Below are 288,358 nucleotides of genomic sequence, written 5' to 3'. Positions count from 1 at the left end.
TAAATAAAGACAATATATATAATATAGAATACATAAATTACAGAATATGGCACATATGTAATATATAAAATGCAAAATATATAAATTACAGAATATAGTACATACACTATATATATAATGTAGAATATATAAATTACAGAATATAGTGGCTAAACAATATGTAGAATGTAGAATAAATAAATTACAGAATATAGTGCATAAACAATATATAGAATGTAGGGTATATAAATTACAGAATATAGTACATACACTATATATAGAATGTAAAATGCTGTACATACACAATATGTACATAATAATAATAATAATATACAAGTATATTTATCGGATAATATGCGAAAAAATTTCGGAAAGATGATTTTTAAATGTCCCATTCTTCTACAACTAAAATTGACGCACTTGTGGAACTTTTGTTTTCATTATTTGAAATAAATCAAGATTGAATTAAAAAAAATAATTCGCCGATTTATTAGTTGTTCGTTCTCAAAATACCCAATGAAATGATTTTAAAAAAGCAATATTCTTAGTTTCATAATTTGATCAGTTCCTGTCGGAGAAGAGTGGATTTTTTTTTTTTTTTTGTTTTAAATGTTTGTGTACAACGGATACTTTACTAAATATAAAATATAGAACTAGATTTTTATAAAAAGTAAGACTTCGTAAGATACATTTATCTTCAAAAAGATAATCTTTTACATCATTTAGATCGTTTTATGAGTTGAAAATTATGGTATTGAAGTCATTTACTGAGAAGCGATTAAAGTTGGTATTCTGTATAAAACAAAATTTTTTAGTTAATCTGCATTAATATTATTAACTATAATTTATCATTCATTTTTAGACTGCAGATGAAGTCTTTTTTTATGGAGTGAATTCCAAATCCGAGTACCTCATTACTCGAATTGCAAGAGGAACTAACCATGAAGCACAAGCATGGGTTTACTTAAAGTTGAGCAATGGAAAAATCTATCAGCTTCAAGAGACATCCGGCTTCGAGCAATCAAGCAGTGATAAAAGGACATTCTCTTGTGGAGGATTGCAAATTCATTACTTATGTCCGATGAGAAGATGGAGGATATTTTTCAATGGCCTACTCAAGTAAATTTATGGTCATCTACACAGAAATCTAGAATCTACAAGCGAAGCTAGAATAAAAGCAATATAAATTGGTTTTATTCTAGCCTTGTTCATAATGTACCCTTTTTAAACCATGCTTTACATCTGTAAATCTTAGAGAAAGACTTTTTCCAATATAATTTTTTCTGAAAATCTGTGGTTAAAATTTATTGGAAAAACTATAATATATTCCTTTTGTATTAACTTTGTTATAAATTTTCAATTATTAAATGATTAATCTTAAGGTCATTTGTCTCGCTTGAACATTGAGAATGAATACAAATACCTTGTACTTAAAGTTGTTTAGAATGTGCAAGTTCTAACAAATTATATGGCAGACTACAGGTTATATGGGAAGCTACAGGCTAGCTTTGTAGATATGTAGATATTTCATGAAGTTTCTATTGTTGTCATATTTTTCTCATTTAAATTTCAAAATAAACAAATTGAAACCGCGCGGGAAAAAAAACTGAGTTTAGTGTCAATCAGCAACCTCCTTAAAATAGTTTAAAGTAATATTTTTATTCTAAATTATTCAATATGGCTTTTGGGTAAATATATTCTTTATATTCATGGTCAGACTTCGGCAATATCTACTATTTCAACTTCATTAATTTCTTGGTAATGATATAAATGTGGTTAGAAGACCAAACTTATCAATTGTATCTGAAAGATATCCCTGAAAGTTTTTTAACCCTAGAAAAACTTTACAATACTAAGTTTTATATAAAGAATGAATCATCGATCTAATTTCTGATCGAAAATTAAGTCTAATTTATCTTAATTTTCTTTCACAGTGAAACCAGCGAAGATGGAGAATCATTAGAGAGAAAAGTACATGTGAAATTTGCTTTATTGTAAGTAATAAAATTTCAAATATAATATTATTTACACTTATTTTTAAATAGAAATTTAATTGCTAAAAAGTGGACTAAATTTTTCAACATTCTGATTTTATACTACTATTCTTAATAATAAATACCGATATAGATAAAGCTGAATTAAATTTTAAGAACTAGGAACAGAGTAAGACCATGTATTGATGCCAGACATGCAGAAGCAATTCTTTGAAAATCTAGATAGTTTTTAAAAATAGATAAGATGGTTATAAATTCGAAACAGGACAAAATGTTGAAAATACAATAATTTTTTAAGGTTTATGATAAGAATATTGTCTGTATATTAGCGATCCCAAACAGGCTGGATAGGATAGAAATCTATGGAATTTGAAAACCTGTAAATTATTTGAAATCTACGAATGCCTACAAATTCATATTTTTGATAAAATAAAATTTGATTATTGTTGCCACAAAAATTCAGTTTTGTGTAGAATTTTCCTGTAACAATCTTCCTTTCTGAAAAATTTTTATTTAAAGAAATTTTCTTCTCGATTTTGAGAGACATTTACCTATTATGTGCTCTCCATTTTAAGAAAAAGAATTTCTGCAAGACGAAGCATCTTTTAACATTTCACAACTTCACATTGTCGATATTTCCACAAAAACAACTATGTAGATTTTTTCTTCTTGTGACAATCCCGCCACCACTGTACGAAGCAGTATCGACAGGATGTGTTAAGACTGAGTGTTCTCTTTATCATGATCCTTCCACAACACCAGCCAATTCACTAAACTGTCAACTATCGTAAAAAAAAAAAAAAATGAAAAATATGGCAAATTCTGACAAAGATATAAGCTGCTTAATTTTATCCACGATGAGGAAGACATCGTGATTGTTCAATATCTTTAAAGAGTATGGTACTGTTCGTTTTACTATTCTGAAACGATCACTTTTCGACGATTCTATCTTAATAAGGAGAGAGATACGGAGGGATGAGCGCATTTCCAGGATTCTTCGTCCTTCTTTGACCTTGATTTTCTCCCTATTAGACATTTTTTTGTTAAATTTTTTTTCACGTGTATGTGACTAGCGTGTCGTTTCTGACGGTATTATTTTAATTCAGTCCGCGAGTAATCCGATTTTTTTTTATTGTTAAATGTAAACATCTCTTACTTTTATTTTTCATTTCTCATCCCTATTTTGACTAATTCAACCCATCCTAATGCATGCGTAAGAGTGCGGAAGGTTTTAGAATCCGTTGTTAAACAATACTTTGTTAAGTGTTACGAAATCCAATGAAAATAATCCAAAGAATATGAAGAGAGATTAGAGTTTCAAAGAAACATTGCAGATCATGCAATTAAATTTTTAGAAAAGTTGAAACTTTTTTTGAAAATTGTGCTCTTAATGCATATAATTTGTGCAAAGCAGGATAGTAAATACGTAAGATATGTGTTAAAGTCATTAAAATGAATAGATAAGTTCCAGTATTTGCTTTTATTTCATAAATTAATTCTGAAATTTATATTTAACAAGCATTCCTTAAAACGAAGTTTTTAAAAATGGAATGTTTTCATTAAATACAAATTTGTATTTAATGGACATTTTTATTGAATTCGAACTTGGCTGCATCGATTAAATGATTCGATCGATTAAATACGAACTTGACACGATGAAATCGTGTTCTCCATTTCAGATGGCGTGCATCCACAGATCCTTTCGACTTTAGAACTCATGTAAGTAGTAAAGCCCTGACAACCAGCTTAGCTAAAGCTAAATGGGATCAGTACTCTCCACCTATAGAAAGGTATGAAAAAATTTTAATTTTCTTTAAATTTTAAATTTTTAAAAACTTTAAAAACTAATTCCTTAATCACATTTACTTTATTAGATGCTGTAAATTTCAGTCAGGGTAACATATTTTTGGTACAGATTTTCAAGTGCATATTAGATGGACAATTATTTCAAAACTCACTGACTCTGAATCATGCAGTTAGTCTTATTCAAAATGTGAAAATCGAAGTATAATTCTCTTACGTTTATTAGCAAACAAAAAAAAATCACTTAAATAATTTCACAAAAATATATTTAGAATAGTTCTTATTGGTTTTACAAATTTTTCAGCTTTTCAATCACCCACTGACTTGAATTGATCGATTATCCCACAAATAAGAGATACCCTTGATTTTTCTTCTGGGTTCCGTCTCTTATTGGTATATCTCGCTGTAAACTGCCTGACAATTAATCAAAATTTACCAATAAAATTTTTAAACTCTTCCATTTTCCTTTGTCAGTTGTTTTCAAATGTGTGTTAAAAAGAATCACACAAAATGACAAAATCTATTAGATCTTAAAAGATAAAAATGCACATTATTTAGTTAAACATTTAATTGATTATGGTCCAGTTTGCCTGACAGAATGTCCAACATTATCAACTCACATTTGTTGTTGGTGAAGATATATAGTAATATCAATTACGATGTTAGTTCTCGTATTCTAACAGAACAACAACATTTGAATTATCAATGTATTCGTTGCTTCTCTTCCTCGTAAATCAATTTAAAGAACTTCCTTCATAATTTCCCACATTTTTTTTCATTATTTTTTTCTTCAAGATGTTATTATTCGATCCGAATTTCTAAATTACTTTTAAAGTCATATTTTTCTTATAGCTAATGTATTTTTTTCATGACAAACTACACAAAATGGCAAAACATGATTTACGACAGAATCAATTAATGTAATTAATTTTAATGTTGCGCTGATCAACGTTCTAAATTTATTAAATATTTATTCGTTTTATGTTACTTTTGCTGCTTCGTTGCTTTAGGTTAAAATCATTTCTTCGTTAAGTTTATTTAATTTAATTATTTAGTTGATGATCGTTTGTTAATTATATCCTTGAAACATTATTGTTTCTTTTAAATATGAAACTTGCATGTCGTTCGATTTAGCATAATTTATGAAAATATCAAGTAGTGATTAGTGATTAGTTTTATTCATTTGTTTTACTACTAGGTTATTCAATGCTCTAAATATGTACACCCAGTGTGGGATCATCATGGGAACTGTCAATATAGATGGAAGTGATGAGGATCTAGATTTATATTTATTTGGAGAAAAACTAAGAATGTTGGGTAAGATTAAATGTCCGTTTCTGTAAAAATATTTTTGTTTCTTTAATAATCAAAACATATAAATTTCTAAGTACACCTTAAACAGTTATAAAGAATTTGCATCTACTCCAGAGGTCTAAAGAATGACATAGAAATAGATACTTCACTAAATGTATTAAGAAATAAAAATTTACGGTCATATATTTTCCAAAATGTACAAAATTTAAAAACAGATTCATATTTCAAAACTTTTTCTGCATTGAAACAAATCGAAATCTTATTTCAAAATAATGCCCTAGTCTTTTATACTGTAAAATATTAATGTGTAATCTGAGTAATTTTTTTAAATATAAGGGATTTTTTTTTTCATTTTTTTTTAAATATCATGCAATGATAATTCACCATGAAGGAATTTTTAATGTTTTTTTAAAAATTAGCCCCCCCCCAATTTCTATCTTTATTCAAAAGGATGCGTGTTTGTATTTTATATATTATCCTTCATTCAATAATAAAATACAGTATAAGATGATTTTATAAGTTCGCTTTTACTCTTAAAACAGGCACCATGCATAGTAAATTGATAATAAATTTCTAAAAATAGCGCTACACTTTAAGAAGTTATATATCGCTTGGTTTAATTAAAGAAATAAATAGTGTATTAAGCACTCATTACCTATTTTTAATTTTTATAAAGATGTAATAATTCAAATGTCATTATTCAAGATCTTTATATTAATTGCTGTCCATTTTTTGAATTTAAATTTTAATTTCTGAATTGAGCAGGTGTTTTGCTTTCCCATATTTCTCAGGGTCTAACTTTTGTAACTTTAACGGTCCAATATGAAGTTATATTATTATGTAAAAATCCCGCAGCTAAATAAATACTTGCTCTGCTAGATTTCCAAAAAATTCTCTTTTGAGGATATATAAGCTCAGAAAGAATTTTCACCGTTTCTTTTCTGTCTTTTTCTTCATTAAAAGTAAATCTTTTGCTTTGTAATAAGAAAGAAGAATGATGTAGAAAATATAGCAGCGAATGATTTAATACACTCCTTTTCTACTTAGTTACCGAAACTACTTTACTCATACATTATCTTGATATATATTTAGAAAATGGAAATTTCGAGAGACAGAAAACGTTTAACCATAATCAGAAAACTTATATCCAAATTCGTATTTGAATTCCTTTTAAAAATTAATTATTTGATAAAAATTAAAATGAAAGTAAAATTGATTTTAATTTGGGATTTTATTTCATTTTAGTAATTTTAATAATTATTATTCAGTATCATTTTATAACCTTAAAAAGGAATTTAATATATATAGGCAAAGAGTGAGTTCTTAGAGCTAGAAAATAAAATGATTTGCTACAATCTTTTAATTTAGTTTGAGATTATTTCTAAATTTCTGTCGCAAATATTCGTTAAAAATAAGGCATTTTTTATTACGTTTCTATGTATGAATTTAATTTAAAATTCTTATTTTAATAAGTTCGTTATTTTTACTTTCCAAAAGTGAAGTGTGTTGAGGAAGATTTCTAAATCCAGCAAAATGATTTTTGATATATATATATATATATATATATATTGCTAGCATTGTGACATCTGTTTTCATTTATCAGCCAAAATATAAATTTTTTCTTTTCATCTGAATTCCAAACTATATATTAAGAAAATTAAATTTTCAAAATTTGGTTGTGTAGTTGTTTGGAGTGTAGTTTTGCACAGGATGTACTTAGACACTCTCTATTTAATATGGATCACTCTGCGTAAGCTTCTCTTACCTCCGAATTTAACCTCAAAATACTTTTATTTAATGAAAATTTCTAGCTGAATAGAGGACATTTCAAGAATTGTATTTTTAGTATAATTGACCGTATCTGTACAATTTTCTTTCCATTATTTGCTCAAATACACAAAGAATGAATGTACTTCAAATAGCATGTTTCAACTATATTTAGCGATTTCTATAATGATCAGAAATAAGCATATTTATATAACTAAAATTTCGTTGAATTATACTTTACAGGTGATATTCCATCACTAAAAGGAACAGAATCCTTTCACGTCCTAGGGCATGTTCCTAAAGTAAGAATAAATTGTCCGTTTATTGTGTTTTATTTTATTTAAAATTTCCTTCGTGATATTTTTAATAAAAAAATTTAATAAGCATCATGAAAATATGAGTGAATGTCTCATATTTTCTTGATATTTATTCATATTTTTGCACAACGTTTTCTTTCTTTCTTTCAGAATGGGCGTTTTGTGCATATTATGGAAGTGTCCATTGCCAATGTGGCAGAAAAGTAAGAAAATACTATTAAGTATTTTATGAATCAGTGTATACCCATATATATCACTATATGTAATCAATTTTTCATCATGGTCATCTTTCTTTGATAACTTTATACGGAATTCCATGTGAAGAAGACTTTTGCCATAAACAACTATTTATACTTAGCTGTTGTTCTAGTAAAAAAAAAAAAAAAAAAAAATTAAATTTTCATTGATACGAAGATATGCTTTAGTCTGGTTTTTACACTTCATTTATTTATTTAATTATACTTCTTGGAATTTTCTATTAATTACTTTTTACTTATGCTATGTTAACTGAACGTTTTAGGGATAATAAAAGTTTTGGACATCGATTGTATTATATTAGTTAAAAAAAATCGTGTGTTTTATCTGCCCAAATAGGTTGACTCAACAAAAGTTTAGTGATTTTTTTCTTTTAAAAATGGAACGCAAATTATTTTAACTAAATATAATTTGGCAGTAACAATATTTTGTGTAAGTAAGTGAAGCTAGTAAGTTAAATAAATAAATAAATAACACAATATAAAAAGATATCAATGAAAAAAAAGAAAAGCAAGTATCTCGTCCATACAAACGGACTGTTGCTTTTTTTCAACAAGATTCTTTGCTGGCTCGGCAATTTACTCTAGCCGTTCTCAGCCATTTAGAAATGAAAGAAAAAGTAGAAAGAAAGAATATGTGACGCTAAAACTGAGTAAAACTTCTTATTTTTCTTTCGATGCTTTTGCATCGAAAGAAGAAAAGGAAGAAAGATATTATTCTTTCATCTCTAGTGATAAAATAAGTAATCCAGTAGTTTACTTTTTAAATATCCCGATTAAAAGTGTCTTTTTGTATTCGTTAGTGCTGAAATAAGTAATCCAATATTTTATTTTTAAATATACCATGATTGTAAAGGTATTTTTCTATTCGTTAGTTCATTTTATTTTCTTCGCACTGTTACAGACTTCTCATTTATCATTATAGTTTATTTTTTGGATTCGCCACTTCGCTGACAGGTGGAATACGACCTATTCAAGCCAAAGATTTCTCTTTGGAATCATTAGTCAATGAAGAGAGAGCAAAGAAGGATATTGAAGCTAAATTCCGCACCAAAAGTAATTTCCGTGTTTCCTTTTCTACGTAACTTTGATATTTGTTATTTAAATCATAGAATTTATTCCTGAAATTCATCAAAAGAGTCAGTTTACAATTCTTATAATGGAAATTAATTAATCTGTCTTCATTTGCTATTAATAAATTTGTCATTTTGAATTTGATTTCAAATATCTTTTATAAATGTATATACAATGTTAATTTTTGAAACTTTAATATACCCTAGACTTATTCAATGTTTGTCTTATATATAGTATCTATTTGACTTGTATATAGCATATTGTCTATATATATTTCACTTATATATAGCATGGAAATAACATTTTCTTAGCATTTCGGACGTTACATTGATTTTAATAACCACACGCCCTTGAATCAATACAAATGAATATGTGTTATTTCTGAATATCAAAAAAACTTCTTATTACAAAAAAAATATTTCCAAAACAATAATTATTCCTTTCATTCAAAGTTAATGAGCAACTTTTTTACCTGGTGTAACATAGAAATAAATTAACATTAACACATGAAGTTTGAATATTCAAACCAAACACGGATTGTCTCTCATCCATTTTATAAATTATATGCTGATTTAAGCAAGTAGGGTTTTTTTCTCTTTTTTTTATTTAGGTTTCAGTAAATGCGTTGTTCGAATAACTTGAGTTGACTGCCTGCAACACATGTTCAACAAGTTGAAAACAAAAGTGGTATTTAAAACTTATAAACAATTGATAAGAGTTTAAATATTTCGAAAAGGTTATCGTTAAATGTCTTCTCTGATATTGAAATGATTGTTGTTGTTGTTGTTATTTTTGTTAGATAAAAGAATTTATAGGAAATTGAATATTTTTTTTTTCAAAAATTGGCAATGATATCTCTGTTTACTTTTCTTCATAAAAGTACTCTTTGTTAAATTGTGCTTCGCATTTTAGAAGTTTTGTCTGAAAATAATAACAAAATATCTGTTTAATACTGTAAATTTCTCTCATGCAGTAAGATCAGAAAGCAAATTCTTGAGATAAGTTATTTGTATCATTTTCCGAAACAATTATAATTGGTGATTTTTTGAAAAAAATAGACTTGCCTAAATTTGGCTGATGTGTTAGTTTTTATTAGTTCATAGACTTAGGCAACAATACCAGACTGTAGATTTTACATCAAAGTATTTCATCAAACCATTGTCCGGAAATGTATCTGGACCCTATATCAATTATGAGTAAAAAAGGCATCGATTATTTATTAAATTAAATTCTCTTTTTTGCGGTAATAAGAAAGATGGCCTCAATATTTTCTGTGAGTAGAAAGTTTTCTGTGAATAACTTCGTTGCAGTCGCAGATGTTTTATATGCTGCTCAAGTCTGATTGAAGTGAATACATTAATATGTCGAATACGAAGAACATAAATATAAGACGTCATAAGACGCTTATAGAGTCAAATTGATCAAATCCACTTATTACTTTGTAACCTATCACTCTATTCAAATTCCTTTTCTTACTCTATCTATGACACTACTGCACCGGCTCAAACCGCCATGCAAATTCTATACTGGCTGGCAGGTTTCTGTTTCAAATGAAGGTTGTGGAATATAAAATGAATTGTCATCAAGGGATTTCACTTTGCACCCTGCATCCCTCGTTTGAAGTAAGAACTGACCCATTAATATAGAATATGAATTGCCGGTTCGGCTTGATTAATAGTGAAAGGGTTATGGAAAAGCGTCAGTATATTTTCTTTTTTCATGACTTTTATTTTGAAGAATCATAATCGATGAATGGAATAAATAGTAATCCATTATCCATTGCTTTTCATTGTATTATAATCAAAATTTTTATTTCAGACAAATTATTCCAATTAAAAGGGAAAGTCTCAGGAAGGCGAAATAATATCCTGATTAATGAAAGTTGGAATGAGCGTTTAACAGTTGACTGTCTTGATTTTGAATTGAATATATTACATGCAATCGATATGGTGAAACCGAAAGGAGAAGAATCTAATTTATTAGCAGGAGGTGAGACAGGAAAAGGATTTCTTTTGAACGGGTAAGTATTCAAGGCTGCTGAATTGAAAGAAAGTACTGTAATTGAAAATAATAATTAATATAAATTTTTAAATTAATGTAATGAATTAAATTTAAATAAAATTTAATGTATATAAAGAAATTAAATTAATTAAAGTAATTAAATTTAAAATAATTAAATTAATTAAATTCAAATTAACTAATTTTAAATTAAAATAAAAAATAAATTAAAATTAAAAATTTAATTTAGTTGTATTTTTTTATTATTTAAGTTTTTGAAAGAGTTAATATGAAATGATATCGGCCTTTATATGCTTTTCATATACTTTCATTTTCTTGTGCTTTAGTATATAACATATATTAAATTAAAAAAAATTATAAATTGTTGCAAATAGATTTTAATTTTTAATTATTTTAACCAAGAATTTCCCCGCCCCTTTTTTTCGTGTTAATTTTCAAATCATATACATAATATTTAATAACACAAAATGAATGAAAAAGACTCTCAATATCTAATCGAACTATACGGCTTAAAAATATAATTTATTCATATAATTTATTATTAATTCATTATTATTTTCTCCGTGATAGGATTTTAAAAAAAAGAAACAAATGAAAACAGACTATTTTTATATTAATAGCTCTGTATAAATATTTAACTAACATACACCATTAACATATTAGTTAAATTTAATACATGTTTCAAATGTGAAACTAAATTGACAAGTTATTGAAAGAAGGTCCCTGATTATGTGCATTGTCCAGGGCTGCAAAATTTCTAAATATGCCAGTGATTATGTAAAATGTAGCAAGATTTTTTATGTAATTGGAAGAATGATTATTAATTCAATTTACTGATTTTTTAATGCATTTGTAGATATATCTAGGAGATATCTGAACTGAAATAAAATTTTTGGGCAATCATATTTTTAACTATAAATTTTTATACTTTATAAATTTATCTATCTCCATCAATATCTAGTTCATCTGACCCACAACAAAAGAACTATTAAATAATTCACGAACCGGTTTTAAAAGAATTTCTTCTGAAAGGATAATCATTCTGTGCGTAATGCCAATTTGAAAATATATCATTTAAAATATTAAGTAAGAATTTTGATTTTTTCCTGACGAATTTTTTCTTGTATCTTGTATCTATACAGAAATATATAGAAATTATTTTTTCGTTGTTTATATAGTTGTATTTTTTGCATTTAGGAAAATAACAAATTCTTCGCGAAAGACGATTTCCCAGAAAATTTCTAGTAACTCTGAATCAGGTAAGTAATAAATTGCATGTAATACGTCGCTCACTCAATGTAAATCAAAATTAAGCTTCTGGGCGATATTGAAATAATATCTGTCTCTGTGGTCTGGTAACTGTCTTAGCCATTACCCAAGGACATGCAATAACAATAAGAATGAAAGCATGCCTAAGACCTGTAACACTTAGGCAAAATTTTATTTGATGCATTATTTTATTGGAGACTGTCTTTCCTAATTATGATATTTCAGCGACATCAATTAGCTCGGTGGATGAAGCTTTATAATATCAACTTAAAAAGAACAAAAGCGATAAATTTCTATAAAAATTATATGTTTAAAGTAATGGGTAACTAAGGAAAATACTGATATTCCGTATGCTAAGATAAAAATTGATGAGATTCTAATTTAAAGGCAATCATATTGAATTCCTCATTAGTGATTTTTAAAATGGTACCTGTTAAAAAACCTTTGATAGAGGATAATCAAAACGGAAAACAATTTAACAATTTTACTCTTTTTATATTGCATGTTCATGGTTTAAAAATTAAGCGGTACAGTAGAACAAATTTCCTGCTAAGAAATTGTAATTTATAAGCAATTGCAGCGTTGTTAGAGTAATAATAGGCAGTTGTGGTTAGTGCAGTTAAACATATATATATATATATATATATATATATATATATATATATATATATATATATATATATATCCCGAATGACAAGCTGACGATGTTCTCGCTCGTTATACGCGCTTTGCGATTTTCTTATGTTTTATTTCTTTCTCCCTCTTTTTTTTTTAACGACCAAAGTCGTCATTTATTATTTATTTTATCACTTCGCTTTTATCTCGTGCGACTCGCTCTCTGAAACACCGGTGACGAAACGAAATCTTGTCATTCGGGATATATATATATATATATATATATATATATATATATATATATATATATATATATATATATATATATATATATATATATATATATATATATATATATATATATATATATATATATATTTGTGTGTGTGTGTATCAGCTATGACATGAAATATATATTGACCTGATGATGTAGAAATTCGGAATAATATTTGTGAACAACTTCATTGATTTTAAAATTTTATAGCAAGCCGTGAAAAGAAAGAAAAAAATTTATAGAGCAATTGACAAAAGAACTACTATATAGATTCTCAAAATTTTCATTTCATTTCATGCAAATACTTAAAAATTATTTGGGAAGAGCTTCATTTTTAATGAAATTTGTCCTTTCACAAGATATTTCTGACCTAAACCAGCTCCAACTGCAGTTTGTTACAATGAGAGGTTGCTCTAGACTAGTTTAAATTGGTCTCACCACGTGGTTATCATGCGCAGAATATTTTCTCATTAGTTGTGTTCTAGCTGAGTTTGGAACTAGTGCAAATAGCCTGGTTCACATGTTTATGAAAAGAAATGGATACAACTGCTATGAAAGGGCACTGCCTAGAGTTGATACCAAAGTCAGCCTACTTATGTGAGAGATATTCCTACCTCAATTGTAGTTGAAAACTCTTTTCAAGGTTTTTAATGAGCAATATATGTTTGCGGCGCTTTCTTCAAAACCGAAGAGTTTATGTAGAGAGAAACGTGAAACGACACTTCTAACAGGCAAATTTACATTACAATATATTAAAATTCATTTTAGCAAGATAAGTGCAGATCTTCAAAGAGAATTATTGGTTATAGGTGTGAGTGTTTGTTCATTGACAATAGGACGAACTCTTGTTGAAATAGATGGAAGGATAATAATGTTAATCTCAAGATTCGAATGAAAAAGAAATGTTTTATTGGGATAAGAAATATGATATCTAAACTGCATAAAACTAAAATAAGGTTGTATTAAGGTTGTTATAAGGATGCATTCTTTTCTGTGCACAAGTGTTTGAATCGACATTTGTCTTACAAAGCGCTGTAGAACCTTCAAGGAACAAATTTTAAATAAACATTCTCAAATTCAGAGGCTTTGGGATTACATTACATCTAGAATATCGGACATTTTAGTACCAGTTAAAAGAATGATGGACTCCAAAAAATATATTTCACTAATTCAAAAGGCAAAATTGTATGTTTTATGCATATGTTCATTGGCAGTGTTTCTGCATTTCAACAAGATCTTACTTTATGCTATAATTCCAGCTGGTTAAAAATTTCATGAAAATAAATTAATAGTTTTGCATTGGTCTGATGCTTCTCGAAGTGTAAATTGTGTTGACAATTTGTGAAGTATTGTGAAGAGACGTATGAGTAAGACGGATGGTTCAACAAAGAAAAAAAATTGATAGTGCACTAAAAGTTGCTTGACGATAAAGATGGAATATTCATGGAATATCAGGGCTCTAGACCTGCGACCTCCTCCTGCTTTGAATATATACATTCTTCTAAAGGAAATTACAGAAATGATTTATAAATAATGCACTACAATTTTTTTTTCGTGATAACAACGACGAAAATTTATATTTTAAATTAGTGAAATGGACGCAAAACGGGTGCAAGATATCCTTAAAATAGAGGATGACATATTTTCATCTAAATTGTTATGCCATGCATGTAAGTAAACTTAAACTAATTAAACTATATTTGTGAGAATTTTTGTGTTTCTTAACTATTAATTTGTACAGTACTACAAGGGAATCTCCAAATCTTAAAGAAATATGTGATAAAATCTGAGAGAACTATGATCAAAAATTGAGCCGAATCATTTTCCTGTTATTATCTGAACATATTAAAGTATTCTAATATTTTTATCTCCTCAAAATATTATCATAAATTAATGTTACAGCTGTTTTTGAAATAGATTTTTATACATCCTTACCTGCTGCATTGTCTCAATATATAATTGAAATTAATAATATTAAAATTTTTAGCTATCCCTCGGGAACTTTTGTTTCTATAAAATTTTTCAGCTTGGACCTCATTTTCATTCTTTAGTCTCTTCGTTTATTTAAAAAAAAATAACTCGCCGTTAAAACTTATATTTTCTTGGCTTTTTAAGCTACTACTCCATTGGTTGTACATTTCTCAGAGAAGATTTGTCAAAACTCAGATGTAACAGGTGGAAAAGGATCATCCTTAGGAAAACTTACAGAACTTAGTAAAGAACTCCAAAGTGTAAGTTCAAAACGAATTTCTTTAAATTAATGTGGAATATTTTAATTCTTTAGAAATTATTACATCGCATATTTTATTTTATTGAAGTTTGTGGTTCCAAATGGAATTGTCGTCACTACAAGAGCTTACGAATTGTTCAACACTGATGATATTTTGAAAGAAATTAAGAAATTGGAAAGCGTTCTTTAGTAAGTTCATATTTGATTAATTATATGTTTTCAATAGTAAGTTCAAGTGTAATTAAATATGCAGCTAAATTATGAAATCTAAATTCTTATATAGTAACCAGGTTTTGTTAATCATATTTAGTAAAATAACTTTGGCACTATTCTATTTGAATCAAAAATATTTCAATTGCCTTCAAACAATACTGACCACGTTATGAAGTTTTCAATTTGTTTATTTTAATCCATTCAATGGCGCTCGAAAAAAGCAAATATAATCGATTGATGCAAGTTCCTCCAGGTCCGTCATTGTTCTTTAACCTTCTAAAATTAAGATTTGCAAAATTTGGTCAACGAATCGGAAAGTTCAGCACAAAAAAGGTGGGTTTTTTTTCTTTTAAAACATTAGTGTGTCTAGAATAAATTTCTAAATTTTACTGATAGAACTGGGAATTATAAAAGGATTTGTACTTTATAATTTTGTTAGGAGTAAAACGAGTGATAAAAATAATGCAAAACAAAAAATTTCGTTATTTATTTAATTTTTCTAACAGGATATATATACCTTATCTAATGGTTTAAAAATTAGTTGATGAAATAGACTTAGAGAGGACACTTTATAGTAGAAGTACATTTCAGAAATGTCATTCTAAGTAAGTAAATTAAATAATGTCCTAATAAATTTTAAAAACAAAAGAAAATATAATTTTTTATAAGTTACTAATAAATTTCAAAGAATAGCACAACATTTAAATAATTTTTGTAAGTGATAATTTAAATGTATGATTACTGTATGGGAAATAAAGGTAGCCTTTTTGAGAAGTGAATTTAAAACTTTATTAACATTTAATAAGAAAATAGTAAAGTTTTAAATAAACTTCTAAGTAATAGAAAACTTTAAAATATTTTTCTAATATGAGATACATTTTTTTTGCTTTTTTTCTCAATGTAAACATAATTTCTCATTAAAACATTTGTTTACCGTTTAATTAATTATCAAGAAAACATTCCTTGAGCCTCATAATAAATGTAAACTAAATTTGAAGAAAATCTTTTTAATAGTTTTGATTTTTATTGGGTATTCTGTAATGTGTAGGTGCTAATGATTTTTACATTATGATTAATGATTAATGAACAAAATATATTTAATTCACATTTTTTTTTTCATTTCTAGCCAAGATAAATTGGATGAAACGAAAGCAGCATGTCAGAGGTAAGTATAAATTTTTGAAACTGAATTAAATTTCTTTTCACCTGCGTTCCAAAATATTTTGTATTATTTGAGTCAATAAATGCAATACTGAAAAAATTAAAATTTTTAAATTCTTATCCCAATCTTTAAGTCAAATGAGACATATTTCATTAAAAAATACTTTTGTAACACTGATATTTCTAGAAACAAATTCTAATCTTCATCGGCTAATACTAATCAAGCAAAGAAGTTTTGAATTTTTCTATTAGAAACAATTTTAAACCTCTTTAAAAGTTGTTTCGAAAAAGATATTCAGTCACTCAGTATTTATTTGGAAATCAACTGTTTGAACTTGGACTAAAGAAATGAAATAAATATTTCATAGATGTGGATTTTCTTAAAAAATATTAGTATCACAAGAATATTTTATTAAATATGATTGATAATTCAGAGAAGAGCTTAAAAACTACTCTTTCATAATTCTTAATTGGCTGTCTTTAATAGATATAATCATTTAAAACCTTATTTTTTGTTTGAAATTAGAGCCTAACTCTGATGGCTTGGAAATTAGATATTGGGGCATTATTGGAGGGGCATCAGATGTGATTATATAAGAAAGATTAAGAATTTTTAAGGAATAAAGAAACAAAGAAAATAATGTTTGACCAAAACAATTTTTTACAGGTGAAAAATTTCCTATCATTGAATTTACTGGTATTTTCTAAGATATTATTTAAAAACCGTTGGCTTCTTCTGTGTATATATGTTCAAAGATGCGTATATTATTTTATAGATTAATGGACGAAGTTATAAAATCTTCGATACCTGATCCAATTCTCCAAGCTGTAGTTACAAATCTTCAGAATGCATTTCCGGATAGAAAACATGATCACAAATTTGCTGTTCGTTCATCAGCCACTGGTATGTCATAAATAATATGTGTAAATATATTAAATAAAAGAGTGTTGAAGTCTAAGCAATAAAAGGTAATATTCAAAATGTCAATTTATTGTTTCAAGAAAATGCATAAAAATATTGGAAAACATTAAAACATTTTGGAACAACAAAATACTTTCCCTGATATTATTGTAGATATTAAGGTTCATTCATTCATTAAAATGATGGCTTACCTTTGATATTTACTCTGTATTTTTACTTTTAGTTATGAATTGAAAAAAATGGGTGTAATTAATTAAATCTTATAGCTCAGTAAATACTGGAAGGCAAGAAATGCTGATTCAACGAAATTACTGTGAGCGTTCGAGACTTCTGAATATCTCTGAAATATTTCTTACCATTTTTTCTTAAGATGATGAATTGAATGACGGTGGCACATGCTTTTTTGTTAGAGTCATTCGCTTTCATGAGCTTAGAGGACAGAAAGGTTTCCTGGGAACTTTCAAAGGATGTCCGAGCATGCATTATCTTAATAGCCATCATTTAAATGGGGTCCTCTTTTGTAAACTAACTCCTTAAAAACATGGTCTGTCCAGCATCCTTTGAGGCCATAGGAATATTTTTTTATTCTTTGAAAGAGAAACTCGGTCTTTCTAGTATTCTGAGGTACATGAATTCGAATGAACTTAAAAATCAGAAGGTTAAAATGCTATCAGACCCTTCATTCCTTAAATACCTTTCCAATGTTACTTTATATTCATACACGAATTACTTTTATATTCATATATCATAAACTAACATTATTTCCAAATACGTCACAAGTCTTCAACTCTTAATTAAGATATTTTACTTAATAATATATATCTATATATTATAATCTACATATTTTGTTTTATTCGAAAATGTTTCTTTTAGCTTATTTCAGACTATTTAGAGCTACAGAACATTTGAAAATAATTACATTAAATCAAATTTCATGTTTCATAATTAAACCTAAAATTTTTATTATGTGCAATTTTTCTATGTGGATATTTTTAGACTATTCCATCTCCTTAAAAAGAGGGCAATATTTTTTCAAGTACCGACGGTTCATAAAAAAGCAAAATGAATTTATTATCAAATGTTATGTATAAATGTAGCTACATTTCAAAAATTCAGACATTTTTCAGATCGATAGACCATATTTCAGATCCCTTATTCGAAAATGTTGCCGCTAATGATTCCAGATGGGCTTAGTGATCCTTCGAATCTCTTCATTTGTCTGGAAGTTCTCTGAATTTTCTTTTAGGAAAGAATTGGAAATAACATATGTAGACATTCTTAATCCAGACACACAGTTTTGGAATGTTGGACAGTCAGCTCGTTGAGAAGGATTACAACCTTTTTTATGCATTATGGTGAATTGATAAACCCGCTAAACAAGATCGTCTGTTGAGATAATCTTCAGTTTTTGTATCCTTTAGCGATAACAGAGTTTAGAGTCAAGTTGTTTTTTTCTTATGATAAATCGGATATTGAAAAAAAGATATTCTTTGTACTCTCTACATAAGATAAAAGACTGTGCTGAATATCAGTCATAAAACTGCATTTATATTGCTTTTAAATAATATGCAAATTAGACATATATATATTTCAGATTTTCAATATATGCAAATAAACGTCATTTGTGTTACAGCACCATCTATTGGTGAATTTTTGTACTAATTTTTTTAAATTAATAAATGTAAAGCACATCATGTGAATAATCTGAAGTTCAAATTTTATCTTATTTGGACCAATAGAACGCATTTTAGATCCCTCTGAATTAGGTAACTTATTTCTTGCTTACCCTGCATATTTATTAATCATGCAGATATTAATTATATAAATATAAAAATTTTGAATTACTTAAATACCTTCACTTTATTATTGAATTTCTAAGCTTCTACAGCTCAAAAATTATGTTTTCATGACATCTATATTGCTTAGATTAATTAGTTTACTGGTAATGCACAATATGATTTGGTGTAAGGAGATATCATAAAAGTTATTTATGAGAGAATATATAATCAAAATAATATCGATTCTCACATAACTTTTAAACATTGGGATTTTTTTTAGGAGAAGATACAGAACAGATGTCCGCAGCAGGACAAATGGAAACTTTCCTTGGAGTAGCTGGCATTAGTGAGGTAACCAATATTCTTATGCTTTGTAGGAGTAAGATGTCAGAAAATTTTGATTATTAATATAATAGTTGCCACCTGATTCATCTATGACTCACGATTATTTGCTAATTAGATAACCAACCCCTTCTACATTATAGTAGAGAAATAATTAAAAAGAGGCAATATAGTAAAATAAATAATTTAATTCATAGACTAGAATCAGGATATTAGATGTGTTAATAAATAAAAAATGTTCTTAATTGTTGTTTTTATTTCGGTTACAGATAATGGCTGCTATTAAAAAGTGTTGGGCGTCTCAATTCAGTTTCATTGCTGTTCAATACAAAAGGTAAAATTTGTTCCATTATTTGAAATATTTTTCTTGACAAAATTGCTTTTTAATCGTAAATCATGCATTTTTGTTATTATTGTTCTAATTCGCTATCTTTTTCTGTATATTTTAATTGCTATGCTTGCACAATTTCTTAAGACGCTTCTTGCAGTTTTCACAAGAATAACATTTTGTCGAGGATATACCTCAACTAAATACCTTTTGCAATACGGTATAATCTAATTGACTGATTCGCTAGGAAAATCAAAATGAACTCTGTCGTAAATGTGTGATAACCATCGTTATTATTATATTCAAGGCTTAGCTCATGTGCCATTATTTTATACAGGAGTACATTGAAAGGGATAGTAATTTGCCCCATACCATAACTGTACAAAACCAGGGAAGTGAGAAGCAATCACCATACCGGAAGCATCTTGTCCCCATATCTCAGATGCCTCTCGTTGGGATTTCTCATATAGGTATATGAGAGAATCATGCACCCACTCTTCACATATTAGTACATTATAATAGGACACCTTTCATACCTTATATAATAAAGAATTTTTTCCCCAGTTAAATAAATTCAAAAAAAATTGAGCACGGCACCTGAACTACTTTATTAAATATGTTCTCAGAGTAAATCTTGATTATTCTCACAAATCACAATTCTATAAAAAGTACAATATTGTAAAACTGAATTGCAAACAGTAATTTTGAGTATTTTAACCCGGAATAAATAAAATTTAATTAAAGGAACATAAATATAAATAAGAGAATGAAAAATAAATAATTAAGAAATATAAATTATTATATACATATAATAAAAGCATTTTATTATTTATATTTTTATTATATTTATTTACAAGCAGAGGTAGAATTGGAATGTGAATAATTCGAGCCCACACCATTGTTGCACTCACTAGAGAAACTAGAATCAATCACTTATTTGGTGGCCTCTTTTCCGTTAGATTTATCATATAAATATAAAAGCTAGTGAAAAATTTGATTTGGTGTAAACTGCTCTTCATTACTAAGATGTTAAAACTCATATTGATTTTGCAAATTTTTTTTATATTTTTTCTTCAAATAGATTCATAGTTTTTTAAAAATAACAAATTATGATAAATAAATCTAAAAAGAAGTATATAAATCAATTTTAATACACTTTTTATGTTTCAAAAATATTTCTGTTTTTCAATTGAAGTGTTTTTGCCTTTTGTAACAATCCATATTTTTCTGTGTTTTGATCATTTCTACTTTTTTATAAGTTGTCAAAATATCTGCTTTTTCACTAGAATTTTCTAACTTTAAAATACTTTTTAAGATTAACATTGAAAATATTGAAAATTTTCATTAAAAATTTTCAATTTCACAGGCAGAATGGTCAGGTGATAAACAGTCCAATGGCTGTTGTTGTTCAAGAAATGATTCCTTGTGACATAGCAGGAGTTCTTTTTACTTGCGATCCTCTAACAGGAAATCCAACAAGCATGAGCGTTACTGCCAATTATGGATTAGGTGAGGTACGATACAATTTTACAAATTCATCAATTTTTTTCAATAAAATTTATCTTAATTTATATGGCATGTGTTCTTAATCATAATGCATATATTTTCAGTCTGTAGTGTCTGGATCAGAAGAACCAGATACAATTGAGATTGAAAGGCTTGATGAAAATAACTTGACAATTAAGAACAAAATCATTGGATCGAAGAGCCGTAGAATAGTTTTGAAAGGTAATTTGGCAATGTAGCATATATTTTTTTATATAAATCTATCAAAATATTAAAATTGGAACAAAGCGCTTTTATCATGAAGAAATGGAAAATTCATTAGCATAAAATTTAAAAGTAATATATTGATCATATTGTGTTTTAATTTTATTCTGAAATTGATAGTTCATTGAAATTAAATATTCATTAAAGGATTAGTAAGGTATATCTTTGTCAAAACTGGAAAAGGGCTTAAAGCATCTTTTGTTTGGAAATGTCACATGTAGAATAATTTATAAGAAAAGATATATATATTAAACTAGCCGCCTTTGGCGACCAGCTGGTTCGCCAATCTTAATGTCAGTTTAAATTTTAATAATTAAATATTTTACGCAATTCCTACTTTAATAGATTCTTCATCAAAATATTTTAAAACTTCAAATTTTGATAGTCATATAATTCACTCATAATATTATAAAAGCCTTCAGTCATAACGTAATATGTATCTCTCTCATTTTCTGTTACCTCCCGTAGAATTTATGCTTTAAAATAAAGTGGAAAGAATTAATATAATAATATTTTTTACTGAAACAAAGAATTTTTTTTAATAATATGATTACTGATAACAGAGTCACTGAGAGTTTAAACTTTATGGGAACTAAAGAATATCTTTCTTAATTTATGTAATATCTCAAGAATTTCTCAACAAAATTTTCTCAGATTCATCATGAACAGATAGATTAATTAACAATGTTTAATTTTAAATGCATCAAACACTAAGAAAATAAACAGAATCTTTTAAAATAATTGGTCGAAAACAGGTTTAAAAAAACTACTTAAAAAACGATGTACTTAAAACTATAAGCATATACAAAAAATATACAACCAACATAAATACAATTTAATTACAAAAGCATGCACCTAACCTAAAAATAATTTAAATCAAGAATCATCCGTTGATAATATTTTCAACAATCAGAACATAATGCGCATGCGTGAATTTTCAACGCCAGTTACGGTAACGCAAATGCCTGAATTTTTGGGGTAACGCTATGCAGATTAGACATTTTTAATTTCCTTTATTCTGTGTTATTTTAATTCAAAAGTACTTCAGAATAAATCTGAAAGATGGATTAATTAACAATGTTTAATTTTAAATGCATAAAACATTAAAAAAATAAAAGAATCGTTTGAAATAATAGGCCGAAAAATGTTAAGCCTAGCCTCATTACTGTTGGGAAAAGAAAACTGAAGCCTTACTCATTTGGCGGTGAGGAAAAATGGAAGATTTCTTTAGGTGGGAAAGTTAGTTTTTAATTAATAATTAAAATTCTAATTAAAAATTCAAAAAAATGGAAAAATTCCCGAACTCTAAGGTATACATGTACCAAATTTGGTAGCTGTAGGTCAAATGACCTGGCCTGTAGAGCGCCAACACACACACACACACACATTGAGCTTTATTTTTAAGTATATTAGATGTAAGCTATCCTATCTTTTAAGTTAGATCAAACTGCACACGGTATGCAAATTTGATTAAAATCGGTTAAGTAGTTTAGGAGTCCATCGCGGACAAACAACGTGACACGTAATTTATATATATTAAGATTAATTACTTTCCACAGAAGATAATATTAGAAAAATTATTAATAAATATGTCATAGAAAAATATTCTATGCATGATTTTTCTTATATCATATACATATAAATTGATTTTTGTCAAAATGCCAATTATAAGCCAGGGAAAGCTTGAAGCCTTTTTCAGACCACAGTGGCCTCCACTTTGCCTATTCACTTCTGAGTTGGATAGTTCCAATCTTTAAATACGAATCCATAGAAGACTTATTTTTTAGTATTAAAAAGTTACCATCAAGATCATGCCAAGAATATTTACATATTATTCATTCAACAGCTCCATTGTGCTATTGTAAATTTATATTCCATTAAATCTTTGTTCTATACTTTACCATTTGTTTCACTCAGTCAATGAGGAAACTCTCCCTGTGGCAGCCGTCTTTTTCTTTCGCTTCTCTTAATACTTTTGTAACAATACTTGTTTCTGTATGCTTAACGTGCTTGTAAAATTTATCTAAACACTTTTGAAACAGCCTGTATGCAAAAGCAGATTTCAGAAGTCCTGTATAACAATAAAGTGTAAAGTTACATTATAGTAATAAAAATATCTTTGTAAAATTAATCATTACTATATTAAAAGTAGTTTGATTCTGATGGGCCACAGGAAGCGGTATATTACACATATAAAATTCTAAAACTGTCATAGCTATTAATTTTTTTGACTAAGTTTTCAAAAGTAATATTCTTGAACAATAAAAACAAGTGTGCCTTACGCGGTCAAATAGATTGAAATAGTTTGTAGACCATGTGATACATATGTGATTATGTGATTTAAAACACGAAAGTGTCTATTGTTCATTCGCCGTTTCTCTTTTTTAAAAATATTGCAAAGAGCAAAGAAATATTTAAAACAATCTTTCTAGAAATTATTGAATGGAATACTATCCGATGAAGATGATAAATTTCAATATACGAGCCTGAATTTAGAGATTTGCCGTAAGATAGATGAGCCGTAAGCCATTAATCAAAAAATGTATCGTACGAATATAACCATACAAATTATTTTGTTCGGTATACAATGCTATATAAGGCCGGAATACTTCAAAATGCTCAACAACAGAATTACGATATAAGATGGTATTTTGAATAACGTCATTTTAACGATGAGGAGATTTTGTGCTAATAGATGGTATTATTCATTAATTTGGCCAGTAAGAACCGACTATGAGCTACGGCTAAAAAAATTCAACTGATTTCACGTGAAGCAAATTTAACTCGTACGACTCGATCGGATATGTTGCTTATAAGGTGCACTAGATTTACATGGCGATTAACCTGCTAAATTAGTCTATATTCAAAATGTATTTTCTAAAAGCAATTTAGAAAGATTTATGTATTTGGATTTGTTTGCAGATGATGGTGGTACTAAGGTTGAAGATGTTGCGGAAAATGAAAAGCAATCCTGTTGTTTATCAGATAATAATGCTCTACGGCTAGGACGTATAGCAATAAAAGTAAGTCAAAATATAATAGAGAATTCCATTTTTTTTATTGAAGTCCATATTTTTCTATATAAATGACATTTTCTTTCTTTTATTACTAATATTTATACATTTTTTTAAAAATTTTAGATAGAAAAAAGTTATAGATCATACAGAGATATAGAGTGGGGATTCTGGAACAACAATATATATATATTCCAAGTAAGTATATGAATTTCCTAAGGAAATGTTATTTTTTGCATGATTTGTTTAAATTATAGCAAACCATTCATATAAGTATAAAATGTATATTGTTCAGCCTATCGCAAAAAAGCAAAAAAAATTTGAGAGTTTCTTTGTGCCAGAGGTCTTCTAAATATACCTTTCAGAATTCCTCCTTTTTACAATAAGAGAAGGAAGGCATTGTTGCCTTGGAAGAGATTTAAAATACATGTTTTTCTAACTTCGGTAGGATTTAAGATTGTATGCTTCAAATCTTATTAAAATCAGCCATTTAAGAGAGACAGTTTATTTAGTAATTTATTATATTTCATTAATAATATATTTTCACACATATACAATTCATAATATATTTTCATAATAATGTTCTTTCACACTCTTGACAGTTTTATAAGGTAATGCAACCTCATGCTGTAACTTGAAGCTGCGTACATTAAAATAAAAAAAAACAATTTAAAGAAAAGAAGAAAATATTTATTTAGCAACTGTATCAGTATCTAAGTAGAATAGTAATTATTATTATTACAAACAGTTTTCATATTTTTGTCAATATTGGTAACATTTTTCTTTCCTTGATAAAATAATTTTAGAATATATTTTTAGAAATCTCCATATATTACAAATTGGAGCAGCCGATGTATCTTAAAACCAAAATCCTCTATCCAAATTCGCTATCCTCTCGAAGACTCGATACTTGACTACGACTCCAACTGCGCTTCTAATCACAAATCATTGCAGCTTGAGACTATCGTCCTTTCCCGGGAGGCGGGCCTAGAACCTTCTGGGCCAATCAAGTGTATCTCAGTTCCTATTTAATGGATCGTTAAAATTCTCGAATTTCCAGCATTATCCATATTTTGCCACCGAAGTCGCCAAATGGTTCCCAGGTTTATCGCCAAGTTCTGGGGTTACTGATTTGCTACCCGAACAGCATTCAATGCAGATGATTGTAAATGAATCTTTCCAGTGATAGAACTAACTGTGCTGGGAAGCAAAATTACTTGATTGTAACAATATAAAAGCAAATTATTGTTGATGAAATATTTTCTTGTCGGATGGTTTTTGATTAAAAAAAACTAGCAATAGTGATTGTGATAACTAAGCTTATTTATCTTGTTATTTAATAGCTAACAAAAACTATTACACTTATTTTCTCATACACTAAAAACTTTAGAATCACTGCCTCAACGCAGAATTGATAATCTAGATTTAATAGTGTGGATTCTCATATCTGAATTTTCCATTTCCATTTTCAAATAATTAAACATTTCTAAATAAGAAGATGTCTATTCTTACACTTTTAATTTGAATAATGTAGAAACATGTTTAGTAGCATATACAACAGCAAATGACTTAAGGTTATAATTTTAATGATATTTGCCAAAGTGGAGGCAAAACTTACGAAACAACTTTTAGAACAATCAAATATAGTAAATAAAAGTCTAATAAAATTCTATTCTAAATTTAAGTTATGATTAAGTCTTCAAACAAAAAAAAGGCTAAATTTAATAAATTTATAAAAATTGCTAATACTTTAAACTCTAGGGTAAATAAAAAGAGCATTATTAAATTGTATCATTTAGATAGAGCTAACTGTTAAAAATACCTTTTTTTTTCTTTTTTTTTCAGTCTCGGCCTGTTACAAGTGGTTTTGGAGAAACAGATTTTGAAATAGACCATGAATTCGATGCTGCTATGCGATGTGAGAATGATTATTTTACGATGAGTAACGTTGGGTAAATATTTCATTCAATAAAAAACATACTCTTTTTTTTTAATTCTAAGAAAACGAAACATTTCTCATTTACAATTGTCAATGTAATTATTTTGCCAATTTATTTTATTTTAAATATCTGTTCAGTTATTTTATATATTTCTTCTACTTACATTTTTTTTATTGTACTTAGAGAAGTGATGCCGGGTTCTACATCTCCGCTAGGTTTAGATGTGATTATGAAATTTTTCAAAATAGTTTTTCAGGTAAATGACTTTATTTTTCTTTTTAAAACGTCTGTTGGTTTTCTAAACAAATCCTCGATCAGTTAATTAAACTGACTTTAAGATCAGTGATCTTTCGAATAAAAAAGAATAATTTTTAAAGTTTTACAGATTAATTTATGAGGCTGCTCATTCAAAATTAGGCAAATGTATATAAAATTCAATTTCTTAATTTTTTTAATAACTCACGTCTCTTATTTATTTTTTTAACTTTTCATTATTTAAATAAGTGAAAAAAATTATCAATTTATGTTATATTTAATCAAGTTAGAGCATTTTGGCCCGGCTAGCCTGGTTGGTAGAGCGTCGGATTCGCGTCACTTAGATTGCGAGTTCGAACTCCGCCGGCCGAAGATTCCCCGCGTGCTTGGTGGCTGACGCGTGTTAAATCTGTCGTGGTCACAAAGTCCTCCATGTCGAGAGTAATACCACTGGGGGTACTGGATCAGGGATGGTCGATCTCTGATTTAGGTTTAAATTGCGATCTGTGGATGAGTGAATGAAGTCTGCCCCGTAAAAAGGGTTGTGCCAAGTGTGTAGCTAAGTCGTTCTCTTGGCCCTAGATGGCGCTACTATAGAAACAAAAGGTGCTTCCCCTCAGGCTTAAATCGGCTGTCTTCGAACAGCGGGCTTGTCCATAGCAAGTGCCATAAGAAACAACAACAACAAAGCATTTTTAAAATCATTTTGAAAATTCTACGAATTTGCGTTTGACAGAAGACATGTTTTTCTGAACATCAATAACCTCATAAAGTTGTAGGATTTTTCTTATTAAACACATGAAAACAGAATTGCTGAAATTATAGAAAGCATTTGTCTCAAGCATGATACGCCTCGAAGTCAATTTTATTTCTGTTGGTTATCAATTTTATTTTCTGTAAAACGATTGATAGATTTTGAGATTTATGAAATCGTCCTAGGAGTCAAGTGAATGCTAAGCCAATAACTCTTGTATAAATCACGTTTCAGAGTAGACGCTTTACTTCATGGCACAGAGGAGAACATCCCAGATATTATCCAAGAGGAATAGTATCAATGTACCGTCATGTTATGTTCTTTTGTCTTGATGTAAGTTGGTTTCCTCTATCATTTTTAAAAGAATTATTGCATTATTCTAAAAACACTAACATAACTTATTCTTTTTGCAATTTGTATAAAATTAATTGTGATATTTTTTAAATTTTTAACATGGTTATTTCATTTTGATACAAAAAAAAATATGTTTATCTTTAAACATCATACGATGATTCGATAAAACGTATTTCTTGGAAAAAGACAAAACAAAGATTTCATATTTTGTGGGATACTTTTTACAGTTTTTTTTTCTGGTATGCCTGTTTTGAATTGCATTATTTAAAATTTCATATTCTATGAATTTTTAATATGTCAAGTTGTTTAAAAGAAATGAAAGCAGTGAATGCAATTGCAAAGTATAATGAAAGCACTGATAAATTACTGAAAATATAAAGAAAGTTCTGATATAAAAATAATCTTAAAGACTACTTCTCATGTTAACAAATTTTACGTGCCATCAAAGATGATATGTTATAAATAAAATAACATATTTTCATGCTTCCAATTCATGTAAAAGAGTCATAGTGAGCTTACATTTACATTTCTATCGACTATATTAAGAACTAACACACTTAAAATACTATCATCCATATTTTACATTTAAGGGATGAGGAACCTTTAGGTTAAAATGCAAACGTGCCTGCGCATCAAAATCTTTCTCCTTAATTCTATAGCACATATAACTTATACAGGAATTCCAAGAAAATATATACTCACTTTCAGGTAAACTTCTAGGAAACTCGGAACTACTCTTCCACAAAGAGTTGCGCTAAATATTGCTGTGAATTTGTGTTGTTTTTTTCAGTATCAGTATTATTGTTGAGATTACTGATAATATTAAAGGATGTTGAATAAATGCTAGATTAATGATCTATGATCTTGAAAACAAACTTCAAAAATCATGTGGAGATTCGGTATCAAATTGGATGGCTTTATTGACAAAAATAAAGATTCTGGGAAATACAAGAATCAAGGCTATACTCCAATCGGAGCCGTGGTCCGAGGATCCTTCTCTAAAAATCCTTATCTTATTGGGATATTATAAAAATCGAATAGCTCATACGAGCAATCAAATTTCTCTTTTGTAGAAAATCGCAAGGAAGCTTTTCAGTTGCTTGATGGTTGCTTTCCTGTAATAAATAGCCAATGCATTAGCAATGCCCAAAGGGAAAGGATTCTTGGTGCAAATACCAACGTGCACTTTCAGAAGGCAAAAAAAATAAAGACTCAAGTATAGGACTCCCAAAAAATATTATGAATATTATTAAGTCTACTTATATTAAATTATATGACCAAAATCTTCTGAAAAAATGCCTTCATAGGAAAACACAAAATGTTAATGAAAGTTTGAACAATCTATTATGGGCAATTATTCCCAAAAATAAGTTTGCTGAGTTGAAAACTTTTCGTTTAGGGACTAATATAGTGGTACTGTTATCAATGATGGTTTTTCTGGCATAATAGAAATTTTTAATAAATTGGGTATTATTCCAGATCATTACATGCTACAAAATGCAGTAGCTTCAAAAACAAGCGAATTGTTCTACAAAGAGACAGTCTTTGCCTACTAAAGAATTGTCCAGAAAAATAAAGCGAGCTATTAGAAAGATAAAAATTAATAAAGCAGAGAATAAAGAAGGCATTTTCTACAAAAGTGTTGAATTTTAAATGATTAAAATGAAATATTATTTTAAATGTATACTAATAAAATCTTTAAATTCATTTTTTAATGTGCTTTTTTGTCAAAATTTTATTACGCAAAACATAATTTCACAAAACCTTACGGATATATTTTCTTCGAATTTTGTATATATATTATTATAAGTATCATGAAGGCAATGAACTAAAGACTTTAGTCTAATGTTAATAGTTTTATGATTTTTAGCAGATTATTGCCAGTAATACCTATGAATTTTTACAATATTTTTTAGCATAAAAATGCTGGAAGATCCATAACTTTTTCTCATTTCGTATATATTTTCTTAGCTTTTAGTTCATTGCCTTTATAAGTGCAATAGGCATGTTGTGTAGAAAAATAATTTAAATTGGAGAATTTGAATTTAATGTAGAGTGTTTTGCGTTTTATCTAATTTCATCAAATTTTATCTAAAATACTTCATTTTAATTACATTATTTTAAATTTTTTCTTATTAATGTTATTTATTGTTTTGAATCACAATCATCAAGAAAATCTACAAAAATTGATAATCAAAGGATTTTTTAAAAAATGTGTCTCCGTACCCAGGTAAATACCTTAATGATATTTGATTAGCAATTAGTTGTCTGGTAGTGTGTCATTACTTTTTTACGAGTGATTTTTCTTCTGTACACTTTGATTTTGCAGAAGATTATTCTTTATGTAATCTGACTTTTTTTATCAGTTTTTTTTTGTATCAACTACCGCATAATTTTCCTAACAATATTAAAAACATAAGGACACCTTAAGACTCTTTAAATAGACATTGGGCCATAAAACCAAACAAAATCTTTAAATAGTTATTTATTCTTAGTATTTTTGTGAATCTGATTATTTGATGTATCTAATTTGTTTTTTGAAAATTCAGCAATTGCATATTTTGACAAACATCTTGTTTTTCAGCTCTTTCAGCACGTCAATGAAAACCTGGAACGAGCAAAAGCCAGTGGTGTAGGAATGTTTGGAAGAGTATTAGACGATGAAGAACTTTTTGATATGGCGAAGGAAAGGCATGGTGATGAAATAATGAAATTTTTCTCCAGAAAGATGTATGTGAGACTAATTTATGAGGTAAATATTCACTATATCTAATTAACAATAGTTAAATTTTGTTATTTTAACTAAACTCATTAGAATATTTTCTTTACAGATGGTTTATGGTGGCAAATCAAGACTAGACAAAGCTATTAATCATTATGGAAAGTATTCTGTGCCATCCATTAAATACAAAAATTCTCAAGAATTATTCAACCATCTGCTGTCCTGCTGTTCTGATTTAACTCCGGTTTGTAAAAAAACCCGATTAATAAACTTTAATTGAATTCCCAGAAAATTAATAATAGATGCATCTCTAATCTCTTTTGTTAAATATTTTAAGGCAATGAGATCTCACATGGTGTGCTCCCAATCATCTTCCTTTTTGAATATGTTCATTTTCATGACTCTAAAGAATGCAATTGGAGGTAAGTAAAGATTAAGTAGTAATTATCATTTAAAATATATGCTCATGCGTCTTAATGCGCATATTGAAATACCAAACTCAAAAATCAAACTTATCTTGTTGAAGGCTTACACAAGATTTTGAAAGCGTTTCTCGTATATTGGTGATTGTTAAGCATGTATGGAAGATTTATAAAAATATAATTTATCTCCTTTGCTGAATATTTTTTTTAATTTCTCAAACCTTTCCCAATTTTTATATCTAAGAAGCAAAGCAGATGATTGTTGACTGTCAGCTTTGTATTAGCATGCAATGAATATTCATCTTAAGAAACATTTATTTCTTTATTTTTATTTAATTCCGAATTTTTATAGATTTGTAATCCAAAGGAAATCAAATTATTATTGTTCAATTTTTATTGTTAAATATTTTTTGGTTTGCACGACATTATATATAAATTTGAATCTGAAAAAAGTATGGCATAAGCTGGAGTTAAACATAATTTATTTACTAACAACTGTTTAGTAACTTCTGTTTCTAAATTTTTGACCATAAATAAATTATGATCCCCTTGTTCCCTTATTAATTTTGTTTAATCAAAAGATTCTTATCAGTAAATGAAATATAATTTAAGAGTCTAGGTACTGAAACAGATGTTATCATGTTCATCAGATAATATCTAATAAATATCTTGCTGATTAAACTGGATGTCAATATAGCAAACAAGGAACAAATAGCGAAGAACTCAGTTTAATACAATGTTTATTAATCTACTTTTTTATTTCAAAAAGGAACTAGGGTATTAGTTTAGATAAGCAATTTCGAAATTTCATCATATGCAAATTCATTATCCGTTTTGAATTTATTGAACATTATCCTTGAAATAATTTTTATATACATAACTGAATCGTATCTGAATTTTTGTTATTTTTGTCAAATTACCTCTTCATTTTTTAATAAATTTAGGTACTTAAAGGCATGACATATAGATTCATATTAAGAGAAAATAACAGAATTTTTCAATTTCAATATTTTTTTTCTTGAAATTTTGTCATTCTTTCTTGTGTTTTCGTTATTTTTATTCCTACTTAATTTCAATTTCATCAAGGGATCTGGCTCCATACATTGAAAATTGCTGGTTTTAAGGAAATATATTCATAAAATTTCTAAGTTATCAACGCATAACTTCTTAATAAAATATAAGTTTCTGTAATTGTCGGTTCACAATTATTTTCACCTACATATACAAATCAAAACAAAATGAGTAAGAAGAATAAAGTTAACAATATTTACAACTTTTTTGGCAACTACTCTATTTTAATAATAGTAATTCACAAATGTCTATGAATTTTGATAAATTACAACTAATCACATTAAAAGAAAGAAGTATTACATTAAATAACGCTTGCACAAAATATATCAGTTGGCTATGCTTACAAAGTATTGAAATAAACTGGCGAAATCAGTTCAGATGTTGTGGTCCGGACTATACCGAAATATTAGTCTTTCGAAAATGGAGAGGAGGGAGCAGGGATCATAATATTTCATATAAAATAAAAATTGGAAAAAACGATAAATGCTTAAGTCATGGGGCAGTAAAGTTTACCCCCTTAAAGAATGTATAGTGAAGTTCTGTTTTTAAGATTTCTCTCAAAAATTGAAAATACTGAAAGCGGGTAACCATTCACAGTAAACATATATGAAAGTTTCATATGAAATAACTTTGAAAATATTGAAATTAGGTACTGGATCTAATATTTATTTTTCGTAGAAGTACATGAGAACAGTTTTAATGTTAATGTTCATTCTTTTTTAATTTCAAATTTATTTTATTTTCAAATAGAAATCAACGCCGATGTTTACAGTGATTTTTCGCAACTGCTGACTACATCTAGTGAAGTTGAGAGTGCAGATGTTCCTGCTGCAATGGAGGTAATTGCTAATTGCGATATCACTTAACCATTGATTCCAGACATTTATTATGTCGAACTTCAAACTTGAAAACAGTTTTATTGTCACTATTCTCGTAATATTTAATGCTAGATTTTAAACATTTTTTTTAAATATTATCATTCTTCCAAAGATTTTTAGTAGACACTTTTGATGATATCTACCTACTACATTGGATCTTATAACTCAACTTTCGACAACTCTATGCATATCTTCTCCGACCATGGAAACTCAAATAATACACATATAATCATTCTAACAAAAAAACCCACCCCTAATTCAAAAGTTATATTTAAACATTCACGCACACACATAAACACACATGTATATATATAATGCCGTATGGATTGCCATGTATGCCAAAATCAAAACTATGTAGAACATACCAAATATATCAGTGACAGTTCCATTATGGCTGTCTCAAAGCACGATACACATGAAGCCACGTTCATCTGCATAAGCTTATCTACTGGTTGAAATTATTTCTTTTTGGACTTATATTTTTATGAGAATACATTAACATATTTGTGCAATGAATGAATTTTATGGTCTTAAATTTTCAGATAAAGAAGCATGTTAAAATCAGGCCCTGATATTTGTTTTCAAATAACTGTTTCATTAAAAATACCGTGATTAATCTAATTTATTTTAAACTTTCATATGTGCATTATATTTAAATTATGGAGCCTAAAATGTAAATAAAGCTAATAAATTCATCTTTTCATGATAAAAGAATCTTACTATTTATTCATTTTTAGTTTGAACCTGAAATGATAAACTTTTCTTTTTCAGAAATTAGCGTACTTCATTTTCAAAGAAAAGAAACCCGAAGAATTTAAAAGCATGAAAACAGAGGTAAGTGAAAGAGTAAAAGAACAAAAATTATCAGAAAAGAGACTGAATATACATAGAGATAATTATACTGATGCTTTTGATTTTTTATGAATATACAGAGCGACGATTATACTGATACTTTTGATTTTTATGAATATACAGAGCGTCGATTATACTGATACTTTTGGTTTTTTTATGAATATATATAGCGGCAATTATACTGATACTTTTGTTTTTATGAATATACAGAGAGGCAATTATGCTGATACTTTTGGGTTTTTTTATGAATATACAGAGAGACAATTATACTGATACTTTTGGTTTTTATGATTATACAGTGCGGTAATTATATTGATACTTTTGGTTTTTTATGAATATACAGGAAGCTTTACGATGGTTAGAGACTACGCAAACAACTGCAGGAGAAAAGTATCGAGATTTTCTAGAGAAACACGGGCATCGCTGCTTGAGAGAAGTATGAATCATATGACTTTTTCGTTACCGATAATTACTCATTTTTCTCTTTTTTTTAATCATTTTTAGATGAATAATTAAATAATCTAAGCAAAAATTTTCTTTGATAGTTCGATGTTTTTTCACTAACCTGGAAGCAAGATCCACAGACTCTTGTAAAACTACTGCAAGTAAGTGGTTATATGCTCTGTTATATCAAATGTCATGTAATCGAACTTCTACACTTCTGGTTTAAAAACTGATGGAACGATGATGCACAGTTAAATTTGAGAGTTGAAAAAGGCGTAAAAGAATAAGATTGTTGCAAATTTACTTTTTTAAAACATATAAATATACATTTAAATTGCAGATTTGCTTAAAATAAATTTAAAAAATGGTTAAAATAATATAAAATAGTTTACCAAAAAACTTAAAATAATTTTTTATTTATTTTTATACGAATTCATTTTTAATGTCTATTTGAATATAATCTTTTATCGATTCGAATATAAAATCAGAGATAATCATTCTTGGGAAATAAACCATTCTTCTGAAACATTAAGAATAAATATTGGCTCTTGTTGGATAAAATTCTGAATTCTTGGCTTTATAAATGCTATTTCAATTAAGTGTCTTTAGAGTTATCGTCATTTTTGGATTCGTTCTGGTCTAAGCACTTTTTCCATTATGTTTCAATTGGTGAGATTATAACCGCCACCAACTTAAGTTTTGTGTCTTCATCTAAAAACTAACAGAATTCTATATTGTATTTTATATAGCATAAAAGACTAAATTATTTTCTAATTTCTTATGTATTTTCTGCTGTTGTTTACTATCCAGCATAGTTTTTAAAATGATGTTTTAATGAAATTTCTTTCACCAAGCCACTATTATCAAAACAGTTTTTTTGTAGCAGAGGGTAATATATCTTATATATGTGTAATTGATGATTAATTAATATCTCTATTGAATAGTCATTTTCAAGTACTTTAGAGTTTTTTTCGCTATGAATTCTCAAATATTTAATTAATTTTTGTGCATGAATTTCAGTTTGATGATTAATTAACATTTCTATTGAATAGTCATTTTCAAGTATTTTTGAATTTTTTTCGGTATGAACTCTCAAATTTTTAATTATTCCTTGTACATGAGTTTCAGTTTCGCTGTCCATTAAATCTGAAGAAAACCAGATTAATTTTAATCTTTTTTCATTCAACTGAACGGTAATAGGGGGGATAATGTCCATAACTTATTTGAAATGTAATCGTTTAACTGAAAATAAAAATTGAATTAACTAATTTAATTCATTTGTTACAGCTAGAGATTTACAAAACTGTATGGGGATAAAAACGATTAATGATTTGAATGTCAATAATTTATATTGTTTACTTCTGGAATAAATTTTTCAAATCATTAAAATCACTGACGAAATGTTGAAATAAATTAAACTCTAGAAAAAATATTCCAATTACTCATGCGGAGCGTAGCAGCTTTTGGAGAGCACATTCATTTTTATTTCTAAATGCTGAAAAAATATTTCAGAATACAATATTTTTAAAGCAGTTTGGATTATGTTCATTAAAATCAGTGACCAAATGTTGAAATAAATTAAACTTTAGAAGAAATATTCCAATTACTCATGCGGAGCGTAGCAGTTTTTGGAAAGCGCATTCATTTTTACTTCTAAATGCTGCAAAAATATTTCAGTATACAATATTTTTAAAGCAGTTTGGATTATTTTTTCTTCAATAATTCTTCTTTTCGTAGAATCTAGTTGGGAGTGTTACTAAAGAAAAATCTGAGAAAAAACAAGAAGACTTCGGGAAATTAATTTCCAAATTGAAAGCTCCGATGACTCGCAGTACCAAGTAAGGAAAATCTTCCATATAAATGTCTTGAGATTTAATTACAGCGATTGTCTCTAATGACTTCCAAATTATTTTCAGGTTACTGCTGAGAATTTTACTCCCATTGAGTAGAAAAGCTGTGCAGCATAGAGAATGCTCAAAGGTATTTAAACAGATATATACATATTTAGCAACTTACGTATTCACTACTTAGTAATTTTACACATCATAATATTTGCGTTTAGGACATTCCTCCTCTATTATGGGTTTTCATTCTCCATTTTGGATTTTTCTTCCGTAATTTGATATGTTTTAATTTGGAATCACTTCACAATCTAATTTCAGAATATTATCATCTAATTTCAGAATATTAGGACATCAAAATGAAGAACAACATTTTTTTTTGAAATTTTCTATTAAAACCATCCTGATTTTATGAATAAATATGAAATTGCTATAAAGAGTTTTCTTTAAAAACTTTGACAAATGTTAATTTTCTACGAGAAACTTTAAATATTTCACTCATATAAAACGTTTCTGATATATGTCTTGTTAACATATTTATAGCTAATGTTATAAATACCATAAAGTGTATGATCAGTGTACATACAGGGATCTCAAAAAAGTGGTACAAGTATTTATTTCTTTAGCAATTACACTTAGACTTATGTGTTGCTTTGTGACTTATTATCCCAAGATTTAAAAAAATACTATCGGCTAACAGAATAGCGAAAATTCTTTTATGTGTATAATCAAAAATAATCAAATTTATTAGTTTAAATGTAAAATAAAACTATCACTCATTTTTCAAAACATTAGATTTAGTTCGACAGCAATTCCTTTGCTGAAACATAAATTATTCGAACGTGTAAATAATTAACAATGATAATTGTTCGTTCAATTAAAAACTTTTTGGAAATTATATATATAAATAATTTAAAAGAATTTTACAGCAATTACAGAGTTCGCGATAATAATTTATGGGTTTCTTAATGGTTTGGTGGAAATCAAATTGATAATGTCATATCCTTGCAGAATTTCTTTCAAGAATGATATTATAAAATCTGAAAGAAAAGATTTACGTGCTGATGGAATGATTTAGTTTCATTGTTTTAAGATAATTTAAATTATCAATTATGAAGTTACTTTTATTTAATTTCAAATCTTTGTTAGTTTCTGTATGATCAGTTTGAAATTCGCTTTTAAGTTTTGTAATTGAATTGCAGGGATCTTTCGATTAAAATGGCAAAAATAAACAAATATATTTTTCTAGTATATTCAGGTTTAGGAACCTAATATACTGGATCATTTTTTTAAAGTTATGTTCATTTCTAAATTGCAGTACATGCTTAGATATTCTCCATGTAAAATGAAATTCCTTAGCTTTTTATTAAACTAGCACAGTACTATTAAGTCAAATGCTGATAAGGGAATAGTACAAAAAGATATACTTTTCAAATTCTTAAATATTAAAAAGCGAATGTACATTTCTGGAAGATACAAGATTAATAAGTTAAATTATGATACACGTAATTAATACTTATAAGTTAAATAAAGATACATATAATTAATGCTAATAAGTCAAATTATGATGCACATAATTAATACAATCAAATCAAATAATTAATACCATCAAACAAATACTATTAATACCAATAAGTCAACTTACAAATGTTATTAAGAAGTTAAATTATGATAAGGGAATATTACAAAACGGTATACTTTGCAAATTCTTAAATACTGAAAAGCTAATGTATTTAATGCCCTTCTCTGGAAGAATTTTCAGCCTAGCTTTTAATTAATAACAGATAATCATAGATAATTGGCAGGTTTACTGAAACAAATTCTTTTTTGATATTGAATAAAGAATGTAAAAACAAAGCAATTATTTTCTAAGTTGTAGACAATTATACACAACTAAAATCTCTCATTTACGTTTCTAATTCTATAAAAAAATATAGCGAAAATTTCATTTTAGGAGAAAATTGTGATATTTTAAAGGGATTCCTTTGTGAAATGTGATTCCTTTCCTAAAATTATTTAGGGAAGGAATGTGCATTAAAATCCCAAAATCTTCACTTCTTTCTTCCCGTAATTCCCTTCTTCGATAAATTTAGAAGAAGGAAAGGACATTTTCCTTCTTCTAATATTATGTTATTAGAATCAATGACTTTAAATGCAATGCATCTTTATTTGACAGTCTCTTCTTATACGAAGTGTTAATGAGTGGCGGAAAGGATATAGAAAACTCGCCAAATTGATGGTTCAGGAAGGACGAATTCCAGATGAAGATATCCTCTTTTTTATGTCCTTAGAGGAAATAAAAGAGTTACTTGAGACGAGATCACCAAGAATCATTTCAAAGTAATTCTAATATGCCTATAATATAATGAATTAATACAGACTGTTTTTAATTTTAATTGCAACAAGAAGTTTTATAGATAAAGTAACTGTTGCAGATTAAAATATATTTTAAAGATAAATTATTTTGAGTTATGAATTTTTACTTGATTGTTAATTGATTTGGATGAAATTACTCTTTGGGAAATTTACAAATGGAAGACTTTTAAACTCTTCAGCTGAAAAGATTTCACAGATTTTAAATATTTGAAACAAAGGCGGCTTCAATGAAGTTATATCTTGCATTTGAAAATAAAAGTATTTTGAAACGTCTGAAGCTAAAATACAATTCAGAAAGCCACACAACCAATGTGTCTCAAAATTTCATAAAGACTGGATTACAGATTGAGAATAATATCTTGATATTTATAATTTAAAAAACTTCTATATTTTAAATCTAAACAAAATTTTCATTTTCACATTCAAGAAACAGAATTTCTTGAAACATGAAAAACAGAAAAATTATATTCATTTATTAAAATGCGTTAAAAAGTTCAATTATAAAAATTTTTTAATGATTTCTTTATCAATTTTATTTTCTTAATTTTTTATTCATATAATTTCAGAGATGGGTCCATGATTTTTTTTCAGTTTGTATTAAAGGGAAGATTTTAAATACTTTTGGTTTAGAAAATAGAAATATAGAAATATAAATAAAATATCATTTTTTCAATAAGTTAATTTTTTACCGAAAATTTGTGAAAACCTTTAGATGGATGTATAGTAATTTAAATACTAGTTTTAAACTATTTTTCTAATGTACTGCTTATTAATAATTTGAATTTACATGTTGATTATTCTTCCGCTAGGGCTAATCATCGGCGAAGACGTCAACCAGTTATTGATAGATATATTTTTCCAGAAATTATTAAAGGTTTCCCAAAACCAGTAAGTTTTGTATATTTTGTATAAATACAATAAATTTTTACGCTGAGAAAAAATGAAACAGCTTTGCTTATGTTAAGTGTTTATGAAGACTACATATCTGTATGTTAAAGACTTTACGCATTGTTTTTGAAATAAGCATTTGCATGTAATTTTTAAAAAATTGCATTGATAAATATTACATATACCAGTCAAAACTTGAATAGAGATTCTGTAAATGAATGTTGGATGTTAAATGTAAATGTGCTCACAAAAATGTAATATTTTATCTGCAAAAAAAAATTGCTTAGATATATTTCTGTCAATTTATTTTCAGTTAATACTTACCGAATTAATTATTCCTAAAATTAGATAGAAATATTATTTTTATTAAACTATATTACAATATTAAATATTAATATCATGTTATGTTGGTATTAATAATAACATAAATTATAATAATATGTTACTATTAATAATATGTTTAAGCAGAATTGTTCTGTAGTGTTTATATTCACAATATTCTCGCACATATTGATTTTTACTTATGGCCTTTATTACTTTACAGATTAATGCAGAAAATAAAATTGCCGTGAATAACGACGAAAATTTCTCTATGAAAGGTAAATAAAATTTAATATAAAATTCACGAAGTCTATTAATATTCAAATTTAAATAAAAATGCACGCTTAGTTGTGATATTGATGATATAATCAATGCATTTAATAAGATTTAATATGTAAATATTCATATTTATTAAAGAAATTTATTTAATGCTTTTATGAATTTTATGCTAGCTAGTATCAGGTACTAGTATCATTGTATGGTATAATTTTTATCTTAAAAAAATGCAATATTTCATTAAACGAATTTTTTAGTTTTTGAAATACAGGATGAAATCCCAATAATTGTTTCTATTGATTTTAATTTTTACTCTAATAACAGTTTTCATTTTAAAAAATTTATATTCTATTTACGGTAATTTTACTTGATACAGTCTAAGAGTACTAAATGTATAAGAGATGTTTTATCGAAATATATAAATTGGAAGGGGGGGGGGTTGCATATTACTATTGATGAATGGACTATTCAGAGTGTGTTAACACAACTTTTAGAAGAAAAGTTCATTTATATGTTAGATTTCATTTATTATTTTACTTTTATTTTATTTATTAAAATTTCTTACAATATAATCGCTAGTAACAATCAAAAGCTTTTACCTTGCTTTTAAAATCCAATAAGCTTTTTTTTCTCTAATCTAATTATATGAATATTTGAAGAAAAACATATTTTATCTAACGTTTTGTCTTTGAATAAGGCATTCCTTTATAATAAAAAGATTTATTAATATTAGAATTTTATCATAGAATATCGGATTTCTATGTAAATGAATTTATAGTTGACTGAATATTTTTACTTATAAATTTCTCTATCTTAGGATTGCCTGTTAGTCGAGGTGTGGCTACTGGTGTAGTTCGTGTGGCTCTTGATTTAGAAGAAGCTTCTCTTTTACAGGTATGATTAGAATTGATTAAAAATGTTGATTTCACCTCATTGGAGATGAATTTAAATATAACAGAGATCTGATGTCACTGCCTCGATGTCTTTGGAGGTGAATTTAGATATAACAGAGATCTGATGCCACAGTCTCGATTTCGTTGGAGGTGAATTTAGATATAACAGAGATCTGATGCCACAGTCTCGATTTCGTTGGAGGTGAATTTAGATATAACAGAGATCTAATGCCACAGTCTCGATTTCGTTGGAGGTGAATTTAGATATAACAGAGATCTGATGCCACAGTCTCGATTTCTTTGGAGGTGAATTTAGATATAACAGAGATCTAATGTCACAATCTCGATTTGGTTGACGGTGAATTTAAGTATAACAGAGGTCTAATACCACAGCTTCTATTCCATGATCGAATACTGAAGGATTTAAGGCTATCTGGAACTGAAGATTGATTGACTTTATTTACCCCAGATAAACCTTTCACCGCGTATCAGACATTTCTATGTTTCTGTTTAGGAATTTGGTAATCCAATACCCTTTCGATTGTTGCCGATTTCATCTATTTGTGGTACAAAATTAGAATAGATTCTGGTTATAAAATAGTGCGCTCTAATCGATAGTAGTTTTAACAAACAAAAATTACCCTATAAACAATCGATATTGTCTTTTAATGTCTTTTTAATGTTGTTCGATATTTTAAATGCTTATAATATCATGAAAGTATCGTAATCGCATTATTAGGCATTAAGTTCCATTAGGATACGAAACAAATAATATACTCAATAAAATTTTCAGTATTATTGCCATCTTTTTAAACATTACTTGACTAACAGGTTGTTATGTTGATGTTTATTTGACTGTTGTACGTAAAAGTCAGGCAGAAGTGTGACGCTCTGGAAAGCGTTTGTTGAAGAATACTAAGAACTGATTAGATTACTGTGATTATAAATGGCGTTACTAAACTTTTGTTAATTTCTTGCTTATCTTAGTGTTTTAATCAATTAATTTAAAAGCATTTTTATGACGGCAATTAAACGAAGAAAGAATGCTATTTTATCAGACGATCTTGAAGAACGAATTCATGAAGAGAGATCATTGATATTAAAATAATTCCTAATTATGGACTAAATACTTTTGTAGAAGTATTGAAATATATTAAATTGTAAGATACAAATAGGGACATGTGATTTTTATCGTGTAGATGATTCCGCAAAAAAAGCATAGATTTCATGGTAATAACTTGCAAAGGCAAACATAATTCTAGACATATCTATAAATAGTACTAATATCGTATCTTTCACCTTCATACAAACCTTTAATTTAACATATTACAAACTAATTGGCAAAGACAATGAATAAAACAACTCTGAAGAATAAGAACTAAGTACATCAAATACAGATAAAAATTTTATATTAGCATATTATATATTGATTAATAATTTTAATTTCTTTACAGCCAGGTGAAATACTTGTAACTTACAGCACAGATATAGGGTGGTCACCCTATTTCCCTATCTTAGGAGGTGTTGTCACAGAACTTGGTGGTCTTATATCGCATGGTATGAATTCGAGTTTACCTTATTTTAATTTCGAAATTCAGTGATGCAGCTGGGATGGATTTTTAACAAATATTTAAAGAAAAAGACATTTGTATTAAGAATATGACAACTGAAGAAATGTTTACCATATCTTTACATTATAAATTCTAATTAAGTTTAAAATTAAATTAAATCTTTACTTTCAAGGGTTTTTTATTGGTATTGAATAATACGTTTGATATTGATTTTCATAGGTGAAAAATTGATTTAAATATGAGGAAATAGTTGAATCGAATATTAAATGAAATCAACTCAGACACTGGAAACAATTTCTATTATTTCATAAAAGATTTTTTTCGAAATCGTTTGGGTGAAATTTATAAAGCTAATAGAATCTCTATTCTAATATAAAACAGAGTTAAAGCTAGGAAAGAATTGCAATGATTTTCTTAAGTTCAGAAAAACCTTTCAAATTACATTTAAATATGCCAATGAATTTATTATATATATTTATTGAATCAAAATTATCCTAAGCTCAACTGTTCGTATTAAATATTTTCCTGTTAAAATTTTAGGAAAACTAAAAATTGATATTTTTGTATAACATGCATTGAAGTTTTTTAAAAACTAAATTAAATTTATTTTAAAGTGTTGGCGTTTGTTACACTTTTTAATAAAAAAGAAAGCTACTCATTGTATTTAAATTAGATTATTATTCTAAAATTTCCACAGATTTATAATTGGACTTATTTATTGATATAATTCAAATGATGTGCAAAATATTACCAAATCTTAGAAAAAGCTTTTTGCATTTGACACCTGCTATGTATATATAAGCAATTCTATTACAATATGTAACCTCTCTGTGGTAAATGTTAAAGGACTTCACAGGGGGAAGGGGGGTGCATCTTATGCAAGATTGACATTACAATATCGAACTTGACCCTTAACAGAAGTAAATTATTGTTGGGTGCCCATAGTTTGGAATATTCAAATTTTAAGAGGAGCAAGAGTATTGTATCAACAGCTGTGAAAATATAAAAAAAGATAAGAGGACGTTTCCTGAATATAAATTGCGGATAAAAGCTAAATATAATTTGTAAGAAAGCACAACTGTTCTAACACATAGCAACTGAGACTTACAAGTGATTAGTTTGCCATATAACATAAAGAAATGAAAATGCATCTCAAAACACCATTTCACTAAAATAGTCGAACTCGAATTTGTTGGCAATTTTATCAGAGTTTCAGTTAGAATTTGGTTATAGTTTATCGTAATGCTCTGAGAGAATTGCTTCTCGTTAATCATAAAACGAAAAAGTAGCTGTCTGTTGGCATGGGAAGTAATAACTCCACACACTTTGAGCCCTTTCGTTATTTTGTAAGGTAATAAAGCCTCTGATTTTTGAAGGAATTTGTAGGGCTACGCCAAACTGTTGCAAAAGCTGTATCCCATGATGAGTTAATATTTTTTTTTCAATACGGCAACATTTCTATCTAAACTATGAGTGGATTTCAATCATGGTTATAGATCATGATGCATGATTGGGATTTCAAACCCTTCCCCTTCAAAGCCATGGCTTGAAAATCATTGAAAATATTCCACAAACAGTCCAAACATTATGCTCGAATTTCGTCCCAATTTAACTGATTCGATAGCTACATTATACCTTAGGTATCAATTTCTGCTCTGCCACATGATCATAAACTTAAGATCATATACCTTAATAAGTTATGCATAATCTCTATGCACCCAGTGAGGTAACATTCAAACAAAAATTATCTATTCCACCTATTAATGAATATTTTAATAATTCGCTGGTACTGAATAACTTTTACACTTTGAATTATTAGATTAATTTGCAAACAAATAAAAATTACTTTAAAAAAAAGCAATACGTGTGAGATTTGAAAGCGAACGTGTAATGATATTTTTTTTATCTTGATATTTTATTATCTTGAAATTTTGAAACAAAAAGATATCAATTTTTAAACTACTATAGGTTAGGTTTACGACCTCAGTTAATAGGGGTTTTTTTGTACTTTTTTTCATCATCTGTGCGCTATGATTGATTATACGTCATAATAGAAGAATCTTGAGGTTCTGTTTGTACTTATTTTCAACAACACTGAATTTTTACAAAAATTTAAGTATTAACTCAAATCGGATAGCTACCATTATTACGTATGTAAAGCATCACACTCATTTAGTATTAATTGCAACCGATCGTGCAAATCAAACAAAGCAAGCCAAGGTATAGTATTGTCTTCCGAAAAAATTCACAGCTTCCAAATAGAAAAGAAGGAAAAGTTGAATCATTTTTTCTATCAGATGCCAAAATTGATTGATTTCTTTTAGAATATGAAAAAAGAAATTTATGTATCTTAAAGAAAACAATATTTATTGGTCCTTTTGTGATTCATACAATTTCTACCTATTATTTCTCTTCAGGAGCTGTGGTAAGCCGAGAATATGGTCTTCCATGCATAGCAGGAATGCATGGGGCGACACAACAGTTCAAAACAGGTATTATATGAACTCTTAAATTTTTTATATAGACAGAAAATTTTCACATAAAATTTATTTGTAATTCAATTAAAGAAATACATTACTCAATTTCTTACTATAAGAATCTTTGCATAAGCCTTTTTCTTGAAATAAAATTAATCCGAAATTCCGTGCCTAAAATTCTAATCACAAATGGAGGGAAACTAATAAATAGTTGACCATTGATAGTCAAAGTTCAACCTTGTGTAGAATCTGAGAAAATTATTTTTTGTTTGTTTGTTTGTTTAAAATGCTAAGGTCTCAGGGATGCTCTGATAAGTATGAATAATAGGTACAAAGAACAGTACGCAATCTAAACTTCTTAATTTTTTTGTAATCTATTTATTCATTCGAGTAATAGGTACAGGGAAGTATGAGTAATAAGTACAGGGAACCGTACGCAATCTAAACATAATTTTTTCACAGTCCATTTATTCATTCAAGTAAGATAATATATAAACTTTATACATTATTAAGAGCAGTTTTCGGACTAAAATTAACTATTTGCTTCACGTTTGACTTCTTGTAAAATCAAAGTACTCCATTATTTAATTCTTGTTTCAATAAATAAACCTGTTTATCATGTTCACAAATTGATTATGTTTATTTACAGGTGACTATGTTCTATTGGATGGAACAAAAGGAATTTTACAGCGGTTGCCTAACCCAGAAGACTCGTGAAAATTCATTCATTTACTTCATATTTTTGTGTCTGACAATCATGAACTTATATGCTAGGAAATGGATTTTTTCATTACATTATATTTTCTTTCAATATAAACTCTTAATTGCATTGTGTGATACCTTGCCCATACTTTTAACATAATTCAGGTTCTTTCTTGCCATATCTTCAATGAATGTATAATTGTTATATAAATTTTTATATTATATTTTTGAAATAAAAAAGTACGTTTTAGCTTTGAGAACTTATCATTTTATTTAATTGTTAAGAGATTTGTCATTTTCTTAAACTATATATTACTAAGTTCATAAGTAAGTTCCAGAATTATCTTATTAAAGAACAATGATTTTAGATAGAATCTGTATCAATACTCTTGAAACGCAATGTCAAAATAATTTTTAAAAATTTGCTCCTTCATTTTCACGAAGTAGGAGCACTTATTTGAGAATCTAATAATTGAAGTTGGAATCAGCGAAAGAATACATCCACAACTATTATTTATAGCAGCGAAATCTCCTCTGAATTTTTACATTCTTCCCAAATCATAATATACAAGCTGCTATCACCGAATTATAAGAAAACAATCTTTATTTACAAAGAAAATGTATGAAAGGAAATGTTTCAAAATAATTCAATTAAAATATTAATTGTGTACAGAAATAACATTTCGAATGTACATTTGAACTTGTAACTGAGTTTGAATTAATTTCCATTTAGTTCCGAATAAAGTCAAAAATTCCTGGCTTGGGATGCCTTCGCTGCAATGATGAAAAGCGTACAAAAAGATGCTTGCAGACTTTCACCAAAAGAGGAGAAAAGACAATCTGTTCAATTAGTATTTATTTCAAATAACTACCATTATTTACATTTTCGTCAACCTTTATACAAAGATGTGAATGCTGGTTACAAACTTCTTTTACCGGTGTCCTGGCATAGGGGTAGCGCGTCTACCCCGTAGTCTGGGCTTCATAGGTTCGAGTCCCGGTTCGGGAGTGGTTGTTCTTCATTTGTTCTATCTGTGAGATGTGTGAATGCGCCCCCTGTAATAAGGGGTTGTGCAAGCGAATGTGATGCGTGAGTAGCTAAAATGTACGATTGGCCCTAGTTGGAGCTACTGAAACAAGAGACGCTCCATTGGCTTAAAATTACTGACGTTATCTCTCAGCTTGACCAGGGCAAGTGCCATTATAAACAACAACAAACTTCTGCTTGTTGCATCTTCCAATTACTTTGACATTTCACTTATTAGGAAATTAAGAGTCGTTGAACCGAAGAAAATTCGAAATTCTTCTCAAAACTTACAGAATGAAAATATGAATTTCTATAATCACGGGAAACACATGCATGTATTATATGTATTTAGATCGGATGGAGAAAGTTATAACCATTCGGCCAAAAGATAATTCTTCCTTTACTCAATGGGAAAGGATTCAATTTATTTATATTTCAATGTTACAGAAACCTTAAAGCGTAACAGTATTTGTCTATCCATACAATCACTGGAGGTCAATCTGAATAAAAATGTAGGATTAACTCTTAAAATTGCTTGTATCATACAACTTTAATCTCAATTTAATTGCGAAAACAAAATAAAACGAACCGCGCTTATTTCCGAATTCAAATCAGTCGAGTTATTACTACATTGGTGTGTAAAATTTAAGCAACAATGTAAACTTTAAGCAGACAGACATGAAATTGCAGAAAAGGGGTATTGAGATCAGTACAAAGAACATTCAGTAGAAAGGTGATGTGTATGCAAATGACAAGAACAAAACATTATAGGCGACATGAGTATACGCAAAACGCGTACAGTCGGCGCGCGCAACTCAAGATTATAAAAAAAACGAAGAACGTAGGAGCAATTAAAGAAATTTACTGCAAGTACAAGTGAGTTCTTTCGTAAAATATGGCTAGAAGAAATCATCTGGACGACTTCACACGTGGAAGAATGATCGGAAAGCTGGAGGAGGGGCGCAGTTTGAGCAGTGCAGCTGAAGAGTTCGGAATCAACAAAAGTATCGTTTTGCGAGCTTGGAAAGCCTTCCAAACCATTGGTACAGATGTTAGAAAGGTTGGTGGTGACCACTCTAGAAAAACTGCAGTGGATGATCGATATACCGTCCTGCAGGCGAAAATCAACTGTGTACAGCAACATGGCGACAAGTGTCGCGGTTTACTGTGGCCAGACGCCTTCACAAAGGAGCCTATTTGCTGTCCGTCCTGAATGCTGCATCCCTTTGAAAGTTGGCCATAAGTATCACCGTTTAAAGTGGTGTAAGGAACACAAAAACTGGACATCTCATCAATGGAATCGTGTCCTTTTTACAGATGAGAGTCGTTTCAGTGCCACGAGTGATTCTCAACGCCAATTGAATTAGAGAGAGGTCGGGACGCGGCTTCATCCCAGAAACATCCCGGAAAGAGACTACTATGGTGGTCTTGGAGTTGCAATCGGGAATTCATTATGCTGAACGGGCAGACTGAGCTCACCGTTTTTGCCAGAGGTTCTGTAACCGTAGATCGTTATTATAAAGAGGTGATCCTTTCCTCGTGTGCGTCTGTTCCATGGTGCTATTGGACTAGATTTCGTTTTTATGGATGACAATGCATGACAGCTGATGTTCAGCAGCTACTGGAAACATTCTTGCATTCTCTCCTGATTTATATCCCATAGAACATGTGTGGGATGCTTTGGGGAGACATCCTCGATTACATCCTCCAGGGAACACCCAACAACTGAAACAGATGCTGATTGAAGAATGGGCATTCTTACCCCAAGAACTGTTGGATAATCTGGTGCTCAGTATGGACAGACGGAACGAAGCAACCATTGCAGTAAGGGGAGGGCATATCCCATACTAGGGAACATCTGCTTGTGGTTCTTTCCCTTGGAAAAACAATCATGGGTAGTGATATTATGAATTCAATAAAGCCTTTTTTTTTATTTGATTCCATATAATATGCATCGTATTAATTTTTGCGCAACTATGCTTTCGTCATCGTACATATACAAAATGCTGTCTCTCAGATAATTTCTCATGGAGTTATGACAAAAAAAGCACCTGTTGGTTTAAGTTTTGCACACCAGTGTACATATAAAAGCGAGATTACTTATATTGCTTTGATTCTCCATGCTATTATAATTGTTTCAATGCAATTTAGATAGCTACATTTAAAGATTTAATCCACATGTGTAATAATATTTTCAGATTCGAAGTTCGCTATATTGAAATAAATTTTTTCCTTTTTTTCCTAAACTTTAAGATATTATTTTATTTCTTTCAGGATTTTTACCAAAAATTTGTATTTAAAATTATGTCAGCCTTATCTTTGTATCTCATAAAGCTATTTTACATTTAATTTGGAATGTTATTATCCTGTCGACAGTAGAAAGAAGGAAAAAAAAGTGAATGCATCTATCGCCCATTATTTTAAAGTTGATATATTTAAAAGATTACAGCTATACAAAATTGAATACATGATGCTTATGTGTATTTATGATCATGATGACTTAAAACTACATTTTACCATATCTATGTAATATTACATCACAATAGAGATTAATCCTATAGTATTCAAGTTGGGGAATGTAGCGACAATCCTTCATTTCTATATAAGTGTATGTAGAGAGATTTCAATTGAATAGATATGAGGAATGCTATTTGAAATATAAATATCAATTGAAGAGAAATAATTTAAGTCAATAATTGATAACTTCAATTTTCAAACGAAAAGAAAAAACATGGTTCGTATTAACATATACAGATGGGTAAAAAATTCTGAGAAAAATTTCATGGATGGGTCAAATTTTTTCATTGCACAGAACTAGTTTCACATCCTAATTAACACAAAATTCCCTACAACATTTTAATGATATCTACACGATGTTGGCCAACATTCAGAATGTCGGACAACATCGTAAAGATATCGTACAACATATTGCTCTAATAGAGATAGTAATATGTGATTGTAAGAGTTGCATGTGACCATTACAGGTGTCATTATGGGAATGAAAGAGCAGGCCAAAAGAGAGTTTGTGCTGTTTTTTTTATCCTACTTTCTATAAAATATAAATATAATTCTTCGTAGAGCAATAGTGCACAAATAGCAATTGTCAGAAACTAGAAAGATATGTACTGCACAACGTGCTAAAACAACATGAAAATTTATTTGTGCTAGTAGAAAGTATCTTCAAAGATTAATTATTTGGCTCATGATTATTATTATTACAACTCCATGGAGAACTATTGAACATTCCTGGAGGATATTATCCTTGATTTAAGTACTGGAAAGCATTCACTGTAATATGGCATTCTAATTTCCTTTCCTAGTCATCATTATTTGGTAACAGTAGTCCGTTCCTCTAACGGTCTCCGGTTGCTTTTCTGTGCATAATTCTATGTGAAACAGACTCGTCTTTATTTGTGTATCTATTCTCAAAATTTGTCTAAATAATTTTGATTTAGCCTCTATGTCACTAAAAGTAGGAAAAATACAGATTGATAATACCAGTAAGATATAAAGTCATTTTTTATTTCAGAGCAAATGCAGAAGAGAATCGAATAATAATTATACATTTAATAATGATATGTCAAAAGCGCTACCTGAATTGTTAATAAACGTGATTAGATTATCACATGAAAGTTTCTTTTCGAAAATAATGATGGCGTTATTAGCTGCCACATAAATTATTTATTGTGCAAAGAAAAATATGAAGATAAATTAACGATGAATTTTCATGAATCTGCCGACTTAGGTAGCCTTTGTAAAATTCCTTTGTTTCCATCCAATACTACATAATCACCTAGAAAGAAACAATTTTAATAAAGAAAAGCAAGAATAACAGAGTTAATTAAGTACACGATATTTCACAAAATTTTACTGTTTCTAATTAGTAAACACAAAAAATACTATAAAAAATGAATTTAAGAAATATATTTGCATTTTAAAATATGTTAATTCTTGCAAATAAAATTATATGCTTGAAAAGAGACTTCTAACCAAGGTATTGTAAAATATATTTTCTTTGTGATCATTTCAAATAAAAGAAATTATAAATATCGATAAAAATAATTTAATTTCAGGCATTTTTAAAAAATGCAAATGAGATTTTGTTGAAAATAATAATATTTAGTAGTTATTATAATAAATATATTGAATTAAAATATTAATTTTAATAAGTTTTTCTATCACGGATATTTTTCAAAGTATTAGTTCCTTTTAGGTTCCGTATTGTCATCAGAAACATTTATCTACTAACTTTAGAATGACATTAAAAATTTTGATTAAATTGAATAAATTATAATAAGGATCAATTTATAGCAATGAATGGAATTTAATTAGTGGTAATTCAATAATTAATGATAGTATTTATTATACTTAAGATTTTTTAAGCATTTTCTCCAATGGAAAAAAATATTTTAAAAAAATTAAACATATTCATACATACATTTTTTTATTATATTTTAATTTTTTAAACGTTATCTCTAATTAAAAATGAATATTTAAAATACATTAAATAATAAATAAAATTCTTTTTCTTAGAAATTGAGATTTCTTTTAATGAAATTTGTTCTTAGATAAACTAAAAAATGGTCAAAATTTGGTGTAGTAAATTCTATCTTCTCCTTGTTTCTCTAATCATTGTATTCTAAATGAAAAGTCTAAAAAGTGAAATACATAATTTTCATAATAAATTAATTTCTATTCATGCTCGTACTCGATATCTAAGTCAATCAATAATTTAAATAATCAATAATTTAAAAAATTAAAAGAAAATATTTGCCAATTTCATATATATACAAAATGAGAAGAACTATTTCGTGCTGTGGACTCTAAATCTTCAATCACCTAACAAAGGAGCAAAATATTGAAACTCTTAAGTACAGAAAAGTTTATTATACTTTCATTTAATTTAGGAAGATTATAGTTGAAGAATAAAGCTGACTTCAGTTATGAAAGAGATTTGTTATGATTTTTTTTAATGTGAGTGAATTTCAAGTTTGTATGGATATTCTACTTAATTATAAATAAATATTATTTAAAAATTTTCTTATTTCAAATTAATTCAAACTTGTAAATACCTGTTTTAAACAATTGCGTTGCTCCGTGTAACCCTGCAATGCATGGAAGACCATATTCACGACTTACCACTGCACCTAAAATATATAAGAAAAACAGAAATGTAGAACCTACTATCGCTATAATGTTAAAATGTTGTATATTAAAAACTACATACGACAAAAGATGAAACAATTGATGTAACAGCTGAAACTCACTAACGACATATGTTCGTTCGTGTCAATTCTCAACTATAAAATAATTATTTATATAATTATTTTAATTTAAGAACAGATGTACCTAACTTTGTTTGCTTTCCTAGAATAAATAAATTGCTTTGAAAAATTTGACATAAGACAATTCGATGTAATAGTGATAATGGCTTTCTTTAATTCCTCATGTTTCTTTTTTTTGTTAAATTTAGAAGTATTCATTGTATACTTTGACATCAAGGAAATAATTAGCACTTCTTGGTTGTCATTTTTTTTATAAATTTTAAGTTATTATTTTAAATTATTTTTTATTGTCATTATGAAATGATTTTGAAGCATGGCTGGCCTACAAGAAAAAAGCGAAACCATTAGGTGAATTTAATATTTCTAAAATGATAAACTCTTGAAACCTTTGATACATCATTATATCAATCATAAAACATAGGATACAGACATTTTTAGAAACTCAAAGAATCACAAAGGTGACTGGTAATCATAAAAAACAGCATATGAGATATTATGAAATTAACATTGTTTTGAATTGAATGCCATCACACTGTTCGAGATACTAGCACCAACGGCCTTTTATTACAAACGACTTTTAAAACAAAAAAGTTCTTCTTGTTTTAATTTTCAATGAATACATTTTCTCCTTTTTTTGTAAAGGCAGTACCTTCTAAATGAAAACAATTGTTTATATGTGAATGCTCATTAGTTCTCTAATTATTCATTTTTAAAAACAATCGATGAATCCAAACAAATCATCAAATTAATAGAATCAAAGAAAACAATATTTTTAATTGAAATCAATTCCCATCATAATTTTTCCAACTAATATGCAATCTTCAAAATAAAGCTTGCTGTAAAACTTTCATGTTGGTTGCATTTTGTTGTTGCCAGTTTCAGATTTCAACATTTAACCTTCCTTAAGGAGTTTAAATGTCTAAATCTGCAACTTACCTTCCCTTAAGCCTTCCACTTTTGTTAAACTGGACATTATATTTTCATATTTCACTAGGTTTTAAGTTTAATTATTAATAAAATGGGCATTATATTTTCACATTTCAATACACTTTAAACTTAATTATTAATAAACTGGACATTATATTTTCACATTTCAATGCACTTTAAATTTAATTATTAATTTTAAGATGTTTCTTATTTTAGTAAATTTATGATTATATATTTATTTATTGGTTATGAATAAACAGTAGCAGATCTACATTTTGCACAAAATTATGTAAGAGATGCTCGGTGTTTCTTAATAATAAGTAATTATAAGTTACAGTATAAATACTATAATAACTCGGTTAATGTAATGAAAAAGGTACAGTTCTAATCAATGATACTTAACAAATGTTACTATCATTTTAATATATTATATTTTATAAGATTTTTATTTTTACAAATTTATTTGAGAAACAGTTTGGCTCTTAGCATCATTTAATTGACATGCCTGCAATCGAAGTTGCCAAGTCGATATTCACCAATGATATACACTATTTCACCGGAATATGGCAGTAAATTGCTTAAATAACTTATCCAATTGTACACAGATAGAGTAGATGGATATAATGTGTGATTCAACATACCATGCGATATAAGACCTCCGAGTTCAGTGACAACGCCCCCTAAGAAAGGGAAATAGGGCGACCACCCTATGTCAGTGCTGTAAGTCAAAAGTATTTCCCCTGGCTGAAAAAAAAATATTTTTCAATGAAATTATTTATATCATAGGAACACTAAGAGTGGAAGAAACGTATAACAAAAACTTAAATTTGAATAAAATAATCATTTATGTAAAGTTTTTTTTAAAAAGGATATTAACATTTAAATCAAAGTAAAATATTAAGAGAGAAAACACATACGTTTAAAATTATTTGGATGTAAACTAATTAATTAAAACGGTATGAGAGAAAAAATGTTATAATATGCTACAATATTTTTAAATATGAAATTGATAAAACAGTGCTAAAGTTTGTCTAATTCTTTATGAATAATTTATTCATCGTAAAAATATATTCATGGTATTTGAGTCAATTCGAAGGGCCAATACACCGATTGGAATATTTGCAAAAATATTGGTGAAAAACCAAGGCTGCAATAATAATAGAAATTAGTGAGAAGGTCAATGATTAAAGCGGATGAGCCGACTGGCTGGCATAATAAAGATTGAAACATATTCTAATTGATAAAAATGAAGTCAGACGAAAAATATTTCTTAGTAACGGCTAGAACAGAATGTGCTATCCAAAGATCGAGATTGCATGTTGCACATACAATTTTTTAAATGGTGAACTAGCGAAAAAAAATGTCTTATTGAAACTATTATTAAAATTGGGTTTAAGGGCCTTTTTAATTATAAAATATAATTATAAAAAATATATAATTAAAAAATTCGTTTTTTATTTAAATTATGATTAAAAATTAGTAACAAACCACATCTTTAACTTCCAATAAGCTCAAATTAAAGACACACATTTTGTATTCATTTTTAAATATACCTTTAAAAGTGATGCTTCTTCTAAATCCAGAGCTACCCGAACTACACCAGTGGTTATTCCTTGACTAACAGGTATGCCTATGAAAAGATAAATATTTTAATTGACCTATTTAAACAAAAGTCATTTTTTTAATTTCGCTGATTGTTTGTAATTATAGATATAATTTCAATATTAAATCATTCATTATCAAACATTGTGTTAAAAGAATAATGTGCAGAAATGCTCAAGGTTTAAACTGCATATTAGATCATTATATGACTGAAATAATGTTAAAGCTCATTCTTACAAATATAAAGTTGTTATAGGGTAATAATGTATTGAAAACGGACCAATTAATGAATTTCTTTGGGAACCAAACCTACAGATGGAGCAATATAATTTTAAACCATAGATAGTTTGAACAGAATGTTAACACTGGATGCAATAAATTAAATCTTTAAAGAATATCGCCCTTCAAATAGCATCTTCGGCCAATTAAATATAATCGATGTTTTGAAAACTACCACAAGGGAATGTCCTCAATTTTAAGGTAAATACGGTCCTACAAAAAGACAATTGTACCCTAAAAAATTATAATATGAAAGCGCATTCTAATATGAAAGTCAGGAGTTAGACAATGCATGTTTATCCAGATCATAATAATTCCCTAGATACCTACTAACCATTGCAGTTTGGTCATTGATTTTCGAGGTACCTATCTTAAAGAGGACGTGGAATTCGGCACCGTTATTTCAAATGGCAAGAAAGAAGACGTGCGCTTTTTCAAGCAAGAAGGCTATCTGGAAATATGTATAACTGTAAGAGGGATCGATATATATGTCTGTAAGGTGGATAATACATAATCCCCATAAGAGACACTTTATCTGCCATGAAGCTATTGACTTTATTGTCAGAAGATATGTACTATTGTAAAAGGATAATTCTTATGAAATATATGCCTGTAAGAGGAATCATGCATACTCCACATAAGAGATACTTTAACGGTCATGACAATGTTGACTCTGCTTACTCAAGAAAATCAGTACATATATTTACTGTTCAATTGTATAGTTTTATTTATATTCTATAAATTAATATCCATTCAGAATATCCCAATTCCTTTAAAAATTAGGAATAGTTATTAATTTATATAACTAATTAGGAATTCATTAGATATTTTTAAAATTTAATAAAACGTAAAACCTCTTTTAATTTTGTTTGCAACTTTACAATATAAAATTAGTCTACCTTTCATAGAGAAATTATCATCAGTATTCACTTCAATTTTCTTCTCCGCATTGATCTGTTGAAGAATAGAGGATATATGTGTATAAAATTACTTTATTTTCAAAAAAAAAAGGAAAAATAATAGCAACTTAGAATAATAATTTGGATTCGATTTTACATGAAATAAAAGTATCAACAGGATCAATCAAACCAATTTTTTCTAACAGTAGTATTTTTTAATGAAGAAATGCTGTAATTATAAGTATTTTTTAAATTTTTTATAAGATTAACATTAAAATAATTATGCGAACATTTTTTCTGGCTTTTTAAATGTTTTAAAAATAAAATTTCTACATTCGTTTAATGAAAATGTAGTGAAGTAAAGATATTTTATTCTTAAAATGTAGGAACTTTTATATACATCTCTAAGATTTAGATACAAAATTTACTATACGTCTAGAGCATATCAAAAGAATATAAAACTTACCGGTACCGGAAAACCTTTATTTATTTCTGGAAAAATATACTTATCAATAATTGGTTGCCGTCTTCGCCTATGGATAGCCCTAAATATAGATTATAAAATTAATGTGTAAATTTAGATTAAATGATTGCACAAGAATTTGGCAAAAAATAGCACAATTAAAAGAAGAAAAAAATCTTTATAGTCATCTGAAAAGAGATATTAAGTGTAAATAGCAACAAAAAAATAATAGTGATTTCATATCTCAGTAAAACTTTTAATATGATATTAAGTGCATATCAAAATCAAAAATAAAGCAAGACAAGTTTTTATTAGTCGCAATATCTATCAGATATGCTGTACGATATTATATAAAATTTTCCAGCTATAACTCGCTAAATATAGCAGTCCACAAAATTCCATTTGCAACACAACAAAGCAAAAACTGAATATTCAAGTGTCCAACTGGTTCGCCTGGAATATTAGCTGTGCTTGGTTTCCTTTAAATTTTTTACATGTAGTTTTTAATTCATAGTTCCTCCAGTAAAGTATTCATTGTTTTTAATTTCAGATATAAATTTAAATAGAACTATTTTAGTAGCTTTACACCTAAGCTGCTCTATGTCAGCATTAGACTTCTTAATGTTGTCTCCATACATCAAAGTTGCATGTTCCAAACTCTATACAAAATTATTTTTTAAAAAAATGCCAAAATTACAAAATAAATGTGAAACAGTGAAATTAGTATCACTAAATTTTTTAATGGTGCAAAATATATTTTTTGGTTACTACATTTTCGAAATTTAGGACGGGAAAATTGTAAGATTTCACTTCATTTTCTCTTTCTTTTATACGATGTACACTAAAAAAAGGGATAGTAATCTCCAAAAAATTCTACTTCGTTATTTTGACGACTCGACCCCTTTTCAGACGTCTTTGTGTTCGAAAAAAATAATTTTTGAATTACGCTTGTTCGCATATATGTCTGTGAAATCCAGAAATCAAAAGTGCATTGAATTATATGGAATTTGATATATACTTTTACACCAAGTTTAATTTTATCAAATTGCAATTGATTTGTTTTGTAAAGGCCAAAACTTATACACACTCATCCTTCTTTAATATTAGTAGAGCTATAAGATGACTGCTATTTGGCGAAAATGTTTATGTTGGCGAACATTCTGTGAGCATGGCGATGAGATATAATCTTAATTTTAAATATAACCGAAGATTGCTATTATGGAAGGATTAAAAATGAAAGGAATCTAAATAAATACGCTCTTTTGAAAAATTAAATGAAAAATTTCAATTGATTTATTTTATTGTTAATGTAGATCCAGATTTCATTCATCTTTTCCGATCCTCAAAGATCATTAATATTTATATATATATGCAACTATATACCAATTTTTAACCCTTACATGTAGTGAATCTGACTTTCTCATCGAGTTATTGAATTTTTAATTTTGAAGCTGCAATTAAATTAAGGTTTTAAGTGATTTAATGTTTAGAAATAACTTAACTCATCATCTTAAATGCTCTTATATTATTTTAGGAGTCAAAGTAATAATAACTTACCGAAATAGGATGTGTCATCTTATTAGAAAATTAAGTAAATTCGCATGTCAGGAGGTTAAGTGAAATCTAAACGGTTTTTCTACTCAAATGTTGCTTCTAAAATTCTCAAGTTTCGGTTGTTTTAAATCTCAAAATCTAAAATTTCATTTAACAATCGTCTTAATTTACTTGCTGAGACGAATTAATTTACTTACTACTTTTATCCAACTTTTTTTTTCTTTCTTTTTTTTTTTTTTTTTTTACTTTTCTTAAAAGTGGAACCTGCAATATTTTAAGATTTGAAGTTCAAAGTTAGGTTACACGATGCAACGAAAGTTCAAAACAATGTGTAAACCTCTGAATTTTGAGGTACTAAATTTATCAAATTGTAACTTTTTGATAATAGATGTTAATTTGAAAAGGGTATTTCAAAACAATTGTAGAAGCTAAATTAAAAATTAATCAATGCTTTAATGATTCTTTTTCTCAATAAATTGAAATGAATATATGAAAGCATTTTAACCCAATATATTACAAGGTATTTTATCATTGTGATTAAATTCAAACCAATTTTAATATTTCAATAAATCTGTCTCTTACATGCTTTACAGTGTTAAAATTGCGATAAACATTATCTTTTGTAGCAAAAAAGGAAAAGAAATAAAGAAATGCTTTCCTGAGAATCAGACTTTTTACTTTTGTCTTTATTGATATGATAATATTTATGAATTTGCATTCTTTTTGTCCATTACATGACGTAAAATTTGTAAACGGACGGATTGATATGAATCCAAAGACTGCCACAATCGAATCGGATTAAAACAAGGATATAATCTAAAAAAACTACCCTTCTTTGATGTTTTACACTGGGATACTCGTATATTTTTATGGCCCTCACAATAAATCGTAAAAAAAAAAAATTGGTGTCTTACGTATAATGGAACTTGGCATAATTTGAAAATTGCCAAATAAACCCGCGAATCCAATCACGTTCGGAAAATCTTGGCATCTTATGTCTAATTGAGTTCGGCGATCTTGTCATGATTTGGAAACCGCCAAGCTAACCAGGCATAATCTAAAATCTGCCAAGTAAACCTGAGAGCCGTCAAAATAAACTCGTCTCACAAAAAGTTCGAATCTTTTATTATACACTTTCTTTTATCATCTGTGCACTCTGAAGATTCGAAAAACTTAAAAGTGAGTATTATCAAAGTAAAGTTCAGAAAACTTATTTTCCTTGGCAAAAATTTTTTAAATGGCTGTTTGCTAGAATAAGACATTTTTCCTGATCACGGTGAGCACATATATAATTTTGTGTTTAAATGTATTAACATTAATGTGATTTCAGTGTAAAATTTTTAATTAAAATTACTTCGAAATGATTTTCGGTGATCTCGTCTCTAGTAACTCCTTTATTTCTTCCAAATTCATGAAAAAGAGCAGGTCTTCATCGGGAATGCGACCTTCCTGAACCATCAGCTTGGCGAGTCGTCTGTATCCTTTTCGCCACTCGTTCAAGACTCGCATAATGATGGACTGTTAAATATAATTTCATCATTTTGGTAAGAATCTGTTGTAGTATAACAGTAAATATTTTAAATATTCGTGTTTTATAATCAAAGACAATGGAAAAATGAAATATTTCGAAATTCCCTGGATTTTTCGCCAATACAGCCCTAATTCCAAAGTGTGAGAAAGCAGTATGAAAACAGTATAGAATCATAAGCGGAAAACATTTGCACCTCAGGAATAAAAAAAAAGGAAACTGTGCAGTCTGAATAATAATTTCATTTGAATTTGAATTTAAATAGAATTTCTTTATATATTATAATTGATTATAATATATTAAGTAATTTTCATCTTTTTATTTTAATTAAATAATTTTCACCTTTTTATTACTTGAATATAGCCAGAAGAATTTTTTTCAAAGAAAATTCAAACCCAAGACTTTCATTTATCTATTATGTTCATGGGCATAAATGGAAGTCGTGAAATTGGAATGTGATCTGATTTTAGGGCTGCCACAATAATTTTTAAATATAGGAAAGGAAACTTATCGTCTTATAAATTCTTAAGAAAAGGAAAATACCAGCTTACTTCCTTTATAGATAATAATTTCTTTATAGATAAGTATTTTTTTTAAATTTAAGTATAATAAGTATTTTTTAATCTAAATGATAATATTATGGAAAAAAAGCAAGTTTCTTCTATGTAATAAGCATGTGTCATACTTTACACTATATTAATAATCTTAAATATTAAATAAATCATCGTAATAAGCATGCGTCATACTTTATATTAATAAGCTTAAATATTAAATAAATCATCGTAATAAGCATGCGTCATACTTTATATTAATAAGCTTACATATTAAATAAATCATCGTAATAAGCATGCGTCATACTTTATATTAATAAGCTTAAATATTAAATAAATCATCGTCAGATTGTTTTATTTATTTATTCATTATTTCTCCATCAACATGAAAAAATAAATAAATAAAGATACAGTTCAGCTTCTTCTGAATTTGTGAATTTACTAATTTTTTTTCACTTAGAAATTTCACATCAGTTAAATTTTCGGAGAAAAAAAATATGTCAGTTACCTTTATACCCAGAAATTGTTATAAATAAGAAATTGATTCACTGTTAATTGTCAAACAAATGAGCGCAATGTTTTTAGCGGTATAAAGCTAATTTATACAAACAGAAATAAACAAAAAATACTAAAGTCATTTGCCTAAACCAGAAAAATCTTCCATAGTGAAAGAAATATTTACTTCAATATGGGTATTGTTTAGTATGTAAGATTAAATTTTAAAATTCTGTTAAAAATAGATATTTATTTAAATACCTTCGACCATTCTCTATTTTTCACAGCTTTTCGGCATAGGGGAAGAAACATTCTTAAAGCGAATCTGAAAATAATGCAGAAACTATTAGTAAACATCGCTATAGTATTTTTTTAAAAATTTAATAGTCCTAATTTTTTTCCCATACTTGCTGCTGGAAGTCATTGGACTTTTCAATCCTGAAATCAATTTTTCAAAGTCTTCTTCTTTTTTCTCAACTTTATCTTCTGTAATGTTTCCAACTAAATTCTGTGAAAAAAAGATTTTAAATCATTATTATCATTCTTTTCACATGAAAAAGAATTTATTTCTATTATTTCTGATCCATTTACCATATTTCCGATAATTTTAAACAACGTCGGCTGTATTGATGGCATCTATATAAACACTTTTTGACAGCAACTATGTAACACTTTTTCTAAAATAAATATTCCATAAAGCACATTTACGCCTTTGCAGCAATCATGAAAATCTTACGGCCAAAGTATTTTTAAAAATTAAAAAGTAAATGCCCTTCTTTTTTGGTTTCAAATGAATATCTAAAACTCCGGCTTTGTTAATTTTTCTATATTCTCAAATAATCTAAAACTTGACGAATATTGGGGTTTAAAGAAAGTATTTATTACCAAAAATAACTGTGTGTAATGAAAAATCAAAATAAACTAATACTCACCTGTAATAACTTCACAAGGGATTGCGGATCCGTTTTCCAAGTTAAGGAATGGATATCCATCTATAAAAAAATATCATATTATTGTCATTCATTTAGAGTCATAACAAATCAGTTTCAGCTAAATAATGATTTCAGAAAAAGACAATTGCCTTAACCCTTTAAAGGGCCATTTTTTTCTAGTCATATTATGTTAAAATATTTTTAGGCTTAAAATTAAAATAAGAAAAAGGATTCATTTAGCTTGTTAGATAATTTTAATTTGATTAATTAATTAATTTGGTTAATTAATAATTAAGTAACAAATCAAGACACACCATTTTGTCTGAGATAAAGAACTGTAGCATCTAAGTTTCTGACTTACAAAAAAAATGTGTCAGAACTTATGCCAACCTACATAATTTCATACAAAGATTGATAAATTTGGTGGGAAGCACACTTCCCTCGGCCTTAGAAAGGGTTAATGAGGAAAAAAAGTCAATCTTTAACTTAACTAAGAAATTCGGGATTCACATTCTTTCGTTATGAAATACATTGAAAGAATCGTTATGAAATACATATGAAAAAAATGTAAATACATATCCGCGAATAAAGATTGTAAAAGTAAAATAAAAACAAACTTCTCTTTAAAACAGTTGATATTCTTCTAAGAAGAGCAAAAGTAACCAGAATACAAATTTTTTATTAACTTTATGATCTTGATTTGACGAAAGTATATTGATTGAATTTGCATCATTTCAGCTTTTGCATTAAAAGAACTTTTTAATAGAGAACAGAGAAATGAAATTTCGGAGATAAATAAACACAAAATTCAGAAAAGGCAATATATTCTTCTTATTATAAGCGTTAAATATCAATCTGGATATCGTCACGAATTTGTAATATTGCTTTCCTGGGCAGTTCATTTCCTGAAAAATTGAGAGTTTTCAAGATAACTCTTGAAGTTTGCTGAGTGAAAGCTGACTCAATGACACCCGGCTTTGGGGTCCTTTTGACGACACGACGGTGAATTAGACGGTTTTAGCGACAAAAATGAATTGCACAGAAATTGTTTGAAAATCTTGGCAATAGCTCCATTAAGGTTCGAGTTCCAATGCTTCTTCTAGAATATTCGATGCCCTGTCATAGAAACTATAAAAATATAGCATTCAAAAATGAGTTATCGTTAATAATCAGTTGAATTTAGCGTAAGCGAGTAATTGAATGGATGAATTCTCTCTAAGTGCGTTGTGATATAACAGATATTCAATGGCGATTTTTTTGCTTGGGGAAGCGATGATACCTTGTATTCATATTTTCATACAGAATAAAATTTCTTTATTTGTTACTGAGTCTGTTGAACTTTTCATCACACAATCAATAAATGGATTTGCTATTTTTTCTAACAGTATTAAAATATCTTGTAGGTAGAAACTCAAAGGACATGAAAAGATCAAGTAACTTTAATTATAAAGCGCAACCAATAATCCTTGCTAATAATTTGATGTCAAAAGGTGACCAAAACAATAATTGTAATAAAGTGCCAAATGCAATGTTTATATTGAATTCATATCTCACACCCCCAACTTAATTAACTCTCCCGAAAAAGTCTGCATAATCATGTACTCCTAAAATAGCTGCCGGAAATCTGGCGACGAGTTAATATTTGAATTGAGTCTCATAAGAGGGATCATTTAGATGTCTAAACAAAACAAAGAAAAGAATTGAAGACTTGACAGCTTAGAGATCATAGATCTAAATTAACCCTTTCTAGGGCCGTGGGAAGTATGCTTCCCACCAAATTTTATATGAAATTATGTAGGTTGGCATAAGTTCTGACAAATTTTTTTAGTAAGTCAGAAACTTAGATGCTTCAGTTCTTTATCTCAGACAAAATGATGTGCCTTGATTTGGTACTTAATTATTAATTAACCAAATGAATTAATTAATCAAATTAAATTTATTTAATAAGCTAAATAAATCCCTTTTCTAATTTCAAGCCTAAAAATATTTTAACATAATATGACTAGAAAAAAATTGCCCTTTAAAGGGTTAATGTAGATTGTGATCCAATTCGTTGACATAGAGAATTCACATCTCGAAAATGCTCAATTTCTAAAAACTTATTGCACTTTAACTTCATGAAATCATACACGTATTTCCGAAAACTATTTGGCTTCCTACATTTCAGGAAGCCATATAACTAGACCTGAAAACTATCTGATTTCCCTTAACCTGTAGTTATGCATGCTGCCAAATTTGCATTAAAATTTACCCCAAAATGTGAGACACAAAAGATATTTTTCTCATCTTCATAATGATTGGATAATGCGCTATTAGAAAAATATTCACGTATGATAGTTCTTCTGAATTAAATAAATTTGCTTTTCTGTAATAAATATTTTCGTCTAAATTTGTGATTAGTCACTCTAAATTCAAAAACAAAGTTATCTCTACAAATTTTGTATATGGAAATTCTGTGTATGTATAGATGAATGCAAAAGAAATGTTTTGCTAATTTCTTTTACACTACAGACGTAAAAACATATTTTTAATAACTTTTTACCTTCCCTCTCCACAGAAAAACTAAAGTGTTTTCATATAATTTTCCACTTTATTTAAAGAAACTTTGAAATGGAAATATATTTTGGCGCAATATTTGGGGTATATAAAGTCCTGCTCCATTTTTAGAACACAATGTAGCCTGCGGTTTAGTCCATTTGAGGGTAAATATAGAGTTTCTAGACAGTTATAATTAAGCACATAGTTTCAATTGGAAAAATGCTTAAAAAATTCCCTAATAACAAGTGTTGATATATAATATCTCCAAGACATTTTGTATACCATATAAATATTGTTCTGTAATTTATCATTAACTAAAATATACTTTGAAGAATTATATTTTATGTTGTTTGCATCAGTAAATGTACTAATGCAAACATTTTGAATTCCATATTTTTAAACAATCCACTGACCCTATAAGTAATAATTATTAAAATATTCTTGACACATCAAAAATCCAAATAAAATTCTGTACTTTTACGACCGAAACTAGTTGAGGTACCGAGTATTTAATAATATAATTGTTTTAGACTATTTAGCAAGCACCATTCATTAATTTGCGGAATTTCACCCGTTGGGTATTGAAATAGCATAGAATCGCTCAAAACAGTGATATTCAAAGCTTCATAACTCAGTTAATTTTAATTTAAGAAAGCCAGAATCGTTTGTTGTTGTTGTTTAGAGTATTGGTATGCAACGAATATTCTACTAAATGTGATAAATAGATTATCTATAAAAGTTTGAATTTGAAATGTTTCCATTGGCCATATATTATCTTAAACAAACATGTTATTGAGACTCAATTAGGGTGACGAATGAATAGTTGTTTGACATCGTCAAAACCTTAAAGTACTTTTAAGTCGTTTCTTTTCTTAAAGTCTTTAAAGTCGTTTAAAGTACTTTTTAAAAACTGCTAGTACATAATTATCTCTAACAATCCATAAATCAACTATAGAGCTTCAATTCGGGGGATATTCAATATTTATTTTTTTACTTTCCCTATTTAAATATCAATAATTAATACTATAACAATTTTTTTTTTTTTTTTTTTTTTGTAACACACTCTGTATTTAGTCCATTTAGACTGCATTGGATTTGGATTTTTCTGGTTCAATAGCTATTGTTTGACTGTTCTGCTTCAAAAAAGATTTCATTTCAATTTAAAACAGTCAAGAAAGGTAAAGCAAAGGGGTACTTTAACCCTTAAAAGGCCATTTTTTTCTAGTCATAATATAGTAAAATATTTTTAGGAATGAGACTGGCTTAAGGAAAGTGATTCATTTAACTTATCAGAAAAATTTAATTTGATTAATTAATTTATTGTGTTAATTAATAATTAAGTAACAAATCAAGACACACCATTTTGTGTGAGACAAGGAACTGTAGCATCTAAGTTTCTGTCTTATTGAAAAATTTGTCAGAACTTAAGCCAATCTACATAATTTCACCCAAAGATAGATGAATTTGGTGGAAAGCATACTTCCCATGGCCACAAAGGGTTAAAATGCAATCAAGATTTAAATCAGTGGATAAAACTTTATGGATTTTAAAAATGCAAAGGAAGAACATGTGCCATACGAAGGAAGGAAAATAATGGAATGATACAGTCTTTTGAAAAGGTGCAAACCCTGGCCATTAGTATTTAGGAATTCTGACAATGTATGTCTGACAGATATTTGACAATCACATTGCAAACTCCATGGTGATTGTTCCCCTAAAAGCAAGATCTATTTAAATGGTTGTCATATAAAACCACTAAACTGAAAGTATTGTTTGCTGTTAGCAGCTCTTGGGTTATTTTGTAAAACATATGTATTTTTCTAACAAGGACAAAGCTCAAAAGGTAAAAAATAATTAGTTCCTTTCATCAACATAAATTATTAAAATCATACTTCTCTGAAACATCGATGGCCGTGCTTTATCAAAAAATCCCGATACCTCTCACCCGCAGTTGTTGATGATGTCTCTAACCATCGCAGGGCTTCCTGGAAATTCATAAAAATGTAGAAAGTCAGTATGACTGTTGTTTAATGATGCACCAAATATCTCCATTATTAAAAATGTTTTAAACACTTGCCTCCGTCTTCATACTTTTGAAGTCTTCTGGGGATTTTTCTTTTAAAATGAAGTACGCTAGTCGCTATCAAAGTAAATTGTATTATAGAAAACTCAAATAAATAATGACTAAAAATTCAGATTTATTATTTATTTTAAAAAGTAAATTAACTTATTTTCTCTTTTAATAATTTTCTTTGTGAATAGAAAATCAACATATTTGTTAGCTTTCATCCGTAAACTAAAACATGCATTTTATTAATTAGCATTAAAAAATCTGATATGATAAATTCTATAACTAACTGGATGAAAAATTATTTGATTAGATTAGTATAAGTATATTTGAAACAATACCATAGAAACAATGTCAGAAAATCAAAGTGGATTTTATTTTAATATAAAGAGATTTATTTTGTTTCTGTTTATTCCTGTAGAAAGTTTGAAGGCAGAGTAAATATATACTGAACAAAATAGTTTTACTTAAAAAAAGGTTTTTAAATTGTTTAGCCAGAAACAGGACGAAAGTTGTTGAAAGATTTTATAAATGTGGAGCAAAAATAATTTCATCTTTTTTTTTTAATTGAAGTCTATTTCAAGAATAATATGAGATTAAGGTTAATTAATAAGGAACCTTTACCTATGAAATATAGTCAATTATTAAATATCTGTTGATTTTCTGCATTATTTAATATTAAGGAAAATATCTGAAATCCAAAAAGACCAAAGAAATACAAAATACACTTTCTGCTTTTGCTTTCATATATTTGCCTTCATTGAACAAACATCAACACGTGAAAATTTTAACGTTACCTTCTTTAGTTGATATATGTGTTGATCTATAAAATTGTCCTGTGAATCGGGATTATAAAATTATTTAACAAGGATTTTCAACTTTGGAAATGTTGATGTATGTGTAATGATATTTTAAAATCTAATTAAAATCTTAAATAATTTCCCAATTTTTATCCTAATTTATCCCAATTTTTATCCTAATTTATCCCAATTTTTATCTTAATATTAACTTTGTTCAAAAAAAGTTTTCTTATTTCCTGATCCAATTCCCGCCTTTTTTTTTAATTATTTTTAACATGCGTTCTAGAAAACTGACGACTTCAGATTTTCTCACGCTCCTAGTAAGGGAGTAAAAGTCCTTAATGCTTACATCTTTAAAAAAAATACCTAAGATTCCTTTCCTACGTAACAAATTGTCCTGATTACCTCCATTGCAGCAGGGACATCTGCACTCTCCACTCCACTGGATGTGGTCACTAGTTGAGAAAAATCACTGTAAACGTCGGTATTGATTTCTGTTTCGAAATGAAAAATTGAAATTAAAAAAAATAGATATAGGTCATTTGTTAAAAATATAAAATAAAAAAAAATGATTAGAAAATCATCTGACGGAAAGATGATTTCCTTTTATAACTGATATTTGTATTACCCAGACTAAATATTTTAAACTCATATCAAAAGATTAAAATTTTTAATTCTTGATTTAGAGATTATAATGAAATTATTTCGCATACTTGTGCGAAATATTAGTTTTATTTGAAAATATTTTCAAAATTCAATTTTTAAAATCTTTCATTTATTTTGTTGGGATGCATTTCTTCACCCCTCATTTTTTCACCAACACCTCTTCTTCACATTCTCATATTATTTACTACACCAATAATCTTATTAAACTGCTTGAACCATTTGCTTATGAGCTATACTTTCGGCTCAATAGAAACTTTTATTTTAAAATTGGTTTTCATTTCGTGTAATTTTGGTTAAATATTTTTCCATAAAAATATAATTTATCATAATCGAATTCAATTTTTACATTTTTTTCACGAAATGCTGTTATTGTAAATGCCGCTATCGAAAGATTCTTAAAGTTATTACAAAACTCATAACTTTTCAATTTGATTTCATTGCTGTCATATTTAAAGAAACTATTGAATCATTTTATCTCCTCTTTTCATATTTCTTTAATTTTTTCCTAATTAAGATTAACAAAATTATTTTAAGATCTAAAATAATTTTACTTCCTTGTGGATTTAATAATAAACTCTCTGGCAGATTTTAAAATGTTCAACACAAACTTTTTTTATCCATGATCAAAAATATATTCTTCCAGTGTCTTTCTGATCTCGCCTATAAACTCATATTTTTCAGCCTGAAAAATTTGGAGAATGTTGAATAAATGCAAATCAGATTGGATAATAGTATCTAATAAACATGAGAGCACAGCTTCGTTTCGTAGTCAAACCTTTAGTATGTGATCCTCAGTGAATGAATCTTTATGTTATCATGGTGAGAGAACGCTTCTATTCGTGAGTCACTTATGGTCGCTATTCTTCTATTACTAACTGAAACTGCTCGCATCGTTAGCAATAAAATTCTTTTATCGCTCAATTTAAAAGTTAACTAAATCTTCCAAATTCCATCAAAAGATAACATTGCCACACGTGCATGAATATATTTTCCCTGGTGTGTCGCTGACCTTCTGTTTCCATTCCTAAGTTTTTGACACCTTTATTATTGTAAAGAAGTTGAAGCCATTGTTAGTCACCAACCATGGCTTAGGTGCGAAAAAGGCTCATACCTAAGATCTCTCTGCAAAGAAAAACTTGCATTCACGCTTTGCACCTGATCAGACCCTAAAATTCTATGAGGAATTGTTAATACAATTTGTTGACTTTCTCGCTGCTACACATATGTGGACAAAGTTAACTTTATTGTTTAATATTTGTGAAAATAAAATTTTGGAATTGATTTTTTTTTCACTAATTTCCTGACATCTAGAGTTCTGGTAATTTGTACAGATCAATGTTTTCGAACAATATTTTAATGTTTTCATAATCTTCTCTTAATCCCTTAAATTTAACTATATTTTGAATCTATATAATCTGTACTGCATAATAATGAATATAAGAAAAGATATTCATACATAAGTTTCAGCATTTTAACACCCTAATAAAAACAAATTTTTAAAGACGCATTGATTCAGATAAAATTTAAGTAATGGACTAGAATTAGAAGCTGGTGTTTAATCAAATTTTTGAATTTCATAAAGAAATACAAAAGCATAAAACTATATATACTTTAAGTAAATTGATATCCTAAGGAAGTTCAAAATGGATTTTAATTTTCAATGAATGTTTAAGAATTTCTTGTGCATGAGATGCATTGTAATTTAATTTGCTAATGAAATAATTCTCAGATATATCATATATAATAAATTTAAGACATATGATAAAAAAAACGAGTTTCTGCATTTTAGTACGCTAATAAAAATTAGTTTTAAAAACTTTTTATATCATTCTGTACGATATATTTTATGTTTTGATTTATAATTCACTATTATAAATATCATGAAAATTGGCAATAAATGTTACTTGTTTTCTTCAATAGATGGCGCCACATGTATAGAATCGCAATTAAAATTAATTAATTAATATATAATTTATAGTTCTGAAAATATTTTTTTAAAAATAAAGTATTGGCATCGAGAGCTTGTAATTGTATGAAATTTCAGAACTCTTTCACATTAAAAAATAAAGAGAAAATGGATTTTAACTTTCTCTTTTTACAAGCACGAGTCAAGTTATTTGGTGTTAATCACCCAAAATCTATTTAATCACACATTACAAAAAAAAATTATAATAGCAACTTATTCTACACCTACCTCCAACTGCTTTTTGTAAAATATTAAATATTATCAAATTCAAACAGCATGAAGCTTCAGAACAAACAATATGTGTTCCCATTGGCTGAAATATTTAAAGAAATAATGATGAATATAACTTTGCTTGCTTTAAATTTAACAAAACTTCGTTAGTAAGGATTCATTTACAAACCGTGCTCATGCCGGTACAACAGGATATCAGATGATCGAATAACTCTTGAGAGTTGTTGAATTTAGTAGAAGACAAAGTGTATCCTCTATAATTTTTATAAAGTCGTTTTAGCTTCGCTTTGGCACCATAAATCATCTAGGATGAAAATATTGAGATGGATTAAAGTACAATAAAGAAGTAATTTTTAGTATGTAAATGAAGAAGATAAAATTGAATTTAATTTAACATGCAATAAGTAGATGTTGTTGTTGTTGTTGTTTATGACAGTTGTGATAGACAAGACGATTGTAATCCTAGTTTTAACATCTCCGTAGCGCCATCTAGGGCCAAGATACCATGTTAACTACTCATATGTCTCAGCCCTTTTCACTAGGTGGACTTCATTCATACATTTCATTTACGAAACTTAATTTAGACCTGACTCAGAGAACGATCACCTCTGATCCAGTACCCCCTGGCGATATCATCTCGCTTCGGAGGACTTTGTGGTTAACGATAGATTTATACGTGCATCAGCCACTCTGTACACGGAAAGTCTTTGGCCAGCAAGGTGCGGACTTACAACCCAACGGATGCGAATCCAACTTCCTATCAACCAGATTATCCCGGCCTAAAAATGCTAATTCTTTTGGCAATACAATATATAGAACCATATCTATTTTCTATATGATTTCGTATTCATTTAGATAATCATTATACTTTTGACGCCAGGTGATATTAAGGTATTATAAATATTCCGAAGATTGAATAATTATTGAGATATTTTGGCGTATCATCAACTTATTAATTTATTCAATAAACAAAGAATTACTATAAAATTTTTGAAATCAAATTATAATTACAACTTTGCCATAACTATTGAGAAATCATATAGGTCCTTCTAAAACTTTTGTCTAAGAACATACAGGATGTTCGTAAAATTGTTTTGACAAAATAAAAGGGTTGATAGTTCCGAACAATACAAGCACTGTTCACTATGATACCTAGTATCTTATTTTCCTATTGCATGTTAAAAAAAATGATAAAAACTTATGAATGGTTTTAACAAATACTTATCATCACTTCAGATACTATTTCGTTCACAATGGAAAGATAGAACATTACTAGAATATCATTTTTAGAATTATCGTATACACATTAGATAAGAAAAGCAGCTACACCGAAATTTTCCAGTTGATTAGCTTATTAAGATTTAACAGCAAAATTATGAAAGCAATTCAAGCTCCTAAATATCATCACATCCTGAATACTTCAGATTTTTATTATGCTAACAAACTTAAGCCAGCAGCGTTAATACGTGATAGCGGAAATTTTTATTAAAATCAACTGCTCGATGGCCATAAAAGCTTTCGTATATATATATATATATATAAAAATTTCATAAAAGATGACGATTATATTTGTATTTCTATTAAACTCTGCCTGTCATGTAAGTCGGAGCAAATTTTGATACAATTAAACTCTCATCACGATTCAAAAAATTCTAAAAAGGAGTGCTTGCTCTAAAATATTACCTGCCATTTTTATCTCATAATGTCCTTTTTATCTCTCAAGTCCTTGCCACTTGGCTACAATACAACCGTGTTTATTTCAACTGAAAAAATCAAGTATTGCTGTCATGGAAATATTAATAAATCCAGTATGTGGAGTTATTTTTAAATGAAAGTAATAGGATTGAGTCGGTACCCAGAAAAAATGACTTACATGCAAAAAATCAGAGGACATGATGAACGGAATTACCGGAGTAATGTGAGTTCATTAAAAAACTAATTTAAATGACTATATTGTAATTTATTGCCTAAAATACGTAAAAATGCAGATATTTATGCTATGTTGAATAAATATGATAAAATATAATTTAAACTTTAAACAAAAGTCTATTGTTTAGGTCAAACTAATGTTTCTGATATCCAGATGTAATGACGTTTTTTCCTTTAATCTAGCATGTCTATGTTGGAGACAATTACTGAAAGTTTACTGCATTCACGAGATCGATTTATTTCCCTACGATTTAATAACTAACACAGTAAGAATCATATAAATTAATAAAAGAATTTCTTAAGTGATTTTAGTATTTTCTTACCCTGTAAAATAATTTTATGTACAACCCATTCGTGAAAAGTTTCACTGGTTCATCACTAAATCTTTCCTTTGCCAGTTCATAAAGATCATCGTCGTCTATTATTCTTCCAAAGAGTGCTACGCCACTTATTTCTGCTTGGGTGGGACTCTCATATGCTTGAGGAAAGAGCTGAAATTTTTTTCCCTGAGTCAATTCGATGTATATATTATTAATACAAAATATTTCTATACAGAATTAAAAACTTCTGGAAGGAATAAATTGTTCTAATATTCAATTTGACCTTGGATATAATAGCGGTCGAATAGAAAATTCTCTAATAATACCCACTGACCTAGTAGTATTTATTTTCTTAAGCTGGAAAAATGGTCAGATAGCGATATCAACACCTGTGAGATTCTCCGTTTTTAAATTATGAACGCACGCTGAAGGATAGTTAAATCTCAACAACAAATTTTGAACCACATAAGACCTTAAAAATGTTGGAATATTTGGTTGAATCGAATTTCGAGCATGGATCTTTCCAGTTTCAAAGCCAAGATATCATATCACAGCAATCCCAAACACATGAAAGAATATAAAAACTTTCATGCTATGAAATATCATCTTGAGGAGGTAGCATGAAAACAACACTTCTTGAGCTAAAACAAACATTTAATCTACCTTATTGAGATATTATTCCTATGTAGTTTCTCTTTCTTTTCGAACGCATGAAATGTTTCGAATTCAGAAACAAACGAAAAATAGATCACCGTTGTCAAATTTTTTTTAAAAAATCAGTCATCAAAATCCGAAAAATTAAAATTTCGAAATAAATTTTTTCCGCGATTTAATGTTTTTGTTTTGCATTTTTAATATTGATATATTAAAATAATTGTCGATATGGTAATAAAAAATAAATAACTTTATTTGTATTATTACACAAGTCATCTCAGACGACAAGTTGGATCTCCAGCCATGTTTAATTTCAAATAAATCTTTCTTTTTATAGTTCCCTTCTCAAGATTCTTCCAAATTTTCTGATATTAAAGCCATATTATTTTAATTGTTCTTATCAAGTTCTGCTTTTCGAGAATCTTTCTAATGAAGACAGTGCGCCGTAATATCATAGCGCTATTAAAAACACAAACGTGCAATTAAAATATCTTATAAATTTATCAATCTTATAAATTTCTCGATATTGTAACTTCACTATTTTATTCGTCTTGTAAACCATACAGATACTAAGCAGAATAATTTCTCTTTAGTTTTCGAGAATTGAAGAAAATCACTTGATTAACCATTTGATGAAACAATAAAAATGATTTGAATTTCAGAGCAATAATGTAATACATTGAAGAAAATCTCTCAAAAAAGTATTCTTTAAAAAATATTGCCAAAATTCAACAAACATTTTCTCAAATGTTAAATTGACATCATTAAAAAAGACAATTTTTCAAAATTTTGAACGGTATAAAATTTATTTTTATGATATAATATTTGTGAAAGTTATTTCAGAAAAAGGCCAACATACATCTTAATATTTAACTAATTAAAATTTTAATTAGAATTTTTTTTAAAAAATCCCGAAGTACCCGTTTCTATTCTTCAAGTTATACATGTAATGAATTTGGTAGCTATAGGTCACACGGTCTACACCAACGTAGAACCAACACATACACATACATTCATCTTTATTATAAGTACAGATGTAAATGAATATTTCGCTTAAAGATAAGATGTCATGCAACTTACATCAATACCAGTGAACATTACGTGGCGGTACATAGAAACTATTCCTTTAGGAAAGTATCTCGATACATCCAATGAGCCCCAGCTGCTATATCTTTTACTCTGAAATGTTTATACAGAAATAAGCAATATTAATGAAGTTTAGGCAGGTTTTTGGTGAAAAATCTAAGAAATTACTAAGGTACAAATACAGTTACAAAAGAATGATCGAAATTTTAAATCTTGTGAAGTATTTTTCTTCTTAGGCACATTTTTATAATTTCATAACTAAATAAAACGTCATGCATTGTATCAGATAAGTTACATTTATACAATTTCAAAAATTTCAAATAGTTTTATATATTGCTAAAAACCTTTTTCAGATATTTATAATAATAATTGTCGAACATAGGTCAGCAACATGCAGGTTTTTTTTTTTTTTTTTTTTTTTGTGGCACGTAATTTTGATTGTCAATAAATAATGTATGAATAAAATAAAAATTCCTATAACGTTTTTTTTTAAATATTTCTATAAGGATTGATTTTCACAATATAATTCAACGATACCATTTCCAGATAGTTTGATGAAAACACAGATTAATTAAAGAAGTTTAGATTTTTAAATTAGATTTTTGTAGTTTAAATCAAAATAAACTAATCTACAAAATAATGAATGAAAATACAATTTCCTTTAACATAAACTATTATATGCACATTTTTAATCAAACGCTGTTTTAAAAAATACGATTAAGGTAAAAGAAACCTGCTTTAAATACTAAGAATATTATGTAATTTTTATGATTTTGGATTTAAACTGCATAGGTATAATTTTCAAAGAAATTTAATCTTAATTGTTTTTTTCTTGCATTTACCATTTGATTCTATTAATACTATTATGCAAATATTAGGTTAAGTAATTATTGAGCGTTTGTTTTCATTTTATAAGGCCCTAAAAACTCTTAAAGAATGGCACTTTGTTCTATGTTATTTGAAAAAGAATAAAATACTCCAAAAGAAAATGAATTTTTGTTTTGACTAGAAATATGTCAAGTGAACAATGCCGAGTATATATGATGTCATTTAATCGGTGAGGCTGCCGAATCTACTTATCAAATTCTTGCTGTGTTTGAAAAAGAAACATTTTTTTATATATATAATTCCTTTTGTCATTTAAATTTTCTTTTCAAAAATATAAAGCGATAGAATCAGATTCTTAGTTATACAACAAGAGGAGTTATTAAAATATTAATCTGAAATAAATTTGAAATATAAAAATACATAATAAAAGCATTCGTGAATTATTATTCAACTCATTATATTTATTTAATAAATCTTGATGGGAAGGAAGAGAAATTTAAGATAATAGTCTCCAAAAAGTAAGCATGTTACTTCTCTGCTTCTCTATAATACATGAAGGCATAAAAAATGTTTCAATAATTTTTTTAATAATGATCATATAATTTTTCTATTTATATTAAAGCATTAGGAGTAAGATAAATTAAATTGGGGAACAATGTAAGCAAAAAAAACTGAGAAAAAAAATTTTTTAACAGAAATTATTGCATTTACCTGTAAAACTGTTTTGAAATACTTCAGAGTAAGATCTAAGCCTAAAGGTGATGTAGCTCCAGGAAGTACCTCTCTGTGTTAAATGGACAAAAATTAGTTCCTAAATATTTTCATAGGTCATAACAATTTACATTAAAAATAAATCGAATTATAAATCTACAATAAGATTTAATACAAATAATGTATTTTTATAATTCTACAATTTTAAATTGTGTAACCAAAACCACCTATAGAGAATATGAGGTTTTGTAGAATAAAATAATTACCCAACATTACACATGGCGAAATATTCATCTTCACAACGCAGAGGAGCATCGAATTCATGATCGATTTCAAAATTCGTTTCTCCGGTACCGCTTGTAACAGGTCGAGACTGAAAATTATTTCGAAATGGTATTAATTAATTGCTTATAAACAGTAAAATCTCAATTATTTTGAAAATAGTAATCCCCATATTTTAAGTATTTAAAATCAAATTTCCAATAAATTAGAACCCCAAGCCAACTTCTTTTGATTTCAAATGTGCTCTCTTTTTAAATTTAATTAGGAATAATCAGCTCAAAGGCGGGGCTCTTTTTTTAAATCACCATTTTAAGATCTTTCTTTTTAGATAGGCAGTAGTCTTTCAATGAATCTGAAAAAAAACTATTTTGCTTTTAAAACTATTTTATAAGGAAAAAGTAGATAAAAGCTTTAATTCTAACTTTTCCACGATTTTTTATGGATATACACTTATTAACATCGATTTTATAAAACAAAAATCATTTATGAACCTGAAAAGGTTAAAATAAGTTTTTGAAACATTTTTTGAGGCTTCTTAACATTTAATAATCAAATTGATATTTCAAATTTTATCTTCTATCATTGGAATCTTTTTGAAATAAAATCGCTGAGCAGAAACATTTTTTAAACACACGCTTCTTTAAGTGCACTAAAAAGTATTTTTTGTTTTAATTCTTTTCAATTTTTTAGTCTTAATTTGTAATTCATTATTATAAATATTATGGTCACATGTAAACATTATTTTCATAAAATATCTACTAGTTGTACAGTATTAAAATAATATTATCTACAACAATCAAGTTCAGAAAGTTCAACAATCAAGTCCAAGTTGAAGCAAATAAAAACATGACAGAAAAATTAATTACGAAATTAAACTTTTCAAATAACAAACAAGTGAAATTGGGAAATATGCATAAAAATAAAAGGATCATTTCTGAAATGAAAATTTATATGCTCTCTTTCTTGCTTAACAATTTTTATAGTGTTAAATTTCGTTGTAGCCTTTTTATTCGTTTTAAATTATATTTACATCTATATGTTCTTTAATTTATGAATAGAAATATTTCTTATAATCTCAATTTTCTTCTTAAAAAGGGACTAAAAAAATATTGTAATTAGACAACACCTTTAAACTCCTCCAATATGAAACAGGTAATTTTAATATTAAAAATATTCTATATTTTATTATATGACTGTAAGGCTTTAAATTTTTAAGAAAAAATTGTAATGCTTATTTATATATACGTGATATTTTAAAACATATGGTAAACATGGAAACAAAAATATTTCATCCATAACTGAAAAAGCTGGATAATTTTGAAAGGTAAAATGTAAACACTTACTTGAAATATATACAAATTATTGTTCCAAAAGCCCCATTCTATATCTCTGTAGGATCCGAAGGTTTTTTCAATCTAAATATTCAAAAAAATAATAAGAAAAATATTTATATTAGTCAAAAAATGATATCTAATATTACTTTTATAGGAGGGTTTTGAATTTTTGTAGGCATATTAATATATTACATATTGAAAACACAGAAAGCTACATTTACAGACTTATGTATTGTATAGCAGAGGATACCTATTTCAACTGTAGATCACTTTAGTGGAATTTTATTCAATGAATTAACTTCATAGGTTACGTGAATAGGCAAACGTCTCTTGAATTAGCTAATATGCTCTAACATAAGGCGCAGAAGGAGAAAGTGATTCATTCTCATCAGCGATTCAGTCAAAAATTCATTCTCATTCTCAATTCTGAATCATCCAACACAAAATGTAAATAAACTTCTTATTAGACAAGGTTATTGACTTACCTTTATGGCTATTTGACCTAGAAACAGAGCCATATTATCTGATAAGCAACAGGACTGCTTTTCGTATTCCGGAACATCTTCAATATCAGTACCGCCATCATCTGAAAAATTAAATCAATCTTGAAATTTATATCAATATTGAGGGCAACAGCAAACATCCAGTTGCTACTTTCTTAAAATCGTTTCATTTTATTTAAATTTTAGAAGCTTAAAATACATTTGTCTCTAAAATACTGTAAATTGATCATATGTAACTACAAAAATCTCGAAGATCTGAGCTTCTGAAAAAATACAAAAGCACAACAATCATTATTTGAATAATGTAGAAATAAAAAAGAAAATGTTAGTCTGTGTCTATCATTTAGACCAACGTAAAATTCAAATTTTTAGTTAATTATTAAAAAACTTTTTACTTATTTTATTTTTTTATGGAAAAATGCCTTTTTTATACATTTTTAATTTTCAGGTTTTTGTATGCTTTATCAACTTGCGTTCCTCTCACTCGAAGAACAAATTGCACCTATCAAATAAACACGTTAATTATTTAGTCAATTTCTTAAATCGAGGGTATTTATCTTTTTTCATATTTAGAGCGTCTTTTCAGATTTTAAAATTGAAATAAATTCTTTGAATTTGGCAATATATATATAAAGAAAGATATAACGATTTGATTTATTTTATTTCATATAAAATTAATGACATCTAAATACATCATAAATGATTCCTTGCTTCACCATCGTCCCTTTTTGAAAAACTCTCAAAAACATATTTTAATTTACGTTCCTTGCCCTTGCCAGATTTATTTAATCATTAAAAACTAAATGAAATGCCAAAAATATCATTTTTACCGATTTATATTTCATACATCAGCGGGTGACTTCCTAATACCTCAACAAGGGTTCTCCGCCCATTTGTTTCCGTTTCCTAGAATAATTAAATAAAATTTAATCCAATCCCCTACCTAAAACAAGTTAAACAATTTTGTCAGTTATCATCGCCATTTGATTTCGCCAAAACGCAAGCATAACTAAGCAATTAGAATGTTCTAACATTACTCATTGATTGATGTAACGGAATGAAACAATCAATAATCAAAGGTTGTTTTGATAATATTTGTACCTTAATATTTACTTTTATTTTATTTTGTGTATTGTCACAGTGTATTTTGTTATTATTTTATATTATACTACTATATCTGGTAACCAGTTTTATTTCTGATACCACTGAGTTTGTCTCTTGGTGAATGGCAACGTTGCTGTAGTTAAAATTCTGTATCCGTGGCCGCATTGTGCATTAGGTATATTTTCTGCCCCTTTATTGATATGTCGTCATCGTCTTTAAAATGTGAAAATAAACTGTTCTGTGCGAAATTTTTTTAAGACCATCAAGAACAAATAACAAATACAGAAACAAGCTCTCGAATAACCAATGTTGCTCTAAGACAGCAATCATCTACATGTGGTTAAAAAGAATCTTAACATCTAATAAAATTTTTAAGATAAATCTTCACATACCGTCATTACAACACTAGTATTTCTGTCTTTCATATCTTCAGCCGATTAAAATACGATGAGTAGTCAACAATAATTCTATTGCGACAAAGCTATCATAGAAAGTAGTACCCGACAATAACTATGGAATTCACTCTAAAGCCAATCATTCCATGTTAGAATCAGAACAACAGTTTAACAGAACATAACATTTATTAAAATATTTTGTGATTAAGATTTACTTTCGATAAAAGCGATTGTCACCTTTTCATTTAAGCAAGCATTTAGGAAAACATGTAAGAACAAGCATTTAGCAAAAAAAAAAAAAAAAATAATCCGAAGTTATGCTTCTTCTGAATAATGGGCATGATGGAAGCATGTTTGCCAATTCCACTTCTTTACCTTTTCATTTCAATTAAACTTTGAGCTTCATTAACATTAACATGATGATAGTTAATTACCTTTCAAAATAATTTTATGTCCTTTCGATCCAATGATTTTGTTCTTTATAATCAAGTTATTCTCATCCAGCCTTTCAATCTCAATTGTATCCGGTTCTTCTGATCCAGACACCACAGACTAAAATATTACAAACCAAAATCAGAAAAAGAGAATAAAGTCGGTTCATTCAAGAAAACAATACTTTCACACACAAAATAATTGATAGAAAGTTAAAAATGCATCGTACCTCACCTAGTCCATAGTTGGCAGTAATGCTCATGGTTGTTGGACTTCCTGTTAGAGGATCGCATGTAAAAAGAACTCCAGCAACATCGCATGGAATCATTTGTTGAACAACGACAGCCATCGGAGAATTTATCATTTGACCATTCTGCCTATAAATGAGAAATAGTCTTAGTTAGAAATCATAATTGATTTCATTTCCGGGCTGCTTGTTATATTTATTATAGGGGTTTGATGTTAAGTGTGATAATAGCGGTAAGATAGGGTTAAATTTTAAAAAAAAATTGGAAAAGGGAATTAATTAAAAAATAATAAAAATTGCTGAGGAATCTAAAAACGAAGCAAGAAGAAATAAGCAACATAACGTAATATTAGTAAAATCATTTTTTTTCCTTCCGCATTCACTGTAATTAATTATTTTTGTTGGGATGAAGCGAGCGGACTATTTTTCTCGCGTAGGAATATCTGTGTGACTACGCTTCTGGCGCTTCGTTCCGGCACCTTTCCTCCCGCGAACAAGATACTGTGTGCATAATTGTCAATACCTGTGTTCTTTTCTTTTCGTTTTCTATGTCCAATAAATGTGCTGTCTTCAAAACCATGCTGAGATTATTGAAAAGTAACGACAAATTGGTAGCAGTCCATGGTTCTTATTCGTGGTAAATGTTTCGTTAAAATTTCTAAGTGAACTGTGTGACTGAAACGAAACTGTCAAAAACGAAATTGCCAGCATGGATAAATTAAATGTCCCTGAGCTGAATGGAACTAATTATTTCATTTGGGCATTGAAAATACAGGCAGCGCTGAGTTTGAAAAGATTGGACTCTGTTATATCCGCGGTGAAACCAGATCATCTAAGCGAAAATGATGCAGCAGAATGGAACCAGAAAAATTCTGACGCCGTTGCTTACATTAAATTATCATTGTCAGATGAACAGGCCCTACAGTTCGCAGCAGAGGAAAATGCAAAAATTCTTTGGGATAAAATAAAGTCAACATTTACGGGTCAAGCAGAAGACCGCAAAATAGATGCCGGTAATGAAATGAAACATATTGAAATGAAAAATAATGAATCGGCAAACGATGATGTTGCCAGAGCAAGAGGAATTGCTACAAAATGTCATTCTTTAGGACTGGATGTCACACTTAGGGAGCTCGTTTATTATACAGTGCGCGGACTGAAAGGAAAATTCTCTAAAGTGCGAGAAATTCTCAAAACCCAACGTGACAAATCAATGGACGAAATATTAGAAATTTTACGTGAAGAAGAAAATACCTGTTATTCGCCGACGAGTACTGGCGCTGAAGGAATCAGGGCGGAAGTGTTTTATTCTAGAAAAAACAAAAGTTCTAGTGTAAGGCTCTGCTACATCTGCAGATGCCTAAATCATATCGCCAAGGACTGTTTTTACAGGAATAAAAATGCTAGTAGAAGTGCTCCATGTAATGAAATTAATCAAAGGAGAAATGCACAACATCGTGCCAATCAATCAACAAAACGACGAAGTGATGTGTTTACTACTTCTCATCAAGAAGAAAGCCTAAGTGATAAAATATGGTTGCTGGACAGTGGAGCTTCTTGTCACATGGCCAAAGACAGTATGTGGTTTGAAAAAATAATCCCTGAAACAAGGGATATTTATTTAGCTGGTAAAGAATTTTGTGTGAGGGAATCGGAACAGTTAAAACAAAAACTGTAAGTAATAATCCTAGAAATTTAACAATTACTAATGTTAGCTATGTTCCTGAACTAAGATATAATTTATTGTCAGTAACTTGTTTGATGGATAAGGGTTGTAAAATTAAATCGAATAATAATTGTATGTTGATTTTTGATAAAGATAATAATTTAGTTACTAAAGCATTTAAAAATAACAATAGATTAGAATTATATTTGGATCCATTGTGTAATTCAGAGTGTTATTTTTCTAAGCAATCCACTAGTAATTATGAGATTTAGCATTACAGATTATGTCATTTAAACCCTAAATATATGCTTAAAATGAAAGATTATATTGATATTAATGATATAAATGATTTTAGATGTGAAACTTGTGACATAAGTAAGATAACCAGAAAAACTCATCCTAATATTGATGTAAATCAAAGTTCTGAAATTCTTGAATTGATTCATGCCGATCTGTGTGGTCCTATTAAACCTGAATCATTAGGTGGCTCAAAATATTTCATGATATTGGTGGATGATTTTTCTGGCATGTATTTTACTTATTTCTTAAAAAATAAAAATGAAGTGTTTAATATATTTTCACAATTTAAAGCCAAATATGAAAATTTAACCGATAAAAGAATTAAAAAATTAAGAACTGACAATGGCTTAGGATTTGTAAATGAACAACTTGATACTTATCTTGCTAATTCAGGAATATTTCATGAAAAAACTATCCCATAGAATAGTGAAAGTAACGGTAAAGCTGAAAGGGCGAACCACATTCTTTTAGAAAGGGCTAGATCTATGTTATATGAAAGTGAGCTTCCATTAAACTTTTGGGCCGAAGCCATTAATTGTAGCACCCAAGTGTCTAATGTAACCCCACGTAAAGGAAAAGAAAAAATACCCCTTGAAATTAGACAAGTAGAAAACCGAAATTAAATTATCTTAAAAAATTCGGCTGTGTGGCTTATTTTCACGTTCCGAAAGTAATGAGAAATAAATTTGAAATTCCAGGGAAACGTGGTATAATGCTAGGATACGCTAGAGAAAGAAAGGGTTATCGAATTTATGGCATCAAAAGCCGAAAAATAATAGAAGAGAGATCAGTTAAATTCAATGAATCTTTAAAAAGGTAGTACGTATTTGGGGAAAACGAAAGCAGAAACTTGGGATATTAATTCACTGCTTGAAACTTCTCCAGCGGCATGCGAGATAAATCAAATATCTAGTTTAGAAATTCCTGATGAATCGGCAGAGGATGAGAATAGTGATTCATCAATTCTATACCATAGTAGAACTTCGCGGCAGACAGACGCCGCTATAGTGGATGAAAATGAAACACCAGATGTTGAATCAAGTAGTAATAATATCGTAAATCAGATTCCAGTCAGACGTTCGGAAAGACTCAAATCTAAACAAATGTCAGCTAATGTAGTTTATAACATTCCGAATACATACTTAGAGGCAAAAAATAGTGCTGATTGGAAGAACTGGGAAAGAGCAATGAAAAATGAATTGGATTCGTTAAATAAACATGAAGTTTGGGAAATAGTAAATAAGCCTGCAGAAACAAAATTAATAAAAAGTAAATGGGTATATTCTTTAAAACAAGATAACTCTGGTGAAACCAAATATAAAGCGAGACATGTAGCAGCAGGTTTTAATCAAATAAAAAATAAAGATTTTTCCGAGTCTTATTTACTTGTAGTGAATATTGAATCTTTCAGAATGTTAATGGCACTTGCATCTAAATTAAATTTATTTTTTAAGTTCTTTGATGTTAAAACTGCATATTTATATAGTGATATTGAAGAAACTGTTTATATATTACCTCCACCTGGTTATGAAATATTAATTGAAGATGAAAAAGTTTGTAAGTTGCAAAAGAGTATCTATGGCTTACCACAATCTGGTAGAAACTGGTATATGACTATAAAAGGTGAATTAGAAAAATTAGGATTGATGCAACTGGCCTCTGACAATTGTGTATTCATTAAAACTGTAGGTAAAAATATTTTTATATTATGTATGTATGTAGATGATTTAGCATTTTTTTCTAATAATTCTGAAATGTATCAAGAGATTGTAAATAGCATCAAAAGCATATTTGAATTACAAGAGAACAAAACCGGTAAATTTTTAGGTATAGAAATTGTAAAACATGAAAATAGTATTGGTCTGTGTCAATTTGAATATATTGAATCATTATTGGTTAAACATAATCTAGAAAAATGTAAAAGTGTTAAAACTCCAATTGTAAAAGGAGAAGATAAGAGTTTCCCTTCCACAAATGAACTGGTTGACTTCACGATGTATCAAGAATTAATTGGTGAACTTTTATATTTAGCTAATAGAACGCGGCCTGATTTATCATTTGTAACAACATATTTGTCACAATTTAATCAGAAACCAGAAAAAAGGCACTATAATTTAGCTAAAAGAGTACTAAGATATTTAATGGGTTCAAAAGATAAAAAATTGTTTTACGACAGTAAGTTTGGTTTTCTTAACGCAAGTTCTGATGCTAGTTGGGGGAATGCAGAAAATGGCAAATCATTTTCTGGTGGTGTAATTAAATTAGCTAATTCATTAATTTCATGGAAATGTCATAAACAAAAAAGTGTCAGTCTGTCAACATGTGAAGCTGAGTTATTTGCTATTTCAGAAATATCTAAAGACATTATTTGGACTGTAAACTTATTAACTGAGTTAAACTGTAAACAATTTATAAATAATGCTGTAACCTTAAATTCAGATAGTCAAGCAGCAATTCAGTGGATTAAATGCACCAGGTCTTCAAATAAATCAAGACATATGAATTTACGTTTTCATTTTGTGAAAGATTTGTTGAAAGATAATGTAATTAAATTAGAATATGTTCAAACAGAGTATTTAATTGCAGATTTTCTTACAAAAGCTGTTAGTGAAGAAAGCTGAAGTATTCTGTGAAAAATAGTTCGTTAATTTCTTAATTTTTGTATGTACATATAATTTTTTGTATTGTTGTGTGCATTTAATTTTATGTGTATTATAAAGGCTCAAAAAATGTCACTCGCAGGAGGGGTGTGTTGGGATGAAGCGAGCGGACTACTTTTCTCGCGTAGGAATATCTGTGTGACTATGCTTCTGGCGCTTCGTTCCGGCACCTTTCCTCCCGCGAACAAGATGCTGTGTGCTTAATTGTCAACACCTGTGTTCTTTTCTTTTCGTTTTCTATGTCCAATAAATGTGCTGTCTTCAAAAACCATGCTGAGATTATTGAAAAGTAACAACAATTTTCATTGTTTTAAACTTTGGATTTTAACCTGATTTTTTTAAAGAAGCACTTGCATATATGCTTCATATTGATGCATTATATTTAAATATTAAATGCATATAATGCATGTGAAAATGCATTTATGCATTGCTAAAATGATATTATATGCATTACTTATTATGTTTGTTATATGTATTGCTAATTTAATAATGCATTTTTATTATATGCATTATTAATTATAAGCATTATTAATGCTAATAATGCATATTTATTATATGCATTGCTAGAATGATTTTAGCAATTCATGTAATGCATTGCTAACTTTTTTTGAGACCAATAATTTTTTATGCTAACATTAAACCATCAAAAGAAATTATTTATGGAAAGTATTATTAATTTCTATGGAATACCTTTTATAATTAATCATAATTTTGAAAATAATGCAAATTAAAGATAATTTATCAGGATAAACATTACTAGTAAATTTTACCTTTTATACTGCACTGCAATATAACTGAATTGAGATGCCCAGCATTTCTTAATAGCAGCCATAATCTGTTCAAGTAAAAGAAATCAATGTACAGTAATAACAATTAAACATTTACAATTTTTTTCTCATATTTATGTTTGTAGATCAAATTTGTCAACGATTTCAACCGAACGATAAATAAAAAATAAGTGTTACCTCACTAATGCCAGCTATCCCAAGATAACTTTCCATTTGTCCTGCTGCTGACATCTGTTCTGTGTCTTCTCCTGTAGAAAAATATCACCATTTTAAAATGATATATTGTTTCATATTTACTGTCAAGAATTAATATATAGAGCTATTTATTGTCAAGAATTAATATATAGAATCTATAGAGCTTTTTATCTTATACCAAATATTAATTATAAGATTAAAAAAATGATCATGGAGAACTCCTAACTCTGAAATCAAATAATTCGCAAACGACCACAGACTGAAGCATGACCAGTGGTATGTTTATTTTAAAAAGTAAATAAATAAAGAGATAAACATAAGAATCAGATGAATAAATCACAAATTTAACTGACAAATTATGCCAATATATGGCACTGATTCCTTTAAAGCGAGCTTAACGTGAGCCTTTCAAAAAATTTCTACAAGCAGGAAATTTGGCAGCCCCGCGCCTGAAAGTGCGATGGAAGTCCCACGTCTTTAAGCATGAAAATGTAATGATTCTGAATTTATTGAGCGTCATTCAAATTTATTTTTTCGCAGATCAACAGCTAAGTCCGGAATCAAATCATACAGCACGTACTTACAAAAGATATTACACATGTTTCCGTGCAAGATTCAATTCCATACCAGTTCAAGCTGAACAACAACGAGAAGATTTCCGCTGATGTACTCGACATGATTGATGATATATATATATAATTTACAGATGAGGCACATTTTATCAAAATGTTTTATTAATAGACGCAACTGGCGAATCGAGAGACCGAAAATCCCAATTTGTCTCACACATGGCACTTTCATTCCCCAAAACTTATCGTTTAGGATCAAATTCCCTGCAAAGACTTCATTGGCAACAGCCTACTCGTTGTAATTAGTACCATTTAATCAACAACCTACTAATTTTAACGGTGATCGATGGGAGATTTGTTACTGAATAATTTCCTGTATTAAATTTTGTTATGTTGAACTCAAGAATAATCCTGCCAATCTCCGTCAATGTCTATATGCTAAATTTCTCCTGAAAGGTACAACCTACACCATAAAAATTTCATAGCCTTACCGCATGGAATAATGTTTCTAGAGCAGCAACCCCATTTTGATCTCAGTAGTCTTAAAATAATATTATTATGTGAGAACATGATGTTGTTTCGGTTTGAGGTTTTTGAAGCCTCAAAATGCGTAGACAACAAATTGGCTATTTATCGCTTTTGAGGCATCAAATTTTCGCTTTTAGGGTTATTAGAAAATAATGCAGGAAGGTTGTCATTTTTTATTTATCGCCAACTAAAATTACAGCTTGATTTCCAAATTATTCATTCTCTGAATTCTTACGAATTGTCTTAATTAATTTAAGTCATTAACCAGTTTAAACCGGTTTGAAACTATCACGATACTATCAGATTACACATAAGAAAAACGTTTTTTTTTTTTTTTTTTTTTTTTTTTTTCAAAATTAGTCGAGTTTTGAAACTTTGTTTGCCAGTTAGAAAAATTGAAAATGAAAGTTTAAAAAAAAATTATATATATATATATACAGAGAGGGGGGGATAGAGAAGTCTTGTGATTGTTTCAAACCGATTTAAACTGGTTAATGACTTAAATTATTTAAGACAAATAATAACTTAAAAAATAATAATGTTCTCTCATGATAGCTTGAAATTTGCGATCGTAGATTTCATTTTTTTACAATATGCTTTTTTTTTTAATTTGTTTAAAAGTTAGCAGATAGACATTGGTTAGCAGTTACCAATTGCAAACAATATGCTTCTTTCATACTTTTATCGTTGGAAATCTATTCTCCAAATATGTAAATTTATAGATCTCTAACTACAAACTTACGATACAACATTCCACGTCATATACTTAAGAATGAAATGAAACAAGATATTTTCTAAGTAGTCAATCCGTATCGCTGATACAAATAATTGATTTTTTTTTATATTTGATTTCATGTCTTTGAGGTTCCGTAACACTTATTTCGCAGTTTGAATTCATTTTTCTCTGCTTCCTAATTTGGTTATGTAAACGTAGCCAGTTAAATGCAGTAAGTTATGCCGTATTTGAAAATAATAACAATGGGGGGAAATAATGAAAATTGGTATAATATAATATATTTCAAACTAAACAGTTTAAATTTTTTATTTTTTTAATTTTATGCTTTTATATTTATCGCCTTACGTGTATATTTTTTTTTTAAAAAAACTATTTAATCAACAAAGAATTGGAAACATAATAAACCTGAATTTTCAAGATTAAATTAAAATGCACTAAGCATAAAGCATGTTTATTTATTAATAAAAAATTTAAAATAAATTATTAAATTAAATTATTTTAGAGATACAGAAAATCACAAAAAGCTCTCAAATTGTATAAATTTGTTGCATAAATCACTAACACTCATTTAAAATTGTTAAGATAAAAGTTCGCGTATTCAAATAGTTTGTATAAAAGTAAAATAGAACATTGTCTTTATTTCCAATTAACATTCATTTCTTCATTATGTAATTTTTAATGTGGTTTCTTTAAAATAATAATTTTTGTATTCGCGAAATTTCTATCTACTTATACGCACAGAATGAATTTTAATTGTCTACAAAATTGACATCTAATCTACTTTTATTTTATACTTGACCTACCAGTGGCAGATGAGCGAACAGCAAATTTATCGTCGTGTTTTCTTTCAGGAAATGCATTCATAAAATTCATAACAAAAGACTGACGAATCTCATCAGGAATCTTTGTTTTTATAACTTCATCCATTAACCTGCAACATAAACATTATTTTTCAAGTGGGTGTATATTATGTAAAAAATAATTAATTAAAAAAATTAATAAAATTTTTCAAATTTACTTTTGTACAGGGCAGAATGAAATAAACTTGAATAATCTAAAATAAAAAACTTACCTCTGGCACGCAGCTTTTGTTTCTTCAGCTTTATCCTGACTATAAATATCGAAAAAAAAAAGATATTAAATTTATTTTATTTCTTAAAAAAATCAATGTTTATACATATTATTACAAGTATATTGAAACTAACACAAAACATTCTTTACTTCAAATCTTTAAAAACTTTAGAAAAATCTGTCTTGTATTTCAAAACCTATAATATACACTAAAAAATATAAATTTTTAAAGTCTTATTTTATGAATTCTCACCTTAAAGATGAATTTTAGAATTATGCAAAATTTTACAAAATTAAAGCTTTAACTGCCACTGAAATTTCATGAGATAATTTCCTTTTTATTAATCTTTTTCTCACACAAAAACAATGGCAGCTATGTTTAGAGAAGAACATAATTTCCGTTTGCAATTAAGAAGATATTTATTTTCTACAACGGAATAATCCTACCTGAATTCTCTTCACATGAATCGCGTTTAGATGTGTTTGACCATGAAGATGACAGTAAGCAGTCAATGAACTTACTGTCAAGCAAAATTGAAAGAGACGGTTGTTGGACTACGCAATGCAAATGCAGAGCATAGAAACATTAAAATTTCTGAAGTTGATAAACAAATATGAGACATATATATTCGATAAGCAAATATGAAGTTGTTGTCCTTTTATAATGACAGTTCAAAACGAATGCGAACCCATGAGTATTTGAATGTGTGCAAATCAGAGATTCGTTATTTCATTAGGACAAAATAAAGAGGCTGCTATTTCATGCTTTGATATTTGATAAAAAAAAATGTAATCAAAAATTAACTAACTCTTTGTCTTTATAGACTATAACTCTGATTCGAATTTCTAACTCAAAACATCGTGTATGATAACATTTTAGGGATTATTCAGGGATTATTTCTATTCGTCCGCATTATTAAAAATATAATAAAATAACTTTTGAGTCTCTCACGACATTTCCAAATGTTATATAAAACTAAAAACAGTATAATATTAAAAGAAGAAAAAACGTAAAATATTCTAATTCTACTCAAACATGCTCCGAGTTACAATTGCAAACTATTGCTCTTATCCTTCCAGTAACATCCTGCTCCCCTACTTTTAAGATATGAGAATTACTCAAGCGAAATGTATATATTTGTTATCAATTTATTACATTAAAAAAGCGCCGATGTCCTGGCATCGGGATGGCGTATCTTCCCAGTGATCTGGCCGTTCCGGGTCCGAGTCCCGGTTCGGGCATGGTTGTTCTTCTTCTGTGTACTATTTGTGGGCTGTGTTAATGTACCCCCCTGTTAAAAGGGGTTGTGCAACCAAATGTGACGCATGAAGTAGCTAAGTCGTACTCTTGGCACTAGTTGGCACTACTGAAAAAATAAGAGACGCTCACTCGGCTTAAATAGCTGACAGATAACAGTCAGGGGACTTTCAAAACGTCATGAGTCACAACAACATTAAAAAAGCAGATGCGTATTTTTACAGCTAGCAATAAATAGTAGTGGAAAATATTTCATAAATATTTTTCCAAAAGCCGAAGACAGTTCGTTTATAGACTTCATAATATATACAAATATGTATGCTCCCGAAGCAATAGAGAAGTTGAATATTCATTCAGACGATAAGTTAGGCAATAGCCGTCATATTACAACATTCATTTTAGTAAAATAGGTTTGATTGAGGTAGTAATTTATAAATATACTCGGAGAGGCAATTACAAAAGCTATATTAAACATTTGAAATCTAGTAGAAAAATAAAACTCACTGAAGAACATTTTCCAGATTCTTAACTTCCTCCAGGATGTGGTCCGTGACGAATAATTGGTATGCACTAGTAGTAACAACAACTCCTTTTGGTACCACAAATTTCTAGGGAAAAAATATGAAGTGACGGAAAAGTTTTTCAAGGAATAAATAGCAATTGTTAATATGAAGAAATTTTTTTAACTTACACCTTGAAGTTCGTTACTTAGTTCTGTAAGCTTTCCTAAGGATGATCCTTTTCCTCCTGTTATTTCTGGGTCTTGGCAGGTCTTTTCTGAGAAATGTGTGACCAGTATGCATGGAATAACTTGAGAAGCAAAAGGAATATACGAACTGTCCATGGTATTCTCTCCTTTGAATAAAATGTATTAACCATGTATTTGATGCAAAACACTGAAGCAAAATGTGTGTTTTTTATGTATTATATACTGATTTTTATTTTTTTGCCAGTAAAAAATAACTCAACTTATCTGAAAAAGGGCAGTTATTTCCGAATGATTATAAATAATATAAAGTAAGTTGAATAATTTTGAGGTGTTCAATTGTTTCTGTCAAATATTTTCTGTCATCCTGATAGTTCTGCTGAAAAAGCAGAATAACTTTTAAAAGAATAAAGATGTTCTGATTTTGAAATGCAAGAAGTATTATTAAATACTGCTCTAATTATAACTATTGTATGGTAGTTGGGATTAGAAAGTAACAGAAGTATCTATGTTAACAGTAAAATGAAACAAACATCGAAAAATTGGCACTTGGTTGTACCACGCATTCCTTTCTCTCTCTCTAATCTGTTGAAATTTCAGCCCAGCATATAACTTCATTTATTTTTATTTTAATTAGAAAAAGGTATCATCTATGCCACGAAGGAAAAAAACTTGTTAAGTGTAAATGAATTTCCCTTTAAATTTGAGAAATTCTCAATGAAACTAATTCACTATTGTAATATGAAGTAAGTACTTTTAAGTTAAGTAAGTATGTACTTTTCGTGTACATAACGTTTTAACTTATTTAAAGGGATAGCAAACTTTAAAAAAATAGAACATGAAAATATATGTTTATATATACATGTTTATATTCAACTAAAACAGTGTTATAAAATATATTGATCAAAAAAATTAATATTTGAAAGAGCTTAAAGAGAAAGAAGCATGTTTTATTACTTTTCTCTAGATAATAGTCCAATTAGATTTAAATATCTTTGAAATGCTTCAAATGTTTTAATTTTTGAGGAAATTAAACTAAATTGATAAAAAATATTTCAGTTAAAACTTTAAAATAAGTAAGGTATGTATTTTATGTTGAAAGCTTTTTTATACTTGAAAGTCGATTTTAGTTCAGAAAAGCATAAAACTCTAATGAAAATTCAATATGTGTATAAAAATATTTCTATAAAATGAACACTTAATTTGAATTACAAAATCATGCTCATTTTTATTCCAAAGAAGTTTATATAGGACAGTAAGCAAAAAATAACGGAAAAAAAATTAAAAATTAAAACACCTAGAATATTTTAAAATTTTTAGAAATTATATATCTTTTTAATATATTTTTAAAATTATATATTTCCTTTTAAAGAGTTTTTCTAAAAAAATATTTGACGTGTTAATATTTTAATACATATGCATAAAAAATTTCATAACCATAAGAGAATAATTCGCAAGAGTGCCTGTTATTTTAATTTTATGTAACAGTTATTAAAACAGTTACTTTAATTTGATATATTTTGAAACTGGATAAAAATGAATTCTAACCCTAATTAAAATAAACTGATAGCAATCAATAATTTTGCGAAAAAGCTTATATATTTTTTTCTAAAATAAACAATTTTGAGATTTTTTCTAGAAAAAAAAATTTAATTGACGAAAATGAACATTTTCTATCAATCTTATTCCAAAACAAAAATTAATGAAATTTTAAAACGATTTTCTAGTGAATTATTATTTGTTTTTATTATGAAAGAATTTGCTACTCAATTTTGTATTACGTTTGTGTGAAAAATTTGTATGCATACAAACTCAGTTAAATTTAGTGTTTACCTGATTCACTGGTAAGGGAAGATTTGTTAGCATTATTCTTTCTTGATGGTTTCAACATTTTCCTAAAAAAGAAGCAAATACAACATTAGTTAAGAATTAAATAATAAAATCCAATGTTTAGGTGCAACACTATTACGAAAAATTTATTAACTAGTAAAAAACTATATAGGAAAAATAAAAAGAAAACATTCTCAGTACTAATCTCCACCTTTATATATAAACTCCGACTATCTTTGTTTATATTTTCGGAAATGCTGTTCGAAATAATTTGTAAATTTTTGGCTAGAGAAATGTGACTACCTAATTTTCAATTCCTTCAGAAATGTTAAGCGTCCTCTTGTTTCAAAGATTCTGTAACAATAAAAAGTAGGAAAAATCAGATGTAGCAAATTTGGGAATTTAAGGAGGTTATTCCAGTAATTTTTAGCACAAATCGAAAATCTTGGTTACGAGACTTTTGCAAAATGCTGATCAGTTCAGTTTTGGAAGTTTGGATTGTCTTTGTGATTCACAAATGATGCTCCTCCAAAATTTCTTAAATATTGTCCAAATTTTCCCAATGCATTTCGAAAATGATTGCTCATCCTCTAGGAAGAATAATAGGGATATTAATTTCACAGTAATCCAAGCAGGCAAGCAACAGAACCTTCTTATAGGTAAATGTGCATATGGTGAGCTTTATGTGCCCTCGCACTGGGAAAACTCTAGGTGGGTTGTAGAAAGGAATATATTCCCAAGGTTGGAATTATAATAGCGGCAACACTGCTGTAGAAACGTCAAGCAACGAAACCAAATATTGTCGCTTATACCAAACGTTAGTTATTTACCAACCTTACCTCAGAGCAAAGGGACTTTGTCTTCCTACATCATATGCTTGCAGAATGATGAATAGTTTCATCAAGATCTTCAAACGCCTTCAGGAGAATCTGCATTGCATTACAGAGCAGTGACAAGTCGGGTTGAACCCTTTTATGGAAGGCGCCAAAATGCAGCAGACATACATCGGACAGGCGGTCCTAGACTCAGTGAGAAGAAGTGGATTTTGTGGCCGCATTAATGAACAAGGATCGACAATTAGAACATTTCATCTGTGCTTTATATTCTGAAAGAACACTCGTGCATGCGAAAAATTGCTTCAATATGGGTTCCACGTCATTTGATAGAAATGAAGAAATGCCTATGATATGACTTTACTCGTACCCCCTAGGAGCGCAATTAGCGCGAAGGTTTGGTTTGGTTTGGTTTTATGGCGCAAGAGCCATCTTTGGCCATACTGCGCCAAGCATATGGTTTGACATCAGGCCATATTAAAATAGGCTTATTAGAAGAATAAAAATGCTAAATAATGATAAAACTTTTTACACATACTCCCAATGTAAAATTTAAGAATTACAATATGAACAATGATTTTGAAAAGGGAATCAGGTGTTGCATAGTAAAAAATAATTATAAATGTCAAAAAGTATTAAATGCAAATAAAAAACTGAACTGCCTTTAAAAAGTTAAAAATATTTGGGTGGTGTTTCTCACCCACCAAGTCAATCATATTGATAGAAGATGAATGGAAAAAGTTCTGGCGATGAGAATTAAATGATGGACATTCGACCAAAATATGCTTCACATTAAAATCAGTGTTACATGCTGGACAAATAGGTGCTCCCTCACCGAAAAGGAGATGACGGTGTGTAAAGCGAGAATGCCCTATACGAAGGCGAGTCAACTTGACATCGACCTCTCGAATTGGAAGGACTGGCCAATAGCCAATTTTTGGTTTGATGGAGTTCAATTTATTGTGGATCTGCAGATCCCATGCCTCCTGCCAAATGTAGCGCGAAGGAGAGTCTTTCTTACGCCGTATCATTATGCTGGATGAGACTTGGACCAAATCGTATGAACCACAACTGAAAGGTGAGTCGAACGAATGGCGTAATTAAGGGTCACCACAAAGTTCGTCAGAACCCCAGCAATATGATAGTTATGGTGATTCTTGTGTACGATTGTAATAGCGTTATCCTGATGCATATCTTTCCATCTCATTAGACCGTCCATGCTCAGTTTTACTGTTCATTTTTGGAACACAATCTGAGAACAGCTTTGAGAAAAAAACCGTGACACTTTCTGCAGAACCCCCCTATCCTTTTGTATGACAATGCTCAGCCCCACACACAACACAAACTGCAGCCGGTTTATTGGATTGATGAGGCTGAGAAGTGGTCTACCATCCATCATACTCCCCAGACTTTTTGTAACTTTGAATTGATTTCTATTATAAAGGAACCATTTCATGGTATTCGCTTCAGAACTGTCCCAGAGATTCTTCAAGCAGTAAACCGCTCCATTGGAACCATCAACAGAACAGGTGCTGCTACATGTATCCTAAGACATTAACATCATTGGCAACGGATTGTATACAATACTGATGACTACATTGAAGGACAGTAGAACTTAGTAAATGTGTCTCTTTTGTATCATTTTTAAATAAATAGTTGCATCTATTAAAATTCCAACTTTCGTAGAAGATTCATTTCTTATCGAATGTAATTATGCGATTGAGAAATGAATCGTATTCCACACTTTTCAACCGTGACTTGTACATATGAATGCTTTTGTATATCAGTGAGTCAGTCAATTAATGAAAACATATATATCTAAGAATTTCCTATGTCCAAACACATTTAGGAATTTCTACGCACCTTTTGAAATTACTACGATATAAAACTATTTCATCGTGTTTACATCATTTGGTTTTTTTACCCTTGCCTGGTAATGCCATGATTAATCACAACTTTGGACTTACCCAGTATTCAACTGTTCTGAGATTTACATTGAATTCTCCTATAGTGGAATATATCAAGACTGCAACACTGGAAGCAAGTTACAATAAAGATCATGGATTTGCTAGTTGCAAGAACGCTTGTTATAATTTATTCAGTGCCTTCTTTCATTTCTGGCAAGGGCTTTATTTCTCATGTAATTCATCGAAAATATATAATATTATATTCTATTCATGTTTTATTCTACTCTTATTGTCGTATTATATTGCATAAATATTTTATATCTTCATTAAAATTCATTTTTATTTAATACATACCCATTTATAACAATTCCTTTTCCTATCTGTCCTCCTGTTAATGAATTTGATTCTTTACTTTCCGAATGCTTGATATTTTTTCTTTTCAATAAATCCAATTCAAAATCAAGACAGTCAATCGAAAGTTGTCCATTCCAACCAACAGTATTCTTGATATTGTGTTGTCTTGCTGGGATTCTTCCCTTTAAATGGTACGGTTTATCTAAAAGCATAAAGTTATTTATTACTTTAAAGATAATAAGAAAATTCATTAAATATAAGTTGTGTATTAAGTTAAATAATGCTGAAATATTTAATCATTTTAAAATTTTGTACTCCCAGTTTTATCTAAAAGTGTCTGAAAACTTCAATCGAAAAAATGGAGAAAACAATCGGAAGTAATCCATCGATTTTCGAAATTTAAAACAATTTAAAATCTTTAAATACTTTTGAAAATTACAGAATCGTATAGGAATATTCTATTTCAATAATATTAATATAACAATTCTGTTCCTTCCAATAAACTATATCATTTCTTTTTTCAAATTGCAAGGAAAAATAATTCTTTATTATAATTGTATTAAATAATACATCGAATAAGCAGATGCGCGAGTTTTAAGCTAAATTCATTCATATTTTCAATACAAAAACAAATTTTAAGACTGCACAAAATTTTATACAAACTTTAAAATTAAAATTTAATATAGTTTCTGTAGAGCATAGTAAAGTCATAGGCATATCAAATATATACAAGATGTTTGTTTCTCGATAAAATTTACACGATTTGTGTGTTTAATAGTAAAGTTTTTTTTGTAAATGGAAACATAATATAAGACATATAGAAAAAGAACAATTAAAACAAATTGGCCTAGAAATTTGTCATGCAATCTTGTACCATGCAATTTGCAGAAGAATTTTATCGAAATCAAAGAATCTCATTACAAAAATTCTAGAATTCATAAAATAAACTACTCTCAAATTTAAGATCAATTGATCTCATTCTGAACTTTAATTCTATTTTGTGTGTGTGCGCGCGCGTGCATGTGCGTGCGTGCGTGCATGTGCGTGCGTGTGTGTGTGTTCCTATTAATTTCAGGAAAAGAAAAATTTAAAATGAAATTTGAAACAGAATAAATTCCTCGTCGTCGAAAAACTTGATACTGCTTCTATAACAAACGTGAATATCATCCTTTTTGTGTCATATCAATATTACGTAAAATAAAGTTCCTTTCTAAGTTAAAATCAAACTCAATTTAAAAAATAAAATAATAATTGTGTCATATCAATATTACGTAAAATAAAGTTCCTTTCTAAGTTAAAATCAAACTCAATTTTAAAAATAAAATAATACTTGTATATCAGTATTACATTTGAGTTGAATGAGAAATGAAAATCCAATACCTAAATGAATACTGTGCTATACCTTATAATAGTTTAATGATATAAGAACTAATATCAGAAATAATTGGATACATAGTAATTATTTTAAATAATCACAACTTTTCAAAATTAATGGAAATTTTGCAACTACATCGTAAATACTAAGACTTTTCAGAAAATAGGAGCATGAAAATTACCTCTTGCATGAAATTTAGCTTCAATATCTTTTTCATTTCTCTCTTCATCAATCAGCATTTCTAAACGACAATTATTGTCTTGAATAAGCCGCACGCAGCCAGTTAAAGAAGTAGAAAACCCAAAGATAAGTCTGTAATTAGCAACGAAAAGAAAACATTATTAATATAAAGTGAAATTATATTAATAACTTATATAAAAGTTTGTCGTTTAAAGCTATAAGATTAGAATATAAAGCCACAAATAAAAGATTTTAGAAGCATTTCTTACTTTTCCACGACATTTTCTATGGACACTTCCACCACATGCACAAAACGGCCGTTCTAAGTGAAAGAAAGAATTTCATAAAAAAGATGAACAAATATAAAATCATCACATGAATAATTTTTCAGAACATTTTAATAAAAAAACATTATTCTTACTCTGGAGATGTGCCCCAGAACATGAACAAATTCCATTCCTTTTGAAGAAGACAAATCACCTGTGAAATACAAGGAATTATATTTCATTTCAATTACCAAAATAATCCGACTATAAATTCAGAATAAATTAAATAAGCTGTCATTTTAATCCCCAGGCTGAATCAAACTGGTAAATTCAGAAGCACAAAAAAAAACCCTGTCTTTTCAATGGCTTGATTAGGTAATTCAGAAGCATCAAAATCCAACCTTAATATTACATTAAAAAATTTGATTGATTCTCTTTTTTTCAAATACCTTGATATTCTAGGTAATGACTATTTTTTTTCTAGATGTCACAGAATTTAAAAGAGCTCTTAAGTACTTTTGCTAAAAATAAATTTATTAAAATAGTTTTAAACATTCATTTTCTTTTAAATGGTAAGAAGCTGATTTTTTTTTTAAATTATCTATATTTCAAAGTCTTTTAATCACTAATTTCTAAGTCATTTTTATAAATATTATATCTGTTATTATAAATATTTCTTCATAAAGTATTGTGAAATCCATCTTTTTCAAATGATTTTAAGATGGTGCGAATGGTATAGAATTAAAATTTAATTAAATATTTCAGTTACCTGGTATTTAAATTTTGGGAAAAAATAGAATGATATATTTTTTGCAACGTAACTGAGCAATGATTCGTAGTCTAGTTTATTAAGTAGTAAGCAAAATCTCAGTTATCAAATTTCATAATCGAATACATGAAATACATCATATTAAAAAGTGCGAATCAAAATGGTTTTCTAAGACTGAGATTAGAAATCATGGAATTTAACGTACACTTTTACTTTATTTCATTGAACTAGAACTATTTTTAAAAGATATTTCAATTAATTAAAGATATTTCAAACCTTTTACCAAATTTAATTTATCTTATTAAAGATATTTTTATGTTAACGCAATTGAGGTTTCAGTAACTTTGAGTTAGCATAACTTGGAGATCTTTTGATAAACTCATTCTAAGATTAAAAGAGTTTATTAATCATACATTAGTAAAAACCGATGGGATTGAACTTTCTCGAATATTCTCTAATGACTTTGTAATACCAGAGAATTCCTCAGATAGCATTAGCATACTACAATTACGCAATATTAACTTTTGGCATGAATTTATTGATTTTACTAAATCTATCGTGTCATTCTTGGCGAGTTATTTGGCGATTAATACCTCTCATGAGTTAATAGTATCCAAAAATCGAATATATGCTTTAGACGTGTTTTTCTCAACCGATTGGTACAAAAATTTGACACAAAATTGCATTTGTAGTCACAGAATACCATATTAAATTTGATTTATTTAAGTCATTGCGTGTTTGTATTATAGCGTTTACATGTTTCTGTAAGTAAAGATCGACAGACAGTCAATCAGCTTTCCCCAAAATTTGATAGTTGAATAATTGTTTCCGATTGCGCCATTGCCTAGCGACTGTTTCTATGCAATAAGTTTTGTTGTTTTTATACAGCACCGTTACCTAGCAACTGTTTCTATGTATATATGTTTTGCTGCCTTTAAATAGCGTCGTTGCCTAGCAACTGTTTCCATGTATATGTGTCTTGTTTTTAAAATAACGTTATTGTGCTTTGTTTTTTAGCAAGCGTTGCGTATTTTAATTCAATCGACAACCGTAAAGGCATCGGGTAGATGCAAGAGTCCCATTAAAGATGAGACGATTTATTTAGATATACTATTTTATTTGCTTTGAAGACATATTTTTACTTAAAACTAAGATTGAAACGTGGAGATCCGTCAAAATCTCTTCGAGTTTTTTGACAATTAATGATAGTTTATCTTTAATACATATACGAGAAAGTAAAAAATAAAACTACATTTTATACAAAAAAAAAAGTTTCTTACCCATAAACCTAATTCTCTCTCCAAATAAATATAAATTCTGTTCATCATTTCCATCTATGCTGATGGTTCCCATGATTACGCCACACTGAGCATAAAAATCTAGAGCACTGAATAACCTAAAAATTCAAGAATAAATAAATAAAACTTTAAAAAAATGTCACTTGTTATTTTTCTAAATTTTGATATCTGATAAGAAACAGAATCTGGGAAGATTTTAAATCATTGAACTAAAATGACTTGAGCTTGACTTGAACTTTTGAAATGATATGATGAACTTTCTATAGCAAACTGACAATGGCGAGTTATACTTACCAGAAAATATTGAGAGTTGATACATTTTAATGAAAAGTTTTATCTAAGAAAAAGCATCTTTTTATGGAACAAGATCGTCAGTTTCTATATTAAGCCTTCCTCTCTAAATTAAGGAAATTAATTTGTTTGGTTAAACAATGCTGATTGAAAATAAATTGCAGTTAAAATGGTTAAAAATAATATAGATATAATAACTGTAACAAAAGTTTTCTATTAAAATGGAGTCGATGCAAATTAAAAGCAACAGAAAAGAAATATAAAAGAGTAGGAAAAATGAATTCGTATACTTATAATGATGAAGAACGTTGTCATAAAAAGAAAAAGAAAAATCAAACGATAAAAAGTAAATGTCAGAGGTATTTAGTCTAAATCAGTCGAGAAATACACTTAAAATGGATAGCCGCAATGGTCTGTTGGTGCTCTTGGCTGCGGAAGTGGAAGTTTCCAAATTGGAGACCCGATTCTACAGAAGAACCTCTATGTCGGTGATTTCTATGCATGCTAATTCCTTCAGGGTTACTTGTCCTCCCTCTGGTGTAGTGAGGATGCTCCGAGCTGATCTGATGCCAGTCCATATGTCGCCTTCGTCATCTGACATATGTTTAAAATTACGATATCCCTTCCAAAATATTACTTTTGAACGCATATTCTATTGTTTTTCGATTGCATTATTGTACTGTCTATTGTATTATTTTCTATATATTTTCTATTGTTATTTTAAAACGAGATGTTAATATAATTAAACTAAACTTTAAAGAAATCTCTTAAAATGTCCATCAGGCAGCTGAATCATAAATACGATCATTTTTGTTTATTGGATGGAAATAACTTTCTTTAACTGAAATTACGTAATCTTTATTATCTAAAGTGCTTCTGAACATATAAACTAGGAAAAGTGCTATATTCTAAATAAATGTACAAATCTTAAATCGTGAAAATATATGCACGGACTTTTTTATGTTTGGATTAATTTGAATACATTAACATTCTTTAACAGGTTCGTATGGCAAAATTGCATATTAAAGTAAATGACGATAAATGAAATTCAATTTTCTAAAAGTTTTCTAATTCATTATTGATTAAAATTGAACTTAATATTTTTTTTATTTCTTATTTCACAAAATTGTTCAAAATTACTCAGACAACGTTTGGAGAGAAATAGATTCATTAAAAAATCCAGTTGCTTAAAGGACTAATACAATAAAATTAATTCGTAAAATCAATATTCTTTAGACTATAGACAAAATCTAATTATTATCCAGATAAAACTACGTCGAATGAAATTTCAAGTAAAATACTCAACATATTTTGTGTTTTCAAAATCATGCTTAGGAGGAGCATGCAACTCTGAACAAAAAATATCATTAACAATTTTTTTTTATAAAAAATTTAAAACCTAACAGAAATTAAAATCAATATACTTTTGTAGTGGTGGCTTGTATTGATTCCATTTAGCCTTAGCTATACATGATGTTAGGGCTTTACTGTTTACATCAGTTCTAAAATCAAAAGGATCTGTTGAAGCAGTCCATCTAAAATATAGAGCACAAAAAAGCAACATATAAATATAATTCAAAGTTAATATAGCATGCTGGTTAATGCAACTAATACAAGTATTCAATTAGGATTGTTTCCTATCTTACATATACTCATTATAACAGATAAATAATATATACATTTCAGTACGAGAATAACTTCAAAAAAAAAAAAGAAAATATTGACAAATAATCACTAAAGAGCAATTCTTAAATTCAAAACTTAGAGACAAACTTTAAATATTTGTCTAATCACATTCTGAAAATGTAAATGTTGTTCAATGACCTCTACTTTTAAGGTGACAATGCATCATGAACAGTCAACAGGCAGAACACTTTTAGTGAACTAATAATCAATCTATCGCGCTCAAAGGGTCTGAGAGACGTAAGCATTAACTGGTCATCCCCGACATCTGAGATGTTCATTGAATCTGAGTCAGGTGGCCACGAGATGGAAAATGAGTACTATAGTTAATTACTGCATGACAGTACAAGTAACATCTGTATCATTTATATCACACTTTTACATTCTGTATCATTATTATACTACCAGAAGAATCCAGGACAGTCATAATGTGCTTTTCACATCCATTTTTGATGTAACCTCCTCGGATCAAGTGGTCAAGGGGAGCGATTCTTCAAATCGTTTACTTGATAAAGGCATGATAAGACAGTCAATATCAGAAAAGAACTACATCTGTAAGGTGTACAATTTTGATGCACCGATATAGAGCAAAATTGTACACTAAAGCTGTAAGATGTATAATTTTGTGTTTGACTGCAAAGTTATTTGTAAAAGACTGCTTGTGTACACCGCTTTGTTACGCCAAAGATGTGTATTTAATACAACAGCATTGAAATGTTATTAAATATAGTAACATGCGGCAGTTAGTTTTGCTACGTGCACACATCTTGTTAGGCTTCACCCTTTGGTGCCATCTAAGTATTTTAACTTCTAACTTTAATGTAGTTAACCTTTCCTGTCTTAATTGCTAATGTCCTGTTAATTTTGTTTACTCTAAATAAATTAACCGTTTTTCTTTAAACGTTACTTTTTTTCTTAATCAGTACCCTAGACATTGATCCAAATGGGATTGAATAGGCATATTGTCCTACCCAGTCCTACATGTATCCTTCAATAGTTTTTGAATTCATTGACTTCAAAATGGATGGGGACAATTCATTCAACCTTAAATTCAGTAACAACTTTTCTATACACTATCACATTAAAATACAATACTGCAAATGGAGGTCGTTTCAATTATGAAATATATATGTTTAATATTATTAAAAATCTTCATATATATCATAATTTACTGGTTATATGCTTAAAATAAGCCTAATTCTTGAAGATCTTCATATTTCTAATAACCCTTTACAAATAAATATAATATTAATTAAAATTTAAATACTTACATTAAAGCAAACTTTACATGCACCTTTTTATTCGATAGTGTCCCATCTTCATTGATTTCACTATAAGAGAAGGATAAATTTAATCAGAAATGATTTCATAATCTACAAAATTTTCTATATGACGAGACTTTAATTGCAATAATTAGGATTGTAAAAAAATCTTATTTTTAAGTATATCTTTGAGAAATATTGTTGCGCGCGCGCGCGTGCGTGTGTGTGTGTGTAAGCATATAATTTTTGAAGCAGAAGGTAGTTTCGAAGAAAGTGAAGAGACTTTCGATTTTTTAACTTCGTTTTATATTTCCGCCCCGGGAGACATGATTTTTGCACAAGTAGAAGCGACGAGCAAAACACATAACGACATAACACGAAATGAGGAAAAGCTTATGAAAATTTTATTCCTGTGAATTTCATATTGTGAGATTTTAATAGGGATTTCTAACACGTTTCAATCACAAATAAGGGAATCATAGGGATCTTTTAAAAGAATGTGCTTAGCTGCACAGTATTTTATCCCTTCACTCGGAGTGTGGGAACCGCTGATTAAAGCCTTTTCACAGAGCTTTTGTTACATTAATTATATAGAAAAAGTAGAAGGGGATCTGGAAATAAGAGAATATTTTAGAATGAATTTAATATGAGCTAATTTAAGACAAATCTTTGGAAATTAATATGTAATAATAATAATAATAATAATAATATATATATATATATATATATATACATATATATATATATAGTTTTACTTTTCAAGAATTTATAAATTGCATTCCCCTATAAGAATTAAAAATGCTTATACTCTTAATGAAAATTCTTGATGAATTTTCAGAAGGTGATGTAGCAAAAATTTCTTCGCATAATATACTCAGAAATTTAAAAATCATCTTTACGTACATATAAATTCCATGCTATAATTTTAAAACTTTTTCACTTGGACATAGTTTTTTTTATTTGTTTACATTGTCATTTTTGCAATTTATTTACATTTCAGATATTTTTATAATTTAAAGAAATTATTAAAAATTCTATACGGCTCAGTGAATCGAAGAATATTAATGTGTGTGTTTTTCAGATGAAGTAATTGAAGTTTAGATGATCAACATCAAAATAATACATTTACAAATCGAATGCAAAAAATATTTTATTAAGTATTCCATTTTTGAGTAAGCAACTCATTACGTTTAGAGAGTTTTGCTCGTTTCTCCTAAATTAATCTATTGTTACAAATTTGTAATACTGCTTCCCGGCACAGGTATATTCATGGTAAGGGAAATATTCCACAGATAGGTTTGAAGAATTTGAATAGATGCCGGGTCTATAACCCCGGACATGGCGATGATTTGGCGACAAAAACGAAAGTCCTTGAAACTTCTAGAATTTTCTAAATATTGATTAAAAAACAAAACTACGATATTTTAATAAAAGTTTTTTTTTCTTTTCCACGTTTTGAAATTTCTTTACGCAGCACATAATTAAGAACCAACTTTCGGTTTAAAAAATGTTTAATTGCTAATTAAATTTGGACAAAATAATTCAAATTCATAATTTTGTTGATAACATTTTTCAAAGTTAAATTGTATAAGGAATTATAATAAAAAAAATTACATTTTTAAGACTTTGTTTGATAAAAAAAAACTATTAAATTATTAAGTTGTCCACCTGTTTACAATAATTTCATGGTCTATACCAAGTCCCTATGGTAGAAAAGAGAAACAGTTAAGTGATTAAATCATTTAATTTTATCAATAATGAAAAGCTTCAAATGCTCTTTCAACGAAACTACAGCGTGAGTTCAAGAAGCATGGAAAACTTTATTACTTATCAAACATGGATTCGAGCTTAATTTCATCCTCTTTCGTTGTGTATGTTTAAATTCTCTAAACACATGTTTTGTTCATTAGATACACACGCTGAAGTGGATTTCTGGAAACTCTCAAAATATGTCATGGCGTACTTTTGCTTAGTATCCATCAGTTAAAAGGTAGTCTTTATGTATCAACATCTCTAGAAACCGAGCTGTCAATGCGATTTAAAAATTTTTTTATCTTCGAAAGCAGAACTCTTGCTTTCCACTGTTTTGAGGTACCTGAACTCTACTGATCTGAGGATTAAGAATGTTAAATACCTTATCTATTTTGAAGTACCCGAACTCGAATTGTCTGACGACTGAGAGTGTTATTAAATGCCTTATCTATTTTGAGAGATAACTGAACTCGAATGATCTGAGAACTGAGAGTGTTAAATGCCTTATTACATGACCTTGTTGTAGGAATGAAAAGGAAAAGTTAAGTGATTAAGTTTCCAGCTATTATAATTATCTTAATGACCGACATCAACATTTAAGAAGATTTAGAGTTTACATAAAACTAAATTTACTTTAAAACTCCATTGAAGAATATCCTCCATCTTCTCATCGGCAACAAATAATGAATCTGCAATCCACCACAGGAGAATATCTTTTTATCTCGGCCTGTTTGCTGAAAGCCAGATGTCTCTTGTAGCCGATAGATTTTTCCATTGTTCAACTTCAGGTATATCCAGGCTTGTGCTTCTTGATTTACTCCTCTCACTATTCTCGTAATGAGATATTCCGACTTGGAATTCACACCGTAAAAGAATACTTCGTCTGCTGTCTAAAAAAATCGATTATGAATTAGAATTAATAATTCAATATATTGCGTCTTTGTTAATTGGTACAAGAACAATTTTTTTTTCGCCCTATTTCGCTAAACAAATTTGTATTGGTCTAAAATATAATTGTGAGAAATTTCTGAAAATTGTTAAGACACGAAAAGGTGATTAATAAATTCATGGTGAAAGTGTGAATATGTGATTTAAATTAGGTACTAAACTAAGTAGACTGGAAAAATGAAATTCATGCATTTCTAATATCTAATTTTTAAAAAAAAAACTTTACATTTTCAATGAAGATGCTACTTAAGATACACATTGAACAATAACTGTGTGATCTTCCTCTCGTGTCTTAATAAATTACCTGTAAAAAATATTACATTTAATTCAGTGGCAACTCTTTCATTAAGACTGTAGACCTGAAATCTGCCTTTATAATGAAAACGAAAAAAGAGAAGAAAAATAATCAAGCAGTAGGAGATATACAGGTTTTTCTGCGTGGCAGATAGCAATGGGCAATATGAAATGCCATTCATTGAACGTTTCTAGCTGACAAACGGAAAACAAAATCAGCGGAAGTGGTTTCCCCAAACTTTCACTTGAATTCTCTTATAAAGATATTACATTCCTTCTACCTGCATAAAATTGATGCAGAGCACAATGATTAATCAGAATTTTATATTAGATTGTCTCGCATATTTGCATTTTGTGATCCGTAATATACTGAAGAAAAGCAGATGTGTATTTTTACAGCTGTCTTTTGGATAGATTCAAGCCAAAACTTAACAAATAATTTGTGTAAGTAGATGACATACTATGTATCATTTACCTTAGTCGATACGCTTTTTATGATAACATACTTTTTACTTATATGCAAGCGGATGTAAAACTCGATAAGCTGCAATAGGAATAACGAATTTGCTTAAAAGAGATAAAGACAAATCGGTAATTTGAAATTTGGATAAAAAGAAGTCCCGAATTTTAGAGGCTAAATCTGTGTACTAGATTTTATTAATCTTGCTCTTTCCGTTTTGTAGTTGTCATATTCACTTGCAATCTGAAAGCTGGATTGACAAACTTTCTATGAATGGATTTCGTTCAAAATATGATTGAAATTCTGCAAATTCCGTGTAAAGACGATGTGCCAAATTTCTTCCGCCTTCCTCAGAGTATTTTTGAGTTATCGCTTCCACAGATAGATGGATTTAATTCCAAAAATTTGTTTTTCAGATTTGTTTTTCACAAATTTGTTTTATTGTGAACTTTTTTTGACGATTGCAATAATTTATATACTTTTTACACGAGAAAATAATATCTAATTTTCTTTTATTGTATTTAACGGTTACATAGCATGGAAATTCGCATTCTAGAATTTGTTTTGGGCCAACTGTTCTCTCCTGTACACCTGAATTAGATCTCATTATTTTTTTTCTTTAATTCTTTTGCCCTCGCTTTTATACTTTCAGTTCTACTTTCATATATTTTTCCTTATAAAATGACATTCTGTTTAATGTATACTCATTTTTTTTTATTGTTATATATCAGTTATAGAAAAAATTACGTCAGCAGTTTTCTTAAATGCAATTCATATGATCACAATATCAAATATTCTGCTATTCAGAGGTAGAGTTTTTTTTTATGAGAGGTAGAGTTTTTATTTCATTAGCTTCCTATAAAGAAAGCTTTTTTATTATACTACAACTTTCTGAATTGATGAAATGTCTTTGGTTAAATGTTTGGTTTTATGTATTATAATTAATTTTCATCGTTAACTTGAACAATTGATTTTAATATTTGTTCAGATTTCTTTGTTATTAACAAAAATAATGATTAATTTTATATTCGCAATAAAGCTTCTTAGATCCATCCTAATTTCTATTCTAAAAATACCAAAGTTCAAACTGTACAAAAAAATTCGATAGCATCATATAAGAAACAAAAAAAAATAAACAAATGAAATTTTGCACAAAAAGAAATCTAAATCTTCACATTATTATTCTAAAATTCTTTTCCAGTCCACAGTAGTAATTGATTCTCCTGAAAGATGTTGGGAAATCAATTTTTTCAGTACATCTTTCATTAAAATTATTGCATTACCGAGAATCTGTACTTCGTGACATAATTCATCCCCATACAAATTTTTCATGCGAATTACGGTTATATTTGAAATAAAATTTGATATGTATTCATTGGATTTGAAATTTGATATGAAACGCACCTTAATTCTAAACATGAATATATTTTTTCGGACGTAACTAAATACAGGTCCATAGTTATGAAATCTGGTCAAAGAAAACAGTACAAAAGACACGTTTCTCTACATTAAAAAGATTCAATATAAATGTCACCAAAAATCACATCGAATTTCGGTTATATTTCACATGAATTTCTAAATATATTCTTTGGATTTTAAATTCGCTATAATGTATACCTGCATTTAGTATTGGATCGAAACTAGATTCAGATACTTATATATGGCATACGATTAAACGGCGTATAAACATATTCGGTTCTTTTCTTTATACGAAAAAGTTAAATATAAACGTCACCACATTCTATATTTATAATATAAAGCAAAAAAAAAAAATGTTTCTTACATTTAGTAACTGTGATTCTGGCAATGGAGATTCCAAAATCTTTTCATCCGGATGTGGCAAGAAATCAGATTTGTAGGGATCCCCTCGGGAGTCTACTTCGAATGAATCGAACCTTCGCTTTATAGAACGCCTGAAGATCTTTATATAAAAGTGGGAAATAATCCATTTGAACCAATATATGATATCTGCAAAAATGAAAACAATATCTATAAGGAACTGACGGAAGTAGGAAAATGCTAAAGCTAGAAACCTTGGAAATAATGAAAGGAAAGCCTTAATAATTTAGCAATGATTTATTACAATTTTAACATAATAATTTTTATAGATATTGTCTGTAAATTGTGTTAAGTGTAATCAAAAATGTCTACACTGTTCTACAGATAAGACTTTTGGATTCAGTGCTACCAAATTCAGCATCTAGTTATTTATTGGACTATAGGTACTTATTTAGTAAGTGCTTTGTAAAATGTAATTAAATTCTAAATCAAAAAGTGATCTAAATATAAAGAGTTTTCCTCAATTACTTCGAAACATATAGTTACAGAGACATTATTTTTACATCATTTAAAAATTACAAAAGTAACTTCAGTTATATTGATTTTATTGTCATAAATTTTTCCTATAATTTTGATAAATATTTAAAGATATTGTTCAATATAATGTATGGCAAGATTTTTCATTGTTTTAGGTATTGCTTTATAAGCACATCGCTTCGTCAAACGTTATCGTTATTACAATTAGAATAAGTTTTTACATATTATATAGAGGCAATCAATTAATTTTAAAAATAGTACCATCCTATGATGTTTCGGAATAGAAAATCGATTTTTCCTTTAATTTTTTACTTGAAATTTTCAAAGTTAAGGAAGTATACATATTGTTTATCAACAGATTCTAATAACCTTTATGTTTTTGCGCATGCGTTAGAATGGGTTTAATTTGTCAAATAGGGGTGAGAGGAAAGATGAAAAGAGAAGTGTTTATATTTAACAATAAAGTAAACTCGGATTACTCGCGAACTGAATTATGTAGAATACCACTGTCAGAACCGAAAGGCCAAGGTCAAAGAATGACGAACAATTTCCGGAAATACGCTCGTCCTTCCGGGTTTCACCTCTTAGTAAGATGGAATTGTCGAAAAGTGGTCGTCTCAGGATACTAAAACCAACAGTAGAAATTTAAATATACCGCTTACAGATCGTATCATCATAGATATAAAATTCGTAAACAAATGTTTCACGGTTTGTATTTTTGTGTATTATGATTTCCTTAAAAATGACTTTTAATTCAATTTATCTGCTGTAAAAAATGCCATTTCAGGCCATCGTTTCTGTCATTGCCGAATCTGGTATCATTAGGATACACATTAATTATATTTGGTTCTTTCGTCAGGAATCAGCTTAAGAGCCGTTAACTCCAAAGTCGATTCAAACATCTTTAACCTCAAAATTAATTAATTTTGAAATTAAATATCAGAGAAAGAGGTAATTACTTGGTTCAACAACTTAAGCACCGAAGCAACTTAAAAACCGTTAATTCCAAATTAGATTCAAACATCATTAACCGTTAAACACAAAGTAGATTAAACAAACTTAACCTCAAAACTAATTAATTTTGATTGGGATTAATAACAGTGAAATCTGCAATCTTTATAGCTGAAATAACTATTATAATTACCAACATGGATTAAACTACGCTTCGATAAAAGAAAGTCATTCGGAGAAGCATATCTTATTTGTTCAGAGTCACTATTTTGGTGTTGTTAATGTTTCAAGAAGGATTAAATATAAAATAATATCAATATATAAGAAACCCTAACGTACGTGGCACAGAAATTGAGCTTATTACAATTTCTGGAATAGAAATAGTTAAATATAAACAAAACATCTTTCGAATTTGAGACTACTTTATTCGTTGAACATTTTCACAGCTGTACTGAATCAAACGCTTCGCTGAGCTAATTAATAGAGCTGCAAAATATTATTAAAAGTGTTCTGAAGATAGTTCCGCCATGTCATCAAAGAATACATTAAATCAAAGGAAGAAGTATAAAAAAAAATAGGCTTCAAACAAAAAATTTAGTGAAACGCAAAAGTAAGCTCAACCGTTGTCAGATAATGTACGGTTTCTCGCCAATCACATCAAAATCATGCCAATAGTCCAAAAACTCTCTAAAAGTCTGCAATCTTGGGTGTATACCAGAACTGTTAACAAACGGCTTTTAAATTTGCAATCAAAAATTGTCACGATTACATTTGGCGTGAAATCGCTCAAAAATTTTTAAATTTTGACGCCCGTATATTAATCTTAAGTTTAGCTGTAATCGTTATGACTTGCCTTCGGAGATTGGTACTCATATCTTCCCAAGCAATTTTCTTATAAAGAGGGCTTTTTGTTTTATCTTAAGACAAAATCTTTTATTTCGTAATATATATGCTTTACAAATTGCAGTAAATGGTTTTAATTGAATTCAGGTTTTTTAGACATATTAAATAATTAGATGAAATGTTTTAAGAGAAATAATCCCATATTAATAATCCCTAATTATTCCATAATCCCATATTAACAGCCTAATAAGTTATAAAGTTGAGAGAACAAACTGTTCGCCAAAGGCGGCTAGTATTTATTAATATCTAGCCTAATCAAAATTGAAAATTAGATTCAATTCGTACTTCAAACATATAAATTCTGATCTGATAGAAGAAATGCCTATAGACGTTCCTGTCATGCAATGGAACGCAAGTAAACTGTTCTTGCAGCCTATAAAGTTACAAAAGCCAGAATAATATAATTTTACCACAAATTATAGTGTATCTGATTTGCAAAAGTATAAATAGTTTTTATCTTAAAGAAATGCTCGAGCTCTTAGATTTTCTTGCTCTAACGATCACTTAACATTTGAGCAAATTTTACTAAGAACTTACTTTTTTACAAAGAACTTTGAACAAATTTACTAAAAACTACTTTTGAAATTCTGAAAATGCTTCTTGGCAAACTACTTCATGAAAATATATTATTAGAAAATTCGTTCAAGTAACAAAAGATATAGATATCGACCGAGAGAGATCTAAATTTAATCATGGTACAAAAGTTTAAAATTACGTTATGGATTACTTTATTTTTAAAAATTGTTGAATATTGGTAATTTGGTATTTTGGGCATATCTTTGAATATGGATTACTTTATTTTATAATATTCATGAAGGAAATAACAAATTTTATCTAAGATAGATGTTGACCTTTAATTAAGGAAAGCCAAATGAATTGAAAATTAATTATTAAATATTAAATTTTTTACGTTCAAAGCGTTAATATTAAATTCTTTACGTGTTAAATATTAAATTCTTTACGTCCAAAGATTCCATATCAAAATATTTTCTTAACCCTCTGACTGCGTAATTTTATAAAATCAGAATTTAGATGCATTGTTTGCAAATAAGTTGAAATATTTTTCAAACAATGGGAAACTGATACTATATGTTACACTAGTATAATATGATATAATAAAAATCTGCAATCTTAAAAATAAAGATTCTAAACTGCAAAAAAAGCTGCAGAAAATGGATTGGTTGCCAACCGCTGATGTGTTAGCTAAATACCGTATATTTAGTAAATACAAACATTAAATTTGCATTAAAAAGTGAATATCTAGAAAGAAAGAAAATGGTGCAAAGAATTATTTGAAATAATTATGCTACTAAATTTATAAATTTAGGGTTCAATTTTATAATAAAAATAAACTGAAAAAATTAATTTCGTGGAACTAGTTATAAAGGACATAAAAAAAGAAATTATTATTCATATAATCACAAAACAAAACATTTCTGAAATATGAAAATATTTGCTTAAAATCCTAAAAAAAGTTATGAAATGAATTGCTATTATGTTTGGAAGCAAATGAAACATAAGAAAATACAACTTACTACACATTATGAATCTTCCTTTCTGGTTTCATATAAATATTTTTCAATAAACGTTCATGAATTTTGCAATGCACATAAAACAAATATCTACGTTGTTGGGTATTTTTTCAATTAATGGTTACATATTTCAAGGAATCGCTTTCGCATTTTTTTTTCTCTAAACATATATTCTTTACTTTGCTTTCTTAAATATATTTCCGTGACCTTGGGAGGGAGAAATAGAAAATACTTAGTAATGATATACCATTTTTTGCATTCTCATACAAGAAATTCTTGATACCGCTGACTGTTCCGATAATTAATAAGATTACACGGTTGCAAAACTAACAACATTCGGAAACATTCTTTCACCAAAAGCTGACAGGTATAAAAAGAAAGAATTCTTCTGGTTTCAAGATTATTGTGAAAAAAAAACATATTTGCAGAACAAAATATTCAACTTATATGAAATGTCGAAAACTGACTTGACACAATTTTATCTAAGAAAGTGTCTGTGCTTTTTACTTCCTCGTTTACGAAATATAAAGGAAATACTGCAATTGTCAAAAAATTCGAATTCGATATTTTAACGAAACTCCGCCTTTCACATGTCCCTGAATTAACGAGGAAAAAAAACATCTTTGCATAATATCTGTCTGACTGTCTTTGAGCATGATAACTCAAAAGTACTTTGAGCTAAAAACGGATGAAGTTTGGTATGTAAACTAACGACCAAATTTTAAATCTTATATCAAATTTTAAAAGAAATTAATTCACAGTTACTCTATATACCCCGTTACTCTATTATTATTGATACGATCGATTAATTCCAAAACACAAAAAGCTAGGAAGTTAAAATTTGGTACAAAGGCTTAGCATATAAAATAAAGATTCCATTCAAATTTTGAACCATATCTGTCAAACATTTGACTGACTGTAGGTATATACTTTCATATACATACAAATGCAATAACTCATAAATTGAATGACTTAAATCAATGAAATTCGGTATGTTATCTTATAACTGACTGCAAATGTTGTTTGGTGTCAAATTTTAATTTCATTTGGTCAGCACAAAGAGGCGCCCAAAATACATACACATATGGTAGTTGCAGTGAAAATGTTAGATTCCCGTCTAAAAAGTGACTGTCATGCAAGGAATACTATAATACTGATACTGTTATACTGATGTGTTCTTACTTAATGTCCATAATTTTATGTGGGGAGAAAGGTATAAAGCTTTAATTGGATAATATGCGAGAAAGTTTCGAGTTAACCACTCCAGTTGACTTTACATGACGATATCATATCATAATCATAATAAATCCTATATCATAATAAAAATTAAAAATACAAGTTAAATAAAAAGTCTTCGCTTAAATTCCAAAATTTATTCAGTAAAACCTATTATAAGACAAATGTCCACTTTTGCTTTGCAGAAACTTATTTAGTAACAATGACTTAGTCAGTGACATGAAAATCAAATCATTGATTTCTCTTTAAAATCGCTCTCCATTTCCCCTTTTAAAATATGCAATTACGATCGGGGTGAATTTTTAGAAATTGTTAAAATAAATCTCATTTTTTTTTATTGTGCATAAATTTGATTTGAAAACATCTGTGGAACAAAAATATAGGTTAAAAGGCGAAAGTATTTTGAAAATTGTAGGAAATATGGCTCATTTTTTACCAAAAAAAGATATATATTAAGAAATTTCTAATTTAAATGCTTATCAAATAATATATCTAAACCCTTACAGATAAATTTAGAAATGTATTATATAGTTAATAAACTAAAAAAATCAACTGCCTTTCTCTCCAGTTTATAAATATGTGGTTCTATTAATAAATAATAATAATACTAACGTGAAATTTTCAACTTTCTTACTATTATAATGCATTAAAACAAGAGCAAAATCTTTTTAAATAAACAAATTGTTCATTCTGTACTTTAGGAACTGCAAAGAATATTGAGCTATTATTACATGAAATTTGATCGAAAATATTTTGATATAAATAATAAATTTTTATATAAATTTGATCGAAATTTTACTAAAGTTTAGAATTCGAGAAATAGCATTCAAAACTGAAAAATAATATTAAATGATTTAAATTATGAGGTTTAATGAAGTTAAAGAGGTTTATGAGGTTTAAGTTTATGAAGTTATAAGTTTATGAGGTTTAATGAAGTTAAAAAGAAGATTTTTACTAAAATTTAGAATTTGAGAATTAGCATTCAAAATTGAAAAATAATATTAAAACGTAAATTATATAAATATAGAAATGAACGTTTCTCAAAGAATGAATATAAAACCAAATCCAGATGGTTTTATAAAAAAAATTCTTCACAAATTAATAATATCGAATGAAAAAAAAATGTATGATATTTTCATCAAAAATCTACTCTTTAATTTATGAGGTTTAATGAAGTTAAAAAGAAGATTTTTACTAAAATTTAAAATTCGAGAATTAGCATTCAGAACTGAAAAATAATATTAAAACGTAAATTATGTAAATATAGAAATGAACGTTTCTCAAAGAATGAATATAAAACAAAATCCAGATGTTTTATAAAAAAAAAATTCTTCACAAATTAATAATATCGAATAAAAAAAATGTATGATATTTTCATCAAAAATCTACTCTTTAATTTATGAGGTTTAATGAAGTTAAAAAGAAGAATTTTAGAATTCGTTTTTTAGTTTTAGAATTTTTTTTTATTTAGAATTATTTTAGATTTATTTTAGATTATTATTTAGATTATTTAGATTTATTTAGAATTTAGTTTTAGAATTAGAATTTTAGAATTTAGAAAAGTTTAGAATTCGAGAATTGGCATTCAAAACTGAAAAATAATATTAAAACGAAAATTATGTAAATATAGAAATGAACGTTTCTCAAAGAATGAATATAAAACCAAATCCAGATGGTTTTATAAAAAAAATTCTTCACAAATTAATAATATCGAATGAAAAAAAAATGTATGATATTTTCATCAAAAATCTACTCTTTAATTTATGAGGTTTAATGAAGTTAAAAAGAAGATTTTTACTAAAGTTTAAAATTCGAGAATTAGCATTCAAAACTGAAAAATAATATTAAAACGTAAATTATGTAAATATAGAAATAAACGTTTCTCAAACAATGAATATAAAACAAAATCCAGATGGTTTTATAAAAAAAAATTCTTCACAAATTAATAATATCGAATGAAAAAAAAATGTATGATATTTTCATCAAAAATCTACTCTTTAATTTATGAGGTTTAATGAAGTTAAAAAGAAGATTTTTACTAAAATTTAGAATTCGAGAATTAGCATTCAAAATTGAAAAATAATATTAAAACGTAAATTATATAAATATAGAAATGAACGTTTCTCAAAGAATGAATATAAAACAAAATCCAGATGGTTTTATAAAAAAAATTCTTCACAAATTAATAATATCGAATGAAAAAAATGTATGATATTTTCATCAAAAATCTACTCTTTAATTTATGAGGTTTAATGAAGTTAAAAAGAAGAATTTTACTAAAATTTAGAATTTGAGAATTAGCATTAAAATTGAAAAATAATATTAAAACGTAAATTATATAAATATAGAAATGCACGTTTCTCAAAGAATGAATATAAAACAAAATCCAGATGGTTTTATAAAAAAAAAAAAATTCTTCCCAAATTAATAATATCGAATGAAAAAAATGTATGATATTTTCATCAAAAATCTACTCTTTAATTTATGAGGTTTAATGAAGTTAAAAAGAAGAATTTTACTAAAATTTAGAATTCGAGAATTAGCATTCAAAATTGAAAAATAATATTAAAACGTAAATTATATAAATATAGAAATAAACGTTTCTCAAAGAATGAATATAAAACAAAATCCAGATGGTTTTATAAAAAAAAAATTCTTCCCAAATTAATAATATCGAATAAAAAAAATGTATGATATTTTCATCAAAAATCTACTCTTTAAATTATGAGGTTTAATCAAGTTAAAAAGAAGATTTTTACTAAAGTTTAGAATTCGAGAATTAGCATTCAAAACTGAAAAATAATATTAAAACGTAAAGTAGGTGAATACAGAAATGAACGTTTCTCAAAGAATGAATATAAAACAAAATCCAGATAGTTTCATTAAAAAAAATTCTTCACAAATTAATAATATCGAATGAAAAAATGTATGATATTTTCATCAAAAATCTATTTTTTAATAGAGTCACCTACCTTAAATTCATTTCCCTAATTTATCTGACAAAAAGTATGACAATATTCTTAATCGACTGATACTTTTTCCCACTCGATTCACTCATAATCACATTTAATTGCTGGATCCCACTCCTATATATATAATATACCAATGTCTAGTGTCATCTCTACACACTTTAATCAAATACCCACGTTTTTATTATCAAAGTTTCCGTGCTTTTATTCTTTCTGAATCATTTTTAAAGAGGTCGTTTTTCTTTTTATTCTCCTTGAAATGATCGTTTCTGACAATTTCATCTGAATTTTAAAGCAGAATTTAAACTCCTATTTTTTATAGAGACTTTTATTAGATTAGATAAGTTGCCCGGTCATGACATATAAACACAATTTTCAAATAAGCACTTGAAATGAGATTTTATCCCTCATTACAAGTTAGGTGCAGAATAATCAAAAATAGTTTCTACGGTAACTATTCTTAAATCATCAAATGGAATTATTCTTGTAAATTTTAAATACCGTAATTAAGTTTATGATAAGGCTAATTGCCACTGCAAGACGAGCTTTATATATATGTATTATATTAAAGTATCATTGTATAATATGTATTTAAATAAAGAATAGAATGTTTTTATATACCTCGCTTCTTAAAAAAATATAATAAGAGCTTAGTGGATAGACTGAATATAACTCTCTTCTTAAATAAAAAAAAGAACAATTGCGCAAAAAGTATTAAATTTAGACATATGTTTATTTTTGTAAATTCAAAAAAAAAATCACAATCGAAAATCTGTATCTTATCTGTATCTGTATCAGTAAATCTGTTATCTTAATAAACCTCAATGGGTGCCTCTTTCGCATCTCACGAATGTTAACAGAAAATTCTGGTCCTTTCCGTATGTATCCAGCATTTCATCAGAATTATTAGTAATATTATCCTAACCTTCAATGTTTAAAATTTACGACTCCTTACGAAAAAAATTTTCCTCTATTTTTCCTCCTTCATTTACGGCTTCCTCTAATATTACCTTCAAAAGAAGAAAGCAAATGAAGTATTTTTAAGAGAGTAATTAGATTACCAATCACGTTACTCTCTCTAATAAATTAAGCGCCATGAATAAAAACAAATCAATATTAAGAGAATAAAGAGTCTTCTTCTTCTTCTTTCTAATCCCCTGATCGGAATCAGATCAGGTCCATGAGACCATTCGCCTTCAAACCATCAAGGACATTATTGGGGCTATGAAGCAGGTTCTCCCGGGAAAAGCCAATACAGCGAAGCAAATGTTCAGCAGTGGCCCCGCTTGAATTGCACTTTGTGCAGATGGGGAAGATCTTGTTCCCACCGGAGAACCGAATAGTCTTGAGGTGGCCAGATTTAAATCTAGACAGAGCCGTCTGGTCTTGTCTAGCACCGCCAAAGCTCAGAGCACCACCAGGGCCAGAGCCAAGGTACCAAGGATGGGAAGGTGGTAGTTTCCAAGATGAGTTGACAAGGGCCTTACTTCTGGAATGCATTTCCTGGAAAGTTAAGGGCTCAGCAGAATTCAGAGTCAGGGATGAACCCTTCTTAGCCAGACTATCGGCAATGTCATTATATTTAAGGTTTACATGAGATGGTATCCATTGAAAATGTATAGCGGAGGACTTGGACATCAATTTTAATTTTTCAAAAACACGGATGCCTCTCTGGTCTACAATATTCCTCCAGTTTTCTAAGTACTGTATGACGCTACGACTATCAACTAGAAGCCAAATCTCACCGGAATAAAGAGTTTATAACGTTATTCCATCCTGCCAAGCAAGCGCTCTGAATAAAAGAATGCAACAGAACAGAAACTATTAGGCTATGACATATGTTTATTTTTATATATTAAAAGAACCGTAGTTGAGTTTATAGAAATATCATTTCCCTTAATAAACTTCGTTGGATACCCGTTTAGAAAAGACGTCTTTACGTCTTTAAGAAAGTGAAGATAATATTCTAGTCTTTTCCATACATATCCAGTATTTTTCTTCAGTAATATTAGACATAGTGTTATTATACTGGCTTTCAATGTTTTAATTTTTTAATTTGATGAGGTAAATATCTTCATCAGTTTTCGTCCTTCCTTCTCTGCCTCCTCTATTATTACTTTCAAAAAGAATCAAAGTATTATTAAGAACACGAGGTTTTTAAAGAATTTTCTCGTCCCATCAATCGTTCGCTTTTGTCCTGCCTTTTCTTAAAAGAACAACTACGCTATCAATGTCTTTAAATTTCTTTGCTTTATAGTTTGAATATTTGAAGGAATGCCATCCTAACATAATTTGAACTCCTTTGAATGGAATTAATATGTTTGGTCAATGCCTTCATCAAAGGGAGGAGCCAGATCCCCCACCTATTTATGTACCCATCAGGGTGGCGAGATCCAACCATCATACCGGAAGCATCTCATTCTCATTTCGAGGTGCCCCCCGGGGGTTATGTTTGAAGACTAATAAACTTTTTCGCAACAACTGTTTGCCGTGGATCTGAGGTTAATAATCACAAGTGTCTGGTTATTTCGACATCCTGTGAAACACACAACTCTGATGTACAGGTCTCAAAATAATATATGTACTCCTGACGCTCATGGTTTTGTCCAAAATCCACAATTTTATACCTCTAATGGGAAATGAATTATTCTTTAATTAGAGAATATGCGAGAATTTCCGCCGGTTTGCTACATGTATTTTAGAATACAAAGCCTCTTTGAGGACCAAGTGATCAGCTAATATTATTAATTGTCTATATTTTTAATTAATGATTTTATGTATCATGATTTCTCCTCACCAAACGATTTTTTAGCATAAAATTATAATTGACTTTAAAACCGTTTTATTTTAATAACCTTACTCCTATTCTATTATTTATGTACAGGAATTTTCATAATGGAGTCAAGACCCATTGCATTGTAATGAAAATGTACCTGTTCGACTAATCTATCTTTTAAATCTGCAACGTTTTCCTGTACTACATTAACTTCATTTTCTTATTCCACCTGCTAACTGCACAAACTACAAACAGGATCATTCTTTCAAGGATTTCAGCAATGATTAAAATGTCACGTGGTTCAAAGTTTGATAAAACAATAAAAAAGAGGTTCTGAGTCTGAAAATATGAAAAATGTTACTAGAAACTATGCAAAAAAAATTTTACATTATCAAAATATGGAATAAAACTGAGAAAAATTAAATTGAAACTGTTAAAACGACGATTATTTTTATTCTGAAAATGGCGTAAAATAATTTTTATACAATACTAGTTATAGCAATTACTGTCGGAAAATATCAAAATCACTTAATTTTAAATGAGCTTAAATTTAATTTTCTATTGATTACAATTTTTTAAAAAAATTCAATCTGAGGAGAGCATTTCAACTATCCAAAGTTTATTTGCTTTTGGTAACTCCAGGTATTTTGATACTTGGCAGTGGCAGATTTCCAACTATGCAGATTAGACAGCTGCTTAGGGCAGCTAGACTCAATAGACGCAGCAGAGTAAATAAGTTTGTAGAAAATAGAAATCCTATTGATTTTAAAATAATAGGATATTAACATTTTGCCAAGTCTTATAGAAAAAAAATATATCATCTACTTCTTTATGATCTTTTAATTGTTAGAATATTTATGAAATTGAATAACTGCTTCAATAATATTTTGTATAAATATGAATATCGGAATCATAATCATAAGAGATTATGATTCCGATATTCATATTATGATTAGAATTTTAATTTTATATAAATATGAATATCGGAATCATAATCATGAGAGATTATGATTCCGATATTCATATTATGGTTAGAATTTTAATTAATATGAATATTGGAATCATAATCATAAGAGATTATGATTCCGATATTTATATTATGATTAGAATTTTAATTTTGTATAAATATGAATATCGGAATCATAATCATAAGAGATTATGATTCCGATATTCATATTATGATTAGAATTTTAATTTTGCATAAATATGAATATCGGAATCAGGAATCATATATAAATAAATAAAAACAATACATATTATGATTAGAATTTTAATTTTATATAAATATGAATATCGGTATCATAATCATGAGAGATTATGATTCCGATATTCATATTATGTTTAGAATTTTAATTAATATGAATATCGGAATCATAATCATAAGAGATTATGATTCCGATATTCATATTATGATTAGAATTTTAATTTTATATAAATATGAATATCGGAATCATAATCATGAGAGATTATGATTCCGATATTCATATTATGGCTAGAATTTTAATTAATATGAATATTGGAATCATAATCATAAGAGATTATGATTCCGATATTTATATTATGATTAGAATTTTAATTTTGTATAAATATGTATATCGGAATCCGGAATCATAGATAAATAAATAAAAACAATACACATTCGCAAAATTAATAAAATAACAAATGTTAACCTAAGTTAAATCATTAATATATTTTTAAAAATTTGAAAAGTGAAATGAAATTACCCGTCTTAGTTAAAGAAGGACCTCATTAAACGTACTGCTTAGGACCTCAAAATACTTAAATCTGCCACTTGTTGTTTGGTCTGACTTACAGATAACATGCACACACATTTTATCCTTACTTGTAGAGATAGAGATAAGGCATATTTATAGGGATACATTGCAATTCAATCAAAATAATTTTAAAAGAAATAGTATTAATGTTGTATTTTGTATTATTTTCTTGAATTCACTTATTGAGTTGGTAGCTTCACAGCTTAAGATTATAATCATGTCATCAAAATAAATGCAAAAAATATAAATAAAGTTTTGATCAATGTATTTCAAACCAGCGGAAGTAGTCTCTCGCACATTTTCTAGCATACTTCCTAATAAACGCGTTAAACTACTCCCCCGCATAACATTGTAAATCGTGGATAAGACTGCGAGTTCCTTCAAAGACATTGGCGAACAAATTTTATTAAATATTAATCTTTAACTTGAATCCACCATTTTTACTGAATCTATCCTGCAATATTTTATGATTAATCCTTGCCATGTAGTCACAATCACTCGAAAACTGAATTTGCGTATTGGACTCTTTTTTTCTTCCGACCAATTGAATCCAAAATTTGACAAAGAAAATTTATTTGTAGTCTTAAGATCAAATACAAAATTTCGTTTAAATCATTACCTTTTTGAGTTACCGAGTTTATATTCATGAGAAAGTACAGACCGATAGACAACAGATTTAGTTCAAAATGTGATAAAAATCTCCACTTTAGACACTTAACATATATATCAAGTTAGTTAGTTATATCAACGACCCGTTTAAAGCAACACTAGGGCTATTTTGGGACGGACTTCGCAATTTTGAACAGCGGTCAGATGACGAGGACGACACCTGAGCTGGCACCCCCCTCTTCACACCACGCCACACTAGCGGGAGGACGTTCGGCCTTGACGGATTTAGCGTGCAACAGACCCATTTACACGACGTTTCTTCGATGGGATCGGGTCTCGAACCTGAAACCCTACTGCTCAAGGGCCGAGACCTTACCACCGGGCCACAGAGCTCCCAAACATATATACCAAATTTGATTTATCTTGATTATTACATTTGGTTGATATCGTGTTCATTTGTATTCAGTCAGACAGCCCATCAAATTTTCTATGAATGGATTTTGCTCAAAATTTGAAATATATCTATAAATTTGATATTCAACAACAAAGTTAGTGTTAAGGAATAACATCTAGATCAAAATATTTTTTACATTGTTTTCACAGACAGATAGACAGACATAATACCAAAGATTTATAGTACTGAGGGAAGTATGAAGCTTGGAGATTCATCCAAATCCCGAATTTGAATTTTTTTCACTACTACAATACTTTTTCTTTATCTACTTCCTATATACGAAAGTAAAAGTATAAAATAATTAGTAAAAAAAATCCCACTACTGTTTTTATTGACCCCAATCTAATAGTGAATTTGTTATACTTGATACCTAAGTTGTAGAAACTAGAAATAATAATATTTCGGATGATTTTCGATTCACTTCATCTTTCCAATTTTTATGAATTAAATGATTGCCCATTCAATCCAATATCAAATTACATCAGGTCAATATCCCTAAATCTAAAATTACTTTAATCATCTATTTTTGTCAATCAATAATATTTTCAAGTCATGGAATATTTTCAAGTCAAGTCATTTTTCAGTATGGCTTACTTAAAAATGACTTGTCACTGTCTATCAGTAAAAGTTATGACAGCATTTTTTTACGAATGTCGGTGAAAGAAATCAGCTGGATGATTTGGCATTTTAACCAAAAAAAAAATTCTATAGTCATACCTGGCTATCTGAAGAGTGTTTCCCTTTATAATCTAGGATCATAGGATGCGTTTAATTCGAAATGTCATTGAAGGAAAAGGTTTTTCCCATTCTTAATTTTCGGAAGTGTGTGTATGCATGTGCGAGTATACTTTTTTTAATTTTAAAATGATGTAACAATTATTTTTGTGGTATTATATTTTCAGAAGTTATTGCAAAAAAACTACAAAATTTCTCTTCATTTCTAATTAATTTACACCTTAACAGTTTCATTTTCTTTGCTATCTAATAAGATAACAATTTCTATTTTGGAATATTTTCTTATTTTGTTTCAAATGGAAATCCATTGAATACTTGACGTATCTATGTATTCGAAGTAATTTTAATATTATAGTTACTATGAATGGTTTAAGTTTTGCTTACAACTATCAATTCTATTAATCGATGCATGTATGGCATTCGCGAAAAACAGTGTGCATGTGTGTGTGTGCGTGTGTGCGTGCGTGTGTGTGCTCTTAGTCACCAACATAATACCATGGTTAGTTCAGAACTCAAATTTTGCAGCAGTATCAAATAAATTCTTATTTTATAAATACTTTTAACACGACTTTGCATCATACACAAAAACTAACGAGAGGCGTCTACCCGAAGCTTTCTCCATACTTTCTAATAAAGTTATTATTCCAGAGAACCTCTTGCATGGCACTGACATACAATAATTACGAAATATTAACTTTTAGCTGAATTTAGTATTTTTACTGAATCTGTCATGTTATCAAGCACGATTTTTTCTAGATTAATCCCTGGCATGTGGTTAATAGTACCCTAAAATCAAATTTATGTTTTAGATTTTTTTCATCCGATTAAAACAAAAATTTGTCATAAAACTACACTTTTAGTCTCAAATTTCTATATTAAATTTGATATATTTAAGACATTTTCTTTCTAAGTGATCGCCTTAACATGTTTCTAAAAGTACAGACCGAAAAATTTCCAGTCTCTTTTGGAATTTCCCTTAAAACTTGATAGGTGTCTAAACTCTAAATATTAAATCTGTTTACCGAATTTTATTCTTAAATTAGAGAGTAAAACATATTTATACACAGTTAATTTTAAAAAATAAGGTTATTTTAAATCTGAAATATGCATGGAAATTTTTAAATTTGAGCATGCATTAAACGATAAAATTGAGCATTTAATCCTCCGAAACCAAGCTTTCTTTGGCTTTTCAGAAAAAACTGAAATTTGAAATTTCATGGCTTTGAACACATTCTGCAACTGTATTTTATTGGATGTCTAAATGATTGTGGAGTTTTTATTTATGAATATAACTTTAAATATTTTAGAAAAAACTTTGAATGTTCCTATAGTTTCAATTTTGATTCTACAGCTTCCATTTTTGTATAAGAATCTATTTTAAAAATTCAGTATCAATCACAAATACCCATTCAGTTATGCTGAATATTTTAAAATTCTTAATCCATACATGAAAAGGTGATTGAACTACAAATTTCCAACTAGTTAAGAATTCTTGTACAATGCTTTGTCTTCATTGTACAATGCTTCTTGTACAATGCTTTGTCTTCATTGTACAATGCTTCTTGTACAATGCTTTGTCTTCATTGTACAATGCTTCTTGTACAATGCTTTGTCTTCATTGTACAATGCTTCTTGTACAATGCTTTGTCTTCATTGTACAATGCTTCTTGTACAATGCTTTGTCTAATTGTGATACGTTCTGAACAGATCAAATCAAGGAATCAAAAAACGATGAATATAAAGAAAATGCTTAATTACATTAAGTGTACAAAATTTTCTGCCTGTTGTCATCTAAATTGATATTTCCGTCACATACCATTGAAAGGGCATATGGATTAACTGGAGAAAATATCAAATATTTCTCAAGCCATCTCTAGCTACAGTTACTCTGAGTGCAAATCTTCATCAGCATCGTCGAACTTGACATTGTTAATTGGGAAGCATCAAATTTTGTAGCATGACAAATCCAGTTACATCCATTCAAGAAACAAATCTCCATCAACACCAACGGAACAATCAGTATAGATGACAAAGCATGAAATGTATCTCTTATGACAACTCCAACTACATGAATTCTGGAAGCAAATCTTCATCAGCATCAACGGCAATATCATCGTAGATGAGAAAACATCAGATCTTCTCCGTTTGAAACTCCAACTACGTCGATTCTGGAAGCAAATATCCAGCAGCATCATTGGAACTGTCATTATAGATGACAAAACATCAAGTGCATCGCATATAATAACTCTTACTACATCAATTCTAGAAGCAAATCTTCATCAGCATCAACGGCAATATCATCGTAGATGAGAAAACATCAGATCTTCTCCGTTTGAAACTCCAACTACGTCGATTCTGGAAGCAAATATCCAGCAGCATCATTGGAACTGTCATTATAGATGACAAAACATCAAGTGCATCGCATATAATAACTCTTACTACATCAATTCTAGAAGCAAATCTTCATCAGCATCAACGGCAATATCATCGTAGATGAGAAAACATCAGATCTTCTCCGTTTGAAACTCCAACTACGTCGATTCTGGAAGCAAATATCCAGCAGCATCATTGGAACTGTCATTATAGATGACAAAACATCAAGTGCATCGCATATAATAACTCTTACTACATCAATTCTAGAAGCAAATCTTCATCAGCATCAACGGCAATATCATCGTAGATGAGAAAACATCAGATCTTCTCCGTTTGAAACTCCAACTACGTCGATTCTGGAAGCAAATATCCAGCAGCATCATTGGAACTGTCATTATAGATGACAAAACATCAAGTGCATCGCATATAATAACTCTTACTACATCAATTCTAGAAGCAAATCTTCATCAGCATCAACGGCAATATCATCGTAGATGAGAAAACATCAGATCTTCTCCGTTTGAAACTCCAACTACGTCGATTCTGGAAGCAAATATCCAGCAGCATCATTGGAACTGTCATTATAGATGACAAAACATCAAGTGCATCGCATATAATAACTCTTACTACATCAATTCTAGAAGCAAATCTTCATCAGCATCAACGGCAATATCATCGTAGATGAGAAAACATCAGATCTTCTCCGTTTGAAACTCCAACTACGTCGATTCTGGAAGCAAATATCCAGCAGCATCATTGGAACTGTCATTATAGATGACAAAACATCAAGTGCATCGCATATAATAACTCTTACTACATCAATTCTAGAAGCAAATCTTCATCAGCATCAACGGCAATATCATCGTAGATGAGAAAACATCAGATCTTCTCCGTTTGAAACTCCAACTACGTCGATTCTGGAAGCAAATATCCAGCAGCATCATTGGAACTGTCATTATAGATGACAAAACATCAAGTGCATCGCATATAATAACTCTTACTACATCAATTCTAGAAGCAAATCTTCATCAGCATCAACGGCAATATCATCGTAGATGAGAAAACATCAGATCTTCTCCGTTTGAAACTCCAACTACGTCGATTCTGGAAGCAAATATCCAGCAGCATCATTGGAACTGTCATTATAGATGACAAAACATCAAGTGCATCGCATATAATAACTCTTACTACATCAATTCTAGAAGCAAATCTTCATCAGCATCAACGGCAATATCATCGTAGATGAGAAAACATCAGATCTTCTCCGTTTGAAACTCCAACTACGTCGATTCTGGAAGCAAATATCCAGCAGCATCATTGGAACTGTCATTATAGATGACAAAACATCAAGTGCATCGCATATAATAACTCTTACTACATCAATTCTAGAAGCAAATCTTCATCAGCATCAACGGCAATATCATCGTAGATGAGAAAACATCAGATCTTCTCCGTTTGAAACTCCAACTACGTCGATTCTGGAAGCAAATATCCAGCAGCATCATTGGAACTGTCATTATAGATGACAAAACATCAAGTGCATCGCATATAATAACTCTTACTACATCAATTCTAGAAGCAAATCTTCATCAGCATCAACGGCAATATCATCGTAGATGAGAAAACATCAGATCTTCTCCGTTTGAAACTCCAACTACGTCGATTCTGGAAGCAAATATCCAGCAGCATCATTGGAACTGTCATTATAGATGACAAAACATCAAGTGCATCGCATATAATAACTCTTACTACATCAATTCTAGAAGCAAATCTTCATCAGCATCAACGGCAATATCATCGTAGATGAGAAAACATCAGATCTTCTCCGTTTGAAACTCCAACTACGTCGATTCTGGAAGCAAATATCCAGCAGCATCATTGGAACTGTCATTATAGATGACAAAACATCAAGTGCATCGCATATAATAACTCTTACTACATCAATTCTAGAAGCAAATCTTCATCAGCATCAACGGCAATATCATCGTAGATGAGAAAACATCAGATCTTCTCCGTTTGAAACTCCAACTACGTCGATTCTGGAAGCAAATATCCAGCAGCATCATTGGAACTGTCATTATAGATGACAAAACATCAAGTGCATCGCATATAATAACTCTTACTACATCAATTCTAGAAGCAAATCTTCATCAAAATCGATGGGAATGTCATTGTAATTGAGGTTCCCTAAAAGACAAGGTTCAGACATGAGAAATTCATAGACCCGGCTACTCAGTGGGTGACATATGCTGGTATATATTTTATACATCATAGTTTGAATGTCAATGACACATTGGATTTATTTAGAGACGTTTTACTTTCTCGTATCTGCAGTATCTATAAGAAAGCTTTGTATTCTTCAAACAAAAAATTTGAATCTGGAGATTTTTTTTACGAATATCCACACTTCAAACTTTTCTCAAAATTAAAAATGTATTTTTGGAGTCATGTCTGTCTTTTTATTGCTCTGTGTATGAAAATAATAAATCAAATATGCTTTGAGTTAGACTGATGGAATTTGATTTGTGATTTTAACATCAAATTTTAAATGAAATCCATTAAAAAGAAATCTGTTATAGCTGGCTATCAGCATACAAATGAGCATATTTTCTACAACTCTTAAAAAAATTGCATGGGTAAAATTTAAAGCACAGATTTGGCATTTAAAGCGTAGACGTATTAAAACTTGAGCCAAATCTATCAAGAGGTTTGGCCGTCTGTCTGTCTATATTTTCGCATATATTTAATCACGATGATAAAAAAATGCAATGATTTGGATAAATGAAATTTTAAAATCAGAAGAGAACATTTTTCAAATATTAAACAAATGAAATTGCTGATCTTCTAATATTCTTTACTTTTGTATGCAGTCAACTCAATAATTCAAAAGCGTAAAGATTTAAATTTGATATGTGATTTTAGAAATAAAAATTTTATTCCTATGTCAAATTTTGGTTTTAATCAGTTAAAAAAAGGATCCCAAATGTAAATGGTGATTGCTAAACATATCAACAAAAAAGAACTGAAAGTCTTAAGTTTTAAACAAACTCAGAAACAAATTTTTCCTACATTTCAATTGCTTTTATTAAAGAATTATACAAAACAAATTCATAAATCTATGTTTAAAACGGTTTCAAAATATTTCACATATAAATTCTCTATCATAATTCCTCTTATTGAAGAATACAACAATCTAAAAACCACAACCATCTTTCAATTGTATTAATATATACGATTCATTTAACTGCTTAATTTTAGTTTTCATGAATCAAATAAAAATTTCAAATAAATTTCAACTATCATTTTATGCATTTTGGATTTACTATTTAAAATTTTTTTCTAGGACTACTTAATTTGGAATACAAAATTGAACAACTTCAATATAAAAAGAATACTTACTAAATTCGTATACTTTAAATGTTCCAATCAAAAAGGTTTCCTTTTGTTATTGTAACAATAAATTTTTTTGCCCTTAAAATGTCATATTCTAGAATATTCTAATTCTTCCGATTTATCATTGATTCATTGATACCACTTCATATCACTCAGTTCCAGGATCAGAGTAATTATTTTACATTAATCCAAATTCAATTTCCTTACTTCAGAATTTCCAAATGATATTTTCAATCAAACCCCAAGCAAATTAAAATATACAAAAAATTAAATGAATTCATTTTTTCTCACCAGACATATTTTTTTTGTATGAACTTTGTATGTATTTTTGTATGTCCAAGTATTTTTGGGCAATAAATCTTTCCGTATATATCAATTCAATTAAAGAACATTCTGGAGGTTTCGAGTTCGGGTGTATGCTGTGGTGATAAGAAAATGAGAGTTAGAAACTAATAACTTCTTCCTAATAGCAATTGAATTCATAATAACATATAATCCAGCTATAAATATGTGCATTGTTACTGAAAATCACCAATCAAATTCATTCATTTTATTTTCACATAATATTTGATCATTGAGCCATCCCAATTAAATTTGGAATAATTTCGTCATATTTGTAAAGAGAACACCGATACGAAGTGTAAACTGAAATTTTTGAACTCTTTGCTCCTACGCTTTAATCATTGTAGAAGAAAGTGGTATTACAAATATGGTGATTTAAGAGAAATCACGAAAAGAACACAATATCACCATTGTTAAAGCATAACATAGTATGCTGTTAGATGTTATTCTCAGTGATGTGGCAAGAACTGCCTCCATCATTATCCATCATTTATTTTTCAACTGTAATGGTTTTATATTATTTTGTGTAATCCAGACTTCTTTTTGGAATGGGAAACTTTTGGATAAGTTACCAAACATCTCGGTAACTATTTCTATGGCGTGACATTTATGCAAGAAAGGCATTTTAAAAACGTTATTCTGGTAATTTTTTTGTAAATGTTTTCATGTTATTGCAATATCCCTTGTTAAAATTTATTTATAGACGAAATAAAACACCCTTTTTAATACGGTTAAAGGAAAAAATAAATAAATTTCTGATTTGGAGTTTTGAAATTGTTTTTATACTCAAATTTTTTAACATTATGTAGCATATAATGAAAGGAAAAAACATTTTTATCATGAAAAAAAAATCCTTTTACTTTTACTTGTTAAAGGATATTAAAATTTAAAATTTCAAGGGTGTGCTCAGTACAAAAGGTATGGTGTGGTGTGCTCAGTACAAGCTTTATTTTATGGTGTGCTCAATGCAACAGCAATGATGAAAAAGTACAATGGTAGTAAAAATGGAAGAAAAGTGAATTACATAATTTACTACTTTATAATGAAAATTACATAATTTTTAAAAAATATATAGTTTTCTCTATTTCAAATCCTTTGCGCAGAAGTCATTCAGGTTTTGAAATTTCTTATTTACAATTTTATATCATTAACAATAAAAGACATTTTTGTTACTAACATTGACAGAATGGAATTTAAAGAAAATTGTCAGCTTATTTTGCAAGTACTTTCAATAGAACATAGAAATCTGAACAACTCGATAAAAACATAATGTTCTGCACTTTTGTAATTTTCTAATTAATGATCCATTGCCGGGTTTTTTTTCATGAATTGTTTCATTTTTCTTACCAAATGTGTTAATTTTGAAGTTGCAAAATCATCTATTTTATTTCTTTATCATAATTTAATATGAATATCACTGCCTTACAACAAATAATTAACATCTTTTGAAGAAAATTGTTGTGTGACTCCATGCAATCAAGCAATCATAATCTCGGCTTACTATGGCACCTAACAAAAAGAATGAGAAATAAAAGTTATATAGCTGGGTTTTTTATACTTAATTATAACGTATTCGTATTATTGTTTCAATTCTTTATTTATTGCTAGATAATCAAATGATGCAACTATATCGGCGAACGTAGGTTCATGGAATTTTTAACCATAGTTTGAATTACATATTTCCTGAAGAAATAGTTAAATATTAGGCACTTCCTGAAAAGCTTTATACGCTCATAAAATCAGCTTGTGATATTTTGTATAATTTTATGGGAAAAAGATAATAAAGTAACAATTTAAATTTTGAAAATCACCTTAATAATGCGTCTTTAGTAAAAAAAAAAAAAAAAAGGATGACGCTTGTAAATTTTGTTTCTCTAATTAAAATCAAGCTTGTGTCATAAAAAATGCATGACATTTAAATTTCCTAATATTTTGAAAACCAGGAAACATATTTTAGATATATATGTCTAGAATATAATAGATATTTTAACCAATTTACTACAATGACTCACCTTTTTGATTTAAACTACATATTTTTAAAAGAACTGCAGGCTGATCACGTTCATATCTTTAGTGTAGACAAACCTATTACGTTTTTAAATTTCTTATTTGTAATTTTATATAATTAATAATAAAAGACGTTTTTGTTATGAAAACTGACAAAACTGGATTCAAATAAATAATTAGCTTTTTTGTCTATATTGTTGTTACAGAAGAAAATAATCTTTTCGTGAACTCAGCAAAAACATAAATTCCGATGCTTTTATAGTTTACTGATTGAAATTATATTGCTGGGTTGTTTTTGCTGTTGTTATTTTATTATAAAATAAAGGTTGGACATTGAAAAAAAAAGCAACATTAAAAGCTTAAATTAATGCTCAGTTTAAGAGTATTCAATGCAAAAGTTAAAGTGTAATCTGATCAGGGCGATAGCAATGATATAAAAAGTCATAAAAATGCAACAAAAATAATGTGCACAATTTTATGATGAATTGTGTGCTGTACTGATGAATACTGTAAGAAAGGCAGTCTTGTCTGCTTCAAATCATTGATGTAAGCATGCTTATCAGGTTTTTAAATTTCTTATTTCCAATTTTATTAATAACCTTAATTAACAACAAAGGTCATTTTTCTTACTAACTCTAATGCATTATCTAGTATGTAGAAAATGACTATCTTCTCTAAGAACTTAACAAAAAAATTAACATTCTTCATTTTTGTAGTTTAATTATTAAAATCCTATTGTCGATTTTTCTGTTATAAAATAAAGGCTGAAAATTTAAAAGCTAGTAAACATCAAAGTGCAGATTTCCCAGTAGAACAGTAAACATTTCAGGCTGCATTTAACATTTATTTCGCTTTCCAGGTCCACTTACTTCGTGGTCCCTTTTTTTATTTTAAGCATTATATCTACATTCTTCATACAATGAATCTGAATATTTGAATATATATTAATGCAGATCAATTTTTGTTTGCGTTAGGACGCCAAGGCTCATATGGCACCTACCATACCCTCCATATGCTGTACTTTATGTGATTGGTGACATATACTAATGTGTTTTTCAACTATATAGTGTATGTTGCACTCATACATCTTTTTCCAGCTTGAAAGTCTAGCAATTGATTATGTTTTGAAGCCCACTTTGGTTAAAATCTATTTTCATGCATCCTTTCTGCGCCGCGGTAAGCTGGTGGTAAGGTCACGGTTTGTGAGCCGTAGGGTTTCAGGTTCGAGACCCGATTCCACTGAAGAAACGTCGTGTAAGGGGGTCTGTTGCACTTTAAATCCGTAATGCTAAACGTCCTCCCGCTGCTGTGGTGTGGCGTGGAGAGGGGGGTGCCAGCTCAGGTGTCGCCCTCGTCATCTGACCGCGGTTCAAAATTACGAGGTCCGTCTCAAAATATCTCTAGTGTTGCTTTACAACGGGACGTTAATATAACTAAACCAAACCAAAGCCATGCATCCTTTCGCTAAGTCGTTGTTAAGTCACCTAAGCCGAAAATAGAGACAGCTAAAACAGGAATCAATACTATAAATATGTGTGCTAAAAAATTTACTCGGTTTACATATTTGGGTTATCAGACTGGCTACTAATACATTAATGCATATTCAATCTGCAGGATTGTTCTTGTGTTTACTCGTTTTCCGTTTCTAAACTTCAAGTATTAAACAGTCATTTTGCTATTGGTCCTACAGCATTTTCTAAGAACATTTTATCATTTTTTATAGTTATAAAACGACTAAATAGAGAACTTTCCACAAAATATCTCGATTTTTTTCTTCAAAATTCTTAAATCAGATTTTTATAATTCTCCATAGTAAAGAAATAAAGTTAAATGGGTCTTTTGAGCTTTTCTATAAGCACGCAAAGTTTCAGTTTCTATTTGCAAAATTTGTTAAGATATTAAAAGACAAATTTATTGACTTAAATGCTTTTCATACAACAGATTTTTATTTAGTTGAGTTTGAGTAGTAGTAATAAATGTAGTAGTAAGTAGTTAATAGATGTAGTAGTAAGTAGTTAATAGATGTAGTAGTAAGTAGTTATTAGATGTAGTAAGTAGTTATTAGATGTAGTAGTAAGTAGTTAGGAGATATAGTAGTAAGTAGTTAATAGATGTAATAGTAAGTAGTTAGTAGATGTAGTAGTAAGTAGTTAGTAGATGTAGTAGTAAGTAGTTAATAGATGTAGTAGTAAGTAGTTAGTAGATGTAGTAGTAAGTAGTTAGTAGGTGTAGCAGTAAGTAGTTAGTAGATGTAGTAGTAAGTAGTTAGTAGGTGTAGCAGTAAGTAGTTAGTAGATGTAGTAGTAAGTAGAAAGTAGATGAGTTGAGTAAATGAGTTATATATTTTATGGAAAATGCCCATCTTGCTATAGATTATTAAAATGGAAGAATTAGAAATTATTAATACATCTGTTAATTAATAAATTTTAAAAAATAGTCAAATAAGTTTAAAAATTTGCAAAAGTACCTTCGAAACCTATTCAAAATTGTATTATTTTAACAATAATTGCTTACATGCAAGCCAGTTTATGATAACGGCATAAAGAGAGCTTCTAGAATCCATCGGCGAAGATCGGTAAATTTACAAGGGTCATTCCAAACACAGAAAAATGTAAGCTAATCTATAATGAAAATCAAGAAGCGTCCTGTCTTATGAACTTAGAAGAAGTTTAAAAAATGCCAACAGTACTTATCAGGTAATTTCGTCTGCAACTACCGTTTTACAACATACAGTGAAGAAGAGCTAATAAGCGCAGCTTGCATAGAAATATTACATAAGACAGTTATCCATTAATTCAATCTCAAAGCCATTCAAAACTAACTGAATATAACATAAGCTTTCAATTCCATTCAAAACTAACTGAATATAACATAAGCTTTCAATTCCATTCAAAACTAACTGAATATAACATAAGGTTTCAGCTTACACATTTATTAAATTGGAGCAACCAAAAGAGTTTCTGAAAATACCACACTAAATATTCGTAGAAAAGTGAAACAGATGAGCTTCTCGTACAAAGAGTAGATTTTAATGATTTCGAAATCGATAGTCCTTACAGTTGAAACTTTCATGTCGATTAAAGCGGCGTTTAATTCTGTAAATTATATTTTTCCGAAAAAAAATAATTTTACTTAAAATAAGATAAAATTACATATCTCCCGACATTGATCAAGATCTAAGACCCATTATTTCCAAGAATGTCAGTTATTTTCTAGAAGATTTCTTTTCAAAGTCGTTTTAGGAGTTCTTAACTGATTGTTTATATATTAGCATAAGAGTGACTTGAAATAAAAACTTAAATATCAATTCTTAACACTTCAGCCTTCCAGTTGCTTCCAGTAGAAATAAGGTTTTTTTTAATTTACAATCGCTAGACTATTATGTAAAATTTCTTCTTAAAAAAATAACAAAAATTCAGAAATTGATATTCGTATTTTTTTTTTCATCTAAGATAGCCTTACACTTAAATACAACATTAATCATCCACATTTGAAATTTTTTCTTCTTATTGAAATACATGTCCTTTATAAAAACTTAGTACAATTCATGCAATTGTCAGAAAAGAAATTTATATCCTTCAGTACTTCTCTCTCATATGTAAATACTCAATTTCTGAAATTTTACGTTATAAATTCAAGTTATAACTGAAAACCAATCAAAATGAACAACCGTATGCTTAATTAGTTATTATTTTTTTTTCATATCATGATACAAATATTTGCATATGAAACATTTCATATCATATTCAAATATTTGCATATGAAACATTTCATATCATATTCAAATATTTGCATATGAAAAACTGAACAAAACTGCATCAAAAACTGACTACCCCGACCCTCCGGAAGGCACACTGAAAAATATGAATGACCAGAACGCTGCAACAGCAACATTGTGGTGGGAAATGAGGTTGAGTCCTAAGAGCCATCACCGGCCACGGTACAACCCTTCCCTAAGAAAGTACGACCCCTCATCGATGGGAGGAACCAGACCCCCCACCTTTTTATATACCCATTAGGGTGACGACAATCAACCACTATACCTGAAGCTTCTCACCCTTAATTGCGAGGTGCTCTTTAACATGGGATTAAGGCTACTAGTATATTATAGTTAATTTATTTTCTATGTGAACTAAACACCTACTAAGCAATAGAAAAATTTTCTTACATATTTAAAAATAATACAGTAATTATTTAAAAAAAATTATTATTATTTGATATATACGCAATAATTTTTTAATAGTTCAATTTTTCAATTTTACGAAAAATATTGATGAGGGAATTTGAAATTTCAGAATTCCTTTTTTCTAATAAAGCCTTTGTTGATAATAAGAATGTTACAGAATGCTTATATCTTTTCATATATGCCAGACCTCCACCTTTTCGTGTACCCACAAGCGTGGCGTGAACCAACCACCATAGCGAAAGCTTCTCATTCTCAATTACGAGGTGCTTCCGCAGGTCATATTTCTAAAATAAATCTAAATTTGTAATGATCCCTTCTAAATTTATAAATAAATATATTCCTTTGAATTTTGTAGGTATATTCATGGAACTAGATGTACAAATAGTTAAATGTAAGAAAAGCATTTAGCAATTTTAAACAATAAGAACCGTAAAAAAAAATAATTTCGTTAATTATTTATTATTGACCTCCAAGGAAGCTTTAGTCACAATCAAAAATATTTAGGACGAAATATTAAATCTGTATGGGGCGAGAAGAAATTATTTTATACCTTTTTGTCCGTTAAAACATGGTATTTTTTTTATTTAAATAATTATTTTCTGCATTTAAGTTTTGTCAGTACCCTATTAGCACAAAATGCCCATCAACATTGCAACAATATTGGCTAATATTTAAAATATCAAACAACTTCTTGAAGATATTATGAAGTATATTCTACTTAAAAGATAGAGAAATTTTGTGATCGAATTTAAACTAATTTCCCGGTGAGATAACAATTTCCATGGCGCCATCTATTGGTAATGGAAGTTTTTAAGTAGTTGCAAAATTTTTGTCTGAACAAATAGGCAAGAAATTGAGTAAATACAACATTATCATACAGTTCTGAGTTCCGCTTGAAATATCAAATATGTAGCTTATTGGAAAATAAGTTTAAAATGGATTGCTAATAGACAAAGGAAAGAGAGTTAATAAACCATGTTAAAGTTGACAAACTTCTGATTATTCAATGAAATCAAAGAATGATTGAGTGAAAATTGATTGATGTCACTAAAAGGCTAATTCTTTGTTATTAAGATGAAGAAATAATAACTTTTATGCTATAATATATGTGATAGTCATGGTGGAAAAATCTTAAAACCAACATCTTACCTTTTTTTTCGGAGGGGGGGGGGGGGGCATAGAAAAAGTAGTAGATTATTCTAGGTGCTAAAATCAAATACTTGCTTTTAAATTTGTCAAGAGGTGTGGAATCGTATTAGGATAAAACAAATAAACAGACATTCAATTTTATATATAGATATTTATACTGTTATTACATATATGAGTAAAATTAAATGTATATATAAATATACCTCAACAGCGCAGAACATCATGAGGTTGTACTATGACCGAGTTCCTCTGATTGTGAAATTGTGATCACATTCCATTAGCTACAACGGAATCTTTCCATAACGATGGCACTAACAATAACCGCTTTTTTTTTCTTTTTTAACTTTTTTTCTTTTTCTTTTAGAAACTAATTTGTAAAATATTTTGAATCGTACAAGATATTTAAATCGTACAAGATATTTAAATCGTACAGCGATTTAATAGTTTCAATGCAAGGCTAGTTTATCATCATTAAAGCATTTGAGTCACTTTGGAAGTAAGAAAAATAATTATAATTATGTTAATTTGATAAAACCATGCATTTCATCATAGGTTTTTGAGCATTGATAAAAATAAAAACTTGTATATATAATTCGTATTCGAAAAAAAAAAGATTTAATGAGATCATAGTTGAGAATTACTTTCTACATCTACATTTCTACATTTCTTAATCTCATATCATTTTCTTTTTTCCTATGTATTTTTCTGCGACTTTTCTCAAAAGATTTCTGTTACAGAAGTTTGAGGATAATTTTTGCATTGGTTTGGTTTCAGTTTTGTTTCATCTAACATGTTTTTTTTTTTTTTTTTTTTTTTGTAATTTTTCCACAAAAGTGTCTATAGATTTTTGAAGAAAAATTTTCTGTTTGTTTTGCTTCAGTTTTATTCCTTTTTTCTTTAATGTTTTTTCATCAATTCTTCTCAAATAGCTTTGGTTTCAAAACTTTGAAGAAGATATAGATTTTTTATATTTGTTTTGCTTTGAACTTATTGCGTTATATGTGTGTAATATCATGCATTGAATAAACAGAGTTTTGAAGGATAGTATATATACTTGAAGATAAGAAAATCCTCTTTAAAAGACAAATAATTATATCCACTGTCTCTGGTAGCAATATTGTCTTTACAATAAATGTCAATATTGGATAAATTTTTAAAACTTTCTTGCAAGAGCAGATTTTATGGGGGTTGCTGTACATAGAGCTACTAGTATAATATGGTTTTATTTATTTTCTATCCGAATTAAACGCTTACAAAGAAATTGAAATATTTCCTTATGGAGCTATTTAATAAAAAAAGGCATCATCCAAAAATGTGTTATTCTTCGACATATGCGTAGTAATCTTCTAAAAGTTCTATTTTCCATTTTACAAAGAATTGTCATGAAAGAATTTGACATTACAGAAATTTTTATTCTGATAAAACCGTTGTTGATAATGATAATATTATCGAAAACTTATATATTTCCATATTTCTTGCAATATACTTATTAAAACTCCTTAATAAGTCTAAACAATGTTTCCTTTTAATAAGTCTTCTACCAGAATGGAAAAATGTATTAACGATAAATAAATTTCTGTCCTGGTCCTTGGAAACTATTTTTGCTTAAAAATCATGACGTGTTATACAGTTTATGATAAAGTAAATTATTGGTTCTCATCAAGAAATTCGAGATTTTTTCCCTTATGAAAGAAAATGCAGATTCTGAAAAAGCGAGAATTTGAATGGTGCAAATAAAATTCTTGTAATTTCTTTTCCTTAATTCATTAAATTCATATTACATATTCGCAAATTAATTCAGTTTTATTATTCATTTATAATTAGATGCAATAGAAAATAAAGCATGAAATTCAGCTTTTTTCTTATATAAATATAAATAATAAGGGTAATATCCAAAGAAATAAACTTCAAAGGATGAAGGAATCATGATCTCTTGAAACCTGCCCTGTTTAAAGAAATGGAACGCAGGTTACGGAGAAAAAGTTAGTTTTCGAAAGATATCACAGAAAAAACATCAACATTTCGTATTACTTTTAACTAATCAAAATTTAAACAAATCTCTCTCAGGTGCATATTTCCATATATAAAAATATATTTGTACCAAATTTGGTTGCTCTAGGCCCAACGGTCTATCCTATAGAGCACAACAAACATTCATACTATCCCTTTTTCTTTCTTTCACACACACATACAGACACACTACTATTAGTGCGTATGCAAATAAATATTTTTTTTGTTATTAGATAAATATTTATTAGTTACTAATATACTTTTGTTTAATTAAGCATAATATTTATTAACTATGCTATCTGCTATAAAATATATCTTTAAAGTACTACTCACAATTTGACCTCATATCGTTGCCATTTTAGTATTATAAAAATGACTATGGTTACAATTTTCTTCCTTCAACAAAACGATTTTCAAAATATGCATTCAAATCTTTGACTATCTTTTCAATTTCTCAAAACAAAATTTAACAATTACAGAATTTTTGAGGTGATTTAAATTACTAATTAGTTGATTAGTTATGATTAAAATTACTAATTAGTATTTAGTATCGAATAAAAAATAGTAAAAAATTAAGCAAAATTTTGGTTTATACCATAACCATAGCTTGATTAATTCTCTGCTTGATTTATTACCATAGCTGGATTTATTTACTGGATTGCCAACATTTTGCCGGCGTCCTGGCATAGGGGTAGCGCGTCTTCCCCGTGATCTGGGCGTCACGGGTTTGAGTCCCGGTTTGGGCATGGTTGTTCTTCTGTTGTTCTATCTGTGAAATGTGTGAATGTGCCCTCCTGTAAAAAGGGGTTGTGCAAGCGAATGAATGATGCGTGAGTGGCAAAGTCGTACTCTTGGCCCTAGTTGGCGCTGCTATAAAAAATAAGAGACGTTCCCCTCAGGCTTAAATCGCTGTCTTCGTAACAGCGGGCTTGTCAGTGGCAAGTGCCATAAGAAACAAACAAACAATATTTACTGGATTGCCAAGATTTTGATCTAAAAAAGGCTTTGTCTTCTCTGGATTACAATCAGAGAGATGAGGCAGCTCCAGACTTTCGCCACAGTTTTTTTTTAAACCCAAAAATGAATTCATTCAGGGGTCCGGCAGTTAATAGGAAAAAGAGACAACAGTATTTATACTTAGTGACAGTGAATTGCTCATCTCTGCCGTAATTTCTGTCAAAGGAGTATATCGCGAACAAACTTAGTACACGTTGTATTCACATTCAGATGAGTCTTTAAAAAATTGAAAAACGATTTCATACACTTCAGTAACTGCAGCAAGCATTCCATCAATTAACAATTGAAAAATATTTATCTGTTTAAGATAACTGGTCTTCATTAAACTTGTAGCAAAGTTTGATTCAAATTATCAAATCCATCCCAGTTGCTCAACACCAATGGAATATCATACATTTCTCAAATTAACATTAAGTTTTACATGAATTGTGGCATGAACTACCAGATGCATGAAATTTCTGCTTCTGAATAAAACGAATCAAGTATTAAACTTTAATTAGAGATAATGTTAAACAAAATACAATTTAATTATCGTGAAAATCTTCATTGTATCCATAATATATAGCTAAATGTTAGTTGAAGAATGCATTGCCTTCTACTTGTATTTATCTTAAACGGCAGGGATACAAGATACGTCTAAAAAGATTAACATGGATAATTTAACTTTCAATTGTACTATCATAAAATTATCAGATATTTGTACATTTCTGTTGCTTGAGACAAATGGGGTCCATATATCCATCAAACTAAAATCAAGCTATATAATGGAGATTGCTTCAAACTATCAGGTGCATTGAAACCTCAATTTCTAGACAACAGCTTGCTTTAAACTTTTGTCAGAATTAACCTTGGGAAAACAACAATTTAATAACCCTGAAAATGTACAAGATATGCAAATATGAATGAGAAAAATCCTTATTTTACAATAAATCACTTTAATTTTTAATTTTTTAAGAATGATGTACAGAAGAACCAAAATATAATCAAACAAATTTATGACACAATAATAGTTAAACTTTTAACGAAGACATAGCACAACTAGAACAAAATAACAGTCTTTCATAAGATACAAAAATTCATCGGTGCGAATGAGCTGGTGAAAATCTGAAACTATCGTGATAAGAATTTAAGAGTCTTCTGGTTTGGGAATTTTCTGCAACACTCCCTTATTTCCATCCATTAATACATAATCACCTGCAATAGTAATATTAATATTAATATTTAATGGTTGGGTTTAATATATAATAAGTTCATATATATAGCATTTAATACATATTTGTATATGAAGTAACGTATTAATCTAAAATAATCTATAATAATTTTAAAGTAGAGAGTTTCGAAGGATATCTGAATTTTAGCTGCAATTAAACCAGAAAAAAGTGATTTTCAGAATTAGGTTAGTATATATTAATGCAGTGTCTTAAAAATGGAATAAGATAGTAAATAAAATTTCACCTGTAGTTTTCATACTAAATTTTATATCTTAATTTAATATCAAATCTATATATAGAACTCCCTAAAATAGACTGATGGTTTTGACAAATGCATAACAGGAGACGGTCAAGGTTAAAAAACAATTCTTGCAACGAATTCATGTAATAGAGAATAAATTGTCCTCTCACATTTTTTTTTTTTTTTTTTTTTTTAGTTAGAAAAGTTCTCGACAGATGGTGGTGAAGACATTAAATATGTAAATAAAGAAATAATTGAAAATTACATCACAATTTTTCTAAATCCTTAAATAAACGAAAATCACAGTACAAAATTTTTTCTTCAAAATCTGCTGTTCAGCCCTCTACTGCTCGTCCAGTCACAAAACGCTCCTTTTTAAGTCGAAAGAGTAACCCCCTCTGTGTACTTTGGTGATTCACATGCGGGGAAAACAATAAAAGGGACTTGCAGCGTCATCTATCGAAAATTTTTTGTATCTATAACCTAAAACTTTGGGAGGAAAAATTTATGCCCGGTCACATGAATTTGTTACAAGAATTATTTTTTTAACCACCTTAGTCGTTTTCCTGTTATACATTTTTCAAAATAAATAAACAATATATATATATATATATATATATATATATATATATATATATATATATATATATATATATATATATATATATATATATATATATATATATATATATATATATATATATATATATATATATATATATTAACTATCATGTTACTATACTCTGTTCACTTTAATGCATATCAACACTTTGCATTTAAAAACTTAAATCTAAGAAAATTTCTCTCATTAAATACAGTCATTTTACCTGTTTGGAATTGTTGCGTAGCTCCATGCATACCTGCAATGCAAGGAAGACCATATTCTCGGCTTACTACGGCACCTGACAAAAAGATTGTGCAGATCTTAATTAGAATTCTAATTAAAATTAAGTAATTGTTTATCTTGAACTGGGTGATAAATAATACTGTTTTACTTCGTTAAAAGGGATAAGACATTTTAAAGCAAATGTAGATTCATATTTGTTTAATCATAAATTTGTACATGTATTTTGCTAAAAATTGTTAACTATAAAATATTTTATCAAAGGCTTCATTAATTATTTTTGAAGCAAATCTTTAGAAATTAAATTAAAATGTATTAAATTTTTAATTTATTCATGGTGATAATTTTTTAATAAAAAAAAGATAACAATTACGAATGTCATGTCTATAATCAATATTGTCTTACTTCATTAAATGTTATATAACTTTTTGAAACAAACTAAGATTCATATTGGTTAAATTATAAATTTGTCCATATATTTTATTAAAAATGGCTAACTATAAAATATTTTACCAAAGGCTACAATTAATTATTTTTGAAATAAATCTTTAGAAATTTAATTAAAATGTATTAAATTTTTTATTTATTCATAATGATACATTTGTAATAAAAAAGATGACAACTGCAAATGTCATGTTTATAAGAAATATTGACTTACTTCATTAAATGTTAGATAACTTTTTAAAACAAACTTAGATTCATATTGGTTTAATTATAAATTTGTCCATGCATTTTATTAAAAATAGTTAACTATAAAACATTTTACCAAAAGCCCCAATTAATTATTTTTGAAACAAGCCTGTAAAAATTAAATTAAAAAATATTAAATTTTAAATCCATTCATAGTGATACATTTGTAATAAAAAAAGATGACAACTGCAAATGTTATGTCTATAAAAAAAACCTTGTGTATATTATATTTGAATTTTCATGCAATTCCAAGATATCACTGACAGGAACCTAATATTAGATATAAATACCTAGATACAGATGAACATTTCATCCAATTAACTGCACTGACTCAGTTCTAATGGGAAAAATGAACATTCTTTGAACGGAAATAAACTTCTTATCCTTTCAAATCTTCACAACAAAGAAATATATCAAGGTTTTTTTTATTTTCTTATCAGTAACTTTATACACTTTAGTTTAAATTTATTATTAATAATGACTGATAAGAATTTATATAAATAATGGTATTTTTTTCTATACCTTTTTCTATAAATGATATTAATCTTTTCAATGAATTTACCAAAGCTTAACATTCCACTGTTTTATTCTCAATTGATTAAAACTCTTTTGATATAAAATATCAAATGTTTATATTAAAACATACTAAATGGGGAAAAGTTTTTTACCTTTTATTTTTATTGTTTGAAAACGAATTTACTCAATATTCCATGAAATACCTGTAATTGATATAACTAAAAAATATAATGCATTTTTTTTATTTGAATACCAGACTTTCATAAAACTTTAAAAACTAAATTGATTTCCGAGTCCCCTTTTTATAGTTGTCATTTTATCACATTTTTTCTAAACTTGTGGATATTTTTCTTTATAAATTATGGAATATCTTTGATTCCATAGTGATTTTTTTTAATTTACTAAATAGATAAGAATGTTCTGTAAAGAATAAAAGGTATATTACCATGTGATATTAGACCGCCTAATTCGGTGACCACACCTGCCAGCATTGGGAAATAAGGTGACCATCCTATATCTGTGCAATAAGTCACAAGTATCTCACCAGGCTGTAGAAAAACGTTTGTGGTTAATTTTCATTTTTGAGTAAATATAAGATGATCAGAAGTAAGCATGAAAATATGTAATTCCGAATATCAGCGAGTCATGCGATATAAAGTCAGAAAAAAATGTAATATTAAGATTCACTTTATAAAAAAACACTAACAATCATTATTTTTTTATATGTTTCGAGTGCTAAATCACATTAAAAGTTTAAAAACAATTCCCCAAACATTGCATAATGTCATTCACAACTCAATAAACTTTTACAGTAAAAATCGTTTGCAATATTGCAAAATGAGATCAATAGGAATGATTTTTATAATATAAGCTGGTTCTACGATTGTTTTATATTTGTTATTTATCGCTTCAATTGATTAAATTTAATATTTATGATATTTTATCAATCAAATTGCTTATCATTTCTGTTAATTAAATGTATTTTTGATAATCGATAAGAACAAAGAAAGTATGTAATTGGGTAGAATAATACTCTATAAGAAGAATTTTAAAAGTAAACTCATTCAGATCTCATCATTCTGCTCTTGCGTAAAGTTCAGTAGCATTTAAAAAATATCCACGAAACTTAAAATGAGAAAAAAATTAATAATATACACTAATTCGAAATATTTTAATACAATTTTAATTGACTTTCTTTGAAAAAACTACCAAATAGGAATAGGCTCTGGTATAAACAAAAAAAAATTTATTAAATAAATTAATAAAATTTTAAATAATCAATAAAAATACAAATTACATTGTAAATTTCTAATCGAAGAATGAGAATCATATTATCAAAAAAAGAAGTAAGCAGCAATTCAATTGAAAAGTAATTTTTATTTATGCACGAGCAGTAATTAGAGTATGTTCAAATTAATATAAATATGTGTGTTAAAATTTGAATTAGCCTGGAAAGCTTAACAGCGATTTCGTGAAAGTTACTCTATTCCAGTAAAGCCACTGAATGCAATCTTAATTTTATGATATTACCTGCAAAAGCGATGCCTCATCTAAATCTAGAGCAACACGAACAAACCCTGTAGCTGTACCAGCACTAACAGGAATTCCTAAAAATAAAGTTAAATAACAATTAAACATTGAAAAACATTATGATTTTCTATTATAAATTATTAATAAAAATGATAATAATGCTAATATTTTTATAAATATAAATATAAATAATATCTATTTAAAATTATCATTACTATTAAATTATCATACTAATTAATTATCATACTAATTAAAAGATATATCAAATATTAAAAATAATAAAGATTAATATTTATCAAAAAGATAAAAATTAAAAATTAAATTGAAATTTCAACATTAAAAATTGGTGAAAAATTAAAAACAAAATAAATTTTAGAATGTTTTGACGAATTATTATGTATTTGAGATTAAGTTTTCAAATAAGTCAAAAAGTCAAATGCATTTAAAGAAAAAAATAAAAATATTATTTAGGTGCATATATCCGAGTGACGTGAAAATTTTTTTCAAACAGTTACAGAACTAAGAGGATATTGGAATTCTCCCACCTAAGACTGGGAAAATTGGAATCAAAGTATTACAAAAATATATTGAAAACTCTTTTGCATATAGCATAGTTAGCATGTTGTAATTTTGAGGTGTGTTATAGAATATTACTAAATGTGTCACATATTAATTCCATATAAATTCTACTTATCATTATTATTGATAACATAATTTTTAATTATTTTTCATTTATACTATTATTTTATTTTTTATTTTTATTTTATGATCCATTTTATATTTATTTATTTATTTTCTTTTTATTTATCATATGTTTTTGTATTATCTAATATCTTATGTTTGTCATTTTGCATTTTACATTATTAACTCATCAATTCACGTATGTCATCAGTATCAAGCTACTCATCAGCTCTTAAATTATGCTTGAAAATGTAGAAATTCTAATACAAAAGTTATTTTACATTTTAAAATATGTTGAAAAATGTGCAAAATTTAAATGCGAAAACTTATTTTACATTTGACAATTAATATACGTTTATCACTATATACATGTTTCTTCTTAAAGTATTATTTCCCACTTAAAACACAAGAATCCGTCTTTTCTTTCTTATTATAAATGAAGTTTTCAAAAAAATGTTTTTAACCTTTTAGTTTAACTCATAAATTTCAAAAAGTCCTTAACCAAATATCATCCTCTTGATGAACTGAAGGTGCAATTTTGTTACCAGAAATCAACCAATATTTTCGCACATTTCAAGTTTATTAGATTTAAATTCAATATAAGTGTTTGTATTCTCATATGCGAAAATTGAACAGCCTATAAAATATTACACAATGGATTACTTACGATGCAATAAATAATTTAACAAATATTTTTGTTATAATATTCAAAGGAAACTGTTATCTTTACAGAAAAGAGATATTTCTGTAGCAATATTCAAAATGCATGATTGTACCCAACTCTATAACTGCGCCTGCTTCTACTTATACAAGGTAATTCTCCCATCTATAATTTATCATTGAAGTGAAACCTATAATATTTTCAAAAATGAACAATCTTCAATTTGAAAAAATAATCAACATTTTGTTATAATTGATATTTTCCTCTCTATTTAATTAGAAAGATAATATTTGATGCATAATTTGGTTAATGTACTTACCCGTCATTGAAAAATTATCACCAGTAACAACAATCTTTTTTTCCATGTTCATCTGTAGAAAATATTTTTACTATAAATCTATTACATTTTAACTATATATGCGAACAGGATACAAACAATGATTCAAGCATATACTACCTTTTCAATAAATAAATTTCAATCTTTAGTTTCAGATCGAGTACAATAGAATTCTAACTGTCTGAAATATTTTATTTTCATAAAACAGAAATTAATATTCAAAGAAAGAAAGCAACTTAATTCTTCAATATATGAGTTGTAAATTTAAAAAATATATATACGGAATGATATAGAGGAATCGGATTTTTTTCTAAAAGAGTTTAATACAAGTAACACTTCTAAGGGTATAGCGCTTAGAAAATACAGGGTGTTCATTAATTATTGTCAGGGTTTCCGTACCTTATAACTTTCGAATAAAAAATATTACGCAAAAACCGATTACGTATTCGTAAATTACAACTCAAAGAATTTTATTAATGATATTAAAGTGTAAAGCTTGCACAATTTGCACTTTGTAGGCATTCAGCTGAAGGCAATTATGTATTCGTAAATTACAACTCAAAGAATTTTACGTGGCAACAATGCGAAGAGGTGGACCAATCCCAGGGCCTCCGAGATCACCAGATATAAAACCGCTGGACTTCTTCCGGGGTTTGTCAAGAACATTGTGTACAAGACCCCTGTGCCCTCCCTTGATGAACTGAGGCTCAGAATTGTTACTGCGATCCAAAATGTTACCACACAAATGCTGGAGAACACTTGGAGGGAAATCGAATTTCGTCTCGATGTGTTACGAGCCACGAAGGGCAGCCATGTGCAAATTCATTAATCTTTTTAATATCATTAATAAAATTCTTTGAGTTGTAATTTACGAATACATAATCGTCTTCAGCTGAATGCCTACAAAGTGCAAATTGTGCAAGCTTTACACTTTAATATCATCAATGAAATTCTTTGAGTTGTAATTTAAGAATACGTAATCGGTTTTTGCGTAATATTTTTTATTCGAAAGTTATGAGGTACGGAAACCCCGACAATAATTAATGAACACCCTATATATGTGAGTGTAATACACAGTATTCTTTCTTTAAAATTCATTTACAAACTAAATAATCTAAAAGAATACAATTAAATTAGAAGTTTTATTCTTTCAGACTGTGTGCTGTTCGCAAGTTAAAGTATTTAAACATGTTTGAGTATAAATATATTCAATATCAAATAATATTTTTTTTTTCAAAATTTCCATGTGCTTCATTTTATGGATTCTTAAATAAATAAATATTTTAAAAATCTACCATCTTTAGTTTGAATCCATAATTCGATACAGATCAGAGAGGAAAAAAAATACTAGATGAAATTAAGATTATGATTATTCTAAACATCAGTATTATTATTAATTGTTTATGTTGAAACAAAGTCACAATGTTTAATAGAAATATCAATAATTACATGTTTTAGTGTCTGTTACTTGATAGTAACCATTCTAGATATATAAAGACTACCTTCGTCATAAAACAGGTCAATGTGTTTCTAGATTTCATTCTGATTGGTTTTAATATACATTTGATAATTTCTGAATTAAATAATAATAATTAAATTAAAAGAACTATTAAAAGGATTGTAAAGAGAAATAAAATTTATATTAAATCCCTCAGCGAACTTTAATTCCTATTTAAAGAATTCCTTTTTCCATATCTGTTAGAAAAGAAAATTCTAATCTTTTCACATCCAACGTGTTTTCTTGACTGCAATTATCTGAGTATGTAATTATTCAAAATACTATGTTCTCAAATGCAGTATATAAGTTCTCAAATTCAAATATATTTTAATACAAATCCGGACTTAAAACATTCTATTTTGCTTTTTCTTTGAGTGTATAATTGATTTCTTCTTCTATTTTGGATGCAATTCTTCTGTGTCATTATACTCATTTACAATAGTATAATGACACAGAAGAATTATTATTTGATAGAATAAATTTAAAATTTAGAAAATATTGGAAATTTTATCGGTTTTAAAAATCTATTGAGATCTAATACATGAGCCATAAATACGTTTCTTGGCCTTAAAAAAATTGCATATACATGTGTCATTTTCTGATAATCCCACAAAGATATTTATATTCAGGAAAAGTAAAACGCCCTTTCAGTTACTTAACTCGAGGTTCTGGTGGTTAAATTTTATAGAAATATTAATATTATATTTCTATAACATAATGGTAATTCGAAAAAAAATTTGAGATCTATAACTTACGAGCAACTAAAAATATTTTTAAAAAAACAATAAATTTAATCTTCAAAATCAGTAACCATTGTGCGTCTGGGATGGCTATCGAGGTCGCCACTTAATTATGTTTAAATAATTTTTATAAGTAACTTTTGCTGGTTTATTTCCATGATTAACAGCATGTCGTATATTCTTTTACTTCAAACTTGTTTTTCCAATAAAATTCAATATAATTTTAGTAAAGTTGAGTGATGTTTTTCTCACAACTGTTCTTTACATTTTGTTTTGAAAGGAAAAAGGAAATGTATTAATTAATTATACAAAATTGAAGAAAAAAAGAAGAGATTAACTCAGGAAGGAAATTTTATTCTTATACTTACCGGTACTGGGAAACCTTTCATTATTTCTGGAAAAATGTATTTTTCTAATACAGGTTGACGTCTGCGTCTGTGATTGGCTCTAAGCATCAAAAATAATTGCATATGATCAATTTTTATTATGTACTACATTACATTAACAGTGGAATATTAAAATCTTTTTTTGATAAAATGTATTACTTCGAAATGATTTTAGGAGATCTTGTTTCCAACAGTTCTTTTATTTCTTCCATAGTCATAAAATAGATCAAATCTTCATCCGGTATACGACCTTCTGAAACCATTAACTTCGCAAGTTTTCTATATCCTCTACGCCACTGGTATAAGCCTTGCATCAAAGTAGTCTAAAAGAATACATTTTTTTTTTTTTTGCCCTTTTTACTACTTTAGAAATATTTATTATATTTAATTTTATTTTGGTTTCTTGGTACTACTAATTGGGAGATAAATTAACAAATGAAACTCTTTTTAATAATGAGAAATTTCACTCTCTCAAAAAACTTGTGAGACTCTCAATAAAGTCACTGTTAAATTCCATTGCAATTTTTACATCATCTTAAAGTATATTCGAATTCCATTCATTCAAAATAAGATATGACGTTAATTCAAAGACTTATCTAACAGGTCATTCAAAAGTCCGTTAATATTTGAAAATTCAATAATTTATGGAATAATATAAGTAGAGAGATAAAAAAATATACACACGTTTGAAATTACATGTGGTTGATCCCTCCTAAAAAAGTGCAAAAAATGACCAGAAGATGGGTCTTTATATTAATAACAAAAACAATAATTAGCATAGCAATTGAATTTTAGCAAAGCCAACTTTCTTTATAACAAATGCTCAACATGTTGGCCGTTATTCATCTACAATCCCCTACCTCACATTCCACTACAGAGCCGATCATCTAAACAACCCTTGGCTTCAAACTTTATAATCATTTTCTTCACGGCTACACTTGTCACATGACATTGACCTATTCGAATATTCTTCTTAATCCCCGTTCTGACGACCTATACGAGTCTGGAGACAGGCACATTTTCCCCTCTTTCCCCTCTCTTGTGGTTTTCCGGGGGTTCTTTGATGTCTGTTCATTTTACCGACAATTTGCGGGGAGCTCTTCACCGACGTCCACAGGCGGGGTGGTCCTACAATGCGTCAGTTGGCAGATTTGCGATCATATCCGTAAAGACCACTGGCGTCGGAATACGGCTTTATGAGGTACAATCGTAATGCTGCAGTTGCATGTTTTCCACACAGATAGTACAGCTTCACTAACAGTGTCTTTTCTGACAAAGTCAACATGGAGCAATTGCTGGTGCATCTGATTCTCTCTTTCTCGCTGCAGTTCATATAATGCGGCATCACTGGCGTTTTGCTGTCCTCTGCCATCTGTTTGCGTTTCAATAAAATCCTTTGTTATTTCAAGCGTGTACATCAATTTTCACTTTTCTACTTACATTATTCAATGAATTATTGAATTTTTAAATGTTAAAGGATTTTTGGATCCCCCGATATTTTCAAAAATTATTTGAATTTATATTTTATTATTATTTATATTTATACCTTTGACAGCTCTCTGAAGTTCACAGCTCGTCGACTCATTGGAAGAATTATTCTCAATAATAATCTGAAAAAAATTACAATAATTAAACTTTTACTAAGAAATTCAACAAATTTTTAAAAAATCTCCATGAAAATAAATTACCTTTTTAAAAATGATACAGGAGCCTTCAAATTACTTATCAATTCTGTAACCTCTTTTGTCTTTTCCTCAGATTTATCTTTTTTCACGCTTAATACAAGGTTCTGTAATTATAATTATTATTAATAGCTGAGTAAACAATATTCTAACATAACCTCATAGCTATAAAAATGAGATTTTTTTAAAAAAATTAAAAAATATGTACCTGCAATGTCTTGATGAGGGACTTCGGATCATTTTTCCATGTTACAGATCGGATATCAAACTATGGAAAAGAAAATATTCTTAGAAATGAAATAATCAATTCAAGGGTGGTGTAAAAGAAGAGATATCTGCATTTTTTAATAATCGGGTAGTTAATATAAGGAGGTAAGGGACGTGGTGGCCTTTAGTAAGGTCTCGGTTTCAGAACCTTAATGTTTCAGGCTCCAGACTCAATTTCAATGAAAAATCTCCGCGTAAGCGGGTCTGGTGCACGTCGAATCCATCGGGGGCCTCCCGCTGGATTGTCGCGGAAATATGGAGAGGGTCCTGCCAGCACAGGTGTCGTCCTCATCATCTGATCGCAGTTTAAAATTACGAGATCCTTCCCCAAATAGCCCTAATGTCGCTTCAAACTGGAATCTTAATACAACTGGATTGAACTTATGTAATAAAGTGGCAGTTTAACTTTAGCATCTCACAGCATTCTGTGGGTGTCTAAGAAATTATTTAAGAAAAAAGCATTTGAAAGTAAGAAGCCTGATAATTCCGCTAGAGGTAGTTCACTAGATAATTCTTCCATTCAGCTCCTCAATTATTATTTCACAATTATTTGAAAAACACCTATGTATAGCTCTTTTAGAAATGCTAACGTATTGTTGAAATAATGCATATGAAAAGTTATTGACTTATGAGATTAACGCCCCGTATCAAAATTATAGTTCTATTTGGTGATCAGCTTCAAAATTTTGAAGCGTGGAGGATGACAATGGTAATTTCTGACCCGGAACAATGTAAGTTCTGAGAGTTGGTTTTATTAAATTTTATATTTGCCATTCATTTATGATTCCTAATTGCGAATGCGAGGTGAAATATTTAACTAGCGGTAATAAAGTAAGGTACTAATATTATAAAAACTATTATATTGCACAATTTTAATTTTAAAATGTTGTATGACTTCTAGTATAGTAGTACTTCTAGTTTTCTAGTATAGTATGGTGTTTAACTTCTTCTCTTCAGCTTAAAATAACAGACCTTGCAAAATGCCACGAATGCTCATATTTTTGTTTTCAGAGTCCTGCTCATAAGAATGTTTCTTAGTATAGCAAAGAAACCCCTTTTGTTTGAAGAAAGAATGTTTTAACTCCTTTTTTGACTCATTGAAATTAAAATTTGACTCAAAACTACAATTTTAATGGCAAGACCGAATATCAAATTTCATTTAAACACGTTTTTGCGTTTTAGAGTTGTCACTGAATAGAATGTACAGATCCACATACAATTAACCATCTGATAATTTTAATTAGAAATTTTGTACGAATTTACACGTTAGATGCTAAAATTGTACATCAAATTCATTTTACCAAGTCTTTGGGTTTTTGAGTTATCAAGTTTAAATGCATACAAAATTACAAATCAAAGGTCGTTCAACCATTTGAAGGATTTGGTTCAAATTTTGTTGCTGATCTAGATCTACATTTTAGATCTGAGTCTACGAGCGAAATTAAATCATTTAACTCTTTACGGTTTTTAGTCATTATGTTCGCTTGTGCTGTGACAGAAGACAAACAAGTTTCCTTGGAATGGGTTTCATTCAGAATTTAACAGAAATCTACAATGGCCACTCCAAGTTTCATCTGTATAGATTAAAACGTCCTTGAATTATCGTTTTCACAGACGGACAAACAATCATAATTCTTAAAACGTGATTTTCAAATTCAGGGAAATTCGAAACGTGAAAGTGCGTTCAAATCTCGCGTTCGAAATTTTTTGACGATTATAATATGTTCCCTTTGTATCATTCGTATATGAGAAAAGAAAAGGAAATATTATTTTTCAAAAATACATTAAACCGTTAACAGGTTGGTTGATTGGTTGTTAGTGTTTTATGGCGCAAGAACCATACTTGATTATACTGCGCCAAGCAAATGATGAAATAATAGACCAATCTATAAAAAAAACATGATGAAATATAAAAGCAAAAGTTATCAACATATAAATTCCAAAAAAAAGAGTTATAGTACGTACAACGTTAATAAATTTAAATGAAACAGTGGTATAAAAACCCATTACATTGAAGCAATGTAAAATCAGGCGTTAATGAAAGTTAAAAGTATTAAATACATGTGTAAAAGCTAATGTATTTTAAAAATTTAAAGATGCTTGGGTGAAATTTTTCACCCACCAGATCTTGTAAAGTTAATGACGATGATTTAAAAAAGTTTAAACGGGAGGAATTAAAAGATGGGCACTCGATTAAAACATGATTAATGGTAAAATCCACATGACATGCAGGGCACTTTGGTGCCGCCTCGCCAAAAATGAGATGTTTATGCCTGTAGCGAGTATGCCCTATGCGGAGGGGAGTCAACTTGACATCAACCTCGCGTATAGGATGATTAGTCCAATAATTGGTTTCACAGAATGAAGTTTATTCTGGATCTGCAGATCCCATGTGTTTTGCCAGATAAAATAGATGTGTTTATTAAAGGCCTTAATAACATCACTGTAGGGAAAACCTTGGTTCAAGGGCAACACTGCAGATTTTGCAGCAGAATCCGCCAGTTCGTTGCCATAGATTCTTACATGACTTGGGACCCAACAAAAAAGGATATCAAAATTTTCATTTTGCAAGGTGTGCAAAGTGAACAGAATTCGTATAGCAATTGGATGTATTCGATAATTGTGATAGTGGGTGAGTGCCTCCAACGCACTCCTACTATCAGTGTAAATAATGAATTTACGCTGTGTGGAAAGCGAAATTTTCCTGAGAACACAGAAAATGGCTACCAATTCAGCAGTAAAAACTGAGCAACAGTTGTGAAGACGGTGGCTCAGTGTATCAGATGGAAATATGAACCGTTAACAGGAGAGTTTTTCCATGACAAAAAACTCACTGCAATCATAAAGAATTGCAATTTAGTAATATTTATAGCAATTGGCCCTAAAAAGTAAACTATAGCTCATACTTCTTTTAGACATCGGTGACCATGTCTTTCAAGAAATTCTCGATATTTTTTTCCAGCACTTGTGGAAGAAGTCTCCAGCCACTGCAGGGCATCCTAAAATGTTGCCAAGAATTGTTTACGGTTAATTTAAAAAAATGTTTCCAAAAGTTATTTTATCAAAATTATTTAATACAAATTATCAGAGAAATTTTTTACTCACATCTAGTTCCATTTTGTTAAAGTCTTCTGGTCTTTTTTCTGCGATAATGCTGAGAGCAAGTTTCTATTTTTAAAAAAAATTACAAGAATTTAAAAATAAATTAAAGCATTCATTCATTGTTTATGTATTAAATTCAAACTAGCAAATACCGAAGCTCTTTTTAATACAAATATAGCCTTCAACATTTGTTTGTAATGTAACAGGGCAGAAAGCGCCATAAAGAAATATTTTTGTTTAATTTTCCACAATCAATTTATAATGCATAGTTGTCTGTACTAAATTTTAAATTAAAGGAGAAAAACAGCGCAAAGTATGAAAAGTATGCAAGTTTGCTCCAATTTTATTTTATTCTGAAAGTTATTTTAATAAATATCAATAGCAAAAAAACAGAAAAAAAATAAGATTTTTATTGTGAAATTCTCGTATTAAATAAAACAAAAAATAAATTAAGAAGGTTATTTTATATGATTGACATATTCGCAGCAATAGATAAAAAATAAAATTTCATTTTTAATTATATCTTTTGTAATATACAAAAAGTATTCGGATAAAGTAATGAGGTATTTGAGGCTCGATCGTTTCAAATAAAATGTTCTAACAAATCTGATCTATTTTGTTCTACATATTATACCCGACAGGGAATGTGAATTAATGAGAAAAAAAAATAATTCCACCATTAACTGAAAAAGGATGCTATATACACAATTGATTAAGATAATAAACCGTAAGAATTAAAGAAATCAAGCATTCACTATAAATTTCCTTTTGTATTACTACTTTGTTGTGCAATGAGTTCCCATTCCATTTCCATAATTTTGAAATTTGTGTGGACACATAGCAGTTGAAGGTCGATTAGTTGTTCAAAATTCATAAGATAATCTCATTTTGTAAATTTTTACCATCAACATTTTACATACTAACTTACTATTAACCTCACGCATCCTTTCCAAATGACCACCATGTACTCCGTTTCTATCCCTTTGATTTTTGACTGTGAGATTATTTTAAAAATGGTCTTGCAAAGGAGGTATTAATTATCTAATCACATTAATAGATCGAATAGTACCAGAGGTTAACAAATCAGCATTCAGCTACTGGGTTTTATATAGAACATATAATTCAATGAATGCATTTCTTTGTAATAAATTCAATCAATTAATTGAACCATGAGTTTCAACATGTGGTTCAATCAATAACAAAATTCTAATCTTTATTAGTGTAAATTTTGATCTCTGCATTTCTTTCAACCAATTAACTTAACCAATACTGCAATATTTCAGTTTTAGTGAAACGTTAATCCTTCCTTTTTGCAAATCGCATATATTCTAAACTCTAGTCAAAATATATCACATTTTTATGGCTATTTTGTGCATTACATAATGGTAAATAAAAAAAATTGATTGCTGAAATATTTAAAAAAATGTAAGTACTTATTTCCAGAACATTATAAATTTCTACGGCCTATTATTACCCATTATTGTTAAAATTCCAAAAACAAAGAATATACAAAATTAAAATTAAAAAATTATTCTAAGTTTATTAGCTTTTTCATTGCTTTAGATTAATTTTGAAATGTGCTCGATTCATGCGTCTATAATAAAGCAATAATATCTGAAAAAATTTTCTTCTGCAAGAACCTCCTAATTACTAATCAAAATTAATAAAACGATTATAACATATTAACATTTATTTTATTTTATGTAGACTAAATATTCTTTAATACGACAAAATTTCTAAAAGGTACATATATTTACTACTTTAACGTTGGTGCATCAAATAGTTCAATAATTAGCTACGTAGTGTCTAACAAATCATACCCAATATTACGCTTTAAACAATCGCGACTTATAACTGCAATTATGACAGTGTGATAATCGAAATTGGCTAATTGATATTAAGAATTTTTATAACGCACTTTTACTTATCACGTGTACACAATAGTCTGTGATAGCTCACATCAATGTCTGCTATTGAATCTGATGATAAATTAATAATTTGGGAATGACCAACCCAAAACGTTCTCACATACACTATAATAAAGATGTTATCTCGAGAACGCCTTGCTTAGCCTTGGCTTACAAAATATTAACCTTTGACGTGAATTTAGATTTTTAACTGAATCTCTTCTGTCATGTCTCGTCGTTTAGCAATTATCCCCATCATACGGAATCAGAAAATCGAATTTGTGTTTTTAGATGCATTTGTCCCAAACGATTGAAATAAAAATTTAACACAAAAGTAGACTTGTAGTCACAAAATTCAATTTAATATTTGATATATTTAAGTTATTCCATTTTGAGTTATTGCGTTTGCATGTTTCTAAAAATATAGACCGACAGACGATCAACCACTCGGTGGATTCAAATCAACATTTGACATATGTCTATATCATAAATATTAAATCTGTGTATCGAATTTATCTACCTAGCTCTCTTCATTTTATAATTATCGTTTTAATTTATATTTAACAGACAGACTTCTTCCGAATGGATTTTGCTCATAATTTTATAGAAATCTACAAATTTGATATAAAACCCGTATACCAAACTTCATCCATCCAGCTCAAAGTGTGTTTTTGAGTTATCTTTGTCACGAACAGATAGACGGACATTTTCCAAAAATATGTTTTTTCAAACTCAGAACAATCTAAGACGTCAAAATTTCGACTTTGAATTTTTGGATGATTATATTACTATCTCTATACTATATATCGCTATAAGAGCGAATTCTTTTGACGATTTCCTTTTACATCACTCTATAGTGCTCTTTTTCTTAAATACTGTTACGAAATTTCCGAGATTCGTTTGGATAGTGGAAGTTATATGGTGTGAAGAACGCTCAATCCCCAGGCGGCAGTAGAAAATAAAACAACGACTTTTATTACACGAAGACACACAGGACAGCACAAAGACGACAACTATATACGGCACAGAAGACGATTATCTTCAGCCGAGACGTGCAGCATACAACCAAGACTCTACTGCAGACATTAGCGCACAGCTTAGTTCAGCACTAGCTTCACTCCGTCGCTGCTCCGCTTATCCCTGGAAGGCCAGTTCTTTACCGTCGATTCCGGCTACTCTCCGACTCCACTGGTCCACGACGACTCGGCACCTGCAGGCTGCTCCTTTTATAGGTCTCAGGAGGTGGGGGCAGAAGCCTCTCAACCAATCAGGAACGTTCGAGGCGTTACTCGGTTCCTACTGGACGGTCGGGAAAATTCTCAATGTTTCGGGTATAATCTATTTTGGCGCCAAAGTTGCCAAATTCGTCGCCAAATGGTCACCAAGTTTGTCGCCAAGCTCTGGGACCTCCTATGGAACCAACTATGCTGGGAAGCCGCATCACAGATTCGTAACAATATGTTGATACTTTTTACTTGAAATACTTATTTTGATAGATTTTTTTTAACTTAAACGTTGAGTAAAAAAAAATTATTTACAAATCAAAATACTTGATAGTAAAAAAAGAAAAAAAAAACTTTATTTATGAATCAAAAACTTGATCGCGTCAAATTACCTCTATTCCTCCAGGAACATCAGAGCATTCAACATCTCTTGTTGTAATCAAATTTGCGAAATCACTGTAGACATCAGTATTAATTTCTGAAACATACAAATCGTTGGTAATGAAGGATTAAAATGTAAATAATTAAAAATTTAAGAGATTTTTCACAATTGTATAGTCGCATGTAACAAATAATTTCCATACATTTAAAATATTTTCAACTAAAAATGGCTCGAAAATTAAATATGATTTTTGTCCTATACAATTGTTTCTTGAAGAAATTAGAATAATGAAAAAGGAAGAAAAAATGAAAAACGACCTTTGATTTTGCGACTGTAAAAGGAATTATTTTACCTGGTTAGGATTCTTAACAAAAGGATATAATTTTATTATATTTACTGAATTATATGCATGTTCCTAAACAGAGAGAAAGAAAAATATAATTTCTATTTGTTTCACAAAACCATATTTACAGTCTTCCAATATTGACATGAGCATGATAATCATAAAACAAATGTGCTGATATATGATCTCCTAGTAAACTTAATGACCAATAAATGTAATTCAAGATTTTAAAAAATACACTCGAAATGGCAAAAAACGAAAGCGGATCTCTCAAAGTTACTGATACAAAATTAAGAAAAATTCGGTATATTAACATTCACTTCTATGTGTTAGTATTTGGTTTACGCAATAAAAAATCGCGAATTGCATTGAAATGGTACATGTAACAAAAAACATGATGAGCGTAAGATACAAATAAAAAAAAGTGAGGAAACACGAATAAAGAGATAATATTGATTTAATGTTGTTATCAAATGGCTAAATAATAAAGGAACACAGCCATTCATGTTCATAGACTTTAAAACCAATAGATTTACCAGATGATTATCTGATAAAAACATAACTTTACTTATGACTATAGACCTATAATCAATACTTACAGTATCAGATGATTAACCAATGAAGAAAAAGAAACAATACAAGAGTAAACATTTCATTTAATTTCATTTCCTGTTCATTCTCGGATTCGGAAATCGTCCGTGCTTTTGCACATGCGTAGGAAGGCACTTATTTCGTCAAAAAGAGGTTGAGAGGAAATATAAGAGGAAGGGATGGTTGCATTTAGTTATAAGGTAAACTCTTATTACTCGCTTAGTTAAAAGTAATAACCACTCATCTTTCTGAATGCCACTAAATGAAATAAAGTGATCAAAAAATTCTAGTCTCGAGATCTGGAAACCAACATTATGCTCCATAACCTACCTTCATTCATAATAGTATTCACCATATTTGAGAAAATGGCCAGTAAGGAAGCACAGTCCGTAGGCGAACAGCAGAATGCAGTAAACCGTATAAATAATAGAAATTATTCAAAAAAGATAGATAAGCTATCTATTTGTGATAACCCCAATGTTTTCGTTCCAACTTAATAATTAATTAAAAATTCATGTTTCAGATCAAAAATCACGAGCTAATAAAAGTAATTTATTTAAATAAATTAAATAGTTGGTTTTATAATTTTTTTCTGTTTTAATTACAATAAAATTATTGGTTTGTTGTTTTGCTTGTTTGTTTTTCAGAAATTCTGTTATTAACAATCGAATTGGATTTTTAATCGAACTTTCATTAATAAGAATATTCAGAATAATAAGAATATTCTTCTAATAAGAATATTCAGAATTAGTCACTTAATGGCATTTAACAATTAGCAATTGTTGCCAAAATAACCATCAGACTTAACTTTATTTCTATTAACTTTTTTTCCATATACTCACCACCCACTGCTTTCTGGAGAATGAGAAAAATGTACATATTCAAAACAGAGGAACTTTCAGATGCTGTCAGATGAGAATTAAAAGCCTATAAAAAATTACATTCATTTAATAATATTGATATGAAAATTTTTAAAAACTAGTAATTTTTTTTTAGTTAAATCAATCAATAATTTACCTGTGTTAGATCAGTGCAGCAATACATGAGATGATTAAACAAATCTTGCGAATGTTGGAACTTAGAGAGGGGAATGTTATATTTTTCATAATGCCTCACAGCGTTGTACAGAGTCTTTTTGGCACCATAAAGTATCTGAAAAATATATATAAAAATTGCAATACAACAGTAAACACTTTTCTGGGTATTTAAGTAAGATACTTTTTAATAGCAAGAATATAAATATCTTACCCTGTAAAGTCTTTTCATACTTTCTTTAAATGTGTATTGACTCTGAACCTGTGATTTACTGTGTCTTTCTATGGCCATGTTAAATAACTCATCATCTTCAATTACTCTGCCAAACAATCCAACACAATTTGCTTTAACTTGTTCTGAATTTTCGCTTAAATTGTGGAAAAGCTGAAAAAAAAATTATTCAGATTCATAAGAAAGTATTTCTTTATATTATTCTGTCAGTATTATTCTTCAAATAATTTATGACAATTCTCAAACTGTGAGTCACGAGTCAGTTTTTGGTGGTTTCAGCAAAACGAATGTCTATACATCATTACATAATTAACAAAATATTATGTGGGCATAAAATCTTCACTAAGCCACTTGTCAAAAAATGGTGCAATATGTAAACAAGTGACTCTTGTTGAAGGAAAAGAAATGAAAAAATAAAACCAAGTGCGTTTGAAACGTGCCAATTTCTTATACAGAGTTGCACGCGATACATCTTACGTGTCATCCATTACTCCAATCTGCGGTTTGGTTAAAGATTACAGTACTATAAAGTTATAAGAAGGATCACCAATTCAGACACCCTTTTACGCTATTAATGTTCTCCCCAGTTTGTATCCGCATTAATTTCGAAGCATGTCATTATCATTTATACATTCGTCTACTCATCAATTGGGTAAGCCCATATTATATTTTATAGGTTTGGTTTAGTTATATTAACGTCCCGTTTTTAAAAGCAACACTAGGGCTATTTTGGGACGGACCTCGTAATTTTGAACCGCGGTCAGATGACGAGGACGACACCTGAGCTGGCACCCCCCTCTCCACACCACACCACACCAGCGGGAGGACGTTTGGTCAGGACGGATTTAACGTGCAACAGACCCCCTTTCAAGACGGTTCTTCGGTGGAATTGAGGCACGAACCTGAAACCCTCCAGTTCCGAAGCCGAGACCTTGCCACCAGGCCACCGCGGCCCATTATATTTTATAATAAATGTTTGTTTTCTTACAAAATAAATATTCGTTTCTGGTCGATCAAATCTTTTTCAGAAAAAAAAATTTAATTCTGTTCATCTCTGAATGAATTAAATGAGCAAAGAAAGAAGTGGGCCGCTAAGGATTCACTTTCGAAAAAGTCGATCGGAATTTTTAAATGTGTTAGGCACGTCTGGTCTATAAATTCTGCTTAAGTATTACTTATCTGATTCACTGAGTTAAGTATGCTTTAAAAAATTTTCTAGATATATCTGAGTTAAGCAAAATTTTAAATGTAAAATGCTTTTTATCTGTTTTCTTTTTTTTTTTCACTTAGATTCTGCTTTATTAATTTCTGGAAAATTTTTAATTTTTCCCTTTTAAATATTATTTATGATTCTTACATTTTTCTGGTAATTATTTTACTTATTCTTTGTAGCAATAATTATCTTTATCTGTCATGAATTATCTTTAGTCATCATATAATTCATATATGATGGTAGAGTAAAGTGCAAGTAAAAATTAATTGATATTTCCAAATATCATCTAGGTCTATCCAAATAGTATAAAGCTTGAAACAGATTGCAAGTAGTCTGAAAACAAATTGGAGAAGATCACTGGAGGTATTTATATTTATCCTAAAATTTCCCTAATATATTCTGCATGTCTCAGAAATAGTTTATTTCTTATGCTTCCATTTTGCCATTATACCATTTTATACAACTTTAATTTCTTTTAAACTATTACAGACTTTAAGTAATAGATAATAAGTGTATGTTGAATTTATTTGTCTTTTTTGTATTTAAAAATCTATTTTGCGTAAATTAGAAATGATACTCTTTCATGGCATCCATATCTAATTAATTTAATTAATGAATTTACGGTCCAATTTTGCATTTCATCAAAATGTGTACTGAGCGTGGAAGAGTTTACGTCAAAAAAATTTAAATAAAAGTTTGATCTATTTGCTGATTTTCATTTTATCGAACTCTGCAATATATTTTATCTTTCTGATTTATATCATTAAAATGACAAACTTGTATCTCATCGGTTCTATTAAAATATTTAAATTTTATTCACAATCAAAATCAGCTGAAAAATTTAAAATATTTAATTTGATCATTATATAAATTTTCTTGATTTTCTTTTAGAATTATGTTAATATATTTTCCACTAATTTTGACGCGAAAATATCTAATAATTAATGTTTGTGACGAAAAATCTTTAAATGAAATTAAATTTTTTATGAGTAGCTTCGAAAATTTCTGACTAGTTTTCGAGTCTGATATTCATCAAGATGGTTGAATTCTATTAGCAAATAATTTTTTTTTAATTCAATACGATTTATATAGAAATTATAAAATGAGATAATATATTTTTAATATTATTGCAGCACATTTTTTATTAAATATTAAAAAAAAAACTGGAATACCTTTAGATAATTTTTCTTAAACCATCCTAGATTTTTTTAAATGCTAGTTTTCTGATTGTGTGGGGGTTTTTTGAATGATGAAAATCTCGAAATAATCTATAAATATGTCAATTTTTATACAAATTAATAAACTAATTTTTAAATGTCAATCTTATTTCAAAAATTCTGAAAAAAATATTAACATGATGAACGCAACGGAAAGAGTATCGAAAAAAGGACACATTCCGAATATAGAAAGAAATACAATAATGCTTAAATCTGTTTAGAATTTGCCCTCATTCCACCGAAAATTCCTTTATATGGCAGTGTGATCCTGATTAATTCTGCTGTCGTTTTTCGCATCATTACGTTACGGCAGAGAAGCCCCGAAAGCAGTGCCGGTTGCGATGCAATTTTTGGCATCTAATAATGATTTAAAAATTCCTCAATTCATTCCAAAATAGCTTTCTTGCACTTTCGAAAGAGCATCTTTATCTTGTAAACTAAATCAAATTCAGATCAGTATCCGTAGGCGATATATGAATATTATTTTTCAAGTCGCAATTTCGGACGAAAAGCGCACCTTCAATCGGTACCCTCTTCCGTCCAAATACTTATTATTTTTAAATAAAATAGTTTACATACTTTTAATTCATAATACAGCTTTATCGGAATCAATTATCTTTAAATCGCCATCAATTACAATCATTAATAAGACTTAAGATTACGGTGGGATTTCGTCGCCAAGCTCAAGAATCTTTCGCCAACCATTAAAATGCTCGCCACACATCCAACAATGTTTAGCGGCTCTTGTAGATTTCGTTTCATGGTTTTACGTTTGAAATTTTGTGGGTTTTCATATTTGGCGAGCTATCACCCAAAAAATGTTATACATTCGTACCATAGCAAGCGAGAATTCTATTGACAGTACGAACAACGGGGAGTTAATAAAAAGTGAAATTTAGTCATTATTTGTAAAATTACCGTTCTCATAAAAAAATTTTTACCTAAAAATTATCTGAGAAACATAATTAATTATAGCAGATAGCAAACAATTATTTATAATTTATAAAGTATTTTCAATGTCATATGAAGATGAACTTACATCTATGGTGCAAAACATCATGTGATTGTACCATGGTTGTATTCCTCTAGGATAATATTTAGTAAAATCACTCTGGTGAAAACCAACAAAATTTGATTTCTAAAAAAAATTGTATAAATCATTTAAAAACATTCAATACATTTTTATAATACAAAAAACAATATCAAATGGTTCTCAATTCAGATAAGAAATAAGGTGCAATTTTAAGATTTTTGAAAAATTATATTATGTTCAAATGAGGGCATTAAAAATATTTTAAGTGTGTGTTTTTTTTTACTTAAAAATTTAAATAGAGCTAACAATCATGATAACAATAAAAAAAGAATGATTTATCCAAGCCCTTAACTTAATGTAGGGAAAATCTTTTTAGAAATACATTAAACACACAATTAACATTAAACTCTATTATTGTTGTTTCTAATGGCACTTGTCATAGACAAGCTCACTGACTTTAGAGGTCAGTGATTTTAAGTAAAGGGTGAGTCTCTTGTTTTTTTTCCGCAGCGCCATCTAGGGCCAAGAATACGATTTAGCTACATACATGTCACAACCCCTTTTACGTGCGGACTTCATTCATGCATTTCATCCACAGATCATAATTTAGACCTGAAACAGAAAACGATCACACTTGATCTAGTAACCCCAGTGATATTACTCTCGACAGGGAGGGCTTTGTGACTAAGACAAATTTATACGTGCGCCAGCCAACACATAACACACACACACGGAGAGTCTTCGGCCAGCGGAGTTCGAACTCATAAAGCAAGGGACGCGAATCCAACTCCCTGCCAATCAGGCTATCCCAGCCCTGTTAAATTGTGTGAAACAGCCGACTGCGGGTCATTCATAAAGTAGCCGAACAGAATACAAATAAACATGAAGATGATTGTGAGCAAAGTTTTGTCTATTTACGAATATGTTGAAAATATTTTTTATGAAAAAAATTAGATTTATATATATATATATATATATTTTAACTTTCTCAGACACAAGGATTAAGTTTTTGAAACTTAAAAATATTCAATTTAGAAATTTTAACAATTTTATTAAAAATATTTTTCAATTATGATTCCATGAATATCACATATCAAAGAATTCTACCCTTCACAGAAGAATGACAATAATTGAAAAGAATTCAGTTTTTGGAACACTGTAAAGTTACCTGAAAAACGGTGTTAAAGAATTTCGTGATGACTTCTATTCCAAGAGGAGATGTAGCCCCAGGCATAACTTCTCTATAATAAGTAAATTAAATTTTGTTTATTTTTCAGCATCAAAACACACTTAACACACAATAAAAATAAAGTAATTGTTTTGACCTTGTTATAAAATTTTTATAAAAAAAATCTTTGGAAAAGAATTAATATATTATTCTGATTTTATATTTGCTAAAAATAAGAATTTTATGGAGAAATTTATTTTCTTAATGTATAGAAAATCCTTTTTTAAATAATTAAATTTTAATTCCTTTAAAAAATGAAAAATAGCCATATTATTTTAAATAAAACTGAACAGTTGCTTCAAATATTTTCTCGTTTCCTAATAAAGTGGAAACTGTATTTATATTGATGATGATATCGTGTCTGCGTTACCACGGAAATGGGGTGCAGTAGCTTCTGAGGGTAAAGACCCCTAAGCACCCGAGGGCAGAAGTCTGACTTCTAGCTCATATGAAGATGAAACTCGTACTTTCGCTTGCACAACCCCTTTTTACAGGGGAGCACATTTACACACCTCACAAATCGAACACAGAAGAACAACCATGCCCGAACGTGGATTCGAACCCGGGACGCCCACATCACTATATTTATATTAAAACCATTTATGACCATTTCCTCACAAATTCCTTGTCTGTCAAACTATTAATACGGAATACATTTATTTGAAATTTCCCTTTGTTCTTTGATAAGACTGCAAAGTAAGAATTTTATGGAATCAGTTTCCGTTTTTATTTCGCAAGAAACTTCATTTGTAGAAGCTAGTGTCATCAAAAAAAAAAAAAATAACTTTTAGTATTTTGAGATAATATAAAAAATATTTTGGTGAGATGATAGTTTTGAAAAAAATAGAGGGAATCCTGATGTCCCATTTCCAAATATGATTTTCAATTACTTTTACGACATTAAACACAACTTGATTAAATATGATTAATATGTTATATTAATATTTCAGGTCATTAACATGGATGTTCATATTTTCAAAAAAATTAAGACATGCAAAACAAATATAAATTCGTGTAACATATTTTAAATCTAGAATAGAGTTACGAATCTTTAATATTGCTATCTGCTTATGTTAATAATATCGCTAGAAACAGATTTACAGATATTCTTAACGGATTCTGAATGAATATATAGTAAATAATCGTGACTTTTGCCACCATTTGATTACTAATGACTAACAAAGACACCATTTGATTACTAATGACTAACAAAGACACCATTTGATTACTAATGACTAACAAAGACACCATTTGATTACTAATTTTATAGCAAGCTATAGAAATTTATTTTTAAAAAACACAAGAATCATGGCGATACCTCTATTGGGAGCCGAAACCCAAATCACTTAAAATAAGGCATAAAAGATAAAGAGTTCGCACTATTGGCTCGTGAAGCAAGCTCTAACTACGGACTCTGAACGTTGTTACTGTTTTTGAGTTAGTATTTTTCTGTCTGCTTCTGTTGCGTATTTCTTCAAATTCTGTCCTTTGTGTAAACTTAGCGGAGTTCTGCAATATATATTTTGTATTTTCTCGTGGAATAAAGTTCCGTTTTTTAAAAACTGTTGGATTTTTTGTACCGTTTTTCTAACAATATTTTAAAATTAAAAAAAATTGAAAAAATTGCTTTGAAGTTTAATAATAATTAAAAATAAAAAAATGAAACTTTTAACTATTCGTATTTTTATTAAATTTAGATTTTTTTTTCTTGTGCAATTTGGTACTTACCCTATATGGCCCACTGTAAAGTAATCATCCTCGTTCCGTAAAGGACCATCAAATTCATGCTCGATTTCAAAATCAGTTTCTCCACTTCCACTTGTTACCGGACGAGACTAAGAAAATCTTTATGTTTTAATATTTGTACAAAATATTGTATTAACAAAATATTTCTATGTTATGATGTTCATAAATTTTTTTAATTGTATAAGACAAATAAAGCATCTTAAAATCATTCTGAATAGCTCTCCTGTTTTGTTGAAACGCCTTGTGACACAAGAATGATACAGCCATATTATTCAATGTTTTGACTGTAAATCAAATTGATTGCCTAAAAGCTTGGATAAGTAGAAATTGAAAAAGAAATATAAACATTTAAATTCATTTTACAAATAAATTCACCAAAAATTATTTGCCATAACGATCAATATCAATGTGTCTAGCTTACATTTTAAGGCATTGGTATGTTCAAAAACATTTAGGGTGTCTATGCTTACCGAATAATAAAAAGCGATGTGCCTTTTCGACAAAAAAAAAAGTTGAATTTCGGACATACAAACTCGAAGCATGATGTAACTTATTAGATTCCAGTGTTTTTAGTATTGAAATAAATCTGCAAGAAGAAATATCTGCATTTCTTCAAACATTTTTATTTTTTTATTTTCTCTTGTACGAGGTATACAAAGCGAAAGTTGTTACGTAAGCATGTTGGTCCGCCTCTCACTTGTAACGCCCTCTAGCGGTATATGTAAAAAACCACCAGTCTTTGTAACATCATCGACGTAGCAGCACGCCGAAAGGCAAAGCTCAAAGAAACTCCCGAAAGCGGAGAAACAATAAAATCTTTAAAATACAAAAAAGGTCCGTCATCATTATTGAACCTCTCCAAAAGTATTCTAATCATCAAATATATACGAACTCTAGATATTGACAAATGTCTTCATTCTGAGTCCAAAATACACTTATTTAGTATTATATCTATCAATAAAAATGATAACTCATAAAGATTTGTAGATAGACGAATATAATTTTTACATGGCCTTTACACCCAATTCGACTGCTACAAAACGTTTAAAAAATTGAATAAAACTTAAAATCCCATTTTAAAATTACTCGCTTCAAATTTTAAATAAGATCCTACAACAGATTGACTATTTGACAAATTTGATTCAAAATTTCATACCTCTCTAACATTAGATGCTAAAACTAAGTGTTAAATTTTATTAATCTGTATCTTTCTGTTTTATAGTAATTGTGTTTATTTGTATTCGAACAGACAGACAGATAACAAAATTCCTATGGATGGATTATGTTCAAAATTTGATAAATCTCGACAATTTTTGTGTAAAGATCACATATCAAAGCGTTTTTGAGTCATCATGTTCATAGACCGAATGACAAGCAGATATAATTCCAAAAATGAGTTTTTCGAACAGAGAGAAGTTTGAAACCGGAGGATTTATTAAAATCTTGAGTTCGAACATTTTGACGATTATAATACATTCTCTTTGTATACTCCGTATACAATAATACAATAAAACTGCAAGTGAAAAACTGGGAGCGGTTTTAAATTACCTTCCGCTCTGTTTGAGAAAAGAAATAATAATTGAGGAAATCTTCTAAGAACATTTTATATCTAGAGAGATTGAGGAAAATTGAGGTTTGTATAATTACATTAGATGTAATCAAATAAATACAATATAAGAGAACAATTAGGAAATAATAAAAAAAGATAAGATATATATTGAAGGTTTTTATCTAAATACCAAGAAATATATTGCAAAAACATGGAATTTCTAATGGCTAAATCATCAAATTTGAAAGTAACACCATTGTTGTTAATTAATTTCCACCTTAAAAAAGCAAATAATATTCTTTGTATATTTCTTCTCATAATAAATTTTACTTATCTTCACTATAAAAGAGTTTCAAGATTTTAAAATGTTGGGGTTTAACTGTAATAGGAACTCAATGTACATCTCAAATATCAGCATTAAATAACAGCATTCTTTGCTTACTACTAAAACTTATATATACTCCAACTTTATGTTTATTTTACTATTTTACTTTATATTATATTAAAAATTTTCAGAAATTATCTGTTAGGCTTTTAAATCAATCTTTATGATTAATTTTTTTAACATTACACAATTATAAGATAATCGAGTTTTGAGCATTTGAACATAACGTAAATCTAAAAAATTTTCTTGGGTAGTTTACCAAGACAGTTAAAGATAATTCTAATTAATTTATTAATTTATTTCCTTTAAGAAAAGTTGTGAAAAAGGATGAAATAATGCATGAAAATCAGTTAGCGGATAAAATGAAAGCAACTAATTCCTCTAACTTTCAAATATTATGTACTCACCTGAAAAATGTAAAGATTGTTGTTCCAAAATCCCCACTCTATATCTCTGTAAGATTTGTAACTCTTCTCGATCTGAAACACAATATAAGTAACTTAAATATAAAAACATAGACAAACTTAGTTCATTTTTAGAATATTTTTAGTTTATTATTAGAATATTTTAATTATTTAGACGTGATTACATTTGGAATGATTTTTTTTCATCACTGTTATGATATGATTTTATATTATTATTGGAATAATCTTGAATTGATTAAAAACCGATTAAGAAATAAAAAAATAAATCAAATGTATCAATTAAAAAAAAGAACTTAAAAAAATTTAAGGTACATGTTTTTTGGTTTTGGTTAAAGCGGAAACCATCTAATTCAGAAATATAGCAAATGATTTATCTAAAATCTTCCAGTTAACAAATATATCATTTAGCTCCTGAACTAAAAAGCAAGTTGTACTTCTATTCATTCATAATAAGCATTTTTCTGATAAATAACAAGAAATTCTGATAAGTAACAAGAATTTTTCACTTTTCCCATATTAAAAAGTTGTGAATTTTATTTAAACTGCTGATAGCTGATTCTTTAAATTACAGAAAAAAATTATTGTAACATAATACTGCAAAAAATCATTGAAATTATTGCGACTAATCATTGTAACAATGTAAAAAAATAACTATAATCATTGTGAAATTCCCAAAGAATGAGCACAGCAACTAATTTGAAACGGGTTTATAAAGAAAGCTATTTTAGAGATATTAATTTTTTTTAAAAATTATATATTAGCCAAAAATCGACATTTTAAAATGATTTTCTAATTTAAGATTAGTTAAATGTTCATTTTTTTAATATTTTTCTACAACAATTTTATATGAAAAAGTATTAACTTACTTTAAGTGCTAACTGGGCCAATCGAAGTGCCATGTTATCACTTAAACAACATGTTTGTTTATCTTGCTCTTGCACTTCTTCAACTTCTGTTCCGCCATCATCTGTTTATAAATTAAATATACTGTTTATAATTTAATTCATTTTTTAATCTAAAATTATGAATATTTAACTTTACCCCAAGAAAAATTGAAATCTGAACTACGGAAAAATTTATTTTAAAATATATATTTCCCATTGTTAGCTTACAACACTTCATGATAAGGTCTTATTATAAAATGCTATATGGTAAAATGCTATTGTACTATTTTATTTTGATAAAAAAAATGCTTTAAAAAGATTCAGGGGGCTATTAAATATTAAAATTATTTTCTTAAATTTACGATATATCATTTTTTACCATATGGAAACTTTTATTAAAAATTCCACCAAAGCATGTTGGAAATGAAATTTTTTTGTCCCGGTAAAAACATTGTTTATCCAAAACTAAAGAATTAAAATTACATCACTATGTAAATATTATGAAACGGTTAAATTTTTAACTAATTTATATGAAATATGAATTTTTCCTTTTTTTTAACATTAATTGGATCCATATCTTCTAAATTTCCATGGGAAGCATTTAACTTATTAAAGCAAAGTAAATTTAAATACTAGAAAACAAGCGTTAAATGAAGTTGGATGAAAATATATAAGAGATGAAACTATTATTTAATTCAAAGTAAAATTAGTTTAAACTGAAGTGAATAGATTGGCCTTATTTTAATATTTTGTTTAATCATTTTTAGTATTTATTTTTTATCTATCAACTATTTTTTCAATATTATTTTTACTTCCCCATCTTCTATATCTTCAATATTTATCCCGTTTAAATAGTTATTAATTTTTTGTCTAAAATTTCTAGTAAAAATTATTGCGCCATGATATTAATTAATTTTTTGTTGTCTATTTCGCATTATTTTTTATTTATATAATATGATTTAAAATATTTAACTTAAATGTGGTTAGGTCTTAGAATACTATTTTAATAAGTAATTATATATTTTTCTAATTCACCAACGTTTCCGAATAATTAAATAAGAAAATTTATTTTTAAAAAACTTTTTTTTGCTCCACTTCTGTTTCTGAAATAAGATCTGTTCAAGTACATATTGAGCTGTACACTGAAAATAAATACTAAATATAAATATTTAGTTTCTACGTTTTGTGATGCAAATAACAGATTTGTCCATTTTTACTTCGGTTTTTTTTTAAGAATGCATAAATTAATGAGTGAATTTCCTGTCTTACCTTTTAAAATTATGCGACGTTGCTTCGACCCTATAATTTTGTTCTTTATTCTAACTGTTTCGTTAGATTCTCTTTCTATTTCTAAGGCATCAGGTTCTTCGGATCCGGATACTACAGACTGAAATGCCAAGAAGATTACCAATCACAGCATCAAAAGCAAACACAATAGATAGGCAAATACAAGCAAAGACAGACTTATAAACATATTAATAAAAAAATGTAGAGAAATTTCCTTTAATTTGTTATACCTCGCCCAATCCATAATTGGCAGTTATGCTCATTTTCGTTGGATTTCCACTTAATGGATCGCATGTGAAAAGTACTCCGGCGACATCACAAGGGATCATTTGTTGGACCACAACAGCCATTGGTGAGTTTATAATTTGACCATTCTGCCTGAAATATGAGTTATATACATAGTTGTAGAAAGTATATATAGGTGCTGCTTTTAAAATTTTAATTAATTAAAAATTGATATTAGTTGGCGTTTTTCTGCGAAAACCTCCTAAACGTTACAGCCCCAAGATAAATTTTTCTCCATTTTAAAATTCAAAAAAGGAACTCGTCAAATATGCAAAAATGTTTACCTTAAAAAATTTTCTTTCAAATTAATATTAAAAATATTTTAAGCGTATTTTAAAACATTTAATTGTCGAAGTGAAATTCAGAACATTTTCATTGTTGCTGCTAATTTTTAATTCAGGTTTGTTAGGGTTTTTTTTTCGTTTACTAGTGATTAAGAAATACAAGATAAAAAAACCCAACAAATCCATAGTGGCAATATAATGTATACCTTTAATAAAATTATTGTCATTTTTTATATTTAAAATTAAGATTTAGATTCACTGCTAAAGAAGTGATTAAAATGTTTTTATATAATTAGAGAAATCAATAACACGGTGAACTGAACAAAGTAAGAATTCTAAAATAATATAAAAGATGCACCTATTAAAATTTGAAATTTAAGAATGTTTTACTGGAAAACCATAAGGACCAAATTACATAAAATTTTAAATCAAAAATGTTAGATCACTAGTCACCAAAGGCAGAGAGAGCATAAATGAGCAACTCAATTATACTTTCAATGCAAATGAAAAAAAAGTTTTTAAAATCCTAAACTAAATATCTATGGAGTTCCTACAATTATGGCTTCAACTTAGCTTAGAAGCCCAATATTCAAATTCATTTAAATAAAAGAAACGGAACATCATAAATTTTCACAAATATTAGCATAGAACTAACAATTGAGGAGGCAAATGGCAAACGAATTATTCTAAAAATTTTGCACTTTAAAACAATTTAATACGTAATTCTTTTACATTTACACTTTTATGTAAATTTCACAGATTTTCCCCGTTTTCTTTTACAAATGATAAGTAGATGACTCTGTGAATATATTTGTTACTCTGCCAATAAAGTACCAACTATAAAAGTAATCTTGAAACTTAAATAAATGTCATATAACCCTTTCCTCCACTCCCCATTATAATTCAACTAAAGTTAAAAAATTAGTTAAAGTATCAAAACTACCACTGACCATAAAGACTTAACAACAGGGGGACAAGGAGGGGTAGATATTCCGGAACTAGGTCTTAGGGAGGTAATTCAGAAAACACCTAAACTGCCTTTACCACTTTTTGATCTTATATGATGAAGGAGCGAAAATACTACTACCATTCACCAGATTTCACTGTTAGAGGCAATTAGAGGCATAGGCCTCTAACTGACAACTGTTTGTTAAACGGCATCAGAAATTATGTAAAACATTTACAGAAGTATATGTATAATTAGTTTAATATAAAACAAAAATTATTTAATAAAAATAAATATAATTTGAAGTAAAAACAATATTTGATTTCATTTATAATGTGGTATGTATTTACAGAGTCCAATGTAGTGTGTAGTGTTATTTGTATGCTCCCACTAATATTTATTTCATAAATTTCATTAAATCAGTTTCACTTAAATCAATTTCTGTTATGTTTCATTAGATTAAAAAAATCTCTGATTCTGAATGGTAGCTACATTGTTAAATAAAAATTTAAAATACCTCTTATACTGGACAGCTATAAAACCAAACTGAGATGCCCAGCATTTCTTAATAGCAGTCATTATCTATAAATAAAAAAAAACGCTTTTAGATATATTATAGTTATTATCTGTATCATACTCATTATCTATATATATTTTTAATTTAGCTAATGAAGATATTATATGTTTATTCAAATAAACATAAGACATTTTCATTTTATCTTTGATTTTGAATACTTTTAGTTTCAACAGAATTAGCAGGAGTAAATAACCCTTTTTTTGCATCCTTTAAACTGAGCTAAAGCTCCTGTTTCATTACCTAATATTACTATTTATTTGTGAAAATACCTCAAGTAGTTGCTTTCATACCTCACTCATCCCTTCTACTCCTAGAAAAGTATCCATTTGACCAGCAGCTGACATTTGCTCTGTATCTTCGCCTAAAAGGGAAAATAAATAAGAATTTAGTAAAAAGCATAATGCAAAACAGCAAAAAACTTTATTCTCAAGCTGTAGCAGTTGCATTACTCTTATCTTCTTTTATAGATACTAGATGGCGATACCTGATTAGGCCATCCCATATGTCATCCCAAAGTGCATTGCGATTGTAATTAGAATGAGATGTGACGCTGAACTGTGAAGCCGCGCGCGTGAATGTCTTGTCTTTGTGTTTGTTTAGTGTGCGAATGTGATTATTAAAAGAAATGTTCTTAAAAACATTCGTCCTTTTGCTTCCTGTACGGATCATAATAATCTACATTCCACCACATTGGCGCCCAACGTGGGGCCCTACGGAAAAGAATTTATGAAGAAACGAAAGTGTGAAGTCGTCCCGACGATCACAAGAAAATTTTCCCGCCACCACAAAGCTGATTTTATTGAGAATACAATATACGAATGTATTGTAATGTCATTCTTATTCATTACAATTTAAAAATGATTTGTATTATTGAGAAATAATTAATAACATCTGAAGTATTTTTAGAGTCTTCAAGTTCTGGTTTAAAATTGTCGATGACGAAAAGAGAAAATCAACTTTGTTGTAAAAACTTATATCAAATTAACCATATTTGACAGTTAATAGGCTCCAATATCGTTTTATTAATTGATATTCTATAGAAAAAAGATCATTTTCAGAAATTAGATACATAAAATGAAATGAAATCCAAGGATTTATCGTCTTAAGCAATAATTCTAAATTTTTTTTTCTTTTTTTTTCTTGCCAATTTTATAGTTTTTCATCCAAATTTGGTTCTTAACTAAAATATACATATAATGAACTTTACCTGTAGCAGAGGAGCGGACAGCAAATTTGTAAACATGTTTCTTGTCAGGAAACATTTTTTCAAGATTTTCTGCGACAGCTTGAAGAATAGGTTCAGGCATAGTTGAATTGGTTACTTTCTCTACTACCCTAAAATTATCCACATCATTCACTATCATTAGAAATTTATATATTTAGAAATAAAATACAATTTACTATAAAGGTAATATACAATTCTTTTAAAATAAAATACCTTTGGCAGGCTGTTTTGGTTTCATCAACTTTGTCACTGCTGTAGATATGTAAAAAGAGAAATCATTATTATATTTAGAAATGAAACTGTCTTTATTGAAAAACCAAAATCCTTAAGAAAATATATCTTTTAAAGAATGTTTTATATGTTTATCCTTAATCTTATACAATTTAGTACCAATAGTAATAAGAATCTGTTAATTTGACAATGATAGATGAATAAACTGTTTTATTTAGTAAATCAGTAATTATTTAGTAAATGATATCCAACTTCAAAAATTCATATTTTGTTGATTACTAATTGCTTTGAGGAATAGCGTTCTTGCCTATATATTGATTCTCTCAATTTTTCCTTTCTGGAATCAGCAATCATCTGTTAAAAATATTTACTGCTTAAAATTGACTATTTTAAGAAGCATAACTATGTTCCTACTCCCATCTAATTCTTAAAGCTATGGGTCATGAACCAAATGTTTCTCCAAGAATACATTATTTTAACATGAATAAATGCAAATACATTTTCCGTGTTATCCTGTTTTATGAAGACACTATTTCGAATTTGCAATGTTACTTTCCTACAATGTTAGCAGAATGCTGAAAATGACATATACAGATATTCTTAATAAAGACTAAATGAATGCCAAATTCATAACACCAGTTCTGGCGATTTGTTGATGAGTTTGAAGAAAAAAATTAAGGTTTTGAAATCATTTTCATATTTCTTTCAGAAACTAACACCTAGAGATCTTTCCAGAAAAGTCGATACCTGTTATGGAGAATATATATGCGGAGGCACTCATACGATTTAAGGGAATTCTCTCTTTGGATTTTTGGTCATGGAGCAAACTCTCAAGCTGCATTCTGAACACTTATCCTACTTTCTGTCTGTTTGCAATTGTGAAATTCTAAAAAATTTTGTTTTTGCTCGTGCCAGGCTGTATTTTGCTATATTTACTTTTTATTTTCATGGAATAAAGTGTCAAGGGATCACACTTCTTTCACCGTACATTTACCAGACGATTTCTTAACAATATGAAGAATCGTAGAAACAAAATCAGTGAATGTCATATTATTAATTGTATAAAAAATTGTGATATCCTGATCAATTCTGAAAAAAAATCATGGAATAATTTTTGACTATTCAGTGAATTTATCTTTGGATGGAATAACTGGTTATCAGAGATTTCGAAGTTTTGTAATTTATGTTACATTTTGTTCGACTATGCTTGATAATTCAACTGAGAGTGATTAATCTTCACACTTGAACTTCTCATTATACACCTACTGAGCAATCATTTTTTAAGCAATATGCTTTTTATGTGAAATGCAATCAGTCAATTCACGAAATTAGTTTGTAACGAATAAATATCAATTTTAATAAAAAGCTACACTTACTATAGGACTCCTTCTAGTTTCTTTATTTCTTTTAAAATCTCGTCAGTGACAAACATTTCATAAGCAGCTGTTGTGACTACAACGCCATTAGGCACTATAAACTAATTAAACAAAAATAGTTTAAGTTTTTTTGTCTATGGAAACAATAAGAATAATATATGGTTTAATAATTTACTCACGCTTTTAAAATCATTACTCAGCTCTGTTAATTTACCCAGAGACGATCCTTTTCCTCCGGTTATGTCCGGGTTTTGACAAATTTTTTCTGAGAATGGAACAACTAGCGGAACAACTTTAAAAGAAAAAAAATTAAATTAAAATTCATCGATTATAATAAAACACGTAAACACAATCTTTATTTTTGAGAGAGAGAATATTTGTTTCTAGCCTTCTTTGTTGATGGGCTTAAAAAAAAAGAATTATTTTGCTCGAAACATTTTAATAAAATCGTTTTTCTGTAATTTGGTGTTAGTTGTTCCCTCAAGAAACCTAATTTTAATTTTCAAATTTTCATAGAGGTGTGACTTGTTTTATTTTAAAAGACTTAAATTTGTTATGTTCCTTCTTCTATACATCTGGGCTTTTTTTAATTTGGGATCTAATTTAAAATTTAAACTTTATTCTGAAACAGAAAATATTTAAATTTCATGTAGCCTATAAACCTGAATCGAAATATGGTCATAAAGTATATAAAAATAATAAGTGAAATAGACGATCATTAGAGACCTTTATACAAAAACAAATGATTTTGATGTGTGTTTTTTTTATTATATTTCAAATAGTTTCTTTTTAACTATTTAATAATAAATTTTAATACGTTGCAATAAGAAAGCAAAATTTCAAGATTATAAAGTGGTCACATATTTTTATACATCCTATTATGGTATAGGAAATAGTAGCAATATTTAGTTGTTTTTTTTTATTTATTTATTTATTTTGATTATTTTATTTATTATTTATTTATATTTATTTAACTATTTAATAGTACTCAAACTATAAAAACTTTAAACATTAATTATTTACGAATTTAAATTTTACCTTTAATATCTAAAAAAATCAAATTTTTACTGATGTCGTGGTTTAAAACGAAACTTGTTCAACATGCAAAATAAAACTAAAATTTCATACTTTAGCCATTAACAAAAGAAACAAAAGCCCAGGATTAAATATTTGTAACAACACTCAGATTTTGTGCTACAGATATACACAACATTCAGATATATGGCCCACAATATTTCATATTGTGTGCCATAAATATATTCAATATAAGCATCAAAACGCGTTTTTAAAAAAATTATTTTGCTTACAATAAACAAACTTACCTGATGGAGATACATGTGAGACTTCTGGAAAAAGAGTCCTTTTTGGTGATTTTTTAATTTTTCTGAAAGAAATTGAAGCGTTAAATATCTTTTATTTAATTAAATTAATTTTATAAAAGGAGGCAATTTATGTCATAAAATTAAGAGATGCAGACTTTTTCTTCATAAATAATTTTTAATATAATAAGTAATAAATTTTTTTTATTATAGTAAGTAATAAAAAAATTTAATATAATAGGTAATAAAAATTTTTATTATAATAAGTAATAAAAAATGTAATATAATAAGTAAAAAAAATTTTAATATAAAAAATTACATACGTTTATTGCATTTCTAGCAACAAGAAACCATAATGAATAACAAATTATCGTTCGAAAAATACGTTTCCCATTTTTCTTTATTGATGTCTGTATTTTAAATTTGCCTTGTGCTTTTTTTGCACGTATATTGAGAGAGAGAGAAACGCATATAAGCAAAAGAGTAATGATATAACAATATGTGTGTATGTGTGTGTGCGTGCGTGCGTGTGTATGTGTGTGTGTGAGCGCGCGTGCGTGTGTGTGTGTACAAACATACATAAATTAACTAAAAATTGCTCGATAATAAGAATAAAAAAATATTTACCCATTTATAACTACACCCATTCCTTTGCCTTCATTAAAATCAAATTTGAGACAGTCGATTGTTAGCTTTCCATCCAAGCCTTTACTAATATGCAAGTTATTTTCTTTTCCAGATAAGGTTCCATTTAAAATAAATTCATCATCTAAAAGTTGAGCAAATAAATAGTGCAATCAATAGTGGATTAATAGCTATCTTTCAAAAGAAATAAATATAAGCAATATAGAAATGTCCGTAACAATATCTCTATTAGCTTTAAATATCAATTTTTGAAAAATTATAAAAAACAATACTGAAATAAATTATTTTAGTATTTTTAAAACTACCCTTTTATGGTTTTTAATTTCATTCGAATATATCAAAATAAAGATGATAAGTAGGCTGATAATTATCTGAAAAACTAAGTTTTTTTTCCTTAGTAATAAATGTTAATTAATTTTCTAAATTGTAATCAAGCATTTTTCCTTTACATTTTGGAAGATATATGATATGATAATAATCAGATGAATTAATTTTAAAAATAAACCATTTATGATTTTGCGATAAATTTTGATAAAATCTTTATATTATTTATTTAAAGAATGAATAATTTCACATCCTAATTTCAACACAGTTATGAATGATCAAAAACAAGCTTTGAAACGAAATATTTTACCTTCAACATAAAACTTAGCAACGATATCATTTTCATCTATATCGGCAAAATTTATCAAAACATTTTTGTCACCCTCAAGAACTTCTACGGCACCAGACAGTGCCGAAACAAAACCAAGAGTTAGACTGTAATGCAAAAAATATTCAAATATTAATTTACATTCATTTTATAAAGAAAAAATATTTTATGCAATTTAAAATAGTAGAAATGAAGTTATGGAAACAGACAGAAGATCGTCATTAAAAATGACTAATTTATATCATTTTTTTAAAAAATGAGACTTTATGTCATTTTAACAAATAGAATAAAGTTACGGAAACTGGCTGAAGATCATCTTTAAAAAATAATAATGAATATTCTAATTGGAGTTTCTTACTTTTTGACAATATTTCCAATGGACACTTCTGCAATATGTATAAATCTCCCATTCTTCAAAGAAAATATTAAAAAAGCATTATTACTAGGTTGTTTATTTTTGAAGAATAAAACTTTATAAAAAAACTGAGTTAAAAATACATAAACACAATAATTCAGGATTCTTAATCTTAGAATTTAAGATTCTTAAATTAGAAATTGAACTGTAATTTGACTTTTTTTATTAAAAAATTGGATAAAAATTTGTATTTATTTGTTATGAATCTTTTTTAATTAAATTACTTTAAAACTGAAAATCGTTTCAGATTTAAGAACAAATAAAAATACATGTAATTTATAAATTTCATGATTACCATATCTAAAAATTCTGGTAAATAGTATTTCCTCAAGTCTTTTAATGACATAAATTTAATATATGAAGAACTTTTTACTGATTCGTTATTAAATTCTGGCTTTTATTCTACAAGTAATTTAATACATAAGTGATATTTGTCTTTAATACTTAGAAATATTAAGAAGTTGTGCAGTAAGAAATATGAAGACCTAGGAATAAAAATGAACTGCGACGATGTTTGCATTGAAAATGTTTTTAAAATTGTATAAATAATTTAATGATTCTTCATTGACTTTAAAGAAAATCACTGAGTATAATAAAAAATAAAATGAATAATTGTTTGAATTTTTTTCTCCTTCAAATGCGCATTATTTATCAAAAAGGAAAATATAAAATTTCATTTGGTTTTAAACATGATACATTTATTTCGTTCAGATAACACTGGATTTTTAGAGAATAGAATTTTGTAAAATCGTTATAAAGAAATGAATAACATCTAAACATTTATCTCTCTGAATAGAAATAGTAGATAATTTAGTATTTAAATTACTATTTAATTTTTTGCTTTTTATACGATCTAATTTTTTATTTTTTTCGACCTGATTCCTTTTATCTGAAAGATTGATTAAGCCTTTAATTATCCTTTAATAAACGAAAAAAATTATATAATTTCTTCTATTAATTCTAGTTTCTCTATTAAATAGCCGTTCATAACCTCAACATGTTATTTCATTAATTCTTAAATTACTTCACATTTTATTTTCTCGTATATGAAGTATAGAAGAAGTACTGTAATCGTCAAAAAATTCGAGCTCAAGATTTTGACGAATCTCCACATCTGAATCCTCACTGAGTCCTCAAAACACATTTTTTGACATTATTTTTGTCTGTCAGCCTGTCTGTATATCACCACGATTAATTAAATACGCCTTGAGCTAGATGCATGAAATGTGACATATGGACTTAACGCCCAAATTTATAAATTTGAATCAAATTTGGAACGAAATCCATTTAATGGAAGTCTGTTTTTGTTGGCTGCCCGAGTATAAATGAATTTTATAACTACAAAACGTGAAGAGTTATACAGATAAAATTTGGTATGCAGGTTTAGTACCAATACAGATTCTTTTCAAATTTTGAATCAAATTCATTTGTCTTCAAATCTGTATGTCTGTATTCTTGTAAGCATGTAAATGTAATGATGTAAATCAGTGGAATTCGGTATGCTATCATGTAACTGTAACTGTAATGATAAACTTTGATGTCAATCAACCGGCCAAAAAAGCATCCAAAATACATATTTTGGTGATATATTCAATTAAAATGTAGATTCACGCCAAAGATCTACATTTCATAACTATCGTTCTACAATGCAATGCAAGGTATTCGTGGCCTTATTTAAGGTCAATCAATAACTTTATGCGAAGGAAGAGAGGTAAGACCTTTATTGAAAGGTAATTTGAGAACGTTTCGAGGAAAGTTTGTAAATTATGCTTTATTTTTGTATCAAATTATGGAATGAATCTTTCAATTATTGTCTTTAAATGGTGTGATATTAACTGATAAAACTGAAAAGCGATAATTGAATGCTTGTGTGACTCACAAACAAGATTGAGAGAAGATTAAAATAACTGTTGCTTTCCCTACCTTTGAGACATGTCCTAATAAATGAAGAAATTTTGCATCCTCTAATAACGAAGAATTGCCTGCAAAATAAATCAGCTTTTACAAATTTTAAAATACTTATGCAAAGAAATGCTTGAAAAATCTTGAATGATGAATAAATTTTATATTGAGCATCAGTGGAATCCTTTTCTATTATATTAGTAATTTTCAGAAATTAGTTCTTTCCTTATGACAAGTAAATTATAGACTTATGATAAAGATATTCGGGAAAAATAAAAGCTTGCATTCCTTTTAGCATTTAATTATAAGTTATAGCAAAATTAATTACAAATTCTGTAAAAAACATCTGAATTTAAATTATGACTTTATGTGAGAAAAACTAATTTAAAGCCACTAATTTTAACAATAAAGTCGTGAATGTGTCTTCCTTTAACTAAATTAAAGAAGAAAATAACATAAAATTTTGTGTGCTGTTTCCGATGTCTTTTTATTTCAAAATTTATTTTTAAAATTTTTCAAATATACTAAATACTTGAAGTACTATTAAAATTTCATTATGTTAAATTTATATTTGGCAATTTATATTTCATTAAACTATATCTATTTATTTAAAGGTTATACTTCGTTATCATATTTTAATTTAATATGTTTATGCAATGGTAATGGAATTAAAGCTTAGTTAAAAACCAACAAACAATGTAGTTCTGGTATCCCTAAAAAAGTACTTTAACCTTTTAATGGAGCTAAACTTAGATATACAGTGTTGATCTAGTTTAGTTACATTTCTGTCACATTTCCAGCCAACACAAGGGCTATTTTGAGACGGACTTCATGATTTTGACAACTGATTAGAAGACGTCATGTTGATAAAATCACGAATGCTTAAAAGAATAATAATTGAATATATTTTAGTTAATTTGAAAGAGATTATGAAACAAATAATTGGAATTTTTTTATTTGTTACCTCTGCGAGAAACAGATTTAATGTTAGTTTAAGATAGAGATGGAATGAAAGAAAGAAAGGCGTTCTTTAAGGAAAGAGTTCTTAGAGAAGAAAAGAAAGAATACATTCGTTAAATGCCACGAAATAACGACTCTCAGCTAAAATATCTTTATAGATCATTTGTTTATTCCGTTGTTTTCATTTGCCAAAAAAGTTTCGGTTTCGTTCATATACCCAGAAACATGCGATCTTCAGAGGACTATTGTTGAATTTTACTAGTTTAATAAGAAAGTTCAATATTTATTCAAGTATAATAAGAAATAAACTCGTATTCTTAATTGAATATATATTATGCACGTATTTATTATTAATAATACTTACCCATGAACCTGATTTTTTCTCCAAATAAATATATCTTCAGTTCATCATCATATCCTTCTATGTTAATCGTACCGGCAATGACACCCGTCTGAGCATAGCAATCCATTGCGCTGTAAAATCTGAATGGAATAAAATTTATAATAGTTTTAAATTATCAAATAATAAAATAATTTCACATTTAATTATTATTTTGAGAACGATATGAAGTTAATATTAGGTTATTTTGGACATACTTTTCTAAAGGTGGTAGAAACTGACTCCATTTGGCTTTGGCTAAACCGGTTGCTAGAGCAGTAGTATTTATATCCGAAGTATAATCGAAAGTATCAGAAGACGCACGCCACCTAAAACAATAAATTATAAAAATGTTTTATTTTCAAACCATAATAACATTCGATGCATCTATCTCTCCAAGTTTTAACTTGGGCGATATTTCGTTTATATTTCTGGATTTTAATTTTTTCGCATTTTTTTTAACTTTATTCAGGTCATTAATGTATTTTGATTTGCTTTCATATTAGTGAAAGTTTCTATTATTAATTTTTGTACAATTAATCTCATAGTAACTAAAAGAAATTTACAAATATTTTAATGAATGCTGAATGGAACAAGATCACTGAACCCGACCATGTGGCAAACTTAGAAATGTTTACAAAGTTTCGGAACTTTTAAAACATTTCTCCAATGTAAATTATTTACACTATATCCCACAAATAAATGGAAAGAATCATATTAACTTATTGGTAACGACTTCATCCTAATCAAATGCTTATACAGTTCATGCCCATAGTTCGCCATTAAAAGCATTCAAAGTTTTCCGTCGAGAAAAAAATCATTTCGTAAATGTTCCATCATCGTAAGATCGAGAATCGTGGGAAAAAGAAGTTGTTTATTTCCCGCGCACTAGTCTTAAGGGACACTGTGAAGAGAAAACTTTGAGGATTTTATGTCACTTTTCAAGGTGAGATGTCTCGAAGAGACGAAAAAAATAGTATTTCTCCCCGGGATATCACTTTTTTCTCACCATTTACACTTGCTAAATCATAAATGAAAATTGGGAGAAAAACTGGTATTATAACCAGGGCGCTTTTTATCATTGTTTCGCTTCTGCGAGTAAGTCCCTTCTAGAGTCAAATTACTAACCAAAGTATGACATAATTAGCTTATAACCACAGTTATACCAGTAGAGTAAGCTAGGTCGGTATAAAAAATTAAAAAAAAAATAAAATAAAAAAAAACAGCTTATACCCTAATGTAGCATGATGTGGCATTTCCCCCAAGGTAAAAAACTTACTAAAGATGCAACAATTCGCAAGTTCCATAGTAGCAAAGAACAGTGATGGCGTGTTTAACAGAGTGAACAGATTCAGCGACCCTCAGCTGTCTTTTAATAAGACCTTGCAATTTTGGTTCAATGTTGTCAGCCTTGACGTTGGGGCTCCATATAACAAAACTTCTTCAACGTATCAGATAAGAAGAGGAGTTCACTAAAGAAAGCTTGTAATTGAAGTCATATCTTTGTGACAACAAAAATAGAAACTCGTTGTTACTTGGGGGTAGTTACTTCGATGGGAAACAGCAAATAAAAGTTTCTGTCTGTACTCATTCTTCCACTATAAAATAAATTCCGGGACATGTGTGTGTATGAAAAACGTTTTTTCGAATTTTTTTATGGAAAATGAGGATCATGCTATTTTTTTTAAACACTTCTGAATCTTTACTAAACATTCTTTGGCAAATGCAGTGTTTCAATGAAATAATTACCCTCTAACTCTCTTTATACAGGTATTTAATAGCTTGAGAGAATACTTACATGACAGCAAATTTTACATGTATTTTCCTGTCCACCGTTGAATCGTTATCATCCGTTTCCCTATATGAAGAAAAATAGATGTCACAAAATTTATTCGTATGAGGAAAAAATCATATAAGGGAAAGTTCTCAGAAATTTTTGTTTGTTTGTTTATAATATTCTCCCCCAAATTTAAATTACATTACAGTAGCAAATCACGAAGCTTACAATACATATGAACTAATAATATACTCTTTTCAAATTAGGGTTTATTCATTCTACCAAAACTGAATTGTAATCAAAATTGCATGCAACTGTTGAATTTTACATGAGAGCATATTTGAAATTACAAAAAGTTTCCAAAATTGTAATGAATGATTACCAAAATTTTGTATACTTATGTATATTTTGTATACTTAAAAGATTTTCCAAAAAATTATTTCCAAAATTTTGTTTACATGTATTTGTATGAAAAAGTTACAAAATATGATTAAAAAAAAAACTAGAAATCGAGTAGAGCATTAATCGAAATCTTTCAGCTGGCTATGTTTTTAGAATTTATATATGCGAAGCAGACACATATAGTCAACACTGGTCAACATTGATTCGGATAATCGGACAAATTTGGAATTTTCATAAAATTTAAATTCATTCATTTTCAATTATTTTCAAGGAGAAATCGAAATATAAAATGATAAGTTATGAAAGTGATATTTCTGATTGATTAATTAATTTCTATAATACGTAAAAATTTACCTCAATACTCCATTGAAAAAGATCCTCCATCTTCTCATTGGCGACAAGTAATGAATCTGCAACCCTCCACAAGTAAATGCTCTTTTATCACAGCATGACTGCTGAAAACCGGACGTCTCTTGCAGCTGGTACACTTTTCCATTGCTTAGCTTCAAGTAAATCCAAGCTTCTGCTCCTTGATTTGGGCCCCTTGCTATACGGGTTATGAGATATTCGGACTTGGAATTCACTCCGTAAAAGAACACTTCATCTGCATTCTAACAAACAAATTATGAAATAAAATAAATGAAAATTGCCTCAAAAGAAATGTATGTCAATTATTTTGAATTATTGAGACTTAATGTTTCAAACTGTTTTTAAAGGGTTATTTTGAAGCTGCAGTTGTCCATCAAATATTAAATAATACTCTTACACTGTTGAAAATGTTAATGGTAAGCTTGCATTTACGAATTGTTGGAATTAATTTTTCAAAGGTTTTTTTTCTAGTAGCAATGTCTATTCAAAGGCCTTTTCAAATAGAAACATGAGAAATGAGCCGATAAATAATTGGGTTCTGTTTACGGAGCTTGCATGTTTAGGTCATTAATGATTGCTTACAGTCATACAATTTTTGTTTCGAATTTTCTACACTTCGTGGACCATAATATACCCCGTTCTGCAAGATGCAATTAACCCACATTTTTTTGCGACTTAATTGCTAATTTAGTGTTCGTATAAATATTCTAGATTCATACCAAAACTCGATATTTCATTACTATTTTTCAACATTGATATGCAATTCGTATATAACTATATATAGAACTAAAAGATAACTCGTAAATACTTCGTATGTAGTACTAAAAGAGTACTTCGTATAGAACTAAAAGAGTAGTCGTGAATACTTCGTATATAGTACTAAGAGTACTTCGTATAGAACTAAAAGAGTACTCGTGAATACTTCGTATATAGTACTAAGAGTACTTCGTATAGAACTAAAAGAGTACTCGTGGCATTCGTGGACATTCCCAAGATCCACATTTTATGTACTGGAAGGGGAAGAACACTTTTATTATAGAGCATATGGGAAAATTTGGATCACAACCGTTGGTTAAATTATTCTGTAAATTAGAATTCTATTTCATTTTGTTTTTCAAATATTGGAAAATTTAAAATACGGATATTCATTAAAATCTTGAAATTGAATATTTTGAATATTTTTGTTATTAATAAACTAGCCGCCTTTGGCGACCAGCCGGTTCGCCAATCTTAATGTTCGTTAAAATTTTAATAATTAAATATTTTATGCAATTCCAACTTTAATAGATTCTTCAGCAAAATATTTTAAAACTTCAAATTTTGATAGTCATATAATTCACTCATAATATTATAAAGGCCTTCAGTCATAACGTGATATGTATCTCTCTCATTTTCTGTTACCCCTCGTAGAATTTATGCTTTAAATTAAAGTGTAAATGATTCATCTGCAATTAATATAATAATATTTTTTACTGAAACAAAGCATCTTTTTAATAATATGATTATTGATAATAGAGTCACTGAGCGTTTAAACTTTATGGGCACTAAAGAATATCTTTCTTAATTCATGTAATATCTCAAGAATTTGTCAACAAAATTTTCTCAGATTCATCATGGACAGATGGATTAATGAACAATGTTTCATTTTAAATGCATTAAACACTAAGAAAATAAAATGAATTGTTTAAAATAATCGGTCTAAAACAGGTTTAAAAAAAACTACTTAAAAAACGATGTACTTAAAACTATAAGCATATACAAAAAATATATAACTAATATAAATACAATTTAATTACAAAAGCATGCAAGTAACCTAAAAATAATTTAAATCATTGAAAACAGGTTTAAAAAAAACTACTTAAAAAACGATGTACTTAAAACTATAAGCATATACAAAAAATATATAACTAACATAAATACAATTTACTTATAAAAGCATGTAACTAACCTAAAAATAATTTAAATCATCTGTTGAAAGTGGTTGTCATGACAACAATCAGAACAATGCGCATGCGTGAATTTTCTTCGGAAACTTCTTTTCCCTTTCCAGCTGTGTTGCCATAGAAATCGGCGCACAGCTGTTAACACGTTTATGTTTATCTATTCAGATTTTATAACATCTAATCAGAGTAACGGTGAATATCAGTGTGTTCGTGTTCGTCAATAAATGTTAATTTTTTTAATAACATGATTAACGAAAACAGATTCACTGAGCATTTAAACCTTATGGGAACTAAAAAATATCTTTCTTAATTTATGTGATATCTCAAGAATTTGTCGACCAACCGGTTCGCCAATCTTAATGTTCGTTAAAATTTTTATATTTAAATATTTTAGGCAATTCCTACTTTAATAGCTTCTTCATCAAAATATTTTAAAACTTCAAATTTTGATAGTCATATAATTCACTCATAATATTATAAAGGCCTTCAGTCATAACGTAATATGTATCTCTCTCATTTTCTGTTAGCACCTGTAGAATTTATGTTTTAAATTAAAGTGAAAAGAATTAATCTGCAATTAATATAATAATATTTTTAACTGAAACAAAGAATTTTTTTATAATCTGATTAATGAAAATAGAGTCACTCGGCGTTTAAACTTTATGGGCACTAAAGAATATCTTTTTCAATTTACGTATTATCTCAAGAATTTGTCAACAAAATTTTCTTAGATTCATCATGAGCAGATCGATTCATTAACAATGTTTACTTTTAAATGCATCAAACACTAAGAAAATGAAACGAATCGTTTAAAATAGACGGTTTAAAACAGGTTTTAAAAAAACTACTTAAAAAACGATGCACTTAAAACTATAAGCATATACAAAAAATATATAACTAATATAAATACATTTTAATTACAAAAACATGCAACGAACCTTAAAAAAAATTTAAATCCAATCCGCATCCGTTGATAATAATTCGTCAACACAATGCGGAATTCAGAACACAAAGCGCATGCGTGAATTTTCAACGCCAGTTACGTAACGCAAATACGTGATTTTTTTTCTACGCCAGTTGGGGTAACGCTATGCGGATTAGAAATTTTTAATTTCCTTTATTCTGTTTTATTTTAATTCAAAAGTACTTCAGAATGAATCTGAAGGATCGATTAATTAACAATGTTTAATTTTAAATGCATCAAACATTAAGAAAATAAACAGAATCGTTTGAAATAATCCGCCGAAAAATACTAACCCTAGCCTCATTACTGTTGGGAGAAAAAAAAACCCGGAAGCCTTACTCATTTGGCGGTGGCGAAAATGGAAGATTTTTTTGGCGGGAAAGTTAGTTTTTAATTAATAATTAAAATTCTAATTAAAATTTCAAAAAAAGGGACCCCAGGTGCACATTCCCGACCTCTAAGGTATACATGTACCAAATTTGATAGCTGTATGTCAAATGACCTGGCCTGTAGAGCGCCAACACACACACACACATTGAGCTTTATTATAAGTATAGATAAATAAAATAGAAATATTTTCATGAATTATCTTCTCACATAAATGAGTTGAGATTCAGGCAGAGGAGCTTCCAAAACATACTCGTCTGGATGCGGAAGAAAATTGGTTTTTATAGGATCATGTGATGCTCCTATGTCGTACCAGTCGAACCTTTTCTTCTGTGTCCACTTGTAAAGCTCGATGTAGATGTAAGAAATAATCCATTTTATCCGAAATATTATATCTGAAAATGGGAAAAAAATGGTAAAAAGGGGCTCTAAAAATTTCCAAAGAATATTTGCAAAACATTATATAATTTTTAAATATCACGAAAAAATAAGAATTAAGTTTAATGTTCATAAATGAAAAAAAAAGAATTTTTTATCAATGAAATGTGAAACAAATGTCAAGCAGTCTGAAAACATTTTTGTTCTTTTTTTTTTATCCTCTCTTTAGAAACTTATTTCCTTTTCCATTTACGTCTTGCGAGAAACAAATATAATTAAAATTTATTTGAATATATTTATCGGATTGTTTCTCTTGGGTTTTCCTTTTTTGTAACCGTCTGCTTAAGAACTGAATCATGCTTATTTGTGACAATCTTTAGAATAATTGTTATCGGCAATTGCCTCTTCTTTCTGTGTATGCTTACGGAGTTGCTTCTAAATATAAATCAAAGTCATTGATAATGCTATCAATATTCTCTTCCTATTGCAAGTAGTCGTTATGATTTGCACTTTTGAGTTTTAGGCCTGATTAAGTTTTATGTCAAATAAATTCTTTTAGTTATCTTATTACTTTCATTGAGCTCATCTCAATATCTTCCTACCAATCTTATCACTTATCTTCTAACCAATACCGATGAGCTCATCGGTATTGGTTAGAAGATAAGTTAGTGAAGTCATTTCCTAATAATAATTCATATCTTTTATATTCTGAACAGAAAGCATTACGCTTTCAAAGCTTAAATGGGAACAATATCATTCAATGCAAAGTACAAATATCGATATAAATATAACAGAAGTTTTTTTTTTTTTTGCTATTTTTATAGATTTAATAAGTTTTTTTCCAATTTTGTTTTTATACTTTGTTTAAATTTTCAAACAAGGCTCCCATCATGATGTAATAGCCATTTTCATTTTAAACACACTTTCATCTTTTTTTGCAGAGAAAAACTTTTAAAACACATCATTTGGAAGGCTAAATTTCTATGAAGGATACCATGAAAGTTAAGATTAAATTATTGTTTTTTAATTTAAGAAGAAATGGCATTGCTTTTTCCTTTTCAGTTAACTACTTCTATTTTGAGGTGGATAACTAACTTTAATTTTAAACGCCGAAACAAATAAAAATAAATGTATAAAGAAATATATTATAACTGACTTTTATTAATTCACGAATACATAAGAAAGTATAAAATGTGAAATAAATATTAAAATGTAAACGAAAAAGGCTTTCGTATCTCGTAGATACATAAGTTATTTATATTTATAAGCTATTAGATAAATAATTTACGGTTATGCAATTTAGGATTAATCATACATTTTGAAGAAATTAGAGAATAAAAATAAAAACAAAAACATTCGCAAGCATTTAAAAAAAAATTCTTTACTTTAAACTATCCGTCTTTGGTGACCAGCCGAATCACCGGTAATATTTAAAGTGTTTGATTTAATTTATTTTTCTTGTGAATAACTTGATATTGTTACAAACCAGTGATGTTGCTTCCCAGCACAGTTAGTTCTATCACCGGAAAGACCGATTTACAATCCCCTGTGTTGGATGCTGCTCGAGTGCCGAGCCAGTAACCCCAAAGCTTGTCGACCATTTAACGACTTAGTGGCGACTTTGGTGACAAAATGGATAATGCTGGAAACTTCGAGAATTTTAACGATCCATCCAATAGAAACTAAGAAAAACCTAATTGGCCCAGAAGGTTCTGGGCCCGCCACTCGGGAACTATAAAAAGACGGTAGTCTTAAGCTACAATGAAACAATTCGGAAGAGTAATCGGAGTCGTAGACAAGTAACGAGTCTTCGAGAGGATAGCGAAGCAACGGCGGAGTGCCAGCGTTGTGTGGAGCTCAAGCTATTGCTGAAGTGTGTCGAGTCATGTTGTCTATTGTGGAAGCAGCATCGAGTCCTGTGTGGAATAGCCAGTCGTATAGTCGTGAGTCGGCAATTGGTTACAGCTAAAGCGAGGAGACAGTGGAGAAGTACAACCGTTTGGAGAGACCGCAGAACGAAGCTCCGAGGATCCCCTCTTCTGCTGAATTCTGTCTAGCCGCTTTGTGTGCTGTGGTCGATTACTACTTCTTGGCTACTGTCGTCTGTGATGTGCTACTGTGTCCGTCTAGGTTGTGTATATTTGTCGTCTTTGTATTCGTCGTCTGTGTGTGAGTGTCTTTGTGTTCAATAAGCGTCGTTTCCGTTGTTTTCTATTGAGGCCTGCTGATTGTGTTTTCATATCATACACTCACTACAGACGAACCCGATGGTCCTTAACATTATTCACGATTCATTCAACAAAATATTTTAGGCTTCAGATTGTAACAAGCGCAATTAAAACCTTGCAACTTTAATAGCCTTAAATCCATTCTGTTCATTGAACACATAAATCATTGAAAATAATTTATCATAGATAAATCCCTTTGCATTAGAATGATTCCATCGTCATCTTTTATTACATCTATTAAAGATGCGATTGCCAACTCATCCGACTTTAGTAATTTTCTTTATTATTCCTCATGTAAATTATAGAGATATTTCAGAATTTCTTCCTTTACTTGCTTTGGAATAAAATCATTTTGGAATCATTTGGAATAAAGTCATGCGAATAAAATATTTGACGAAACAATATGAATGGTTTTAATTTCAGAAAACAATAAAATTTATTGTTAAAAATTATGCAAAGAAACAGAAAAAAAATGTTAAGCAGAAATTGCAAAATTGCACAGGAATTAAAGTGATATCATTCAAGAGATATATTTTTAAATTATGCATTTTTTTTTTTTTTTTTTTTTTGCAATTATGTTTTTGAGAATTATTAGCGGGAAAAAAAACCAAAATCTTTTTTCTTAAGTCTTAATTTATAAAAATTTCAGAAAAAGTTCTTTTAAAGTGCCCTAGGTATATTTGTACCAAATTTAGTAACTTTAGGTTAAGCGATCTAGCACTAGCATGCTCAGAGATATTTATTTTTTAAAAATCTGTATAGAAAATTTAAAATCCTTCATGCGATCATAATAAATTTATTATGACGTAAGCAGATAGTAACGTGATATTTTCAATTGTTTTTCACTATTTATATCTCTAAATCTTAACTGCTCTTTATCAAATTGTATTTTGACCTACTTTTCTCTCTTAGATTTTAATCATATGAAAAAGTTTTTAATGAATGAATTAACCTTGAACACATTTTATCTTATCAAAATTTGTATTCCATACTGTACTCTTCAAATGAGTTAAATGTCAAATTGATAAACATTAAAAAGGCTTTTTTTGGAATTCAAGAAAATTCTATAAAATGGTTCTATGGAATTGTTAATCAAAAATTCTTTTTCGTCTATCAAATAATTTAATTCTATTAAAATTTCACATTAATTTACTGTTCATAAAAAATACCATTAACATGTAAGAGCACAAATGTAATGATGTTCTGTAGGCAGCGTGTATTCCTCGAGTTCAGTTTGGACTTTGATTTATGTTGAAAACCGTGAAACTTCTTATCTATTGAGTATCGCTATAGCTCGAAACCCTTTAGTTTCTCAAGTTAGATTCTACTTAAAAATTGATAAGCTTGTTTGCCCCACTTTCTCCGAAACTTGAGAGTGAAACGTATTCTTAAAGTGATTTTTCAAAAATATTTTTGACAACATATTATATTTTTGACTGCAAAACATATCTTCAAAGTGATTTTTCAAAAAAAAAATCAACAGTTTTTTATACTTTTGACTGCGAAACATATCGTAAAAGTGATTTTTTCAAAAACAACACATACAAAACTCGAAGGGTTTTATGTCTGAAAAATATCTAAATTGTAATTTTAATAAACTGTAAAAATATCTAATTGTTCAAAAGAATTATGAGCTTCATTTTGAAATTTTATCCTTTAAAGTCGCCTTAGATTCTTAAAAAAAATTATTATTTTCAGCAAGTAAGCATTAATTTCATGCATATTGTTAAAATTAAAAATCACACTTAAGTGTACTTTATTTCAAATAGCTAATAGTGCATTCTGTACAAAAATTTAAATGTACTGTACGATACTAGCACCATTTGGTAATATTTTATGAATATTATCAAATATCATATTAATTGTTGTAAAAAGCAACAATTTCATATCCCTACATTGTAGTAATTATAATCTTTAAATTTTATTAACTTTTTAAAAAAAAGGTTTTAACGGTGCATTTTTATTATTTTCAGTTTCAACTGATTCTACATTTCTTCTGATTTTCTACATTTTTTTCTTCTGATTTTCTACATTTTTTTTCTTCTGATTTTCTACATTTCAATATTTTTCCTTATTCATCGACAAATTCTACTTTCATTTTTTTATTTTTCTTCTTTTAGTTTTATCCAATTAAATTTATTTTATCAATATTACATTTATTTGCTTCATTTATTATATCACTAGACACTTTTGACGACTAGCTGATATGCCATTTATATTCGTTGTATTTCCTTTCGATTAAATCTCTTAGACATAACTTCATGAGCATGATTCCGCCAATTATATTAAACTGTCATTTTAATATAAATGTATTTTAATATTTATATTAAATATAAATATTTATATTATCATATAATGTAAATATGTATTTACATATAGGAAGACGTTAATAAAATAAAATAAATATTTATTGTAATATATATATGTATATTGTATTTATTGTAATAATATATATATATATATATATATATATATATATATATATATATATATATATATATATATATATATTGTCATTTTGGATTGTCAAATTATATTTAAACCATGTAATTTTAATGTCTTTTATATGTTATTTTCATTATGTATATGAACTTTTTTAATAGCATCCGGCCCCATGAAGTAATAGAGCTATTAAAAATTCAGTTATACGGTTCATCTCCCTTCTAACTGTAACTGTAACTTCACTTTTTCTAAGTTCATTTTTTAAATTATACAAAGATTAAACAGAAATCTTCTCCTATAGCTTTTTACAAAGGAATAAAATCAACCTATTAAATATTTGATGAAATAATGAAAATGATTAGAATTTCAAGGAAATAATGTAATTTTTTGTTGAAAATTGGGCGAAAAAAATACTTTTTTTAAACAGTAAAAATTAAGATTAAATTTGCTCAACTAATAAATGGATATCATTATAAAGAGGATTTTTTAGATTTTGAAGGGGTGAGGAAATAATTTTTGTACAAAAATAATTTCGGGAATTACCGCTGGAAAACGCAAAATTCCCACTTAATATTTAATTTAATAAAATTCTAATTAGAATATAAAAAATATTTGTCTTAGGTGCACATCTCCATCTTCCAATATATATGTACGAAATTTAATAGCTCTAAGCTCTAAGTCAAACGATCTTTACTGTAGATCTCTTTGATATTTATTATTAATATATATATATATATATATATATATATATATATATATATATATATATATATATATATATATATATATATATATATATATATAATTTTTATTATATTTAGCAATTTATTTACCCAATTGTATTTGCAGTTATTTATATATTCCTATTTTGTCTTTATTATTGATATAGCTTTCATATTACTTGTTTAACTATTATTATTTTCTACTAGCCGCCTTTGGCGATCAGGAGGTTCGCCAATCTTAATGTTCGTTTAAATTTTAATAATTAAATAGGTTGAACCGGAGTTTAACCCCCTTCTTCGCCAAGTTGCGATAACGCGTCAAAGCTGGCAATCTTTATTATACACTATTATTGAACATCTGCTCCTTTGCTTTTGAACATTTCGCAAGGCCGTTGTTGGCGATTTTTAAAAATTGCGCAAGCAGGGAGTTAAACTCCGGTCGTACCATTAAATATTTTACGCAATTCCAACTTTAATAGATTCTTCAGCAAAATATTTTAAAACTTCAAATTTTGATTGTCATATAATTCACTCATAATATTATAAAGGCCTTCAGTCATAACGTGATATGTATCTCTCTAATTTTCTGTTACCCCTCGTAGAATTTATGCTTTAAATTAAAGTGTAAATGATTAATCTGCAATTAATATAATAATATTTTTTACTGAAACAAAGCATTTTTTTAATAATATGATTACTGATAATAGAGTCACTGAGCGTTTAAACTTTATTCGCGCTAAAGAATATCTTTCTTAGTTTATGTAATATCTCAAGAATTTGTCAACAAAATTTTCTCAGATTCATCATGAACAGATCGATTCATTAACAATGTTTCATTTTAAATGCATCAAACACTAAGAAAATAAAATGAATCGTTTAAAATAATCGGTCGAAAACAGGTTTAAAAAAACTACTTAAAAAATGATGTACTTAAAACTATAAGCATGTACAAAAAAATATATAACTAACATAAATACAATTTAATTACAAAAGCATGCAACTAACCTAAAAACAATTTAAATCCTTGAAAACAGGTTAAAAAAACTACTTAAAAAACGATGTACTTAAAACTATAAGCATATACAAAAAAATATATAACTAACATAAATACAATTTACTTACAAAAGCATGCAACTAACCTAAAAATAATTTTAATCATCCGTTGATAATGGTTGTCATGGCAACAATCAGAACACAATGCGCATGGGTGAATTTTGTTCACCAGTTACGGTAAGGTAAATGCGTGAATTTTTCTACGCCAGTTGGGGTAACGCTATGCAGATTATACATTTTTAATTTCCTTTATTCTGTGTTATTTTAATTCAAAAGTACTTCAGAATGAATCTGAAACATGGATTAATTAACAATGTTTAATTTTAAATGCATAAAACATTAAGAAAATAAACAGAATCGTTTGAAATAATCCGCCGAAAAATGTTAACCCTAGTCTCATTACTGTTGGGAGAAAAAAAACCTGAAGTCTTACTCATTTGGCTGTGGGGAAAATGGAAGATTTTTTTGGCGGAAAAGTTGACGGTGGGGAAAATGGAAGAATTTTTTGGCGGAAAAGTTAGTTTTTAATTAATAATTAAAATTTCAAAAAAAGAGACCCCAGGTGCACATTCCCGACCTCTAAGGTATACATGTACCAAATTTGGTAGCTGTATGTCAAATGACCTGGCCTGTAGAGCGCCAACACACACACATTGAGCTTTATTATAAGTATAGATTAAATATCCCTAAACATCAAAAGCAACATTAGTTTTTCAGGCGTGATAAGGTCTGCAAGGTTTTTCAAATTACCAATAATGTTATTAGTAATAAAAAGAAATGAAATAAAAAAAGAATTGTAAATAAATTTAAATTAAATTAAATTAATAATAAGAATTGTCAAAATAAAAATAATTGTAACAATATTTTAATGCTTTGTTAAAAAAATACGAAAAAATTATTTCAACAAAAAATAATATAAATAATACTGAAATAATTATTCATGTCAAGCACTCGGTAAAGCAACGTCTCACCTGAAGGTCCCGACGAAAGTAACGAACCAATAATGGCAATAGGCGTAGCTATTATAGCACCCATGTTTGCCTGTAAACTCTTTGTCTGACAGTGCCGGGATGTAGAAAGTAACAAAATCTTTGAAACTTTATATCTCAAAATAATACAAAAGAATTCTTCGATAACACAGATAGCCGGTTTATCATTTTTTAAAAAAAGAAGGTTAGAGCAGCATATCTGCATATTTTTGTTGTTAACAATTCTTCTGTTTATTATCGATACGCGATAAAAAAAGATATTTTTCGCACGTAATTTTGAGATTGAAACCTTTTATGAAATTCGTTATTGAATTTCATTTTATAATTTATTCAGAAAAAAGAAAGCCCTCATTGTCAATAATTTCAATCAAGATTAGCTATTATTTATCTCTACTAATAATAAAGATGAAGATTGTGTGTTCTTGTTGGACCGTTTGAGACTAGTTACCAAATATAGCACATTCATAACTTGGATGGGGGAAATGTGCACCTCGGGACGATTTTTAAAAATTTTAATTAATTAAAAATTAGACTGAATTTCAGATTTTTTTTTCCGTGACAACTTTCGAAAGTATCATAGTACGAAAATAAATTTTACGCCTTTCCAAAATTCAAAACATTGTCTTTTCGATCATATCAATTTAATAGCTATACAATTTTTCGCTGATTTTTGGCAATTTTTCACATAAATATTTGATTTATTTTTCAACTACGATGATAAAACCGTATGCTAGACTTCATCCATCCAACTTGTTGCGCTTTTTCGTTGATGACGATGTCGGATCCACGTTACCATTGAAAGGGGGTGCAGTAGCTTCTGAGGGTAAAGACCCCTGAGCACACGAGGGCAGAAGTCTGATTTCTAGCTCATATGAAGATGAAACTCGCACATTCGCTTGCACAACCCCTTTTTACCGGGTGGCACATTCGCACACGTCACAGACAGAACACAGATGAACAACCACGTCCGAACCGGGATTCGAGCCCGGGACGCCCAGAACACGGGGAAGATGCGCTACCCCTATCCCAGGACGCTGGCTGCGCATTTTCGTTATTGTGTTCCTATGAGCATGAATGGAGAAATATATACACTTCCCGTTGGCATATTTCCTCCAAAATTTCTAAAGGATCTACAAATTGTATTTATATCGTTTGCTGCTTTCCGAGTTGTTAAACTTAAATAAATAAAAAACCATGCAGGTCATTCTCACTTTGAAAATTTGTGAAAATCTTGAAGTCAAGTTTTTTTACATTTGTATTTTTTTCTTTTTGTGCAGATTAGTACATTGAAACCACGAACCGTTTCTAACTTTCCTTTATTTATATATATAAATAAAGGAAATAATTCTAAATATAAATAATAATATATAATATGTAAATAACATATAAATAAAGCAATATTTTCTCTTTGTGTAGAGTTAGTGTACGAGATACTAAAAATAAATTTTAAACATTGGAACCAGAAAATTTTCAGTTTTTTTTTTAATTTTTTTTTCTTTTTAAGAAGCGTTTTCGTATCCAAATGGTAAGATAATAATAGAAATTTCCTTTTATTCTGTATGAATGCATCCCTTGGCAGTGTATGTAGTCCATGTTACACAAGCAAAAAAAGTAAAGTTTCAATACTTCCTTCAGAGCATCCAAATGATCATGTTACTTGAAAATAACTTAATATAAAAGTTATATCTTTTAAATCCTAAAAGCAATTAAAATTCCAACGAGGTTATTTTTCTCTCCGTTTTCTGTAAGAAACCAGCGGAAATTGGTCACCCCGAAACTTCCTTCAACGCTCCTCAATAAATCCCCTCCCCCACCAATGCACAAAGTGGTGGACCCTGGTCAAGGTTGTGAACGCCTTATTTGGCATTGGTGAATAATAGTAAAGGAATATAGATCTATGGCTTGAATCTAATATTTGACATTGGTGTATAATAGTAAAGGAATATAGATCTTTGACGTGAATCTAATATTTGGCATTGCTGAATAATAGTAAAGGAATATAGATCTATGGCGTGAATCTAATATTTGGCATTGGTGAATAATAGTAAAGGAATATAGATCTATGGCGTGAATCTAATATTTGGCATTGGTGAATAATAGTAAAGGAATATAGATCTATGGCGTGAATCTAATATTTGGCATTGGTGAATAATAGCAAAGGAATATAGATCTATGACGTGAATCTAATATTTGGCATTGGTGGATAATAGTAAAGGAATATAGATCTTTGACGTGAATTTAATATTTGGCATTGGTGAATAATAGTAAAGAAATATAGATCTTTGGCGTGAATCTAATATTTGGCATTGGTGAATAATAGTTAGGGAATATAAATCTTTGATCGTGAATATAATATTTTTATTGGATTTCTCGCAAATATATGTATTTTGGAATTTTATTTTTTGGCAACCGATTGACATCAAAGTTTGATAGGGAACTAGAGTTCTAGTCAGAAGACACTGAATTTCATTGATTTAAGTCAATGCATTTATGAATTATTGCATTTACATATATGCGAGAAAGTACAGACCGACAGACGGTCAACCATTTGATAAATTTAGTTCAAAATTTGGCAAGAATCTATATTATAAATACTAAATATGTATGCCAAATTTTAACTTTGCTTTGTAAAGTTATCGAGCTTACTTAAATTCGGAGAGACAGAGCCGCAAACTTCCTATGAATGCATTACGCTAAAGAAGTTGACAGAAATCTACAAATATGGTCATCAGTCCATATGACGAAACTTATCTATCTAGCTCAAAGTTTAGAGTCACCGTGTTCACAAACAGACTGACTGATTTATAGAAAGACACAATGCCAAAAATGTGTATTAAAAATGTAAAAATTCGTCAAAATCTCAAGGTTTTTTTTTGTTTGTTTTTTTGTTCTGTTTTTGTTTTTACGATTACAATAATTTTTCTATACTTCGTATACTAGGAAGTAAAAAAAATGGGGTTCCCACTTTTATCATGTAAATAAAATTCAAAATAGATTAAGAAAATCCGATTATATATAATGAATTTCCACAAATTGATATATATGTGTGTGTGTGTGTGTGTGTGTGTGTGTGTGTGTGTGTGTGTGTGTGTGTGTGTGTGTGTGTGTGTGTGTGTGTGTGTGTGTGTGTGTGTGTGTGTGTGTGTGTGTGTGTGTGTGTGTGTGTGTGTGTGTGTGTGTGTTACATTATTTCGGTTGACAAAATGCAGGTTTGACGACATAGACGAGACGTTGTATTTTTAATTTCGTTTTATTCTCTCTCTACCACCATCCAGGAAAGCATAATTATTTACAAGAAGACACAGCGCAGCACAAAAGCAGAAATAAGGAAAAAGCAAAGAAGGGGAGAGACAAAGGATCACTATTCTTATATAAAATGGGATTTCCGGCCATGCGCCAATTCAATACACGTGATGACCTTTGACACCTTTTCAAGGGCACCGAAGGCATCACTTTCATTTGATGCGTATTACTGATGGCGCATTATTTTTACAAAGAAATTAATTAAACAGAAAATGGAATTGGATCAAGAAATAAGAGAATGAAATTACTACGGATAAATTAAGATAAGCTTCGGAAATTAATTTGGTTTAAATTAAGAGTTGAAAATATCATTACGTATATATATAAATTTGTAAAAATTAAAAATAATTAAAAGAATCCATTATGTATTCTTCACTAATTCCTTACTATTTATCTGATTGATATGACTATGTTGTATATTTTTGGTTTTAAAAGTGTTTAATATTTCCATACAATATTCGTAAAAAGCATTAGACATGGATTCAATTTATTTATTTATTTCTCCACCTAATATCTTAATAAAGCTGCAAAATTAAAAATTAAAAAAAAATCTCTATCGCAATTCTGTAAAATCCCTTACAATTAAATAAGAATGTCTCTGTTTCTAAAATATGAAAAATATCAGAGAATCGTTTTACTTACAGGTCTAACATTAAAACTGGATAACAAAGAAATTCAAACTTTTCATTCAATTTCAACATTTTGTATATTTTGGTAGAAGAGAGAAGTTCTGTTTATACAGACAACCAATGAGTACTGAACATGATTTGATGCTTTGAACAATCAATTTTATTAAATTTCTAAAACAGTTTAGTCACATTGCTTAATTGGTAGTGACAAAGCATGATCATATTATCAAATACGAATATGTTTTGTCATAACATGTGAATTTATTATATTTTCCTTTGAAAATCATGATTTTCTCACTTAAATTATCATCATAAACTTATAAAAAATTATCACTAAAAACAAATAAATTATCATCATAAACTTATAAAAAATTATCACTAAAAACAAATAAATTATCATCATAAACTTATAAAAAATTATCACTAAAAACAAATAAATTATCATCATCCATGGTCTTTTTTCCAGTTTTTAAAGGATTCTTCAGTCTCTGTATCAAACAACTGATCAATGTCCTTATGACTGCTTCATAAGAGAATAGAATTTTTTTCAACCAAATGTTTTTTTAAGAATCCAAAATGTTTATAGTCATATGTTGTTAATTCAGATTAAGGTGAAAACTCTTTGAGACTCTGGAGAGCCGCACAAGAACATATTAAAGCAAATTAAATATCCCCAATTAAATCCTTTACTTTTAAACTTTTAGCCGACACATAATCATGAAAGTGGTTTCTAGGTACGCACTGTCAGGAGACCGCTTACAGCGTCATCTACTGGTGAAAGAAGTTAGCATTTCTATCTCAAAAATGGCACAAGATAGGGAAGATCAAAATTACTAAGTTATAGAGCGTTTTGCAGCTAAAACAAAAATCCATCTGGTGTATATTAATACTATGATCGAAGCACTCAAAATGTACATACGTTTGTTCGCGAAACATATTAAAAAAAGAAAAACTGTTTTCAAAATATATTTTTATTTTCGTTGTTCCAACTGTTCTCCGTGATCTACTATATAGATTTTGGATCATTGTTTAAATTACATATTGCGTAGCGTGTGCTGACTTATAACTTGATATATTAGCACACACAACAATAATATGACATCAATAGTACAGCAATGTCGGCAGAAAAGTCGTATGTACTTGGGGCTTGAGTTATTTCCAAAATAAAAGCAGATAGAGATAAATTTTCCAGAATAACTTTTTCTTCTTTGACCTATACATTCGAACATTACAATTTCAGGAAATATGAGCAAATAAATGTGCATTTTAAGAGCACATTTATTTGTTTATTTGTTCATTCATTTATTCAGCGCATTAATGTGCACAAGGTGTCTTTTTATAATAAATCGATAGCGTTCTACACTTTACGTAACTGACATTTTTCTTCACCTTGTACCTTTTTTGAGATAGGAAGGCTAAGTATAGAATATTGCACCAAGAGGCGTTATGAGTGATGGCATTGAGAAGAGCGTAGCCATTTTACTATAACAAGGCACCCCTTTATTGACTGTAGCTTTAGTGATTCTGAAATTTAAAGGAGTATAAGAGACTTAAGTAGGTACCTTATAAAAGAGTATAATATTTTCCGTGTTCATTTGATATTTGCGAAAATGGATTTTTTCCATCCACCGAAAGATTATAAAAAAAAGAGGAAATAATAAATTTATTATCAAAAGTTATGTACAAACATGGTTACTTTTCGTCGTGAAGATTCCGAGATTTATCATATCGGCGGATCAGATTTTCGATTTTTAGTTCACAGAACATTTATGCCATGAATATCAGAAAAGCCCTAACTTTCCTTTCAAACTCTTCGTTAGCCTGAAAGCTCATTGAGTGTTCTTTCAAGGAAAGAAAATGGAGCTGAAACGTCAAAACAGTCAGCTGCGGAAGTCGGAATTTTTTCATTTTGTCCGACCATCTAATTTTGACGGTCACTAGTCACAAATTTGGCCATTTAGTTGGCTTGCGATTGCAGCATCTTCCATTTTTTTAGAATCATATTCTTAAGTAATTGCACCATTTTTTTAACAAGGAAATGTCTTTTGACTAGGATATTGTGAATTTCATGTGGGAGAAATATTCATTCAAAAAAAGATAAAAAGAAGAAATTAGTAACACTACTAATAAGCTGAAGAAAGTCAGACTGAAGGACAGACAAACAAACAAACGTTCTTTCTTTAAATTGTATGATACAAAAATCATTATGTTTAAAATATAATAGCTGATGCGATCAAACCAAGCGAAGAAAAAAACAGGCCAATTAATTCTACTCCATCTTCATTCTATGATTTTCTGGAATATAGACTCGAAATTGGAAATTTTTTTTTAATCACCAAAGAATCAAAAAGAACCCATTTCATTTTTTTTCTGTCTTAATGAAATTAACAAATGCTACTTTTTTGTAGTGGTTCAGAAGTAATTCGTAGCACTACAAAAGCTTATGGAAAATATTCTTATTTTCTTCCCATCATTATTCTAGCAACGTACAGGAGTCTTTGGAACTTCTCAACTAATTTCAAGTGCAGTTGAATTTCTGATCGAAAAGAATTTATTTTTTAATAAAGATATAAACTTTGAAATTTTATAATGATGATATAATCTTTAATAATAATAAACATTATCTTTATCTTATTGAAATTCTGAAGTAATTTGTAAACCTAAAATTCTCGGTTTAATATTTACTTAGCCTTTGAACAATTGTCGAATTTATAAATAATTTGCAGAAACTGCAATGATTTTAAGATTTATATAAAAGTCTGGAGAGAAGTTAAAATGGTATCTGATAAAACGTAAAAAGCCCGATATGAATTTTTCCGTTTAGTTCATAATCATATTCATTTTATATGGCATGCACACTCATGTAATTTGGTTGTATAATTTATTATTTGAAAGTACAATTGTAAAATTTAATATACAAGATTATAATGATTTCTTTATTCAAGTAATGAGGAGAAATATGATAAATGTCAATGAAATAAATTAAGCTGATTTAATTCTAAATTTGCATTTCTATTTTTAAACTATTCACCATGAAATTTGTATCACTTTTCATAATCTTATACAATCTTATCCAATATAGAATTGTATTATCAAAGAAGAGCTGATTCAATATAGAATTTGTACTAATATTTTTATGTTAACTAAATAGATAATTTGTACTATTATAAATGTAGAGATGAAAATATAAAATTTGAGTCAATTTTTTCATACTAATTCAATGTATTATTATTTTTAAACTAATTCAATATGGAATTTGTAATACCTTTTTAAACCAATTCAATTTAGGATTTTATTTTTATACTACATAAATATAGAATTGGTATTACTATTTTAAAGGAAACTGAATGTAGAATTTTTATTATTATTTTTATACTAATTCAATGTACAATTTGCAAAACTATTTTTAAAGCAATTCAATTTTGGATTTTATTACTATTTTTATACTATTTCAATATGGAATTGATATTGCGATTTTAAAGCCAACTCAATATGGAATTTGTATTATTATTATTCTTTTATAAATTTGTAATATTATTTTTGTATTATTTGTATTAAAATAGTATTACAAATTCAATATGGAATTTGTAATACCATTTTTAAACCAATTCAATTTAAGATTTTATTACTATTTTTATAATACTTCAGTATGTAATAGGTATTGCAATTTTAAAATCATCTGAATATAGAATTTGTATTATTATTTTTAAACTAATTCAATATGAAATTTATATTACCGATCCATTTATAAAGCTTTGTTTTAGTCTTCTCTAGTAAAAGCACAATTTTTAAATATTTCTTTGTCTCAAAAAAAACGTTATGATCGTTATGATGCCAAATAAAATAACTTTTCAACACAAGATTATCAATATCAAGATTAATTTTTCAATATCGTTTGACATTATTTTATATAAACCTAGCCATCAATGCTTATAAATATCCCTACTGCTTTTACACGTAAAACTACTTTTAACTATCATCAAATTTTAATGATTTCTATTTAATTGAATCTTACAAATTCCTCAGATTAGGCAGAAATCGCTCTTAATGATAACAATTTGAATAGCATGAACTACAAGATAGCTCAATTTCTGAATTAATATGTTAAAGAACTTGATGGTCAGTATTTATTGACAGAAAAATTTTCGTTCAAGAAGTGCAGCTTTTGTTAATTATCCATCAATTTATCAATAAAAGCAGATAATTTATCAAAAAAAGCAGATAAGTGTTAATCATTTACTAAAATACAATATTTTATAATTATTATCAATTTTTGTAACTCTTTGATATCAGAAACCTTAACTGTTTTCTACTCCTAAGAAATTTGCAAAAACAACTGGAATAATCAAACATCCATTCTAATATAAACTAAGAAAATAAAAAAAAGAAATCTAAAATTTCTCTCTTTTTACAATTAACAAAACGTTGGCGTTGAAAATTTCCATGTGTATAAATTATCTGCATGAAAGCAATAATCATAGCGCAATTTTAAATAGAGATTATACGAAGATAAGCAGTTCTTAAATAGAGATGATTCATAGAAACGTTTATTTCATTCATCATATCGATAATGATGGTATCTCATTCTAATTTAATCAATGCATATCACCTGTTGAGAATCATATTGGCGAAAGTTCAAAATTTATCATTTAAAAAAAATGACGTTGAAAGTTCATATTTTTCATAAGGTAGATGGTATATTATGTATGGCGTTTTTTGCATTCTATGAGACATTTTCTCTTCTTTTTTGTCCTTGAAAAAGGACACATTTATACATAATTTAGTGATCTCAACTGGAAAATGCATTTTCTTTCCGAATTTTGGCACTATGATTTTCAACAGGTTCAAATGCGGAATATGAACATCAACACACGAGATATGTTCACTCCATACACCAGATACGTTCATATATATTATATGAAGATTAATACGTGAGAATATGTTTCCCGTCTGCAAGATTTTGAGACAAAAATTAAAGTAAAATGGAGTCTATTGCACAAGATATTATATAACATATCCCCGATGTCATTCGATATTCTGAATATCGGGTAATCTCATGAAAATATCGTAATGATGTTAGGCATTTTGTGATATTATGAAAAATGAAATAATGGAACATCAAATCCAGGTAATGAAATATTCAAAAATAAAAGAAACTACTAAAATAATATTTTTACTATTTTTATTTCAAATAGTGTGGTAAAAAATTTAATTCTATCTTTGAAGATCTCTTTGTTAAAGCTTACAAAATGGACACAAAAACATACTTGAATATAATTAAAATATTAATATGACCTGTTGAAAGGAAGAATGTATTTAAATATATGACTTCAAGCTGAAATAAGCATTTATGAATCTTCTTTTTTTGGAATTCTTTGCACGATTCCTTTGGTGCCATCTAACAGTACATAATCCCCTGCAAAAAAATAAGGAAATTTTAATTATTGTATTTATAATTCGATTAAATTTACAAATGATGCAGACGTATGCATGCTTCTCCACATATATTTTTACCTTTTTTAATTAATTCTGAATAATTTTAAATAAATAGTTGAATTACCTTATTGACATAAAGGAAAAAAGTTTTTAATAAGAAAATTTATAATTATAGAGTTCTGCTTTTCTTTCTTTATCTCTTTTAAAAGAATTTGTCCATTCAATTAGGAATTAACTATCAAGAATACTTTTGGTAATTCTTTCCTATTCTACATACTTTGAATTCATTATTGAAACTTAAAGACCGCCTCCTCCAATTGGAGAATTTCATAAACTAAATTGCATTAAATATTCATGCCATAAAATAAGCAAGTCATTTTACATCAAAGTTGAAATTAGAGGACAAAGGTTCTCATTTAGATAACTTAAATTACAATTTCATCAATTAAATATTTTAATTAAAAAACGCAATCAGAAAAGCATATTATTTTACCCTTAGAAATTAAACTTTTGTGACTACAATTTTCAATCGTAATTATTATACATTATAATGGTTTAAAGATATGGTTCAATGAATTTTTTCCATTGTTATTTTTAAGCAAAACTTTTCAGATTTGATTATAAACAGCTGCATTTTAATGCTTGAATTAATTATGAAATCACAAAATCAACAAAAGGTCAATATAAATATCAAATGTTAATTCAAAAATAACGAAAACGAAGACTTCCCTTTGTGAGAAAAAAAACTACAGTACATAAAAAGTTACACATGGATTGATATAGTGTGTGCTGATTCTAATTTTTTAAAAAATAATTTTCTTTCTATTGTGTTTTAAGAAATTCGCAGTTCAATTTGAAGAACCAGATGTTCTATCCGGGAAATCGATTTCAACATTGCCTTGACGCTATTTTTTTTTTTTTAATATTTATTTTCTTCTTTGAGAATGAATTTACATCATATTGAAAATAAATATATAAAATCTGCTACTGTTTTATATAAAATTATTTCTCTATCACTGTTTATCAAAAAATGTTTATGTGGTCCCAATTCAGAATCTTTCCTATTTATTTGTTTCAATACTTAACTTTTCGAAAAAAAACTATATTTTAACTAAAATAACAGTTTTATCTATCTTACATATACTTGGATTTATTTTATATAAGCTTATATTAACATTTTAGTTTTAAACTAATTAACAAAATACCTGTTTGAAACTGCTGCGTGGCTCCATGTACTCCGGAAATGCAAGGCAGACCATATTCTCGACTAACCACAGCACCTTACAAAACAAAAAGAAAAATTAAGAGTTTAATATAAAAGAAATGAATGAACTTTTATTTCAGTTTACTTTTAAGTTTCCAGAGCTCACTCAAAAATAAATATTTTTTTTTCCAATTTATATATTCTGATATTTTATTAACGATTATTGATTAAAGTGCCTTGGATTTTATTATAGAAAAATAAGCATTGGTAAAAATAATTTTTTTTTTTAATTTTGAAAGAAAACTGAGCGCCCATTAAACTGGTATAGTTTCGATACTTTCTAAATTACAGTTTAAATTAAAAAAATCAGTTGTATCTTAGTGTAAAAAACAAATATGAAAGAGCACTTTTTAATTTGTCATAAAAATTTTGATAAATACTTTTTGCAGAAAATGGATCTACCAAACAACGTAGAAGTTTAATTAAATTTTGTACAATATGCATTTTACCGCACTTCATATCTGTTAATTCATTAATTTCCGTTCTTCAAAATTTTCCTGTATAATTTTTTTTTCTATTTTTTGAAGAATAAACCAAAATAAAGAAAATGGCTATATGCTGTTTTTCGAATTTATATCTTCGTTCAGTCATATAAAAAGTTTAAAAAACATTTTCGAAGAATAATAACAAAAGTAATAAAGATAAAAACGACCCGAATGTAGAAATAATTTTATGGATATATATTGTGAAATCCATAAATTAATTTATTTTTTCAACCCATTATTTTAAAAGAGCCTTTTTAACCCTTTAAAAGGCCATTTTTTTTCTAGTCATATTATGTTAAAATATTTTTAGGCTTGAAATTAGAATAAGAAAAGGGATTCATTTAGCTTATAAGATAAATTTAATTTGATTAATTAATTAATTTGTTTAATTAATAATTAAGTATCAAATCAAGACACATAATTTTGTGTAAAATAAAGAACTAAAGCATCTAAGTTTCTTTCTTTCTAAAAAACATTTGTCAGAACTTATGCCAACCTACATAAATTCATACAAAGAGTGATAAATTTGGTGGGAAGCATACTTCCCACGGCCCTAGAAAGGGTTAAGGAACGATTTCTTTGTGTGTGTTTTTTAATAAAGCAATTAAAATATAGGCACAGATGTTCTCAAAGCAATGTTCTTCCACATTTAAAAAGTATGGAAACCTATTTTACTATGACGAAATTAATATGAATAGAACATATTTATTATGTATTTACTTCGGAGTAACTACCCCAAAAAAGTATACATTTGTATCAGCATTCTTACAGAAGAATAAATGAGGAATACAAGCCCTCTCTTGTCACCTTCTGTTCTCTTCTCTATGCCTTTGTCACTGCAGTTCCTTAGAACTTAAGATTCCTTCTTAAACAAATTTTCCTCCCCCCCCCCAAAAAAAAAGAAATTACATGGATCTAATCTGATTATGAAAATACCGGAATGTGATTACTTTTTTATAGAATGAACACTTTTTATAGAATAGAACACTTTGATGGAACATAATTCCATACTCGGCATCTAGAATTGGTTAATACAACATGAGGAGGACTTGTGAACAAGTGCCTAATCCTGACAGAACAACTGTGAGTTTGCCTTTCAAAGATCTAGTCACTTGCGTTTTATCAAATCATGAAGAATATGTAACGCAATAACTTCCACAATGCCGGTAGAAGTTTTCCGACAGGTAATTTTCATAATCTTTGACAACAGTGATTTGTCTATCTATAATATGGATGATTCTAATAATTCTCTGCCCTTTTTTAATTGTTTGTGTTACTCATAAATTCTAGCTTTATTCACTGCTGTTTCAAAGTTAGTTTACTTAATCTTTTGAAAATACTTCAAAAGTTATTTACCGAATAACATCTAAAATTTAACAATTCATAGCTATTTGAAATTCGGTATCTCTTTTTTTCAAAATAAGAAGTTCTGAATATCCGTAATTACATTTAAGTAGATAAAATGTATCCACTTAAAAGAGATAAAATTTATTGTGACTAATCAGAGACATGATGCTTTTCAGTTATTGTTTGGAAAAAGGCATAAATCATTTACATTTGGGAAATACTCCCAGGGGGGGGGGGAACCTCGAAATGAGGATGAGATTATTCCAGCATGGTGGTTGGGTCTCGCCACCCTGAAGGGTACACGAAAAGATGGGGGTCTGGCTCCTTCCATCGATGACGGGACGTACTTCCTTAGGAAATAGTTGTACCGTGGCCGGTGATGGCCCTTCAGACTTAACCACAGTTCCCGCCAGTGTTGCTGTTGCGGCGGTCGGGTCATTCAGTATTTATTATCCGTGTGCCTTTGGGTGGGTAAGAGAGTCAGTGATATGATTTAATTTGGGAAATATATAAGAAGTTCTGGGAATTTTTACATAGAGAATGGGTTGAGAGGATTGAATGAATTTACATATGCCTTAAAAGTAACAAGTGTCCCATTACCGTGTGATATAAGGCCACCAATTTCAGTCACTACGCCTCCTAATATAGGGAAATACGGTGACCATCCAATATCTGTAGCATAGGTTACGAGGATCTCACCAGGCTGTAAAAAAGTAATTGCATTTAATGGATTCATCTATAAAGCATCATATAGGATGATTAAACATATTTTATAAACCTATAAATAATAAATAATATGTTAATATCTTTAAACCTATAGCCTACAAATATACTTATATTAATATTTTATATAAATTAAGGACTTGCCTGTAGAAGAGATGCGTCGTCCAAATCAAGAGCTACGCGAACAACACCCATAGCAATACCTGCACTCACTGGAATTCCTAAAAAGTATTTAAAGCATTTTAATTTAAAAAATAACGAGATGTAATTGGCAAAAAAAAATTTTTAATCAATATTAGGTCATTGTAAATTTTTTTTCCATTTTAGGCAATTTCATTTTTATAGAATCATTGATTTTTTTTTTTAAATTAGGTCCTTTGCAAGATAAGTCTTTGCTTCTTTTACATCTGGAAAACCAGACCACGCTCGGTATTTTTTTTTTTTTTTTTTTTGTAAAATCGTTATTTTTTTCAGAGAAAATATTTATATCCGAATCACATACTTATTACATATGAGTAATTCTCAATCTTACCGATAAATGAACTGGTAACTAAAATTTAGAAAATCATGAATTCTCTTAGTTTAATATGTTATTCGAAACAATCTGCTATATTACATTATTCATTTTACAGTTTATGCATCATTACTTATATTTTTGAACTTACACTCAGTTTTACCATCGTGAAATCGGGTCCGAGATGGCGCTATACAACATTGCAAGCAAGAGAGCAGATAGAAAAAGGTTCTAATGTTTACTTATAAAAAGTGTTGTTAATGTTTTTTTATATGCGTAAAATCGCGTTTTTATTTCCAGGAAAGACACCTATAGAGATAAACTTAAAAAGCAAAAATATTAAATATAGATACATAAATAAAAAAATAAAGCAAACAGCGCGACTCGAACCGAGGACTAGCAACACGCGCGTCATTCATCTTATTCTAACCACTAAATTGCGGGCAGCGATGGCCTGGTGGTAAGATCTAGGCTTCGGAACCGCAGTGTTTCAGGTTCAATACCCAATTCCACTGAAGAACGTCGTATAAGCGGATCTGGTGCATGTTAAACGTCTGAGCCAAACGTCCTCCCGCTGGTGTGGTGTGGTGTGGTGTGGAAAGGGGATGCCATCCTCGTCATCTGACCACGGTTCAAAAGTAGAAGGTCCGTCCCAAAATAGCCCTAGTGTTGCTTTAAAAACGGGACGTCAATATAACTAAACTAAACTAACCACTATGGACACCTTTATAGATAAACTTAAAAAGCAAAATCTTATCTAAACTTGATCCAAATCACTACAGCCGTTTCCGAAATACATGAAATACATTTATATATGCAAGACTTGCTTTTTTAACGTAATAAAATAAATGAATTCATGAGCAAAACTCTCAAAATTTTGATTCATGGAAAACATATTAAACATTTGTATCTCATGGTTACATCAATAGATTATACATTATGGAGCATCATCTGACCAAAATGGCTGTTGAGATGACGCATCAGCCTAACGCTGCCGAAGTTCCTTATCCAAATTTTGTAGAAAGTGGCCATATACTGCTATAATGAGCAATATGCTAGTAAATTAATTTGACCTATCCTCGATGTTTTTAATGCTTCATAGAAAATATTTCATTAATAATTTTGATAATGTTCACCAGTAACAATCTGACTCCAGGAACTCACAAAAGAGATAACGAACAAACTCATATCAAACGAAAATTAGAGGAATTGATATCCGCGGAACTTTAAAGTCTTAAACTTCATACGCATGTTAAAATTGGGGACCTTTTCTGAGACCGCGAATATTTTGCATGTCATGTCACAATTATGAAATATAGATTTTTTTTGCGTTAGCATTTACTAAATATATCGCGAGAATATGTATTTTAAATGCCCTTTTGACTGCCAATTGGAGCCAAAATTTGACACAAATCTACAGTTGTAATCACAAAACAACATACTGAATTTCATTCATTTTAGGCATTGTATTTATGAATTATTTATTACCTTTACATGCATGCGAAAGTAGAAACAGACAGATGATCAATGGTTTGACGAATTTGGCACAAAATTTGATATCTATATTTTATGTTAAGCCTGTGTACCGAATTTTATATACTGAACTCTTTGCGTTTCGTAGTTTTCGTTCGTAGTTCACATGTACTCGAACAACCAGACAGACAGACTTCCTTTGGATCGATTTCATTTAAAATTTGACAGAAATCTACAAATTTATTCGTAATTTTATTTAGCAAATTGCAGCCATTTAACACAAAGCGATTTTAAGTTATGTCCCAGACAGACAAATGGAATTTTAAAAATGTGCTTCTCATACTCGTGGAGGAGAAAAACGTGAAGTTTCATTAAAATCCCAAGCTCGAATTTTTCGGCGATTATAATATTTCTCCTCTACTTCGTATACGAGAAAATAAAAATAGCAGCTTGTGATTCGATTTCCAACATCCATAGTATTGGAAACAAAACGTTCCAATAATGAATCTTCAGGCATAAGCAGTTTCCATTATTATGAATTACTTTCAATAATATTTAAGCACAGCATTGATATCGTAATGCAGTAAAGGTAATTTTAATGGATGCTGATTACATTCATTAACTTAGGGAAAACGTATCACCATCGCTTGGCATCTATATGTGCTTTATATACCAACATTTTCTGTACAAACAACCGGCTTTAAAGAATAATTTTTTTTCCTTTCGAGAGTTCTCCAATTAAAGCTTTTAGATACGTAATTTCTTTAATGCTTTGTGGCTTACTCATACCTAAACCAAAATCATATAATAATTAGTCACTGATATATTCTAAAATCAATACAAGGATAAGATGGACATGATTCTTACCTTTCATAGTGAAATTACTATCATTTGTGTGAACAATTTTTTTGCCCGCATTGATCTGGAACAAAATTTTAAATATATCATGTGTTAGTTCAAATACAGATAAGGATTACTTTTAATTATTACTAGCTGCTTTAGGCAACTAGCTTGCTCGAGGATTTAGTTTGAACATTGATTTTGTTAAATTTCCTTTGAATCACTTTCACGTAATTTGATGTTTGTGATTCGTTTAATAGGTAATTTAAAACTTCAAATTGTAGTAGACATTTAACTCGTGTTTTTATAATAAGTTTGACACATGAATGATTCTAATAGAGATATAAAAACATCAAGAAACAGAAACATGTTAAACATACCAATTTTTAAAAATTTAAAATTGATAATCATAACCTTTCAGCAAGCTAAATATCCTTACGAATTCAATTTATTGCTTTCCTGCGGAATAAATGTTCATGAAAGGAGAATAGTTTTATAGATATAGTAATGAATGATAAAAAAAAAAAATGTCGAGTCAATGACTCCTGGATTTGGTGACAAACTTGGCGATGAATTTGACGACTTTGAAAATCAAAGAGGAAGAAAGAATATTCGAGAATCTTGGTGATAGCTCGATTGGGATTCGAGATCCAACATTTGTTCCAAAACATTCAACGCCCAGTCACGAGACAGAAGAAGTTAAAACGCACAGAAAATAATCAATCAACAGCTCAAATGATCTCAAGCTAGCAGTTAAACCCGTGAAAAAACTCCGGCGAGTTCTCTCTGGATTTTTTGTGTTTTTGAAGTTATTTAATATCAATTTATTTGTTTGCACGGTACTGTTTACAGCAAATGCTATTCTCGTGTTTGATCTGGCTGTAGTTTCCTACTTTTTTTTTTTTTTTTTTTTTTTGTAGAAAAAAGCGTTATTGAGTTTGTTGAACTTTTTTACCATACAATCCACGGATGCATTTTGAAAGTTTTTTCGTAACAATATATTTTGAAATACAAACACCATCTTTAAAGGGCCTTGACTCCAGATTTCACAGAAAAAATTGGATAAATAAAACAAATAAAATAAAATAGAATCTTTAATATACAGAAAACCATCTATTCATTTTTATCAATAATAGTTGAGAATAAATACTTGAGATTTAATAGTACAAAATAGAACATCTCTAATAATTAAAAAAAAAAGTAAATTCGTTTTCTATCATTCTGCGGAACAGCATGTGATGATACAAAGCAATTAAGGAATAAAATAACCAAATCAGTCTGAAAGAGAAGTGAATTTCTAATGCCATTACAGTGCTATTATCTTGCATACACCATAAAAAAACATTTTGGATAGAAAAAGTAATAAATGATGAAAATATTAAATATTGTATATTTCTTTTTTCTGCATGAAAAAGGAAAAATTTTAATATAACAAAACCTCATTAATTATGTGTACTCTAAATCTCTTTTTAAACAATTCATCAGTTTCAATAATTTCCTCGCTTAAGCAATAGTACAAATCAAACAATCGAAAATTAAGAGTTTTCAATACTCCTTCAATCAATATTCAACTGATTTGCAGAGGTCCATTACTTTAACATTTGTTACACACACAAAATCGGGCTCAAAAGAATAGCTTAAAACATATAAGGCTGTAAAAATGTTTAAAACTTTGTCGGTATGCAATGAATTACAGAAAATTTTACAAAAAAAAGCCAGTCATAAAAAGAACATCAGTGACTTACTGGCATAGGAAATCCTTTATTTATTTCTGGAAATATGTACTTATCTAATACAGGATGACGTCTGCGTCTCAAATTTGCCCTAAATAAAAGAATTAAAAAACATGTACGATTTGAAAAACCAAATTCATAAATAATCCCTATTATTATCAATATTAATAATATTATTGATCCGAATGTATACACATTTACCGCACCCCACATAAATACCGATGCATATTTCAAGGGTTGTGAGCCTAAAGGTGATCCAGCAACAGGTGGTTTTTTTTTTTTTTTTTTTTTTTTTTTAGAATAACAGGCACAAAAACTTTAGACGTGGTAATTGAAAAAATCATTAAATTACATCAAAGTTTGTTTAAAATAGCTATTTACTACCTCCCATTGTCAACGACTGGTTCGCCAGAAATGCTGGTAAGACTTACTTTTAATTATATTCCTTAAAAATAACTTAATGCTCGTGATTTTTTCTATAAAAAAAATATTTTTAAGCATCATATTATGATAGAAATCATATTAATTAACTTAATCATCATCATTTATTCATTCATCATTAATTTAATTAACCTTGCAACCTGTTTTGTTCATCGTGTATAGGAATAATTCTGATATAATCAAGTTCCATGACATCTTAGTGCAATTAAAAATGAACCTTCCATCTTCTTTATATCTATCATGTGCTGTAACATCACTATCTCATTTCTCATATGCAAGCGATATTAAACAGAATCCTCCCCACTTAGCTTTAAACGGTGAAAGAAAATCACCCAATGAAATGTTTGAGGGAACAATTTTAACGATTTGAATTTTAATTCAACAATGAAATTTATTTTTTGAAAATTAAGCAAAAAAAAATTTTTTAACGGTTAGCAAACAAAAAAATTTGTATGATAATGAAATTGATACAATTAAAAAAATCTTTTAATTTTATAGTATACACTATAAAATATTGATTTTTTTATACTATTATAAACATACTTATATAGTATACACTTTATAATAGTATAAAAATCAGTTTTTTAATAATATTTTCGAATGTATCTATGTGAAAAAGAAAATATTTCATTTGGGTTTTAATTAATTAAGAATTTTTTTTAAAAATCGCAATAACGTGCACATCTTCAATTTCCAAAGTATATTTTCGCCAACGCCAACTTCGGTAGTTCTAAATCAAATGGGCTAACCTATGGTGTGTGTGTGTGTGTGTGTGTGTGTGTGTGTGTGTGTGTGTGTGTGTGTGTGTGTGTGTGTGTGTGTGTGTGTGTGTGTGTGTGTGTGTGTGTGTGTGTGTGTGTGTGTGTGTGTGTGTGTGTGTGTGTGTGTGTGTGTGTGTGTGTGTGTGTGTGTATGTGTGTTATAGTTCTACAAAACGGACCGTCCGAATTTAACTTCTATATGTTTTAGAAGATGGCAAAATACACTTCTTTTTTGAAATTTTAATTATTTAAAATTTAAGGCAAATTTGATTTTTTCCGTGATAACTCCCGAAAATAAATAAATTAGAACAAAAAAATATTTTTTATCATTTTAAAACTCAGACAAATATCTTTTTAATAATACTAATGTAACAGTCACGCTAAAGTCAAGTTTTCTTGAATTTCGACGGTTAAAAAAAAAAAAAAATTGTCTAACTTTTAGCAATAGATCATATTATTGCTCTGAAATTCAAAACATTTTCTTGTTTTAATTCTGTTGTTGAAAGCTAAGGAAGAAGTCGGTTTAATATATGTGTAGTTTACCAGAGGAATAAGAAAGTCAAATCACAGTCTCAAAAAAAATTAATTTAAAAAAATCTTTTAATATATCACTTTTTTAAAATGAATTTAAAAAGTATAGTGTAATTTCTCAAAATCCCATGCAAATTCTTATTGTGAATATGAATTTTAAAAATTCACTAGCAGAAATTTTCAGGCTGATCTGTATGAGGTTAGAAATCTATATAGAGCTTAGAAATATTATTGTATACTTTTTAGTACACTATGAAAACGCGGTATTAAAAAAATACTTAAATAACTACGTTTTGCTTTTTCATCTTGGGTGTGTGAAATTTTGCAATGAATTTTTACTCATATCTCAATGAGGTATACATGATGGCCAAATTTTCACCCAAACAGACAAAAAAAAGCGAATAATACTGCACTGTCATCTAGTTTTGAGTTAGGTTCAAAGTTTCAAGTCTTTAGTTCTCCGGAAAGTCAGTTTAAAATTGATTGCAAAATATGCACCGAAATAGACAAGCAAACAGGCAAAAAAGAGCGGGTTAACAAAATTGAAGTTACAACTGTGTCAAGTTACCTGTGATACTTACTTTGCTATAATTTTAGGAGATCTTGTTTCTAGTAACTCATTAATTTCTTCCATGGTCATAAAATAAAGAAGATCTTCATCTGGTATTCGGCCTTCTAAAACCATCAGCTTGGCGAGTTTTCTGTATCCCTTACGCCATTGATTCAAGTTTCGAATCATAATAGACTGTAACAAAAAAAAATGATGATGAAGATTTACACTAACGTTTAAACGTTTAACGTTTAACGATAGCGCTTTTTTTACTTATTGTTTCATTTATATGCTTATTTACTTTCGTAAATGTTTCGCATATACTTATTTGTGGAGTTTTATTTATTTAAGAAATTAATATTTATTAAATAATTATTAATATTTAAATTTATTTAAGAAATTAATAATTTTAATTTCTTCTAATTTTAATTTAGTAATAATTGTTTTTCTGTTGTCAACTGTCTCGTTCGATGCATTGATTTTTTTTCACAGTATGTCTGTTCTTATTCAGTAAACAAATAAGAAGTAAATCAGAACAAAATGGGTGACAACAGTTATCTTCAAAATTCAATTTTTTTCAAGATTCTTTGTATATTTAAAAAAGTGAAGATAATATATTGAAAGATGCTAAAGGCAAGAATTTAATCTTTTGATTAATATTATTAACTCATTATCTTACCTAATTTATCTTATAATAAAAGCTATAGAAAAATATTTTGTAGAGTAGTTTTTAAAATTAAATTATAGAACTAAAAAGTATATTACTATAAGCATAGTTATGTTTATGAAATCTAGAGTTAAATTAAATTCTATCCAAAGGCAAAAATTAATCATTCTTCTATTAATTTTGTTAATATATGCTCGAAAATTTTCTAACAATTTTGGAAATCTCTAACTATTAATGTAAATATGGACGAAGCAGAAAATACTATATCATAACAAGAAAATAGTCAATATTATAATTAAAAGACGATTTTACCAACCAAAAGTAATTAAAATCAGTGTCTTATTCAGAATAATATTGTACATGATTAATTATAAATTTCTATCGTGTTCTTTTTAAAAAATTGTTCTAAATGTTAATTTAATTATAATTTCATTTCAGGTAAATGAGATTCAATGTATCCCCTAATATTATCATTGTCAACATAAGACAACAGCAATGAATCTTTTGCAAGATAGTAACCTCTAAGTTATTATTAGATGTTTGATGAGAAAAGCAAATTGTTTTCCCCAATCTCCAAGCGTACATCTTTTGACATTTTTAAAGGAATTTCAACAAAATTACGATTTTCTATTGATAAGAAAATAACAGAATAAAAACTCAAATGATTAAATGACCACCTAACAACAAAATATGTTGAAGCAATAATAATATTATACAGGAAATCAATTCATCAAAAAGGATTTCAGTTAGAAATTTTCATACCTTTGAAGTTTCTCTGAATTGCACTGTTTTACGACTTAGAGAAAGTATAAGCCGTAATGACAATCTGAAAAATTTTTAAAATTTATAATTCATAGTAGTGCTTTGAGCAGAAATAGAAATTGTATTTATTTTCATTAAACGAATTACTTGTTTTTGAAAGACAGAGGAGCTTTCAAATCATCAATAATTTCTTTGATATCATCTGAGTCTTCTTCACCCTTATCTTTTCTGATGCTTACTACAAGATGCTGTAAAAGTATGATAAATTTTGTCAAAATGTTCAATGCATAAAAAATTTGCTCATTTTTATTGAATAATTAATCTAATGTACACCATAGTAAAATTTTAACTAAATCAATAGTACATAGAGAATAAATGATGGTTATGCTTATTGAGTGATTGACCATCATTATTAAGTGATTGATCAATAATCATCATCAGCATTGATGGCTATTTGAAGTAATAGTGGTCAAATGACTATTGATAAAGGTATTGTAAGTTTAAGCAAAATATCGATATATTTAAAAAATCAATTAAATATAAAAAAACATTATTTTCTTTTAAATCTATCCTCAGATGATGAAATATTAAAAGTATCTTTCAAAACATTTGTTTATGCCTAGAAAGTGATGAAATGTATTAAGTAACATTGGTAATATATTTCCTTACATGAAAAAATTTAAGCGAATCTTGCATTCTAAAATCTCAGACAAATAAAATTTTAAATCAGTAAGTTTAATCAAATAAAATTAATTTATAATATTTTATCTCCAGAACAAAGAAATACATCAAAGATATAATCAAATTTAGTTAACTAAATATAATAATGTATTAGAGCAGTTAATTTGGTCCAGTACTATCACTAAATAAATTATAAAAGTTTTCCTAGTACTGTTATTGAAATTATATCTGAATAAAATTAGCACAGTTTTTAATTCTGAACTCCCTTAAAACAAATATAATAATTCATTTACCATAGTGACAACAATCTGCGTATTTCACACACTCTAAACTCCGCTAAAAGATTCTACTAAGTTTTCTGTACAAAAACTGTTTCAATCGATTGTCGCAGAGCATTTTACTATTTATCTGTTTTTTTATAGAGATTATGTGTAGAATAATTGAATATACTATATTATACGGATCATTAACCTTTTTAAAGATTTTCGTATTCAATAGTGGGAAATTATACTTAAATATGTATGTAAAATTGAATCTATTCAATTTTGTACTTATAATGCTATAACTGATTATAGAGTAATACTACATCAAAATAATTTTGCAATGTTTTGCTAATACTGCTGCTTTTCAAATATGCATTTTAGAGACCATTTCTAATTGCATAAATGTTAAACTCTTTCATTGTGAAGAAAATTTCCTCTCAACATTCAGATAAACTATTTTTCCCATGATAATATATTATTTAAATTTAACTTAATTCGAATAATATTTTGCAAAAACTGTGGAATTCAAAACGTTGGCCAATTTAATCATTTGCATTGACCAGTTTATTAAAAGAAATCAGAAAAACAAAATTATTAACTTTTAAATAATTCTTTAATCAGGTTGGAACTGGCTGAAGGTAGTGTTATTTAGAAAAAATATTTTCTTCTGTATTTTAATTATTTTAATACAAAACGATAATTTCGAGGAATTAGAAGCTAATTATTCTTTAATTTAAAACATTCACTTTTAACCACATATTACGCAATTTCTGATTTTTGAATAATAATTATGCAATTAAATATAAATAAATGTCAGGAATTTAGGAAAATTACAATAAAAATTAATTTAATATAGTATGTTATTATTTTTCAATAAAAACCAAAAGCGATATATAGTTAATAACGATATACGACTACCAAAATTACATATAAATCATGTTTTTACAACAAAAAAATTTAAAAACTAAAAAATATTTTTTTATATTGAATTTTTTTACTTGAATTTTCGAAATTGCTTTGTATATATAAACGCGCTTTTATGTGTTCAAAAACGCAGAGATAGGTTTGCAAAAAATATATAAATATTAAAATTAGTCTTCGAGGAGAAAACATATTCGTTTATAAATTAAATATTCATAACTATATTAAAATTTTGTAAAGTTCTTCTTCAAGTTCTATATATAAATATGATTGGCGCAAATGCACATCGATGTGCAGGCGCATGTTTAGTTTTTAAAAATAATTTTTTAATTATATTTTTATAATCTATTCTTTTGAAAAAAAATAATATAAGGCTTGAATAAAAAGCTTTTTGAATTCAGGACAAGACATTAAAATACAATTAAAAAGAAAAGGAAAGGTCTTTATAAAATTGAATTCCACATTACAAAATTCACATCAGAATTATTCCATACAAAATTGTGAATCATAAATAGTTTCACTGTACCTGTAATGATTTAATGAGGGCTTTTGGGTCATCTTTCCACGTTACGGAACGAATGTCTAACTATAAAAGAAAAACAGAATAATATATCATATTCTTTCCCACTGATAATTGAAGGAGTAAAAAGGTGCAATTTCTATTAACATGAATGAAGATGAAAATGTGGTTCAATAGTTCAATTTGATGATAAAACCTTCGATATTGAAAAACTACAGGTTTAAGTTGATTAAAAAAACTCTAGTATGCTATATAACTAGTAGCTTTCTAATAATTGGTTATTAAAATAGCTATTAGAATTAAAATATTTACACTCATAGCATCACTTATTAAAACTGACATCAGAGGAAGTAAGCCGATATATAAAATTTTCAGATACCTTTAATATTGTTACTAATCTGTACGTGAAAAATTTTTAGATATTCTTAATTGATGCTGCACGGATGATTCAATGGAACTCCCCGATCTTGGCTGCTAATTTGGTGATTTTGGTGACAAAAAGAGGGCATAGAAAAATGTTAGAATTATGGTCATATATTTATTAGAAACTGAGATCGAGAGATTCTTCTAGAAAGCTCCATGTGATCTCATGCCTAGTTGTGAGATTATGTAAGACAAAGCAGCCACACGAGGAACGAAATGAGAGCTCAATAAGCATCTAAAAATGATAGTCGCTGAATGCTTTTAGTTTTATCTAATTAGTAATTTACTGTCTGCTGTACTGCTAATATATAAAATCGTTCTTCTCCGTGAACATTTAAGCCTTATTCTTGCTATCTATGTGCCGTATTTTCTGGAATATTCGTGGAAAAATTTATTTTTTCATTATCTAGTGAGACGTACTTTTCTTATCATGCATTCATATAACAATATCTGGTAATATAGGGATTGAATAATTTTATATCACTGATGAACTGCTTTTTCTGCAGCTAATTAATTTTGGAAATCGAGCACATTTTTTTTTTAATTTTTTTTTCAGCCTTCTGTATTTGATAAGAAATAAATAAAGAAATTCTAACCTCTAATTCAAACCATTGTAATATGATAAAACTTTAGGCGTGATATTACAAGCAAAAGTAATACATATGTAAATAGGAAAAAAATCTTTATTACCTTTTCTTATACAATGCTGATCAATTTTAATGATTAATCACACTGTGCACAAAATTAATGAAATGTATTGCATTAATCATTATATCCTGGGCGTAAAGATTTTTATATAAAGAGATATGATTTTTACATTTACAGAAAGAATAGAAATATGAAAGCCTCCTCGTGTTAAAAAGATGTATCACTCATAAACTGATCAAAAACTTAACAGATATGAATCATTAAAATGTTATGATATCCTGGAGGCACCTTAATTTGTTGTCCATAGTTCGTTTATAACTTTGCCAATGACATTGCATAGTTTAAATATTAACTCGGCATTATTCTGATGGATAATAATTAATTCCTCAAATATCATTTTTTAGCTATTACTCTTTACATTGGACATCAATATTTCCTATTCACTATTACTAGTTAGTAATCGGATATAATTGTTTACTTAAACATGGAAGGAATCTTTATGGAAAGAAATGTCATCAAGGAATTATCATCTTTTCAAGGAATTAATTATATACCTTATTACGACATACTAAAAATAATGTTACGACATACTAGAAACTACAAAATTTGTTGTCATTGCTCGTTAAATTATTTTATCCATGGCAATTACATAGTTTAAATATTACCACCATTATTCTGTTGGATAGTAACTAAATTCGTTTGGATCTTCACCGAGAGATGCCAATCATCATCACCATTCGGCTAATTTTGTTAATAGAGATAAAAGCAGACATTTGGTTTTGCTCTTGCTAATTCTTATGAAAGAAGCATATATTTAAATGTAATTTTATTATTTCTCTTAAAATTATTGGCTGTAATTGTAAATGTAACTGTAACTGTCTTTGTTCCATTGTTTCCTTCTCTGTTTTAGCTATATCCTTTAATCGTTATTTTTAATAAATCACTTGTTTCATTTCATTCGCTCTTTTTAACTTCATTAAATCAAATCAAATGTATCACTTTTTAGTTATTGCTTTACATTGGACATCAGTATTACTTATTGTTAGTTAGTAACCAAATGTAATTGTTCTTACTTCTCTTAAACATCGATGGCCGTGCTTTTCAAGGAATTCTTTATATGCCTTGCTTGCATTTGAAGAAGATGTTTCCAGCCACTTCAAAGCTTCCTAAAAAAATTCCAAAAAATGTCGTCAGCATGCATGTATTGTAAAAATTTCATAAATGATCATGCTTCTCTCAAAATAAGTGATTACGTGAGTAATGCATTCTACTCACATCAATATCCATAGTTTTGAAATCTTCTGGCTTCATTTCTTTAATAATGCTGCGAGCTAACAGCTGTTAAAAAATTTTCAAAATTATGAAACAGCAATGAAAATCAGGAAGAACAATTATTTGATAAATAAACTAATTAAACAGAATTACTTTTTTTTAACTTTCCATGAAAAATTTATTTTTATATTAAATACTACTGCTAAATTTAGCATAATATTTCAAGAAAAGAAAAGGAAAAATTACAAGATATTAAATTTATAAATATATTTCTTAAAATTATTTGGTTGAAGTGTAGTTTAGTGTGCCCCCGAGTTTGTCGCCGATATGATAATCCAACGAACCCATCTTATAGCAACCCTAATGCTGTTTTGTTTACTACTTTTTATAATGGTTGAGTTGTACATGAACTACAACTATTTTATGAAAAATGCTAAATTAAAAATAGTAAAAAATACCAATTAAAAATTTTAATTTAGTTTTGTATTATAATTTTAAAAAATTTTATTGCTAATAAGACACTGTAATGTTATTTCTAATGTGTATGCGAAAAGAAAATATTTATTCGCTTGCAGTACTTAACTGTCGGTATGCGTTTTAGAAATCGTCTGAATTATTATTTTAAGAAGTCGTCTGCAATGGAATTCCTTGCACTTTTCGTAATTCTTTTTTTGATCTGACAATTTCGTTGATAATTCGTTATGTCGCTAATTGTTCAAGAACGGATGTGTGGTGAATGGGATGGCTGTAAATATTTTGAACCTGCAGAATGAATGAATGGTGAGTGGAATATATATATATAAATATATATTGTTTACGAATTGATGAAGTTGGGAAAAGGATGCTTGTTTGAAATTTTGCAAGGAGAATGGTTTGATTGCTTCTTTCTTTTCTTTTGATTACGTACTGTTCCTGTTATCCACACAAACCTTGTATTCAATGAGCTAGTGAAGCTTCTAGGATCCCGCTCTCGCTACTAGTGAAGCAGTAGGATGTTTTTTTTAAGTTAAAAAATTCTGCCCGGTGTCTTCTTCAAATGCCGAAGGCATCGCATGCTCTAACTTTCACTCTTTACACAACAGACCGGCGAAGCCGCTTTGGAAAGCTTCTTTATTACAAAATTGTTAAGATAGTAATCTCAGAGATTAGTGATAGTAATCTCAAAAGTTAAAAAAATAAATAAAAATTCATATAAAACATTGCTTATCAGTAACGATCATAATTTTCATGCAGAAAGTGGTAACCGTAACTGCTTTGCAGAAGTGCTGTTTATTTTGTCCGCCATTTTTATTGGCGACTTGGCATCCTTGACGCAGCAGGGGGCACACTAAACTACAAAGCTACACTTTTACCAATAATTTTAAACAAATTATTTGTTAAATTATAAATATCAATAATAAAGTATAGAATTAATTGCATAAAATTTGTGTGTGCGTGTGTGTGTGTGTGATGATATTTTAAACTTTTAATTTAATCCAAATTAATTTCCAAAGTTTTATCTTAATTCAGCCCATAGTAATTTCATTCTCTTATTTCCTGATCGAATTCCATTTTCTCTACTTAATTAATTCAAGAGAAGCTTTATAAAATTGCTGAATCGGCTAAACGTCGATACATTCACACGCTACGCATCAGGGTCTAGAAAAATGTTAAACAAGCACATTCTTTATTAAAAGATCCGTGTGTTTCCCTTACTTGTGATTGACATGCGTCAGAAATCCCTACCAGAATCTTAATAAAATATTAGTACTATGAAAAAGTATTTTTCCTATCAATATCTCATGTTATATAAGACGAGGGATAATTTATTTCATATATATATATATATATATATATATATATATATATATATATATATATATATATATATATATATATATATATATATATATATATATATATATATATATATATATATATATATATATATATATATATATATATATATATATATATATATATATATATATATATATATGCATGATTTGAAACATAACTCACTAATTAATTAACACTTTTCATTTATTAAAAGCATTTTAGTACTTATTAATTAACGGTGAAAGAGCTAAAACTCGCCAAATGTAACACCAAAACTAAATTGTCATTGCAACCCTATGAGCGCGCTTTTCTAACTTACGAGAAAGCAAGTATCAGTTTACGCTTTTTGTATAAAGTTTACAAGAAGAAAATCGCATTATCGCCAACGAATCCCCATTTCTTCGCTGTTAATTAATAAGTATTAGTATTTTTACATTTAGAACAATATCCCAAAAACAGGCAAATGATTTTTATCAGATATGCTATTAATATCTCACTTTAAAAAAGTGAAAAGATTTATAAAAACATAGAATTGCTTTCATAAATAATTTAAATAAAAATTAAAAGATAGCAGAAAAAATCAGAAAAATATGCTATCGGATCAGATGTCGACATATAAACTAAATATGTAGAAATGCATTATATTTTTCATTAAAAAATAATTTATTTAATAAATATATTTTAAATTTGGCATAATACTCTAAAAATAGAAAATTAAATTTATCAGCTCTAAAAAAGTTTGAACAAATGAATTATTAAAGCATAGAATTATTTGCTTAAATAATCTAATGCAAAATTAAATGATATGATGAAAAAAATCAAGAAGAGCAAATATTTGACCATAAAATAAATAATAGAAATTTATTACACCTTCCACAAAAGTTCAATTTATTTAATAAATATATTTTGAAATTTAGTACAATAGTCTTAAAACGGAGAGATAAATTTACAGATATTCCATTTATGATAGCACTAAAACATTATAAATAATCCGTTAAAAAGATTAAAATTACTAATAAAAGATAGAATTATCTGCCTAGTTAATATGAAAAAATTACTATTATACGTTTTATTATTAAACAGTTTTTACTAAAATGTTACATTTAACAGATATTTTTAATTAAAATTAACAATATTGTATCCGGATGTGTGTGTGCATAACAATATTAATCACCTCCATTGCACTTGGAACATCAGCACTTTCCACTTCTCTGGCGGTTATCAAGCGAGCGAAATCATTATAGACATCAGAGTTGATTTCTGAGAAAAAAAAAATAATGATTTAAAAATATTTGTAATATTACAAATTTTTGTTTTACATTGTATATATTACTGTGAATGATCAACTGACTATACATACTAAATATATGAGTGAAAGACGTATTTATTAAATATCATTATTTTTCATTTACACAGTTAAATGTCAACATTTCATATGCCTTGATCGTGGATGTTGAATAAAAACCTTTTTGCTACATTAAGACAAAAATATAATGTTTAAAATCCTCCTATATAATTAAAACATATTAAGACAAAATGGGTGAAATCTTAAACAGTAGCACGTGTAAATAAGTGTGCTACTGCTGAATTAACAGTACAATTTAAATAATAAATTTAATATGTATATAAAACTGCGATGTCACGATGCTGCCCAGTTGATAAATATTCTAATTGCTAATAGTCTTTTTTGTGCTACTCTAACTTCATTACTTATTGTACATGTACATACTTATTTTATTGTAACTTTTCTACTGTAACTGTACTACTTATTCTTCATGTACATATTTATTCTAATGTAACTTCTCTACTTTAACTGTTCTACTTATTCTATATGTACATATTTATTCTTCTGTAACTTCACTACTGTAACTGTGCTATTTATTCTATATGTACATATTTATTCTATTGTAACTTCTCTACTCTAACTGTTCTACTTATTCTATATGTACATATTTATTCTTCTGTAACTTCACTACTGTAACTGTGCTATTTATTCTATATGTACATATTTATTCTATTGTAACTTCACTACTCTAACTGTGCTACTTATTCTATATGTACATACTTATTCTGCTGTAATTTCACTACTCTAACAATGCTACTTATTCTACATGTACATATTTATTTTACTGTAACTTCACTACTTTAACTGTGTTACTTATTCTACATGTACATATTTATTCTACTGTAACTTCATTACTCTAACTGTGCTACTTATTCTGCATGTAAGGTGGATGTGCAAATAAAATTCTTTCAGACAGAATCTTCCTGGGAAATGGAAAAAAATTACACAATTCACTATTTTATGAAATAATGAGAACGGTTTGAATAGTATTAAAATAATGAAAAGTATTGTTGAAAATCATTGAAAATATTTAATTATCAAAATTTAGAAATAGATAGCATCATAAAAAATAATATTAACTATTCAGGCTTTTTTTTTTCAATTTTAAAATACCACTGATCTATACCAATAATAATATTATGCGTTTTTCTGCAATATTATTTTCAGAAGTTATTTCGTATAAACGTCAAAACCTTATTTATTCTTACTAAAGTACATAACATATTTTTTTTAAAAAAATACTGAAAATGAGATATCAAGTAGGCAACTTTAGGTCGAACAGTTTCACATGTATAATGCCAATAGACAATCATATATACAAAAAAAGAGAGACGCACACATTGCCCTTTATTGTTATTAGCGCTAGAAATGCACTCACCTCCTATTGCTTTTTGAAGAATGAGAAAAATATATATGTTCAAAAACGAAGAACAATTAGAGACCATCAGATGAGTTTCAAAGGCCTGAAATGAATTAAAAATACAAAACTCTATAAGTGTAAGAATCGAACACAAACAAATGATTCAGAAAGAATTGAAAGGTGAGTCTCAAACCTCGTGGAGATCAGTGCAACAGTACATTAGATGTTTAAACATATCAACAGAATTATTGAACTTGACGACAGGGACATTATATTTCTCATAATGCTTTAAAGTCTTGTCCACGGCTCTTTTGGATCCGTAAAGCAACTATAAAAAATATGTATAAATTAATAAAAAGGATGAAATAAATTGATTAAACAAACACAGATTGCATGGTAAAAAAAAGGGTTCAGAATATTAAGCAGTAATGTAATATTAAGGAGTATTTTTTTACCCTATACATTCTCTTCACATTTTCCTTCAAACTAGATTTTTTAGCCTGATGTTTTCTATTTCTTTCGATGGCCATTTCAAATAATTCTTTATCATCCATTAGTCTTCCAAATAATCCAATAGAATTGGCTTGGACTTGTTCAGAATTATCACTCACTTGGTGAAAAAGCTGGAAATAGGAGAATCACATGGAATTCATTTAATTAAACTTCGAAAATTTTCATTTCTAATCCAATAATATTTGGAGAAAATGAAATTACTTAACTGCAAATCTGTAATACCGTTTCTCTACAGATTTAAGCTCATAATAAGGAAGAGGAAGAGATTCACAAATAATTTTAATTGAGGCTGCATGAATACCAGATCAAAGCATCCAACCTTGATGACTTTAGCAATTCAGCGACAAAAATGAAAGTTCCAGAAAATAAAAGAATTTTGCCGCTATCCATATTATGAATAAGATCTGGAGATTCTTCCAGAAAATTGTATGTACTGCCGAGAAACATGAGAGATTAAAGGAATTCAGTGAATTCTCTCTTTGGAGTGTTAATCGTATTATGAGCTGCTACTGCAAGTGCAACAGTATTGTTGTTGCTTGTTAAATAGTGATTCGTTGTCTGCTTGTGTATGATGTTAATTTCTATTAGTATACATCTTAATTGTACTGTTGCGTGTCCTTCAAACGAAATAAAGCACCATTTGCCATGATTCAATTTGTAATAATTTCACCGTACTCTTACCGAACGTTTCGCTTTCTCATGATTCAGTTTGTTGTAATAATTTTATACTACACTTACCGATTTATTTTCGGTAAAAATGTGTGCCTTTTTTTATTACTAGTATTTTTTAATTTAAAAAAAAAATTCAGCAATAGACTACAAATAAAGGGTTATTCTCTAGCCGAGTTTATCTGATATTAATTCTATTTAAGTGAAATTAATAGCAAACTTAACCTTAATAGGTAGCATTTGTGAAGAACTAAGCGGAATCCAAGACCAGACGAAAAAAAAAAAAAAGAGACAGAATCACATAATTGATTTGCCGGATCTTGAAACAAATTTCATATAACAAGATAATAATTTATAGCATTTATCTATTTACTATACAATACAAATTGATGTAACAAGAGATAACTTATAAATAAGCTTATTAATTAGCCAAACTGAATTTAGTGAAAATTATTGCCCTATTTTTAAATAACACAAGAATTGTGTTAAAACGAACGATGTCAGATGACAAGAATTGCATCTAATTTTACATCTAATTTCCTAATTTACATCTAATTTTCATTACATTCTCCAAATTCCACAGCCCGACAACAGAATTTACTTGCACCTGGTTCACAAATGAGATAAATTCTTGTAGGAATAGAGTTTGGAACCCGACTTCGAAAGCATACTACTAACCTCACACTTATTTTAAATCTTTCAGAGGTACTTTGTCAAAAATGAAACCAAACAAGGGAAATGCTACATTTCTGTGGGCTTAAAAAGTTTTAATTGAATAAATAAAATAATATGAATCCAAATAAAATGTATTTCCCTTAACTAATTTTAATATGAATTTTTTATACCAGATTTTTAAACATATAATAATAAAATCTTTCTTTTGTTTTAACTTAATTTTTGCAAAAAAAAGGGCCATGGAAATAATACATTTTTCTATACTTATCGATCATAATATATATAAGTATATAATAAATACAACAAATGAAGATGAATCCATATGAAGAAAAAGTTATAAAACATAATTTTAAAGACTTTCCTACTTCCTTTTCCTTCAATTTCTTATTGAATCCTAAAATAGATTGTTATAATTCTTTGGTTTGGCTTGATTTGATTCATATGCGAAAATATGACGCTTTGTAATTGATTTTATATACACTTCCAATTATTCTAGAGTTTTGAAGTTTTGTGTATTTACGTATTCTCGATAAAATTTTTATTTTGTAAATTTCTTTATTTTATAATCAATTTCTCGATTAACTTTATTATCATTTGATTACACAGAAGTTCACTTCCTGATAGTGAATTTGATAAAAATTGATTTCTAGATACCACAATAATGAGTAATGAATCAAAATATAAATGCAAAAATTAATTAAAATTTTAAAAAATATCTACATTTTTGCACATTTATAAAATATATTTTTAAAACTGAAACTAAATTTGCTTCGCCATTTTTGAAAAAAAAATCTATTTAATATCCTTTTTATGTGTATTTGATCCATTTATATATTTATATGCCGCTTCCTTAAATTTGCTATTATCTGGAACATTAAAGAATTGAAGTTCAAAAAAATGTGATCACTTATTATCTCCAAGAAATAAGTAAATATGAAATAAAAATGAACTTACATCCAGAATGCAAAACATCAAGTGATTGTACCAAGTTTGAATACCTCTTGGATAATAATTAGTTAGATCACCTCGATGAAATCCAACGTAATCTGGATTCTAATAAAAGAAAACATAAATATATTTAAAATGTTTCGCTTAATTCAGAAACAAAAGAAATAAAAAAAGGAACTCCTTTTTGCTAACGAATATATTGTTATAAACGGAACTTGGCTAATCCGGATGTTTTAGATTCCAATTAAATGGGTTTTTAAAAAATTTCCTTTATCTTTAGAATTCCCTATTAATTTATGTTTTGTCATTTAAAATTTGAATCAGTTTTGATTAAATCGGATTTGAAATTAAAAATTACACTTTTTTTTATTTCTTAATTGTTTTTGTTGTTTAAATAGTCTTTAACTTCTGTAAGAAATTATTGAAATTGAATATTTTTAAGAACATTAAAATTAGAATAATCTTAATCGAAGCACTTATTGCTACACAATACATTTAAAAAAAAGTTGTTTTTTTTTCGCTTTGAACACGAGAAACAGGAATTATGTTTTCATTTCGAAGTTTTATCGTACATTCAAAAGGACACATGCTGTTGGTTTTCTAAATTTGCTTGTTTTATTTATTGAAATTATATCTTTAAATTATTAAAAATTCACAATAGTTATCACAACTTTATTCATTGTAATTGCTTTAGCGTCATTTTAAATACTTTAATATCTAAAATTACAATTAGATAACAATTTTGGGTTTCATTAAATTAAAATTTTTCCTTATTTTAATTATTCAACTTGAATTGCACTTAATAATTTCAGTAAAGAATTCATTTATGGGTAAGATTAGTAAAAATTTAAAAGAAGAAAGCTGTAGATAATGTTAATATTTTTCACTGATTTTATAATACTTATACCATTAAAAATCTTAGACAATTAAATATAAATTTATTAAGAAATTAATAATTTACAGTAAAATAAATAGTTATTACCTTGAAGACTGTCTCGAAGAACTTTAGAGCAACTTCTATTCCCAAAGGTGATGTTGCCCCAGGCATAACTTCACTATATTAAATATAATAGAAAAAATAAAATTATATACAACAATACACTTTTTTTTCATTTTTATATGCTATAATATCATACAAACGTTGCAAAGCAAGAGTAATTTAATTTTAAGTCAACAAACTTATTTATTATTGTTGTTCATATAATTTAAGAGGATTATTAACAATGATTCAACTTATTAAATACAAACTTTTCCCAAAAAATCATTTACTTAAAATAAAAATTTATTTAGAGCTTTTTTTAATTCAATATACTTCTGTGTTTTAAGAAAAAATAAACATCAAAAGAGTATTATATTAAATATATCATTCTATATCAAAATAATTTTTACTTTTTTCGTTATTTGTATATTTACAATTACTTTTTTCAATATCAATTGCATTAGTGTGACTATTTCTTTTGTAAAATAATCAAATTACTTTAACCTTTTAAAACCTTTTTGAAATTTATTTTTTTCGTAGTGGTAAGCAATTTGTAATATATTGCGCAACCTCAGAACATGTCAAACATTATTTAATTAGCACTACAAATGGCAAGTGCCCCATTTTCGACGCACAATTGCCCACAAGAGAGAATTATGTTACTTTTCCGATTCTGAAGCTAAGCCATGAATTTAACTTCAACGTGAGTACCATGTGCTAAACAAGAGTTTAATATAAAATATCTTTTACGTAACAGGAACTCCAAAAATTTTATGCCGTCTCAAGAACCACCGATTTCGGCCAGGAATCAGTTCCGGGAACTTCAGCTCTAACACCAAAAACCTCAACATCATGTACACCAATTATCTATCAAAAATTTTGCATAAGATCTACTATCTCTTTAAATAATTGATGTAGTATATTGCGAATATCCACTATTACTTTCATGCATAGTTAATCTAACAGTAATAAAGACAAATTTGGACACATTCTTACAGATGTTGAATGGGTGCCAGCTCACTGACCCCCGACTTTGGGAAAAAATCTAATAACTTTGACATTAGGAATGAAGGTTCTAGAAAATACAGGAAATATGGAAATATCCTTATTAGGAACACAATATCTAAAGATTCTTCTAGAAAATAAGATACCCTAATATGAAAATTATATAATCAGAGGCTCTCATAAGTCAAATAATTTCTCTTCTTGGAATGTTGATTTTGGAGCGAGGTGTCTAACTGCTGTTTGACATCTATTTGGCTGTTTTGTTGCACTTTTTTAATAACAATTTGCTGTCGGTTGTCGATTTCTGTAAGTCTTGTTTTGGGACGCGCTTTGGTTGTATTTTACTACCTGTGTGTTCGTGTTTTCTAGTGGAATAAAGCGTCGTTATCCGTTATCGTGTTTGTTGGAAGTCTTTAGAGCGTGCCCATGAATAATTTCGATAACAATATTTATTTACTCTATATTTGAGTCTTCAACTGGGTTCTAATCAGTCTTCGAAAAGAAACATTTTCACTAAGTATTCAGTCGGTAAGTAAATATTGAGCATCGATACATACCCTATGTTGCAAATGGTAAAATATTGAGCATCGATACATACCCTATGTTGCAAGTGTTAAATATTGAACATCGATACATACCCTATGTTGCAAGTGGTAAAATATTGAACATCGATACATACCCTATGTTGCAAGTGGTAAAATAGTCCCGTTCATTTCGCAGAGGGCCGTCAAATTCGTGATCGATTTCAAATTCAGTTTCTCCTGCTCCACTTGTTACAGGACGAGACTGAAAATTATTTATATCACCGTTTCTTTATAAATAACAAATAATTAGTATAATAATTCTATAAAATATCTAATGTCAACTATCTAATTCTATCGACAAGAATCTAAGAAATAAAAAAAAATTAAATTAATTTCTGCCTTATAAACAATTCAATTTTTAAAAAGAATTATGTGCTTATGCGACTAATGATTAAATAAATATTAGCATCACACATGAAATTCATGAATTTCTGATAAAAAGAATCTTTTAGAAGTATTTTTAAAAATAAAAAAAGGAAATCATTTCAAATGCACATGAATCACATATGAATACACATCAAAAGAACGTATAGAGAGAATGAAAAGAATAACATAGCGCATATGAAAGGAACTAAGCCAATCGACGGGCAACTGGCAATTCGCATATAATTTCTAATAAACATATGCTTACCAACATTATATGTCTAATGAAAAACGTTTCCGCTAATTTTTTACTTTTTCATATACAAAGTATAGGCAAAGTATTGTAATCGTCAAAAAATATCAACTCGAAACTTCAAAGAATTTCCGAGTTTCAAATCTGCCTCCTGAGTTCCAAAAACAAATTTTGGCTTTATGTCTATCTGCCTGCTTGAATTTGAATATGATAACTCAAAAGTGCCTTCTTTAAGCTAGATGGATAAAATTTGGTTTATGACCAATTTTGAAGATTTTTTTTTGTTCAAATTTTAAACAAAATTCGTTTGGGAGTCTGACAAGCTGGCTGTTGAAGTACAAGAGAACTCGATAATTACAAAATGTAAAGAGATAGAATGAAAAAAAAAAAAAAAAAAACGTTCATGAATTTCATGTGAATGTTGACAATTTTGGGATAAAACTTCCCATATACCATCCTTCTACTTCATTATCCTTCATATCATACTTCATTATCATACTTCATTATCTTCATCATCCTTCTACTTTATTATCCTTCATATCATACTTCATTATCCTACTTCATTATCTTCATCATCCTTCTACTTTATTATCCTTCATATCATATTTCATATCATACTTCAGTATCCTACTTCATTATCTTCATCATCCTTCTACTTTATTATCCTTCATATCATACTTCATTATCCTACTTCATTATCTTCATCATCCTTCTACTTTATTATTAAGTTGTCGGGTTCAAATGCAAGCAATCGGACAAATAACTGTTTTTGGCATATTTCGTCGAAAATTCAATGTAAAACTACAATCTTCATGCACAAATTGCATACTAAATTTTATTCATCAAATTTATATCTTTTTTTTTCTAGTTGGTTACCCTTTTCATATGCACACAAAACATAATTCTTCGCAAACTCAAAAGTAAAAATTCATCAAAATTTCTTGACATTTGCAATATAATCTTTAACGTCAAAACATTTTTTAAAAATAATACAGATTTAGAAATGCCGAAGTAATAGCATAGTTGCTGAATGAATCGAATTATTCCTAAAAATCAAAACAAAAGAAAGACTCGAAAAAATTTCTGAAAATTTTTCAAAGTTTCTACTTTAAATATACTCTTTTACATAAATTTATAGCATGCGAAAATTATAAATTGAAATTAAGAATATTCAATAAAATCGGAATAAGAGAAAACTTAATACATAAAAAAAATAATTGATAACTCATAGAGGTACACTTACTTGAAAAATGTAAAGATTGTTATTCCAAAAACCCCATTCTATGTCTCTGTAAGATCTATAACTCTTCTCGATCTGAAATAAATGCGCAGTTTTAGTTTACAAACTTGATTTAAGGTAGGTTTACACTCAGCCAGTTATAAGATTCCATCAATACCACCCATACGAAGAAGGAAGATTGCATATGCTCTGAAAAAGTGGACTACAGTAAAGCATAATTCACAAGAGGCCAACTATTGCGCTCAACAGAAGGTTACGCATACTTCAGGAAGATCATGTGACCGCAATGGGATAATGACAAATAGTTGTCCCGATGAAACAACCATTTACAATTGTAGCGTTGGGGACACGTGATGTTCCTGAAGTAGGCGTAACCTTCTGTTGCGCGCAATAGTTGGTCTCATGTGAGCGCTGCTTAAGGTATTGCTACTGTACAGGTTCTGCACTTGATGGTCTTGATGGATTGTAGCTGGCTGAATGTAAACCCTACTTTATTCATAAAAAAAGTATCTGCACAATTTTTAAAGTGTAAGCGTTATTTATCAATGCAAAAGAACTTACTTACCTTAAGAGCCAGTTGTGCTAATCGAAGAGCCATGTTATCAGTTAAACAGCAAATCTGTTTATCTTGCTCCTGAACATCTTCAAATTCCGTTCCACCATCATCTTAGAAAAAATTCAAATCATCAGTTTATTATATGACTCTTTTTGAGAATATAAAATCATTTTGAAAATTAAACTTTTAATTCTTTTAACTTCTTATGTAAAATCTCACGTCATTTTCATATTCTTAGTTGGATAATAGTAATTATAAAATTCGTAAAGTAGTAAAATTCTCACATAAATTTTAGGAATGAAAACAAGCCTATAACTATATTTTTGAGTTTCTTAAGCATTAAAAGGAATCTTCACACTCACATAAGTATACATTTTATTTCTTTTCGGAGTGCAAAGAATTACATTTAACAACCTATTTCAATTAAACTTCAGGCGATTCAAAAATAATCTTTTTCTACTTCGCTATGAAAACACAATAAAGTGACATTTTCATTTTTTCATCATTATAAGTAGATATCTAATCCCAGTCTTAAAAAATTATTTTATACACAGTATGCAATCACGCATACATATTGTCTATTACAATTTCAATAACAAATAAAAAAACATAATTTTTAGAGCAATATAATAAATATATCGTTTTAATAACATCAGATAAACAAACAAATAAACTGGCAGTAAGTAGCACAAAAACCATATTACGAAAGTACCATTTGAGAAAAATTTAGGAAGCAAAAAAAAAAAATTTTTTTAAGGAATTTCTGCGTTATTTTTTCCTTGATTATTTAAAAGTTGTAGATTCAATTATAATAATTACTCTACACAGAAAAAATAAAAACGGTAAATTGCTTTAAAAATAAAAACAGTAAACGCTTTGAAAAATCTGATAATTTAAATGCGATTAGAATTTACAAAATTTGTTGTTGTTGCTGTTACTAATCCTAGATTTTCAAACTTTGCTGAAATATCACCTATAAAACATTGCCTTTGGTAAAACACAAGTAATCAAAAATGTAGGAGGCGTGTTTGATTCGCTTTACATCAATTTCATTCCAAAAAACTTCCAGCATTGATGGCAAATAAGTGCATTGGTGTAACCACAAATAAATCTTGAGAAAGTCGTTTATTGTTTTCTGGTCAATTTGCTTTTGATTTGAAGAGACTTTCCAATGCCTATACCAAAGTATCGCATATGGTTGAGTGATCCTGCTTTGCTACCACATCGTGGCGGAAGGGGCTTTCTTGGATACAACGGGTGAAATTAATCAGGAGTATATAGTCCAAGTAGGATCAGCCAAGGCATGAAGGTCATTCCACTTTGTCCATCTAAAGCAAACAGCCACTTGGACTAATTCAACCTTCTCCCTCTGATGCCGAAAGTCTCTCGACCAATTAAAGTTGATCCTTTTACAGCAACCATGAATCATTCTTTTCCAAATTCAGATACAGCATCGTCCATCGAGCAAGTAAATCAAAAGTGCTTTCGAGGTTTAAGAAGAAGACCTAGTTCGACAAATGCTTCTCTGTCTTCACAAGGATTAAATGTATTGTACTGGTAAACAGCTTACCTTTCAAAACGATACGGCGACGTTTCGATCCTATGAGTTTGTTTTTGATTGTCAAATTTCCATCAGAATGCCTTTCTATCTCGATTGTATCAGGCTCGTCGGATCCGGATACTACTGACTACAATCAAAGAAATAAAAGAATTATCAGTTGAGGAAAAGCAAAATTAATACAAAAATTTTTTTTTTAAGTCAGCTTTAGAGACAGAACTCCTTTTAATAGATATTATACTTCGCCTAATCCATAATTTCCAGTAATACTCATAGATGTTGGATTTCCTGTCAATGGATCACACGTAAATAGAACTCCGGCGACATCACATGATATCATTTGTTGCACAACAACAGCCATTGGTGAGTTTATAATTTGACCATTTTGTCTGCAATATTGCAATAAAATGTTAATTAATGAATTGTAAAAAAGCAATTAATTTATTAAAAATATTGGTTAAAGCGTCGAATCTATGCCAGTCTTTTTCTATAGAAACTAGTCGTGGCTAATTTTTTTTTCTTCTTTTTCTTTTAATAAAACGTTGAAAAATTATTTAGCAATAGTGTATTTAATTGCATATAAAAATTTCTTTTTCCCTTTTTTTAAAAAAATAATATGTTATTACCATTGCCATAATAACTGACACAGGCACAAACATAACTGGCTTTATGTTTGTGTTTCTCTTTATGTTGGCACCACAAGATATCTTATGACTGGTTGATTTCTTCAAAAGGTTTTGAGCAGTCAAAATATTAGTCCCTGCTGACTTATACAACTATGAAAAGAATATTACTAAAATTATGTAACATAAAAATAAGTCAGGTTATAAATTATGCATTTTTTAGATAAAAAAATTCTAATATGCCTGTCTAACATAACTGAACTATTCATTCAGCATTTCAAATTAGTCCAAAACAAAACCTTAAAAAAAGAATGAATCATTAATTAATTTATTGTAACATATCGATTGGCATTAATAAATGAAAAATTGTATTTAAAATCCTATCTAAAGACAAATATATTTCGAAACTTATTTCTCTAACAGAAACAAAAAAAAATAAAACTTTCTTTTTAAAATAATATTATGTGATTAAACATTCGTAGAAATTGCAATGGTTGAGAAAACTTGCAGGAATTAAAAGACTGGGTATTAAGCCATCATACTAACCCTAAATTATAGTTAAAATATTTTAAAACCCTTTTGTGGTAATCAGTATTCATTTTAAATGAAGCAAAAGGCAAACGAGTTTTGAATAAACAACTCCAATTTTAATATATAAGTTAAACTGTGAAGAAAAGCAAGGAAAAAATATCACTTCATATCAATAAATGCCAAATACAAAAGAATTTTTGATCATTCATTCTAAAAAAAAATACCTCTTATATTGCACAGCTATGTAACCAAACTGAGATGCCCAACACTTCTTAATTGCTGTCATTATCTGAAATGAAACAACCAATAGAAACCTCATATATAAAAACCAAATTGAAATGATTCTTCTCAATATAAATTATTTAATACTTACCGAATCCTTCATTCATTCAAAATACATAATGCCAACAAATTATTCACCACATATCAAATTAAAACGTAATTTTACGAGGTATGAGAGGATTATTTATACTGATATAATCTAGTAGAATGAATAAATAAATAATCGCATATAAAATTTATTTTGCCTGCAGAATTCCCGAGTTATCTCGTTCACACAATGACAAATTAACAAATATTCAAATAATTATTCTCATTTCTAATATATTATTATTATTTATTAATCACCATTAAATCTTTATCACTTTTATTACCTCATTTATTCCTTCTACTCCTAGGAAAGTCTCCATCTGCCCTGCCGCTGACATCTGCTCTGTATCTTCGCCTGAGAAGTAAAATACACATATACATATATTTTACTTTTCAAACCACTCAAAACTTGAATGTTTTATAAATTGTTTACAAGAAACAAGCAAATTGCAATAAAATTCAAATCATGCAAAGGGAATTCATAATTATTCAATATCATTTTAAATTTTAATTTGATGATGCAGTTGCATTACTTTTATCTTCTCTTTTGGATAATACATAGATGGCGACGCCTGATTAGATACGCATCCCATAGTGCATTGCGGTTGTAATGAAAATGAGATCATATGCTGTTCTGTTAAGCTGCGCGCATAAATGTCTTGTCTTTTCTTTGTGTGTTGTGTTTGTTTAGTGTGAAATGTGATTATTAAAGAAATATTCCCGAAAACATACGTCCTGTTACTTCCACTGCATGGATCTTAATGATCTACATTCCACCACAATATGAAATTTTTTTCATACAGGGCACTCTAAATTAATACAAATCATTCCACGTATTTATTAAAAATATTATCGATTAATGTTTTTTGTTAAAAGAACGCCCTGGATTTGAATTCTTCTATACAAATGTTACATTTTTATTTAAATTATTTGCATCAAGTATTTCAAACTCGGTAGTTAACAATCGAAGTTACAAGGTAACACTATAAATTATTGTTACGATATTTCCATGAGGTGGTACAATATTAAAAATAAATATAGAACGTTATCATAAAAAATAATAAATAATGTATTTATGATATTAGGGAAAAGCGAAATAAAATTTGCCCCGCTTATGCTTTCTAATTGTGTGTAGTTGCATAAGCAGCACTGCTTTTTTATTGTTGTTGTTGTTGCCATTTTATTTTATTTTTATCTACTTAAAAAATATGTGAGTGCACACTTTTATTGTCTTCATCATTTTCGTGTTTTTACTGTATATTTTTTGCAATCTAAATGGATCAAAGCCCACATTTTAAGATAAGCGGGTCCAATTGGGAAGAGATGGAACAAGATTTCAGGTGAAAAGCTTTTAATAATATCCTCTTAAATAATGCTGGTATTCATTAATTCATTACTTTCTATTCTCGGCAATTGATATTTTATATCTATTTATTTTTAGAAGATCATTTTTATTCCATAAAACAGTTGTGAATCATTTTAACAGTTGCTACAGAATGAAAAGAAGATCATTGTTTTCAGTGAGATATCTTTATTTTGAACTAAATCTATTAAATATGGGAAAACAAAATTTTAGGTAAGACAAGATGTAAAATCTCTTGATGGTTTATATAAAGTTAATTTTCATTTCCCTCCTTTCATATATACTTATTTGTTGAATTATTTTTTCATCCAAAAATAGAAAGTTAATTTTGACTTCTTATTTAAATTTTTGAAAATGAATGGAATATAAACAAGAATGAAAATCGATTAAATATACAATCAAAATTCCTTTAAAGCCAATAATCAAATTGAATATAAAATATGAAACATATAAACCATCTGCACTCATTTGCTTATTTTTTGTTACTCTATAGTAAATTCCCTCCTCAACTGGAAATTTCTGATTAAAATATTTTTTTTAAGTATTACCTAATAGTAATACTTAATACTAATAATAATAGTAAAATACTTAATAATACTTAATAATAATAGTAAAAACCTAATGGTTTTTATTACCATCTTGAGCGTATAAATAAATTTCCGACTCATTATTTTAAATTGCTGGCAGTAATATATATATAGAAACATATTTTGTAAAAAATTATATAACCATCTTCAATATATAAAGGGTATTGGAGTTTCGGAAAATATCTCCCCAAATCGTAGTATATTGTAGAAATATTTTTTATCTAAAAAAATTAATAGAATCCTTTTTTTTTTCTGTAAGGAAATATGTAATTTTTTATTGTGCATTTTATTTATTTTTTACTGAACAAAAATATAGGATTCAAAAGAGGAAATAAAGTTAATTAGATAGAGATTCAACTGGAAACCATTACAGTAGTTAAAATTCATCATACAAAGTTAATATAATAGCTGAAAGAAAATTTACAGAATTCTTAATGGATGCAAAATGAATCTATGACCTTGAATATTTCTATTAGGAATTGAGATCTGAAATCCTTCTAGGAAATTTCATTTCCTGTTGGGAAATAAATAAAAGACAAAGCACTCATACGTGGAATGAATTCTGTTTTTAGAGTACTCCTCATACGTGGAATGAATTCTGTTTTTAGAGTACTCCTCATACGTGGAATGAATTCTGTTTATAGAATACTCATTGCTGAATGAACTTTCTAACTGCACTCCAAACGCTATTGCTATTTTCAATTTGCTTGCATTGTGATTTTCTATAAGTGAGGTTTTCTTTACATACGCGCTTTTCAACTGCGATTTTGTTCATATTTTTTTGTAAAGTAAAGTGTTTTTCATCTTATCTGAATTTATTCATTTCACCATATAGCCACCGATTTTCTAACAATATACAATACCAAATTTAGCTTCTTTATTGGTTCTGAGCAAATGTCGTTGTTAAGCTCCTTTATATCAGGAAATATGTCCAGTATGCTTAAAATTTTGAAACAATTTATATATCCAAGAATTAAGTAATCGAGGCTCATATTACGTTGAATTTCTAAGTAAAAGTAAAGCTCTTGATAGAGTTTTCTACTTTTCCCATTTGGTCAGTTTTATTTTACCATTCTAATTCTTTTCTCTTGACCACCAATGCTTACACTGATATTTCCAAGCATAAATTCTATGGTAAAATATTATGGTTTACTTTTCACTCCATGCTTTCCAATATGGTGAGTTATTTGTATGCAGTTGGCTAAATTAAATGGCATACTTAATCTCCAGTAAGTGTTCAGTAAAACATAGTCTTCATTTTGGATAAGGGAAAACAAAGTCTTGCTCAACATGAAAATACGAAGCAAAAGTAACAATACACTGTAAAAAGTACTGTTCACAGTACAAAGTAAGCAAAAGTATGTTCACTGTACACAAAGAACAGAAACTTGTAGAAACTCACATCACAAGTAAGTAGCAAATCATTACTCGAATTGCTCAGAGTGCACAGATATAGCTTATTCCACGAGTATAATTCCAGAGAAAAAATTTTAGTTTATTTCAGGCTCTAAGGCTTGCATACGTTTTCTGACAGGACCTAAAGTCATATGGAATTTTCAACAGAAATCTCTAAATCTCGGTTCCTATTAGAGACAGCGTCAAAGTTTTTACAGATTTCCAGAATCTTCATTCAAAACTGTTGCCAACGAGATCGAAATTCATTAACTGGCATACATTCATACCCATGAAACACATCTGTAAATTCTTTCAAAAACTCTTTTCACCGATAAGACTAACACTGGAGGAAAGCAATATCATAAATTCATAGTAATACAAATGTTATTATTTCGTTAATAAATCTTGATTTTACCATCTTCATCTCTCACAAATACACAGTTATTATTATGAAAATGAAAAATGATAAAGGTATGCAAGTTGCTGATTTAAAAAATTATAAAGAATAACTGGATACCTGTTGTTGATTAAGAGATCTCTTTAGAATAATGATATACCAGACGTTATTACAACTTTAGTTTGTTTTTTTTAATAGCAAATGCTATTATTTAAACAAATTGCATATTGTTGGATAAGATGAAGCTCATGAAAATTTAATACTTTCATCGATAGTTATTATTTTTCTAGACTCCTTTCGTCTTAAGCACATTATGCCAAATTAAATAAATAAAAAAAAAGCTATCAAGAATTATAGAACACTAATCATTGATTCAAACAACTTGCAAAGTGTAATTATATATCAAATTCTTTTTCTTGGTCCCATTTCAAATAACCGAAGAGCATGAAAATGCCCATATGTTTATTAATAACTCTCTTTTCACCCTCATTAACAGCTGTATAATGTTAGAACATTTCAAATACAAGATGACCTAATCTCAAAGAAGAAGGGGGGGAGAGAATTCAACGTCATTTCTTAGGGAAGGGGAAGCGGGGAAACAAGAAGAATACTTAATTCAAAGGAAGGTGAAAAGTAAAAACAGGACAAAACAATTCATTTCGATGGGTGAGCAGTAGAGAACAACTCAACTCTACCATACTTATCTTTAGGTCTATTACTATATATATAAAAGCTATAAAGAATAGTGCCATACCAGTCGCTGATGAACGAACAGCAAATTTATAATTATTTTTCTTGTCAGGAAATACTTTCTCGAGATTTGTAACAACAGCCTGGAAAACCGACTCGGGCATATTGGTGTTAATAACTTCATCAATAATTCTAAAAAAAGATTGAGATTGCTATAAAAAGTGAGCTGAAAAACAATTCTAAATGTTTTGGTCCGAAATAACTCAACGTATATATAAATTATAAAAATATAACGTAATTTATTTAAATTTAACTAATTTTTTTTTTAATCAACTTACCTTTGACAAGCTATTTTGGTTTCGTCAACCTTGTCACTACTGCAATAATTCAGAAGAAGAAAAAAAGAAAAAAGTTAGATTCTAAAACTGTTTTAGATATCACTTATAAATAAAAACGTTGACTTCTTTAATTTATGTGTGTTTTTATCCTTATATTGTGTGATTATTTTAATAAATTTTAACAGCAGTTACATAAATCTAATAAATATAAAAAGTACAAAAAAATTGAAATTATTTCTTACTTAAATTTTAACTCAAATTATTCCATTAAAACCCCTTAATAAATTCTTATTGACAACAAATTTTCTTTACTAAAACTTTCCTACTTCAAGTAAAAACCATCTGATTCCTCACTTAATTACTATTTAATTTCAATAATTAGTAATAAAATTTTAACTTATTTTATTGATTAATCATTAAAATATTCAAGATTAACTTTAAAAGACAAAAACATAATTTATAAAAGTATGTAGTAATGAAAAGAGCAGAGTATGATTAATCAAACTTCCAACACACATAATTATTTCATTCTTTAAAGCAACCAAATGAACTTTTAAATAAATTGGACACAATTATGCAAAAGAAAATCAATCATAATATATAGATTTCAAGTTCATTATTATATCTAGGTAATAACTGAGCTGTTTCAATGCATGAAATAATTGATTACTTAAATGCAATAAATAATTTTTTTAAAGAAAGCATTAGGATTTTGTTTGTAATGATTTCACTCGTTTTATGTTTTCATTTGTAGTATTATGAAGCAGATCACAGAGTATACGATTTTGACTTCTTCTCATTGACCTTTTTGGTCTGAAATTTTACATCAGTATCAAGATTAAATATCATAATCATCTTGATAGTAAGTTTCTGAATTATCTCGTTCTTACATACTGATATATAAATAAACAGGTTGTCTGCTTATTGATATATTTAATTGAAAAATTAGACCCAGGAATATACAATTCAGATATAAATATTATAAACTAAAATTCAACCTTTTAGCTAGTAACATTTTCGAATTATCACTCTTCCACATATGCATAAATAAACAGAACGCCAAATAGCTAAATCTTCTACGTATTTGATACAAAATTCTAAACGAATCTTAAATTCTACTGATCAAATCATACCTTAAATGTCCTGCATCAGTTTTTTAATTATCATATTATATGATAACTAAAAAAGTACGAACTTGATGCGGGACATTTAAGGTATGATTTGATCAGTAGAATTAAGATTCGTTTAAAATTTTGTATCAAATCCGCAAAATATTTAGCTATTTGGTCTTCTGTTTATTTCTGCATATGTGGCATGCACACGGATGATCAGATTGACAATCCATGGACGAATTTAGTTTAAAATGTGATAGAAATCTGCAATATTGATGACCAAAAACCAAAATTCAGTCATTTAACTCATTATATTTTTACGCCACCATGCTCTCATATACACGGAAGAACAGATATAATTTTTTAAAAAAATTTCAGATTCAGGGCGCTTTAAAATGCAGTGACGAAGAATTCCAATGTCAAATGCTTTGACAATTGCATTACATTTTCACTGTAAGTTTCAAATACGAAAAAGTAAAAATATGTTTTTGAAAAAAATCCTTCACTACAGAACTGCGTGTCACATCAATTTACATATGATTCTTTGAACAAAGTTAATACTTACTAAAGAACCTTTTCTAAACTCTTTATCTGCTTTAAAATTTCATCCGTCAGAAACTTCTGATAAGCTCCTGTTGTAACAACCATACCACTGGGTACTGTGAACTGATATAGAAAAAAAATTATTTCAAGTCAAAATTTATTGAAAAAAATGTATAAATAAAAGAATTAAGATAAGTTTTCAAAATAAATTCATACGCTTTTGAAGTCTTTGCTTAGCTCCGTAAGTTTTCCTAATGATGATCCTTTTCCACCAGTTATGTCTGGATTTTGGCAAACTTTCTCAGAAAAAGGCACAACCAATGGAATGACTTTAAGAAAATCCAAATATCACCATTATCAATTTAAATAAAAGATCAATCAATGATACTCTAGCAATGAAATTTTGTATTTTTTCAAGGTTATATTTTAATTATCCTTTTGCGCTAAAAAAAATTCAGGGAATATGTATATTATACAAGGCGTTAATAAGTGAATATTCCAACTTCACGGGGTTATTAAAAGAAAACAAATAAGAACTTTTAGTTCATCCGAAAACAAAAATAATGACTGAAAGTTATATTTGGCGATTTATAAGTCTCCAAATGGTCGCCAAGTTTCTCTCTAAGGCAGGAAGTTAATTGGCCTGGTATCCATTCAGTAGCCATTAAAATATAGGTACAATTCTTTTCCCGGCTGCAGGGAAGCAATACTACAGATCTATAATAGAGTCACATACATCAAATCACGTATGAAACGCCCTTTGATATGAATATCATATCAAATCAGACATGAAACTAGCAGCGTTCAGTCTAACGACCGATAATGGCACCAATTATCGTCATACATGCTCATCAGCAATACATCAAAGCGTCACACCACATATGCAGAAAAAAAAGTGGGGGATGGGTTATCATATGGCCTCAATATCCTTCTTATTTCTGGAGGAACTCACATTAAACACTTAAACCTGTGTTCTGTCCTTGTTAAATTTTCGGTTTTGATTTTTGATTTCCGGCAAGGTTGTATTTAGTTTTGGTTTCTTTTAACAGCCCTGCAAAGACGGGATATTTATTTATATGAATACCATGTACCACTCTTCGTCAAAATTAAATTTAGCTTTCAAAACCTCTTAAGTATTGTAAAATTTAGTAACATCAGAGATCTATTTATTGTTGCATTTTAAAGCAAACAGAATATAGGGTAATATTTATATATTCTGTAATCTAGTTAACTGAAAACCAGGTTATCCGAAACGCTCCGAAAATTCTAATAAAATATGGGAATACTCGTTATTTTAGGTTGCCATGAGATGTATTGAATAATGCAATGAGTCAATAATGGTTAATGTCTTTTAATGAAAAGAAGGTGCTAATATATATATATATATATATATATATATATATATATATATATATATATATTATTCCCATAGCACAGAAATCTTCCCTATTACATATTGCTAAATAGCAACAATCAAATGTAAATAAATCAGTATACGAAATTTTCAGATAACTTCACTAAACGATTTTATAGCTGAGTATAATTCCTTCCTTCGCAAATTTTGGAACTGTAACAATATTATTAGCAATTTCTTTGGTTAGAATTGGCATTCCATTCAGTTAGAGAAAACAAGATGTGAAAGAAATTAAGAAATGCGCGTCAAACAGAAAATTTATCAAGAGTCAAAATACATTTAACCGTAGCCAAGTAGTTATAGTAACCGTAGCCAACTAATTTATTGATCACCATAAAAAGTCAATAATCTGGGCGAACAGGTTGGTCGCCCAAAGCAAATAGTATTCTATAAATTATTACTAAGTATATATTGATGTAATCCTAAAAAATGTAATTTTAACTTTAATAAATAGAATGTAATTATAGCGCATAAAGAGAGTGTGTATTCTTTTTGCATTCAAAATATTTCGGAATTATATACTGCAAGAGTAGGTGCAAAATAGTAATGTATATTCATAGCTTAACCAAAAAACGTAGTCCTAAATGTTTTCACTCCTTTAGTTCGGATAACCTGGATTGAATTATATCAAATATATAAAACAACTACTAAAATATGTAATCATTTGAATTCAAATTTATTGATTATTATAGTTTTACCTCAGATTTAAAGTATTTAAAATAAGAAGACTATCTTTTCTTCCAATAACCAACACAATCATTTCCTTGCCGTGCTCGTGGCGAGTTGGAGATTGACCTATCATCTCATATATTGACCTATCATCTATTGACCTATTGATGATATTGACCTTTCACCTTTAGATTAATCTGACTCATGATGTTCCTTGGTTCTAATATAATGAACTTAGTTCTATATCAATGAATTTTCGGTGAGAATTGACAGCATAAATTGGAAATCAAATCGTAGCGAAATAACAGAGCTACTTTAAACATGATTACGATGATGATGCTTAATTTATTAAAATAGATACATCTGATATGTCGTGATGTTTAACTTCCCTTCTATTTTCTCATCAGAATCAGAGAAGATGGTAATAATATACAGGTTATTATAAAGGTTATATATGAACTTTGCGGAACTTTTAAAAGAAAAGAAACCAAGAAATAACTTTGCTGTTTTTCGGAAATTACGAATAATAGTTGAAAGTGTAAATTCAACCATAGTTATGAGATCATTATAAGCACTTTCAAAAATATAAAAAATATCAATGGCAAGACGTACCACACCCTATACTTTTTCTGTCACTTTTATGTGACAATTTGAAAGCATACTGATATTCATGTTTTAAGTTCGTAAACATCAATTGGTAGCAGTGAAACAAACGCTTGCTGTTGAATATAGTCCAGTAAAAAAAATCAAATATTGCAATACATGCATATCTGCATCCTTTCAAAACGTCACAGAAGCTTGCAAAAAAACTATGGGATGAATAATCGTATTGTTTCGACATCGACGCTTTTCTGGAGTGACTCATGTTGAAAACGTATAACTGTATTGAATTTAAACTTTTAATTATTATTTTTGATTTCCGATGAACAACAAGGCTGCACTTTATTTTTTTAACAAACCTGTAAATTTAGGATATTCATTTATAATCAATCATCAAGCATAACTTTAATATTAAAGCATATGCTGCAGATGAATTCTAGCATGCTCATAAAAAAAATTTTCAACTTATCATTAATATTACCTGCTGGAGTAGGATATGTCTCATTTTCAGAGAGGACACGCTTGGATTTCTTTATTTTCCTGATAAAATAAATAAGAAAAAAAGCATAAGGAAACAGCATGTAAATCTTTAAAGGTCTAACTCTTATAAAGTATAATTATTAGTAAAGAACTCTTTAAATATTACTTTATATAATTATTACTTGATATAAAATTTTTGTTGTTTAAACAAATGCAGAAGGAAAAGAACTTAATGTGTAACATAATAGTAATCACTTTATTTTAGTCAACATCATAGACTTTTAAAACAATATATCATTATGTATCAATATCATACATTTCGAATTTTATTTTCATTTAAATTGATTTAATGTTCACTATTTTAAATTAACTTTATTCATACCTAGCCATCTTAGACAACTAGTTGGTATAGTGGGAATATTGATTGTGTTTACTTTCAATGAAATCTCTTACAAGTAACTTAAGGTTTATGATTCCTCAAAGAAAATATTTTTAAGCATCAAATTGTGAGTGATGTCAAAGTCATGTTATTTAAGTAGAAGAACCGGTGGTTGTGTTTTGAATAGCGCTATAATATCATGGACGTTGACTCTATTAAGATGGTTCATATACACAACGAAACGAACAGGTGTTAGAACATTTTCAGAGATTGAAACTATAACTCTCGACATTATAATTTCACTTTCTTATTCTTCAAGTAAACTACGCAGATATTAAGCAAAATCTTCCCTTTTTTAAGAATTCTAAAATAATATAACAAAATCAGATTTGTGCGAAAATATTTTTTGGCAAATCTGATATTATTGCAGATAAATGACAAAATATCACTTTACTTTTTAAATAATCACTTTACTTTTTAAAATATCACTTTTAATTCGTTAAAATTTTGTTCCAAAAAAACCCATTCTTACACCTCGAAGTATATTTGGACCAAATTTTGTAGAGATAGATCAAACGGTCAGTCCTGTAGCACATATACAGACACTTTCTTTGCAAAGAAAAAAAAACACTTGAGTCTCATCTCCATCTAACGCACTACTAGTTCTTTTCTTAAGGCATTTTTTGGCTCATCAAAATTTTTACATAAAACATAATACATTAAATAAATCGTAATTTATTCCTAATATGTTAATGCGTTTGATAAACTTTTTTGAATAATTCTATATCAATAATTTTATTTAATATAACAACAAAGTTGATGCAGTGTTTGATGTTTAAATCACCAAAGAGAAAATTTGATTGCCGTATCTTTTGAACAGTGTCTAGTTGTTGCTATCTATGAATTGAATAAATGCTTGACTTTAGTAATAGAAATAGAGTAAATAGTACGAAATAGAGATAAATTGTGACCCATTTATTTCCATTTGATTATTAAAGCTTTTATTATGTATTTTAAACAAATAGAACTGTCAAAGGGTCAATAGTTCTGTAGAATACACAAAGATCTGACATAAAACTAATTATCAGAGAGATTAAACAACACTATTAGGATATAATTACTATTAATATTGCTTTACTAATAGTACCTTATTAATTAATTGCTTTAATAAGGCTGATGAGTAGGAGTTAAGCATGCATAGAATAAACATTAAGCAAGCTAGCAACCCTCAGCATTAGTGCCATCGCTTACTTGAAATAGTTATAAATGTTACAAAGTTAATAAGATTCCTTTAACAAGCATTCATGAAACGTATATATAGATTTTCTTCGCTAATAATAAAAGCAAATGAGAGTATGTCGACGCTCTCATTAAGCTCTTGTACTTAAAACTGCCAAATTTGGCACTGTTAATTAATTAAAAATTAAGTGAAATGTAATTTTTTTTTACTCGATAAACTTCCGTAGATATTAATACACACAAATAACTGTTGCATTATCTTGAAATTCAAACAATTGCCTTTTTAATGATATCAATTAAATTGGTATGCTTTTTTTTTACTTATTTCGAAAAAAATTTTAGGGTGTTTCTTTTGCATAATTTTTTATAAATTTTTCATCATAATAATGAAATTTAGACTGTTTATTTTCATTGTTTCTACAAATACACAGGCCGTTTTTCTTTTGTTCATACTTCTATGAATAATTAACAAAACATGAGTAGAGAACAAATTTAATTTATTACCAGAAGTAATAAATAAACATAATTAACTTTCATCACAACAGCTGTAAAGATTCGGGAATTTATCAAATTAGTGTATCAGGTTTCTGATCAGCCCTTCAAAGAACTGCCCACCAGTAATGTGAGATGGGATTTAATGCCTTTTTGTAGCTCTTCGTTCATGTAATCGTTATTCTGATATCCTTGTTAGATCTTCAATTCAAAAAAAGAGCTGAAAATAACTCGATTCTAAGCAGTGTTCTCGATGAAATTTAAGATGTTGGAATCCAAGACAATGATCTGGCCGACCAGCATGTCAAAAGTGTGACTTTGGAAGGTAATATTTAAACATTTCTACAGCATATTATTTAAGTAAAAGAAATGCCAAAAAATTTCCAGTCTTCTGAAGAGTTTCAAAGAAGTGTTAAGGCCCATTTCACATAAATGCCAGCAACGTTCTTAGAAGAGGAAATCGAAAACTTGGTCCAACGACATGACAAATGCCTGAATTTTCAAGGCGATTAGATCGAAAAGTAGCCAAATGCTTAAATCTTCACGGCGATTAGGCCGAAAAACAGCCATGTACGTACATAAATTTTGGTTATAAAATAATTTTGTTCTCTGCTTTCTTTCTCCATAAAAATGCTTCTCTTGTATTTTTATGGACCACTAAAGCTTGAAAAAAAACTGTCCTCATATTTAATCGCGTGTTCTTCCATTGTTGTTGTGGTCCATACTATAGAAGAAAAATTCTGCTTATCTTCTGCATAGTTAACAATGCGGAATAAGAAATATTAGCTACAATACCATCGAAGACAACATGCAATTAGAAGATAGACTCCTTGGGTAGTTAGCTGCTTTAATGGAATATGATGTCATGAAACTTTACACCATTAGGAAGATTTATTTAATTAAACATAACAAGTGCAAGGAAATTAAAACAACACAGATTTAAAGTGGAAAACAGTTAGATGTATAAAAGTACTTTGTTGAGAGAATTATAAACATTAAATTGTGTATAAAAGATTTAGTTAAAGTTAAATACCACCAATATTCTCTGTGCAACAGATAATAACCAAAGATGACTAATAAATTTTATAATTAATATTTGGATTGTAACTAAGACTTGGATAATTCAGAAATAATGTTATCTTATACTAAGACAAGTTTAATTCTAGCAACGTATCTCAGACTTTTCACTGAAAATAAATCAAAAGACATTATTCTTGTAGCACAATTCTGTTATTAAAACCCCTATAAAGACTTTAAAAACATAATAATATCTGATATTTTAAAAATTGTATTTCGTAATAGAAACTTCACAGTAAAGTAAAATAGAAGTTATACATAATTATTCATAAGAGAATTTTACACATTAATATGATCTAATAATTGAAATATTTACCCGCTGAAAACTACACCCGTTCCTTTTAATCCATTAAGCTCGAAATTGAAACAGTCGAAATTAGAATTGGAGTTTTTCCCATCCACTTCTCCATGTAACATGTATTCTTCACCTGAAAATAGCATTTGTGTTTAAATTAATTCTCCAAACAGAATTAATATTTTATTGCAGACTATTCGTATGCTTTATTCCAAAGTCACAGAAAATTAATAAAAAAAGAAAGGAATTAAAATTAATTGGCGACATTCCTTTAAATAAAATTTACAGCCATATTTAAAGAGCATTTATACATAAATAAAATTATTCATGCAGCAAAGGCTTGATATTTAAATGTGCTTTAGAAAATATTTCATTTCATTACTTTGAAATGATAATTAGATTTTAAATAATAGCATGATTAATTATAAAAAACGGGTATTTTGATAATTAAGATTTTCTAATTAAAACCGATACTTAATGAAGCTATAAATTTCAAAATAGAAATAAACGCTTATAACAACTATAAAATGAAATTGATTCGAAAAAACAATTGGTTGTAGATTAAAGTAGAGTCAACTCTTTGTCTTTATCGTCAAACTAAGACAGAAATGATGGTTTAATACCACTTGGTCAAGCATATCTTGTCAGATCCATATGTCAAAGGTTCATGATTAATGTAGCAAGGATTGAAGGAACTCTGGACAAATATGGTAATGGAAGAACTAATATTAATCTTTTAGCAAGGTTATCAGAATATGCTAATGGGATTAAATTATCAGCTACGTCTCAGCTTGATAGCCAAGACAGATATTGATTTAATCCCACTTAACATATTTAGCCATGGCCCCATGTCATGGGCTAATGATTAATGACACAATAAGTATTGGAGGAGCCCTGGACAAATATGGTAATAGCCCAACTAATATTAATATTTTAGCAAGGTTAACGACGTCAAGTCATTATTTTCATTATGGCTGTTATTTTTGTCCCTTATCATATTTAACTTTAAAGAATGATACAAAAATAATAATGATCTGTTTCCACGGCACTTAAAACAAGCACCCGGACATCTTTGCCTCTTCCATTGCAAATGTTCCCTGCATTACTATACAGAATAAAAGACAAGTAACGATGATAATGGTTCGACTTGAGTATCATCCAAGATAGATAGTTGTCTGTTGATAGAAAGCTCCTGCGCATAAAGAGGGGGGGAGATGCCTAACTTGCAGACATTTAAGAAAAATTAATCTATTAATGCTGCTAACGGCGTATGACTCCGCGTTTTAAAATGCAGATTGTAAACGCTCGATACATAAAATAAACATTTCTTATTTTAGGATATTACGACCAACGACTGAAAGTGTTTTAAAGAAATTAAAATCAAAACACAAACTACGTCAATTGCAAATAACAGCGAGCATCTCACTCGTTCTATTTATTTTTACAATAATAATCCTCATTGTCAGATGAAACAGCAGAAAAACAGTTTCATTTAACACAAAATAATATATAAAATATTTTTGCTGCAATTACTTCAAAAACAAACATGAACAATTATAACAATTAAACAAATACAAAACATTAATAATTATTTATAATATTTAGTTACGTGTGAACCACAATGACTTGCGATGATGAGTTGCGTTACTCACAACCTGTTCCTACACTGCTCTTGATGGTAACTGAGTAAAGAGAGAAATTTCCCAAGGTGAATTCTGCAACAACAAGCAACTTATTGGCAACCTGCACATCAGTCTACCAATTTATGAATAGCGTTGCTAAAATCACAGTCAGAAGTTAAAACCAATTATCTTCTTTCTTCGATTCATAATCTTTTATTATGCCCATCACGCCACTAGTCGTCATTTCAAAGGAATTCTATTTTTAAATTATTTTGACATTTTTCGTATCCTGTTTTTAAACTACATGAGAATACTTCAAATAGGAAATTCCATAAGTGCAAAAATTACTGCAGGATAACCAATATCTTCTACGCAGAGTTCGTATTCTTAATTCTTGGTAGTTTGCCCGTTGAATCGCAGCAAAGCAAAACTAATAAATGCGAATTGCTGTTACCGTGTTATTTGCTATTATTTAGTAGCGTCATCTCTAAACTATATGAAAGACCTGAAAACCGATATTCACGTACCCCGAAAAAAATGTGGCAGACTACATTTAATACTATTTAATTATTAACATTCATTTTTAATTCTCGAAACATACTGAAATATAGAAAACAATTATTACCTTCAGCGTTGAATTTCGCTACGATATCCTTCTCGCCAATATCAGTAAGATTTATTAAAACATTCTTGGAACCCTCGAAGTTTTCCATTTCTCCTGATACTGCGGTAATAAAACCAACCGTAAGACTAAAATGAAAAAATAATGAGTATTTTTTATTGATTTATGATTATTAATAAATTTAATCAAAAACAACTTTTCAAAGCAAAAGTTTGTCATCCCCCGAAACAGCGAAAATTCTTTATTTTAATTTTTTTTAATCTGTCACTCTAAAAATCGACTTTTCTGAAATCAATTTCTAGATGGCGCCACTAATGCAGAATTTAAATTTAATTGATTAATTGATAACTAAGTTTTGAAAATGCTAAAATTATGAAATAAGAGTCATGGAAAATGACCGCATTTTCAAAATCCTTCCATAACAGGAAGTGAGAAAAAATAAATTATAAGATTTCATCTTAATATAAACTAAATCATGTTGAATAAAAATGTTTAAATAGGCATAAATTTACCAATATTTCCGAACAAAAATTAACTGATTATATACTTGATATGTAAATTAGTATGCAATAAATTAGTACGCAAATTAGTATGCAATAAAGTATTATTATGCAATAAATATGCACATTAATACAGTAATTACCAAATAAGAACAGATTTGACGACAAAATATTATTGACTTACTTTTTAACAACGTTTTCAATAGATATTTCTGCTACGTGTGCAAATCTTCCATTCTTAAGTAAAAAGCAAAAAATTTCTCATTAATAGAATTATTCAGACCTTATGTAAAGCACAAACATTCTTCAATTATTACATATTATTTCATTAAAGCACAGTACATTTTCTTACCTTAAAAACGTAACCTAAAGCATCGGTAAATTTAATGTCTTCCATCGAAAAATTACCTGCAAAATAAGTTAAAGAATTTATATTTTTTTCAGTAAATTCGCTAAAAGAAATTTAAAAATAAAATAATTGTTACATCCTTTTATTTTTAATAACTTATAGGACAAAACCAAGCATTTTTTTTTTATTCTGTATATTGAAAATAGAGTGGATTAGTAATTTGTGATAGATAAATCCTGAAAAAAATTAATGACTAATTTTCAATGACATATAGTGTTAAAAAATTAAGAAACGAAATAAATATTTGTAAAGAAAAACTAATGACTAATTTTCAATGACAGATAGTGATAAAAAATTAAGAAACGAAATAAATATTTGTAAAAAAATATATACATTAAAATATTTTTTTTTGTCAAAATACATGAATAAGGAAATGCAGCAATGTAAGAACTATTTTAAATAAGTATACAGATAATGAAAAGTGGCCTAATCACAACAACATCATAGTTCCTGGCATCATTAATTTGATGAAAAACTGTCAGAAACATATATTGTGAATACATTCCCATTCTGTTACTATTTCATTATTTGTTTCTTTTTTAGTCTCAAAAGTTGTATATTTTGAATCCTGCACTACCGAATTTGTACTTTCAACACTGCCTAAATTAAATGACATCATCAAAATGGAGCCTTATGGGAGGGTCTGTTGTAAGTTTATTATATTTTGTCATGACAACTTCAGATCTAATACAAGTTTGATCACTTACCAGATACTGTTGAATCATGGATGACGTGTTTAATCACATCCATTATATACATTAAATGTGTGACTACCACCAGATTACCTTTATTCATTTCTTAACACAACTTGAAGACGTGGTAGACTAGAACAGGTCTTTATCCTGTTAATAATATTTCACATCTGATAGTCTTAGTTTAGTTATATTAACGTCCCGTTGTAAAGAAATACTAGGGCTATTTTGGGACAGACCTCGTAATTTTGAACTGCGGTCAGATGATGAGGGCGACATCTGAGCTGGCACCCCCCTCTCCACACCAGTGGGAGGACGTCTGGCCCTGACTGATTTAACGTACAACAGACCCCCGTACACGAAGGTTCTTAGGTGGAAGCGGGTTTCGAACCGGAAACTCTACGGCTCACGAGCCGAAACCTGAACACCAGGCCAACGCGGTCCCATATCTGACAGTCACAGATTAACTAATGAATGTTGTAGTACTAAATCTTATGCTCATTAGTAGATTGTTAAAGAAATAAAATATATACATTATTTGCTTTACACTTTAGATGTGAATCTATAACATTAAAAATTTTGTTTTCTTTCAATGGGGTCCTTTTTGTTCATACTACTCTCGAGCATTCAAATCTTAACTAATCATTAAATCCTAGATGGAAATAAACAGTAATTCATTAACAGAGAAAAAGCAATACCGGATATAGAGTAAAACCATACGGTTTTGGGAAAATAATTTAGATCGGAAATTATTTCCCCAAAACTTTCTCGCATACTCTTCAATAAGTTTTTTTATTCCCCCCCCCCCATAAAATTGTGAACCTTGGCATTTGGAAATGACATTTATGAAATACAGTTCATTGGCATAAATATGGCATTTTGCTGTTTCTATCATGAAAATATTTATTTTTGACACCTTTTTGGCAACCGATTGACACGGAGTTCTAATGACATAAAGAAAGTTTAGAAAAGAAATTGCTAAAATAAAATATGAAGCTAATGTACTTATTCAACAAGCCAGAGACTTTTCATTACTAATGCAATCTAATGAATTGGGAAAAGCTTTTTGAGAGAAAATTTAAAGATATTTTGGGGCAGTTTTAATTACAAGATAACATAATGAATATTATTAATTTAAATCATTGCTTTTATGAGTTATTATACTTAAATGTATGGGAAATTACAAAGGTAAGTAGTCAACTACTTTGTGTAGATTTGTCTCAAATTTGATAAAAATCTACATTTTAGATACAAAACATATATAACAAATTTTATTTATATATCTCATATCGACATCCTTACATTTCATAGCTGTCGTACTCGCTTATATTCAGACAGGCAGGCAAACTTCCTATAAATGGATCTCGTTCAAAAATTGATTGAAATCTACAAATTAGATTCCTAATTCCATATACTAAACTTCAACCGTCTAGCTCAAAGAATTTTTGAGTTGTCTTTTTCACAAACAGATGACAGATAAGGCCAAAAATGTGTTTTGAGGACTTAGAAAGGTCTAAAGCGTGAAAAATCGACAAAATCTCAAGGTTATTTTTTAACCATTACAATATTTCCTCTATACTTCGTAAACGAGAAAGAAGAAATAAACATCCTAATTTTTAAAATTTCGACATATTGTTTGAATACATGTTTATTTATATGAGTATTTAAATAAATAATCAAAAGAAAAATCATGGCAATTACCCAAGAACCTGATTTTTTCTCCAAATAAATATACATTCAGCTCATCTTCATATCCTTCTATTTTTATCGTACCCGCAATGACACCAGTTTGAACATAACAATTCAATGTACTGTATAACCTAATAATAATAAAATATTGTCATCATTTAAAAAAGTTTTAATATCAAATTGAATTTACACAGTAGAATAGTTTAAAATTGTAATTCAAAAGATTAAAAAAATCTTTATTTTACTTACTTTCCCACAGGTGGTAAATATTGATTCCATCTAGCTTTGGCCAAACCAGTAGCTAAGGCTGAACTATTTATGTCTGAAATGTAGTCGAAAGTATCTGATGATGCTCGCCATCTGAATTAGGAACATATAAAATTATTTGTCGCAATAAATTCTTTCTAATGACAGATAAATTTTAAAAGACTTTCCTATCACGAAAAATTTCAATACCATTTAGATTAAAATCATTGTAAATTTCCAGAACTTATTTTATGATGAACAAATGAATACAGATATAATTGGCTGTATGGAGTTCCCTTCTAATTAACTATCCTGCGCATCTATGAAATTTCGTTATCAATCATAAAAAGATATAAGTGGGAGTTTTAAATTCCGTTTTGATATCACTTCCAATTCTTCCATCACTGCACTTCTTTGAAACTTGAGAAAGGTTACCCTTTAAGCAAAATCCTCATTTGAGAAAAAAAATAAAATGAAATAAGATCTGAGATAAAAGTTGCTTGTGGAAGTAATGCTTTAATAAGAAACTTGAAGTTAACAGAAACTTACTAGTCAGCGTTTAAAACTTGAAGAAAAACCATTAATTAACCTTCTCCAAGGCAGGCAAGTTTGAATGTCTGTCATCACAAAATATGCATATGCCGGTGAACATATCTAAACTATTAGGAATCTATTCGATCACATGATGTTCCACGTTCCCACTTGTTCAGTGGAAAAGAGTCGAATTCATTTAAATTTGGAAAAACATTTTTAGAATTCAGATGCTATTTGAACACAACATTACTTGGTTCATAATCTTTACTTACATGGGCATTAAGTATACATTAAGTAAATAAATAAATATAAAATGAGATTTTGAAGGACTTTAATATTTTAGATTATTTCGAGTTTTAAAAATACCCATTTATGGAATTATATGCATTTATTTGAATAACGTGGAAAGGTTATTAACTAGTTAGATGAAATTACTTACATCAAAACTCCTTATCTATATCAAATTTCCCACCATGTATATTTTTCCAAAATTGGTAATAAATTTTTTTCTATATAGTCTGAACTTCACAATTAAGAATCATATTTACAAAACTTTTCTACTGCATGTAGGAATTTATGTTGCATGCAAATATTATGTACATTTTTAGTCATTACATTTATTTACATATTTGTTGAAACTCCATCCGTTGGAAATATCAAAATATACTTATTTTTGTACAAGTCATCATGATAATAACTAAAAAAGCTTTTCTAAAAACACTGGTACTATTAGTGAAAAATTGTAAATAGTAAATTTATTATTGGAAAATATCAAAATTAATAATGATAAGACACTTTTGGCAGAAAAATGTATTTTTGATTTATTAAGAAGGTTTTCATTGATACAAATAAAGAACATTTCATTGCATAATATATATTCATCACATATTATTAGTGATACTATTATGATGAAATTATTATTGTAATTATTTTGTATTGAAATATTATTTTGCGAAGAGAATCTATAAAAGAATACTCCAATTTGTTTATAGAACTTCCAAACATCCTTTGCTTAGCAAATAATTAGTGAATATATTCAAAAAACACAAAAAAGTTTTGATTCAATTACTTACAGGACGGCGAACTTGACATGCACATTCCTGTCTGATGTCGGATCATTCTCATCAGTTTCCCTGTTGATAATAAAAAAGGCATTTCAATAATCAACTTCGACTTACTGTCCTGTTTAGTCTGATCTTGTACTTAATAGAATATATCAACGAAACAAAAGATATTTTCTCTATGATATTGTGGTGAAAGCTTATAAGCAGTTAACAGCTACGCTACCCGAGCAATTGCTTTTGTATTGTGGTCATGTTACTCGGCTGCGAACCACAATGTCCCAGGTTCTATGCTCGCTCATCGCCAATTGGTCACATTGGTGACCTCGGACGATGTTCCTTCGACCTTCGTACAGCTGTTGTGACGCCATCTACCCACAGCAAACCAAAGACGTCAGATTCACTTGACGCAGCAACCCAAAGTCATGAGACTCACTTGACGCAGCAACAGCAACCACTCACCAACACACGCTCGCCATAACGCTTGGCGCTACTTAAACTGGTACAGGCGCATTAGAATCAACAGCTAATACATCACCACTCAACAGCCATATCGTTCGTCTCACCTCCAACTCACTGGAGGGAGAGTCTGTAGTGAAAGCTTATAAGCCAGTTAACAGCTACGCTATCCAAGCAATTGCTTTTGTTCTGTGGTCATGTTACTCGGCTGCGAACCACAAGGTCCCAGGTTTTATCCTCACGCATACCGATCCGCTACAATATATTTGTAGCGAGTGACACTGTTTGTTGTAGTAAATACAAAACTATAATCAATTACGAATGGCATATGAGCTTCTGCAAGTTCTAGGTCGAAACAAAAAGCCTCTATAAAGTAAAAAACTTTTATTTAAAGTATAAAGGTTGCTGTTGACTTGTCCCATTTGGCCCAGAATAACTAACAAATTCTATGAGTCAAGCATTATTGATGAAGGCAAACTATATATTCTGATAACTACTGTTAGTCAGAATGGGTATAAAAGCAATTGCTTTTCTCCAGCTATCTAAATTCCTCAGCTATGTTTCCCCATTATATTCTGTGAATAGCATATACTTCTTACGAAAATTTTTAACAAAATGCTCCATATAAATAAACAACTTTTGTTTAAAATGTAGAAGTTGCTATTGAATAATTTTATTCCCTGATACACAGAATAAATTTAAAAAAAGCTAAAATAAGTAAAAACAAATTCACCTGAGAATTCCATTGAAAAATATCCTCCACCTTCTCATTGGAGACAAGTAGTGAATCTGGAGTCCTCCACAAGTGAATACTCTTTTATCACAGCATGATTGTTGGTAACCGGACGTCTCTTGCAGCTGGTACACTTTTCCATTGCTTAACTTCAAGTAAATCCACGCTTCTGCTTCTTGATTGGGGCCTCTTGCTATGCGAGTGACGAAATATTCGGATTTGGAATTCACTCCGTAAAAGAATATTTCGTCTGCTGTCTATAAAAAATCATAATAAAAAGATGCTGACTGCATTAGATGTTAAATAATGGATATCATCGTCCACCATTTCTTTCATATTTAAAATTTTCACCACCTATGGATTGGACAGGGGGAAAAAATCGAAATTCTAGACAGTAAAATGAGTCGGTTTTTTTTTTTTTTTTTTTTTTTTTTTTAAGAATGCTTGATTATTGTTTGCCTACAAAATGACTTAAATAAAATATTCCACTTCAGAACACTATAAAGAGAGGGGAAAAATTCTAGAAGATTTGAATCTCTAGTTTGGAACATCGTGGCTTTACAATGTTTTAGGCTTGAATCGCCTATTTTTATTTTATTTTTACACTTTGCTCTTAATTATATAGCAGCGATATTGTACGCAAAAAAGGCAGTTAATATCGTCTTTATGTACGTAAATATAAATCCAGCAATTAAAACAATGAAAAGTGATGTTCTAAAATATATTTATATCTTAGAAAATTTATTTAAGTCAGAGAAAAATACATAGCAATGAAAGTGATTTCTCTGAGAAATGACTTTCTTCACTGAACGAGTTTTGTGAAATTATATACTTTGAAATAATTGAGGAAAATCTTTGAAATTTTATAATTATTCAGAATATTCTGTGATAATATATTTCAAAGTTATTGCGGGAAAATGTTAAATTTCAATTATTTTTTAATTAAAGTTCTAATTAAAATTACTTTTTTAACATTTTTATAGAACACCTACTATCCACGAATTAACCGAATATCAAATTTTATCTTCTAATTCCAATGGTGTACACTGTCGAAAGTCTTATTTATTTGTTTATTTTTCCATCATGCATGGCGTGTCATCAGACACGGATTATCAAATAGACAATTAACAATGGGCCCCAAGAATTTTCGAGAATAGGGCTGTTGGTACAAATTTTTCTGTTTTTTAGTGCTATATTTAAGAGTGTTCTTTTGCTTTGTATTAATTTATAATGATCACAAAATCGAACTTTTTCAATTTAAAAACAAGAACATTTGAAATTTCAAAATATCATTCTTATTTTTATTTTATTTTTTCAATTTGCTTACGAACTAGTGTATCCATTCTGACTGATTCCCAGATCAACCCCAGTAAATATATTATTTAGATTACATTAAAAAAAGGTTCATAATTATTTTATCATTTTACTGAAAATTTCTTTTAATATTTTTTCATACTTTATTACTGAATCCAATTTCCTTGATGATGTACCAGTAAAGTAAATGCAGATTAATACATTAAGCATTGTTATTTATGTACAATTTTTCAACGATGATAACTCGCCCTCATTGTAGCCATTCGCCTTTGTTGTAATTGTGAATTTTATTGCAACCCTGAAATGTTTGGACAAATTTTTATTATTTGGTCTGATTTGGACGACAGTGGCGAATAAGTTACGGTATACTTTAGTTTTTCCTCAGTTTGTTATACTTCAGGTGGCACCAGAAAAATAGAGATGAGAAGCTTTCGGCATGGTGGTTGATTCTCGACATTCTTGTGGGTACATAAATGGTGCGTGGTTGGCTATCCCCTTCCGATAACGGGACGCGTCTTTTACGGAAGGAGGTGCACCGGAGCCAGTGATGGCCCTCTGGTTTCCACCATAGTTCCCGTCAATGCTGTCGCAGTATTCCGGTTATTCAGATTAATTCGATCTGATATAAAAATACAATACTAGTAGTAAAACGATGTGGCAAATTTCATGGATTAAACTTATTCCGGTATTAAGTTATTATGCCCACATGTCACGGTCTTCTGATAGACAGGTTTTGTTCAAAATTTGAGAAAACTGCAATTTTTCTGCACAGATAGCTAATCAAATTTCTTCAGTTTGTTACATTTTTTAATTAGACAAAAAGTAAGACGTAACTTCAAAACGGATTTTTTTTTCAATCACATATGGCTCAAACTGAAAATTTATCCAAATTTCAAATTTGATTTTTTTTTTTTTTTTTATGACTACAATGTTTTCGCATCGTTTACTTCGTATTAAATAGCAATAAAAGTGATAACACTCAATTCGTGTGTGAAATAACTAATATTAAAAAAATTACTATTTTTCCAAACTATTCCAAAAAGCTATTCCTTACATTAACAAGTTGAGAATCGAGCAATGGAGATTCCAAAACTGCTTCTTCGGGATTTGGAAGAAAATTACTTTTCTGAGGATCATGCTTTGCTCCCATGTCGTACCAATCGAATCGTTTCTTGTGTGAACGTTTGTACAACTCGATACAGATGTATGATGCGATCCATTTTGTCCAATAAACGACGTCTATAAATAGATAAACCATAAATAAAAATAGTTCTCAAAGCTCAATAAAATATTACCAAAGTTTATATATATATTTTTTAAATAAATAACAGATTATCCCTGTTTATAATAAAAACAAATGTGTGTGAGGGGTGCGTGCGTGTGTGCCGCGCACCTATATACTTTTTTTTAATTTTAAGATGATGTAAAAATTATTTTTGTACTTTTATAATTCCAGAAGTTATCTCAAAAAAAAACGACAAAATTTCTCTTCGTTTCTAATTAATCAAAATATAATTAAAATTTCAATAACATCACTCCGAGGTACATATTTCCATCATCCAAGATAATATGTGTCAAATTAAATATTTGTAAATCAGGCGGTCTGGCCTGTAGACGGCAACACACACGTATACACAACATCTTTATGATTAGTATAAATTTACTTTACAAAATTAATCTTATCCATTAATATCTCCATCTTATTCGCGTAATATTCTGATATTCCTAGTTTTAAATTCCCAACAATATTTCTTGTTTGCGCTTTATATATATAAGCAAAAGATTAAAAAGCATAAAGATTGCGCTTTATATATAAAGCACAAATTAGTCGTCTTTGACGACCAGCAGATTGGCCGGAGATATTAGTTATATTTAATTTCAGTTAAATTGCTTAGACTTAATCTCATATCCATTATCATCAGACAATAAAGCCGTGTTATTTTAATAGTATTACGTATAATCTATTTATTGCATGCAATCTAGTTCTAATGGAAACCAGTATCATAACATGATATAGTTATTAAAAGCGTCAAGGTCTGATTCATCTGTCTTCCATATTTAGTGGTATTATAACCGCACTTTTTTATTCATTTCGGTAACTTCGTCTTTCTTCTTTAGCTTCCAATAATGGAAGAAAATCATGCGATCAAATATTTGATGAAACAGTGAAAACGGATAGGGTTTCCTTCACAACAATAAAAATATTATTACAAAATATGTTTAAAAATATATTTAAAAGTTAATTAAAATTAGACTAAGGAATTTTACAGCAACTAAATTGGCATCATTGAAAATATAATATTTTGGGAATTTAAAACTGTGTAAAAATTATTTTCTGTACTGAATTATTTTCGGTCGTAATGATAAAACATTAAAAACTGGCTTAATTTTTAATTAATTATAATTCTTATAAATTTTTCAAAAACATTAGAGCACATGCCATCATCCAAAATATGCATGTGCCAAATTTTGTAGTTCTAAGTCAAATAGACTGGTCTGTAGAGCGTCAGCATAGACACACATTCATATCTATTATAAGTAGAGATTGTTACAAATGTCCACTCAGTGAGTATCGGCAATGAATAACGACGCTTTATTTCACAAGAAACACACACAAGCGCACACAAAAACATCCCTTACAGAAATCAACACCACACAAGCAAGAAGGTCTTTATTGAACAACCGCAACAACACAAAGAGCACAAGGTGCAGCTTGAGAGTTCGTTCCCGATCAACTCTTCAACTTGCAACAATTTACTTGAACTCGCTTTATGTAATTCTTCAAATATGACATCGAAAATTCTAGAAGTGCCTCCGAAACTCTGATCCAAGTATATATATATTGTAATGATTCAGCTTCTTCCCTGCTTGACCATGGTTACGCATCTTTCCCCACGCTCCATAATTAGCATCCAGACAGCAGTATCAGCAATGGCGACGCCCTACCGCAGTGTAAGTGCTTCCAGAAGTGCCAGGTGGTCAACCCCTTTGAAGTAAGGACATCTGGGCAATTAGTGCGAGTCCAGATAAGGGACCCCACCTGCATTATATTTGAAACAGATGTAAACCTACATTCTTTACATTATGGAGGGTGGCTCCCCAACGGATTCCCTCAGTCGACGGTAGACCAGTGAAGTTGTTGCTGAACGACTATTGGATAACCGGGAAAATGGTCCGATGTGAATGAGGGTGGGGACAGAATAAAAGTGCGAGGAGATTGGAAGAGAAGGAAGAATCGTGGGCACTGAGGCAGAGAGCGGAGTGTCCGACTAGAATTCCACTCGAAAAGATTCGGTGGATCCCTGGAGCTACGGCCTGTTTGCGAGAAAGCTAAAGAGTCGGCTACCTGTTTCCTATGGAGGTTTCTCCTTGTTGTGTCGAATAAGAATCATTTAACCTAGATGATGCACTGTAATTTTATGTAAATAAAGCTGTAAATAAAGAATTTGATCATAACGCTACCTTTTGTTGGGTCGAGACTTTGCTATATCCTCTTCATTCTTGTATTTTCGACAACTTCCAATTTTGTCACTAAAGTCGCTAATTCGTCAGAAAATCGCTAAATAGTGGCATTGGTCTGGTATTAATTTAGCATCCATTAAAATGTCTATAAAATTCTAGTAACTGCGCAGGGAAACAAAATTAAAGATTCATATAAATAAGTTATCAGCAATGTATACTTAGATGTGTGTATATCGGCTCTCTACGGGTCCGACCGTTTGATCTCGAACTTGCAAACTTGGCGCGTATATATTTTAGAGGGTGGATATTGAACTTCAAAGCGATTGTTTTTAGATTTTCATTAAAATTTTAATAAATTAAAAATTAGACGATATTTTGGCATTTTTCCTCTATAACTTTCAAAAATATTATTATGTAAAAATTATTTTTACATCATTTAAAAATCCAAAATATAATTTTTCAAATATATCAGTTTTTTTAACATAAAATTCTTTTCCTATTTTTAATTAATTTTTTAAATTCTTCTTCTTTGTTGCTGATCGTGTGAAGATTATATGTATGCATCTCTTACTTTTCTATGATGAATAAGTCGACTTTCTGTAATATTAAAGTATGTTTTTTTTTTCATAAACACTTTGAAATTTTGTTATAATTACAATTAAGATTTAACTTCATTTATAAATAATGATGAGAAATTTTTTAATGTCCGTTTATAAATAATTGGCATTGGATATTGCATTAATTGCCCAATTTCTTCTGTTTCAAATTTCTGCGAAAAGTATAGAAAATCAAGGGGTACAATAAGAAAGATGGCATATCTATATATTACGTGTTACATGTCAATCAGAATCTGAATACTTTAATGAAGAGACCAATAAAAACAAAGAAAATGAAATATTTAATTGAAAATTTTAGCAAACATCAATCTCGAAGAACGATCTGGTAGCCAAAAATGGCTAGATATTCAAAATTAAAAATTTTAAATATGGTCTTCAAATAAGACTGATTTTAATAAACATTTTATAGATTTTAATAAACATTATATAGATTGAACTGTGGGCATAAAAAATACACGCGATGAATCACGAGTTTAGCATACTTATTGTAATGAGATTAGAAAAAAATATCATCTCAAAGTACAAAAATTGATCTTCTTATCAAGTGAAATTTTTAACCTTTGAAAGTTTGAAATCATCTGTACTTTAAATGCAAAAATCATTTACATTGTCAATGACAGTGTTAACAGTAAAAATTTGTCGTTTATCAAATGAAATGAACGGTAACTTTGAAGCTTTCTTGTATCTCTAAAAAGCATTGATATCTTTCCCTGAGATAAAAGTTTCGAGATAAAACTTATAGTAAGACAAAAATTAATAATAGGGAAATTTTAGTTTTCTTTCCCCCAAAAAAATATCTACTTTATTTTAAAAAAATAGCTAATAACTAATTCAATTTTTATCAAGTAAAATAGATTAAAATTTATAAAATGTGTAGTTAATTACTGATTTTCAACAAAAAAAAAGTATTTCATACTTCCAAGTTCATCAATGATTATAAAAGTGGAGTTTTCTTATGAATTTACTCATTTATTTCCTAATGTAAGAGATATTACAGCTTTGTACAGCTATTTTTCAAGAAATCAATATTTTCAAAATTAATTATCAATTATTACATTAATTTTAACTAAATTTTGAATCCTTACAAGAATAACTATCTGGTAAGAAAGTTGAAAAGAAATATTTTACAGTTTCTAAGCTAATACTAATAATAATAACGTATTATAAAATAATTCCAGCCTTTTTAGATTAGATTGTAGTAGCATATTGTTCATTCAATTTATTGACTTCTTCAGCTGTTAAACCATGAATATGGAGTGGGTGTTTTTTTTCTTTCAGTTTTTACTTCACGGTATGATACGACAGAAAAAAAAGGACTTTAATGTGCTATTAATTAATTATAGCACATTAATTAATGTGCTATTAATTAATTATTGTGAGTCAATGTAACAAATATGAATATTGCGATAAATTAATAAATTGGCGATTATAATTGCCGGTGATTATTGATATTCGCCAGTCGTTATACATAATCACTTGATTATTCATTTGCCTTAACATATATACAGCGAAATATGTGTGATCATATCTTGGCATTAATGTCCAAAGAAAGCAATTTTTTTATATTAATTATAACACTGGTAAAAGCCCGCGATTGAATGGATGATGGATGAATTTGAATTGCATCATGAGATTAAAAACATTGTTACAGATATTCTTGACCGTTATGTTTGATGTTTGGTATTTTTAACATACTTATTGTAATGAGATTAGAAAATTATAGGCGAATGAACCGAAAATAGGATTTCCTATGTTTAAAGAATCACTGACAAAGCTATCTTTTGTAAGCAGCATCAGCCGGTGAAATTTAACTGCAATTTATCATAATTACAGATTGCATATTGCATTTAAAACTTTTATTAAAAATAAAGGAAAACAAACATTGTGCAGAAATGAAATTGATATCATAAAAAAGATAATGTTTAAGTTTTAAGATAATGTTAAAGCCATTTTTGTGAAATAATAGTTTTGGGAAATATGGTCATCAATTTTCAAAGATAAGTCATAGCGATGGTTAAACAACATATTAGTTTCAGCATATTGTTTTAAACATTGTTTGATGCCTGTTTCTTAGCTTCTTTTGTATCTTCTGTCCTCTGACTGAATAGATTTTTTGGTATTTTGCATATTGTTTGTGTGTGTGTAAGTAATGATACCTCTAAATCTAAAACTAAATCCTAATTAATTTCCTAATTTTATTCTTAATTTAGCCCCTATTAACTTCATTCTAAATGTTCTCTTATTTCCTGATTCAATCCACCTTTTTCCATTTAATTAATGCTACAGAAGCTCTATAAAAGTGCTTAGATCAGCGGTTCTGACGTCCAAGTGAAGGGATAATAATTTGTCTATCTAAACAAATTCTTTTAAAAGATCCCTATAATTCCCTTACCTAAATCGGCACGTGTAAAGAAATCCCTATACCTATCTCACAGTATATAATCATGGGGATAAATATTTCATGTGTTTTATTTATTTATTCTCTTTAAAATCTTGTGCAACGCTGTTGATTGACGTGCCTCGTCGTTTCTCACTAGTACATAAATTATGCCTCCCGGAATGGAATAAAGAGAAATTTAAAAATTCAAGTGTTCTCTCTCTCTCTCTCTTCAGCCACGAAACAGTTCAAAAATTCTGTTTACATATATATGTATATACAATTCATATGACATTCACATTTGTGTAACAAGATTCTCCGCTCAGAAAATAATGAACAAGAATTAAGATACAGTACAATATGCCAGATATTTTGTTTTCGGAAAATTTGATCCTAAGCCATACTGTTCTTGATACGAAATGATAGTCAAAAACTAGCAGTAAGAAAAGGATACATAATTCTACCTTTTGTGTAGAACAGCGAAGCTTATTTGAATTTCATGCTTAAAATAGAAGCTAAATACTTTTCATGATTGCTTAAATCCCAGTGTCATATTTCCAAAGTGGCATTTGCCTAGAATCACTAGGTCGAGAGAGGGGGTAGAGCAAGCAAGTCAATTAAAAATACAACTACATTTCTAATTGCTAAATAAATATTTTTTTTAAATGCATATTCTAAAAACGATTAAATACTAAGATAATATTAAAACTTTATCAAATATAATTTGTCAGGTTCCTGAGTTTTCCTTATGTTCATTTTATTATTAAATTATTTATAAACCGAACAACTGCTTCAATTATATAATGTAAAACGTAAATACCGGGCATTTTGACGTAATAGACAAACAAAAACAAATATCTAATCACAAAGTGGACAAAATACAAAACATTAATCGAAAATAAATCAGTAGCATTTTTAAAATGTGCTGAAGTTTTAAACTAAATTGTCCGTCTAATTAAAATAGGGGCTTTATAATACAAAATTAAAATACATAAATTCGTCATTGCATAAATCGAAAGATAACTGTTGATGAGCAAAGTATAAAATTTGGTCATATGCTTTTATTTCATTATGCATCAAAAATTAAGAGAGATAGGAATTTTTTAATTTTTAAATATTAACCTAAAACGCTTATAAAAAAACGAAAATTAAATATTTTTTTTCTTACCAGAAGGTTTTGCAGACAGTATTGTAACAATAATAGTCACAGGTGTAGCAATTATGGCTCCCATATCGCACGAAATTTTTGGATACTTTCTTGACGCGGCAAAGAGCAGAACTCGAAAGCTAGAAAACCGTATCACGAATAAAAAAGAAAAAGCTAGATAAAGGAAGGGTTTAATACAAATAAAAAAACTGATAAAGAGATTATGTTGTATCAATGAACAAATAAAGATTAAAAACAATTTACATGTTTCTTAAGTTAACACTTGTCTTCTTTCCCAAAGACCATGATAAAAATGCTTTCTGTCATAAAATGATATAAAAATAAAATAAATCAAAGGCGTTTTTCTTTTTTTGTACTTGTTTTTTCTCTTAAAAATATGATACAGATTACTGGATTAAAATATATATATATATATATATATATATATATTATGTTCTTTCACTTCTTGATTGACCTCGGAAATAAGATATAAAATTTGCTTAAGTACTGATAACTACTGATAATTATGTTATGTAAGTGATATGCCAGTCTATTCTTTCTTCTAGACCATAATTTCATAATTTCTTATCTTATTAATTCATATCACATTAATTCCTTTATAAAGGTAGATATAATCATATTTAGCATATTTAAAAGATTTTCGAGAAAAGGTTCATAAATATTTTTTTTCCTTACAGTCATATTTCTAGAAAATTTTGCTAAAATGAATAATAATCAAATAATAATAATAATAATTAAAAAAACTGCACGTTAAAAATATTTCAAATAAAATAATTTTTAAAAATTAATTTAAGTCTTCAATTTTAAATCAAGTCCGTCAAAGGACAGAAAGCCTATCTGTTTATCTGCGTATAAGTGAGCATGAAAATTCAAATGAAAAGAATTATTTAAATCTTGATTATACAAGGTAAATGTAAATAAATCAAAGAATTATTTAAAAAATCAAATGTAAAGAATTATTTAAATCTTGATAATACAGGGTAAATGTAAATCAATCAAAGAATTATTTAAAAAATCAAATGTAAAGAATTATTTAAATCTTGATTATACAGGGTAAATGTAAATCAATCAAAGAATTATTTAAAAAATCAAATGTAAAGAATTATTTAAATCTTGATTATACAAGGTAAATGTAAATCAATCAAAGAATTATTTAAAAAATCAAATGTAAAGAATATTAAAAGAATCTTGATTATACAGGGTAAATGTAAATCAATCAAAGAATTATTTAAAAAATCAAATGTAAAGAATTATTTAAATCTTGATTATACAAGGTAAATGTAAATCAATCAAAGAATTATTTAAAAAATCAAATGTAAAGAATATTAAAAGAATCTTGATTATACAGGGTAAATGTAAATCAATCAAATTATTTAAAAAATCAAATGTAAAGAATATTAAAAGAATCTTGATTATACAGGGTGTCCCAAAAAGATTGTAACACGGTTTAATTCTTTACCCATTATAATCAAATGGATGATGTAGATTGCAAAACAGTTCAAAATAAGGTACAGAATAAAAAATATTTCAATAGAAAAAATTTCCCGTTAATTTTCAAAAATTAACACTTTTTTAATTTTTATGCGAACCCTCTGGACAAATTTAGACAATTAAAACGTTTTTCTTTTTCACCCAAAAAGATCAGAAAAAACCGCATAACTGTATTTTTAAAATTAAATGAATCTTGACACAGAAAAAAAAAATATTTATGCTATTTCTCACATGTTGTTTCTTCGGTAAAATATGGTCTTACTTCGTACCATAATTTGAACTACTTTGCATTGCCACCTATCTCTAATAGGTAAAGAATTAAACCACGTTTCAATCTTTTTGGGACACCCTCTAGACCATATACTAAAAGTGTAGATCGTTTCTAAATTAATTATATGTATCATATTTTGATCCAAATTGACCAAAAGAAAGAGGTACTATCCCAGAATGCATATATGAATTATTCTGACTGTAGGACGAAACTAAACATAAAGTACACAATATTTAGAAGTATATAAGATACATAATTGAGTGAAAACCCTCCAACTTTCCAAATATCAAATAAAACAATTTAAAAATATAAATTTAAATTATCTTTAAACAAACATTTTTATAACACCTGAAATTAAATGCAACAGAAATAAACTACGTTAATTACTATGTTTTGAGAAATAACTATCATACTAGCCGCCTTCTGCGACCTGCTGGACCGCTGGGATTATACGGGACGAGAAATTTCCATAAAATTTATGAGTAGCAGGGACTTAAAGTTATCTCCCTTCAAAACGGTGGAATAAATTAGAAAAATCACTCCAAGTTATAATCGTGGACTCTGTCACAAAGTTATTTTTGTGATATCTCTCAGAAATTAAAGGTGGTAGAGATAAGTTGAATCATTGATGACATACTAAAAAGTCATAAACTTTCAGATGAAATAAAAATTGAAAAAATCGGTATAATAATTAGCATTGGGGGACTCTGCAAACGTTATCCCACACACACCATAAACTATTGTTACAAACTTGTAATTTTGCTTCCCATCACGAATAGTGTCATCGTAAGCAAGACCGTCGTACGATCTGCCCTGTGGGTGCTGATCGTGTGCCGCGTCAATAACCTCACAGCTTGGCGACAAACTTGGTGACCATTTGGCGACGAATTTGGCGACAAAATGGATAATGCTGGAAACTTCGGGAATTTTCACGATCCATCCAATAGGAACTGAGAGCTATAAAAGGGCGGCAGTCTCAAGCTGCAAGGAGGAATGAATTGAATTGTGATCAGAAGTGGAGTCGTAGACAAGTAACGAGTCTTCGAGAGGATAGCGAAGCAACGGCGAAATACCAGCTTTGTGTGGAGCGAGTACTGAATTGCTGTGTGCCGATTCCTATTGTCTACTGTGGAAGCTGCGTCGTGTCGCGTGTGTAGTAGCCATTTGTGAGAAGTAGTGAGCCGGCAGCTAAAGCGAGGAGACAGTGAGATGTTCAGCCGTTGGAGAGACAGTAGAGCGAAGCTTCGAGGATCCCCTCTCTTGCTGGATTCTGTCTGGCCGCTTTGTGTGCTGTGGTCGATTACTACTTGTGAGCTACTGTCTGCTGTAGAGTGCAGCCCTGTGTTCGTCTCGGCTGTAAATATTTGTCATCTGTGTGCTCGTGTTCTTCGTGTAAATAAACGTCGCCGTTGTTTTCTACTGAAGTCTGCTGATTGTGTTTTCACACCATACACCCACGATAAAGCGAACCCGACGGTGAAATTCTCAACACTATATAATAGAGAAGAATTTTTAAGATTTCTCTTGAAAATGAAAAGGGGAAGCGATCAGTGATAGCATGTTATGAGCTTTAATTAAAATAAGAATTATTAAAATCGGTCCAGGGTTTAGAAACTGGGCAGGTTCGTTGGTTCTTTAAATTATTTCAGAAATTTAGATTATACATGTGCTAATTTTTACGCATGTGATCCTCCCTCCCCTTGACGCAAATTTTATAAGATTAAATCCAAAAGAAGTAACATTTAAATAAGAATAGCAATCTTGTAAACAATTGCGAATAATTTTAAAAGCAATCATAAAAACATATTCACCAAAAGTTAAATTTAAGTAAACTTTCGATAAACTTAAGCAAACTTTTTAAGAAAAAGATACTCCTTTTTATTATTATTTCATGAATAATAATAATAAAAGAGTTCATTCCCATCTTTAAGAATGTTAACTGGAACAAGCACTTACTTATTACAAAGAACGAAAAAGAATCTTCTGTATGATTCGGAATTATTAATGTTTGTCTAGAGTTTCGAAAATAATCTCTGGAAACAAGAATAAGAAAATAATAGATGAGGAGGAACGGTAAATGTGAGGAAAACGACATTTATAATCATGCCAATAAAGACATATAACGAAAATATTTACAAACAATTTTACTGAACTTTTTTTAGGATAAATTTATGTCCCAACTATTATAGCTATTATCCGCGATTTCGTTTGCGTGGAAATTTTGGTGTGTATGTTTGAGAACTGACGTTCTGATCAGCAGCCGACAGTGTCTGTCTAAACTCGCCTGCGATCAAATCGACAACGCCACCCATCACCGCCTGGTTGCCGCAGATGTCCTGCAGGCTGCGGTTGAAGGCCTCTAATGCATGCTTGTGCGCCATTGTGTACTCGTTCCATACTATTAACTTGCACTGCTACAAAAGGACTCCCCGGCCGCTGTTTTTGGTGACGTTGCATGTTGGGGTATCTTCGCTTGCAAGATTAAGCGGCATTTGTGTAGTCCGGCCACCGTTAAGCGAAGTTTCAGCAATGTCCGAGGAAGCTACATCCAGAGCTATATTGTGGTTCTTGCGGAGTTGGGCTAGCAGGAGATTCAGTACAAACGTCTTACCCGTACCCCCTGGTGCGTCAAAAAAGAATAATCCCCCCTCTCCACTATTTACTCGGCACAGAATCGTTTCGTAGACTTGACGTTGCTTGGGAAGTAATCGTAATGTCATTTCCTTGACCTGCGCTTCTAAATCCGCGGTTTCGTAGTTAAGCTTCTTCACAACTTCGCCTGTAATTCCCCTCTTCGCTGTGGTGGGGGTAGGCCGAAATCAGCGAGACATTTTCCAGATATAGAAATAATTTTATCTTCAATCAATACCAAAGCTTCGTTAATGATTAGGTCATTTGACTGCCATCCAGCCTATGCACGACATCTTCTGATAAAGCGTCCTTGTATTTATTCCACAACTGGAAGGAGTTTGACAGTCCGCATGTGCTCACTAAAATTGCAAACAGGTCTTCTAACTACTTTCACAGCCCGAGCTTTATTAATCCTCTTCGAAAGATTAGATTTGCGTTTTCTGAGCATTTAGAAAAAGTATCAGAAAATAGCAAATCAAAAAAATTGAAACTAACCTAAAAACGATGCACTTAAAACTATAAACATATACGAAAAATATATAACTAACATAAATACAATTACAAAAACACTCAACTAACCTAAAAACTATTTACATAGTATACCTGAAATAAAACAAAACAGCAAATCAAGTCCGTGCTTCTTTAAAATCAAGTCAGGTCTATTTTATTTATCGATCGAGATTGAGATAGCTTCAACAGTATAATACACATAATTTTTAAACTTTTAATTAAAATGAAAACAGTTGTCAACAATCAGAACACACTGCGCATGCGTGAATTTTCAACGCCAGTTGGGGTAACGCAAATGCGTGAATTTTCTACTCCAGTTGGTGTAATGCACTGCAGATTAGAAATTTTAAATTTCCTTTTTTCATGTTTTATTTTAATTTAAAAGAACTTCAGAATTAATCCAAAAGATTAATTAATTAAAAATGTTTAATTTCAAATGCATCAAACACTAAGAAAATAAATAGAATTGTTTGAAATATTCGGTCGAAAACATGTTAAGCCTAACCTGATTAGCGTGGGGAAAAAAACTGAAGCTTTATTCATTTTTTGGCGGGATTTGGATCAGATTTTTGGCGAGAAAGTTAGTTTTTAATTAATAAAAAATTAACCACTCAATTAACCGGAATAAATAATAGCCTATGTTCTATTCCAAACTATAATCTACCTCTGTGTTAAATTTCATCCAATTCCGTTCAGCCGTTCTTACGTGATTGACTAAAAAACATCAATCCCTCTATCCAAACTCTCACATTTATAATAGTAGTATAGATAAAAAAAATAATCTAATTTTATTTCGCATCTTAATCAGCAAATTTCAGTTAGATTCAGATCAAAAATAAGTTAATTTCTATATCTTTAAAAGGTATTTCAAAAGTATTAAAACTAAACTATTAAGTTACAGTTAAACTATTTACAGTAAAAATAATCCACAAGATTTACAATCTTGTGTATTACTTTTACTTAAAAAAATTGACTGAACCAATACAGTAAATATAACATTATATTATGACAAAATTAGTTGTGCATGTAAATTCAAAACAGGTTTAAGTTTTACAAGAAAGGAAAAGTCTCATTACTAGATTTTCCTTTCACAGATCTTCATGGTAAAACAAAAAGTGATTTCCATACCATGTTGCATTAAAATTAATGCTTAGTTACATTCATTGATATTCACAAAAGATAGATTTTAAATTTTTATAAGATGTAAAGGGTAACGATTAATTTTCATTTTATGAAATGATGAGAAGAAATCATAGAAAATTAATCTGTAAATATAAATTAAAAAAACTGTAATGAAATATTAAAATAAAACATAAAAAAAACATTCCAAAAAGCTTTAAAATAATGCATCTAGGTTTTTTTTAAAAATTAAAACTACTGTAACAGTAAGAAAAATAATTCCAAATCTCCCATGCAAAAAAAAAGCACAAAATAACAATTTTATAAAACTAAAAATTAAAATAGAAAGTTCTTAAATAAATTTATATCATATTGAAAAGTACTAATTATATAAAAGACATATATTTTTTTAACCTGCATTTATAAAAAAGATCATCTTGCTGAACTTTACAAGAAATGTTTGGCTCACAGAAATAAAAACTAATCACTGATTAGAATTTAACATACAGACATATACACATTTTACTTAGTATATTTAGAGATGTTAAGAAATGAAATGAAAAATAAAGTCAACTTTGCATGAACTACGAAACATTATTCATTTTTGAAATAATATAAAATATTCAATTATGTAAAACTGAATATTGATAAATTATTCAATATATTATACAAAAAAAAATCATTACTATTTCAAAAAACAGCTCTTTTGCATTGACTGAAATATAATACATTTGTAGGCCAAAATAACAGTGTATTTATATTATGTCTGAAATTTTTTTTTAAAAAAAAGTAAATTTAAATTAATTTGTAACTGCAATACCGAGTTTCTACAAATGAGAATTGGGAAAAGAATTTTCGAATTAATCTGGGTAAATGTAAAGTTAATAAAAAAAAATATGTCAATATTTTACAGCAATGGAGTAAAAAATAATTATGAAATATTTAAGTAAAAAAAAGAAATATATATTTTTGTATTTGTCTTATCAACTTACATGACAAAAAGTTAACAATATTTAGCCCTTTCAGTTTTAAAAAATTATGTGTACCTGACTTTGCTGAATACTCTTTGTGTTGTTTGGGGAGGGGGAATTAATATTCCATGAAAAAATTTCTAAATATGATTGATATGACAAAAAATTTGGTTTTCAAGAAGAAATAGTATTTAAAACAGAAAAATGACTTCATCAGGATTCAGCGTTACGCAGTTTCAATTTTTAATATAATATAAAGGATAAATCTAAATTCATTTATGATTAAAATTATAAAATCAATAAACATTAACATAATCATTCTGCTTCACCCATGGTATTTACTGCTGATTATGAGTGAATTAAAAATCAAATAATATTTTGAATTATCTGAGTAAAAAATTCCTATTTTAGAAAAGTTACATTTATTTGACAATTAAAAAGCAAATTTTATTGGACAAATAAATATAAAAAGAGTGTTTGGAAAAAGAAAGCCAGTAAATTCTAGCTTAATAATTAACAGCTTTTCATCTAAGATGACAACAATATTAAAGGGGGGAAAAAACTTATTCTTTAAAAAATTATTCAAAATGTCTTTCTTCACATACCTCAAAATTATATTTTAATTGAAATGTGTTAACTGGATTATTATAATACATGAGCAAAAAAAAAAAATCAAAGTAAATTGATTAAAAATTTACATATTTATAATATCAATTTAGTATCTTTTCATTCAATTGGATCAATAGGCAAGGATATCAAACTTGCTTTATAAATTTCTTCTATCTTTTCATATTTATGTAAAACTTCATTTCCATGTTTATACAAACCAGTAACATTTGATACCAGTTATTATTCCATTAACAGATTAAAAAAAGGAAGTGAAGAAACAATTTCTTGCATTCTTGCAAGATATTATTAGTTAGTTTAAATTATAAGAAATAAAAATTAAATGAATCACAATCATATACGAGAGAAATTATTTATTTAAATCTTATATATTTATAAGACACAGAAATTGGCAAATATCTTCTTTTTATGCTCATACAAATGCCCATAATTTAGCCTTTTAAAATGCAAAAGCTACAGACAAAACATAACAGCATAATATGGGAACACATAAAAATAAAGCAATTGTTCTGTTATTTTAAATACATAAAATTCATTCTGTTACTAAAACACCAAAAATAATAATTTAAGTAGTATAACATAAAAACCTTAATATGGCTTCAGCATAACCAATAATGATTTAATAAATTAAAATTTCAAAAATATAGTACATCAAAACACATATCTTTAAATTAAAATTTAAATAATTCAGCATTTTATAATACATTAATTATAAAGACATATTAGCTATCATTACTTCCAAAGCCTTTTTTCAGATATAAATATGTATGGTACATTTTTATAAAACAAAATAAAACTATCACATTCTTTAATTTATATAAATTACATTGGGAAATCTTATTTCATTGTCCATCACAGTTACTTCTGTATTTTTTAAGTCAATTAAAATATATATAATTTTATTCAATTTATATAAGACTGCAAATAGACAACAGCAATATTTTTTAAATAAATTATGGTAGTCATTAAGATCTACAATCTTATAAAATTTCTTTCTATTTATTCTAAGAGATAATCCTGATTTATAAAACACTTGTTATTACATTTCAAGGAATGTATAAAAAGAACAAAATATAAAAAGATGTAAGGCATAGCATTCAAAATTGATGATTCTTAGGATCTTTCAATTATCTTGACAGCAGCTGTCAGTTTAATAAGATGGAAAGTACATGTCTACTACAGCGGTAATCACTAAATTCCAAACCCACATACAAATACAGCACTGTATAATAAAGTTGATAGCAAATCATACATTTGATTCCTCGAAATTGCTGCATTTGACACACGTAACAAATACGTTGGCTGCTGTCGTGTTAATGAAAACTACCAATTCTTGATTACATTTTTGAATGCATCATTGTTATTCAAGATTCTTTTTTAGAATCAGAAATTTTCCAAATATGCAGTTGATATTTTAACCAGATAAATAATAGGTCAATGCCCATTTGCAACCAACTCCAAAATGGAACTAACTTAGATCCTTCAATTTCTGTCCAGTTGACAGCAACTTCTTTAATAAGCATTTTCTTTCTTTCAGCAAGATATAATAGCTCAACATCAAAAGCCCATCGTTCCACATGTAGGATGTAGAAAAGAGAGCGAGCGGCCTCACGAGTAAACATTTTGAAACCACATTGTGTATCTCGCACAGTACGAACAGCAAATAGCCAGACCAAAAAATGAAAACCATACATAAGAATAGTTCGAAACAAAGAGCGAGTTGCAATAGCTTCTTTCTCCAAATGAGCACGAGAACCAATCACCACAGCATTGATGTCTTTTTCACTTAACACACGCATTTCTTCTTCCAGCTTTTCAATATCTGGGAATTTTGTGGCACCATCGGCATCAGCAAAGAGCAAGAGTTTACCACGAGCACTCAACATACCAAGTCTAACTGCACCTCCTTTTCCTCGATTCTTCAACAATGTTAGAACTCTTACCTTTTCAGATCCATACTTCTTTACATAACCTAACGCTATTTCAGTTGTTCCATCTGAGCTACCATCATCAACAATAATCACCTCATAAGAAAACTCAGTCTGTTTTGCAGACCTACTTTCAAGGTATTCCAAACATTCATCTAACATAGAAGGTAAACGTTGCTCCTCGTTGTATGCAGGAACTATAACTGAGAGAGTTAATGAAGATTCATCCCGAAGATTAGGAAATAGCTTCTTAGAAGCTGGGCTAGTTGACAGATCCAGATAAAATTTCTCGTCTTCAAATCGTGTTATTTGGGCCATTTTTTTTGGTTTGGAAAGGACACAATATACAAGAATAGGAAGTAAAATTAAAAGAAATAGTGTTACTGCAAAATCAAAAAAAGTTAAAGCGTAAACTACAGGCATCTTTTTTTTACAAAGAATATCATTCCGGGTCTTGTTTACGTTTACGTTTACACTTCCATTTGATGACGAGCCGGTTATGATTGTAAACTCATGTGAACGAATCCTTCATTGGAAAAGAATCCATATAACGAATCATTATCTGAAATAAAAAATATATAAGAAGCAAAAAATATTTTAACTACCGGTTGATGTACTTAATATTACAATCCAATTATTTATATCTTTGTTAGAAGAACAATAAAAAATCCTTATCATTATATTTCACTAAATGAGCAGTCATCACTGATCCTTGTAGAATGTTTAATAAATTTGTATTTTTAAAAAATGCAAGGATTCGACTGCATAACAGATGATCGGGATACTCAATTTTCATAAAATCTGCGAAGATAAACTGTTATATGTTGTTGATATTTAAAGTCAGTCTTTCTCGCTCATTCTATACCAATGATGTGATGACGTTCTATGGCATTCCTTTTTTATTTCTCCTTAGTCTATCCATTTAGTCATTTGTCACTCTACATCAGCTTTACTTCATACATCTCTATGAAGACGCTGCTAGAAATAGATTGCAGCCACATTCACTTCCTCTTTCACCTCAAGGTTTTTGTGAGCTCCCAATTAAGATGGAAAACTAGAACAGATTAATTATCCAACCTTCTTTTATAACGAAAAGGTATTTTCTGATATCTCCAGAATGTCCTAAATGGTGGACAATATTGTAAGAATATCGTAACAATGTTGTTGGATATTTCTTGTTAATAGATTTGCAATACGACATGCTAATTCTGACTGTTTTCCACATTAATAATAGGTTTTGCCTCGAAATGGTCAGATTTTCATAGAATGATCATGAATGACCAGCTTAACAAATTTTTATCGTTGGTTCATATAAAAGGCGATTCCTTTAGCTATTAGATGAGTTAGAATGAGCCCACAAATCATATAAATGATTGTTTCTGCTGCATGCTGCCTCCTTCATGTTGAAATGTCATGAAGAAAAATCATTTTTAGTTCATTATATATAAATACCTGCTGTTGTGCGTCATGTACTTCAATCTAAACAATTTCATTTTACCAAGCCGACGAAAGATTTTATTCGACGTAATATGAAGTTTTTAGGCTGTGGTGAGGCCGATCCCTCCATGCGACTGCTCACATTTGAGCATGCATAAGCAGTTCAGCCACCAGTAGGGATGGCAAATATTTTATGAGCGGTTATTACATAACCAATATCAAAAAGTCAGAAATAACAGTGATCAATACTTTTCAAAGAGGGGTGTGATTCAAATCCTTGATACGATCTTACTGGTGATATTTCGATTACAGATCTTGGATCACGATAGAAAGTAACAATCGATACGATCTGTCCAATTAGAGCTCTCGAACAAAACAGAAAAGGAGAAAGCTGTGAATGGGTTGAAAAGTGAACGGACCAGTTATTCTTGGAATTATCGTATTATTGAATTGCACATCACTGAAATTTATCGGAGCGGTGACTTCACTGGAAAGTGCGAAGTCACCGCTCCAGTTAATGGTAGCGACCTTGACTTTCCCATATTCTCATTTGACGATCACTTTTCCATAAAGATCCTTTTTAATTGCTTGTGATGTGACTTTGATTGCATATATTCTGTTTACTGCTGGCGCCATCTATTGGTAGAATATAGAACTAAAGAAATGACATATATATTTAATTCAAATTTTTCAGAAAATTATTTACTCCAATAAAGAAATTAAATAAATAGGTTTGAAAAAAATAAAATTTAAGAAGTAAGCTGAAATAGATAAATGAATTCAATCACACGTTATTAAATTAGTAAATTAAGTATTAATTACACTTGATAAATTTTATATTTGATACTAAGTAATAACTTTTAATTAATAATATGATTAAAATAACAGATATTTGGAACAAATATTTAATATATAACAATAGCAAAATTATTTGTTATTGAAAAAATCATGAATTATACATCTCTAGTCACCAGACGAAAAGCGGAAGTCTAACGTATTTCTTGTTTCATGAGAGTACGCTTGAACTGTATAAGACAAGAGGTGCGAATAAAATTGTGGATTTTAATTTGAACGAATCCTTAGTGCATTTATTTCTGAAGATTATTACTTAGCGATTAGACTAATGACAATCAACAACCTTCTCATAACTGCAATTATTTTTCCATAATTCTGACTATTTTGTAAATTGCATGGCGTGCAAATCATGTTAAATCCTTTACATGGCAACATTTTATTCATTGTTATAAATATGGCATGTAGTTAATTCTTGGATTAGTAGCAATTTTTTAAGAAAAGATTTTACAAAATTTTAGATTTTTATTTAAATTAAAATCAATCAAATTTTGGCTTTTGTCCCATCAACCTCCAGAATATGATAGCATAAAAACCAATGTTTACCTATTTTAAAAATTAGTTTTTCAGTGATTTGTAATGAAATTGTTATATAATGGTTGATGTCATTCACTTCTGAAATGTTGAATTCAGTAAAACTGTATAATTGTGAAGTCGATTTCAATGCCCAATCTTTTATTTAAAAAAAAAAAATAATTAATTTACATTTTCGACTTGCTTGCCTGTTTTATTTTCAAATTTAATAAAAGCATCTTGCATTTTATATTTTATATATAACTTACAACCTTGTTATAGTAACGACGATGAATATTATTATAAAAATCTAAGATAAAACAAATACTTTTAGCAATATAAAGTTTTGAGTTTGGTATTATTTGCCTATTGTAAATTCCCGATTTAAAAATGATCAAACACAGAATACATGGACAGATGCAATCAAGTCAAAAATATTATCAAGCAACAGTATTAAAGGATTAGAGTTCGAACTTTTATCTTGTTTTTTCTTTTTTAAAAGTCATTGAAATGTACTGTATATAATTAATTAAATATCGCTAGAACGTCATTTTTGACGGTAACAATATTTTTTTTTCTTTGTGCATTAAACTCTTATCAAATTTGCGATTAATGAAGTATAATGTTCAGTATGATTTGGTCGATGATGATCAAAGACTGAAAAAGAAAACTTGGATATGAATGGACTGAAAAGGTGATAAACTATATAAATGTATATAAAAATCCGTTTTTCACATTAAAGTTTAAAGTGAACTATAATTTACAATAAAATAAATGTGAAATATGTCAAATAATTCTTTAAAAGGCGAATGCTAAAAAGTCATTAGTGTGAACATTCCTTTTTTTTTTTTTTTTTTTTTTCCCCTCCATTTCTTAATGTTTCCATACTTGCTATTTTTAGTTCTCGATTCACACTTTAAGAATAAACCGATTTTTGAGCATTTTTTCATACGTGAGATATAGGGTGGGTAGTCAAATTTTATTTTAAAAATAAGCACATTTTCTACCCAGATGGATTGAAACCAAGAATGGCATTATAAATCAATTAGCAGGGGATCACGGTCTTCTGGACAGACAAGCACAACCTATTGTAAGGCGAAAGGAGTGTAATGTTGACCTTCTAAAAATTTCGCTAGATCTTTATATACCACCAACCAAAAGAATGATGCTTTTGGTGACCAAAGTCATATTAGGGAAAAAGAGCCACATATATATTTTCTTAGATTTATAAAATTTCGGAGCATTTATTTGATCATATTTACAGTGCTTCCTGAAAAGCAAACGGTCTTCAATCTTACTGGACACATTTCTGGGGATTCTTTGGCCAAACAGTTGAAAGAAAATATGGTATTCCTAGTTTTAGTGAGCAGAGAATAATGCATGAGTAACTTGCTGGAGAAAAAAAATTTGGATAGATGAGCAGAAATTTTAAACAGTTTTAAATTACAAAGCTTAATTATCCCTAAGTTAAAAAATATTATTACAAAAGACCAAGAAATGAATTGACTATACACATACACGTACGCGCACACACAAATAAAAATGCATTGGTATTTAAAACGATTTGTGTGTGTGTGTGTGTAAAAAAATTTAGCAGAATGTCATGATATTCAATGGCGAGTTTGTTTTTTTTTGTTTGTTTTGTTTTGTATAAGGCGAATTTAAATTAAAATTCTATAATTTATTTTGGTAAAGATAATATTATTCCTACTACTAATAAAGATGTATGTATCTGTGTATGTGCGCTATGTGTTTCCTTTCTTCTGGTCATGCCATTAGATCGTCAGTTCTCAACATGCCATTAGATCATCAGTTCCTCTCAACTCTCATTGATTTTATAAAAATAAATAAAATGAAATTTTGACATTATAAATTATTTTATTATTGTACAGTAATTATAATTTAATAGCTGTACAATTGTCTATTTTTCATCAATTTTCAAAATTATGTTTAAGCTAATTTTATAACAATATATATCGCACTGCTGTAAAGAAACTCCAATTGTTTTCATTGTTGCTAAAAATATTTCATACAGGATTTTTTTTTTTACATTGCTGTTGATGAAGTTATCCAAGATAGAGAAACCTGACCAATCCAAAGCCGATATGCGGTAGATTACAAACAGTCGGGGTAAAGCAAGCGCAGACAGAACAAATCAGATAGGTACAGAAGAGACTTTTCTGCTCATCATATCTTATAACTTCAAAGAATATCAATAAAATATGACACAAAATTTGCATATAATAAATGAAACTTTGAATATGTTTCATATTTCCTTGGTGAATAGGGTTTTGTTTCAAAATACTGTTTAAAAACTTTTTTGAAATGTTCTAATATTTACAATCAAGTTTAATTTTAAAAGTAAGAAATGATGGAAAATTTTTGCCGTACACCCATTTTTAAATTGTTATTGCAAGAAGTTTTGCATTAGTTGCAGTTCAATCAGTTTCAAATTAAAGTTTAAATTTTAGGTAACTTGATAGAAGATTAATAATATGAGGAGCACAGATGATGTTTGGTTTCTAAAATAATGCGTTACATTTGTATCAAATTTTGAAATTTAAAAATGATTTCATGAAGAAACTACATAAGACATTTAACTGTAAATTTTAACAATCATCAGTCTCGGCCAACCAATTGGCCATCAGAGACCGATTGCAAAAAATAAATGAATTATATAAATCTTTCGAGAAGATTAGCTTGCTGTAAGGGAAAATGCTACTTAAGAAGCATAGCTAAAAACTAAATCCATCAAGTTAGTATAGTTGACTATAGAAAAAGTAAATTTATTTGAAGAAACGAAGAGAAAAATGAACTAAAAAAACTTATAAAACAATGAAAATGCGCTACATTTTATTACAACAAAAGAAAGTTTTATATCGTAAGATTTAAAATAGATTTTGCACTGATGTTTTTAACAGAAAAGGAACATCAGAGTTAGAGAGGAACAACAGTTTGATGGAACAATGAAACTGATTTGATTTCCATTACAGTATTGCAATGCATATTGAAAATTACGTATAAAAGTATTTTTCAAAAAATAAATTAATCTAATATATAAAAATCTCATGTCACGGTGTTTGTGTTCGTACTTCTCCGAAACGGCTCGACCGATTTTTATGAAATTTTTTATGTGTATTTGGTAGGTATGAGAATAGGTCGTAAAGTATATTTCATAACGCTAGGTAATTAGGGTGTCTCTATCCACATTCAACGTACACTGATGAGATCAACGCCTGCTTGAAGTCATCGCCACTGTGGCGTAATGTTGAAAAAGTCCAGTTAAAAATAAACATGCGCGTGTCCAAATGCTACAAGATCCATCTGCTGACACATTCTCGGACCAATTATTAGATATCGGCGATGGAAAAGTTGTTGTCTATGAAAATACTGGATGCATAAAATTGACCACTAATTTCTGCACTATCGTTGATTCGCAAACTGCTCTCATTGACCACATATTTCCCAATATACGCACACAACACATAAATCATGCGTGACTGGCAGAAAGAGCCATTTTGGCAGCAAAAAATGTGGACGTCGACAATTTAAACTTCAAGATAGAGCAGTCGTTGCCAGGCGACTTGGTATCATACAAATCGATCGATACAGTTTGCGATGCTAACGAAGCTGTAAATTATCCAACAGAGTTTTTGAACTCACTGGATTTGTCAGGCATGTCACCACACCTTCTATGACTGCAGTTGGATCTCCGGTTATTTTACTTCGGAATTTGAACCCACCACGGCTGTGCAATGGCACGAGATTGGTCATTAAATAATTGATGAAAACGTTATTGAAACCACCATTTTGAATGGCAAATTCCGAGCCGAAAATGTTTTGCTGCCACGAATTCCAATGATTCTCACAGACGTTCCATCTGAATTCAAACGCGTTCAATTTCCTATTAGATTGGCATTCGCAATGAAAATCAATAAGTCGCAAGGCCAAACGATGTCAGTTTGCGGCTTTGATTTGGGCACACCATGTTTTTCACATGGACGCGTGAGCAAACCATCGAGCTTATTTGTGTTGGCTGAAGACGAACTGACAAAAATATCGTACACTCAATTGCTCTTCGAAATGAATATTGATTTTCTTTATTTCATTTTTATACTTTAGAATAAAAAATATATTACTTTTTTCACTTTAAGTTTAACTTTTAGGAGATCAAACAATGTATATGTTCGTTACGTTAATGAAATACATTGTATTGAGAAAATGAATGGTTGGTGTTTTTCTATTTTAATCGGCGATCATCATCTACAGCGCTCCATTTCTCTTTCTGTCATAGATCCATCCCCACACACTTACAATACATTCGTTATTTTTTTAATTAACAACCAAAATATTCACTAGAAATAATTTATAGGGCAGAACAACGTTTGCCGGGTCAGCTAGTTAATTTGATAAACTTTCTTTAAAAACGCATAACAACTAAATTGGTACTTTTTGAAATACTAATGGGAATTGAAGGGAAGCGCAATAGCTTTAAAAATTGCAGCGCTTATACATCAAACAAGCTTCTTGATATAACATATAATCTTTATGAAATTTATAAAATCGTCTGTATACCATTAGTCACATTGTGAAAGGTTATTTTCAAAGCTGAAGTTCATTAAGAATAGGATAAGCAATTCATTATTTGAGGATAACTTGGAATTATGCGCATTGCTTTCAAATGAATAGGAATTATTACAGGATGCGTAGTGATAAACTGCTGCAAAAATTAAGTATTTTTTAGCACTTTTTAAACACCTTAGACTCAAAAATTAAGCACCTTTGTATAAGTATGCTTACGTAAACTGCGTATTTTCGAAGCATAGTATTTTTTCTGTTTTATAATAATGCATAGTTTTTATTGAAAAAAAAATTCTTAAAAATTAATTTTAAATGCTTACCTTTTAAATTTTAATATTTTTAACAACATCTTCTATAGTAAAATTATACTTTTTTGGACTTGACAAAAACATAGAAATGATCATAAAAATGAAAAAATATTAATATCAAAAAATTAAGCCATTTTTAAGATTAACATTATAGATCTGTGAGCTTGTTCAACATTTCTTAAAATTAAAATAAAATATCCGATAGATACAATATTTCTGACAATGCCGATAGTGATGTAGAAGCTGAGCATGACAACAAATTTTGTATTTGATTTTTATATAAGCAACAACAATTAAATTCCAACATGGTTCGGATGGAAAGAGTATTAAGTAATCATTATAATTAGAACTCTTTCCATTAAGTAAGAAGTGATCATTCTATTAAGTAATTTTATTTGCAATCTTATAAAGCTAAAAACTAAAGCATTCCAATGGCATCATACGACTGGCCAAATTGATTATAGAACAATATCATGTTTTAAATAAGTTTTTTATATGATTTTTTTAATAGAAAACAATAGAAGCGTTCACAAATGATCAGACTAAAAAGATATTGTCTCAATAGGGAAAAAAAAAATCATTAATCGTTATTTTAATATATGTTGGAACCCTTGAAATACTTCTTGGAATTCTTCCCTTTCGTTGGTTTTCTTTTTTGATATATTCTATAAACAAACCATTACGACCATGATTTCGAATTATTATATTCAATTTGCAGGGAAACAAAAGCTTTCTTCGTCTTCAAGAGAAAATTAAGCACATTTTAAGGACCTTTTAAGAAAATTAAGCACTTTTAAAGTGCTTAAAAATGGTTTTCAAATTTAAGCACTTTTCATGACGCTACGACCCGGTATTAAATGAATTTAAAAAAAAAAATTATTATTGACTGATTCGCTCAATCATTTAGAGAACTAAAACGTTTTTTGATTTGTCTAAAGTAGAGAACCGCATTTAATATATTTTTGAACTGTTAACTTTCGATAATAATAAGTATTATTGAGATTTAGATATTTAGATGCATCCTGCTTCCTTACAAAAACACGACACTTATTCTTGGGACCGATTTCTTGTTGAATCCAATTGAATCTTGTTTTGTCTCTTGTGAAATAAAGAAAAATTTTCCATAATGTGAAAATCACAAGTATTTCTTCTCGAAGAAAATCCCGTCCCTCTCCACACACACAAACTATTTTTTTGCCCCGATGGGGGAGGGGAGGTGCATATCATTCCCAGCAGGGAGACAGAGCATCCCAAACTCATCACTAACCCACCATGGATAGAACTACGATGTTACGATGAACTTCACTAAATTGGGAAAGAAAGCATTCTAAGGTAAATATAGAATATAATCAGTAATTGACAAATATTTTTCACAATCACTGAAAAAGTTATTTGAAATACTTTTTCTGCAAGTTTCTTCTGACAATCTTATTAACATACATCCACTGTAGAACTAAAATTTCTTTACTATATTACAATAAACAGTATTAAGGGAAAAAAATCACTTCAAAGGGAAAGAAAAAAAAAACACTTAAAAAAATTAGCAAATTATGTAAACAAGGTTTTTTTTATTTTTATTTTCAGTAATTTTGATACTGTTCGCTTCAGTATTCCGAGACGACCAATTTTCGACGATTCTATCTCATTAAGGTGACAGACGCGTAAGGATGAGCGCATTTCCGAAATTCTTCGTCATTCTTTGATCTTGATTTTCGCCCTATTAGATTTTTTTTATTCAATTTTTTTCTCACAAGTATGTGATTATCGTGTCGTTTCTGACTGTATTATTTTAATTCAGTCCACGAGTAATCCGAGTTTATTTTATTAAATGTAAACATCTCCTCCTTTCATCTTTCCTCTCACCCCTATTCTGAAGAAATAAACCCAACTTAACACATGTGCAAAAGCGTCGAGGGTTTTAAAACCCGTTGTCAAATAATACCCAATTCTTGAATTAATCTATTTTTTCATTAACAACATTTTACCATACATTAAATTTTGTTGGTAACAAAAAAAAAAAAAAAAAAACTGGTTTATCTTTATGAGCAAGTGTCTCAGTTCTATATTCAACTTCCTTTCCCAAGAAAGATTTCTTTTTCTGTAAAGAGATCAAGAAATCAGATCCTGACTTTCTTTTATTTATGTCATTTCCCTTTGACACTTCCAAAAGCAGACAATTTTTTTTTTTTTTTCAGATATTTCCAATTCTTTAGAAATGTTTATTACTTTGCTTTTATTTCTGCAAGCCTTCAACGATTCAATGCATTCAGTTTGAAAAGTTCTTAGTGAATAAAATATACATTTTCCTGGGGCACTGTAAAAACGTTTTAAAACTTTCGCACAAAATTTACTTGCAGTAAAAAAATACTTAAACAATTCACTAATGAAACTGTTGAAATGGGATAAATAAACTCCCTGTGAAATACAAATTCTCTTTAGTAAGTTAAAACTCATTGAATTCGCTTTAAAACAAATCCGTGTGGTTTCCGTGAATAAATAAAATTATTCCTGAAAAGATGCGATTTTTTCCCTACTTGGACAAGCAAAAGCAAGTGATTCAAGTAAACGAAATGGATATATTTTCTGAGTATTAGCATTTCTTTAATCTGTGCTAAAACATTTTATACTGACCATCAGATTCATAGATATTCCGCAGATGAAACATTTATTCCGTAATGAAAATGTATTTATATAATCCGACAGATTTAGAACAAAGAAATTCTGTTTTTATTTTCAGAAATAAAAATAAATACTTGGATTTAAAAAAGAATAGCATTTTAAGGCCCTTATATAAAGAGCACTAATAATAAGCGATTTTAAAGACTCCTGAGGCATTAATTTTTAGAGATTTCTTTTCTCTCATAATTCTAAATTAATATTTTCTAATTGTATACGTTTCGGCGCTCTGCAGGCCTACGGTAAACTTATACCTAACTTGCCATATACAGGATGTCCTTCCTCCCAAAACAAAATTTTATTTTCCTATGTATTACATCTAAACATATAAAGTTTCATTAAATAAGGACAGTTGTATGAAAATACTTGGACTTCTGTAGAAATTGATAGCAAAAAACGCCCCCCCCCATAGTGTAAAAGTACCATTTAGTAAAATGTTTATCTTAATTTATCTATGCATACACAAAGTTTTACATTATTTCTTTGCTATAAAAATTGCAAAGATATGCTCATTTTTTTTAAATCAACAATTTTAAATGTACTGAAGATTTATGCTGTATGAAATCGCAACGCCAGCCTATTTATAGAAGAATATCAATGTTGCTTTTTGAATTCCAGACATCTTTCTGAAAAGTGCGTTACAGAACAGTTTAGCGAATGCAAACAAGATCCTTACTTTTTCGTAGAGGATGAGACGTTTACATCAGATATAGAAATTGACGTTTTGATTTATTTTTCAAGGTACTCTCGTGCTACAATATGAACAGTAGTCCAGAAGTCAGCATTTTAAAACCAAGAGAATAGAGCAATAATTAACACCTAATTAACTAATTGCCTAGGGTAAACTCAAATCCTTCTTTTCTGGAGAACGCAGTTTGTATAGAATGTTACTTTAATCGAGATAAACAGGTTAATCTTCAAACTTTTGAAAGGGAGGGGAAAAAATCTATTCTTCGTACAAGAAGTTCATCAATGGCAATTACCTACTATACATGTGTGTGGTGTGATTGTTTAAGAAACGTTTTGATTGATTCCATTTTCTTCAATGATATGCCTTAATATGTTCGATCAATTCTGATTGGCATTATGTCCGAGTTAAAGAAGGTGTGGCGGATTGATATGAGCGAGGATAGAACCTGGGACCTTGTGGTTCGCAGCTCAGTAACATGACCATGATACAAAAGCAATTGCTCGTGTAGCGTAGCAGTTAACTGGCTTATAAGCTTTCACCACATACTCTCCCTCCAGTGAGTCGGAGGTGAGACGAACGATATGGGTGTTGAGTGGCGATGTATTAGCTGTTGATTCTATTGCGCCTGTATCCATTTGAGTAGCGCCAAGAGTTATGGCGAGCGTGTGTGGGTGGGTGAGTGGTTGCTGATGCTGTTGCTGCGTCAAGTGAGTCTGATGACTTTGGGTTGCAGTGGCCTTTTTTGTGTTGCTGCGTCAAGTGAATCTGACGACTTTGGTTTGTTCTGAGTAGATTGCGCCACAACAGCTGGACGAAGGTTGAAGGTTCGTCGTCCGAGGTCACCAATGGAGAATTGAGATGAGCGGGGATTGAACCTGGGACCTTGTGGTTCGCAGCCCAGTAACCTTACCACAATACAAAAGCAATTGCTTGTGAAGTGTAGCTGTTAACTGGCTTATAAGCTTTCACTACAGACGGATTATTTGAGCGGTTTATAAGCTTTCACTACAAAGGAATTGGCTTTGTCAGTGCACGCTCCTTTTAAATCCTTGCCGACGAACTCGAGGGAAAAAAAATCTTTTAGTCATAGATGAAGTCGATTACACATGAGCAAGTACTATTAAAAGAATACAATTTTGTAGAGGTCTCGAAAGTGCTTATTATGAATAGCTTTTAAGAGCTACAATTAGTGTATTTTGACCATTTAAAATTTAATGAAAGTCAATAAAAGCGTTATCATTTTCTGATTCTGCATTTTTTAATATTCTTCCGTGATATGCATATATTATCCCTGAAAATTACGCTGAAAGTTCCACTCAAAGATATAGGAAACACATTTACCTTTTAATATTTCCAAGCTTGACGAACAGAAGCATGAAACTCCGTTTCCTTATGAAAGAAAATCATTTTGCCCATTGCTATTATCACAATATGGGGGGGGGCATGTACAAATTTAATTGTTTTCACTTATTTTCCTCCTCTATAGAAGCCAAAGAATTTTCATACTGTTAAGGAAACTTCCACAAAAATCTGTACAATCAACGGGTTCGTATCCGGTGTATGATGAAACAGTACAACAGGATCAATACAAATAAAGACATTTATTCAACACGAAGATAAGACAGACAACGAAAGAATAATTATTTTGTTTCTTGTTAGGACGGTACACAAGAACTGTCCTAACAATAAACAAAAGTACAGGGACTGCAAATCGGTAGTAAACAACCATAATACCTCAAAGTGGTCAGGCAGAACTCAGAAAGACTTCATGCAACTCTCCACGTCCCTCCAAATGTCTTATTCAACACTGTCTACTCGCTTGAGCTATACTTGGTGAGCGACTCGCTAATAACTCAACTCTGAC

General features: G+C 28.6%; 5 protein-coding genes across 5 annotated transcripts in view; 1 reads left to right on the top strand and 4 right to left on the bottom strand.

Moving 5' to 3' along the window:
* Positions 1-45,734, top strand: part of LOC129968612 (uncharacterized) — a 59,476-nt gene extending 13,742 nt beyond the window's left edge. Inside the window, exons 3-40 of the mRNA XM_056082676.1 lie at positions 842-1,098; positions 1,914-1,973; positions 3,653-3,763; positions 4,975-5,093; positions 7,101-7,159; positions 7,325-7,377; positions 8,354-8,484; positions 10,321-10,522; positions 11,719-11,780; positions 14,795-14,910; positions 14,998-15,098; positions 16,249-16,287; positions 17,060-17,187; positions 19,264-19,334; positions 19,595-19,659; positions 21,020-21,167; positions 21,264-21,381; positions 24,346-24,446; positions 24,564-24,635; positions 26,283-26,389; positions 26,561-26,633; positions 27,621-27,719; positions 30,325-30,492; positions 30,572-30,706; positions 30,800-30,884; positions 32,706-32,794; positions 33,605-33,667; positions 34,029-34,121; positions 34,231-34,290; positions 35,867-35,967; positions 36,046-36,109; positions 38,147-38,310; positions 39,156-39,234; positions 39,779-39,833; positions 40,649-40,725; positions 42,179-42,281; positions 44,713-44,787; positions 45,422-45,734. Of these exons, the coding sequence (XP_055938651.1) occupies positions 842-1,098; positions 1,914-1,973; positions 3,653-3,763; positions 4,975-5,093; positions 7,101-7,159; positions 7,325-7,377; positions 8,354-8,484; positions 10,321-10,522; positions 11,719-11,780; positions 14,795-14,910; positions 14,998-15,098; positions 16,249-16,287; positions 17,060-17,187; positions 19,264-19,334; positions 19,595-19,659; positions 21,020-21,167; positions 21,264-21,381; positions 24,346-24,446; positions 24,564-24,635; positions 26,283-26,389; positions 26,561-26,633; positions 27,621-27,719; positions 30,325-30,492; positions 30,572-30,706; positions 30,800-30,884; positions 32,706-32,794; positions 33,605-33,667; positions 34,029-34,121; positions 34,231-34,290; positions 35,867-35,967; positions 36,046-36,109; positions 38,147-38,310; positions 39,156-39,234; positions 39,779-39,833; positions 40,649-40,725; positions 42,179-42,281; positions 44,713-44,787; positions 45,422-45,489 (3,771 nt within the window). The 3' untranslated portion in view covers positions 45,490-45,734. The remainder of the gene's footprint in view (positions 1-841; positions 1,099-1,913; positions 1,974-3,652; positions 3,764-4,974; positions 5,094-7,100; positions 7,160-7,324; positions 7,378-8,353; positions 8,485-10,320; positions 10,523-11,718; positions 11,781-14,794; positions 14,911-14,997; positions 15,099-16,248; positions 16,288-17,059; positions 17,188-19,263; positions 19,335-19,594; positions 19,660-21,019; positions 21,168-21,263; positions 21,382-24,345; positions 24,447-24,563; positions 24,636-26,282; positions 26,390-26,560; positions 26,634-27,620; positions 27,720-30,324; positions 30,493-30,571; positions 30,707-30,799; positions 30,885-32,705; positions 32,795-33,604; positions 33,668-34,028; positions 34,122-34,230; positions 34,291-35,866; positions 35,968-36,045; positions 36,110-38,146; positions 38,311-39,155; positions 39,235-39,778; positions 39,834-40,648; positions 40,726-42,178; positions 42,282-44,712; positions 44,788-45,421) is intronic.
* A 4,349-nt stretch (positions 45,735-50,083) lies between these two features.
* On the bottom strand, positions 50,084-110,937 carry LOC129968246 (putative phosphoenolpyruvate synthase). Its single transcript, XM_056082101.1, has 40 exons — positions 110,795-110,937; positions 106,873-107,057; positions 104,021-104,277; positions 101,645-101,704; positions 100,115-100,225; positions 98,382-98,497; positions 96,488-96,546; positions 96,336-96,388; positions 96,068-96,198; positions 94,512-94,713; positions 91,421-91,482; positions 89,573-89,736; positions 89,386-89,489; positions 87,625-87,663; positions 87,356-87,483; positions 84,702-84,772; positions 84,507-84,571; positions 79,093-79,240; positions 78,866-78,983; positions 76,915-77,015; positions 76,439-76,510; positions 75,080-75,186; positions 74,814-74,886; positions 73,269-73,367; positions 71,538-71,705; positions 69,455-69,589; positions 69,283-69,367; positions 66,828-66,916; positions 65,628-65,694; positions 65,447-65,574; positions 61,017-61,076; positions 60,492-60,592; positions 60,346-60,409; positions 58,865-59,028; positions 55,960-56,038; positions 55,494-55,548; positions 54,267-54,343; positions 53,355-53,457; positions 51,574-51,648; positions 50,084-50,294 (listed from the first exon to the last, which is right to left on the bottom strand). The coding sequence occupies exons 1-40, from the start codon at positions 110,799-110,801 to the stop codon at positions 50,227-50,229; spliced, it is 4,050 nt and encodes a 1,349-aa protein (XP_055938076.1). The 5' UTR covers positions 110,802-110,937; the 3' UTR covers positions 50,084-50,226.
* A 27,863-nt stretch (positions 110,938-138,800) lies between these two features.
* On the bottom strand, positions 138,801-193,812 carry LOC129969647 (uncharacterized phosphotransferase YvkC-like). Its single transcript, XM_056084299.1, has 40 exons — positions 193,720-193,812; positions 186,136-186,320; positions 182,617-182,873; positions 181,882-181,941; positions 180,302-180,412; positions 180,069-180,187; positions 178,766-178,824; positions 176,786-176,838; positions 176,410-176,534; positions 175,758-175,899; positions 175,134-175,195; positions 173,991-174,103; positions 173,812-173,912; positions 172,418-172,456; positions 172,187-172,314; positions 171,270-171,340; positions 170,920-170,984; positions 169,118-169,265; positions 168,870-168,987; positions 167,583-167,683; positions 166,699-166,770; positions 164,340-164,446; positions 162,552-162,624; positions 161,390-161,488; positions 157,903-158,073; positions 157,672-157,806; positions 157,497-157,581; positions 155,731-155,816; positions 152,212-152,274; positions 152,013-152,105; positions 149,048-149,107; positions 148,846-148,946; positions 148,704-148,767; positions 147,317-147,480; positions 147,140-147,218; positions 144,516-144,567; positions 142,855-142,931; positions 141,770-141,872; positions 140,102-140,176; positions 138,801-139,016 (listed from the first exon to the last, which is right to left on the bottom strand). Exons 1-40 carry the CDS (start codon positions 193,781-193,783, stop codon positions 138,949-138,951), a joined length of 3,948 nt encoding a protein of 1,315 aa, XP_055940274.1. The 5' UTR covers positions 193,784-193,812; the 3' UTR covers positions 138,801-138,948.
* Positions 193,813-202,849: 9,037 nt separating this feature from the next.
* On the bottom strand, positions 202,850-266,014 carry LOC129969646 (putative phosphoenolpyruvate synthase). Its single transcript, XM_056084297.1, has 40 exons — positions 265,889-266,014; positions 259,319-259,503; positions 256,951-257,207; positions 255,771-255,830; positions 254,167-254,277; positions 253,930-254,048; positions 251,480-251,535; positions 251,312-251,364; positions 250,631-250,755; positions 248,405-248,516; positions 244,903-244,961; positions 241,955-242,067; positions 241,761-241,861; positions 240,084-240,122; positions 239,810-239,937; positions 235,598-235,668; positions 235,169-235,233; positions 234,032-234,179; positions 233,803-233,920; positions 232,242-232,342; positions 231,680-231,751; positions 229,916-230,022; positions 228,235-228,307; positions 227,259-227,357; positions 224,903-225,070; positions 224,641-224,775; positions 224,466-224,550; positions 222,917-223,002; positions 219,928-219,990; positions 219,726-219,818; positions 217,588-217,647; positions 215,344-215,444; positions 215,197-215,260; positions 213,799-213,962; positions 211,497-211,575; positions 209,779-209,833; positions 207,069-207,145; positions 206,802-206,904; positions 204,311-204,385; positions 202,850-203,085 (listed from the first exon to the last, which is right to left on the bottom strand). The coding sequence occupies exons 1-40, from the start codon at positions 265,950-265,952 to the stop codon at positions 203,018-203,020; spliced, it is 3,912 nt and encodes a 1,303-aa protein (XP_055940272.1). The 5' UTR covers positions 265,953-266,014; the 3' UTR covers positions 202,850-203,017.
* Positions 266,015-273,856: 7,842 nt separating this feature from the next.
* On the bottom strand, positions 273,857-275,955 carry LOC129969692 (dolichyl-phosphate beta-glucosyltransferase-like). Its single transcript, XM_056084376.1, has one exon. It carries the CDS (start codon positions 275,857-275,859, stop codon positions 274,873-274,875), a length of 987 nt encoding a protein of 328 aa, XP_055940351.1. The 5' UTR covers positions 275,860-275,955; the 3' UTR covers positions 273,857-274,872.
* Positions 275,956-288,358: the final 12,403 nt, after the last annotated feature.

Source organism: Argiope bruennichi, chromosome 5 (genome assembly GCF_947563725.1).
Source record: "Argiope bruennichi chromosome 5, qqArgBrue1.1, whole genome shotgun sequence".
NCBI classification, from domain to species: domain Eukaryota; kingdom Metazoa; phylum Arthropoda; class Arachnida; order Araneae; family Araneidae; genus Argiope; species Argiope bruennichi.
Note: the sequence above shows the minus strand (reverse complement) of the source record. Positions and strands in the feature narration are given on the sequence as shown.

Bases quoted from the DNA above. Each gene is read 5' to 3' on its own strand.
- LOC129968246 (XM_056082101.1), bottom strand. The intron at 89,490-89,572 runs GTAAGTTAAAAA...TTTTTTCCCTAG, and splicing joins TAAGTAACGAACTTCAAGGT to AAATTTGTGGTACCAAAAGG. The intron at 56,039-58,864 runs GTAATTTTAATT...ATCTATATTTAG, and splicing joins TCACCGAAAATCATTTCGAA to GGCTATCCATAGGCGAAGAC.
- LOC129969647 (XM_056084299.1), bottom strand. From the start codon at position 193,783: ATGGGTGCTATAATAGCTACGCCTATTGCCATTATTGGTTCGTTACTT. The intron at 169,266-170,919 runs GTATTTTAAATT...CTCATATTTCAG, and splicing joins ATAGCTGTCCAGTATAAGAG to GCAGAATGGTCAAATTATAA. The intron at 168,988-169,117 runs GTATAACAAATT...TTGGCATTTCAG, and splicing joins CCAATTATGGATTGGGCGAG to TCTGTAGTATCCGGATCCGA.
- LOC129969646 (XM_056084297.1), bottom strand. From the start codon at position 265,952: ATGGGAGCCATAATTGCTACACCTGTGACTATTATTGTTACAATACTG. The intron at 217,648-219,725 runs GTAAGAACAATT...TTTCTTTTATAG, and splicing joins GCCATCGATGTTTAAGAGAA to TTAGACATTCGTTCCGTAAC. The intron at 215,445-217,587 runs GTACAGTGAAAC...ATACTTTTACAG, and splicing joins CCCTCATTAAATCATTACAG to CATCTTGTAGTAAGCATCAG.
- LOC129969692 (XM_056084376.1), bottom strand. From the start codon at position 275,859: ATGCCTGTAGTTTACGCTTTAACTTTTTTTGATTTTGCAGTAACACTA.